Source organism: Salmo salar, chromosome ssa16 (genome assembly GCF_905237065.1).
Source record: "Salmo salar chromosome ssa16, Ssal_v3.1, whole genome shotgun sequence".
NCBI lineage: Eukaryota > Metazoa > Chordata > Actinopteri > Salmoniformes > Salmonidae > Salmo > Salmo salar.
The window spans coordinates 77,474,854-77,763,211 of NC_059457.1; the positions used below are offsets into that span (position 1 = coordinate 77,474,854).

Here is a 288,358-nt window from a genome sequence, read left to right on the forward strand (position 1 = left end):
TGACTTTGCTTCCCCTTCCAGTATGTATTGGAATCTGCAGTCTTTACTGTGCTTTATGTTGCAATACTGTCAAGTAGTAACAGTAGTAGAGAGGTCCAATGTCTGCAGTACAAACCTATTCTCATTTTGGAACGTCCGGATGATGGATTCTACAGTGAAGCTGTTCAGATTGGGCTGCACTCTCTGCCTCTCTTAAGGTCAAACCATGGTTGACCACATGGTCCACCACAGTCGCCCGAATTTCATCAGAGATTACTCTCCTTGTTCTTGGTCTTCCTCTACCTCTACCTCTACCTCCACCTCCACCTCTACCCCCACCTCTACTCCCACCTTTACTCCCACCTCCACCTCTACCTCTTTCTCTACCTTTATCTCTACCTCTATCTCTACCCTCACCTCTACTCCCACCTCTACTCCCACCTCCACCTCTACCTCTACCTCTCTACCTCTACCTCTACCTCCACCTCTACCTCCACTTCTACCTCTACTTCCACCTCCTCTACTCCCACCTCCACCTCTACCTCTTTCTCTACCTCTATCTCTACCCTCACCTCTACTCCCACCTCTACTCCCACCTCCACCTCTACCTCTACCTCTCTACCTCTACCTCTACCTCCACCTCTACCTCCACTTCTACCTCTACTTCCACCTCCTCTACTCCCACCTCCACCTCTACCTCTTTCTCTACCTCTATCTCTACCCCAACCTCTACTCCCACCTCCACCTCTACCTCTACTACCTCTACCTCCACCTCTACCTCTATCTCCACCTCTACCTCTACCTCCACCTCTACCTCTACCTCTACCTCCACCTCTACCTCTACCTCTACCTCTATCTCTACTTCCACCTCCACCTCTACCTCTACCTCTACCTCTACCTCCACCTCTACCTCCACCTCCACCTCTACCTCTACCTCCACCTCTACCTCTACTTCCACCTCCTCCTCTACTCCCACCTCTACTACCACCTCTACCTCTACTTCCACCTCCACCTCTACCTCTACCTCCACCTCTACCTCTACTCCCACCTCCACCTCCACCTCCACCTCTACCTCTATCCCCACCTCCACCTCTCTCTGCCAAGTTTGCTTCCATTGCTCTCCAAACACAAGAATACTCACCTGTGGCCTTTTTATCCATACCGAAGGTCTGATTGCAAAGTGAACATGTATGTAGTTAGTGTTTGCACATGTGAAGAGTGAAAGTGATCAATCGGCAATCTGAGTGTAAAGCAAAATATGTGTCAGTAGTATTACAGATTTGGTGTATGGTTCTGTTAAATGAGTTAGAGGGTTGGGTCATTGTGCCTCATGGCCAGTTTCAGTGTGTAAACAATTGGGAAAAATGTAACATAAATAGATAAAAAAGAGAAAAAGATCAAAGAAAAAGTCAAAGCCCTGTGCGACAGAATTCTACAATATGTCTGACAAATATATATGGCATTTATCTGAAGCTCTTATTCAAAGCGACTTACACTGCAGCAAGTGCATATTTTTTTATAATGTTTTTAATTTTTATATACATTTCATCACTTTTCCTAAAGCCCTCAATTACTTTATAGTAGCTTAAAAATATGCTCTAACACACCATAACAAAGGTTATGATGCAGTAATAATGATGGTCTGCTCATTGACAAAAACAATAGAAATGCATCATGCTGATGGTCATTCTAATACTGTATGATCCTTGAGGAAAAAGTGACCAGATGTTATGAAGCACTATGTTGCTGTACATTATAAATGATTATGATTATACCTATAATGCATTAGGACTACTGGTATACGGAATTATGATCCTATATGAGTCTTTATGTGTGTCTATAACTATGCTTATACTGCATTATGACTGTGTCATTATGAGTACATGTAGAGTCTAAAGACAAGGTGTACATTCTTCTTTTCCATCCTCCCTAGATGCACTATACTACAACTGTCAGTACTAGAACAGAGCTTGTACTGTAATTCCCAGTACTGTGATTAAAACCTTTTACTGCAGTGGGCTGAATCAGGGTCACACAGAGTGATTCTTGGTAGGCTTAAACACATCTACTTTGAAACAAAAGTATCCACCTCACACACATGGTTATGGGCTTAAAAAATAAGACACCTGTACCAAGTCAGATATGAGTTTACATCCCGATATTACACTTTATATACAATAGAGTAGACTGAAAAATAACACAAACGTATGACATAGAAACACCGGATTTTCGCAGTTCCACCCATGAGGCCAAAGAGGGCGCGTTTGGTCATTGACTGCAGGAAAGGGCTACGGACTAAGTTTCCTTCAAGCAATTCAGGTTCAAGGGTATGACAATAGTTACAACCTTCACATGTGATGTGTGAACCTATAGCCATCTAGTTATATATGGGCAGCTCTGTTCTGTTCCAGCTTGTGATTGGTTTCTACTGCTGTCATAGGCTTCATTTACCTAACAAGTGCAGTATGCAGCTTGTCAACGATGACCCTAAGCGGTATGGAGAGCTCCAAAATTTTCATCAACCTTGAAGCACTTTAATGAGTGCAGATGCAGCTGTCGGGATGAGTCACATCAGACACAACAAACCCAGAGTGATTAGTTATTTCTATTCAGGCATCTTCATCAACTCTGGGATTGAAGTTTGCTTCCGTCCAGAACACTCCAATTTGACTCACTGATGTCAAAAGAATGGGATGTCTCAGAGGCAAAAGAATGACTTCTCTCGGCAGATCTGTGACATCTATTGAAAAAGCAGTCACCGTAAAGGCCAGGTGTGTCGGAAGTTCTCTTTCAGTTTGCGATGCATCAGTGGCAATGAACTAGATTGAAGCCTCTGATTTTCACGAGCGTCGTTCGAGATGGACCGCCCCACTTCAGCCCACATCTTGTAAGTGTGTCATGCCGCCCCTAAGCATTTGGCAGTGTGGCACCTCCACTTTAGCCCAGAGTGCTCCGTTTTTATTTTTTCTGGTCATGCCCACTTAGATACCCATCCATTCTCAAAGCCCGTTTAACTGCACCTCTCCCCTCTCGTCTCCCTGGGATGCAAGAGATGAGAGGAGGGGAAGAGCCGGAGGGGCATCCTGAAGCGAGACACAAGAGGAAGGAGAAAGACGCACGGTAAAGAGACTCTTCTTCTCCTCTCTAAAAAGGCCTCCTGCAGAGCAGAGTGGAGCATGATGGGGATGTGGGTCAGCGTGTTCCTCCTCTGTCTTCTCCTTGGCTGAGCTGTCGTGTCTGACTCTAGTCCTCCCACGAAATAACTCCCCGACCCCGTCTAACGCACACAGCAACACGGGTTAAGTCACCTACCTGCTCTCCATAGCTACCTCACGACAACCAACAGTCCTCCATCTCTGTATTTTTATAGCCAACACTCGAGAAAAGAAAGAATGCCTTCCCTTTCAGAACAAGCTCCAGTATTCTATAGATTTATTCCGTGCCTCCGAGGCAATGTTTAATTTTGATCTTATCATAAAAGTGGTCTGTTTAAAGAAACAAGATGCCCCCCTCCTTCCTCTCTCCCTCCTCTCTCCCCCCATACAGCCACAAGGGACAGCCTCCAGTGGAGAGTACACAGGAGCGAGAAGAGAACAGGAGAAAAACATTAAGGCAGCTACAGAGGAACAGCAGGGTTCAACAGCCCTCACAGTGGTGAATGCGAGCCACCTTTTTAACTATGCATCCTGCTTGGCATTTTATTGTTTTCTCCTGTCAGTCACAGGAGGAGGAGAAGAGGTGTGTTTCTCTGCTATTTCTGGTTAAGTCGGCCTGTTGCCTTGGCGACACTTTACCGCCTAATGTGATATCATTAGGTAAGTGTCAGTAGCTTAACAATTTGAACATGAGAATTATAGCACTCAATTGTTAATATCAATTCAAATTGCTTTGAGTTTGCTTGTTTGCTTGTTTACTTGTTGAGGTAACATTAAAATAAAAGCGCTTCTATTACAACATAGTTAGCAATCTGACAGATTTCTAAGCGTTGTCATAACGTCGGAGCTCTATAGGTCTATAATGTGAACAGTGACCTTGAAAGGATGGACTATTAGCAGCTAATAATCATTGATTTTACGCGCACACGTAAACACACACGAGCGCGCGCACGCACACACACACACACACACACACACACACACACACACACACACACACACACACACACACACACACACACACACACACACACACACACACACACACATTGTTTACTGATGCTTCTACACACACACTCACACATGATACTTCAAGGTGTTGTTTTACGGTAAGATTTCAGATCTGGATCAGTTACCCTGGGAATAGCCTCTGTATTTCTAAAACACCCATACCATGTACGTTCCTGTATTTTTACAGAACAGGCTCTTCTCTTATTCACATACCTTACCTTAGACATAAAGATAATATGTAGATTCATTTAGACTTGTTTGTTGACACGGTATTTGACTGATTCGGTGTTAAAACAAAATATGAGAATAAGAACAGTTCCAAAATCTCAGGAATACGTCTTGAGAGGATGTAGAACAAATTTGGAGGTTCTGAGCAGAGGATGTGAGGGTAGCTAACACTTAGAGCTGGTCATCCTTTCCAAGGACAATCACTTGAAATTGATAAAGAGCCTGACTTGGCAAGATACAGTCCAGATTAAACACAACACGGCCCCCTGAAAAATACATAACTTTCTGCAGTGGTGGGAAGATAAGAGAGGCCTGGCTAAACTCCCTGCGCCTACACAGGAAGTGATCTAATCCTGATCATTGGTTTGATACATAGGACGACACAATGTGCTTCCCCGTCCCATCTTCACTGTCACTATTCCATTGTACCCTCTTTTTTCATCTCTGTAGTTCCATCTATTCTGGCCTGCTACAGTGTGCCAACATCCCTGGTCCAGTCTCTTTCCAATCTGACATGCAATCCCACTATGAAGTGTTGCTCAGTACCAACATGAGGGTGGCCCATATGGGGACAAATGTCTATCCCAACCCAGAGTAGTCTTGGAATCTTTATATCAATGACCCACTGTAAGGATGTGTGATGTGGTCACTGTTGATCCTCTGAGGCTTTCATAGTTCATGTCATGTTGGCAATGTGGTCAGTCATCACCAAATATATTACACCCAACTTACTCGCTCATCAGTGGAGGAATACAACAACAGTGTGTGCATTCCAAACAGCACCTTATTCCCTAGTGCACTACTTTTTAATAGATCCCTATGGGACTTGGTCAAAAGTAGACCACTATATAGGGAATAGGGTGCCATTTGAGATGCACATAGCATCCCTATCCTCTGTTTGGAGGCCAGTCAGTGCTAAGCAGGTGCTGCCAATTACATATTGAGTGATGAAGAGAGTGTGTTTTACAATGGTGATGGGTTGGAGCATCAGCCTACAGTAGACAGAGGAGCCAGATGAGCCAGGGCCTGCAGAGTTTCTGCTGACATTCCCCTGCCTCTGCTACACAGAGATTCATTATTTGCCAAAAGCTGTTTGCATTAATTTCAAATTAGAATTCATGATATGCAGTGATGGATTTTTAATCTTTTTGTAATCTGTGCTGAATGTAGAGAATGGAATTGTCCCTCCAGCCCGAAATGTGGTGTGTTTTGATTGAATTAGAAACATGAAGAAGTGCCTAACCTGTTGCTTTGAGTCGCAAGGTTGAAGCCCAGTGTTGTTTGTCAGTAATGTGGGACTTTATTCACAGGTTGATGTTTATTGTCATGAATCTTGCCCTTGAGGCAGAACTGAATTATTTCCGCTAGATGGGCCAGCTGCAAAGTCATGATTGAGTATATCGTAAAAATGTAGGAAAACAAAAATTTGCTTTTTGGTCTTAATTTGCAAAACATTAGCCATCAAAGGGTATTGTAGCACCCCTTTGTGAATACATTTAGTTCTCTCAAATATGAGCAATTCACGAGTTCTTGTGTTCTTCATCTCCAGCTTTCACTTCTAATCAAACCAGGCTGGGCTCTCTGTTGAACTACTGTGAAATAATTTAAATCATTTGATATTTAAGTGGTGAGAAGTGCTCTGAGGTTTAAATCTCCACACTGCCAGATTGGCAAGGCTCCAGACCTGAGCACTCTTATCAAATGTGAAGTGCCAGAAAAAAAGGCTCTCCTAAATGTGGAGGCAGCAGGTAGTCAGGCAGCGTCGGCTGGTTGGGAGGAAGAGACGTAGTATTATTTTGGATATCTGACACTTTTATTGTTTCTATGGATGCCCAGCTGGGTCAGTAATAACTGGATATGAGGCCAAGTCAATTGTTCGATTTGAAAAATAAGAAAGGCTCTGTTTTCGTTGCTGTTGTTGTTGTCATGGTGCCACCATTTTGTTTCCTCTGGCTAGCTTCTGAATGGCACCTGCTGTTAATACTGAGAGAACTACTTATTCCACAATGACTGCACATGAGACTCTCTTTAGAGAACTCAAGCATGAATGAACACTTAAAACCTGCAATGAATGTTTACCTCCCACTCTTTCAGCTTTTTGTTTTTAATTGAATGCCCGAGGTCAAGAATTTGTTCAAAGACTGAATGTCACGAACCTACTAAATAAACCTCTAGCAAATCAGAAGCTATGTGGAGTGATGGTACTTGGCATTTAAACTCTATGTTAAATGTCGGTGCCAGTACAAATTAAAAATATTTGGATTCAATTAATAAAGTGCAAGGTTGGCATTTATTGTCATGAATCTTGCCCTGGAGGCAGCTCTGCAGAGTGGTGACTAGCTGGCACAGCCACAAAGTCATAAAATCTAACTCTAACCTTAACCACACTGCTAACTAATTTTGATTTTATATCCATGTTATACCAAAGTGTTGCTGTGACACTATAGCAATAGGCATTATGCATTCTCACAAACACATGATGCCATTCTCACCAACACATAGCACATGATGCCATACTCACCAACACATGATGCCATCCTCATCAACACATGATGCCATCCTCATCAACACATAGCACATGATGCCATCCTCACCAACACATGATGCCATCCTCATCAACACATAGCACATGATACCATCCTCACCAACACATGATGCCATCCTCACCAACATATAGCACATGATGCCATCCTCACCAACACATGATGCCATCCTCACCAACACATGATGCCATCCTCACCAACACATAGCACATGATGCCATCCTCACCAACACATGATGCCATCCTCACCAACACATGATGCCATCCTCACCAACACATGATGCCATCCTCACCAACACATAGCACATGATGCCATCCTCACCAACACATGATGCCACCGTTACAACACATAGCACATGATGCCATCCTCACCAACACATGATGCCATCCTCACCAACACATGATGCCATCCTCACCAACACATAGCACATGATGCCATCCTCACCAACACATGATGCCACCGTTACAACACATAGCACATGATGCCATCCTCACCAACACATGATGCCATCCTCACCAAAACATGATGCCATCCTCACCAACACATGATGCCATCCTCACCAACACATGATGCCATCCTCATCAACACATGATGGCATCCTCACCAACATATAGCACGTGATGCCATCCTCACCAACATATAGCACATGATGCCATCCTCACCAACACATGATGCCATCCTCACCAACACATAGCACATGATGCCATCCTCACCAACACATGATGCCATCCTCACCAACACATGATGCCACCGTTACAACACATAGCACATGATGCCATCCTCACCAACAAATAGCACATGATGCCATCCTCACCAACAAATAGCACATGATGCCATCTTCACCAACATTTAGCACATGATGCCATCCTCACCAACACATGATGCCACCGTTACAACACATAGCACATGATGCCATCCTCACCAAAACATGATGCCATCCTCACCAACACATGATGCCATCCTCACCAACACATGATGCCATCCTCACCAACACATGATGGCATCCTCAACCAACATATAGCACGTGATGCCATCCTCACCAACATATAGCACATGATGCCATCCTCACCAACACATGATGCCATCCTCACCAACACATGATGCCATCCTCACCAACACATGATGCCACCGTTACAACACATAGCACATGATGCCATCCTCACCAACAAATAGCACATGATGCCATCCTCACCAACAAATAGCACATGATGCCATCTTCACCAACATTTAGCATATGATGCCATCCTCACCAACACATGATGCCATCCTCACCAACACATGATGCCATCCTCACCAACACATAACACATGATGCCATCCTCACCAACACATGATGCCATCCTCACCAACATATAGCACATGATGCCATCCTCACCAACACATGATGCCATCCTCACCAACACATGATGCCATCCTCACCAACATATAGCACATAATGCCATCCTCACCAACATATAGCACGTGATGCCATCCTCACCAACATATAGCACATGATGCCATCCTCACCAACATATAGCACATGATGCCATCCTCACCAACACATGATGCCATCCTCACCAACACATGATGCCATCCTCATCAACACATGATGCCATCCTCATCAACACATAGCACATGATGCCATCCTCACCAACACATGATGCTATCCTCACCAACATATAGCACATGATGCCATCCTCACCAACACATAGCACATGATGCCATCCTCACCAACATATAGCACATGATGCCATCCTCACCAACATATAGCACATGATGCCATCCTCACCAACATATAGCACATGATGCCATCTTCACAAACACATAGCAAATGATGCCATCCTCACCAACACATGATGCCATCCTCATCAACACGTGATGCCATCCTCACCAACACATAGCACATGATGCCATCCTCACCAACTCATGATGCCATCCTCACCAACACATGATGCCATCCTCATCAACACATGATGCCATCCTCATCAACACATAGCACATGATGCCATCCTCACCAACATATAGCACATGATGCCATCTTCACAAACACATAGCACATGATGCCATCCTCACCAACACATGATGCCATCCTCATCAACACATGATGCCATCCTCATCAACACATAGCACATGATGCCATCCTCACCAACACATGATACCATCCTCACCAACACATGATGCCATCCTCACCAACACATAGCACATGATGCCATCCTCACCAACATATAGCACATGATGCCATCCTCACCAACACATGATGCCATCCTCACCAACACATGATGCCATCCTCACCAACATATAGCACATGATGCCATCTTCACAAACACATAGCACATGATGCCATCCTCACCAATACATGATGCCATCCTCATCAACACATGATGCCATCCTCATCAACACATAGCACATGATGCCATCCTCACCAACACATGATACCATCCTCACCAACACATGATGCCATCCTCACCAACACATAGCACATGATGCCATCCTCACCAACATATAGCACATGATGCCATCCTCACCAACACATGATGCCATCCTCACCAACACATGATGCCATCCTCACCAACACATAGCACATGATGCCATCCTCACCAACAAATAGCACATGATGCCATCCTCACCAACAAATAGCACATGATGCCATCCTCACCAACATATAGCACATGATGCCATCCTCACCAACACATGATGCCATCCTCACCAACACATGATGCCATCCTCATCAACACATGATGCCATCCTCATCAACACATAGCACATGATGCCATCCTCACCAACACATGATGCTATCCTCACCAACATATAGCACATGATGCCATCCTCACCAACACATAGCACATGATGCCATCCTCACCAACATATAGCACATGATGCCATCCTCACCAACATATAGCACATGATGCCATCTTCACAAACACATAGCACATGATGCCATCCTCACCAACACATGATGCCATCCTCATCAACACGTGATGCCATCCTCACCAACACATAGCACATGATGCCATCCTCACCAACTCATGATGCCATCCTCACCAACACATGATGCCATCCTCATCAACACATGATGCCATCCTCATCAACACATAGCACATGATGCCATCCTCACCAACACATGATGCTATCCTCACCAACATATAGCACATGATGCCATCCTCACCAACACATAGCACATGATGCCATCCTCACCAACATATAGCACATGATGCCATCCTCACCAACATATAGCACATGATGCCATCCTCACCAACATATAGCACATGATGCCATCTTCACAAACACATAGCACATGATGCCATCCTCACCAACACATGATGCCATCCTCATCAACACGTGATGCCATCCTCACCAACACATAGCACATGATGCCATCCTCACCAACTCATGATGCCATCCTCACCAACACATGATGCCATCCTCATCAACACATGATGCCATCCTCATCAACACATAGCACATGATGCCATCCTCACCAACATATAGCACATGATGCCATCTTCACAAACACATAGCACATGATGCCATCCTCACCAACACATGATGCCATCCTCATCAACACATGATGCCATCCTCATCAACACATAGCACATGATGCCATCCTCACCAACACATGATACCATCCTCACCAACACATGATGCCATCCTCACCAACACATAGCACATGATGCCATCCTCACCAACATATAGCACATGATGCCATCCTCACCAACACATGATGCCATCCTCACCAACACATGATGCCATCCTCACCAACATATAGCACATGATGCCATCTTCACAAACACATAGCACATGATGCCATCCTCACCAATACATGATGCCATCCTCATCAACACATGATGCCATCCTCATCAACACATAGCACATGATGCCATCCTCACCAACACATGATACCATCCTCACCAACACATGATGCCATCCTCACCAACACATAGCACATGATGCCATCCTCACCAACATATAGCACATGATGCCATCCTCACCAACACATGATGCCATCCTCACCAACACATAGCACATGATGCCATCCTCACCAACAAATAGCACATGATGCCATCCTCACCAACAAATAGCACATGATGCCATCCTCACCAACAAATAGCACATGATGCCATCTTCACCAACATATAGCACATAATGCCATCCTCACCAACACATGATGCAATCCTCACCAACACATGATGCCCTCCTCACCAACACATGATGCCATCCTCACCAACACATGATGCCACCCTCACCAACATATAACACATGATGCCATCCTCACATAGACATAATGCGCTGATTCAGCTAATGTGGTCAAAGCTAGCCTTCCTCTTTCCTCATCTCCTCAGAGAAACCTCCAGCTGAGCCTGTTGTTCACCATCAAAGTTTAGATCTGACGACACATCATTCACTGAGCATAGAGCATATTAAATGCAAAGTGTTCATTCATTACAATGATAAACACAATCTGAACGCTAGTATCTCCCATGTGTGTTGTTGTATTAATATGCTATCTCAAAACTGAAATGGGGTCAAGTTGTGTATATAATGTAGAATGGACAATGTTTCAGTGGTGAGCATAGATGAACTCTCTCCTCTTGGTATTGAAGGCTCAGGTGGAGGGTGTTTAGTGTGAGTAATGTGGGGTTTTATATAAATTACACACACACACACACACACACACACACACACACACACACACACACACACACACACACACACACACACACACACACACACACACACACACACACACACACACACACACACACGTTTGGAGGCAGCACGTTTCACAGAGTCATGTGGTCAAAAGTCTGCCCACCTTTCATCTCTGCATGAAATTACGTTGTGTTTCGATTCAAAATGGCTGTGAATGATAAAATGGCTGTGAATGATAAAATGGCTGTGAATGATAAAATGGCTGTGAATGATAAAATGGCTGTACATATCTCTATCTCCTGAACAGAACAGCCCCCCTGGCCCAGGAACATGCTTCATCTGGGTTTAAACAGAACAGGAGGGGGACAATCCTCAATTGGATCACACTGTTGGAAAGAGATTGTCAGTAGTGTGTCATGAATACAGGAGATGAGTTCTGTTTTGTTGTTCTGATTGTGTGTATGAGTAGTGACTTGACTGACTGCAATGATGATCCCACTTTACCATAAGTATCCTAATTGGCGGTGTTTACTTGGTAGTTACAGGTAGGTACAGTGTCATTGTAGTGTAATTGCTGTTTCCTGGAGTCTATCCAATACTCCTTACGACCTTTCCTTGACAGCTCTGGAAAAACAACAACATCAACATAAATCAACTGATGAAGCTGATTTTGTTATGAATATGAAAACAAACTCTGTTTGGGCCCCAACAGTGAAGAAGCCCTTACAGATGAACCAGGCAGGTTAACGGAGTGTATAACACACCACACGTAGCAACACAGCAAATTGATGTGATGTTGGAAAGAGGTTATCAGAGAGCCATAAAGCAGCTGGACTCCTGATAGCAGAACACCCATTGAGATGAACTATAACAACACTGGGATGCCTGCCTCCTGTTGTCTGTGATTGGATAGTGATACACCTTTCAATATGTAATACCTCGTTCTTTAGTGAAAAACCAACCAACTAAAGAATTCGCTTCATTTGTTACAGTTCTAAGTCATGTGAAGGTTTTGAAAGGTACATTCTTGGAATTTAAAAAACAAAGAACGTACTGCCCTAATAGTCTACTGGGGAATATTTAGATCCACTTTTCTTTCCTAATGTGTGGTGAATCCTGACCATTAGGAGCTGTGGTGAATCCTGACCATTAGGAACTGTGGTGAATCCTGACCATTAGGAACTGTGGTGAATCCTGACCATTAGGAGCTGTGGTGAATCCTGACCATTATGAATTGTGGTGAATCCTGACCATTAGGAACTGTGGTGAACCCTGACCATTAGGAACTGTGGTGAATCCTGACCATTAGGAGCTGTGGTGAATCCTGACCATTAGGAGCTGTGGTGAATCCTGACCATTAGGAGCTGTGGTGAATCCTGACCATTAGGAACTGTGGTGAATCCTGACCATTAGGAGCTGTGGTGAATCCTGACCATTAGGAGCTGTGGTGAATCCTGACCATTAAGACCTGTGGTGAATCCTGACCATTAGGAGCTGTGGTGAATCCTGACCATTAGAAGCTGTGGTGAATCCTGCCCATTAAGAGCTGTGGTGAATCCTGACCATTAGGAGCTGTGGTGAATCCTGACCATTAGAAGCTGTGGTGAATCCTGCCCATTAAGAGCTGTGGTGAATCCTGACCATTAGGAGCTGTGGTGAATCCTGACCATTAGAAGCTGTGGTGAATCCTGCCCATTAAGAGCTGTGGTGAATCCTGATCATTAAGAGCTGTGGTGAATCCTGACCATTAGGAGCTGTGGTGAATCCTGTCCATTAGGAACTGTGGTGAATCCTGTCCATTAGGAGCTGTGGTGAATCCTGTCCATTAGGAACTGTGGTGAATCCTGACCATTAGGAGCTGTGGTGAATCCTGACCATTAGGAGCTGTGGTGAATCCTGTCCATTAGGAGCTGTGGTGAATCCTGATCATTAGGAGCTGTGGTGAATCCTGTCCATTAGGAGCTTCACGGAGAGGGATTAAGACTATATGAGTGCATTTTCTCACTAGAATGTCAAGAGGGTATGTTAATGCCTATATAAACTCAACTACACCTCTATTGAGTTGATCCTACTCTGGGTCTGCTTCCCAAATGAAACCCTATTCCCTATTTAGTGCACTACCTTTGACCAGGGTCCATAGGGTTCTGGTAGTGCACTATATAGGCAATAGTGTGCCATTTACGACACATCCTGGGTTTCAGTTGGTGCGAGGGATTTGACAAATGCACATGTTGGTATGAAGAACTACTATTTGATTATCAAGAAGATTTCTTTGGAGTGCAGCATGTCTGTGACAGAGTGATAGCAACATACATGGGCTTAGTGGAACATGAGTCCCTCCAACAAGCATCAGGAGAACAAGATATACAGAACCTGCACCTGTGTACATAATCACAATACAAAGACAACTCTCTCTATACATATGGTACTAAGAATAACAAAGAAATGCCTTTATGTTTCTCTCCACTCTGCCTATGAACCTTTAAGATGAGAGGATCCTCCATCATGCAAGTCTAATCACATCCCTCAAGTAAAAGAGACAACTCTCCCATGGACATGCAGCATAACAGATCCCCCCTAGCAGTGTGTATTTATTTACTAGCCAGAAGCAGGGCTCTGTGTACTATAGTCTAAGTATGAGGTTCCATGGTGAAATGTTCTCCAGATATTAACCAGAAGTACTAAAATGTGTGGGAGATCACTGGTAGGCTTCTCTGCGTCTTTCGCATGGAGCAAAGTTTCAATCCCTATTTATTTATCTCCTTCAGTTTTTATGTCCATGGGCGAAAGCCAGCACACCTCCTTCCTCCCCTCACCTCCTCCCCCTTCCTCACCCCCTCCTCCCCCAGGTACAAGACAGCTCACTCCCATTAGCATTACAACATGGCCTCTCTTCACCACCGAGCACCGCTACCATCTGACTCCTCACAGATGGCATATTGACATCCGTATATGAATTCAGATGTTCCACAGTACAAATCTGCATATTTAGGTGTCATATTATACGCTATATGAACACTGAATACTTGTAATTCAAGGTAATGCATAAGTTAATGGAAGAGAGAGAGAAAGTGCAAAAAAGAAAACTGGACTGGGATACCTTTGATGCTCACTTTTCAAGGGTACTGCTCTGTATCTCTCACAACTACTCTATTGGAATGTACATGTGCATTACTTTCTATTGAAGTGCAAAGGCTGGGTTTTCCAGACTTATTTTAAACTGAGGCACTAGTATGTGACTTAATTGCGGCTTGGAATTAAAACTTGGATCAGTATGCATTTCAGCGGATAATAACTGCATTTGATTGGAGAACAGTTATGAGAGTAATAAGAGAATACTGATTCGGATGAGAACTGCATGGTTAATTGATTTGAAATGTCAGAATAATCACGGCCTTGAATACATCATATTAACTACCTATCTACAGATCCATAGGACATTGGGAGTTAGTGAGGTAGCGAATGGAGAGCTTAGCCAGTGACTAAAACAGGTCCCAGAGAAGGATGCCGTCAGAAATGAACAAGGAATGATTGTCTCTCTCGACGTGGTCTACAGGAAGGAATACTGACACCTCCAGAACGAGTGGCAACCATGATAAATATTAGCAAAAACGACTGTATAAAATAAACAAAACTAATAGAGAGCTATATTGTAAGCTCAAACAAATGGGAAAATTCTATTATTTTATACTAATACAATTGCTATGAGAAAAATATTTGGAAAAACAATCTAAAAAAAGATATGTGTCAGAATTTTTGGCACCCATTTAAGATTATTATAAATAAAACCAAACAATATAAATTCTGCATTAATTAAAATTCAGCTTTTTTTCAGTTAATCTCAGTTTTAAAAAATGAATTGTTGTCTTCCATGGCTTCCTGTTTCACTGGGGTCTTTTTTTGCTCATCTTTATCAAGGGTGCCAATTATTTTGTAGTTATTCTCTTCTAGCACAAAGAGGTACTTTACCTGAACCATCGGACGTCGAATGAGCAGAAACAAATAAATGTCTCTCTCCTTCATCACAGATGGGTATTGCACATAATGCATGTCAAGGTCTGTCTGGGGAGGCAGAATAAAACTGATTCATGTTACCGGGAAGAGAGGAAGCAACGACAAGCTGATTCATGCTAACAGGATGAAGGCCTCCTAAAAACTGGAAGACAACAGCATTTTGTCTCTTTACAAAATGCACGGCAGAGTTTTCTGCCAGGCCCGAGGATAAAGCTTAAATACTGAGTGGCACTAACAGATTAATCACTGGGAATTGGCCGAGTACAAGATGCACTTAAGATTCAGTTTGGGGGGAACACTTTTGGCTGAGCGGAATGGGAAAGAAATCACAATTGAATTGATCTCTCCAAATATTCACCCACTGAGTATTATGTGGGCGAAGATGGAGAGATATTTGAGAGAGATATTTCAAGGTCTTAACCCAGATAGAGGTTTTAAGCTGCTGCTTTGCTGACAGTGAAGACTGTAAAATCATTCTTGCACCACAAATCATTTTTATGAGACTTCCTTCCTCGTGTGTGGGCGGAGATATGACAGAGCAAAGGATCTTCAAATTGCTGTCATGTGTCAGTTGTTAAAATGATTGTCCTTGAGTGTCCCTCATCTCCTGTCCTGAGATAATCCTTCAAACAGTGACTCACATCTCTTATAACGTGCTATAAGCCTTTATAATGGCTTATAATAAACGTAATACTATATTACGTTTCTCTGTGCAGAAAATGTTCAACTGACTCAAAATAGCTGCTATTTAGATAAGATCATTATGAGATGATAATACGACACCATAAGAGGGTAGGTCATATATGCTTATGTCAAGTGTTACAATGCATTATAACGGCTACATAATGCTTAGTAATACCTTTCAACATTAAGTAAAGTGTTGCCCTGTCATACAATGTCTAGGGCAAGGGCGTTTTGCTGAATGCTAAAAAAAAAAGACTGGATAGTTAGCCATGCCACTAGTTGTTGAAAGCTATGCTTTGACCACAATGTAACTGACATAACTCGATAAAGTGGTGTTATGTACCCTGTTGGAACACTTGAGCGCAGAGACCAGCCAGGCGACTCAAGGTCGAGGCTAGATGATGTTACAGCAAAGCTGGTGACCACCTACAGCAGAGCACAGCTTTCCTCTCAATGACAGAGGCTGGGGTGAGAATGTGTGTTCGCCTTGAGTGAGAAAGGGGCATCTAAGCCAAGAGGTGGAGGGCAGATGAAGAAAGAGAGAGAGGGAACCAATTCAACCTGAGAGAGTGAAAGCGAGAGAGAGCCAGCCGCACCAGAAGCTTGAACACAGTGATTTATAGTCCAGTGCCTTGGTACGTCAGAGAGAAGATATATTGTACAATATCAGAGTAATGTGGATAACCTTAGCTAGTGTAACCACATTTGATTTAGTAAAGATAAACACAAGATGGATATCTTCCACTGCAAGGGCTGAGGCTTGATGTTAACGATGACTGCAATATGTTGTCGGGATATCTGTGAAATCGCATGATAAATCATACTGGAGAAGTCCAATGTCCTGACTGCATTAAAGGGAAAATCCATTAAAAACTATAAACTACAGTATATAGTTCTTCATTAGTCCACTGTTGATACTAGAGGTCGACCAATTATGATTTTTTAAACGTCAATACCGATACCGATTATTGGGGGGGCAAAAACCCCGATGCCGATTAATCGGCCGATTGTTTTTATTTATTTGTAATAATGACAATTACAACAATACTGAATGAACACTTATTTTAACTTAATATAATACATCAATAAAATCAATTTAGCCTCAAATAAATAATGAAACATGTTCAATTTGATTTAAATAATGCAAAAACAAAATGTTGGAGAAGAAAGTAAAAGTGCAATATGTGCCATGTAAAAAAGCTAACGTTTAAGTTCCTTGCTCAGAACATGAGAACATATGAAAGCTGGTGGTTCCTTTTAACATGAGTCTTCAATATTCCCAGGTAAGAAGTTTTAGGTTGTAGTTAATATAGGAATTATAGGACTATTTCTCTCTATACCATTTGTATTTCATTACTCTCTCCTAGACTATTACTAGCCTGTTCAACCTCTCTTTCGTATCATCTGAGATTCCCAAAGATTGGAAAGCTGCCGCGGTCATCCCCCTCTTCAAAGGGGGAGACACTCTAGACCCAAACTGCTACAGACCTATATCTATCCTACCCTGCATCTCTAAGGTCTTCGAAAGCCAAGTTAACAAACAGATTATCGACCATTTTGAATCACACCGTAACTTCTCCGCTATGGAATCTGGTTTCAGAGCCGGTCATGGGTGCACCTCAGCCACGCTCAAGGTCCTTAACGATATCATAACCGCCATCGATAAGAGAAATTACTGTGCAGCTGTATTCATCGACCTGGCCAAGGCTTTCGACTCTGTCAATCACCACATTCTTACTCGCAGACTCAACAGCCTTGGTTTCTCAAATGATTGCCTCGTCTGGTTCACCAACTGCTTCTCTGATAGAATTCAGTGTGTCAAATCGGAGGGCCTGTTGTCCGGACCTCTAGCAGTCTCTATGGGGGTGCCACAGGGTTCAATTCTTGGGCCGACTCTCTTCTCTGTATACATCAATGATGTCGCACTTGCTGCTGGTGATTCTCTGATCCACCTCTACACAGACGACACCATTCTGTATACTTCTGGCCCTTCTTTGGACACTGTGTTAACGAACCTCCAGACGAGCTTCAATGCTATACAACTCTCCTTCCGTGGCCTCCAACTGCTCTTAAACGCAAATAAAACTAAATGCATGCTATTCAACCGATCATTGCCCGCATCTGCCCGCCCATCCAGCATCAATACTCTGGACGGCTCTGACTTAGAATACGTGGATAACTACAAATACCTGGTTGTCTGGCTAGACTGTAAACTCTCCTTCCAGACTCATATTAAGCATCTCCAATCCAAAACTAAATCTAGAATCGGCTTCCTATTCCGCAACAAAGCATCCTTCACTCATGCTGCCAAACATACACTCTTAAAACTGACCATTCTACCGATCCTCGACTTCGGCGATGTCATCTACAAAATAGCCTCTAACACTCTACTCAACAAACTGGATGCAGTCTATCACAGTGCCATCCGTTTTGTCACCAAAGCCCCATATACTACCCACCATTGCGACCTATACGCTCTCGTTGGCTGGCCCTCACTTCATACTCGTCGCCAAACCCACTGGCTACAGGTTATCTACAAGTCTCTGCTAGGTAAAGCCCCGCCTTATCTCAGTTCGCTGGTCACCATAGCAGCACCCACTCGTAGCACGTGCTCCAGCAGGTATATCTCACTGGTCACCACCAAAGCCAATTCCTCCTTTGGTCGCCTTTCCTTCCAGTTCTCTGCTGCCAATGACTGGAACGAACTGCAAAAATCTCTGAAGCTGGAGATTCCCATCTCCCTCACTAGCTTTAAGCACCAGCTGTCAGAGCAGCTCACAGATCACTGCACCTGTTCATAGCCCATCTGTATACAGCCCATCTATCTACCTCATCCCCATACTGTATTTATTTATTTATTCTGCTCCTTTTGCACCCCAGTATCTCTACTTGCACATCCATCTTTTGCACATCTACAATTCCAGTGTTTAATTTCCATATTGTAATTACTTTGCCACCATGGCCTATTTATTGCCTTAATTCCCTTATTTTACCTAATTTGCACTCACTGTATATAGACCTTTTGTTTTCTTTTTTCTACTGTATTATTGACTGTATGTTTTGTTCATTCCATGTGTAACTCTGTGTTGTATGTGTCTAACTGCTATGCTTTATCTTGGCCAGGTCGCAGTTGAAAATGAGAACTTGTTCTCAACTAGCCTACCTGGTTAAATAAAGGTGAAATACCTTTGACTATTGGATGTGCTTATAGGCACTTTAGTATTGCCAGTGTAACAGTATAGCTTCCGTCCCTCTCCTCGCTCCTACCTGGGCTCGAACCAGGAACACATCGACAACAGCCACCCTCGAAGCATCGTTACCCATTGCTCCACAAAAGCCGCGGCCCTTGCAGAGCAAGGGGAACAACTACTCCAAGTCTCAGAGCGAGTGACGTCACCGATTGAAACGCTATTAGCGCGCACCCCGCTAACTAGCTAGCCATTTCACATCGGTTACACCAGCCTCATCTCAGGAGTTAGGCTTGAAGTCATAAACAGCTCAATGCTTGAAGCACAGCGAAGAGCTGCTGGCAAACGCACGAAAGTGCTCTTTGAATGAATGCTTACGAGCCTGCTGCTGCCTACCATCGCTCAGTCAGACTGCTCAATCAAATATCAAATCATAGACTTAGTTATAACATAATAACACACAGAAATACAAGCCTTTGGTCATTAATATGGTCAAATCCAGAAACTATAATTTCGAAAACAAAACGTTTATTCTTTCAGTGAAATACGGAACCGTTCCGTATTTTATCTAACGGGTGGCATCACTAAGTCTAAATATTCCTGTTACATTCTACAATCTTCAATGTTATGTCATAATTATGTAAAATTCTGGCAAATTAATTACGGTCTTTGTTAGGAATAAATGGACTTCACACAGTTCGCAACGAGCCAGGCAGCCCAAACTGCTGCATATACCCTGACTGCTTGCATGGAATGCAAGAAAAGTGACACAATTTCCCTAGTTATAAGAAATTCATGTTAGCAGGCAATATTAACTAAATATGCAGGTTTAAAAATATATACTTGTGTATTGATTTTAAGAAAGGCATTGATGTTTATGGTTAACGACAGGGCTTTTTTCGAAAATGTGCTTGTTAAATCATCACCCGTTTGGCGAAGTAGGCTGTGATTCGATGAGAAATTAACAGGCACCGCATCGATTAAAACTTGAAATCGGCCCTAATTAATCGGCCATTCCGATTAATCGGTCGACCTCTAGTTGATACAGTCCCAAAATGTTTTGCATTTCAGCAGTTTTCAAGATATTGGACTATCAAGAAGCAAAGTGTCACCGGCCACAAGGTGCCAGAGCACTTTCTCTCTCCATGGTTTCACTGAGCGATAGAAGATATGTAAACTGGGCCGATATCTTAGTCATGACCATTACATGACATCAGTATGATATAGTAGAGAACAATATGGATGTCCTAAGATATTTGGCTAACATTTACCTAAAGGGCTCCAAAACAGCCTAAGTGAAGAAGTATCTAGTCGTTGTTGGAGGACTCAGCCAACGGGAATGATTCCTTTGACTGGGTTGTGCTTCCAAAAGACACACATCTGTATTCTCTCCCTCATTTAATATAACAGCCAATGGGAATAAAAAGGTCAAAGTCATACTGAGCATCTGCCTGTCATGTTCTCTTTCATGAACACTTTGGGTTCAAATAACAATTAGCTGATGTGGTTTCAAGCGCCTCTAACAATTAAAGTCAAACCATATTACTTTTCATGCACAAAAAGCTGGCTATGGTCCAGTTACTCATTTAAAAAGCATTTGGAAAGCTATTACATTTCTAGGACAATTGGCATGGTACTTTAGTTACATAGGAAGGTAGCATACACATAGTTGTGGCTAAATCACTTTAATTCAGTGTCCATTTTCATGTTCTGGAAATGTGGTTGGCGAGGGAACTGAGTTAGTCGGTTATAACATATTGTAATACAGACCACATGTTCCTTTCCTACAGTACATGCGTTCTAGTTGTTGAGCCGTGATATAAGGAGGAACAGACAGACTTGTAACCTACATTGATTTTATGGCAGCTCTCCCAGAGTCTCAACAGAAGGTGGGTGGAACTAAGTCTTTAAATATTACATGCGTTTCTTGGACACAGCCCACATACCGTACTTCAGATATCACCTCCCTCCTCTGAACCTCAATACCCTGGAACTCAGCGCTTTCTATTAAGGGAAAGGAGATTGAAATAAGGCATTTCAGGTTGCCAAATAATACAACTGTAAGCGGTAGCGTTTGCCAAACGATGACAGCAATACAAATGTGATTTAACAAGAGATGAAAAGATAGGGTTTGAGCTGGTGGATCCCCACTATTCAGGATAGTGAAATGTTCCCCCATCAAGTTAAAGAAAGGAGCTAGCTTTGGGCCAATGGAGCACTTTCCCTCACCATGGTCATGAATTACATTGTTAGGCAAGGTTTGCACACCCCGAGGACAGCCCTCAACGGGACACACTGTGGGTTATTGAAGCTGCGAGGTCCCCACAAGTCCTCTAAAGCACTCTTTTACGGGACTTCTGCACACATACAGGAAAGAGAGGGCTTGCTGAGAGCAGTGGAAATCTACTGCCAAAATGTACTGTCTTAAATCTATATAGTGTACAGTCTCGTTTAATCATATTTAGCTTTTTAAATCTTTATATACTGCTATACACACCTTTTCTATTCACATACTGTCCATCTGTCTATACACACCATTCAAATACATACATATTACTAATATTCTGGACTCAGGTCCGGAAGCGAATTTCCTGCAATTCTATCAATTTTGCTATGGGGGTTTCTACTGTGCATTAATATACTGTATTCTCCACATAGCTCATTCTAATAGTTCTACTACTGTACAATGCATTTAAGTTACACTGTTTATACACAGCACATATTTATTTATATACTGGATTCTTGACATAGTTCACTCTAATATATCTACTGCTGTACATATCATTCTTACTATATCTGGTGTAAATTCATCCGGTGTATATACGTATAGATTTAATTTGGATTACTGTTACAGTCCTATTAGGGTTGTTAATTGGATTCATTCCGACATTTCTTTATTTTTTATTTTTGGATTATATGTGTACTTTTTTTGTATTGCTAGGTATCACTGCACAGTTGGAGCTAGAAACACAAGCATTCCGGTGCACCTGCGATAACATCTGCAAATCTGTGTAAGCAACCAATAAACTATGATTTGGATTTGATTTGATATTGACATTCCATCATATGCAGTACGGCTTATCCCGACTTTCTACTAGATCAGTTGTGAAGACATGCAGTGGATCTGTTGTGTGTTAATGGGTGGAATAGGGACACCTTTAATCTAGATCGTCATTAAACGAGATGGTTTTACTTTGTTAAGCATGTAATTATTACAAAGCAAAGCCTACTGATTTCTGAATCATTATCTACTCAAGTGTTGTGCAGTTCAGTGTTATGAAAAATCATTAAGAGCTTTCTTTCTTCAGTCGATGAAAAATCCTGTAGAACAATCTCTCCTGCTTCAGAGGTTAGTTATAGGCTGTTGAGGCGAGGAAATCGTGTTTTTCTAAATCTTTCATCATTGGTTTGAAAGATATGTCAAGGATGAATGAAACACTTTGAACCCGCCTTCAAAGGTGCTAATGCTATAATACTTCCTCCTACTCCTCACAACTCAGTCAAGTCACCTTGGCACACATAAATACCAGGCTGTTTTAGCAGTTTTTATATGATCCCATTACACTAGATAAAACGTTTCTACAGTCTAATCTACAACTCAGTTGGCCGGATTTTGTCAACCAGGTTACCCACACACAGAAATGGCACTATTAAACATTTGGAAAGGCAAGTTGGCTTTTTGACAGAAACGAGTTAAGCCCAATGCCTTGCTACAGGTAAAGTGATCATTGTATTAGAAACAATGTGACCCAGTTTTAAAGACCACCACACCAAAATCCCAACATTTTGATCATTCATATTCCTCTCTCCCTCACCCATATTTAGATTATTCTTTGTTTCATTTACTTTCATAAAAACCTGAACCAAAAGGCTGTCAGATATAATAATCAACTAGGTCAGGCTGAAAAATGACAAAATAACTGATTAATATTTCTGCTGAACATGGAACACCCCTGTTGATGGTGGAACGTGGTTGTGGGTTGGGAATACGACATCAAAGACTACAGAGCGGATGGCAGAGAGACTACAGATCCCAGGAGACAGATCACAGAGGGGGGAAAGGAAGGTGGAAAAGATGAAGGAGGAACAGGGATGCAAAGCCTTACACAACACAATGCATCTGGATGGAGATGAATTATACATGTCTCACATGCCAGAGATATGTCTTGAAGTATCTTCACTGACATTTTCAACCTCTCCCTGTCCGAGTCTGTAATACCAACATGTTTTAAGAAGACCACCATAGTCCCTGTGCCCAAGAACACTAAGGTAACCTGCCTAAATGACTACCGACTCGTAGCACTCACATCTGTAGCCATGAAGTGCTTTGAAAGGCTGGTCATGGGTCACATCAACACCATGATCCCAGAAACCCTAGACCCACTCCAATTTGCATACCGCCCTAAGAGATCCACAGATGATTCGGTCTCAAATTGCACTCCACACTTCACTTTCCCACCTGGACAAAAGGAACACCTATCTGAGAATGCTATTCATTGACTACAGCTCAGCATTCAAAACCATAGTGCCCTCAAAGCTCTTCAATAAGCTAAGGACCCTGGGACTAAACACCTCCCTCTGCAACTGAATCCTGGACTTCCTGACGGGCCGCCCCCAGGTGGTAACGGTAGGTAACAACACATCTGCCACGCTAATCCTCAACACAGGGGCCCCTCAGGGGTGCGTGCTCAGTCCTCTCCTATACTCCCTGTTCACTCATGACTGCACGGCCAGGCACGACTCCAACACTATCATTAAGATGGCCGATGAAACAACAGTGGTAGTAGGCCTGATCACCGACAACGACGAGACAGCCTATAGGGAGGAGGTCAGGGACCTGGTCGTGTGGTGCCAGGACAACAACCTCTCCCTCAACGTGATCAAGATAAAGGAGATGATTGTGGACTACAGGAAAAGGAGGACCGAGCACGCCCCCATTCTCATCGACGGGGCTGTAGTGGAGCAGGTTGAGAGCTTCAAGTTCCTTGGTGTCCACATCACCAACAAACTAACATGGTCCAAGCACACCAAGACAGTCGTGAAGAGGGCACAACAAAACCTATTTTCTCTCAGGAGACTGAAAAGATTTGGCATGGGTCCTCAGATCCTCAGAAGGTTCTACAGCTGCACCATCGAGAGCATCCTGACTGGTTTCATCACTGCCTGGTATGGCAACTGCTCAGCCTCTGACCGCAAGGCACTACTGAGGGTAGTGCGAACGGCCCAGTACATCACTGGGGCCAAGCTTCCTGCCATTCAGGACCTCTATACCAGGCAGTGTCAGAGGAAGGCCTTAAAAATGGTAAAAGACTCCAGCCACCCTAGTCATAGACTGTTCTCTCTGCTACCACACGGCAAGCGGTACCGGAGCGCCAAGTCTAGGTCCAAGAGGCTTCTATACAGCTTATACCCCCAAGCCATAAGACTCCTGAACATCTAATGAAATAGCTATCCAGAATATTTGCATTGCCCCCCACCCCACCCCCTCTTTTATGCCACTGCTACTCTCTGTTATTATCTATGAATATTCACTTTAATAACTCTACCTACAGTCGTGGCCAAAGGTTTTGAGAATGACCCAAATATTAATTTTCACAGTCTGCTGCCTCAGTTTGTATGATGGCAATTTGCATATACTCCAGAATGTTATGAAGAGTGATCAGATGAATTGCAATTCATTTCAAAGTCCCTCTTTGCCATGCAAATTAACTGAATCCCCCAAAAACATTTCCACTGCATTTCAGCCCTGCCACAAAAGGACCAGCTGACATCATGTCAGTGAATCTCTCGTTAACACAGGTGTGAGTGTTGACGAGGACAAGGCTTGAGATCACTCTGTCATGCTGATTGAGATTCGAATAACAGATTGGAAGCTTCAAAAGGATGATGGTGGATCATTGTTCTTCCTCTGTCAACCATGGTTACCTGCAAGGAAACACGTGCCGTCATCATTGCTTTGCACAAAAAGGGCTTCACAGGCAAGGATATTGCTGCCAGTAAGATTGCACCTAAATCAACCATTTATCGGATCATCAAGAACTCCAAGGAGAGCGGTTCAATTGTTGTGAAGAAGGCTTCCGGGTGCCCAAGAAAGTCCAGCAAGCGCCAGAAACGTCTCCTAAAGTTGATTCAGCTGCGGGATCGGGGCACCACCAGTACAAAGCTTGCTCAGGAATGGCAGCAGGCAGGTGTGAGTGCATCTGCACGCACAGTGAGGAGAAAACTTTTGGAGGATGGCCTGGTGTCAAGAAGGGAAGCAAAGAAGCCACTTTTCTCCAGGATAAACATGAGGGACAGACTGATATTCTGCAAAAGGTACCGGGATTGGACTGCTGAGGACTGGGGTAAAGTCATTTTCTCTGATGAATCCCCTTTCCGATTGTTTGGGGCATCCGGAAAAAAAGCTTGTCCAGAGAAGACAAGGTGAGCGCTGCCATCAGTCCTGTGTCATGCCAACAGTAAAGCATCCTGAGACCATTCATGTGTGGGGTTGCTTCTCAGCCAAGGGAGTGGGCTCACTCGCAACACTGCCATGAATAAAGAATGGTACCAAAACATCCTCCGAGAGCAACTTCTCCCAACCATCCAGGAATAGTTTGGTGACGAACAATGCCTTTTCCAGCATGATGGAGCACCTTGCCATAAGGCAAAAGTGATAACTAAGTGGCTCGGGGAACAAAACATCGATATTTTGGGTCCATGGCCAGGAAACTCCCCAGACCTTAATCCCATTGAGAACTTGTGGTCAATCCTCAAGAGGCGGGTGGACAAACAAAATCCCACAAATTCCGACAAACTCCAAGCATTGATTATGCAAGAATGGGCTGCCATCAGTCAGGATGTGGCCCAGAAGTTAATTGACAGCATGCCAGGGCGGATTGCAGAGGTCTTGAAAAAGAAGGGTCAACACTGCCAATATTGACTCTTTGCATCAACTTCATGAAATTGTCAATAAAAGCCTTTGACACTTATGAAACGCTTGTAATTATACTTCAGTATTCCATAGTAACATCTGACAAAAATATCTAAAGACACTGAAGCAGCAAACTTTGTGGAAATTAATGTATGTGTCATTCTCCAAACTTATGGCCACGACTGTACATGTACATATTACCTCAATTACCTCCACTAACCCGTGCCCCCGCACATTGACTCTGTACCGATACCCTCTGTATATAGTCTCGCTATTGTTATTTTACTGCTGCTCTTTAATTACTTGTTTATTCTATTTCTTATTCTTATTCATATTTTTTTAACTGCATTGTTGGTTAGGGGCTTGTAAGTAAACATTTTACTGTAAGGTCATCACCTGTTGTATTCGGCGCATTTGACTAATACAATTTGATTTGATATGCTAGGTCAAGAGCCTCTCTAATGGTCTGAGAGTCAACTTGTTAGGTACAGCTTGCTGTTGGCCTTGACATTGTTCATGACATTTGTACAGTCAGTTCATATACAGTCATTTGGAAAGGCATGTTTCATGGTTTTATGATTTATTGTAATCCAGGGCGTCTCCAAGCACATCAACAACATATCAAATAAAACAAGTTACCAGAATGTTTAAAAAGGAACCTTATCATGAAAATGTTATATTTGTTTTAACTGTGACGTACTAGCATATCTTTAAAAAAGTACAGTATACTTTAAATAAAGTACAGTAACTCTCCTGACATCTCAGCCTCTCCGTCACACTAAAGTAAGACCATTTGGTCACATTCTCTCTCCCTCCTCCCTCAATGGCTGGTGTTCTAATTCATTGACAGCTGCTCCCCTGTACCCCACACAGGACCCTCAGTCCCAGGGGTGGGTGGCCAGTGGCCTTGGCCAAGGAGGAGTGCCCGTCAGTGGGAGGAATGTACCCATCCTGTGGACCATGTCCACCAGGCAATCAGCCCACACCATCAGCAGGCAGCCTGGTGGTGAATGGAGCCTGTGCCAGGCACGAAGCGGGGGCTTTTGCCCTCTCTCTCTAAAGGCGTTTGTTCAGGGGCACAGTGGAACGAGACATCTACCGATTGTACCCCAATGAAAAGTCCCATCTTTCCTCATTATTTAAGAAATACATTGAGAATGATCCAATTCACAACCTCTATAAAGAAACAGGCAATACTAAGATGCACAATGTTTAACTTTTGGCCCACACTCAATAGAGAAAAACTGTAAATAATAGACAGAGGAAAGTACTAGGGTGGGGAATGGGAGAGAACATTTGGTGGGAGTAACTGGGGAGTAACTGATTTGTAATGAATAATTCATTAAATCACAGTGGCTGAAGATTGAACATTTTTACTTGTCAATTAATCAGCATGTGTTGTTTAATATTCCCTTGCCACAGGGACCTAACTCACTTTAGAATATCTAAATTACTTTAAAATATACTAACTTCCCATAATTATGTTAAATATGGATAAAAAGTGCTGCCATATAGAGAAAGTGCATAAATGTGTCGCCTCGTTTAACTGTTAATTTTTCAAACATCAAACTAACAGTAATATTCTAAAAATGAACATAAACTACTAGCTTAAACTATACCTGTTTAATGTTGAAATACAGTATTACTGCCTTCAGATTGGCCGATCATTTTCTTTAAACTAAAGTTATTTTAACCTGCAAAGAGAAAGACTGGACAGAACAAGGCACACAGGGACCTGTCCAACCAGCTTCATATAGTTGAATATATAATATTGAATATACAATATGGTCCTTTCTGGGTAAATTGACCGGCAGTTTCCTGTAGAACAGAACTTTCAACAATAGAGAATTCCAGTTATATCACCTGGCCTCTTCTCAGACAGAGACCGGCAAACAAACCAGATCAGAAAACGACAAAACAAAATCGTTATTCTCAATTCACAAACTGAGAATTAGCAATGATCCTTCAATTACGATGCCACACCTATAGACAGAGAAAGAGAGCGAGAGAGATAGAGACAGAGAGAGAAAGAGAGCGTGAAAGAAAGAGAGAGAGAGAGAGAGACAGAGAGACAGAGAGAGAGAGAGAGAGAGAGAGAGAGAGAGAGAGAGAGAGAGAGAGAGAGAGAGACAGAGAGAGAGACAGAGAGACAGAGAGAGAGAGAGAGAGAGAGAGAGAGAGAGAGAGAGAGAGCAAGAGCAGAACCTGCTGGAGGGGTTTTCCCTCCTCTTGCAGCATGTAGGAGTAACTGGTGGTGAGTAAGTGATGTAATGAATAATTAAATCACAGTGGCTGAAGATTGAATATTTTTACTTGTCAATTAATCCGCATGTGTTTTTTAATATTCCGTTCCCACAGGGACCTAACTCACTTTAGAAATTCTAAATTACTTTAAAATATACCAACTTCCCATAATTATGTTTAATATGGAATAAAAGTGCCACCATATAGAGAAAGTGCATAAATGTGTCGCCTCGTTCAACTGTTCATTTTTCAAACATCAAACTAACAGTAATATTCTAAAAATGAACATAAACTACTACCTTAAACTATACCTGTTTAATGTTGATACAGAGCTCTAGGACTAGAGCTCTGTATCAATGGTAAAAGCCAGGAGTTGAAGCAGTGAGTCCTGTGCTCTATAGGACTAGAGCTCTGTATCAATGGTAAAAGCCAGGAGTTGAAGCAGTGAGTCTGTCTCTGAGCCTCTTGGCATCAGTCCTAATGCTCCGACACCGTCTGCGACGATAAGGGATCCAGGATCCAGTTGCAGAGGGTGGTGTCCAGACCCAGGGTTCTGAGCCTGGTGTTGAGCCTGGAGGGTACTATGGTGTTAAATGCTGAACTGTAGTCAATGAACAGCATTCTCACATAGGTGTTCCTCTTGTCCAGATGTGTTACGACATGTGAATAGTGATGGAAATGGCATGAGGAGGTACAGGTGTGAGGTGCAGGTGTAAGGGGTTGTCATTTTGGGACAGAACAAGGGGACACACAGGGACCTGTCCAGCCAGTGTCTGACCTGTTTAGTGTCCACTCATCTCAGCACCTGACACACATTAACATGGAGACTCACCTTTCAAAGAGTCGAGATTCTAACACTGTGCGTGGATTAACTGGCCATAACAATGAGTTCATTTGAAATAAACACAAATTAAGCTACTAAGCTTTATATAGTTGAATATATCATTTTTGCTAACAGGTTGATACGCTTTGCTCAATATCGTCCTTTCTTGGGTAAATTGACAGGCCTTTTCCTGTTGAACAGAATTTTCAACAATAGAGAAATTCCAGCAAGGTCATCGACAAACAAACCAGATCAGAAAACTACAAAACAAATCTTTATTCTCCATTCACAAACTGAGAATCAGCAATGACCATTCAATTACAATGGCACAGCTGTAGACAGAAACAAGCTGTAGAGTAGGAGAAACATCTTGTGTATTCTGACCCAGCCCTTGGTCATTAATCAGATATTTGTCAGCGAGAGCAACTCGAGGTTAGCCCTGTTTCTCTGCCCTCTTATGTCTCAACTAGAACACAGCAGGGGAGTGTGAGAGTGTGTGAGAGAGAGTGAGAGTGAGAGAGTGGGAGAGTGTGAGAGAGAGTGTGAGTGTGAGAGTGTGAGTGTGAGAGTGTGAGTGTGCGAGTGTAAGAGAGAGAGAGAGAGAGAGAGAGAGAGAGAGAGAGAGAGAGAGAGAGAGAGAGAGAGAGAAAGAAAGAAAGAAAGAAAGAAAGAAAGAAAGAAAGAAAGAAAGAAAGAAAGAAAGAAAGAAAGAAAGAAAGAAAGAAAGAAAGAAAGAAAGAAAGAAAGAAAGAAAGAAAGAAAGAAAGAAAGAAAGAAAGAAAGAAAGAAAGAAAGAAAGAAAGAAAATAACCTGCTGGAGGGATTGCCCTTCCCATGTAGCATTCCATCCTTCCATTTTGCTGCAGAAAAAAATATGTTTTAATGAGACATAACGCTGTTTGTAATGCGACCTACATAGTTAAACAGTCTGAGGTAAATATACCTCTGTCTTCTCTTCTTCTCATGCCTTTTCCCTTTGATCCTGCCAGTGATTAAAATATGACTGGAGTGTTGTAGTGTAGTAGTAGCATGTGATGATGGAATGTCAGTTAATGAGGAGTGGATCACCTTCACTGCCTACCCTGATGAACAAGGGCTGTTTGTATAGAATGTGGAGATTGATGGACCTGCCTTGTATTTCCTTAGTCTATTTTGGTAATAATAGCGATCATTATTTGAATGTAAGCACCCTCCATTGCTGGCACCATGTCTTTTAAGTTAGCTTGTTGCACATTTGACGGACTTACTTTACACTCCAAAAAGGTTCCCCTGTCTCCGAAGCGCATGCCTCAGAGTGTTATGTTTCAGTGCTTTGACACAGCCAGTTCGCAGCACATGATTCTGAATCAACTTCATTCTCAGTTTAGCTTCCAGACATGTAGCTGGACTGAATCATGGTTGAAAGTAACTGTTACATGATTCTGAATCAACTTCATTTTCAGTTTAGCTTCCAGACATGTAGCTGGACTGAATCATGGTTGAAAGTAACTGTTACATGATTCTGAATCAACTTCATTTTCAGTTTAGCTTCCAGACATGTAGCTGGACTGAATCATGGTTGAAAGTAACTGTTCTTTTTATCACCCTGGACCACTGAATGTACCAGACCTCCCACATCTTTCTCTGTGAATGAGCCACACTAATGCAATGGGTTGTGGGCTGCGGGGGTTTCCATGTATTAGATAGGACCACAGATAATCAGTGCGGCGCACCTCAAGGTTAAGTACTTGTACCATTCATCTTTCCATTTACCTATATCCCATTGATATGCAATGATTATATTTATCCAATTATATACCGTAGATCAAGGCATAATGTACAATTTGATGGTGATATTATATATACATGATATAACAACAGAGATTCTCCAGACTTTGATATAAAAAACAGATAAAATGCAATGAAGAGCTTCCATCTGGCATAACAATGAGTTTTGAAATGGAGGACAGTCGGGGGGTAAGGGGGAGGTCATGCCTGCCTAGCAGTGAGGTAGCCCATGGTGACTAGGTGATGAGCAAATGTACTAGACCACTAGATCTGTGGGGCTGGATTACAATAGCCCAAGCTCATTGCCAGACCTGGGAAAAGAAGAACATTTTGAAATGAAGGAGAAATAAACCACTAAGGCCCGTCGTTAATTGACCAGATTTTTTTCAGCTTTCCAATTCCAATACACTGGTTATTCCACACCCCCACTCTGCTGAGAACTCTGACTGCTGCATTGTTTTAGAAGAGGATTCATCCAGGATGGAGGGGGGTTTTATTCAGCCAGTTGATCTGAATGGGAGAGTTTGCTAGTGCATTTAATTACTCTATCACACAGCTATGATGAAATGTTTAGCTGCATGTTCGTAAATATATGACGTGCATCTTTCAAAAATACATTGGATTTCATCATTTTATCATTATTTCTAAAGGATGAAGGAATATACAATACTGGCATACCCAGGAAATAATAACAACAGCATGGTTAGTTACGTCATGCAGGGTTCCTGTTTGTTAGTTACGTCATACAGGGTTCCTGTTTGTTAGTTACATCATATAGTGTTCCTGTTTGTTAGTTACATCATACAGGGTTCCTGTTTGTTAGTTACATCATACAGGGTTCCTGTTTGTTAGTTACATCATACAGTGTTCCTGTTTGTTAGTTACATCATACAGGGTTCCTGTTTGTTAGTTACATCATACAGGGTTCCTGTTTGTTAGTTACATCATACAGGGTTCCTGTTTGTTAGTTACATCATACAGTGTTCCTGTTTGTTAGTTACATCATACAGGGTTCCTGTTTGTTAGTTACGTCATACAGGATTCCTGTTTGTTAGTTACATCATACAGGGTTACTGTTTGTTAATTACATCATACAGGGTTCCTGTTTGTTAGTTACATCATACAGTGTTCCTGTTTGTTAGTTACATCATACAGGGTTACTGTTTGTTAGTTACATCATATAGTGTTCCTGTTTGTTAGTTACATCATACGGGTTCCTGTTTGTTAGTTACATCATACAGTGTTCCTGTTTGTTAGTTACATCATACAGGGTTCCTGTTTGTTAGTTACATCATACAGTGTTCCTGTTTGTTAGTTACATCATACAGGGTTCCTGTTTGTTAGTTACATCATACAGTGTTCCTGTTTGTGATGGAATTCGTATTTACCATTGAATGAACACAAATGAGGGACTGTGACAGCTTTCCTCAACAAGACTAAAACTGTCTGTCTGTATTAATCTGTTCCATTATCTGTTCTTTTAAGTAGCAGCTTTGTGAGGAATCGTTGCATGAAAAGTGACTATCCCTGGGGAACTTTAAGTGTTCATCTCCAAAAGCCTTGACTGACGGCTGGAAAATAAAAGCACAACCCTATATTAATCTGTGAAAGGTGTCTGTTTCCTCTTGGATGTGTACTCTAAATGCCTGGTTGTGATGTTGTGGGAGTGGATATATGACATTGTGTTTGGGGAGGGAGAGAGGAGGAGTAGTGGACCAGCAGTAGAGAACAGTAAAACCTGAAGCTATAGATTCATGAAAACAACAACAGGTCTAAGTGCACTGGAAGGGCTGGAGGAGTGGTGCAGCGTATTATCTCTAGGGTTATATGGAGCACATGGGTCAATATACATCAATTATAGGTATGGTTTTGGAAAAGGTTTTGTAGTCTTGTAATGGACTTCAAATTAGCAGTGCAACTAATTAGGGGAATATCACACAAAGCATATGTGAAGGTTGACGCTATAGATCACGCTCTGTACTGTCATGACATTGCCCTCTTTGGGTACAGCGAGCACAGTTGACCCCCCTCCCTCTGCACCAAGCCTTTTCTATGCACCATTCCCCGACCTCTATACTTCTGACACCAGGCTCTGTAAGAGCGGTCGTAAATTCCTATGAGGAGATTCTCTCCTCATGGCCACAGTATAGAGACAGAGTGGGTTTCATAGAGAACAAAGAATTTCTTCTACCTCACAGAACTTGACAACCGAACAATATTCAGGTTCTGGAGAAGGTATAAAAGATCGGTGAACAATCCAGCTATGAACTGGTCCGTTTGGTACAATTTTGTGAAACTCATGAGAGACAATATGGCCACATTACCATAATCATGTTTATACAATAGCCTCAGCTATGAGACTTACATCTAATGGTTGTATAAAATGAATGAATAAGGATGGAACTGTTTGTGAAATTGTGTAATGTGATTTTGGACTGTTTAATGAAGGAAACTCCAATTCCCTTTGGAGTCTAACTAAATCAGAGGACCGCCCATGAGCACAGTTATGGTCTTGCGTCATGGGACAGGCCCTTTTCTGCTCTTCTAAATAAAACCCCCACCTAGGTTTTCTATCACGAGACCGAGCTTACCTCAATTGCGAGATGGCTAAAGGTTGGAGACCAGCTTACCTCGATAACAAGAGGGCCAAGGTTTGACCATACCATCCTCTTGCTGAACTTTTAACCATACCACGTGGTTAAACTCTTAGACTATCGATACCGACAGAATAAGAACAAGTCTTTGATATTAATTACTAGTCTGCAGCTAGGAATTCGGTATCATTGAACGCGAAGACCGACAACTGTCAAAACATCTGTCCTATAACGACATTAATGAATGTCACTCTGAACTACCCATTCTAACCACGACAGAGAGAGAGAGGGCGGACAGACTCTCCAACAGAAACAATCTTTTCAACAGAGATCCCGACGACACACTGAGCGTAAATATATATATTGATTGCAATTGTTCCCGAATGAGTGAGCGTTCATGTGCAAAGCATGAGCATTTCAATTGTTAATATTTATCAACTCTGTAGTGCCTTCTCAGTTGACCCCCCCACTCCTCTTTTGTCTAACAAGCCGCCATGCCGGTTTAGCCCACTAGGGCACATTCTCCTATCATTTCCTTGTAACGATATCTACTTTTTGTTATGCATTTCTGTGAATTACCTAGTTAGTAAATAGATGATGTTAAGACAATTGATGACTCATAGTGAAGACTGGGTTCGTGCAGATAAACAACAATTTCCGATGTTTGGAATGAGACTAACGTGAGGTAAAGAATACGTCATTAATCAGAAGACTAAGTGATCAGATATTAAAATATCTGAAAGTTAAATTAGGAAAATTATAACTTTGTAATCTGAATATTTTCCTTGGTGCCCCGACTTCCTAGTTAATTACAGTTACACGATTAATCAGTTTAATCGCGTAATAATAATTAGAGTTATTTGATAAATATGTCTTCAGTTTTAATGATGCCAAAGACACGACAGTACCATATCAGACTACTTCTAATCATGGCTCTAGCAGTCTTTTTCCCCCATAGCAGGGAGGGATATCTGACCTCTGACCTCTCTTCTTCACTGCGTCCGTCAGCCCAGGGCAAAACCAGAGCTTTGGCAGTGCTGCCCATGTCAGACGCCAACACTGATCACAGCAACAGCAACAAGGCAACTGGCAGCCCCGGGGCATGCATATTAAAACCCTGCTGCCCGCAGCCTTCAGATGGGCATTCAATATTTCAATATGAGCAAAAAGCTTTTTTATATCCTTCCTGTCCACTTCATTGGTGCTTCATGAGACTCTCCATGAGCTCATTTAAGTTTCCAGTTGAAAACGCACCATGGTTCGAGAACTTATTAGTGCATACTATAGCCTATATTTACAGGATTCTTGAGATGTGTTTAGCTCCTAGTTTGATAAAGTAACCCTGTCAGCAATTAAGGCTGTGCGATCCCAAGATGTCAACGATGTGTCACATCACCTCCTCTCATCACACCTCTGTTCCTTTTTTCTCTCTCTTTTTCTTGTTATGTCCTCCCACACCATCATCAACCAACCCATGATTTGCCATATCTTCCACTTTTCCCTCCTCTCTCTCTCCCTCCCTCCCTCCCTGCCTGCCTGCCTGCCTGCCTGCCTGCCTGCCTGCCTGCCTGCCTGCCTGCCTGCCTGCCTGCCTGCCCGCCCGCCCGCCCGCCCGCCCGCCTCCCTCCCTCCCTCCCTCCCTCCTTCCGTTCCTTCCAATCCTTGATATAGCTACAAAGATTCCCCTGGTCTGTCTCTATAATCATAGAGACGGATAGAGCCACCCCTTTGATCTCCTCCACCATGGCAGACCAGCACTGTGTTCTATAACTCAGTCTGACAGGCAACTGACCTGCAGGAATGCTCACTGTGTTAGGACTGTAAGGTACGCTACTCAAAGCCACTCATACCTCATTCTATCATCAGGTCGTCATTGCAAATAAGAATATGTTCTTAATTGACTTAATTGACTTCCTGCCCCCATTCTCTACCTGTCCAGGAGAAAGATGGCTGAAAGGTACTGACAACTCCATCTGTAAAAGCGGGGCAAGATTCATAGCAAGTTGTCAAAGAATATTGTCAAGGCTGTCGGTAACTGGTGAAAGGAGTCAGGCGCAGGAGAGCTGAGATGCGTGGACAAGGTATTTAATTCAAGAAAACACCCGTATAAACACAATACAATGGTGCTGGAAAAATACCGGTACCACGAAATAAACGGGCGTAATAACAGCAAATTTTAGAGTGCCTTTTATTGTCTCCAGCACAAGATGCACCTTTGTAATGTTCATGCTGTTTAATCAGCTTCTTGATATGCCACACCTGTCAGGTGGATGGATTATCTTGGCAAAGGAGAAATGCTTACTAAAAGGGATGTAAACAAATTTGTGCACACAATTTGAGAGAAAAAAGCTTTTTGAGTGTATGGATTTTTTTTCCAGCTCATGAAACATGCTACCAACAATTTACATGTTGCGTTTATATTTTTGTTCAGTGTACATTAAAGCCTAGAGTCATTCTGAGATGGCTGCACTATACATTACCAATACAGAATGATATCAAGACTCAATCTTAGACTTTACAAGAGCATAATAAGGCATCACTGCTGTATTTCTAGTGCCAGTGTGTGTAGAGTGTGGCTACATTAACTTGAGCAGGAAAACTCTTGGGTTAGTAAGGCATCGACCGAAAGCTTGACTGCTTAACAATTCCAGTCATTCTGTCAGATACTATGTACCAGAGGTGGGACCAAGTCATTGTTTTACAAGTAACAAGTAAGTCTCAAGTCTTAGCACTCAAGTCCCAAGTCCTAAACTTTGAGTTTCGAGTCCTAAACAAGTCATAATGTGCTCTTCACCAAATGTAATACCATTTCATATTTTTAACAAGAGTAATAGTTAGTATATTATATTTACGCAAATCATGAATGCTTTTAAAAATATTTATATATTTATTACTTTCCAAATAAACGATATATTTCCATGGAAATACATGGGTAGCCATGAGAAAGACCCCCCCCCCCAATAGTGATCGACTATCGAGGATCGGGCAATCGGAATCGGGCGATCGCAATCGGGCGATGTAGGCTTGTACACAATCGCCCAACGTTAACACACACACACACTCTCTCTGTGTGGTTACAGTAGGCTAACGTATGTCAGTGGTTTTAGGAACAAAAGTAACATCAAGCAGGATTTAGGCTACCAACTGCCTAGCCAGTTGTAGCTCAATCTTGGGTGCAATGATCACGTTCCTACACTGACTGACTGTGTGGAGGCTCATTGATTTAACGTTACATTAGCTTACATGCTACAATAGTACAAAGTTATTACAGTTTTTCCCAATTGCTAAAACACAATTTTGGAACTAGGCTGGTTTTATCAAAATACTTAACACAATTCACAAAACCACACACCCAAACTGCAAAATACCTCATATATCCTGCAAAATAATGCACTGCAACCAAAACTACATATAGCATTATCAAAATCAAACGTTTGCACGAAATGGCACACACTTCATTCATATTACCAGATTTTTGTCTAACCAACTACACACTGTTGGGCATAATGAAAGCACTCTCATCTTTAGTATGCTTTGCCATAATACTAAAATAGTTCAAATTGTAGAAAATTCTTCAGATGCACAGGGTCTGGGTCTGGCCACAACGCCTCGTCCATATCTGGCCACAACGCCTCGTCCATATCACAGGCAATATCTTCCCTTGCCAGATATCGAGGGAAGAAGCGCCTTGAGTGCCTTATCCATCCCTGAATCGCACCCACATCAATCTCATCACATGCCTCTTCCACAGCCTGCACAAGAGGCATGTGCACAAAGGGCTGCCGGTCGTATACCTTCCACCACCATGCTGAAAATAACTCTTCTATGGGGTTCATAAATGGTGAGTATGGTGGGAGGTATTGCACGAGAAATGGTGGGTGGTCAGCAAACCAGTTTTGGACTGGGGCTGCACGATGAAAGCTCACGTTGTCCCATACTACAACGTACCAGGTTCTTTGATGGTCTGCATCATTCATACGCTCTGGTGGTATGAGAATGTTGTGGAGTCTGTCCAGAAATGTGAGAATATGGGCTGTGTTGTATGGTCCAAGGTTGCCATGACGGTGGAGGACACCATGGGTATTGGAGATGGCAGCGCACATTGTGATGTTCCCACCACGTTGGCCAGGAACATCTATAATGGCTCTGTGGCCAATGATGTTTCTCCCCCTTCTTCTGGTCTTTGCTAGGTTGAACCCAGCCTCATCTATAAAGATGAACTCATGTGGGATTGCATGAGCATCCATTTCCAGTACTCCCTGAAAACAAAGAGCAAAAGCAGTCAATATGGTGTTATCCAGTACACTGGGAAACAATGTTGCGTGTAGTGTACTGCAGTCAATATTGTACTTACATCCACATATGCTCGTCTGACCTCTTTGTTTCTTTGAGAGTTTCTCTCAAACGGCACCTTATAAAGTTGTTTCATTCTGATTTGGTTTCGCTCGAGAATGCGAGCCAATGTGGACAGACTGACTCGTTGAATGTTGTTGAATATGGTGTTGTCTTGGATGATGTGGCTTTGAATTTCTCGTAATCTGATTTCATTATTTTCCAAAACCAAGTTTACAATGGCAGCTTCCTGTACCCTGGTGAGCACTTGGCCCCTTCCTCCACCATGGTTGCGTCTCTCAGTCCTTTAGAAAAACAAAAAAACAAAAATATAGGGTTTGGACAACGCAGCCTCAAGATATTTCCCCTACAGTAGAGTAAATTCTACAGGAAATTTGTGCAGTTAGTGGTTGCATCAGCTATTCATGAAGTAAACAGGTGTCACCCAATTGATACACTATGACATGGGGTGTACTACATAGTGTGAAATAAATTTTGGTTACATACCTGTACTCCTGTCTAAATGTCCGGATGACACAGGCGACAGTAAAACGACTCAAGTTGGGCTGCACTCTCTGTCGAGCCTCTCGCATTGTCAGCCCATGGTTGATGACATGATCAACTAAGGTTGCTCTGATTTCATTTGAAGTTGTTGTCTTCTTTGGCCATGAACTCCTCTACCAGCTCTACCCCTACCTCTCACTCTTCCTCCCCCTCTCATTCTCACCCTCCCTCTTCCTCTTCCTCTCTCTGCAACGGCTTCCATTGTTGTTGTAAAACAAAAGGTCCTCACCTGTGGTCTTTTCATAGTGCTTACTTCCTGATTGAAGTGGTAACAATTAACCATTGAGGTGTTTGGCCAGGTGGCACTTGTATTGGCCAATTAGCTCATGTAGTGTCATTTTGAATGGCAGTGTTTTGAAATGGCAAACATATGACTTTATGTCAGATTGTTGTGTCTTATGCAGAGAACCGTGTGCAGTGCATTTAAAAAGTGCCATTTTGAATTGCAAAATGTGTGTAACGCAGAAAAGACTTGAGAAGAGGTTTTGCTCTCTGTGTGTCAGTTTAAATAATTGTGCTGTGCATGTCATTTTAGTGTGTTAGCAATTGGAAAAAACTGTAATTATATAGCTGCCGGCTATATTAGCCACGACTTACCGTTCTTTGTGCAGCTTCAAATGTCAAACAAAGTTGGAAATTGTTGCGCCTCCGTCTGTCATTTTCTTCCCGCATGTTTTGCAAGCTGCAATCCGTTTTTTGTTGACACAGCGTTGTCTTTATATCCAAAAATAATTATTTTGGGTATCATCTTTCCAAGGGCTCCATCTGAATTCACCCACCGACGTTCCTCTGCACTGCCACGTGCAACTTTTTCTCAGCTGGCACAATTTGATTGGCTGCTGTCTGATTCAAACTGTAATCCGTTAAATGAAGAGTTGATGCGCTGCACACTTTTTTAATAGCATCATTTTTTATATTTGGGCTTGAGGAGGGTATCAAGTCAGGTCGAGTCAAAAGGCTCAAGTCCAAGTCAAGTCACGAGTCATTGGTGTTAAAGCAGGGGCGAAAATCTGATTTCAACTTTGGAGGGGACAATTACATTACATTTTCTCAAGAGCAATTCCTGGGGGGGGACACCAAAAGCAAAAGTAGTACTGTAACACATAGCCTACGTTTAATATGGTAAATGTATATTGAGGAACCAAAGAAATAAGGTGTTTGCCGTACTCCTAACTACCTCTTTAACAAATCTTAGTTCAGTCACCAGTTTAAGTTGAGAGTGGGGGTATCCATGGCATTTTCCAATTATGTTCCTATTTTACAAGTAAAAAAAATTGAGAACCTTTCATAATGTTGCCAAACAAAGACTCAACAAACTTACCTGAGACTCCCTGTCTCTGCCAGTCTGTCCCTGCATATCTGTCCCCAACTCTGCTGTCTGTGTGCCATCTGTTGCCTGCTCTGCCTAATGACATCATTGTGAAACATTTCCATTAGAATTTCATTTCTTTCTTATGAACATTTTATCAACTAGTCTTTGAGATATTAGGCTTCTAGGGTTCTTACTTTGCGTTTTGGTGTACTGAAAAATAATCCGATGTCCGTCTTTTTTCTGCCATTTTTCTGCCATTTTTCTACCTGGTTGGCTACACACACACACAGTATGTAGGTTATTTACAGTAGGAGATGGGCTTCTATCATCTTATCTTCTATCATTCTATATGGGCTTCGATCTAAAAGGTAGCTAGCAAATGTGAAACGGATTGCAGTGACAAGAGTTGACAGCTGAATGAGTTCACCATTTACACAACATATGCTGCAACCTTTTGTAATTTTAATCGTTTGTTTCATATTGGCTGGCTTCTAACAATAGCTGAATTTGCAAAGCTAGCGAGCACCAATTCAGTGGTGTTTGCTATAATCTTTGCTACCCGGGTTAAATAAAGGTGAAATAAAATATATAAATAAAAGTTACCTTGCGACAATTTAGCTTTTGCAACGAGCCCATTAAATATATTTAAAACAATGGTAGAAGAGAGTGTAGTTCTGTTCAGTTTATCGCTAACCTTATCACAGGGACTTTGAAGCACTAACTTACATGCATGCTGATCTTGGAATAAATTGACGATAGCAAAGATTCCATCTTTGACGACGCCACATAAATGGAATAGGTACTAGCTAGCTTAATAGTTAATATTTGCGCGCTAGCTCTGCATATTCAGCTAGTGTGTGTGCGCGATTGACTGGATTAACCTCACGTCAGTTACGTGCATTGAGTGCCTTTCAGACAGTAGATACGACCTCTACGTTACCTCGCAAGCTAAGGAACTGGCAGTGGATCAAACCATTGTGAGGCAAAGGGTGGGGGGGTTGCAATCTTTTGAAACTTAAAAACGAGCTATTAAGTGTCTATTATCAGCACAATTGCTTTCATTGCGTATTATTAATATTATTTAAATTACATAGTTATGTTTCAGTGATATATTGGGGTGGGCAAATCATATTTTTCCCAGGATGGGGGGGTCGTGTGTCCCCCTGTCCCCCCCGGGATTTCCGCCCCTGTGTTAAAGTCAAAGTTGAGTTGCAAGTCATCATATTTGTGACTCGAGTCTGACTTGAGTCCAAGTCATGTGACTCGAGTCCACACCTCTGCTATGTACTGTATGATTGTATCAGAAAATTAAACATGTGTAATATATAAATATTTAAAATATAAAATATATATAAATGTCTTGCCCCAACAGCTGTATATTGCAAAAGAAACATCTCGCTGATGGATGGTTCTTTGATGTTTTATTTGTGTTTCCTGCTACAGCAGACCTACTGGGGTTTACAGTACATCAAATCAAAATCAAATGAAATTACATTTGTCACATGCGCCGAATACAACAGGTGTAGACCTTACAGTGAAATGCTTACTGCTATGTATGGATCTACTGTGGTTTACAGTATTTATGGACCTACGGTGGTTTACAGTATGTATGGACCTACTGTGGTTTACAGTATGCATGGACCTACTGTGGTTTACAGTATGTGTGGACCTACTGTTGTTTACAGTATGTATGGACCTACTGTGGTTTACAGTATGAATGGACCTACTGTGGTTTACAGTACGAATGGACGTACTGTGGTTTACAGTATGTATGGACCTACTGTGGTTTACAGTATGTATGGGCCTACTGTGGTTTACAGTATGTATGGGCCTACTGTGGTTTACAGTACGCATGGGCCTACTGTGGTTTACAGTACGCATAGACCTACTGTGGTTTACAGTATGTATGGACCTCCTGTTGTTTACAGTATGTATGGGCCTACTGTGGTTTACAGTATTATGGACCTACTGTGGTTTACAGTATGTATGGGTCTACTGTGGTTTACAGTACGTATGGACCTACTGTGGTTTACAGTATGTATGGATCTACTGTGGTTTACAGTATGTATGGACCTACTGTGGTTTACAGTATGTATGGTTCTACTGTGGTTTACAGTATGTATGGACCTACTGTGGTCCATACATACAGTATGCATGAAAGGTAGTTCCACTGGTAGTTCTTTTGGGTATCTTCTTTCATCATAGTCAAACCTGGGAATGTTACTGTTCAATGCAAATGTATTTTGTCACAGATTATTGATCACCTGTTTACCTGATCACAAGTAGCTAACAATACTACAGTATATTGAGTAAATATATTTCAAAGTGTATAAAGCAGACAAGTAATTACACCTTAATGAGTACAATGCGCTACATGGTTTCATCATAAACTGTGTCACAGCTGATAAAACTAATGGAAGTTGCTAAGCAATTTATCCTGCTATCACAGAGGTGTTTAATATTGTGTTATTAATTACAGTCAATGAATTATTGCATAAATTATTAATGACAATTTAATCCCCACAATCATAATATTAACACATATTAATTAACACATTGATTTATTTTTTATTAATTTCAATTCTAGAAAATCCTTAATTCATGGAAGAATCCATAGATAATTCCTTATGGCAACGTGTGACCCGTGGAAGGGAACGGTCTGAATGTGAGTGAGGGGGCTCTTCAAATACTTTTCAAGTGACACCTTGTTAATGAGGGCTTTGGAAAATAGTTAACCGATTTAACAATGCTCCATGAAGGTTCTAACAATGATTTTAGTACTATTAGGCTTTTTTGGAAATGGTACTTTGTATTTTACTTTTTCAATCATCAAGCAGCAGCTTGAACTTAACATGAAAAGTAAAAATTGTTTCATTCAAATTATTGTTGTTGCATAATTATGCTATTTATGCCATGCATAGAGGTAGCATAGAATTTGCCAATGAAAACATCTCAATCGCTCCAATCAATCCAGATGAAACGGACCAGTCTGAGGTGGATTATGACGCTGGCTTCCCCCCTCCATTTTAGATCCCTTCGGGTGATGTGCAGCACTGTACAATATTGCTGCTAAGCTGCTTACTGTTAGAGACCTGTGGGGCAGGCCTGAAAAGCACAAGAAGATTTGACACTATCTACAGCGGCATCAAACATGTATTAAAGACATAATCACAGGGTTCTTTGATGATTGGATTGGCCTCAAATGAAAGCACTCTTTAAAGCCTTGTTGTTTTTTTATCAAACAAAAGCTGAAAGTGTTAGTGCTGACCAGTTTTATTTATTACTAGGGTCTTTCATTTAAAGTTCTGCCTCTGCTACTTTTGAGGAAAATGTGTATACTTTCTACATGCTGTGTCTCTACACACTTGCCTAATTTCTAATAATTTACAGATGTATTTGGCTTCACAATACATTGTACCAACAACACAATCCCTATATCATTTGGCTAAATGAGCTTTCACGCCGTGAGTTCAATTACTTAAAAACTTTGTAAGAGTCATCAGGTTAAAATAAACTGCATCCTTATCCTTGAAATTGTACTTCCTTGTTGTTATATGTTGCCAACAGTTTGACATCAGAGTGAATAGGGATGGGTGGATTTCATTAAAGCCAATTCTCCTCTCCTTTTCCCTAGTGGCTTTTCCACTCCTTGCTTTAAACCTTGTGATGTTGTCATAATGGGTTCAAGGTCAAATCAAAAAGAAAGGACAGAGAGTGCACTTGCATAAATTTGCTTCTTCAGAGCATAGCCAGAAACAAATAGACTTATACAGACCCTTGACCAAATTCTCTCCATCTTTCAAATGAATACACATGCTATCACTCTTATCCTTTCTGTCCCAAAATGGCCCTTACAATAAAATACCCAAAGATTACTTTTTGGGTCAGGACCTTCCAAATAAAGGAAGCATCTTGTTATAGAAAAGCCTTAGGGATGGATATCAATGCAATTTGACCTGCCCTCTTTTCTTCGAAAGCAATATTAACACACACATTGAAGGAAAACTTTAGAAATATCAAGCATTACAAACAGAATTTAAAAAATGATGCCCAAAGCCATGTTTCCAACTTAAGTTTGAGAAATTACTTAAATGTAAAATTCGATCCCTTGTCTTAAGGTACTTGGCAACGTTTAGAGCGTACTAGGCTTCGGACCAGAGTTGATGATACTAAACTCTCGATCATCCAAAATCTATCATCCATTGGAATGCACTTCCAGGATGAGGGGCGATAAGTTAGCAATCAGTGTTGGGGAAGCTGCTCTGAAGATATAGTTTACCAAGCTACCAATTACTTCACACTGGAAGAAGTTAGGCAACACTAAAGCTACGCTTAAGAAAATTCTAGTTTACTGAACTAAAGTTGCTTTGAAACAGTAGTTCATTACATCAAAACTACTTTGTGAATTTGTTTTATATCTAAATCTGAAATGTCAAAGAATAAAATTAGCAAAAACAGATCAACCTGTAGAATGTGTCATTTATCATATTAAACACAAACAAATATGATTCAAGCGAGAATTAGGCAGGTCTAATAAAGAAAAATAAATAATTATTGCCTACTTAACCCCCCCCCCAAACAAAAATTGTAAATTAGTAGTGTCAGAAGGTGAGTGTGCATGAAGTCAGGCACAGGAGAGCAGAATGAGTGAGCAACGTACTTTACTCAAAATAAAGGCACAAGGCAACAATACACTTGACCAATAATAAACGGTAATTAATTACGCACGGGTGAAAACAGCACCCGTCGAAAACCAGCCATAACGTACCGAATGAACATAGAAACAATCACGCACAAAAACGTGGGGGAAACAGAGGGTTAAATACATGAACATGTAATTGGGGATTGAAACCAGGTGTGTAGAAAACAAAGACAAAACAAATGGAAATGAAAGGTGGATCGGTGATGGCTAGAAGACCGGTGACGTCGACCGCCGAATGCCACCCGAACAAGGAGAGGGATCGACTTCGGCGGAAGTCGTGACAAGTAGTGTGTAGTTCCAGTAGTTAGCTACACTGCTACATGGTAACACGGTAGTGTGTAGTTCCAGTAGTTAGCTACACCGCCACATGGTAAAACAGTAGTGTGTAGATCCAGTAGTTAGCTACACCGCTACCTGGTGAAACAGTAGTGTGTAGTTCCAGTAGTTATATCCTGAGGCTGCATTTATTGTAGGTGGGGATTTTAACAAAGCAAATTTGAGAACAAGGCTACCTAAAATCTATCAGCATATTGACTGTAGCACTTTCGCTGGGTAAGCACTGGATCACTGCCACTCTAACTTCCGTGATGCATACAAGGCCCTCCCCCGCCCTCCTTTCGGGAAAATCTGACCACGACTCCATTTTGCTCCTCCCTTCCATAGGCAGAAACTCAAACAGGATCAAATCAAATCAAATTATATTGGTCAGATATTATTGCGAGTGTAGCGAAATGTCTCAGTGATCCACTAGTGATCCATTTATTAAAGTGGCCAATGATTTAAAGTCTGTATGTAGGCAGCAGCCTCTCTGTGTTAGTGATGGCTGTTTAACAGTCTGATGGCCTTGAGATAGAAGCTGTTTTTCAGCCTCTCGGTCCCAGCTTTGATGCACCTGTACTGACCTCACCTTCTGGATGGTAGCGGGGTGAACAGGCAGTGGCTCGGGTGGTTGTTGTCCTTGATGATCTTTTTGGCCTTCCAGTGACATTGGGTGCTGTAGGAGTCCTGGAGGGCAGGTAGTTAGCCCCTGGGTAGTACCCATGCTAAGGACTATTCAACTCTGGTGAGTGAGTTAATAAGGAAGTGCATAGGAGATGTTGTACCTACTGTGACTATTAAAACCTACCCTAACCAGAAACCGTGGATAGATGGCGGCATTCGCGCAAAACTGAAAGCGCGAAACACAGCATTTAACCATGGAAAGGTGACAAGGGAATATGGCCGAATACAAACAGTGTAATTATTCCCTCCACAAGGCAATCAAACAAGAGAAATGTCAGTATAGAGACAAAAGGGAATCACAATTCAACGTCTCAGACACGAGACGTACAGTTGAAGTCGGAAGTTTACATACACATAGGTTGGAGTCATTAAAACTCGTTTTTCAACCACTTCACAAATGTATTGTTAATAACAAACTATTGTTTTGGCAAGTCGGTTAGGACATCTACTTTGCGCATGACACAAGTAATTTTTCCAACAATTGTTTACAGACAGATTATTTCGCTTATAATTCACTGTATTACAATAACAGTGGGTCAGAAGTTTACATACACTAAGTTGACTGTGCCTTTAAACAGCTTGGAAAAATCCAGAAAATGATGTCATGACTTTAGAAGCTTCTGATAGGCTAATTGACATCATTTGAGTCAACTGGAGGTGTACCTGTGGATGTATTTCAAGGCCTACCTTCAAACTCAGTGCCTCTTTGCTTGACATCATGGGAAAATCAAAAGAAATCAGCCAAGACCTCAAAAAGAAATTTGTAGACCTCCACAAGTCTGGTTCATCCTTGGGAGCAATTTCCAAACACCTGAAGGTACCACGTTCATCTGTACAAACAATAGTACGTAAGTATAAACACCATGGGACCATGCAGCCGTCATACCGCTCAGGAAGGAGACGCGTTCTGTCTCCTAGACATGAACGTACTTTGGTGCGAAAAGTACAAATCAATCCCAGAACAACAGCAAACGACCTTGTGAAGATGCTGGAGGTACAAACAGGTACAAAAGTATCTATATCCACAGTAAAACGAGTCCTATATCAACATAACCTGAAAGGCCATTTAGCGAGGAAGAAGCCACTGCTCCAAAACTGCCATAAAAAAGCCAGACTACAGTTTGCAACTGCACATGGCGACAAAGACCATACTTTTTGTAGAAATGTCCTCTGGTCTGATGAAACAAAAATAGAAATGTTTGGCCATGATGACCATTGTTATGTTTGTAGGAAAAAGGGGGATGCTTGCAAGCCGAAGAACACCATCCCAACTGTGAAACACGTGGGTGGCAGCATCATGTTGTGGGGGTGCTTTGCTGCAGGAGGGACTGGTGCACTTCACAAAATAGATGGTATCATGAGGCAGGAAAATTATGTGGATATATTGAAGCAACAGCTCAAGACATCAGTCAGGAAGTTAAAGCTTGGTCGCGAATGAGTCTTCCAAATGGGCAATGACCCCAAGCATACTTCCAAGTTGTGGCAAAATGGCTTAAGGACAACAAAGTCAAAGTATTGGAGTGGCCATCACAAAGCCCTGACCTCAATCCCATAGAACATTTGTGGGCAGAACTGAAAAAGCATGTGCGAGCAAGGAGGCCTACACACCTGACTCCGTTACACCAGCTCTGTCAGGAGGAATGGGCCAAAATTCACCCAACTTAATGTGGGAAGCTTGTGAAAGTCTACCCGAAACGTTTGACCCAAGTGAAACAATTTAAAGGCAATGCTACCAAATACTAATTGAGTGTATGTAAACTTCTGACCCACCGGGAATGTGATGAAAGAAATAAAAGCTGAAATAAATCATTCTCTCTACTATTATTCTGACATTACACATTCTTAAAATAAAGTGGTGATCCTAACTGACCTAAGACAGGACATTTTTACTAGGATTAAATGTTAGTTGTTGTGAAAAACTGAGTTCAAATGTATTTGGCTAAGGTGTAAACTTCCAACTTCAACTGTGTGGCAGGATCTATAGACAATTACGTGCTACAAAAGGAAAACCAGCCATGTCACGGACACCGACGTCTGGCTTCCAGACAAACTAAACACCTTCTTTGCCCGCTTTGAGTATAATACAGTGCCACCGACACGGCCCACTACCAAGGACTGTGGGCTCTCCTTCTCCGTGGCCGACGTGAGTAAGACATGTTAACCCTCGCAAGGCTGCCGGCCCAGACGGCATCCCTAGCTGCAACCTCAGAACATGCGCAGACCAGATGGCTGGTGTGTTTACTATATTCAATCTCTCCTTATCCCAGTCTGCTGTCCACACATGCTTCAAGATGGCCACCATTGTTCCTGTACCCAAGAAGGCAAAGGTAACTGAACTAAATGCGTATCGCCCCATAGCACTCACTTCTGTCATCATGAAGTGTTTAAAGAGACTAGTCAAGGATCATATCACCTCCACCTTACCTGTCACCCTAGACCCACTTTAATTTGCTTACCGCCCCAATAGGTCCACAGACGATGCAATCGCCATCATACTGCACACTGCCCTCACCCATCTGGACAAGAGGAATACCTATGTAAGAATTCTGTTAATTGACTATAGGTCAGCATTCAACACCATAGTACCCTCCAAGCTCATCATTAAGTTTGAGGCCCTGGGTCTCAACCCCGCCCTGTGCAATTGGGTCCTGGACTTCCTGACATGCCGCCTCCAGGTGGTGAAGGTAGGAAACAACATCTCCACTTTGCTGATCCTCAACACTGGGGCTCCACAGGGGTGAATGCTCAGCCCCCTCCTGTACTCCCTGTTCACTCATGACTGCGTGGCCATGCACTCCTCCAACTCAATCATCAAGTTTGCAGACAACAGAACAGTGGTAGGCTTGATTACCAACAACAACAAGACAGTCTACAGGGAGGAGGTGAGGGCACTCGGAGTGTGGTGTCAGGAAAACAACCCTCACTCAACATCAACAAAACTAAAGAGATGATCGTGGACTTCAGGAAACAGCAGAGGGAGCACCCCCCTATCCACATCGACGAGACAGCAGTGGAGAAGGTGGAAAGTTTTAAGTTCCTCGGCGTACACATCACGGACAAACTGAAATGGTCCACCCACACAGACAGTGTGGTGAAGAAGAAAAACAGAGCCTCTTCAACCTCAGGAGGCTGAAGAAATTTGGCTTGTCACATAAAACCCTCACAAACCTTTACAGATGCACAATTGAGAGCATCCTGTTGGGCTGTATCACCGCCTCGTACAGCAACAGCACCGCCCACAACCGCAATTCTCTCCAGAGGGTGGTGTGGTCTGTACAACGCATCACCGGGAGCTAACTACCTGCCCTCCAGGACATCTACAGCACCCAATGACACTGGAAGGCCAAAAAGATCATCAAGGACAACAACCACCCAAGCCACTGCCTGTTCACTCCACTACCATCCATAAGGTGAGGTCAGTACAGGTGCATCAAAGCTGGGACCGAGAGACTGAAAAACAGCTTCTATCTCAAGGCCATCAGACTGTTAAACAGCCATCACTAACACAGAGAGGCTGCTGCTTACATATAGACTTGAAATCATTGGCCACTTTAATAAATGGAACACGAGTCACTTTAATAATGCCACTATAAGAATGTTTACATATCTTGCATTACTCATCTCATATGAACAGTGGCAAGAAAAAGTATGCGAACCCTTAAACTAATAAAACACAAACAATTATACATTTTGGTGTCTTTATTGAACACACTGTGTAAACATTCACAGTGCAAGGTTGGAAAAGTATGTGAACACTTGGATTTAACTGGTTGACGCTTCTTTGGCAGCAATAACCTCAACCAAACGTTTTCTGTAGTTGAGGATCAGACCTGCACAACGGTCAGGAGGAATTTTGGACCATTCCTCATTACAAAACTGTTTCAGTACAGTAATATTCTTGGGATGTCTGGTGTGAACTGCTCTCTTGAGGTCATGCTCCACATCTCAATCGGATTGAGGTCAGGACTCTGACTGGGCCACTCCAGAAGGTGTATTTTCTTCTGTTGAAGCCATTCTGTTGTTGATTTGTTTTGGGTCGTTGTCCTGTTGCATCACCCAACTTCTGTTGAGCTTCAATTGGTGGACAGATAGCCTAACATTCTCCTGCAAAATGTCTTGATAAACTTGGGAATTCATTTTTCCGTCGATAATAGCAAGCTGTCCAGGCCCTGAGACAGCAAAGCAGCCCCAAACCTTACCATGATGCTCCCTCCACCATACTTTACAGTTGGGATGAGGTTTTGATGTTGGTGTGCTGTGCCTTTTTCTCCACACATAGTGTTGTGTGTTCCTTCCAAACAACTCAACTGTAGTTTCATCTGTCCACAGAATATTTTGCCAGTAGCGCTGTCTAACATCTGGGTGCACTTTCGCAAACTTCAGACGTGCAGCAATGTTTTTTTCCGACAGCAGTGGCTTCTTCCGTGGTGTCCTCCCATGAACACCATTCTTGTTTAGTGTTTTACGTGTCATAGACTCATCAACAGAGATGTTAGCATTATGTAAGTCTTTAACTGACACTTTAGAATTCTTCTTAACCTAATTGAGCATTCTGCGCTGTGCTCTTGCAGTCATCTTTGCAGGACAGCCACTCCTAGGGGGAGTAGCAACAGTGCTGAACTTTCTCCATTTAAAGACAATTTGTCTTACCGTGGACCAATGAACATCAAGGCTTTTAGAGATACTTTTGTAACCCTTTCCAACTTTATGCAAGTCCACAAACCTTAATCTTAGGTCTTCTGAGATCTCTTTTGTTCGAGGCATGGTTCACATCAGGCAATGCTTCTTGTGAAAAGCAAACTCAAATTGTGTGTGTTTTTTATAGGGCAAGGCAGCTCTAACCAACATCTCCAATCTCATCTGATTGATTGGACTCCAGGTTAGCCAACTCCTGACTCCAATTAGCTTTTGGAGAAGTCATTAGCCTAGCGGTTCATATACTTTTTCCAACATACACTGTGAATGTTTAAATGATTTATTCAATATAGACAAGAAAAATACAATAATTTGTGTGTTATTAGTTTAAGCACACTATGTCTGTCTATTGTTGTGACTTAGATGAAGATCAGATCAAATTTGATGACCAATTTATGTGTCACGGTTGTCGTAGTGATGAGACCAAAACGCAGCAGGTATGTGTATGCTCATCTTGACGTTTAATAAATTCTAAATGAACACCAAAATAACAAAAAGAACGAACAATCAACAAAACAGTCTGGCAAGGCACAAGGCTAAACACAGAACAATCTCCCACAAATGACAAACACAAACACACCCTAATATATGGGACTCTCAATCAAAGGCAAATAGACAACACCTGCCTTCAACTGAGAGTCCCAACCCCAATTAACCAAACATAGAAACAGACTCACTAGACTAAACATAGAATACATGAATATCAGACAGTGCCCAACAAACCCCGGAATACTTAAATAAAATGCCCCTTCAACAAACACACCACCCCGAACCACATAAAACGAATACCCTCTGTCACGTCCTGACCAAACTACAATAACAATTAACCCTTATCCTGGCCAGGACGTGACATTATGCAGAAATCCAGGTAATTCCAAAGGGTTCAGATACTTTTTCTTGCCACTGTATATACTGTATTTTATACCATCTTTTGCATATTGCCTATGCCGCTCTGTCATTGATCATCCATATATTTATATGTATATATTCTTATTCTATTTCTTTACTTAGATTTGTGTGTATTAGGTAGTTGTTGTGGAATTGTTAGATTACATGTTAGATATTACTGCACTGTCGGAACTACAAGCAGAAGCATTTCGCTACACTCACAATAACATCTGCTAACCATATGTACGTGACCAATAAAATTTGATTTTGATTTGATTTAGCTACACCGCTACATGGTTAAACAGTAGTGTGTAGTTCCAGTAGTTAGCTACACCGCTACATGGTAAATTAGTAGTGTGTATTTCCAGTAGTTAGCTACACCGCTACATGGTAAAACAGTAGTGTGTAGATCCAGTAGTTAGCTACACCGCTACCTGGTGAAACAGTAGTGTGTGGTTCCAGTAGTTAGCTACACCGCTACCTGGTGAAACAGTAGTGTGTGGTTCCAGTAGTTTGCTAAACCGCTACATGGTAAAACAGTAGTGTGTAGTTCCAGTAGTTAGCTACACCGCTACCTGGTGAAACAGTAGTGTGTGGTTCCAGTAGTTAGCTACACCGCTACATGGTAAAACAGTAATGTGACGTTCCAGTAGTTAGCAACACCACTACACATGGCTAAAAAGTTCTTAACTATTGAAAACACTACAAAGATTTTAATTTAGTTTAACTACCACCAAGCTACTGTAAAATGTAGTTTAATTACTAGTCGGACTACATATAGTTCACAACTCTCCAACACTGTTAACGCTATGGCTAAATTAGCACTTAATGACTACCAACTGTCCATGCTTTTGGTAAAGTTTGTAGCATGTTAGCCTTCGAAGCCAAATTCGCTGCAGTATGTATCTACATCGAGTCTGTGCAGTTCTCTATATGCTATGATTATATGGCTGGAAAATCCTTGAAAAGTGGTTGGTCATGCTGGGAGCAGAGTCACAGCCAGGTGTTACCTCTTCACACATGTTTAGTGACAAGCCTCCTGGTGTCACCTGCTGTTCCCACACTCACCCCGGCCCCCCCCCCCGCCCATTTTCTCCCTCTCCTCCCTATCTCTCTCACTCTCTCTGAATTATGTGTTGGACAAGAAGCTGTTAGTAAGAGGAGATCTCATAGTGTGTCAGACTCTTAAAGTGGCAATCTGCAGTTGCGACATCCATTTTTTGGACTTATTAATTAATGATATATATACCCATTGATCCTTGAAGATTAACTTATAAACGCCTCATGAGCTTAGTGCAACTGTCACACCCCTAAAATATAAGCTTGTTTTACTCCAATGTTTGTAAACATTCTAAATGTAAACAAACACTGTATAGCCTCAAAACAGGGTTAAAACTATAATGCTGATATCATGGATGGGGAGTCTTTGCATCCATAGTTCTGTTTATGAATTTAAGAGTGGTTACATTTCTCTAGCCCCATCCCTCTTTATTTTTTTACCAAAACAGAGGCGAGGTGGACACTTTGTTATTGTTTCAACTATGGATCGGCCTTTTAAGTCTCAAATAAAATGTTCTACTGATGGTTTCCAATTACAGTGTAACTCCCGGAGTTTAGGGCCACTTCAATTGTTTCCTTTGATTGTTCTTGACCTGAAAGGTCAAGTCTAATGCTTCAGCTATTCTTTGACAGATCCTGGAATCCTCAGGGTGGAAAATACGCTGTGGCACACATTAAAGAGAGATGTAGTTGGCAGCTGGGATAGCAACACATTAAAGAGAGATGTAGCTAGCAGCTGGGATAGCAACACAGTTCAAGGAGATTTTCAGAATCTCTGCCGCATCAGAGGCTTTCTTTCCGCATGTAATGTCTGTCTTAAACAAAGAGTGAATAATCCACAAGCCCTCTCAGATGTAATGCGTTTATAAAATGTTTATATTATTAAATAGCTGATGGTACGAGTTGATGGAAGATAGATCATGAGTTAATTCAATATACTTTGATCCACCACAGCATTGCAGGTACAGATAAGCATTTCAATTGGAATTTTGAAATATTCAGCCATATTCATCCTTTTCAAATATCCACTTTAGAACAAGATGGTTCATTTTAAGCTTGATTTCATGTATCATACCTCTATTCACAGATTGCTTTCGTCACAAACAAAAAGCTTCCAAATAGAACAATTGACGTATGATCCATAAAGGTGCATTCGAAAAAGATTCACCCCAGATAAAAACAAAAGACAAAGAGGAGGGCAGGAAACAACATCTATTCTTACCAGTGAGGGGCTCAGGGTAATAGCTTGTTGTCAGTTCCTAATGCCATCCTTCCTCCCGCTTCCAGCTGTGGAGTTTGTCCCCATATCCTGTTCCACATCAATGGAGGGTTGTGTAATTAGACAAAAGTTATCCAAACTATTATTACTGCGGCCTCTTCTGTGGGTGGGGGGTAATTACGAGGCCTTAGCGGTACACTGGAGAGCAACAATCAAAGACATGCAAATGAGCCGGAGCGAATGCATTAGCTAGTTTCCTACATCACAACTGGTTGGTTGGATCGCATCAGCTGACGTCGACTCAATGGGTAAGAGTGTTGCCATGACACCCGAAATGTTGTTTTATTTTTTGTATCTGTCTTGTGGCGACTCTAAATCTGATTAAATCATTTTCTAATGAGACAAAGCATAAATAACAATAATGCTCACGAGAAAACGCGTGTCAAATTGGCTTGTCATCTCAGATCAGATTCACATAGCTATATTTGACACTAGCAACATTCTCATAATCCAATAACTTCCTTCCATATTGCGCTCCTCCAACATACTGTACACCCAGTGTGTTAATATTCGTTGTATTGGTTCAGTCGGATCAGTCCACAGACTTTACTCTCTATCACTCTAGAGCAGCGCTGTTAGAATGCTCCCCTGGTGCTAAATCAACATCAGTCTGGGGTCATCAAACTGTAAAGGATGGCCATTGATTTATTCACTAAGCCTGTGAAATACGGGGCCTTTAATTAAAGTTCCCAACCGGTCCAGAGCAGATACATGGAGGGACAGAGTGGGATGAGGGATGGGATAGAGGGAGAAGAGAGAGAGCAAGGAAAGAGAGAGGAAGGAGTGAGAGAGATACTACTTTTATTATTAATGCCTTATTGCTGTTGGTCCCACCATTTTTTTTATATGTATACCTTGACAATATAAGTAATTTAACTTGCCATGTTAATAAAGTCTACTGAATTGAATTGAAATTGAGCGAGAGAGAGAGAGAGAGAGAGAGAGAGAGAGAGATGACTAGCTAGTCAGGGAAAACAGGGAATAGAGGCAGGGTTGGCTAATATTGCGTTAGCAGGATTATAAATGGTTCAACATCCATTATTGAATATTAGAGAGGAATCTTTTCATTAGTCTGCACAGGAATTACGATTAATACTGTACTGTCTAAACAAATGGTTGAGGGATTGTCCTTCAGATGAGGATGTGGAGAATAAGACAATTACCCACCACTTAATGCAGGCCAATATAGAGTTGACAGTATTTATACTGGTTGCTTCAATAATCAGTTGTGTAAAGCACTTAAGTAAAAATACTTTAAAGTACTACTTCAGTACATTTTTTTTGTGGTATCTGTACTTTACTTTACAATATATATTTTTACTTTTACTTTACTACATTCCTAAAGAAAATAAATGTACTTTTTACTTCATATATTTTCCCTGATACCTAGAAGTACATTTCAAATGCATAGAAGAACAGGAAAATGATCCAATTCACACACTTATCAAGGGAACATCACTGGTCATCCCTACTGCCTCTGATCTGGCGGACTCACTGAACACAAATGCTTCATTTGTAAGTGATGTCTGAGTGTTGGAGTGTGCCCCTGGCTATCCATGCATTTAAAAAACAAGAAAATGGTGCCGTCTGGTTTGCTTAATATAAGAAACGTGAAATGATTTATACGTTTACTTTTGATACTTAAGTATATTTAAAACGAAATACTTTTAGACTTTTACTCAAGTAGTATTTCACTGGGTGATTACAATTGGGTTCTATTTCCACCACTTTCAAAAATTACACACTATCACACCAATGTGAAATGGATACCTATCTCAGTAGAAATACTACCTATTTTGTTTGAAATAGATCAGCATGGTATGCATAGACGGGGCTCAAAGAAAACTAGTTGTGAAAGACTGACAATACAATTAGCTGAATATAATAAAACAAAAGATGATGTGAGGCAACAAGTTTGGGAGTGCGTACAGAGAGAGATCACAGATGCTGAGGTAATTGGTGAGCATTGATGGCGGTGGTTAACAGTGGCACGGAGATAATGACTGTAATCTATACAGACTGGTGTGTGCCTGGACACACCCCTCATTGGTAGAGCAAGCCTATGCTAAATCACTGTCATTCAAAAATGAAACAGAAAAAACCTGATGTTATCTCACGATACTCTCAAAATCATACGTAATAGACCTTGAATATGGTCAACTGCTGTCTGACGCAGTGTTCAGGTTTAGTTAGTGAGGTAGCCCTTGATTTAGGTAATGCTGGGCCTCCTACTTAGTGTATCAAGCAAATACTTGGTTTTATTTTAGTCCCTGACCGCAGAACAGCTCACTGTGACAGTGTTGCAGGACAGAACATTCACTTTACCACCAGAAGAACATGAGTGGGTGGCTTTCTTACAATGAGAAAACTCGTAAATGTCCACTGTCAAAATGGGTATAATGTTACTGTTGCATTTGACTCGTCACATAACCCGCCTTGGGCACACAGGATTGATTTCAGCAAGGAAGGAAGGTAGTGTGTAGGCAGGTCTGGATTCACCTCCACCAAGGGAAGTTAGCTAGAGCATTGAAATAGAAAGCGAAACACATTTATTCATTTCTCAAGGATGTTTTGGCAGAGCTCACTTGCGTCTGTTTCGTGAGGGATATTAATATATTAGGTGCATGTGGTCCATGGTTACAGACTAGACATGTGATAGAGTGTGATTGCTGTGAGAAGGGTCTCACTGCTGTTTATGATCTTCTTTACGGCTTACTGTATGTACTCAGTGGAGGCTGCTGAGGGGAGGGCAGCTCATAATAATGTCTGGAACGGAGCACATGGAATGGCATCAAACACCTGGAAACCGTGTGTTTGATGTATTTGATACCATTCCACTGATACCACTCCAGCCATTGCCATGAGCCTGTGCTCCCCAAATAAGCTGGCACCAACCTCCTGTGATGTACATCTTCCTCATTTAACTGGGATATGTCTTCTGTAGACAGGTACAGGTAACTGCCAAAATAAAGGAAACACCAACATAAAGTGTCTTAATAGGGCGTCGGGCCATCATGAGCCAGAACAGCTTGAATGCACCTTGGCATAGATCCTACAAATCTATTGGAGGGATGCGACACCATTCTTCGATGAGAAATTCCATCATTTGGTGTTTTGTTGATTTACATTTGAGTCATTTAGCAGACACACTTATCCAGAGCGACTAACAATATTTAATGCATACATTAGATACAGGTGTGCAAACGTTGAATGTGGAGGAAAACGCTGTCTCAGGTGCCACTCCAGAATGTTAGATAAGTGTTTAATTGGGTTGAGATCTGGTGACTGAGATGGCCATGGTATACATTACTTTCATGGTCATCAAACCATTCAGTGACCACTCGTGCCCTGTGGATGGGGGCATTGCCATCCAATGGGGGCAAAGCCATGGTAGCCAAAACAATGGGCTGCGTAGTATTTTTCTACATGACCCTAAGCATGATGGGATGTTAATTGCTTAATTAACTCAGGAACCACACCTGTGTGGAACACAGTAGGTTGGTGGCAACTTAATTGGGGAGGACTGGCTCGTGGTAATGGCTGGATCGGAACGGGTGGAATGGTAGCAAAAACATCAAACACGCGGTTTCCATGTGTTTTATGCCATTCCATTCACTCTGTTCCACCCATTATTATGAGCCGTCCTCCCCTCAGCAGCCTCCACTGGTGTGGAAGCACCTGCTTTCAATATACTTTGCATCCCTCATTTATTCAAGTGTTTCCTTTGTTTTGGTAGCTACCTGTACATTTAGTGTCATCCACCTACACTACACTCACAAAGGAGCATTGTGGATAATGTTGACTCCCCTGACCTTGTGGAAACCTTCTGGCCTGCTTCAGGAATCTAACCAGCTCTGACTCATAATCATTAAACTATACCAGCAGAAGCTTCCAGCGCGTTAAAGAACAAGATCTGTGCGCAAGTACCTCATGTTGGTCAAATGTCAACACAGAACTACTTGAATAGCCTACACACCCCCTCACATCGTTTTTCCAGTGCCTTCAGAAAGTATCCATACCCCTTGACTTATTCCACATTTTGTTGTGTTACAGCCTGAATTCAAAATGGATTTCTCACCCATCTACAAACAATACCCCATCATTTCAAAGAGAAAACATGTTTTAATAAATGTTTGCAAATTTATTGAGAATGAAATATAGAAATATAGTATTCAAACCCCTGAGTGAATGTATGTTAAAATCAACTTTGACAGACTACAGCTGTGAGTTTTTCTGGGTAAGTCTCTAAGAGCTTTGCACACCTGGATTGTACAATATTTGCCCATTATTCTTTAAAAATTCTTCAAGCTTTGTCAAATTGGTCGTTGCTCATTGCTAGACAAGACTTTTCATGTCACGCTCGTCGTAAAGATGGGACCAAGGTGCAGCGGGAATGTGAATACTCATCTTCTTTATTAAGATGAAAAACCAAAACAAACACTTAAACAAAACAACGACGAGAAAACAGTCCTGTGAGACATACAGCTACACATGGAACAACTACCCACAAAAACCCATGAAAAAAACACCCCTACTAAATAGGACCTTCAATTAGAGGCAACGAGAAACAGCTGCCTCCAATTGAAGGTCAAACCAATAAACTAAGCATAGAAATAGATCAACTAGACACAGACATAGAAATAGACTAACATAGAATATTGCCCAACAGACCCCGAAACACATTAAACAAACACCCCCTGCCACGTCCTGACCAAACTACAATAACAAATAACCTCTTTACTGGTCAGGATGTGACATTTCAAGTCTTGCCATAGATTTTCAATCAGATTTAAGTCAAAACTATAACTCGGCCACTCAGGAACATTTAATGTCTTTTTGGTAAGAAACTCCAGTGTAGATTTAGCCTTGTGTTTTAGGTTATTGTCTTGCTGAAAGGTGAATTCATCTCCCAGGGTCTGATGGAAGGCAGACTGAACCAGGTTTTTATCTGAGATTTTGCTTATGCTTAGCTCCATTCCGTTTCTTTTGATCTTGAAAAACTCCCCAGTCCTTAATGATTGCAAGCATACCCATAACATGATGCAGCCACCACTGTGCTGTTGTATTGTATTTGCCCCAAACATACCACTAAAAGTGAATTGCTTTGCCACATTTTTTGCAGTATTACTTTAATGCATTGTTGCAAACAGAATGTATGTTTTGGAATATTTTTTATTCTTTACAGACTTTCTTCTTTTCACTCTGTCAATTAGGTTAGTATTGTGGAGTAACTACAATAATGTTTTCTCCTATCACAACCATTACATTCTGTAACTGTTTAAAAGTCACCATTGGTCTCATTGCGAAATCCCTGAGCGGTTTCCTAACTCTCTGACAACTGAGTCAGGAAGGACGCCTGTATCTTTGTAATGACTGGGTGTATTGATACACCATCCAAAGTTCACCATGCTCAAAGGGATGCTTTTTTTCTTGGTGGTTGTTTTATGTTTTATTTAACCTTTGTTTAACTAGGCAAGTCAGTTAAGTCAGTTAAGAACAAATTCTTATTTACAATGACCAAAAGGCCTCCTGTGGTGACAGGGGCCTGGGATTACAAATAAAAAATAAATACTATCTAAATATATGACAAAACACACATCACAACAAGAGAGACAACACAACACTACAGCAAGAGAGACCTAAGAAGACAACATAGCAAGGCAGCAACACATGACATCACAGCATGGTAGCAACACAACATAACAACATGGTAGCAACACAACATGGTAGCAGAACAAAACATGGTTCAAACATTATTGGGCGCAGACAACAGCACAAAGGGCAAGAAGGTAGAGACAACAATACATCACACAAAGCAGCCAAAACTGTCAGTAAGAGTGTCCATGAATGACTGAGGGACTGAAGGATCTTACAGATGTGTGGGGTACAGCGATGAGGTAGTCATATACAGTTAAACACTATTAATGTACACAGAGTCCATGCAACTTTTACTCCTGAACTTATTTAGGCTTGCCATAGCAAAGGGGCTGAATACTTATTGACTCAAGACATTTCAGCTTTTCATTTTTTATTAATTTGTTAATATTTCTAAAAAGATAATTCCCCTTTTACATTATGGGGTGTTGTGTGTAGGCCAGTAACAAAAAAAAACTAAATGTAATACATTTTCAATTCAGGTTGTAACACAACAAAATGTGGAAAAAGTCAAGGGGTGTGAATACTTTCTGCAGGCACTGTATCTACACATCAGTCAGTGAACCACCAGGCACTGGGAGAGATAGAACTGACCTAGTGTAGATTATAACAGTTCAATGATTTATAGACACTCATCAGTCAATGTCTTCCTGAAGGACATCACTACAAATGCTCCAGAGCATGATTGTGTATGAACAGAACACAAAGATGAGGACATTGCAGGTTCTCTTATTTATCAGAGCAGTAATCCAAGGTGAAGAGAAACAACTACAACAGATCTTTCATCAACTGAGAACACATTCTCATTTACAGCAACGACCTGGGGAATAGTTACATGGGACAGGGAGGATGAATGAGCCAGTTGGAAGCTGGGGATGATTAGGTGGCCATGATGATACGAGGTCCAGATTGGGAATTTAGCCAGGATTTAGCTACTCTGAGTTCTGTATTTTCAAAAAAACATATATACAAAAAAGTTAGCTGTCAGATTGGTGTGTTATACAAGACAGATATCTTCCAAATACTGTAATATTGATAGCCTTCGGGCGTTTTATTATTAACTAGAGTATCTATGTTTGAAGTGACATTAAGGTATTCTCAGTGTTCAACGCTCAGATGACATGTCAATCAACATACATAATAATGTCTGTTCATGCATTTAACAGTCACATTAGCTCATGTATTTGAAACAGTTTCCAACAATCAGCTGTTACAAAGAGCATTGACAGCATCGTGCCTGGCTTCGGGTAATGAGGGGAAGAAAGAGAGTGCGTAAAATCACTAATCATTATTTTTTACAAATGTAACCTTTGGAGGAAATTGGGACATGTGAAGCCTAAAAAGGGAATTACACATCAAGACAAATGGTCTCTATCTTAAAGGGACTATTCGCCCATGTTACAAATGTGTGACTGAGTTGCTCTAGTTCCTCACTGGCACAGCTAGCAGAGCTCAGAAAAGCACCTTATAGTTGAAAACTCTTCTTTGAGTCACAAGTGCATTGAAATGACTTAGGAACTGTGCATACTTTGGAGAGGAGTGGGGACACTTGCAGAGACCAGTTAGTCCTCTCATTCAAACCTTTGTCATGTTTGTGTCTTATGTTGCACCTACAACACATTTTCCAGGAATACTCTTATCATGTTACTGAAATGTATTCAGAATATTTTCAGAAGCAGCAAAAAGTACAGAAAATGTAAAATGCACATAAAATCAACAGTGTAATGTTTGGATTCAGTCTTGCAGGTGAACTGTTGTGTCCTCACCTTTGGTCTAATAATGCTTCCGTAATCTAACTGTTCCCATAAAATTGCTACCGTGGTTTTGCATATGCTTTTCATATTTCTTCTGTTAGAAACATTTAAATTTAGCCCTATCCATATGGACCAATTCCCACGAATGTGAGAGGTTAAACATTCAAATTAACTCATGTATTTGAAACAGTTTCCTACAATCAGCTGCTGCAAAGAGCATTGACCGCATGGTGTGTGGATTTGGGTAATGAGGGGAAGAAAGAGAGAGTGTAAAATTGCTGCTTTATTTCTTATTCTTTTAACCTTTGGGAAAATGTAGACATTCGAAGCCTTAAAGGGGAATCACACAATACTCATTTTCTCTATCTTAAAGGGACTGTTCACCCAGATTACAAATGTGTGACTGAGTTGATGTAGGCACACAACTGTACTCGGCACGCTATTGTATTTGTGACATGCTACCACTCCCATTGGTTTGCGCGCAACAATGTTAATATTAACTAGAGTAAGCAAACTATCCTGCATGGAGTGTATAAACATTAGGAACACCTTCATAATATTGGGTTGCACCCCCTTTTGCCCTCAGAACAGCCTCAAATCGTTGAGACATGGACTCTACAAGGTGTCAAGCGTTTCACAGGGATGCTGGCCCATGTTGACTCCAATGCTTCCAATATTTGTGTCAAGTTGGCTGGATGTCCTTTGGGTGGTAGACCATTCTTGATACACACAGGAAACTGTTGAATGTGACAAACCCACCAGCGTTGCAGTTCTTGACACAAACCGATGCGCCTGGCACATAGTACCATACCCCATTCAAATGCACGTTTGTCTTGCCCATTCACTCTCTGAATGGCAAACATAAACAATCCATGTCTCAATTGTCTCAAGGCTTAAAAATCATTCTTTAACTGTCTCTTTCCCATCATTTACACTGATTGAAGTGGATTTAACAAGTGACATCAATAAGGGATCATCACTTTCACATGGTTAGTTCATGTCATGGAAAGAGCAGGTGTCCCTAATGTTTTGTACACTCAGTGTATATTGTTAGTCACTGACTGACTTACCATAGAGCGACACATTTCTCTGGATACATTTGTAATGTTTCATTCAATCAAAAGCCATACTGCCTATACCCTTCCTCCAACTAAAACCCACACCTGCTCAACTCCCAAGGAAATCACATCCTGTTCAGACAGAGGGCGAACCAGCCAAAGCAAGTGGACAGGGTGTTGTATGGGTCTGACAAAATGGTCTAGTAGTCCAGAAACACCTTTCCCCCTTCCCTCCAGATGGCCAGAGGAGTCTGCCAGGGCAGGGCTGGCCTGCCTGCTCAACCATGACCTCCAGATCTGGATCAATTAGCCCAACATTGATGTTGTTAGTTTGCTACACATACAGAGATGCCATCTCTCATGAAAATCAGCTGAGAGGAATTCTCCATACAAGTCTGTAAACATGGTTAAAGATGGAATCCGCATTAGGGGAAACAGCGCCACTGTACGCCCCCAGAGCCTTTGTTATTGTTTTGTTGATGAGAACGGAGGAGAGGTGCGTCCGACAGCGTGGTAATAACAATGTGCACTACATATTCTGTTGTTCTATCGCGTGTGCGATGATCTCAGAGGGAAAGTTAAAACAGTGTTCGTTGTTTGCAGTAACTTCTTAGTGGTTGTAATATCCAAACGGACTTGGCAGTTTCACCAATTAAGGATCCTAGCTTTCAATTAGGGGGGAAAGCACTAACTCTATTTTTGACACAATATTATCATTCTGGAACCACAGAGGGTCCCTTTAAAGATGGCATCCGCAGTATGGGAAACAGCGCCACTGGCCGCCCCACTACATTGTTATTGTTGTTAGCTGCAGAGCTGAGGAGCGTCAGGCAGCATGGTAACAAAATCAACGCAGTACATATTGTGCTCTTCTATCACACGTGCGATGATGTCAGAGGGGGAAAAAAAACTGTGTTCATTGTTTGCAGTTACTTCTTTGTTGTTGTAATATCCCAAATGGACATGGCAGTTTCACCAATTAAGGATTACAGCTTTAAGAGCTTGTATGTGTCATTTTAACATGAAAATAAAGTACATAAAATACGAGGAATGGGATATTCCTAAAATGACACCATTCCCAAGATCTTGCTTTTCCTTCATTGTGAGTATGTCAGCTCCACACCCCAGATCTATTAACAGATGGGAAAGTGTGCCTTGCTTCCTCCTCTCCTCTTATATGGAGGCAGGAGACCCATGTAGGCTACACTGCTCCGGGGACCATATGTTACTCCTTCCTTCAAGGAAGAGATGGAGGCATGGAGACTTGCCAGATCACATTGGCTAGACCCCAGGGTCTTTCTCTATTGTGTCAGGGAGAGCTTTGATGGACTTCCTCCAACAATATGGACCATTTCAATTGACCCTCCAATAAACCACCTCTTCTGGTACTCCCCAGAGACCAAGAGACCCAAGCATCCATTGAGACAGTGAGTAACTGAAGCAGTCAGGGTCTGTGTGTCACACCCTGATCTGTTCGTCTTGTTTGCCAACTCAACCAGCATCTATCTCCTAGCTCCTATTTTTACCAGTCTGTTTTTCCTAGTTCTCCTGGTTTTGACCCTTGCCTGTCCTGACACCGAACCCGCCTGCCTGACCATTCTTCCTGCCCTGACCTCGAGCCTGCCTAACGCCTTGTATTGTTTGGACTCGGACCTGTTTACTGAACCCCTGCCTGTCCTGCCCTCGAGACTGTCTATAACGCCCTGTACTGTTTGGACTCTGACCTGGTTTATGAACTCTCGCCTGTACCAGACCCGTCTTTTGCCTACCCCTTGTGTTATAATAAATATCAGAGCTCAACCATCTGCCTCCTGTGTCTGCATATGGGTCTCGCCTTGTGCCCTTATACTGTGACTTCAAAACAGAGGTTATATTGTGCTGGGCATGACACAAACACTATCAGTTTTCTACCCAGAATACCTATGGTGATGTCTGGTTAACACCGTCATCTCCCGCAAGGAGACACATCAACTATCAGCATCATTAGTGTCTACTGGGTCTATATGAATGACCTACTGTATGTTGGGCTATACACTCTCAAGAATCAATATGAATAATCCAAATGGAGTTTACATAACAGAGTATGGATAGCAGGCGTACCCTATCTCCAATCTATTTCCAGCAGTAAATAATTCACCCACCGAGGCTACAACCAACATTTACCACTTTGAAATAACATGGAAGGATAATGAAATAGAAAATATAAATGTAGTTACACTGCATGGATGGGAGGGAGATATCAATATCTCAGACCCTCCTGGTTGGTTTCTGCCGGAGCACTCTCCTGTTCTCTATGGCTGGGAGTGAGGAGGTAGGCTCTCTATCTCTGCAATCATAATCAACATCGATTCGACTACACTACACGCACGCCAGCATAGATTCATCTGAAGGGAGACTACCTATGTTTTCATCTTTTCTTATTTGGAATCTACCTGCAAAATGCAGACTGGATACATGTGATCACAGATTCATATTATTCAGGAATATTTACAGTGTAGTAATCTACAACTTTCTTCAGGCTTGCAGTGACTTGTATCTATTCATTTGTGGTTGGTGGAAAAAGATTAATGATTAGAAAACACATTGAAATGTTGTAGGGTTACATCCTGCAGCTCAGGTGAAGAATAGAAAACTCCACAAAATACCATAAGACTAATGTAGGTTTCTAGGTTTACTGGAAGTCATAACTGAGATATACAACATGCCGCCAATGACCGTCCTCAGCTTGTAGTTGTCTCTAACTTACTTGTTTTACACATCCAGTGTTAATAGTCACCTATTTTAGATTTAGTTTTAGGCTTAGTATTTATGACTAAAACACTTTCTAATCTTAGTCACATTTTAGTAATTTCATCCGTCGTAGTTTTAGATATGATCAGTCGACTAAAACTCTGGACAATTTTTGTCTAGTTTTAGTCAGTCATTTTAGTCCTATTTTAGTCATTGTAACTTTCTTTTGTTTTGTTAAATAGTTCATACAAACCTCTAACTTAACTTCCATCATAGCTTCCACTACCTTAGTCACAGCCATTTCAGTCACATAATAGTCAGTGAAATCCTACTCTCCCCTTGTATACTTTAGCTGGCAAAATTGATATTGTGGCAGATTGTAACCAATGCCAGTCATAATTAACAATATACTATAACGCTCTGATTTTCTCCCCATCATAACCATCAAGGCGGTAAATAAGTGGTTTTCTGAGAAAAGGGGAGAATTGAAGCTTCACAGAAATGGCAGAAGTATTACTTGCACTCCTAATATTCAACAAATACCATTTGTTTTTCCCATAGGAAATCTCAACCCGCATTTACGGACTGCAAAAGACCGCATCAATGAATAACAGCACACATGGGAAAATAGAGCATCTGATGAGATCAAAGCAAAAATAGCCTCCATGAAAGTAAGAGGGAGAGTAATCATTATTGTTTCTAGTTCAGGTTAGTTACTCGTGAAGTGTCCTTGCTTTGCATCAGTTCAAAAGATTGACGAGTGACTGAAGAGACCGCCTGGGAGCTGTGTGGGAGAGCCGGGCAGATCAGCTCAATCAGACCGCGCAACTGAAAGATCTTAATTAATGAGAGGGTTGCATGACATTCTGCATGCTTGCTTATGATTGGACAAAACAGATGAAAAGGAGTCTGTCAAATGTCAAATGTCCATTAGAAATGATCGTCTAGTCACATTTTCGACAACTAAAATGAAAAGTAATTTGTAATAGTTATCGTTTTTTTCCAGTGTCTCCTCTCATTATCATAATAGTTTTGGTCAAGAAAAATTGGTAATTGACAAGTATTTTTCGTCATAGTTATTGTCGACGAAATTATATCAAACTGTATCAAACTTATCGACTAAAGTTTACAAATACTTTAATGTACACAACAAACCCCCAGCAAGCTTAGTAATTAAAGCAGTGCAGTTGACAAAGCCCCTATGGTGGAGGTGAGGTAATTCTCACTGAGGTGGGATAGCCGATAAACACCGTAAAAACCCAAACATTAAGCCTTTATTTATCTACAGCTCTCACCATGAGAGAAGGTACAGACCCATATGCTATGGCCCAGTGAGTTCTAGGTATGGAACCATAGGGCTGAGCCTTATTCTCTCTAGCAGATGTAGAGAGTGTAATTACTGTTCGCAAAGGGGGTTCTAGCAGCACGCTATGGGCCTCAGGTCCTGTCCTACACAGCCTTTCTCTAGGAAGATCCCTCTGGGAAAGAGCCCTGATGGGGTGGGTTGAGTCCCTGTGCCCCCTGTCACCCCTTGCCTCATGCTGTCACATATGTAGATGACCTTTGACCCCCAAAACTGTCCCTAGATGGAAACAGGGCATATGTGCCACTACCATCGTGTTCAGTAGCAGGGCCATGTTTTGTAACCGTATGCTGGATAACGTGGAAAGGCAGCAGAGGCAGTCAAGAGAGGCGAATTACAAGGTAATTGGGGTGCAATTTTAGGAGAACATGGCAGATTTGTGAGTTTAATGAGCATAGAATGTTCAGCATTTTGGTCTGTCATCTGATTTGAAATGGTTAGACATTATGTCCAAATTATTACAAGGCAATTGATTTAATGAGAAGCTGCAGAGCCAAAAGTCTGGTTTCTGGCTACCAATGCATGAAGTGGTTGAAGCTGGTTTTTAACATATATATATATTTTTTTTTACTTCAATATAGCCTACGTAACCATGAGTTATAGTCTATATGGAACTACACACTTACAACTTGGAGGCAGTTGAAGTAAAGACACATTTTAACTGTATCCTTTCAGTTTCTCTACTTGTATAACTTCCATTTTCATTGGCACTTTTATGGCCCGGTTCCCAGGTGAAAACCCCTGTAAGGTATGGCTGTTTCCTCCCCTAGTTATTAATCAAACAATAATCCTTCTAAAAGAACCCATAGGGCGGAATGCTCTATTCCCCTGACTACGACACTCCACTGACCAATTTCCCATCAGGCACAGTGACTCACCCCCAGGTTGGTAGAAGCTGCAGCGAGACTTTATTACCTCAGCACAGGCAGACAGGGAGTCATAAAGCTGACAGGTGTGATAACTCGTCCCCACCTTGTCAGGGTGGAGCGAGGGATGGGACAAAGGTGTGATGGGGAAGGGCAGGAAGTGATCATCTTTGGAGGTGCTGAATGGTGCTGAATGGTCCAGCGACACGCCGCTGCCATGCGCCAGCCAGGGACTGACAGAGTGAGAGAGAGCCGTGGACAGTGATGGGTGACTGAAGGGGAAGCGTGACAGATCAGATCCGGCTGCTATGGGTACGTTCCAAATGGCACCCTATTCATTCTCTATATAGTGCACTACCATGGGCCCTGGTCGAAAGTAGTGCACTAAATTGGGAAAAGGGAGCCATTTGGGATGTAACCTATGTCTCCTGTTGTTCCTCCTCTGTAGAGTACAGCCGTCCTCTGGGTTGGCACTGGGGAAGCACACTCACAGGCCCTGTGCCAGGTTCTACCCCTTCTACCCTCTGCCAAACCCCCATCTCACCCTACAGTCTCAATGAAACTGTACAGCCACTGTGGGTTTGGCTACAGTTTTAAAAGGTAAAAGTAGCCTAACATTTTGTCATCAATCTACTTCAACAATAACAAATGGATAGGTCATGTAGAAGCTTTGTGACTGTCTTCTTATAACTAACTAATGACGACCTTGAAAAGATAATCAACTAAAACCTTAAAGATGCACTATGAAGAAATTGCTCCGCCATTTCCTGGTTGCTAAAATTCTAATAGTTTGCCTAATTTCAGTTTATGTGACAAAACATGCAATGTATAGTGTAGAGAATCATTGTACCATCTAAACCGCTGTGAAATATATTTTCAAGAAACAAAAATATTGTATTTTCAGCTGTTTGAAGCTGGTGTACAAAACGGAAAGTAAAAGAAGCAAAAACTAAACTTAAGAACGGGAAGCATAGAACTAGTGCACATAGAAAAGATCTACAGCTTCTTAGACTTGCTTTCAATAAGAATGACTGATCTATAACACACATTTCTATGTGAATTTGGTCGGGTTACATATTGCAGCTTCGATAACAGGCTTGGGGGCCGAGATGGGTGGAAAAAAAGGGTGGATGACTTTGATAATCTCTTACATCTAGTCTACATACTTAACAAGCTATGCCACAAAGCAAAATGTCAAGTATATATTTTGATCTCTATCAGTTTATATTTATAAAACATGGATTGTGCAAGGATTTACGGCAAGAGAGCGTTTTTGATTTAAAGGTCATTCTACTGCCAAATGTCAAAATGGCCAATCGTTCCTGGGAGGCCATCATATCGTATTCATGGATCTCTGTATAACTTTGTGGCTGGGAGGCAGTACTGTCAACCAGAGCACAGACAATAACGTATTGCTGATGTAGATCACAGCCAGCCAGCACACAGTCACTGCCCTCTACATGAATATTTTATCTCATACATATATGCCACAGTGCCCTCAGAAACACATGATCTTCTTTCCTATTGCCCTAGCAGTAACATATGAATTATGCTTCTGTCAGGAGATTTGGCTCAAGACCATATTTTTACCCACCAAGCACATACACTTACACGTAATAGCATACTATCTTAATATCCAAATGCATGCAGGCTATATAGCCTTTATGAACAGTGTAACTCTCAAGGGGCACAGATAACTGCCTGCTTGTATCAGCACGAATGCCCCTAGCTCCGAGGTAGAGACAGATGACACACCTCCAGACCCACCGTCAGTTCATTTACCTCCAGAATAAAGATTCAGTACTCTATTTTGTTTCTATGGTGTTTGCCAGAGGTCCTCTGTTTTGCTCAGGGTTAAATGAATTAAATGGGCGTATCGCCAAACCACTGTAGCTCCAAACCATAAGATATTTGCAGCTCCTTCCAAGGCCTGGCGAAAGAGAGATATCGGGTTGTGTGAGTGTGTTTATCGCTTTGGCTGTCGGTGGCTCTGTGGGAAAAGTTTATCGTGCCAAAAGAAGAGCAGTCTGCAAGGGCTTTCTTTGGATACTAAGAGGGTCAGTATGCAAGGGCTTTCTTTGGATACTAAAAGGATCAGTCTGCAAGGGCTTTCTTTGGATACTAGAGGGTCAGTCTGCAAGGGCTTTCTTTGGATACTAGAGGGTCAGTCTGCAAGGGCTTTCTTTGGATACTAAAAGGATCAGTCTGCAAGGGCTTTCTTTGGATACTAGAGGGTCAGTCTGCAAGGGCTTTCTTTGTATACTAGAGGGTCAGTCTGCAAGGGCTTTCTTTGGATACTATAAGGGTCAGTCTGCTTGGGATTTCTTTGGATACTATTCTGTATGAAAGGAGAAATAATATTAAGCAAGAAGCTATGTTTTTCTAATGAAACATGAAATAGTCTCTCATTAGAATCGTTCCAGTATAGTAGATGATAGTACTATCACCTAGTTATCGTTCCTCAGACATTTACCTAAAGACATCATGGAGTTGAGATCAACATCCATGTAAACAAGAAAGCAATGTAAACATCAATGTAAACAAGTCAGTTGACTAAATTGCGTTCCAAATACACTGAGTCTACAAAACATTCTGAACAGGATGTAACTTCCTTCTGAGTTAAGCAGGTGTGGGTCTTAGTTGAGGAAGGGTATAGGCAGTATGGCTTTTGATTGAATGAAACATGACAAATGTATCCAGAGAAATGTGTCAAACAGCAAATAACAATATACATTAGGGACACCTGCTCTTTCTATGACATAGACTGACCAGGTGAATCTAGGTGAAAGTGATGATCCCATATTGATATCACTTGTTAACTCCACTTCAATCAGTATAGATGAACGGGGGTGTCACGGCTGTCGTAGTGATGAGACCAAGGCGCAGCGGGTTGCGTGCTCAACATATTATTTATTAAAGACGTGAACACGAAAAAACAAGAAAATACAGAAACACGACAGGAACAGTTTTACAGGCTAAACAGGTGAAAACAAGCACTTTAAATATGACTCCCAATCAGGAACAACAATGAACAGCTGTTCCTGATCGAGAGCCACTCAGACCACAAAGAAATACACAAACTAGAAACCTAGAATACAAAAACCCAGAACATACACCAAAACCCCGGAACACATAAATACAACACCCCTCTACATACACATAACCCCCCGAACCACATAAAACAAATACCCTCTGCCACGTCCTGACCAAACTACAATAACAAATACTCCCTCTACTGGTCAGGACGTGACAGGGGGAGACAGGTTAAAGAAGGATTTTTAAGCCTTGAGACGATTGAGACATGGATTGTGTATGTGTAAGGGGTGCGTAACTGGTGGCAGGGAAGTCAAACGCAGGAGAGCAGAACTTTGTGAATAGCCGGAGCAGTTTAATATATAAAACTAACGGCATATAAAACAACAACACATGGGTACAAAACCCGTAGCGCACCAGTAACACATAGCACACAAACTTGGGGGAAACAGAGGGAAAATATACAACATGTAATTAGGGAATTGAAAACAGGTGAGTGTGAAAACAAGACAAAACAAATGAAACATGAAAAATGGATCGGCAATGGCTAGAAGACCGGCGACGTCGATCGCCGAACACCGCCCGAACAAGGAGAGGAACCGACTTTGGCCGAAGTCGTGACAGTACCCCCCCCTTGACGCGCGGCCCCAGCAGCTCGCCGACACCGGCCTCGGGGACGACCCGGAGGGCGAGGTGCAGGGCGATCCGGACGGAGACGGTGGAAATCCCGCAGCATAGAAGGGTCCAACACGTCCTCCTCCGGAACCCAGCATCTCTCCTCCGGACCGTACCCCTCCCAGTCCATGGATCGAATGGAGTACGCCGGGGCCCCCTCGATGTCCAGAGGGGGCGGAGGAACCTCCCGCACCTCAGATTCCTGGAGCGGGCCAGCCACCACCGGCCTGAGAAGAGACACATGGAACGAGGGGTTAATAATGCGGTAATCGGGGGGAAGCTGTAACCTATAACATACCTCGTTCACTCTCCTCAGGACTTTAAATGGCCCCACAAACCGCGAACCCAGCTTCCGACAGGGCAGGTGGAGGGGCAGGTTTCGGGTCGAGAGCCTCACTGCGGTGACGGTCTGCGCCAGAAAGCGCAGCACGGTGTGCTGAAGATGGACATGGGCGGCGTCCCATGTTTCCTCTGCGTGCCGGAACCAGTCATCCACCGCAGGAGCTTCGGTCTGACTCTGATGCCAAGGAGCCAGAACCAGCTGATACCCCAATACACACTGGAAGGGAGAGAGGTTAGTGGAGGAGTGGCGGAGCGAGTTCTGGGCCATCTCTGCCCAGGGCACGAACACTGCCCACTCCCCTGGCCGGTCCTGTCAATAAGACCTCAGAAACCTACCCACATCCTGGTTAACTCTCTCCACCTGCCCGTTACTCTCGGGGTGAAAACCTGAGGTAAGGCTGACCGAGAGCCCCAGACGTTCCATGAACGGACTTAGAAAAACGATACACAACGACCTGGATCGTGGTGTTACCCTGTGAAGGTGGAAGATCGGTTATGAAATCCACCAACAGGTGCGACCACGGCCGTTGTGGAACCGGTAAGGGTTGTAACTTACCTCTGGGCAGGTGCCTAGGAGCCTTACACTGGGCGCACACCGAGCAGGAGGAAACATAAACCCTCACATCCTTAGCCAAAGTGGGCCACCAGTACTTCCCACTAAGACAGCGCACCGTCCGACCGATCCCAGGATGACCAGAGGAGGGTGACGTGTGGGCCCAATAGATCAGCCGGTCGTGGACAGCAGACGGAACGTACAGACGCCCAGCTGGACACTGAGGGGGAGCGGGCTCTGCACGTGACGCCAGCTCAATGTCCACGTCCAGCTCCCACACTACCGGCGCCACCAAGCAAAAGGCGGGGAGTATGGGAGTGGATCCATGGGCCGCTCCTCTGTGTCATACTGCCGGGACAGTGCGTCTGCCTTAACGTTCTGGGAACCTGGTCTGTACAAAAGGGTGAAAACAAGACAAAACAAATGGAACATGAAAAATGGATCGGCGATGGCTAGAAGACCGGCGACATCGACCGCCGAACACCGCCCGAACAAGGAGAGGAACCGACTTCGGCCGAAGTCGTGACAGTATGTGTGTGATTCAGAGGGGGAATGGGCAAGACAAAACATTTAAGTGCCTTTGAACGGGGTATGGTAGTATATGCCAGGAGCACTGGTTAATGTGAAAAACTCCAGCGCTGCTGGATTTTTTCACGCTCAACAGTTTCCTGTGTATCAAGAATCGTCCACCACCCAAAGGACATCCAGCCAACTTGACACAACTGTGGGAAGCATTGGAGTCAACATGGGCCAGCATCCCTGTGGAACACTTTCGACACCTTGTAGAGTCCATGCCCCAACTCAATGTTCGTAATGTTTTGTACACTCAGTGTGTGGTTTTTCTATATTCAGTAACCTAACTACAAACTATTTATTTCTTTGAAGAAATTCCATCAGAGCGCCTCACTCATAAAGAAGATGCAGCAAACGTCCCTGTAAGTCATCAGACAGCAGCCAGTACAGTCAGTACCAGTGTGCAGTGTGTCCATGAGCTGCATGACTGCCTTCGTCATGGGTGGCATACGGAGGCCCTGCGTCCACCAGGTGGCCCACACATCTGGCTCATTACCTCTCAGCTACCGCCATGACTCTCCCCCACTCTGACAGCCTGTTGGAATAATCTCATCAGGACCAGGGAGGCAGGGAGGGAGTCACACACTGTCATCGTAACATGCTGCTGTCTGAAATGTGCTGGAGCAGGACAGCGAAGGCAGCCATGTGCAGACAGTGCAGTGGGAATGAGTTTACATTCTTGTGACGTAAGAACGAGATGGACCTTATTCGTACTTTTTCAGATAAGTGATACAATTAGGAAATGTACTAAACAGGAAGTTCCCTGTAGCCATAATATGACTGATTTAATATGGCTTCCGACAGTCGTGGACTCAGAGCTCTAAAAGACAGGAGAGGAGGACGTTAGACGTTAATTGCTGTTGTCTGGCTGACTGTCACTGTCAATGACTTACTTTGCCTGTCAGGTACTGTCTGATGATGATCTTCTAGAACATGGATGGGCAACTTTGATGGGGTTGGGAGCCACAAAACATCTGAACTCGCGCACACACACACACATTGAGAGCAAAACATTTTAGTGGCCCTCCTCTTGACAGCGGAGAGAACGTTTTAGAGTTAATGTTGTGCAATTCTACACATTTAGCTATGTGTAGAATTGTAGAGAAAATGTTGCAAAACGGGTGTAGAGAAAATGTTGCAAGTTTTCTACAATTCTACACATTTTGCCATGGGGCGGAGAGAAGATTTAGGAATTTTACAGATCATTTCCTGCAGTTTTACACATTTTGCCATAAGGTGGAGAGAAATGTTTGCAGTTTTTAATATGATACCTGAGTGAGACTGACTAACAAAATCAATGGTGGCCCCCCGGACAGTAATTCGACCATGATAACAACTTTAGATAGCTGGCCTCTAAACTACTAAAATGTTAGCTGACATGGGCTAATTGACTGAATATCAGAGACTGACATAACAAGAGAGAAACTGCTGATGCACAGCCACATTTCGAAATTGCACCTTGTGTTTTCTACTATTCTAACTCGCAACAGTAAGTATATAATAATTATTCATTTGTTTTTGGGGGGGAGAGGCCATCAAAAATGAAGGGGGGGGCATGGGCTGCCAGTTGCCCATCTCTGCTCTAGAAGGACTGTCACCAGGACTCCAGTCTATCTATAATGTGATGATCCTCTAGGACTGTCACCAGGACTCCAGTCTATATATAACGTGATGATCCTCTAGAAGGACTGTCACCAGGACTCCAGTCTATATATAATGTGATGATCCTCTAGAAGGACTGTCACCAGGACTCCAGTCTATATATAACGTGATGATCCTCTAGAAGGACTGTCACCAGGACTCCAGTCTATATATAATGTGATGATCCTCTAGAAGGACTGTCACCAGGACTCCAGTCTATATATAATGTGATGATCCTCTAGAAGGACTGTCACCAGGACTCCAGTCTATATATAATGTGATGATCCTCTAGAAGGACTGTCACCAGGACTCCAGTCTATATATAATGTGATGATCCTCTAGAAGGACTGTCACCAGGACTCCAGTCTATATATAATGTGATGATCCTCTAGAAGGACTGTCACCAGGACTCCAGTCTATATATAATGTGATGATCCTCTAGAAGGACTGTCACTAGGACTCCAGTCTATATATAATGTGATGATCCTCTAGAAGGACTGTCACCAGGACTCCAGTCTATATATAATGTGATGATCCTCTAGAAGGACTGTCACCAGGACTCCAGTCTATATATAATGTGATGATCCTCTAGAAGGACTGTCACCAGGACTCCAGTCTATATATAATGTGATGATCCTCTAGGACTGTCACCAGGACTCCAGTCTATATATAATGTGATGATCCTCTAGAAGGACTGTCACCAGGACTCCAGTCTATATATAATGTGATGATCCTCTAGAAGGACTGTCACCAGGACTCCAGTCTATATATAATGTGATGATCCTCTAGAAGGACTGTCACCAGGACTCCAGTCCATATATAATGTGATGATCCTCTAGAAGGACTGTCACCAGGACTCCAGTCTATATATAATGTGATGATCCTCTAGAAGGACTGTCACCAGGACTCCAGTCTATATATAATGTGATGATCCTCTAGAAGGACTGTCACCAGGACTCCAGTCTATATATAATGTGATGATCCTCTAGGACTGTCACCAGGACTCCAGTCTATATATAATGTGATGATCCTCTAGAAGGACTGTCACCAGGACTCCAGTCTATATATAATGTGATGATCCTCTAGAAGGACTGTCACCAGGACTCCAGTCTATATATAATGTGATGATCCTCTAGAAGGACTGTCACCAGGACTCCAGTCTATATATAACGTGATGATCCTCTAGAAGGACTGTCACCAGGACTCCAGTCTATATATAACGTGATGATCCTCTAGAAGGACTGTCACCAGGACTCCAGTCTATCTATAATGTGATGATCCTCTAGAAGGACTGTCACCAGGACTCCAGTCTATATATAACGTGATGATCCTCTAGAAGGACTGTCACCAGGACTCCAGTCTATATATAATGTGATGATCCTCTAGAAGGACTGTCACCAGGACTCCAGTCTATATATAACGTGATGATCCTCTAGAAGGACTGTCACCAGGACTCCAGTCTATATATAATGTGATGATCCTCTAGAAGGACTGTCACCAGGACTCCAGTCTATATATAATGTGATGATCCTCTAGAAGGACTGTCACCAGGACTCCAGTCTATATATACTGCTCAAAAAAATAAAGGGAACACTAAAATAACACATCCTAGATCTGAATGAATGAAATAATCTTATTAAATACTTTTTTCTTTACATAGTTGAATGTGCTGAAAACAAAATCACACAAAAATAATCAATGGAAATCCAATTTATCAACCCATGGAGGTCTGGATTTGGAGTCACACTCAAAATTAAAGTGGAAAAGCACACTACAGGCTGATCCAACTTTGATGTAATGTCCTTAAAACAAGTCAAAATAAGGCTCAGTAGTTTGTGTGGCCTCCAAGTGCCTGTATGACCTCCCTACAATGCCTGGGCATGCTCCTGATGAGGTGGCGGATGGTCTCCTGAGGGATCTTCTCCCAGACCTGGACTAAAGCATCCGCCAACTCCTGGACAGTCTGTGGTGCAACGTGGCGTTGGTGGATGGAGCGAGACATGATGTCCCAGATGTGCTCAATTGGATTCAGGTCTGGGGAACTGGCGGGCCAGTCCATAGCATCAGTGCCTTCCTCTTGCAGGAACTGCTGACACACTCCAGCCACATGAGGTCTAGCATTGTCTTGCATTAGGAGGAACCCAGGGCCAACCGCAGCAGCATATGGTCTCACAAGGGGTCTGAGGATCTCCTCTAGGTACCTAATGGCAGTCAGGCTACCTCTGGCGAGCACATGGAGGGCTGTGCGGCCCCCCAAAGAAATGCCACCCCACACCATGACTGACCCACCGCCAAACCGGTCATGCTGGACGATGTTGCAGGCAGCAGAACGTTCTCCACGGCGTCTCCAGACTCTGTCAGGTCTGTCACATTTGCTCAGTGTGAACCTGCTTCATCTGTGAAGAGCACAGGGCGCCAGTGGCGAATTTGCCAATCTTGGTGTTCTCGGCAAATGCCAAACGTCCTGCACGGTGTTGGGCTGTAAGCACAACCCCCACCTGTGGACGTCGGGCCCTCATACCACCCTCATGGAGTCTGTTTCTGACCGTTTGAGCAGACACATGCACATTTGTGGCCTGCTGGAGGTCATTTTGCAGGGCTCTGGCAGTGCTCCTCCTGCTCCTCCTTGCACAAAGGCGGAGGTAGCGGTCCTGCTGCTGGGTTGTTGCCCTCCTACGGCCTCCTCCACATCTCCTGATGTACTGGCCTGTCTCCAGATAGCGCCTCCATGCTCTGGACACTATGCTGACAGACACAGCAAATCTTCTTGCCACAGATCGCATTGATGTGCCATCCTGGATGAGCTGCACTACCTGAGCCACTTGTGTGGGTTGTAGACTCCTTCTCATGCTACCACTAGAGTGAAAGCACCGCCAGCATTCAAAAGTGACCAAAACATCAGCCAGGAAGCATAAGAACTGAAAAGTGGTCTGTGGTCACCACCTGCCGAACCACTCCTTTATTGGGGGTTTCTTGCTAATTGCCTATAATTTCCACCTGTTGTCTATTCCATTTGCACAACAGCATGTGAAATTTATTGTCAATCAGTGTTGCTTCCTAAGTGGACAGTTTGATTTCACAGAAGTGTGATTGACTTGGAGTTACATTGTGTTGTTTAAGTGTTCCCTTTATTTTTTTGAGCAGTGTATAATGTGATGATCCTCTAGAAGGACTGTCACCAGGACTCCAGTCTATATATAATGTGATGATCCTCTAGAAGGACTGTCACCAGGACTCCAGTCTATATATAATGTGATGATCCTCTAGAAGGACTGTCACTAGGACTTCAGTCCAGTTCTACCCCCAAGCCATAAGACTATTGAACAATTAATCAAATGGCCACAGGATTATTTACATTGACCCCCCATTGGTTTTGTACACTGCTGCTACTCATTGTTTATTATCTATACATAGTCACTTTACCCCTACCTACATGTACACTGCTGCTACTGTCTGTTTATTATCTATACATAGTCACTTTACCCCTACCTACATGTACACTGCTGCTACTGTCTGTTTATTATCTATACATAGTCACTTTACCCCTACTTACATGTACACTGCTGCTACTGTCTGTTTATTATCTATACATAGTCACTTTACCCCTAATTACATGTACACTGCTGCTACTGTCTGTTTATTATCTATACATAGTCACTTTACCCCTACCTACATGTACACTGCTGCTACTGTCTGTTTATTATCTATACATAGTCACTTTACCCCCTAATTACATGTACACTGCTGCTACTGTCTGTTTATTATCTATACATAGTCACTTTACCCCTACCTACATGTACACTGCTGCTACTGTCTGTTTATTATCTATACATAGTCACTTTACCCCTACTTACATGTACACTGCTGCTACTGTCTGTTTATTATCTATACATAGTCACTTTACCCCTACCTACATGTACAAATTACCTCAACTAACCTGTACCCCCGCACACTGACTCAGTACTGGTACCCCTGTACATAGCCTCGTTATTGTTATTTTATTCTGTTACTTTTTATAATGTTTTACTTTAGTTAATTTGGTAAATATTTAACTCTTCTTGAACTGCACTGTTGGTTAAGGGCTTGTAAGTAAGCATTTCACGGTAAGGTCTACACTTGTTGTATTCGGCGCATGTGACAAATAAAGTTTGATTTGATATATAAAGTGATAATCACCTAGGACTGTCACCAGGACTCCAGTCTCTATATACCACGATGTGCTTCTGACCGAGGTCAGCCTTGTAAGCTTATTAGCTCTAAGCACTAACCTCATTAAGGACAGAGTCCTCGGCCTTTACCTTCCAGCACCCTCCTTTGACTCTCCGGTCACCCTAGGGGGACGCGATGGCATCTAAAAGGTGTGCCACTTGGCCCCGAGGGCCCCAAGTGCCGCCAGTCCAAGATTCCAAAATTTCACACCCCTGATATATTTAACACAACTTCTCCATCCTTTGAAATCAATAAAACACTTTAATTAACTGAAAATCTAATATTGACTCCCCATACAAGCCATAATTCAGAAATGATGAGGACCGTATTCCAACATGCATGCTTTTCCTTCTCTGTATGCACAGCCAGCTAAACCTGAAACATCGAACATTCAGCATATCAACACGGTATGTGGCGACTGCACCTCATTCCTGTGTATACCCTCATTTAGGGTCGTAATTCGGTGTTTGATAAATTGCATAATCCTATCAGAACACAGCAGGACAGGCTAGTACAGCGGGGCGAATGTGACGACAACAATGGTGTCAAGCGCCGGTACGATGACAGATCCTCTATTTATCACAGAGATAGAAAGAGAGAGATGAGGTGAAATGGGAATGTTGTTGTTCCGTTCCTGGCTGTCTGGCACTCTCCCCAGGCCCAGCTTCACTCCCCTTGCTTCAGCCTCTGTCTGTCCATGCCCTCCTGGCTCCTGTTTAAACTGGACTGCTTTTGTCCTTAAATGACAGGAGCTGCTGATGAAGCTTCTCCTAAATAAAGAAAGACTAGTGTAATGAATGCTGGGCCTCCTCCTGCCAAAAACTGCATTACAGGCTCTAATGCGCTCCCTTGTCTGAATCAGTCTATCAGCTAACCTGTTCCCAGAGAGTGAATTAAAAATCTAGAGGAATTAAAGATGATATTGGAGGAGAAGGGGTTAGTCGGGATGAGGGAGGGAAGGAAAGCCAATGAGAGATGCATCGAGACTCACCCAGGGCAGGTACACGACCCCGATCACCAACCCAGTGCCCAGGCGGCCATTACCTTTTAAAGCCTTTGAAATGAGAGGCCTCTCCATCCTTTCCAAGGTGAACAGCTCTCCCTCTATGTTGAATGGTTCATTTCTCTGTCAGCAGGAGAATGCAGCAAGATGGTGATAGTCAGAGAGATACCTGCTTCCACAGACTCCAAAACAATCTTGAATGTTCTCAACTTATTTATTTGCCAGGGACCATGTACAAGATGTCATTGCACCAGATTTAGCTTGATAGTTCATTTTCATCTGTAGTCCCTGGGCAGAAAACAATCAACATCAATACATCATTGCAATGCGACAATATACTGAGTGTACAAAACATTAGGGACACCTGCTCTTTCCATGACATAGACTGACCAGGTGAATCCAGGTGAAATCTATGATCCATTATTGATGTCACTTGTTAAATCCACTTCAATCAGTGTAGACGAAGGGGAAGAGACAGGTTAAATAAGGATTTTTAAGCCTTGAGAAAATTGTGATATGGATTGTGTATGTGTGCCATTCACAGAGTGAATGGGCAAGACAAAAACTGCAAGTGCCTTTGAATAGAACGGGGTATGCTAGTGGATGCCAGGCGCACCGGTTTGTGTCAAGAACTGCAACGCTGCGGGGGTTTTCACGCTCAACAGTTTCCCATGTGTATCAAGAATGGTCCACCACCGAAAGGACATCCAGCCAACTTGACACAACTGTGAGAAGCATTGGAGTCAACATGGGCCAGCATCCCTGTGGAACACTTCCAACACCTTGTAGAGTCCATGACCTGACGAATTGAGGCTGTTCTGAGAGCAAAATGGGGGGATTCAACTCAACATTAGGAAGGTGTTCCTAATGTTTGATATAGTCAATGTATATATATAAATCTAAATATATAACAATAGCAATACCTAGGGAAGACAATTTAGTGTGAATGCAATGCTACTTTTATTAAAATAGATGATTCATCTCGTCTGAAAACATGTATTTTGGGTACTCAGACTAGGCTGTAGACATACCATAAATCTTTCACAGACTCCAAAACAATTTTTACACAATGTTCTCAGCTTAGTGACGCCTGATGAAGACAATGGTGACAAAATGTGGACCAGAACTAGTATCTCTTCCTGTTGATATAACTCAGTTTTATTGGGTCCTTCAGAGACCAACTAAAGTACTGTTTTCAAACCAGGTCATCTTGCAATGAGAAAACAGGCCTATAATAGGAAAATGAGCAATGGTGAATTGTTAATTCATTATCCCAATTAATTAGTGATTGAGAGAGGGTGAGATACATGAGGCATATGAAGAAGAGGGGCTGCAGATGCTCCCTAGTGCTCAGGGGGCTGAGAGCAAAACAAACACAAGCAAACTCGCACACACACACAACCCATGTCACAAAACAAACCTCTCCCACTCCATTTCAGAACACTTTTCTTTGTGTAGGGCACCAGGTTACTAGATGTCTTTCACCAAAACATTTGTAAGCCCAGTGATAGAACTCTGGATGCATCAAACAAATAACCATATGCATATTAATTCCCTTCTTCTATCCATATGACGTTTGTACTCCTACCGAGATATTGTCAGTTTCAAGTTTAATCTTTGAATTTCAACTTGAATATGTCAACTTCTCTTCCATCGCTGCACGGCAAACATACAAGCAGGAGCCGGGAGAATACTGAACGTTTAGAAAATAAAAATGGATTCTGGGAAGTGCGTTTTCTCCCCCTCAAGGAACGAAGCAGAAGTCTTTAAAAAGAAATCCCAGAATGATTATCTGGACAGGCCACAAAGAAATGTCTCTGGAGTGAGAATATTGGGCATCCTGTCTTCTGACACACAATACTGCCAAGGGAAGGAGAGGAGTCTGACAGTGGCAATAAGAGCGCATCTCCTCCTTCTGCTATCAATATGTACAGCTGGTAAAAAAAATAAAAAATGTGTTTATGCTTTGACAATACCACTAGGATTGGAAACCGCAGAGCATTTTGTAAAAAAAAAAAAGCAACTGCAAGAAGTGCAAGTTTTTTATTGTATTATTTAGGCACACAGACTCTAATATGGAACTGGGTTTCTATGGATAATGATGTATGTGGCTTTTTTCACCTCCAATAGAAATTGTATTGCTCTTCAATACAAAAATACATCAAACCTGACGCACAGGTCGATGCTAGATATAATGTCCTCCGTAAATGTCTTCCTAACCTTTAGCAATATCAGCAAAACAAATACATTATGTAATATTGATAAATAATGAATGATTATCAAACAGCAGTGGTGGAAAAAGTACCCAATTGTAATACTTGAGTATTACAATTGGATAGCCAGGGGTACTCTCCAACACTCAGACATAAATTATAAACAAAGCGCCAACTAAAAAATATATTTTTAACACGTTTTTGTAAATAAAAAGACAAGTAAAAGAGAATTATAATTACAAAATGTAAAAAAGCATTAGCGTTTTGTGAGTCTGACAGATCAGGTAGTAGGGATGACCAGGGATTTTCTCTTGATAAGTGTGTGAATTGGACCATTTTACTGTCCTGCTAAGCATTCAACATGTAATGAGTACTTTTGGGTGTCAGAGAAAATTTATGGAGTAAAAAGCACATTATTTTCTTTAGGAATGTAGTGAAGTAAAAGTAAAAGTAGTCAAAAATATAAATAATAAAGTACAGATACCCCCAAAAAACGACTTAAGTAGTACTTTAAAGTATTTTTACTTAAGTACTTTGCAGCACTGTCAAACAGAGATACCATTAGAAAATAACAGCTGACAATTGGGGCTGCATGATTATATGGAATTAAGGAGGAATTTTACCTCCGTCGCTAAGCACGTCCATTCACCAGACCTTGTTTGTTTTGGTATTAGTTGAAAATCTTCCTTAACTCAGCACAGGTTGTGTGGAGCATACTGAAGAGACTGCCTCCATCTGTGAAATAACAGTAGTGGACGCACAAAGGCTGGTACGGGAGTGCGTTCACATAGTACAGTAATAATTGGATATTAAACTGATTATGGCTGAAGGCCGAGTATGGCAATAGTCATGTAAACACCTTATTCTGCTTATCTTCATGGGCGTATGGTCAAAATCGAAGTAAGCATACGATGACTAAAATACCTGGTTTTCAGATCAATTTTTCAAAATATTAGGACATGTAAACACCTTTATCGGCGTTCCAGCGGTTTGATCTGCGCATGTCCTAGCATCAGACCAGCCCTCTATAGGGTGAGTGAAGGGAGTTCGGAACAACTGAATGTATGCGTCTTAGAAGTAGTTTTCACATACACGCTATATATGTCCGAACTCAGAATCAAATATGCTTCCCAAAAATAACATGGTCGCTGTGGTAAAACGTTTATTTTGATATGGCGATTTTCTGCATTTATCAGTGCCATCCGTTAGCCTGATTTCAGATGTGTCCATGTAAACAAGATTATTAGGGAAATAGTTTTTCTTGCAAAGCATGTAAACGTTTTAATCGAACTATTATATGAATCTGACTATCCACAATAATTGCATTATTGTGTGCATGTTACCGTACTCAGTAAATCCTCCTCATGTTTAGTTTATCACAGGTATGTCATGTGTCACCTGTTTGGAAGAAATGTAAGTGAAGTTTATTAAGCAGTAAGTACCCTGTACTCAGTAAATCCTCCTCGTGTATATGTAACAAGTATCCCTTATGGTCATCTCTTGTGGACAGACTACGCAAACATAAATGGTACCGTAGATATGTCATGATACAACGGGGTGCGTTCAATAAAGTGCAGCATTAGTTCCGATCCTTAGATTTTCGTCACTGGTTATTTGGAGAAATCCCGATTTCGCAGGCGTTAGCATCTTTTGAATTAAGGAAAGGTTTCCGATTTTCTTTCTCTCTCTTCTCTTAACACGTAAGGACCCAGAATTTAATCGAGCATCTGACCAATTACGCAATACATTAGTTCTAGGTTAATTTAGGCAACATGCACTTCTTCCTCAACTAGATGGGATGGCTGGAGGAGACGCGTGTTATTCTGCTGTAGTTTGGTGCCACAGATGGGAGCGATCTGTCCTAATCAGATGCCTGAGCTGGGCTGACTGTACATCTCTGGTGTTTGTTGTCACAGGCCTGCATGAGCATGCTTGCACACAAAACACAGCCTGCAGTACGGGAGGCAGTGCACGTGCACACTCAATGTGACGTTCTCATAAATCTACCTCTGTGGATGAGAAGAAAAAATAACTGAAATAGCATTTCTAAAAGGTATTGTTCTGAATCCAACCAGCCTTTATAGATTAATGATATAAAATGTGCCATACTCTTGACATCAGACAGCAAGCTATGTCAAGTCTAAGTATACCCGGTCTATAATTATACTGCATGTTATATTCAGAAAGCCAAAAAACAGAAACCAGAGACTCTAAATAAAATTAAAATCATCTCAATATATCTAAGAGTACCCTCTTATCCACAGCAAATCATCAGTGCATTCAGTACAAATTCTTCACAGCACTAAAAATAGTGCACTAGCAGTGCAGAAGTTCTTCATGTTAAATACCTAAGGTCATAACTGAAATTGTTATTTTATCAAAGACATTTCCTAATTTCCCCAGTTGACATGAATTAGCATGCTATCTAATATCCTTGTCATCACATTAAGCTGTCTGAGCTTGATTTGTTGAAAAATGACACACTCATGTCAGATCAGTGTCACAGATGCGTAGCTAGTGTTGCCTTACTCCCCACGGTAGAGCAGAGCCAAGTAACAAAACATACTTGTGTGTTAAGAGTAAACCCATGGAAGAAAGACTGACTGCCAGACATCACTGATTGTTTGGCTTGTATTCATGTTATCCTCCTGATGGCACTGACACAGATAGAGAATCAGCTGCCAGCCCCCTCCCTCTCTTCCTCTCTTCTGAGGAGTAGGCACTGATCTGCCAGAGGACCCTGTACCTCTCTCCGTTTATCTGACAGTTGATCCTCTTCCTCTGGGCACTGCCGCTACTGCCTTCCATCTGTGGAGGCGACCGTCAGGACAGGACAGACATGTCACTGTGGCGTGGCGACTGGGGAGGTCCCGTGCAGAGCTGCTTGTGATTTAGAAACTTGGCCTTGCCAGAAACCCTCCTCCTCACATTAATTTGTCATGCACAAGTTCACCACTCAACGCGCAGACGCACGCACGTACGCATGCACGCACGCACCCCCCCCAAAAGGAGATCTCAAGACATTATAAGCAAAATGGAAAAATACAGGAAGCACAAATGATTGCCCAACAGGGAGAGAATGATAATCCTAATCAATATACTACTCTCCTCCACCCACCCAAATCACTAAGCTATAATCGGCACATTTGCCTGTATCATTCAGCCAGCTCTGGATGGTGATATGATGTAATATCATCAAGGGAAATTCAGATTCTTCCCTGATTCTTTTGTCAGTTCTGATAGGAGGCTACGTAAGGGGGAGAGGAGTTCCATGTAGACGGAGAGTAAACAAAACCTTATGACTGAAACACAGCGACTCTGTCTGTCTGTCTGTCTGTCTCCAGGGCTTTGGTCACAGTCACTTTTCTCATTTCTAACTTGTCAGACTCGGCTTCATCTTTTTTATCGCCATTGAAATCCCCATTCGCACCACGAGGCACTGGATGGAGCAACTTGATAGTGCAAATATGACAATAACACATTTGGACCGAAGAGCAAAGAGAATGTATACAGACACCACCACCAAGGCCCACTGAGACTGTAGACACTGGAGCCTATTACAGCCCATCTTTAATAGACACTATATCAGTGTTCTTTATCTATGCTGTCTGTTACTACGTAAAAGCTTCAAGAAGTGAGAAAGTAATCCACCTATGCCATGTTGTATAGGCTAAATCACAATCCTCCATCTTGGCCCCGGGGGCAGTAATATAGAATGAGGGTTTATTTCTGTGTCACTGCGGTCGGGTGAGACTGAGTAAGTACACCTTTCTTTCTTCCGTGCAGGTGAGTGTGTGATAATAGTTTGTGCAATCCAAGGCTGCTGGAGATAGTGCCTGCAGCACCCTGGTTAATTTGCTGTTGCCAGTGATGTGTTAAATGGCCATCTGTGAAAAGGTGAGAGCCTCAGTAATGACTTCCTGTCTGGATGAGAAGGAACGGTGGAGTTTGGGTCTGACTGGGAGGGGGGGGTACTCACACTTGATGTTCCTGGTAAACTGGTATCATACTCACTGTACAGGGCAAGTTGAAACTGCATGCAATTGTGCCACTGGTGCTACACAACCAGAACTGTCAGTCAAAGTTACTTCCAGTGATATGGCACCATGGGGAATTTGAGAGTGAGTTTTGCTCTATTTCATTAATAAATTAAAACATGTTCTGTGTTTTCTGGTTCACTAACCACATTCGTTAATGATGGTTAGTTAATACAAATATATGCAGTATATCTATTTATGATTTAGAGCTCAGCAAAATTTCAGCAAGTAATTTAACCATTTCCAAAATCCCAGAACTAGATAAAATGCGTAGTGAGGAGTTATTACTGCACATGTTTTACTGGTCTTACCTCACCAAGTATAGTATAGATTGAAAGGGCCACATCAGCCATACTCAGACATTGCAGTTCAACTCCTGCCCTGTATTTGAGGGTATTATGCTGGTCACCTCTGAAATAGAGTTCTCCCACCTTAGAGAACGTTCACCAGTGGATAATTATCCCTAATCATCGCCTCAACAAGCCTACTGTGTAATTTTACAGTAGTCACTTTGGACAGCTACAGCTAGCTAGCATTCTGCTTTCAGCTTGATCAGCAATTCTCTGTGTAGGTTTGGTCACAGCAAGGTCATACCAGATCGACTTCAGTATTCAACGTTTGTCAAAGTCCCCAGGACGTTGGGAGATGCCTTTAATGCATCCACTAGGGGCAACGTGAGCGCCTATTACCATCTGGTACAATGGTTGCCAACTCCAGGCCTCATGTACCCCCAACAGTACGCATTTCTATTGTAGCTCCGGACAAGCACACCTGATTCAACTAGTCAACTAATCAACAAGCCCTCATTTAATATATATTTTTTTTATTAAAACATATTATTTGTATTTCATCAGTGGTCATGCTGCCCCCCCCTATGATCATTCCACTCCACCTCCTCAACACTCTTTACTCTGCCTCCACACCACTGGACATTTATATGCCACAGTTGTTATTATTATTATGTATATAGTGCTATTTCTATTGTTTTATTACCATTTTCATGATTTTATTTAACTTAGTCCTGCATGTTGGAGCTCGAAAATTAAGATTTTCACTGCACCCTGCAACCCTCTACATGTGACTATTATATCATCTGAATCAATGAGTTGTCTGGGGGCTACAACAAAAATGTGTGCAGTTGGAGATACTGGAGGACTGGAGTTGGGAAGCACTGGTCTAGTAGTCTCAGAGGATCACAGGTTCAATCCCAGGGCTGGAGTTGGGAAGCACTGGTCTAGTAGTCTCAGAGGATCACAGGTTCAATCCCAGGGCTGGAGTTGAGAACCACTGGTCTAGTGGTCTCAGAGGATCGCAGGTTCAATCCCAGGGCTGGAGTTGAGAACCACTGGTCTAGTAGTCTCAGAGGATCGCAGGTTCAATCCCAGGGCTGGAGTTGAGAACCACTGGTCTAGTAGTCTCAGAGGATCGCAGGTTCAATCCCAAGGCTGGAGTTGAGAACCACTGGTCTAGTAGTCTCAGAGGATCGCAGGTTCAATCCCAGGGCAGGGCACTCGTTTTCATTTTTTCTGTTTCTACCCTATCCCAAACCTTAATCAGTTGGAATGAATGTCTAAACTTAACCCCGGACAAACGTTGAATACTGAAGTGAGATCTTATTGGTAATTTACCTTTCACTCTAGACCGAATACTTTATGTGACGTGCCTGATATAAATTCTAATGGAAAATGGCACTTGCTGATTTATTGAGAATACAAAGCGTGTTTGACTGATTGGGATTCTACCTTGTTCCGTTTGATGGTGCGATTTCATTGAAACTAAATTGATAATTGAAAAGTTGGACTGTAAGAAGCAAACAAAATGTAACCGTATTAGATACTGCTTATCTGCCTCAATTGTTCAATACGGACCATGAACTCTGAAACAGAATCTAGCATGGGAGTGTTTGAGTCACAGTAATGACATTGTAGTCTCAGGGGGGAAATTCTGGGTTGATGCATGAACTAATTACATGCTTATCACACTATTTTACAAGGGAAATATTTTAAAGCGAATAACTAATAAAAAAAAATCAAAACAGTCCAAAAATCTGTGAAAAGGCTTTAACATTCAAGTGTTGATTTCTAGATCATTCAGCACAAATCTTTCTAAGGAGTGTTGTCACTCAGCTCTTGAGTGTGTGTGTGTGTGTGTGTGTGTGTGTGTGTGTGTGTGTGTGTGTGTGTGTGAGAGAGAGAGAGAGAGAGAGAGAGAGAGAGAGAGAGAGAGAGAGAGAGGAGAGAAGGGGACTGCTGCCTGTACTGTGTTTTGTTCGATGGGCCACTCTCCTGGAGAGAGGCAAAGTGAGGACACACTCGCCAAAAGCGCTGTCCCCAGTCAGCCATGAAAACAGCATCAGTGTTCCTGCTGCTAAGCTGCCAGCGCTGAAATGAGACTGTCTAGTGACACAATGCCCTAGGAAGGCTCAGGTCAGCAGCCCTGCCTAGGCCCCTCACAGAGGGCAGCCTGCCGTGTCACTTCAGCTGGCCGGCCCACTCTCCACACAGGGACGAAAGTGAGAGGACTGAGAATGTCCCCATAACAATCTCTACCTCTCAGAATGGGTGTTATTACTCAACAGGGACCAGTTTCTGTTTCTGAAAAGAACTGCATGGGCAGTTAACGATCAAATGTCTTAATTACTTTTTAATGAAAATTAAAAAAATGTTTTACCCACATAAGACAAAGTAACAAAATATCATGAAGGCAATGGTCTGAGCTCTAAACCCCAAAACATTCCAAAATAGTTTTGATGTTTAACATGCAGTCTAATTCTGTTTGCTCCCCAGGTCAAATAAGCCAGGTGCTCATGAATATAGAAGGAATTAAAGATGCGAGAAGTTATTAATTACAAGTTGGAGATTTTTAACAAGGTTATTCTTTCATTTTGCTTTCCAGTCAGAGACACGGCTGTCAGGTCATCTCCTGTTCTCTCTCCCCAGGTGGCCCTGAGGGCTGGATACTCAGACAGCAACAACAGCCCTCGCAATTCATCCAAATGCAACAGTCAGCAATGGTTCTCATAAAGGAAGGTTGGTACAGGAGTGTACATGGTTCATAAACACAGGTCAATGTTGAATGTGAAAAGGGCAGAACGATAATGAATACCCGAAATGAAAACTGCACTTTAAAAAAATCTACTCATTGTTCATTTTACTTACTGATAGGAGTAAACAAATGTAGCAAGATTACATTTTCCAGTAGATGGCCAGTTAGAATCAAATTCCCAGACAGGAAATTAAATATTTTCTGTATCACCAGTGTGCATTGAAGAGCTCTCTCTCCCCCCATCCCAGCTCCATACATCAACCAGCGCATGGCTGTCTCATTGGGAACGCCAATTAGTTAAACTGAAATGTTCTGTTAGGAGGGTATTGTGATCAAGGCTGCTAACAATGGATAAATAGCAATCTCCACATGATTGCCTGTCAAACTGATTTATAAGAAGGAATTCGGAAAGAAAATCCCCCCCATGTAAATCCCGACGTCATTATTTACTTCTTAAAACCTGAATTCATACTTTTATTTCTTGGTTCAAAAATGCTCATCTAGACGTTACCACAGAGATATGCTATGAGATGGATGTAATGGAATTAAATCAAGAAGGAATACATAGAAGTGAAATAGCAGCAATGCTGCAGAGTACTTGGGTTGTGTCTGAAAACACAAGCCATCAAATCCTTGCTTCCTCCGTCCTTACCTCAATATACCTCTCAAAGCAAATGAGGCGTCGCTCCTGCTCCTCCCCAGAGCTTTGAGGAAACAAGGATTTAGGACAGCTAGGAACATTTTCAGACACTATTATGGACGCTGAGGAAACGAGAGCGTTCTGATAATTGAGCAGTTGCCAAGGACACTGATAACACACTGCAGAGATGGCAACACCCTCCTGTGTCCTGCGAGGTACGCTAATCACAGTGTTTGAGAGTGTGAACACAAGGCTTCATCTGCGGCGGGATAGAGACATCTTCATTCAGATTGCTCTTCCAAAAAGCAATGAATGTTACTGCTAGAACTGGATGTAATGCCACACATCTGGTGATAAAGCTTTTCATGTAATAGTGTAAACGAATTAGCGGGCAAGGCTAGATTTCATTCTCCTCATTCGTTCAGCGTTAACCATTGGGTATTTCTGAATGCCAGTGTACTGTGCTGGGTTTATACAGAGGTTGGTGCTCAGGATAAATTATGTAACATGGGCTCCACATAGTGGTGGCACAGGGAACAGGAAAATCAGACACCGTCACTGAGTAAAAGGGCAACCAACTACTGCAGTGCTCAGCAGAAAACATTGAGGAACATTCTGATGGAAATATATGACGTTAATTAGAACATAATGTTCCAGTGACGTGCAGACTGAGGAATCACGTCAGTTCTATTTATGACGCTGTCCCACTTCTATTGCGAGGAAGTATCGCTAATGTTGATGAGATGTAGCCGTCAGACAAGTCAGTCAAAACAAGAAAAAAAAAAAAATGTAATTCTCCTCACATGCTTGCACTGAACTTCTGTCCTCTGAATGAGACAAAATGCAAGGGGAGAACCAGCAAATTAATTCAGTGACAAAGCAGGTCTCCAAATGTCTCAAAACAGTAAATCAGTGTCATGTGTTTTAGAGACAAAACCAGAAATTCAGAATGTTGAAAAAAAGTAGAATTTTATTAAATTAGATTCTATTTTATCAAAATGTCAAGTTTCCAGGATGAAGAACATAAGTGCAAAACAGTTATTTTAGACAAATATTTACAAAACAGGTAGCATTCAGCCAAGTTGAAATAAGGCAGCTGTTTCATGTATCGTGGCATTTTTCAACACATCTACAAAAACATCCCCCACATATAAAACATCTAGGTGAAAAGGACAGTTCATTTCCCTATGACAGCATTTCACATTTTAAAGGCCATTTCATAATTTCCTTATGATAACATTCAATAGTTCAATGGCAATAAACACATTTTACAAAACAACTTAATACAAAAGCTTAAATTCATATTTAAAAAACAGCTTACCAAAATTCATCAAAGCTTTCTCTTGTATTTACTCTGAGGGAATACTTTAGACAAGGCAAGGCGGAATACTGTAGGCAAGGGGAATACTGTAGGCAAGGCGGAATACTGTAGGCAAGGCAAGGGGAATACTGTAGGCAAGGCAAGGGGGAATACTGTAGGCAAGGCAAGGGGGAATACTGTAGGCAAGGCAAGGGGGGAATACTGTAGGCAAGGCAAGGGGGAATACTGTAGGCAAGGCAAGGGGGAATACTGTAGGCAAGGCAAGGGGGAATACTGTAGGCAAGGCAAGGGGGAATACTGTAGGCAAGGCAAGGGGGAATACTGTAGGCAAGGCAAGGGGGAATACTGTAGGCAAGGCAAGGGGGAATACTGTAGGCAAGGCAAGGGGGAATACTGTAGGCAAGGCAAGGGGGAATAGCGCAACACAAGGCAAGGATACCAAACATAGTTGAATGGCAACCACTGATATACGCTGTTCAATAGTGCAACCCCATAGACTTGGAAGCCGTGCTGATTGTTGTCAGCTGATCTTAGTGTTGGCCATTTCAGCAGGTTGGGCATTTCAGCGGGTGTTCATGGAACAAACCTGTGCTTCGCTGAGGCTTCTCTCCAGCTCCTGAATACAAGGATAGATCAACTGACTGTGCAGCTGTGCCATTTTAAACCTGAAGGAAAGAGTTATAGAAAAGAAGAGTTGAAAGGAGCAGTATTCCCACTGATTTATCTTCACAGGTAGAAAGGGCCTGACTTTCCCCTCCCACAAAATAACTGTAGAAGCTACAGTGGCAAGAGAAAGTATGTGAACCCTTTGGAATTACCTGGGTTTCTGCATAAATTGGGCATCAAATTTGATCTGATCTTCATCTAAGTCACAACAATAGACAGTTTGCTTAACCTCTTGGGGCTAGGTGGGACGCTAGCGTGCCACCCGTGGTGCACTCCATCAACAGCAGGTGCATTTCAAGAGCGGCAAATTTGAATCCAAATAAATGTCAAAATTCAAATTTTTCAAAAATACAACTATGTTACACCATTTGAAAGATAAACATCTCCTTAATCTAACCACGTTTTACGATTTCAAAAAGGTTTTACGGCGAAAGCATAAATTTAGAGTATGTTAGGACAGTACATTTACAAGAGTTGTGTGTAATGTTTTGTCAAGTCAAAGACAGGGTCACCAAAACCATAAAACCAGCTAAAATGATGCACTAACCTTTTACAATCTCCATCAGATGACACTCCTAGGACATTATGTTAGACAATGCATGCATTTTTAGTTCTATCAAGTTCATATTTATATCCAAAAACAGCGTTTACTATGGCATTGATGTTGAGGAAATCGTTTCCCTCCAATAACCGGCAGTCAAGTCAGCGTAACAAATTAAATAATTAAAATTAGAAAACATTGGTAAAATATTATATTGTCATTTAAAGAATTATAGATTTACATCTCTTGAACGCAAATCAACTTGCCAGATTTAAAAATAACCTTACTGGGAAATCACACTTTGCAATAATCTGAGCACTGCGCCCAGAAAAATACGCGTTGCGATACAGACTAGACGTCATGTTGGGGAGATCTAAAATCGAAAATACTATGTAAATAATCCATTACCTTTGATTCTCTTCATCAGATGTCACTTCCAGGTATCACAGGTCCATAACGAATGTAGTTTTGTTCAAAAAAGCTCATCATTTATGTCCAAAAATCTCCGTCTCGTTAGCACATGATGTAAGCCAGCCGGACTTCGTCATGAACGAGGGGAAAAAAATATATTTCCGTTCGTTCAAACATGTCAAACGTTGTATAGCATAAATCATTAGGGCCTTTTTTTAACCAGAACATGAATAATATTCAAGGTGGACGAATGCATACTCTTTTATAACGTATTGGAACGAGGGTACCCAACATGAACTCGCGCGCAAGGTGTCTAATGGGCCATCATCGTTCCATGGCTCTTGTTCGGTCAGATCTCCCCTCCAGAAGACTCAAAACACTTTGTAAAGGCTGGTGACATCTAGTGGAAGCAATAGGAAGTGCCAAAATATTCCTAAACCCCTGTGTTTTTCAATGGGATAGGTTTAAAGTCAATACAACACATCAGGTATCCACTTCCTGTCAGAAAATGTCTCAGGGTTTTGCCTGCCAAATGAGTTCTGTTATACTCACAGACACCATTCAAACAGTTTTGGAAACTTTAGAGTGTTTTCTATCCATATATAATAAGTATATGCATATTCTAGTTACTGGGTAGGATTAGTAAGCAGATTAAATCGGGTACATTTTTTTTATCCAGACGTGCAAATGCTGCCCCCTAGACCCAACAGGTTAAACTAATAGACACATTGTATTTTTCTTGTCTATATTGAATACATAATTTAAACATTCACAGTGTAGGTTGGAAAAGGTATGTGAACACCTAAGCTAACGACTTCTCCAAAAGCTAATTGGAGTCAGGTGGCGGCTAACCTGGAGTCCAATCAATCAGATGAGATTGGAGATAAATTTGATTAAAAAATAAAAAATAAAAAAAAAAAATCACACAATTTGAGTTTGCTATTCACAAGAAGCATTGCCTGATGTGAACCATGCCTCGAACAAAAGAGATCTCAGAAGACCTAAGATTAAGAATTGTTGACTTGCATAAAGCTGGAAAGGGTTACAAAAGTATCTTTAAAAGCCTTGATGTTCAAATTGTCTATAAATGAAGAGCGGCACTGTTGCTACTCCCCCTAGGAGTGGCCGTCCTGCAAAGATGACTGCAAGAGCACAGCGCAGAATGCTCAATGACGTTAAGAAGAATCAGCTAAAGACTTACAGAAATCTCTGGAACATGCTAATATCTCATCAGTTGATGAGTCTACAATACGTAAAACACTAAACAAGAATGGTGTTCATGGGAAGACACCACAGAAGAAGCCACTGCTGTCCAAAAAAAACCATTGCTGCACGTCTGAAATTTGCAAAAGTGCACCTGGATGTTCCACAGCAATACTGGCAAAATATTCTGTGGACAGATGTAACTACAGTTGAGTTGTTTGGAAGGAACACACAACACTATGTGTGGAGAAAAAAAGGCACAGCACACCAACATCAAAACCTCATCCCAACTGTAAAGTATGGTGGAGGGAGCATCATGGTTTGGGGCTGCTTTGCTGCCTCAGGGCCTGGACAGCTTGCTATTGTCGACGGAAAAATGTATTCAAGTTTATCAAGACATTTTGCAAGAGAATGTTAGGCTGTCTGCCAATTGAAGCCCAACAGAAGTTGGGTGATGCAACAGGACAATGACCCAAAACACAGAAGTAAAGCAACAACAGAATGGCTTCAACAGAAGAAAATACACCTTCTGGAGTGGCCCAGTCAGAGTCCTGACCTCAACCCAATTGAGATGCTGTGGCATGACCTCAAGAGAGCGGTTCACACCAGACATCAAGATTATTGCTGAACTGAAACAGTTTTGTAAAGAGGAACGGTCCAAAATTCCTCCTGACCATTGTGCAGGTCTGATCCGCAACTACAGAAAACGTTTGGTTGAGGTTATTGCTGCCAAAGAAGGGTCAACCAGTTAAATCCAAGGGTTCACATACTTTTCCCAACCTGCACTGTGAATGTTTACACGGTGTGTTCAATACATACATGAAAACATAATTGTTTGTGCGTGATTAGTTAAAGCAGAGTGTTTGTCTACTGTTGTGACTGAGATGAAGATCACATTTTATGAACAATTTATGCAGAAATCCAAGTATACTTTTTCTTGCCACTGTCGATGTCTTTTACTCCCAGTGTTGCCATTAGGAAAAAGTTGTGCTGGTCAAACATATTTCAACTTGCCAGACTGATGCCAATGTGCAGTTTCTCTAGAGATAAATCAGATCAAGCCCGGACTGTGCGATGTAGTAGGCGGTTGTAATTTCCAACAGGCCAATGTTCTACATAGTTCAGCGCAGAAAACGTGGTAATTAACTACAATGACCATAATCCATTTGTCCGGTTTGTGTGTTTTTACACAACTTATTTACACATTAGGTAATAAAGCTAGAATCTATAACGTTTCTAGGCGCACTGGTGCTCCTAAATTAGAACTCCAGGCCGCACAGCAGAATATTTAGGGGCATATGCGAGTACAATGGTCGCACTGTGGAGCCCTGAGCCTCGTCTGTCAGACTCACTTTGTGAGCCGGTATCAGGTAATACAGTGTTGAAAGTTTGCTATAGCAAGAGCTCAAGACTAACAGGCAGAGTTGACAGACTAGAGAGATACGATTTAAAAACAACCAGAACCAACCTCCATGCATAGCCAAAGTGATTTATAAAGCACATTTATTTATCTGGTTTTATGCATTTTTACCATCCAAACGCTGCCAATTCTCAGTCAACGGAAACACAGTTTAAACCCAATACAGTGTTAACCTGTTAGGGCTAGGGGGCAGCATTTGCACGTCTGGATAATTTTTTTTTACCCGATTTAATCTGGTTACTAATCCTACCCAGTAACTAGAATATGCATATACTTATTATATATGGATAGAAAACACTCTAAAGTTTCTAAAACTGTTTGAATGGTGTCTGTGAGTATAACAGAACTCATTTGGCAGGCAAAACCCTGAGACATTTTCTGACAGGAAGTGGATACCTGATGTGTTGTATTGACTTTAAACCTATCCCATTGAAAAACACAGGGGCTGAGGAATATTTTGGCACTTCCTATTGCTTCCACTAGATGTCACCAGCCTTTACAAAGTGTTTTGAGTCTTCTGGAGGGAGATCTGACCGAACAAGAGCCATGGAACGATGATGCCCATTAGACACCTTCGCGCGAGTTCATGTTGGGTACCCTCGTTCCAATACGTTATAAAAGAGTATGCATTCGTCCACCTTGAATATTATTCATGTTCTGGTTAAAAAAGGCCCTAATGATTTATGCTATACAACGTTTGACATGTTTGAACGAACGGAAATATATTTTTCCCCTCGTTCATGACGGAAGTCCGGCTGGCTTAGATCATGTGCTAACAAGATGGAGATTTTTGGACATAAATGATGAGCTTTTTTGAACAAAACTACATTCGTTATGGACCTGTGATACCTGGAAGTGACATCTGATGAAGAGAATCAAAGGTAATGGATTATTTACATAGTATTTTCGATTTTAGATCTCCCCAACATGACGTCTAGTCTGTATCGCAACGCGTATTTTTCTGGGCGCAGTGCTCAGATTATTGCAAAGTGTGATTTCCCAGTAAGGTTATTTTTAAATCTGGCAAGCTGATTGCGTTCAAGATATGTAAATCTATAATTTTTTAAATGACAATATAATATTTTACCAATGTTTTCTAATTTTAATTATTTAATTTGTGACGCTGACTTGACTGCCGGTTATTGGAGGGAAACGATTTCCTCAACATCAATGCCATAGTAAAACGCTGTTTTTGGATATAAATATGAACTTGATAGAACTAAAAATGCATGCATTGTCTAACATAATGTCCTAGGAGTGTCATCTGATGGAGATTGTAAAAGGTTAGTGCATCATTTTAGCTGGTTTTAGTGACCCTGTCTTTGACTTGACAAAACATTACACACAACTCTTGTAAATGTACTGTCCTAACATACTCTAAATTTATGCTTTCGCCGTAAAACCTTTTTGAAATCTTAAAACGTGGTTAGATTAAGGAGATGTTTATCTTTCAAAGGGTGTAAAATAGTTGTATGTTTGAAAAATTTGAATTTTGACATTTATTTGGATTCAAATTTGCCGCTCTTGAAATGCACCTGCTGTTGATGGAGTGCACCACGGGTGGCACGCTAGCGTCCCACCTAGCCCATAGAGGTTAACAATTCAATCAGAACACCTACGACCTGTGAAAAGGTTCCAAAGAAAGGAGGACTCTTACCTCCTGTGCAGCTCTATGGCTTTGCTGGGGTCTGGGCAATAGTGCTGTAGAGCTGTGATGCAGTGTGCTGCCAGCATGATGTAACACTGTTCCCTCACCGAGTTGTGGCTGCTGGTGTCCCACTGTGGCAGCTCGCTGGTGTACCTCCACGCCACTAGGGCGTGCTCCAGAGTAGACTCCCACTCCTCGTTCTGCAGCAGCAGCTGACCCCACTCCTGGCAGGAAACCTGGGAGGAAAAAAGACAAGGTTCGTTCAAACACATAGCAGGTGATGCAGCGTCTTACCAATCACCATGACAACCCATAATTTCTAGCTATTAAACCATCTTAGAAGCACTTAAGTCAAACACAATCAGCTTGAATAAAGTTAGTGTGTAAATCTTAAAATACATTATTTACTGCAAGGAGATTCAACTTCAGGTCAATTACCCAAGTTAAATTCACATAAGGGCAACTTAAAGAGCATAAAACAAAAATGTTGATACTCACTTTAAACACCACCAGGTGTGGATATGCCTTTCTGTAACAGTGTGCGTCTCTGTTGGACCCCAGGCGTGAGTAGGGTATAGATCTATAGACATTGGTCTTCTTCAGGTGCAAGTCCTCCTGTATCGGTTTCAGGTCCGTAGTGAGAGCTCTGGGCTCCTGCCTCTGCCCCTGTTCTACTAGGATGAAAGATCTTATGAGCTGCACAAGCTGCTGGTTGGACAGGGGTGTCTGGTTGTCTTCCATTCTCTCACTTTGGGCCTCACTCCGACTACTCCCTGTTCTGTATATGGCTGGGTCCACTGCAAAACATACACCACCGTATTGGTCACAGGCCAACTAATATAAGACTACAAACTGAATGACATGATCCATTTAATTTGCTTACTAACATGAATGCCCACGTTTTGAGTTGCTGGTCAGGTTTCTGCCTCTAGAGGTGGTTGAGAATGGAGTTATGCGTGAACTTAGAACCTCCAGGTAGGACCTTCTCAGTCGAGCTGCAAAGAAAGATTTGGCATAACTTTAAAGTGCATTTGTGACTAACGTTACAGGATCATAGTTAACCCAGTTACAATATTACTCTATTTGTACTAGATAGCAAGGCAGATGCAATGTTTTGGTAACGTTACTTGCATAAAAAAAGAAAATAAATGGTCATGTCTTGCTGAATTAAAAGCTACCAACAGCTCACCCACAATCAACAATCTTTATTACTTAGCTAAAAATGTCCAATATCAGCTCGTTTGCTAGTTATAACTAGGTAAAGTTGTTATCAAAGGCTAACAATAGGTACCATGATGTGTCACTGCAATTGCTAACTCAAAGCTGGCTAACTAGCTAGTTGACCACACCAGTTAATATTGACTTATTTCCATTATTAGCACATTGACACGATTTGTTTGTTCAGACTTAGTGTTTTAATGGATCTTACTGGCTGACTTCATTGTTATGATTTAACATATTTAGAAAATAAGGTAGCGGTTACTTAGCTAGTTAGCCACATTTGTTCCCGGCGCGCGCTTACTTTACCAAGGACAGCTGTTATGATGCTGCAGTTGGAGGGAAATTTAGCGGGCTAACCAGCTAACGTTACCTACTTTATGAAGTTGTTGAAGTCAGACGTACCTGCAATTTTCGGCTGTGGAGCTGGGATTTCCATCAGGGCACGTCTTGAGTGACACATGGTTGCCATATTAGATACTTTGGATCAAAACGACAGACCTCTTGCAAAAAGTTTGCCAGTTATGTTGTTAGCTGTCTAGCTAGCTAGGAAGCTGTCTAGTAGTGTGCAGTCAACAAACTGTAAAGGTTGTACTAATAACGCGCAGCTATCGCCTGCCAAGTACCTCAAATAAATGCCATAAAATGTAATAGTTGCTGACAAAACTTTGCAAAGCTCTTCTCCCGCGAATGTATGACAAAATACTGCCGCAAGAACATAGCGCGCGGGCGTGTCTTCATTACCCATCAACCTGATTGGTCATTGTCGAAACAGGCGCGTGCATTTTTATTGGAGAATGGGATCTTGAATTGCGCTGTGTTGAAATACAAAAAAATTAGCCGCTTCAGTACAGTAGGCCGACACATGTACTGTTGTGAAATATGACTTACATAGCCATTTGTGAAGTGGTTGAAGTCTGACATACCTGACCTTTTTGGCTGGGGGATAGTTAGCTGGGGGATACTTGCAAACATTTGACCAGTTCTGTTGTGGGCGACCATTGATGCACTTTCTTTTAATAACATGCAGCTGCCAAGCAGCAAACAAATGACAACAAATGTATTATGGCAATAGTCATTGCTACAAATAAAAAAAATCTTCTTCTGGGGGGTTTATCGGAGGTTGGCATCCAACGTTATGAAGCATTACCTCCAGCTACTGTACTGGCCTCTTACGAAAAAAGATTGCAGTAAGTAAGAGTGCAGTATAAACTGGGTGGTTCGAGCCCTGAATGCTGATTGGCTGACAGCCGTGGTATATCAGACTGTATAATGACATGTATTTCTACTGCTTTACTTAAGTTGGTATCCAGTTTATAAAAGCAATAAGGCACCTCGGAGGTTTGTGTTATATGGCCAATATACCAGAGGTGTGGACTCGAGTCACATGACTGGGACTCAAGTCAGACTCGAGTCACAAATATGATGACTTGCAACTCGACTTTGACTTTAACACCAATGACTCGTGACATAACTTGGACTTGAGCCTTTTGATACCCTCCCCAAGCCCAAATATAAAAAATGATGCTATTAAAAAAGGTGTGCAGCGCATCAACTCTTCATTTAACGGATTACAGTTTGAATCTGACAGCAGCCAATCAAATTGTGCCAGCTGAGAAAAAAGTTGCACGTGGCAGTGCAGAGGAACGTCGGTGGGTGAATTCAGACGGAGCCCTTGGAAAGATGATACCCCAAATTATAATTTTCGGATATAAATACGATGCTGTAGTCATCAAAAACGGATTGTAACTTGCAAAACATGCGGGAAGAAAATTACAGACAGAGGCAACAATTTCCAACTCTTTTCGACATTTGAAGCTGCACAAAGAACGGTAAGTCGTGGCTAATATAGCCGACAGCTATATATAACTTTGCTAGTGTAGCATGTAGGCTAACGTAACGTTAAATCAATGAGCCTCCACACAGTCAGTCAGTGCAGGAACGTGATCATTGCACCCAAGATTGAGCTACAACTGGCTAGGCAGTTGGTAGCCTAAATCCTGCCTGATGTTACTGCTGTTCCTAAAACCACTGACATACGTTAGCCTACTGTAACCACACAGAGAGAGTGTGTGTGTGTGTGTGTGTGTGTGTGTGTGTGTCTGTGTAAGGTTGGGCGATTGGGTACAAGCCTACATCGCCCGATTGCGCGATCCTCGATAGTCGATCGCTATGGGGGGCGGGTCTTTCTCATGGCTACCCATGTATTTCCATGGAAATATAAAGTTTATTTGGAAAGTAATAAATATATATATTTTTAAAGCATTCATGATTTGCGTAAATGTAATATACTAACTATTACTCTTGGTAAAAATATGAATGGTATTACATTTGGTGAAGAGCACATAATAACTTGTTTAGGACTCGAAACTCAAAGTTTAGGATTTGAGACTTGACTTGAGACTTGTCGGTCTTGGCTTGAGACTTGACTCGGACTTGCCTGACTTGACTTGGGACTTGAGTGCTAAGACTTGGGACTTACTTGTGACTTGTAAAATAATGACTTGGTCCCACCTCTGCAATATACCACGGCTAAGGGCTGTGTCTAGGCAATCCGCGTTGCATCGTGCTAAAGAACAGCCCTTAGCCGTGGTATATTGGCCATACTGCAGTTCAACTGCAGTACACTGCATTTATTCTGCAATTACTGTGTCCAAAATCGACTGCAGTAACTGCACTTTTACTGCAGTTTCAAAACTGCAGTCTTTATTTGTAAGGGGCCTGTGGGCCAGAGAGGGAGGATCTAAATCCTACCTGCCAGCCCCTTTTCTCTTAAAAAATATAACAAAATATTTGAGACTGTATATCTGCCACGCTGATCCTCAACACAGGGGCCCATCATGGGTGTGTGCTCAGTCCCCTCCTGTACTCCCCATTCACCCATGACTGCATGGCCAAGCACGACTCCAACACCATCATTAAGTTTGCCGACGACACAACAGTTGTAGGCCTGATCACCGACAACGATGAGACAGCCTATAGGAAGGTGGTCAGAGACCTGGCAGTGTGATGCCAGGATAACAACCTCTTCCTCAATGTGATCAAGACAAAGGAGATGATTGTGGACTACAGAAAAAGAAGGACCGAGCACCCCCCACCATCCCCATTCTCATCAGCGGTGCTGTAGTGGAGCAGGTTGGGAGCTTCACCAACAAACTAAAAAAAATATATATATTTCACCTTTATTTAACCAGGTAGGCTAGTTGAGAACAAGTTCTCATTTACAACTGCGACCTGGCCAAGATAAAGCAAAGCAGTTCGACACATACAACAACACAGAGTTACACATGGAATAAACAAACATACAGTAGAAAAAGTATATATACAGTGTGTGCAAATGAGGTAAGATAAGGGAGGTAAGGCAATAAAAAGGCCATAGTGGCGAAGTAATTACAATATAGCAATTAAACACTGGAGTGATAGATGTGCAGAAGATGAATGTGCAAGTAGAGATACTGGGGTGCAAAGGAGCAAAATAAATAAATAAATACAGTAAGGGGATGAGGTAGTTGGATGGGCTATGTACAGGTGCAGTGATCTGTGAGCTGCTCTGACAGCTGGTGCTTAAGTGAGGGAGATATGAGTCTCCAGCTTCAGTGATTTTTGCAGTTCGTTCCAGTCATTGGCAGCAGAGAACTGGAAGGAAAGGCGGCCAAAGTAGGAATTGGCTTTGGGGGTAACCAGTGAAATATACCTGCTGGAGTGTGTGCTGCTATGGTGACCAGTGAGCTGAGATAAGGCGGGGCTTTACCTAGCAAAGACTTATAGATGACCTGGAGCCAGTGGGTTTGGCGATGAGTATGAAGCGAGGGCCAGCCAACGAGAGCGTACAGGTCGCAGTGGTGGGTAGTATATGAGGCTTTGGTGGCGGATATCATAAGGTGAATGCACCAATTTGTAAGTCGCTCTGGATAAGAGCGTCTGCTAAATGACGTAAATGTAAAACGGATGGCACTGTGATAGACTGCATCCAATTTGTTGAGTAGAGTGTTGGAGGCTATTTTGTAAATGACATCGCCGAAGTCGAGGTTCGGTAGGATAGTCAGTTTTACGAGGGTATGTTTGGCAGCATGAGTGAAGGATGCTTTGTTGCGAAATAGGAAGCTGATTCTAGATTTAATTTTGGATTGGAGATGCTTAATGTGAGTCTGGAAGGAGAGTTTACAGTCTAACCAGACACCTAGGTATTTGTAGTTGTCCACATATTCTAAGTCAGAACCGTCAAGAGTAGTGATGCTGGACGGGCGGGCAGGTGCGGGCAGCGATCGGTTGAAGAGCATGCATTTAGTGGAGGCCATGGAAGGAGAGTTGAATGGCATTGAAGCTCGTCTGGAGGGTTGTTAACACAGTGTCCAAAGAAGGGCCAGAAATATACAGAATGGTGTCGTCTGCGTAGAGGTGGATCAGAGAATCACCAGCAGCAAGAGCGACATCATTGATGTATACAAAGAAGAGAGTCTGCCCAAGAATTGAACCCTGTGGCACCCCCATAGAGACTGCCAGATGTCTGGACAATCATAGTCCAAACACACTAAGACAGTCGTGAAGAGGGCACAACAACGCCTATTCCCCCTCGGGAGACTGAAAGGATTTGGCATGGGTCCTCAGATCCTCAAAAACTTCTACAGCTGCACCATCGAGAGCATCCTGACTGGTTGCATCACCGCCTGGTATGGTAACTGCTCGGCCTTCGATCGCAAGGCACTACAGAGGGTAGTGCATACGGCCCAGTACATCACTGGGGCCAAGCTTCCTGCCATCCAGGACCTCTATACCAGGCGGTGTCAGAGGAAGGCCCCAAAAATTGCCAAGGACTCCAGCCACCCTAGTCATAGAATGTTCTCTTTGCTACCGCACGGCAAGCGGTACCGGAGTGCAAAGTCTGGGCCTAAAAGGCGAGAAGCCTTCTACCCCCAAGCCATAAGACTCTTGAACAGTTAATCAAATGGCTACCCGGACTATTTGCATTGTCCCCACCCCACCCCCATTTTTACGCTGCTGCTCCTCTCTGTTTATTATCCATGCATAGTCAATTTACCTCTATCTACATGTACATATTACCTCAATTACCTCGACTAACCGGTGCCACCGCACATTGACTCTGTACCGGAACCGCCTGTATATGGCCTCGCTACTATTATTTTATTGTTGCTCCTTAATTATTTGTTATATTTCTTTCTTAAAACTGCATTGTTGGTTAAGGGCTTGTAAGTAAGCATTTCACTGTAAGGTCTACACCTGTTGTATTCGGCGCATGTAACAAATACAATTTGATTTGATTTTGTATCTAATGATGTTCTACTCAGTATGCTCTTTAAACTCAATTCCTGCACCCCCTTCTCCCTCATACTGCATCTCTATTTCCCTCTCATACTCCCCACACTATCAGTGCATGCTCTACTATCTCTGTTTCCTGGCAGTAATCATACCTTCCTGTGGTTGGGGATTAGAGGGAGTACAGCTCTGACCGGAAGTTACTTTTTGTAGCAGGTTAGCAGAGCATTTGAGCTAAACCTAACCCTTTTCCTAACCTTAATCTAAGTCTTCTAACCTGCCACGTTAATTATCCTAACCTGCTGCGTAAAATATCCTAACCTGCTACAAAAAAGTCTGGTCTTAGTGAGAACCCCTTCCTGTTGGACGCTTTCCTATCACATTTAATGTCTTATTCAACCTACAGTGTCCCACCCTTAGCCTTGTAAAGATGTCCTCCTCTCTTCTGTCTCTTCCTGCCGTCCTCCCCAACTTTCCTCTGTACTTGGAATAGATGCCTGCCCTTAGTGTTGCTGTTCCACTGCTCCTGCCATCTCTGCCCCACAACTGTCCTTATTACTCCCTTAAGCCTCTTCCTTGCTAATCGGCATCTCCACATCCACCTCCTCTCTCCTAAGGGCCTGTTTAGCCAGCACATCTACTTCCTCATTCCCTTCCACCACCACATGGGCTGGGACCAAATCACAACCTATCTGGATACCCATCTGTCTCACCCGGGCATGAATTTGGAGGATCTCATATAACAGGTTGGAGGCTACTGCTAAGAAAACTTCACAGATAATCTGCATCTCCCGCAAAGAATGAACCACGCAGGTGTGGTTTTCTGATCACCTGACTGATCCATCAACATGATTGGTCATCATCGAAACAGGTTTGTGCCTTGCAATTGGAGGATGTAATTTTGAATTGAACCATGATGAGAGCCTCTGATATACAGGTAGGCCTGCATTTACACAGTGGTGAAATTATGGGATGGAATACTGTGAGAATTAGCAATAAAAAAAACAACACAATTATTAGCTTGCACAATTCATATTCCCACCAGATTGGGAGTTTTTTTTTACGTCCCATATTTCAGGCAGAGCAAGCTGGGTTTCTTATATATAAAATAAAATGTAAATGTGTATATGTATATGTAGGTATAAAAACAATATTTATTGATAACCAAGTAATAGGCTGATCATTATATTTCAGAGATCATCACTGAGGACGTCGCATTCAACATAAAATACCAATAATACACACGTACATTATTGAAACTGTTAATAGCATTCCTTTTTTTTCCATTCATAGAATTATACAAATTAAGTAGTGGATGTAAATTAGATAGGTCTACCACATTAAAATAGCAATACAGTTCATGTTTCAAGGGGAAAATACACATTCATATTTTAATGGTATTAGCAATAACAGTAGCCTATATATATATATATATATATATATATATCATAATTGATCAATTACTGCAATTACTGCTCACCAGGGGTGCAACTTTGGTTTTAGAGGTGGGGGGAGATAATATATATATATATAACATTTATTTATATATAAAAAAAAAAAAATCCTACCCAACCACTCCGATGGTCCTAAAGTACAACGTTGCCTCGTTTTGTATCGCATTCCAATGATAAAACTGGGGACATGTCCCCAGTAAAAGTTGCGCCCCTGCTGCTTACACAGACAGATCAGTGAATTGTTCTTTGTGAAACACATATGCTAGTTAACCTAGGCCTACTAATCTTCCTATTTTGGTGTTTTCATGATCAATACCGAGGCACACAAAAGCAGAAGTCTTTGTAGCAACAGGAATACATCATAATTGAGATCCTAATGTGATGGTACATCCAAGTGTGTGACGTTATATTCTAGTGGGGCGGTTGACCATATTTAGGTTGTTGGCTGCACTCTGAGTACCCTGCAGCGCCTTCTCTGAGGAGAGAGCTGTCTGGGGCTGTCCTTTATTGCTCTGCCCTAGATTGACCGCACTGTTTGTTCCTTTTGTACTGTAGGCTTTAGGTTTGGGGATCCTGGTTGGGCCTGGGCGTCGGAATGCTTCCAAGGGGATCTGAGAATAGATGGAGAGAAAAAAGGGATCAATATCCTTAAGATATATAACTGTAGGTTGTTTATCAAACTGACCACAAGATGGTGCCAAATAATGTTTTTGGCATAGAGTAGCAAATATCTAGCAGTTTTTGACAAAACACATTACAAAATAATTAATTACATGCTTATTAAGACATGTACAGGCTCATGTATGCGTGCAGTATAACAAGTAGACTAATAAAACGTTACTCTTTAAGTAAAGCTTTGACCATTTTTTACAACACAACCAACCGCTGTAAAGAATGAAACTTAAGAAATCCATGATTCCCTTTCTGATACCGTCTTTGGAGTTTATAGAGCTATTCACACACAAGTAATTGTTTTGCTCCCAAAGAAGGCTTATAAGAGAGAGTGGGGAGGGAAAATGTTTGGAGACAGGTATTGGATCGTGTTTTAGCACCAACTGCCAAAACAGTCACAGGAAATGTCTCCCATGGGGTTTGCATCACTGCATTGTTTACTGCACAATCAGCTTAAACTGTCATCTAATGCTCCTAGCTCTCCGTCTCAGCTCTGCCAGAAGGTGATGTCATCGTAGGAGCTCTTCATGTTTGTCATCGCTCTGTGTTTAGTATAAACCCCTCTCTGCTCAGTCTAAACCCCTCTCTACTCAGTCTATTTCCCCCCTCTCTCTTTGCTCAGTTTAAACCCCTGTTATTGCCCAGTTTAAACCCCTCTCTCTTTCTGCCCAGTTTAAACTCCTCTATCTCTCTGCTTAGTTAAACCCCCGCTCTCTCTCTCTTTGCTCAGTTTAAACCTCTCTCTCTCTCTGCTCAGTTTAAATCCCACTCTCTCTCTGCTCAGTTTAAACCCCGCTCTCTCTCGGCTCAGTTTAAGCCCTACACTCTCTTTGTACTCAGTTTAAATCCCTCTCTCCCCCTCTCTCTCCCTCTTTCTCTCTGCTCAGGTTAGACCCCCCTCTCTCTCTCTGCTCTGTTTAAACCTCTCTCTCTCTCTCTCTCTACTCAGTTTAAACCCCACTCTCTCTCTGCTCAGTTTAAACCCCACTCTCTCTCTACTCAGTTTAAACCCCTCTCTCTCTACTCAGTTTAAACCCCTCTCTGATCTCTCTCTCTGCTCAGTTAAAAACTCCCCTCTCTCTTTCTCCTCTGGCTTTAATGTAACTGCATGTGAGACTAGAGGGATGATGATGAGGGCACTTAGAGCAAAGAAAGACAAGAAGGGGAATATATGATGATGTGTGCGTCCCAAATGGCACCCTATTCCTATGGGCCCTGGTCAAAAGTAGTGTGCTATATAGGGAATAGGGTGTCATTGGGGAGGCAGATCATCATGCACATTAAGGCATTCTCCCAGACCTGTTGCACAATATAGGTTATTATACTGTAGTTTAAACGTTGCAGCTTATTTCATCACTCTTTCTTTCTCTGAGAGAGAGCTCTTGTGAGACACTCCAGTTTCATGCCGAAAGCTATTGAGTGAATCTACCCAGTCCAAGGAGTGAGTGATTAAACGCTGTTAAAGACCAACTGTAAGTGAGTGTGTATAAGTGTTTTATGGTTTCAAAAATTCATTCTAAAATGTGCAATGAACCATGTCCTTAAATCCATGCAGGACATAAATTTGAAATGTGTTTTGAAAATGAGGTTAATGGACCAGAAAATCTGTGTGGGTCATGTCAGGGGGCCATGTTGATTTTACACGGAATGACCTTTAATTATAAGCCTCCTCCCTTTGGAGGCATGCAGCAGGAGTACTAGAGTAAGCACTTCCTCTGCCACGGACAGACCAGCCTGCAGTTCAGTAGGCCGGCCTGCGTTCTGCAATACTGGCAAAGATGCACGGTTGTCTCCATGGCAACAAAACACAGGATTTGTTTGGTGCTTGGATTGTGGTGCGAGACACTATTTCACAGCACACTAATGGGCCTCAGGATCCTCTTCCATTCACAATATGAGGCCTTTGTTTGAAATGGGCCCTGCCCTGTCCGTTTATTTTCCTCTCCTTGATCATTGGGCCTATCGGTCAAGGTGTTTGGATACCATTGTGATGATAACACGCGAATCCCATCAACTCCTAAACTAGCCTGGGATTAGCCTATGCAGGGTCGCCAGAAAGCGCTTACATCCAGTTTTCAGGGATACAATATTTTCAACCTAACTTCTGTTTCCCCTGAATAACGGATGTGGGAACTCCACTCAGGCGTCTTTTTACGCCTGCTACATTAGGCTAGCCTGTGATGTACACTGAAGATTAGTCTTGCCTCTGATTGGCTACTGTACATTCTGTATTGAAAAACAGCACAGTGGATGATGGTGCTGTGTGATTGTATAGCTTACATAGGACCTTAGATTTAGCTGACATGCCAAAGGTCATGCGTCAAGTGAGATATACAAAAGGAAAGGGTGTCTTGGACTATGAAGCCATCATCCATACTACTTGCACTTTGCTCTCATTCGATATGGACTGTGATGTTATTTTGACATCAGAACATATGATCTGCCTGGCTCAAACAATGACCTCACTAGATAAGTACGATCAGATAGATAATGACATGGAGGATATTTAAGGACACAGCTGCTCTGATCCCTTGAATGAATAGCATCTTGTTTAGCCTGTAAATTATTCTTGGGCATTGAGAGATTGGGATCCTGTTTCCAAACGTCAATGCTCCCAGCCTGAATCGATTTAAAGCTTGATATAGACACCTCTTTATAGTGATACTGACTCAGAGGGTATTTGGATTGGGTGAATGCGTGAATAGATCTGACACATGTATGCTTCATTCAGGTGAGCTTTATATTACCAATGTCACTCAGAAGTCTCTTCATGATAAGCCAGTGCTTTGAGTGATGAGTGTGGATTTTCTTCATTCCTATACCGCAATCTATTTGCGTTGTTGTGTAGGTTGCACGATAATTTGCCATTAATAACAACTGTATGTATTTGCAAAAGAATCATACAACACTATGATGAACGTAAAGAATATTGATTCAAATTGATGCAGAGAGTTGCAGCAAAGAAACATCCACTTGGAGAAGACCCTCAATAGTTAAAGCACCTCTTGTTCGTCCAAGCTGACTTACATGTACTTTCCATGCTATCATTAAAGAGGAACTTCAAATTCACTCATGCTAGTCTTTACTCTTGGTAACTGGGTTTTTGTGTTTGGGATAGAAGGAGAAACTATGACATCACCAGCCTATGAATTTAACTCAGCCAAGAAAACACATGTCAGAATTCCCTGGCCTTTTTTTTCGTTTTCTAATAAATTATGGATGTTCACACAAGAGTTCTTCTGAGAGTCCTGCTAGTAAAAAACATAAATTAAGTGGCTCTAAAATGTGCTATTCATTGTATGTGTGTGTCTTGATGGTTGAAGGACAATGGACTGCTATCAGAGGTTGTATTGATTGAATACTATTTCAAATGGTCAAGGTAGCACTTGAGCAGTGAAAATTAGATCACAATGAAAAAATTAAATATAAAAACTAGAAGTTAGAAAACATGCATAAATAAAAAACATTTAAATATATATTTTAACCTTGAAATATATTCCTCATTTTCATCATTCAGCATGCAGGGTTTACCACTTCTGAATGAGTAAATGAAATATGCAAGCATGGATGACAAACTAAAACATAACTTTTGCACACTTTAATATTTAGAAAATAAATCAGCTTAAACAAAATGCAAGTTGTGTAATATGAAGTTTAAACACAATTGAAATGGTCCATCAGTAAATAGTCTTAGTACATGGTATATTTACCAAATAGCATATACAGTAAAGTTACCCCGGTGTTCAGTAAAAGTTTCTTACTACAAGTGCCTTCAAAGGGTTACTGTTTTGTTTTGTCTTTGAATGACAATTCATGCATGCAAACATCTTTCCAAACAGAACCAACCAAACAAACAAATCCCAAACACAAACAGAGAAGTGGTTAGGTCGGCCTCTCTTCATACAGATCAAGTAAAATGGAGGTGGATGGATCAAGATCGGATGACTAGGGACTGAGGAGGTTGGGTTAGGATAGGTGGTGGTAATGAGCGGCGGATAAACTAGGGCTTACTAATGGGGTGAGGTATCTTGGGATGGGGAATCAGTCAATCATAGGCATTACTTACTGTAATTTGTGAAGGCCTTTTGATTGGGGTGGATGTTGGCTTTATAGTGATGCTACTTGTGATTTTGCTGTTGCCTTTGACAGGGGTACCATTGGATAATACAGGAGATCTCTGCTCCTGCCCAGGTGAGTAGCATGGGCTCACAGGCTGGGGTGTAGTGTTTAAGCTCTGAATGAAGGGGCTCCCCTAAGTGAATGTGGATTTTGTTGTCCTCCGTGGTGATGACGTTGGGGCCGGAGCTGTTGGACCTCTGAACCTGCCAGCTGCTCTGCCTCTCTGGTGTCACCCTGAAGACTGCATGACCTCCCATGACCTCTACTGGCTCCGTGGACAGGGACCGGTCAGGAGTGCCTGTTGTGACTGACACGATCTGGATGGGTGACATAGCCCTGTCTGGAGTGACTGACCCAGAGGAGTCTGGGGTCATCGCTCTAGAGTAGGTGGCCATGGTGAAGGGAGATATGGCTCGATCAGGAGTGCAGGGGGAACCATCTGACGAGGGGGACCTTTGACCTTTGTTTCTGGTAGTCGGGGAGATGGATGCGTTCTGAATTATGGTGATTCTTTGTTTGGGTGGACCTCCACTTGTGGGGATGACTGCAGTGCTGGTGTATGACTGGGTGTTTTCTGCGGTGGGGCTGGTGATTTCTAGCATGGTCATGTTATGCCCGTGGTCTGGGGTTACCTTGATGTGCAGTGGTTGCCCGGGGCTGTGTGTCAGAAACACGTCTCCTTGCTGCACATGGTTCCCATTCTGTCTGGGAACCTGCACTTTCCCATTGACTGGGTTGTGGCTTTCTTTGGTTTTGAGAAAGGGGACTCTCCTGATGTTGTTGTTGAGGTTGTTGACATTGTTGAAGAGGGAGGGGTTACATTGGGCGAGGGGCAGCTCATTGTTGTAGTTTGGATCGTCCTCAGAGTCACTCTCTTCGTACAGTTTTCCATTCACCACGGCCCGCTCCAGTGGGGTGATGCTCTTGTAATTGGGTCGAAGGTGATCTGCTGGATCTGTCTGTACCTCCTTGGTGCACACCTGTAAGTCTGAGAAACGTCTGCCGTTCATGCCTGGGCGGAGACTTTTGCTGAAGCGACGGTATCGCTCCAGCTCACGATTGAGGGTCTCCATCTCTCTGGCCAGTTCTTTATTTTTCACCTCTTGCAGAGTCAGTTTTCTTTGCAAGGCGGAGTGGTCGTTTTTCATGCGACAGATGTTTTCCTCTGTGCCCATATATTCATGGATCTTCTCTTTTAGGGCCACCACCTCTCGGGTCAGATGACTGGACTTGGCCTCTTCCTCTTTCAGGCGCTTGTAGAGGATGTGCTCCTGGTTGGACTCTTGCTTCTCTGCCAGTTGGTACTTTAAGAGCTTGTTCTTGGACATTTCCAACTCCTCCATCAAGGCCTTTGCTCGCTCTTGTTCCCTGGAGTATCTCTTCTCCATTGACTCAAACTCATCCTCAGTCTTCAACAAGTCGTCTTCGACAACCTTCATATCTTTAAGTTTTCGCCTCAGGCGCTCAACTTCCTGTGTAAGGTCTTTGACTTGGTAGTCCTCTTGTTGGGAGCGGTTGGCGATGGGCGCCTTGATGTTTTCCTCTTTGGCTTTGTTCCTCAGGAATTCCCTCTCTGCAGCTTCCAGTGACTGCAACCTCTTCTTCATCATGGTAACTTTGGACTGCATGTCGTTGCTCTTTTCCTCCTCGGCTTCGAGCTTGGCCTTGAGTTCATTCCTGTCCTTGGTGGCGCCACACATTTTCTCCTCAAGCTCAGCATTCGACCTTAGGGCTTTCTTGCTCTCCTCGATAAGCTTCTCTGTTACTGTTGTGACTTTGTCCTGCTCAGCTTGCAGTTTGCCAGTGCTGTTATGGACCTTGTCCTCCATCGCTTTCAGTTTCTCAGCCATGGTCTTCCTTTCATCCCCCAGCATGACCGTCAGCGTCTTCAGCTTGGTGAGGTCTTCCTTTAGTGTAAGCTCTGTCTTCTCCAGCTGACCCTCTACGGCCTCCAATTCTTTGACCCTCGCTTTCAGGATGTCCATCTCTCTGGACAGAACCTTTGACACTGTCCTCTCTTTGTCCAGATTGCACTTTAGCACGTTGCACTCCTGTTTGCTCTTGCCGAACGCATCCTCTAGTTTCTCCAGCTCCATGATCCTGTGGTTCAGCTTGTCCACATCAGCCTTCAGGCTACGGCTTTGGCTGGCTTCCTTCTCCAGCTTCTTGTTGAGGTCCCTGCACTGGTCCTCCATTCTGACCAGCTCCTCGTCCTTCCCCTCCATCTCCAGAACCCTTTTCCGTAACTCCTCCACCTCATCCATGAGGCTGGAGTTGCCACATTCCCCGCGGCTTATCTTGTCCCTCAGCTCCTGGAGCTCGTCCTCAGCCCTCCGGAGGGTCTTGTTGGTCTCCTCCAGTTCATCCAGCTGCCGGCTGAGTGTGGACAGTTTCTGCTTGAGCTGCCGGTTCTGGGCATCCTCGCTGGTCAGTTTGGCTGTCATGGTCTCCTGTTCCTGGTGAAAGTGACTGGCTTGGTCACCTAGCTCTGTCTCCAAGCGAAAAACTTTCTCCTCCCCCTCTTGCACCTTTGCATTAGCAGAGCTCAGCTCTTCCTGGGTGTGGGAGGCGCTGGCAGTCAGTTCCTGGCTCTTAGCAGTCTGTTGGGTCAATTGCTCTGTGAGGCGCTGCTGCTCGTCCACGACCATCAACGCAAACGACTTCAGCTTGGTCAGCTCCTCCTTTAGGCTGGTGACCTTCTTGTTGTTCTCCTCCTCTTTCCTTTCCTGATAGGCCTTTTCCTGGTCGATGAGCAACTTCAGTCTGAAAGAAAAACACAAGAAGAAGAGAAAAAAGTTTGAATAAAAAAGAATGTTGAACTTTTCACTGATACACACATTGGACAACTGACACATGGGTGGAGAAGGTGATGGATGACATAGGGAGCAACATAACACAACATCAATAATATAACATAAACAATATACAGTATATCAGCTTGGTAGAAAATTGTCATTCGTTGTTTGCTTGTGAAGTGTCAAATGTGTCTAATTCTTATTCCCAAAGTGCCATCGGGCCTATTATTAGTAAGAATGCAGACACACCATAAACACTCATGGGTATCACATTTGTCTGACCATACTGAATGGATTTCTGAAGGGGTTTGACATTTTATGTAATGGAAACTTTAACAGATCATAAATATAACTGTGCTAACTTTCCCAAGTCGGTAGCCTGACATACACTTGCAGTGTGTTCCTTTTAAGGTCCCCCGATACAGTGAGGGAAAAAAGTATTTGATCCCCTGCTGATTTTGTACATATGCCCACTGACAAAGAAATTATTAGTCTATCATTTTAATGGTAGGTTTATTTGACCAGTGAGAGACAGAATAACAACAACAAAAAATCCTGAAAAACGCATGTCAAAAGTGTTATAAATTGATTTGCATTTTAATGAGGGAAATAAGTATTTGACCCCTCTGCAAAACATGACTTAGTACTTGGCGGCAAAACCCTTGTTGGCAATCACAGAGGTTAGACGTTTCTTGTAGTTGGCCACCAGGTTTGCACACATCAGGAGGGATTTTGTCCCACTCCTCTTTGCAGATCTTCTCCAAGTCATTAAGGTTTCGAGGCTGACGTTTGGCAACTCGAACCTTCAGCTCCCTCCACAGATTTCCTATGGGATTAAGGTCTGGAGACTGGCTAGGCCACTCCAGGACCTTAATGTGCTTCTTCTTGAGCCACTCCTTTGTTGCCTTGGCCGTGTGTTTTGGGTCATTGTCATGCTGGTATACCCATCCACGACCCATTTTCAATGCCCTGGTTGAGGGAAGGAGGTTCTCACCCAAGATTTGACGGTACATGGCCCCGTCCATCGTCCCTTTGATGCGGTGAAGTTGTGCTGTCCCCTTAGCAGAAAAACACTCCCAAATGTTTCCAACTCCATGTTTGACGGTGGGGATGGTGTTCTTGGGGTCATAGGCAGCATTCCTCCTCCTCCAAACACAGCGAGTTGAGTTGATGCCAAAGAGCTCCATTTTGGTCTCATCTGACCACAACACTTTCACCCATTTGTCCTCTGAATCATTCAGATGTTCACTGGCAAACTTCAGACGGGCATGTATATGTGCTTTCTCATGCAGGGGGACCTTGCGGGCGCTGCAGGATTTCAGTCCTTCACGGCGTAGTGTGTTACCAATTGTTTTCTTGGTGACTATGGTCCCAGCTGCCTTGAGATCATTGACAAGATCCTCCCGTGTAGTTCTGGGCTGATTCCTCACCGTTCTCATGATCATTGCAACTCCACGAGGTGAGATCTTGCATGGAGCCCCAGGCCGAGGGAGATTGACAGTTCTTTTGTGTTTCTTCCATGGTGCGAATAATCGCACCAACTGTTGTCACCTTCTCACCAAGCTTGTAGCCCATTCCAGTCTTGTGTAGGTCTACAATCTTGTCCCTGACATCCTTGGAGAGCTCTTTGGTCTTGGCCATGGTGGAGAGTTTGGAATCTGATTGATTGATTGCTTCTGTGGACAGGTGTCTTTTATACAGGTAACAAACTGAGATTAGGAGCACTCCCTTTAAGAATGTGCTCCTAATCTCAGCTCGTTACCTGTATAAAAGACACCTGGGAGCCAGAAATCTTTCTGATTGAGAGGGGGTCAAATACTTATTTCCATCATTAAAATGCAAATCAATTTATAACATTTTTGACATGTGTTTTTCTGGATATTTTTGTTGTTGTTATTCTGTCTCTCACTATTCAGATAAACCTACCATTAAAATTATAGACTGATCATTTCTTTGTCAGTGGGCAAATGTACAAAATCAGCAGGGGATCAAATACTTTTTTCCCTCACTGTAGCAGTTAACTCTCATGTGGGTTGGAAACTCTACACGCCGTAGTAAAAGTCCAAAATAGTACTTCTTATAGTCAGTCCTATACAAATTGACTATCTAGATTACCCTTATTAGGATTTGCATTACTGATTACTGATGTCCTGTATTGCTTATCTACTGTTACTTGAAAGAAGAAAAATAATAGAGAATGGACTAAATGCAGTGTTTGTACTGTGTGAGGATGTTCCGTCCAAATGCACTCTGATCTTTGGCTGTGGTGGCTAGACTTTTCTAGAATGCTGAATGTTTACCCTGACCCCTATCTGACAAGAATACTCCCATCAGTCCCCATCAAACTGTAGACTAAACCCGTATTCAGCCACACTGCTGTTTTTGAAATGTCCCAGTGAATACAGTCCTCTTTCATACCTGTTAGAGGCAGCTACCCTGCTTAAAGAAACAACTAAGCTTACATTGCAGTTATTTTAACGTCTAGAGTGATATTGAGTTCATAGTGTGTACTTGTGAGCATGTGTGTAGGTGTATGCCCAGTGTAAATGTACAGTCTACTGTATATACAGCATATGTAACAGAATCACGGGGGAAGCTGGGGTCACGGTAGCTGGCAGGGCATGCATCGCACCGGGCCAGTGTGCCTCCGCTCCAGGCAGCGTCGGAGGGGATGTTATGACTGCTGAATGTGCAGCTGCCAGCGTGCTAGCACAGATGTCGCATTGGCATGGAACAATCCCCTAATTAAGGGGTTCCTCTACTACCCCCTGCCTCCCTCTCTCTCTGGTTATATATTTAAAGGAATCCCCCCCGCTTCCAGAGGCAATTACAGCCTGGCTGGATAAACAGAGGGCCTCTCTCAGGGATCACTAATTACACCTAGTCTCCTGTAGAGGAACATGATGTCAGTATGATAGCTGGTAGAACTGGGGCTAAGGCAGGTCCATGGTAGGGCTGAGGCTGTCCTATGTCCTATGATGTTAATCCCATGATGTTCCACATGTTCCACTGTGCCAGAGATCTGATGATCAAAGCTGATCAGCTTGAAGTTGATGTACAGTAGGATAGCATCAGATGGGGAGGAGTTTGTAAAGGCCTCTGGTGTCCCACTGAGAAAGTTCACAATGGGAATGTGTGGTATAGTCAGTTCTACAATATCTGAAGACATGTCTTTCTGGCAGAAACGATCATTTTGAAAAATCATCTAAATCATGATATTCTATTAACATTGCTGAGACGTCAGGGCAGAGCAGAGGAGTGGCAGCCATATAAAGGCCTGCAAATGTAGCTAGAATGTAGCTAGAGCTAGACTACTTTATTTGTATCCTTGTTTACTCTAGCAGTTATCTCCGCTACCCAGTTATGCTCCGTTTTCCCAGTGATGTAATCAAACCAGAATAGAATGTGAGCCGAGGTCCTGGACTTTAGACTCTGCTAGTTAGTACAAGTCATCCTGGTTTCCCCATTTTTAAACACAGAGGGTTACATTGTGAAGATACATTATGGAAACAGAAGATACATTCAGGGAAACTTCCACGTATTATTAATCAGGTGCTTGAGATCTGCCAAGGCATAATAGGCTATATGATGTCTCCGGAGAGGAATTACATGTATTCCCTAGGATCTTAATCGCTTGACATGAGAATACTGTGTCCCTCCTAAGGGACAATCATTGGATTCTGTTTCCCATGGACTCAGAATTCTGCTGGACTAGTGGGACTTGACAATCGAATAACACAACTTGGGAGAGCAGAAGTTGAACTGTCAGTGAGTCAACTGTGACTATATGGTTGAAAGGGGAATAAGAGGGGCATGAAGGTTACCACTTGAAATTCTCAACGGTTGCCAATGAATGATGTACTAGTTTACCCAGTCCATCCTGATACGGCTTTGCCATCAAACTTGGTTATACAAGATGTCAGCTGCAGAGAACAGCGACTTTGTTTATTAATCATTGAAAAACTACCAAATCCTATTCTAGATGAATTAATTCTATTGCGCGATTTAACTTTGGGATTTCACCGGAATGTTGATTACAAGGTACGGTAAAGGCCACACTTGATTGAACAATTTATTTTATCACTGCCAATTTTCCAAATAGAGTCAGTCTGTCTAAAATGGTACATTCCCATAAGGAGTTTCTATGTCATGGAAAATAGAGTGGTGCCTTCTGCATGGTAAGCAGTTAAGAAATGGGTGTGGGTGCAGATGGCTATTAACCCAAAGCCAACCATTCACCTACTGACCTCTTCTGAGCAACATCAGCATGCAGAGGGGAAAACACACACACACAGCCGGCAGCAGGATGTCACCATGCCCACCATTATGGCGAAGGCCACAGAGGGCTTTTCCTCACATTTAAACAAGCAGCTGTGGCCAGTGGCCTCAGAGCTGGAAACTACGGCTCAGACTCTGTAAACAGTGCTGCTGCTGAGATGATACAGGACATGCCAGTATTCTGTGTGTATGTTTTAGAAGTCAATGTCCAAGACAATGCCCTTGTTATAGGTCAATTTCCTGCCCTTTCCCTTAAAACACCCAATTTTATTTGGCATTTATATTAATAGGGAGTCTCATTGAGACCAAGCTTCTAGGCCTCTTTCACACGGGAGCATACACATCATTTACAGAAGACATGATAAAACAATGATCTGTTCATGTTTGATCCTGAACCCTGTTTTTAGTGTAAATAGATAGAAGCAGTCAGTTTGTTAGGAGGATTATTCCTGGAGTGCTTTATGAAAGAGACAGGAAGCTGACCAGCATACGTCCAGCAGAGGGCAATCAGTAAGCAGTATGGGCTCCTAAAATTATAGGCAATATTTGTATGACTTTAGTTGAATGACTGTGCTAGTTAAATATTTAATTTTTAATAATTACATTTTAGGGGTTTAGCTGGCTATGCTGTATGTTACACAACCAATAGCTCCTCAAAAAATATATATATATATTTTTCAGGTTGTTGAATTCATTGTAATATCTGAGTTTTATATTCAAACTTAACTTGTTGGTTCATAAATGTATCACTCAGAAGTGATACATTTTTCACAGGAGAGCAGGTTCAAATAACAATTACCATCTCTTTTATTTCACCAGGCACATTTCCCCCGGATTCTCACAGACATTAGAGTGTCGTGTGAGTGTTGAGTGGCCCGTTCAACTACGCTTAGGAAATGAACCACTGAATTACCCATAGCTTTAACTCACACACTGAATCAGCTTCTATCAATGTCCTCCCTCAATGGTACATTTGAAATTCACAATTAGGGAATAAACATTGTGCACAAATTGTTACAATATTTAGTTACTGTACTCAGCATCCGTTTAATTGTAATCACAGTTTCCAAAATATCAGACTGAAATTTGTCAAAATTGTTTCAGCATTTTTTCATGAACTTGTTGAATGAAACCTTTATTTGTAATAGATTGCCTATAATTGTATCCCAAAAGACACAACTTTCCCAGAGTCAGAAATCAATTCTTTACACTAACCCAACTGAATGTCAACATCAAAGCTGTATTTATCCCCCTTGCACTCAGTCACAGTGCTCCATAACGAACCAACAGAGCAGCTAAGTTGAGTTAAAGTTGCCTTGCCTCCTACCTGTTCCATAGGTCTATCCGTTGGCAGCCTCAGTGATTGAAGCTCATTATGTTGCCGTACTCTCTCTGTCTCTCAGCTCTCACACAGCGGTCTGTGATGTGGACATTCCAGCAGGGAGACCAAACAATAAGATATGTCTCACTGCATGCTCCCTGCCTATGGAGCATTACATCATCAACATGCCCTTATATGGAACTTTGTGTTGTACAGCCTCCCTGCCTCTCAAAGGGGTGTGTACTCCAGTGTGTGTGTGTGTGTGTGTGTGTGTGTGTGTGTGTGTGTGTGTGTGTGTGTGTGTCTGTTGTACAGCCTCCCTGCCTCTCAAAGCGGTGTGTGTGTGCGTGTGTGAGAGAGAGATTCTTTGCATGTGAGCTTAAGCGTATGTGGGTGTGTGTGTGTGTGTGTGTGTGTTTGTCCACCTAGGTGTGGTGTGGGCCTTAAAACAAGAACAGAGAGGAAAAGTATTGAGTGACGTCTGTAACGTGTGAAATATCTGCTCTCTCCGGTCTGTCTGTACTCCAGAGGCAGAGGGTGAGGAGAGACAAGCGATTTAGGTTACAACATTTCCTTCTGGTTTTCCTCAGTAAGAGTCATTTATTCAACTGAAGAAAAAACGACAAAATGAACTTGACCGACAACCGTGTTTAGTAAGGAAATCTGTGTGTGTTTGGAAATTATTCTTGTAATACACTATTAGAGCCGAACCGAATTAGAAACACGCCAAACATTTCTATGCAACACTTCACACAATCAACAACACAAACATACAGCAACAGTATAGGACACTACTAATCCATAATGTTGGATTGTCTGTAAGACTGTTATTAGGGACTGCTAATCGAGTGCTGTCTGGACTTTTATTGCCGCGATTTCAACATGACCGTTCATCTAGAAACGATCCTCACATTTGCAGTACATCTCACAATTCACATTTACAGCCCTCTGTATTATCACAGACGGCTCATTGCTCAGTCTATTCTACAGTGAGCCTATCTTTCCCTTGATACCAAGACTCCTCTCTCCACTTCACACAGGCAAAATGATAGATTCACACTAAATAGCTGGCAGCGAACTACACTCAAACTAAGCTAGTACCCAACTGCATTAAGTTCAGCGGGCCAAAATACTGGATATAGCCTGCTAATAGAGATCATTGAGTAAATTGTCCTCCCATATTGGTTCAATGTCCCTATTGTCGAGTTCACAGCGTCAGCACGGACGTAACATGACATCAATCATCCTCGTTAGGGGGAATCAAGGAAACACTGGGACATTTCCTGTCCCAAAATCCTCTAAATCAGATGTCACAGCTTCACAATGGGCGCCAAAGCTCGGTTGCCAAGCTGTAGAAAATTAGGGAATACTGCCAAGACAATGTAGAATAGAGATGTCCATGGAAGTCCAGAGAGCAAGGAGCCCAACAACCCCCTTCCTCCTTGTTAGTGGTTTCAAAATGGCAGCAACCACAATGAAACAAATACGTCATTTGACACGGTGCAATCAAGTTTCTTGAGAACATTTTGTGGTGATAACCCAGATTATACAACGGACCAAAGGACCAAATACTGATTACATTTGACTCTGACATGATCTTTCTAGAATTTTTGGAACAATTTGTTTGTTCTTGACGTAAACACATTCCTTCATTTAGAAAGCCCAATTAGGGTTTGTCTATTTCTGAATTTGTACATTTCCAACACATCCTAGACAGAGTGCTCCTGATCCCAGATGTTCTTCATTGAACATGAAAGTTGGCCACACAAACATGTTCTCTATGTGATGCATCTGCCAAATTATAAATAGTGGAAAAACGAATCCCTGTTTTATGTAATGTCTTGGTACGCGAGTCTTCCTCTGATACCCCGAAATGGAATGTAGAGTATTATGAATCAGCTAGATTGAGTGAAAATGTGTGGTTTCAGAGAACATTTCCCATGAACACACAATCTTAGAGCTACATGTGTATCCACGGCTCCCAAAGTGTGTTGTGCTGAATAATGCGTATCTCTATGACGTTTTCGTATATACATGATTTGTAAAGCATTTATGTAGGCCTTTTAAAGGTCTTACGTCTTTATCAGGCCTTTGCAAGACATGATTGGTTCAAGTGACCTTCTCTTGAGACTTGCCAAGTGAATAAAAACAATGTTTCAAGCCATAAGTTCTTTACCATATAGGAAGAACCACCATGACCCACCATTTGGGAATCAAACCGTGCCCCGAGATGACAAATGGACTCTCTCCCTCCTGTGAGTGCTGTAGGAGTATGCAGACTGTTAGTGCTGTAGGAGTATGCAGACTGTTAGTGCTGTGGGAGTATGCAGACTGTTAGTGCTGTGGGAGTATGCAGACTGTTAGTGCTGTGGGAGTATGCAGACTGTTAGTGCTGTGGGAGTATGCAGACTGTTAGTGCTGTGGGAGTATGCAGATTGTTAGTGCTGTGGGAGTATGCAGACTGTTAGTGCTGTGGGAGTATGCAGACTGTTAGTGCTGTGGGAGTATGCAGACTGTTAGTGCTGTGGGAGTATGCAGACTGTTAGTGCTGTGGGAGTATGCAGACTGAGACACATGTTTGCGTAATACTCAATCCATGCCTGGGGCCTGAGTACCTGACACATATGACATCACTAGTCCCTTAATCAAATCCATATGGCTACTATGTTCTCTCTCTCTCTCTCTCTCTCTCTCTCTCTCTCTCTCTGTCTCTCTCTCTGTCTCTCTCTGTCTCTCTCTCTGTCTCTCTGTCTTCTCCGTGTTTGTGTAAAGGCTGAACTGACTATGTAGTAGGCCAGAGTGAGTCTGGGATCCTTTGACCTCGTAACACAATAACCTGTCTGTGGAATCTGGCCATCCTGAGGGCTGCTTTAGTTCTACTGTCTCAGAAGCAGGCTACCTGATAGAAGTGTATCAGTGTTAGATAATATATAGTATTGAGTACCACAGTATGAGTCATAAAAACAGAAATGGTTCCAATCGTTTTTTCACCATTCATTTTTTCCATCTGGGATTTTAGAACTACTTCAAATAAGGTCTGTGTTTCATGTAGGCTTACCCTGGCGTGACGTTTTGATAACCTGGTCTGTGTTTCATGTAGACTTACCCTGGCGTGACGTTTTGATAACCTGGTCTGTGTTTCATGTAGACTTACCCTGGCGTGACGTTTTGATAACCTGGTCTGTGTTTCATGTAGACTTACCCTGGCGTGACGTTTTGATAACCTGGTCTGTGTTTCATGTAGGCTTACCCTGGCGTGACGTTTTGATAACCTGGTCTGTGTTTCATGTAGACATACCCTGGAGTGACGTTTTGATAACCTGGTCTGTGTTTCATGTAGACTTACCCTGGCGTGACGTTTTGATAACCTGGTCTGTGTTTCATGTAGGCTTACCCTGGCGTGACGTTTTGATAACCTGGTCTGTGTTTCATGTAGGCTTACCCTGGCGTGACGTTTTGATAACCTGGTCTGTGTTTCATGTAGACTTACCCTGGCGTGACGTTTTGATAACCGAGCAAATCTACCTTGGACAAGGTAACTTTGATCAATAATTAGCGTTGTGAATTGTTTTAAGTAAATTGAGGCTAATATATTGATAAAACACCTTGTCTGAGAGAGAATTACTCGGCTATCAAAACGTCATGCTAAGGTAAGCCTACACTGAACACACAATTCATTTACATTTTTTGCCAAATTCACGATGTAAAAAATAAATGGCGGAAAAAACATTGGAAACATTTCTGTGTTTTTATGGCAGACTATACTATACATGGTATACTATATCTATATGAAGGCAGTGGCATAATGGACAAAACAAGTGTGATATCACCAGGAGAGGATTATAGGTACAGTACCAGTCAAAAGTTTGGACACACCTAATCATTCAAGGTTTTTTCTTTAGGCAAGTCAGTTAAAAAAAAAATATTATTTTACAATGAGGAAGACATCAAAACTATTAAATAACATATATGGAATCATGTAGTAACCAAAAAAGTGTTAAACAAATCTAAATATATTTTAGATTCTTCAAAGTAGCCACCCTTTGCCTTGATGACAGCTTTGCACGCTCTAGCATTCTCTCAACCAGCTTCACCTGAAATGTTTTCCAACAGTCTTGAAGTACTTCCCACATATACTGAGCCCTTGTTGGCTGCTTTTCCTTCACTCTGCGGTCCAACTCATCCCAAACGATCTCAATTGTGTTGAGGTCGGGTGATTGTTTAGGCCAGGTCATCTGATGCAGCACTCCATCACTGTCCTTCTTGGTCAAATAGCCCTTACACAGCCTGGAGGTGTGTTGGGTCATAGTAGGACTATCATTTGTTTTTCAACAGGACTAAGCGCAAACCAGATGGGATGGCGTATCGCTGCAGAATGCTGTGGTAGCCATGCTGGTTAAGTGTGCCTTGAATTCTAAATAAATCCCAGGGTCACCAGCGAAGCACCCGCACACCATCACACCTCCTCCTCCATGCTTCATGTTGTGGGAACCACACATGTGGAGATCATCCGTTCACCTACTCTGCGTCTCACAAAGACACGGTGGTTGGATCCAAAATCTCAAATTTGGACTCATCAGACCAAAGCACAGATTTCCACCGGTCTAATGTCCATTGCTCATGTTTCTTGGCCCAGGCAAGTCTCTTCTTCTTATTAGTGTCCTTTAGTAGTGGTTTATATGCAGCAATTCGACCACGAATGCCTGATTCACACAGTCTCCTCTGAACAACTGATGTTGAGATGTGTCTGTTACTTGAACTCTGTGAAGCATTTATTGGGCTGCAATTTCTGAGGCTGGTAACTCTAATGAACTTATCCTCTGAAGCAGAGGTAACTCTGTGTCTTCCTTTCCTGTGTCGGTCCTCATGAGAGTCAGTTTCATCATAGCGCTTGATGGTTTTTGCGACTGCACTTGAAGAAACTTTCAAAGTTCTTGAAATTTTCCGGAGTGACTGATCTTCATGTCTTAAAGTTCATGTCTTCTGTATCCCACCCCTAACTTGTCACAACACAACTGATTGGCTCAAACGCTCAAACGCTATAAAATTCCACAAATTAACTTTTAACAAGGCACACCTGTTAATTGAAATGCATTCCAGGTGACTACCTCATGAAGCTGGTTGAGAGAATGCCAAGAGTGTGCAAAGCTGTCATCAAGGCAAATCGAGGCTACTTTGAAGAATCTCAAATATAAAATATATTTTGATTTGTTTAACACTTTTTGGGTTACTACATTATTTCATAGTTTTGATGTCTTCACTATTATTCTACAATGTAGAAAATAGTAAAAAATTAAGAAAAACCCTTGAATGATTAGGTGTGTCCAAACTTTTGACTTATACTGTATACATAAAATTGACAATGTAACAGTTGAATTTTAAGAGCGACACCAAACAGGCCATAATTTAGGACAAAATAACTGCCATCACCTCATAAAGGACACACTCCTGTTCTAGCCTTTGGTGAGAGGACGTGTGTGTGTGTGTGTGTGTGTGTGTGTGTGTGCGTGTGAATGCTCGCATTAGTGTATGTGTGTGTGTGTCGACAGGGCTGTGGTGTGTGTCTGTTGCCATTTCTGGGTGCAGGCAGCTGAAAATAATTACCTCTCAAGTGTTTGAACTGATGCTGCAGCTCTGGAGTGCTTTGGAGGAGGATGTTTCCAATGGCTGTTTCACAGGAGGCACAGTGGATTTCAAAGCCTGGGTCCTGGGGCCATTACAGACATAGGACATGGGGCCATTAAAAGGTCTTGGGGCAGTTACGGACAGAGGTCCTGGGTCCATTACAGACAGAGGTCCTGGGGCCATTACAGACAGAGGTCCTGGGGCCTGGGGCCATTACAGACAGAGGTCCTGGGGCCATTACAGACAGAGGTCCTGGGGCCATTACAGACAGATTAGTGAGGAGCTGGCAGGAATAAGCCTTCCCTGCATCCCAAATGTCACCCTATTCCCTATAAAGCACAGTGCCCTGGTCAAAAGTAGTGCACTATATAAGGAATATATACACACTACAGATGGGCAGGCCCCAAGTGTTGTCAGTCAGTTGAAGAGCACTTCAGCCACTAAGCAGCTATGGCTTCCTATGGGAGTACACTGCAGGGGAAAACACATTATTAGGCTACTTAACATGCTATTTTCCTATAGCTCTGGCTAGCCACAGTCTCTACTCCCTATCTTCAGCCAGTGATTAGTGCAGTGTCTGCTTTGCTCTGGCTTCTTAAACTGTATAGGAAGCACAGGAGAGATAAACAGACATTACTAACAGATCTGGGTCTGCCTGGGCGATCCTTAGATCCAGATCAGCTGTCAGTTGTGTCTAACGAGGGGCGACAGGTAGCCTAGTGGTTAGAGCGTTGGGCCAGTAAGGTTGCTCGATCGAATCCCCGAGCTGACAAGGTAAAAATATTTTGTTCTGCCCCTGAACAAGGCAGTTAACCCCCTGTTCCTAGGCCGTCATTGTAAATAAAAATGTCTTCTTAACTGACTTGCCTAGTTAAATAAAGGATAAACATTTAAATATCTGTTATTAATCCTTGGCCATATCCTCCTGGATTATCAGGAGTCTCAGGTTATCACAGATCTAGGATCAGATTACACAACCCTAAATCCCAACCTTAACAATAAAGAGCATGAAATACAGTTCCTTCAGAAAGTATTCATACCCATTGACTAATTCCACATTTTGTTGTATTACTCTGAATTCAAAATGGATAAAAAAAATGTATATATATCGCCCATCTATACACCCCATTGACAAAGTTAAAACATGTTTTTTGACATTTATGCACATTTAATTCAAATGAAATACAGAAATATCTAATTTACATATAGTGCCAGTCAAAAGTTTGGACACACCTACTCATTCCAGGGTTTTTCTTTATTTTTACTATTTTCTACATTGCAGAATAATAGTGAAGACATCAAAACTATGAAATAACACACATGGAACCATGTAGTAATCAAAACACTGTTAAACAAATGAAAATATATTTTATATTTGAGATTCTTCAAAGTAGCCACCCTTTGCCTTGATGACAGATTTGCACACTCTTGGCATTCTCTCAACCAGCTTCATGAGGTAGTCACCTGGAATGCATTTCAATTAACAGGTGTGCCTCGTTAAAAGTTAATTTGTGGAATTTCTTTCCGTCTTAATGCGTTTGAGCCAATCAGTTGTGTTGTGATAAGGTAGGGGTGGCATACAGAAGATAGTCCTATTTGGTAAAAGACCAAGTCCATATTATGGTAAGAACAGCTCAAATAAGCAAAGAGAAACGACAGTTCATCATTACTTTAAGACATGAATGTCAGTCAATGCTGAACATTTCAAGAACTTTGAAAGTTTCTTCCAATGCAATCGCAACAACTATAAAGCGCTATGATGAAACTGTCTCTCATGACCGCCACAGGAAAGGAAGACCCAGAGTTTCCTCTGCTAAAGAGGATAAGTTCATGAGAGTTACCAGCCTCAGAAATTGCAGCCCAAATAAATGCTTCACAGAGTTCCAGTAACAGACACATCTCAACATCAACTGTTCAGAGGATACTGCGTGAATCAGGCCTTCATCGTCGAATTGCTGCAAAGAAACCACTACTAAAGGACACTACTAAGAGGAAGAGACTTGCTTGGGCCAAGAAACACGAGCAATGGACATTAGACCGGTGGAAATCTGTGCTTTGGTCTGATGAGTCCAAATTTGAGATTTTTGGATCCAACCACCGTGTCTTTGTGAGACGCAGAGTAGGTGAACGGATGATCTCCGCATGTGTGGTTCCCACAGTGAAGCATGGAGGAAGAGGTGTGATGGTGTGCGGGTGCTTTGCTGGTGACACTGTGATTTATTTAGAATTTAAGGCACACTTAACCAGCATGGCTACCACAGCATTCTGCAGCGATACGCCATCCCATCTGGTTTATGCTTAGTGGGACTATCATTTGTTTTTCAACAGGACAATAACCCAACACACCTCCAGTCTGTGTAAGGGCTATTTGACCAAGAAGGACAGTGATGGAGTGCTGCATCAGATGACCTGGCCTCCACAATCACCTGACCTCAACCCAATTGAGATGGTTTGGGATGAGTTGGACCGCAGAGTGAAGGAAAAGCAGCCAACAAGTGCTCAGCATATGTGGGAACTCCAAGACTGTTGGAAAAGCATTCCATGTGAAGCTGGTTGAGAGAATACCAGGAGTGTGCCAAGCTGTCATCAAGGCAAAGGGTGGAAAAATCTAAAATATTATTTTATTTGTTTAACACTTTTTTGGTTACAACATAATTCCATGTGTTATTTCATAGTTTTGATGTCTTCACTATTATAGTAAAAATATAGTAAAAAAATAGTACAAATAAACTTTTGAATAGTACTGTAAGTACTCAATACATGTTAGAATCATCTTTGGCAGCAATTACAGCCATGTGTCTTTCTGGGTAAGTCTCTAAGAGTTTTTCACACCTGGATTGCACAATATTTGCACATTATTATTTTTTTAATTCTTCAAGCTCTGTCAAGTTGGTTGTTGATCATTGCTAGACAGCCAATTGTAAGTATCGCCATAGATTTTCAAATTGATTTAAGTCAAAACTAGGCCACTCAGGAACATTCAATGTCGTCTTAGCAAGCAACTCCAATGTATATTTGGCTGTTTCTTTTAGGTTATTGTCCTGCTTAAAGGTGAATTTGTCTGTCAGTGTCTAATGGAAAGCAGACTAAACCAGGTTTTCCTCTAGGATTTTGCCTTTGCTTAGCTCTATTCTGTTTCTTTTTATCCTAAAAAATCACCTTAGTCCTTGCCGATGACAAGCATACCCATAACATGATGCAGCCAACACCATGCTTGAAAATATGAAGAGTGGTACTCAGTGATGTGTTGTGCTGGATTTGCCCCAAACACAAGGCTTTGTATTAGGAAAATGTTCAAAATGTTTGCAGTTTTACTTTAGTGCCTTGTTGCCTTTTTATTTTGTACAGGCTTCCTTCTTTTCACTCTGTCATTTAGGTTAGTATTGTGGAGTAACTACAATGTTGTTGATCCATCCTCAGTTTTCTCCTATCACAGCCATTAAACTGTAACTGTTTTAAAGTCAACATTGGCCTCATGGTAGAATCCCTGAGCGGTTTCCTAACTCTCCGTGAACTGAGTTAGGAAGGTCACCTGTATCTTTGTAGTGACTGAGTGCATTGATACACCATCCAAAGTGTAATTAATAACTTCACCATGCTCAAAGGGATATTCAATGTCTGTTGTTTTTTTTACCCATCTACCAATAGGTGCCTTTATTCACGAGGCATTTGAAAACCTCCCTGGTCTTTGTGGTTGAATCTGTGTTTGAAATTCACTGCACGACTGAGGGACCTTACAGATAATTGTATGTGTGGAGTACAGAGATGAAGTAGTCATTCAAAAATCATGTTAAACACTGTTAAAGCACACAGTGAGTCCATGCAACTTATGTGACTTGTTAAGGACATTTTTACCCCTGAACTTATTTAGGCTTGCCATAACAAAGGGGTTGAATACTTATTGACTCAAGACATTTCAGCTTTTCATGTTTCATTTATTTATTTAAAAAAAAGTGTATTGTGTGTATGCAAATGACCAACAAACCTAAATGTAATCCATTTTAAATACAGGCTGTAACACAACAAAATGTGGAAAGAGTCAAGGAGTGTGTGTACTTTCCGAAGGCACTGTATATCTGACTCTGGACCAGCACCTGCTGCCATGCACATGGTATAAAGGCTCTGATCATAAACGTATATGTTGTGTATCAACCTGCATTATTTAATAGTAGTCATGTATCACTCCAAGACTTGTATTCCAGTCATCTTTCATACGCTCCAGATGGAAATGTATATATGACTGATATATGGAGATGACCTGCTCATGAACCTCAATGTCTTTCCCTGTCTGTCCTATCTCCATGAACATGAACCCAGGACTGATATGCTAGGCCTAGCTACTGTAGGCAGACCGATAATTCAGTAAACCTCAAATATGCTGTTGCTAAGCGTTAAATCACTGGTTGCCTTTGTTATTTACGGTTTGGGAAAAGGTGCTAAGGAGGGGAAGCTGCTATTTAACTTGTACAGCCACTCCCTTCCACCCCTACTGCTGTTCTAAGTGTCTAGTGTTCCTTCCAGCAAGGTCCCAGATTGAAACAATACAGGGCTAGGATTAGTGCAATTAACATACCTGCACTTCAAAGTCGAAAAACACCGGAGCTGCGTTAGATTACAGCTAACATAAGCAAAACTTGTTAAACGCAAGCCACTGGGGGCTGCAGCTGTAGCCTGGCACTAAAGTTGTTCTTAATAAAGATATATCTGTCATTTCCCTCTGCATGCATCATCTATAAACAGTGTTCAGTGATTATGTACAGCGGAAATGGTTTCCTAATCCATGGTTTCATTATTTTGCGATGCAACGGTGGAAGAATCCACAGACTATGTCCCCTATTAGGAAGTAATGCCCCCCGTGACACAACTTCATCGCGTAGCTATTTCAAAACAACCCTGGACCGTGGGGACACTTTTCTGTCTCTTCTCTGGAAACAATTCTAGAATTAGATTTAAACGTTACTTGTTCTACAGAAGAAGTAAGCAGAACAAGACTTTTACTTTAACCAGACACCCAAGAGAGAGCCAGGTCTCAAGAAGACGACCCTATTCTACTGTACATCTGTTATGACCATGACAAGGTGGGGTCAGATTGTGGGCTGTTTCCATGAATAGGCCTCTGATGGCACATTAAGGCACATCAATGACAAGGGATCGCTACAGCATCACTTCACATGCTTTATTACAGGAGTTGTCCACTCCCTAATCCTCCCTAGACCCTGCCTTATCATTCAGCTGGCTAGTCAGGGTTTCCGTTACAGCAAGCCAACCAACTGCTAGCTGGAGCTCTGGGTTGAACACACTGGCCTAGACAACAGATAAAGATGTGAGTCTGTGTGTTGACCAGGAATGTAAATGATGGTGGTTGGGGCTTTAGGCGTGACACTCACTAGAATTTACTTAGCAGAGACTCTAGATGGCAGATGACAGATTTCTTCTGTGGTGTGTGTGTGTATGTGTGTGTGTTTAGGTTGAGATTGTGGCTCATTGTGTCTGACTGAGAATGACATCATCCCCCGTCCTGGAGCTTCCATAAGGGATGAGAGGAAAGAGAGATGAGAGGATGGGAGGAGAAGGGATGGGAGGAGGAGGGCTGTGGTTTGGGATCGTGGTTAGTTGGAGAGAGTTCACTGTATTGTCTAGCTGCTTCCTGGCCAGGCAGCTCAGCTCTCATTGAGTGTCTGAAACACCCCCATCACCACGGCCATTATCTCTCCCTCATTGAATTCATCAAGCTTTCCTCAGCATGAGGCCTGTAGGCCTGATAAACAAGACATGGTGGACGTCACTACTACAGGCCCATGTCAGGGACTGGCTGACATAGACTTAGTGTTGATTTATTAATGAGAGCTTCCCTTGCACTCACGACTCACACGGCCCATGTTGATGCCGTCATCGTCTGGTCCGAGAGTGTTCTCACCTCAGCGACAAGACACAACAGATGGTTTGGATCTGTCTGAGCCCTTGGGGTCTCTACAGTGGGAAATCTTGGAGAGATGAGAGAGAGAATTGTAGAGTGGCCAAACTAGCCTAGCCCAGCCTAGGTCATCTGGCCCCTCCCAAGTGTGAAGGAAGACGTATAGAGGACGACTTTTAGGTTTGATATAAAGGTCTGCCATTGAGCCTAGAGCAGAGTCACCGTAGTCAAGTTAATGCACGTTGTCTACAAACAGTTATACCCACAATTTATAATTGGATGTTCAAGTTTGGACACTTCTACGGTGCGGCGGTGCCAAACGGAAGCGAGCCAAAACTTTACCGGCAGTCACAGACCCAAAAACCTACATCAGATTTGGTCTTTGTTATTTTGGGTAATCATAAAACTGCCAGTAATACATGGGAGCTTGAAACGTGAGATCATTGTGTTCTTTGTTTTAACAATGAGTGTGCTTTAAAATATGAGGTCATACTATACTTATATTAAATTAGAGATCCAGGCACAGTGTTTATGCACAGGGTTTTATTCTCATGTGCTTGCTTGTCCACATCGTTCCTACCTTCTCTCTAGCTACATACTGAACGTTTATGAGTATTGGCTAAACCATTCCCTGCTGTCATCCTGAGGATATATAGAAAAGGGAGGAGCAGGTGGAGGAGGAATGATGTATATTGTCCTCAATCTAACCCTAGACTTGTTAATCGGATGTTAATGTCTTGGTATGTGTGGTGCTAACTTGTTGCCGTGGTTAAAACTACATCTGGATCCCAAGTTGCAGAAGTACTGTAGTATCTATGGTACATGGTAACAACAAGCGTTACAATAGTATTCTACGTTTCAGTTTACAGGCCTACATTTTGTGTCGATTGGAACCATTTTCTTATGACTTGAGGGAGGCTGAAATATTGAATACAAGAAACACAAAAATACAAAAAAGTAACCAAAGACTGTAAACCCTTTGATATAACACCAGTTCAACCAGCAGCATCCCTGATAGACTTACAGTATCAGAACCTGACTTGTGTTCAGCCTCCTCACTCTGACCTTGATCCTTCCCAGTTCACTCTCTCTCTAAGCCAACTCTATGGCCTCTTCAACTCTCTAGACTCCTGCATGAACTTCTTTTGACCCCCCCCCACTCCAACTCTCAGTTCTCCGTAAGGCACCTCTTTTATTACCAGAGGATTACCTTGGGGGTGACCCCCACACATTTATCTCCAGATATTGGCTCCCTTTGCTCTTGCTGCTTGATACAGTCTGACAATATGTTTTTATGTGGAGGGAGAGAAAAGTAAAGTAAGGGGGGGAGTTAATGGTACTGTAGATATCTGATCCTGTTCACTTCCCCCTGGCCTCATGTGCTGTTGCTGTATCCTTTAATGTTACACAAATTGCCCTCTCAGGTTTCTCTAAACCTGTGGTAAACTGTACCCCTCCGAAACGCTCATAACATCAAGAGAATAATATGAGATCTGCATCAAACACCAACATAATACGATAATCACACACAGTGTGTTGCTTATTCGGTCACGTAGAAAGATAGAATGGCTGAGGGTAGAGCAGGTACTTGATTATTCACTTGAAATGGTTGCTCAAAAGCAGTTGTGCCAAGAACGGATTTGCTAACCACCATTTTGTAATTAGATGATGTTTCTGGGGGGGATGTTGTTTTTCTATAGTGCTGCAGTTGATGGAAGTAGTCTTTCCAGTTGTGTGGCCTTTAAAACTACTATAATTAGCCACTCCAGCCATTGGGCCTGCTGTATACTTGTTACAATTGACTGAGAACTGGTCAAGTCTCTGGATTGCTGTCGTAAAAAGCCTGGATTTCATTTTATGTTGAGCCATGGGTATTCACACGAATTGAATTACATTTCTATAATGTTCTCCAAGAAGCTTGGTGGGCTTGTAAAATGTTGAAGTGTTTTAATTTAGTGCTTTTTCACCTTGTCCACGTGGCTTTTGTGAACAACTTACATTAGTCTGGTTGTCTTGTATTTTGTGTCGTTGTGTTGCCATCGCAAGTGTTGCATTTGTCCGTTTTTGCTATATAGCCGAGTTTTGCCATTTTGAACATATACGGATTTCACAATCGTCTTCATTCCTATGACCTTTAGAATAAATGGAAAAGGTCTTCATCAGTCTTCACAGACACCTGCATTGGGCCAGGCCAGGAGAAGAGGAGGGAGACATTTCAGACACTACATTGTTTCTTATTTCCCTGGTTGAAACATCTCATCAAAGCCCCCACGATGCATTGGGACAGGGTGGTCCCTGTGACAGCTCTTCATTGTTTCCTGCCAAACACCTAGTCTAGTTTTACGGTTTGGTTTCTATATCATGACTTGACATCCGACCACCTTCAGTCTTGACAAGTTCTCCCAAGGCTTCAGGATATGGCCTTGAATTAATCTCTCCCATTTTAACCACAAACTATTCATCTGTCCCATTGTAACCACAAACTCAACCCCTTGTCTCAGTTTCAGCCAGTCTATTCTTCTTGGACTTGCTACATTTGAAAGTCGACACTTGTAAATTCCCTGTGTTAGTGAGGGTGAGTGGGGACATGTTAGATAACAGTTATTAGCAGACTGACCTAGCTTGCCTCTAACAAAGGGCTGCATTCACACAAAACAAGTAAACAAACTTGATGGCGGCCGTGTCGAGTCTGCGTCAGCAGCCAAATTCCCGTCAAGGAAAAGTAAATTGAACCTCCATCCCCATAAATGTTAGTAATGAACAGTTATCACCTCAAAATTAGCCGTTTCCTAACTCTTTGCGCGAGTTACGAGGTCGACTTTAGATTTTACACAAAGTTAATAAAACTGTGTGTACACACAGATGCTGGAAGTGTGTACACCACATGACCTTCCATGTTGATGGGATAGCCCCATGAATAATAGCAGATACAAATCCAACTCTGACTCATTGAGGACGTAACACAACATGGCCTTGGAACATTACTCCTAGTATATGGTGAATGCTCACGTTTACATCTGTGGAAAATCTGAAGTAAAACAAATCAAATAACATTTTATTTGTCACATGCGCCGAATACAACATAAAATGCTTACTTACAAGCCCTTAACCAACAATGCAGTTTTAAGAAAATAGAGTTAAGAAAATATTTACTAAATAAACTAAAGTAAAAATGTTTAATAAAAGTAACACAATAACAATAATGATATACAGGGGATACCGGTACCGAGTCAATGTGCGGGGGTACAGGTTAGTCCAGGTAATTTGTACATGTAGGTAGGGGTATGGCTTAGAATTAGTTGGTGTTTGTAACAATACAGAGTTGTATTTTTACATTTTTTTGTATTTAACTAGGCAAGTCTGTTAAGAACAAATTCTTATTTACAATGATGGCCTACACCGGCCAAACCCAGACGATGCTAGGCCAATTGTGCGCCGCCCTATCGGACTCCCAATCACGGTCGGTTGTGTTACAGCCTGGAATCGAACCAGGGTGTATGTAGTGATGCCTCAAGCAGTGCCTTAGACTGCTGCGCCAATCAAAATTAAGCAACACACAGCACTTGACATAAACCATTAGACTTTACATCAGGGGCAAGTCATGTCAGAGAGAAGCCCCTTATCTATGGTTGTTCTGAGCGATCCAGCCCCCTGGCTTGTACAAAACATGTTCATGTCTCTTTTGGCATGTGCTGTTACTGACTGCTCAATGTCATACGACATGACAGAATACAGAATGACACAAGATTGCAAATACACTGCTCAAAAAAATAAAGGGAACACTAAAATAACACATCCTAGATCTGAATGAATTAAATAATCTTATTAAATACTTTTTTCTTTACATAGTTGAATGTGCTGACAACAAGATCACACAAAAATAATCAATGGAAATCCAATTTATCAACCCATAGAGGCCTGGATTTGGAGTCACACTCAAAATGAAAGTGGAAAACCACACTACAGGCTGATCCAACTTTGATGTAATGTCCTTAAAACAAGTCAAAATGAGGCTCAGTAGTGTGTGTGGCCTCCACGTGCCTGTATGACCTCCCTACAACGCCTGGGCAAGCTCCTGACGAGGTGGCAGATGGTCTCCTGAGGGATCTCCTCCCGGACCTGGACTAAAGCATCCGCCAACTCCTGGACAGTCTGTGGTGCAACGTGGTGTTGGTGGATGGAGCGAGACATGATGTCCCAGATGTGCTCAATTGGATTCAGGTCTGGGGAACGGGCGGGCCAGTCCATAGCATCAATGCCTTCCTCTTGCAGGAACTGCTGACACACTCCAGCCACATGAGGTCTAGCATTGTCATGCATTAGGAGGAACCCAGGGCCAACCGCACCAGCATATGGTCTCACAAGGGGTCTGAGGATCTCATCTCGGTACCTAATGGCAGTCAGGCTACCTCTGGCGAGCACATGGAGGGCTGTGCGGCCCCCCAAAGAAATGCCACCCCACACCATGACTGACCCACCGCCAAACTGGTCATTCTGGAGGATGTTGCAGGCAGCAGAACGTTCTCCACGGCGTCTCCAGACTCTGTCACGTCTGTCACATGCTCAGTGTTAACCTGCTTTCATCTGTGAAGAGCACAGGGCGCCAGTGGCGAATTTGACAATCTTGGTGTTCTCTGGCAAATGCCAAACGTCCTGCACGGTGTTGGGCTGTAAGCACAACCCCCACCTGTGGACGTCGGGCCCTCATACCACCCTCATGGAGTCTGTTTCTGACCGTTTGAGCAGACACATGCATATTTGTGGCCTGCTGGAGGTCATTTTGCAGGGCTCTGGCAGTGCTCCTCCTGCTCCTCCTTGCACAAAGGCGGAGGTAGCGGTCCTGCTGCTGGGTTGTTGCCCTCCTACGGCCTCCTCCACGTCCCCTGATGTACTGGCCTGTCTCCTGGTAGCGCCTCCATGCTCTGGACACTACGCTGACAGACACAGCAAACCTTTCTGCCACAGCTCGCATTGATGTGCCATCCTGGATGAGCTGCACTACCTGAGCCACTTGTGTGGGTTGTAGACTCCGTCTCATGCTACCACAAGAGTGAGAGCACCGCCAGCATTCAGAAGTGACCAAAACATCAGCCAGGAAGCATAGGAACTGAGAAGTGGTCTGTGGTTACCACCTGCAGAACCACTCCTTTATTGGGGGTGTCTTGCTAATTGCCTATAATTTCCACCTGTTGTCTATTCCATTTGCACAACAGCATGTGACATTTATTGTCAATCAGTGTTGCTTCCTAAGTGGACAGTTTGATTTCACAGAACTGTGATTGACTTGGAGTTACATTGTGTTGTTTAAGTGTTCCCTTTATTTTTTTGAGCAGTATATAATTCCTCCAAAAAGATTTGCAGGAAATGCCACTGTGATTACGGGTAGATGCCATCAAAACACAAATGTTTGTTTGCCACATCCCAGTTTGAATGAAACATTTTCACAATTCAGCCAGACAGAGAGAGAGCCGTCCGGCCCGGAGAATGGAGAATGCATTCACCTCGACAAGAGATTTCAACTGGCAGCTCTGGGCTCCTTTTCCCCCATAATTCACTCACTATCTTGACACCATGTTGGCGGGAGAGCGTGAGCAGCTCCAGCACATTGTACAGACAGACACAGCTGCTGCTGCCAGCCTCAGAGACGTCATGTTCAAGTCTACGTCCAAAATGGCACCCTTTTCCCGTTATAGTGCAGTATACTTTGGACCAGGGTCCATAGGGCTCTGGTCATAATTAGTGCACTATATAGGGAATGGGGTGCCATTCGGGACGCACACAACCTTCAAGCTGTCAGTCGCTTCCTTTCAGCATGACAATATGAAAAGAACTTCCTTTACCCATGTTGTGCCAGCCATAATTTAAGAGGTACTGTGTAGGCTATCCACTCAAACAACTGCTACAGGGAGAGAGAAATCAGATTGCTGGTAAAAGTATCCTCAACATGTAATTCCTGGCACTTTTGCTCCTCTGTTGTAATTGAAGACTCGTCTTTACTCACTCATCAGATTCTACGGAGGCAGAACATGGGGAAGACATTTCAGGCTTACTGGTGTGTTAACTGCTAGATTTCCTTCCCAAAGTTCCATTTACTTTTTGGAATACCTCTGGGGGAGTGGAATGAAACCCTAATAGCTGGACACACTTACGCAAGGGAGGAATCCAAACTTGGCAAATCTTAACTGGGCTTAAATTCCCCAAAAGTTGGAGAGTTTTAACAGTACATGAAAATGCGGGAGGGAAGGAGTGGAAGGCATAGTTCATTATGCAAAGCACTGATGTGCTTAATCATCCAAAGTCATACACTCTCTCTCTTTCTCTGTCTCACAGGGTGAACATAGGAGCTGAGAGTAGAGTATGTACTCTGTGTTCTGCCAGGCTAATCACTGCATTCTGTCAGAGATATGTAATCACACGACGCCATACAATGATGGCTACCGGACCTAATTGGCCCACACATTTCCAGAGGTAACGGAGAAACGTCTGACAGGTCTGCACACTAAGAAAAGCACTTACATGTCGTAAAACGGGCCTTTAATCATTATGTCCAAGGTTTTAGTTATAGTTCACCTCCTAGACACATTACTGGTTGAGGTTCAACTAGGTACTGCACTGTGGTAAAAATACGGTCATCATTATAGATCTTGTGTATTGAGTACAGTGCACTAAAAGTGTCTATTAGCTGTGCAGTGGGTTTTTAACAGGCTTTCTCATCACAATACGTAACCTGGTGGGATATGCTTCAGTTCTATTAGAGGCAGATCTTAGTGGAGCACACTGATCAAAGCGTTGGTCTCATCATTGTCACGTCCATGGCTAGACAATCCTCTCACTATCTGGCAGTAGAGGAGGAAGAGGAACTGTTGGCAGACTAGTCTGTCAGGTCACAATCAGGAATCAGCTCACATTTTCCAATCGGTCCAAGGCCACGCCTGTGTGACACAATTACTGTGTGTACAGGTGTGGGATATTAATTTGACCAGTTTCTCACAGCAGGAACGTAAATCCTGCAGCAACAGGACATGTGAATTATTATGTGGATTATAATTAAATGGACATTTTTGTAGGGGTTGATGCATTTTTCGTAAGGGAAAATCAAGTCTGAAATTTCAAAGTGGAAATTACAAACTTTAGAATCCTTTTTAAACCTCCCCTGGTTTAGGTGTTAGGTTTGATTTATTCACACCATAAAAAAGAAGTGAAAGACAAAACAGTAAAGATAAAAAAACGGGTAAAAACGGTGTGCAGGTGAGGTATGAAGCCCAAAAGGGCTTATATGAAAACCACACCATAACTATAAGTACAACAAATAAAAGTTTGCAACAGGGTGATCAAATGAACTGTAAAGACAGAAAAGAAAAGAGAAGTGGATTTCCCCTTAGGTTCCATATTTAGTTTAGTTTGTAGCTTCAGCCACCTCAAGAGGATACGTTTCTACCTGAATACACACTGTATCATGTGAACTGTGCCATAAAACATATATACAGGCTTTCAAGTTCAGACAAGAAAGTATTCAGAGAGGAAGTCATAAAACAAACCACATTAACTACAATAATCGTCTAACAAGTCTGGTTAGTAGGTATGGTATTTTCTTACGAAAAAAGCAGTATTCTTGTGAATGAGAGTTTTCAAAGGATGAATCGTAGGACACTGACACAACTCTCACACTGGCAGAAATTCTGAAAGCACGGAGTTATGCTGGCTGAATCGCTTAAGCCAAAATTTCCTCAGTCCGTATTTCCCAGAAGTGGAAGGTCAAAGATGTACTGACACAACCGGAGCCGAGTTCCAGCCCGCTTTGTTTGAACAAAGCACATCGAGGGGAGTCTGTGCCATCTGTATGTTTAGAAGGAGTTGGTGAATATGTCATAGCTGTGTGATGATTCTGGACCTCACCACAGTTCCTGTGGTTGGACCTTAGAGCACACCACTACACACATTTCAAACAATGTCTCCCCTTCACACATGGAAAACAAAGTCATTGAGAGTTTGCTTACTGCAAGTGTGTGTGTGTCTCTGCTCTTCTCCTTTCCAAGTCCATGACCTCTGTTTGCAACTCTTTCCACATCAAAAAGCAGCGATAAACGATCATATACATTTTTTACATTCCAATTAAAGATGGTTTCGTGTTTCTTTTATCTTATTCCTTGTGGGGATAAACATTATGCTGGCAAGTCGCAAAATTCTGTCATGTTTTCTCTATACCTTCAGCCCTACACTGAAATTCCAAACAGGAATGTACAGTATGCGTAAGTGTAGCAAAGCATTCTGGGAGCCGTGGCAATACAGGTGTGCTATTCCTTAATTAAAGTCATGACCAACTGTTAAGAGTCTTGGCTGGATGCTCTGGAATCTAATTGGTCAGCAACAGATGATTCATCACTCTGCTGCCTTTACTAGTTAATGAGAGAGTAATAGCCTCTAAAATAGATAGTCAAGATGTGACAGGGGATCCTGCTTGTGCCTGCACCAGTAACAGCTGGATGATAACTTCTTAAAACATAGTCCTGGACATTTGTAGTCGATCCTACCCTGAAGGGGTAGTCATACTGAGAGAGGTATGCTGTTCCTGCTCATACATTATAATGAATTCATGGAAGCAGATCAAAACGGTCCAATGTTCTATCTTCGAGAACTGAGAAGGAACTGCGTCCCAAATGGCACCCTATTCCCTATGTAGTGCACTACTTTTGACCAGAGCCCAATATGGGGTCCTGGAAAAAGTAGTACCCTACATGGGGAACAGGGTGCCATTTGGGACGCAGGGTGATAATAAGCATCACAAGGAATGGTGGAATGGCAGTGGAAGGTTCCAGATGCACCTGAATGATGTAATCATGACAGGGTCAGTGGACCGGCACACTGAGCCCCTGTGTGTGAGATGAGACTGTAGAGATGTAGAGAGAGAACACCCATCCATCTTACTATGCTGTCAAACCAATGACCAGAGCGCTACTTTTCCATGAGAAACATCATTTTTGTCTAAAGATATAGTCACCCACTAACAAGAAAAGAAAAACATCCAGATTTGCTTATTAACATATTAGTAAACCAAATGAACCTTTCACCTTTCAAACCCAAAAGAGACAGAGTGAGCTGAAGTGCCTCGGTGCTGTACGTTACACACGTGTTGAAGTCATGTTTCAGACAACATCTGCTGATGGTTAGAGTGCTCAGTGCTACTCTGCTCTCACACCCCACTACTGCCACACACAAACACACTGTACACTGTAGTGAGGTCCTCGTGCCTGGACATGGCTCAATAGCCAATTAATCAGAGGGGGCTACTTGACCTCTATCAACCCCGCCCCCCCCCCTCCCCAAACCCTCTCTCCCCCTTAACTCCCAGATTAACATGCTACATGAGCTTTCCAGGACCAGGAAGGGTCACCCAACAGTTGGAGGCTCAGTGCCAAAATAAAGAGGGAGAAAGAGACAATGACAAATGAGAAAGAGAGGAGGAAATGGAGGGAGGGAGAGAGAGAGAGAAGAGAGAGAGAAGAGAGAAGGGGAGCTCTGGTGTCTCATCTGTTCTTAAATCCCTACACATAGCCCTTGTAGTATGTAATCACACTCACTGTTTGCCAGCAGGGTCCAGAAAGGAAATGACTACATCCAGCGAAAATGCATCATACAACAATGGATTAACGGGCATGAAATCAAAAACTGGTGCTGCGCAGTGCTCTTCAAATGGGTGAGCTATGGCCAAGCTTTAGTGCTTAGATCAAAGGGGCTATTGTCGCTCTCTTCAGACCAGTGATAATTGGTTTGTCCATCTACATTCTGTGTGTTCTGAGGTTTTGCTGTTTTGTGTTTCTTCCCCCTGTGATTATTTTGGGGAATGGCTGTCTTCAGAACAGAAGCTGCCACACGACGTATCAGGTCCTGAAATGGGACGACTGCTACAGTTAAAGTATTTATTGAAATTGCTTTGGGGAAGCATTTTTGCTGTAGACATCCAAGAGAGTCGAAGAGAATGTGTTTCCATTTTGAGCAAAAAGGTTTATGATGGTTCAAAGGAGCCTTTTTACCCCCTGGTTCATGTCCATGTTTGGTCCAAATGGTAAACACAAGACAAGACAGCAACACATGTGACAGTCTGTGTACGTGCTGGTGGGCTGTTGAATGTCAATACTCAGAGTTACTTTGAGAAAGTGACTCTACTGTTTCTTTGTCCAGGCCCAACTTTATTTAGTGATTTTGTTTGGCTTGAATAAACACTGTTTGTAGCCTAAATGATACAGTCTTAATAGGACAGAACCCTTCAGTAATCTTAAGGGTTGCTGACTCTCTAGACATTTGATAGTTTGTAACAGTATAGGATAATATCATAATTACCCAGAATTCAGCCATGTAAAAAGAATCAGTCTTTTGAGGATAGTTTAGACCAGGTATTCCCAAACTGGGTTTCCGCGCAATGCCGCCGGGGGTACGCCAAATAAAAATGTGATTCCATTTTTTATTTTTATTATAATTGAAAATTCTTCACATTTTCAAACAGTCCATTTATATTTTCCAACGGGGCTTTACATTTGATTGAGGTTTTCGTTTCACTGCCAAAAATTAAATGAAACCATCTAGTGATCAGCGAAATAACAACACAATGTCAAATACAGGTAACCTAGTCAAACAATTAACCTCCAATCACATTAACTGTTACTCTCTCATGGGAATTCCATTAACGGTCCGTATGTAGCCAAACGTAGCTGCTGATCATTCCGTTTGCTCGAAAATGGATAAATGGTTAAAAAAGTAAAGCCCGTGTCCATAGAGACACATACCAGCTCTACTAGTAGTACTGCTGCTACCAGCAGTACTTCACCTGCACCTGTCGACGACACAAGTTGTTCTGCTTCCACGAGCACATCCAAAGCTAGCATCAGTAATTCTATATTTGTTGTTAGCCCAGCTAGCATGGACACTGACAGTTGTGAATCTGATGCAGCCAAAGAGCTACTGCCCCCTTACCTGGGAAAGCACCGAACAACAGACAGGGACGTTGGACCATCAAAGAGGCGCAAATATGACGAGAACTACATTGATTTGGGTTTCACTGATATTGGGAGTAGTGCCTTTCCTCAGCCATGGTGTGTTATATGTGCAAAAGTACTATCTCACAACTCGATGAAACCTTTACTCTTGCACCGACATTTAGAAACAAAACATGCCAATTTGAAAAATAAGCCGCAGGAGTTTTTGGAGCGAGAATTAAGACAACTTTCGAGTAGTAAGACATGTATAAAAGCAACAAATACCATTACTAAGAAGGGGCTAGAAGCATCTTATATGGTGAGCTACCAAGTGGCTAGGACAGGCAAGCCCCATACTATTGTGGAGGACTTAATTCTTCCTGCTGCCGCAGAAATGGCTGGGACAATGCTGGGGGAAAGGCCAAAAAAACTATACAGACAATGCCTTCATCAAGCAACACTGTTTCACGTCGCATCAGTGACATGGCAGGAGATGTTTTGAAACAATTACTGCTTCGCATACATGTATTTTCTGCACTATGCAATGATATGGGCAGCGAGCATGTAATGCTTTTACAACATACAGAAGTGCGCTGGTTATCAAGGGGCAAAGTATTGACACGTTTCTAAAAAAATTGAGAGAAAAGCTTAAAGTTTTCTTTACTGACCATAATTTTGACTTGTCTGACCGCTTGCATGATGACGAGTTTCTCACACGACTGGCCTATCTGGGTGATGTTTTTTCTCGCCTGAATGATCTCAATCTAGGATTACAGGGTCTCTCCGCAACTATATTCAATGTGCGAGACAAAATTGAGGCTATGATTAAGAAGTTGGAGCTCTTCTCTGTCTGAATTAACAAGGACAACACACAGGTCTTTCCATCATTGTATGATTTGTTGTGTGCAAATGAACTTAAGCTTACGGACAATGTCAAATGTGATATATAGCGAAGCACCTGAGTGAGCTGGGTGCGCAATTACGCAGGTACTTTCCTGAAACGGACGACACAAACAACTGGATTCGTTATCTCTTTCATGCCCTGCCTCCAGTCCACTTACCGATATCTGAACAAGAGAGCCTCATCGAAATTCCACCAAGCGGTTCTGTGAAAGCTGAATTTAATCAGAAGCCACTGCCAGATTTCTGGATTGGGCTGCGCTGAGAGTATCCTGCCTTGGCAAATTGTGCTGTTAAAACACTGATGCCCTTTGCTTACCTATGTGAGAGTGGATTCTCGGCCCTCACTAACATGAAAACTAAATACAGGCACACACTGGAAAATGATTCCCACGAGCCGGGTTGTGACAAACTCGCTCTCATTCTTATGTTTAATAAATGTATTGTATAGCTTGTGTTTGGCAGGCTTACAATGATGGCAGAAAACAACATTTGAGAGTGTGCTGACCCTGGTGCTAGAGGGGGTACGCAGCTGGAGGTTGAATGTTTGAAGGGGTACGGGACTATAAAAAGTTTGGGAACCACTGGTCTAGACAAACAACCAGGGATTAGATGAGGTAAGGCAACACCTCAGAGACACCCACCTTTACTCTACCGTTGTTCCCCAAGCACTTCACGTGTTGCTCTAGTTCTGCTCTAGCCGGTCTCTGAGCGAAGACAGATGACGAAGACAGACGTAGAAGAAAACTTCCAGGTCTACTTTTTTTTTACAGTTTATGCACTCAAGCCCAAATCTGGATGTCCTCTAGTCTACAAAGCTATGGCCAAACTTTAGTCATTACCATGGCGACCTGACATCTTGTTGAACATGCAGTATGATTAATGCTCTTTTCCTCCTAGACCATTGTGTTCTTTCTCTCCCGTATAAATCTTTCACCTTGTTCTCACAGAGTAATTAACGTGAACCCTGGACGGAGGGATATTTATCATGGCACTTCATCACTTCCTGACACGCTCCTCCGAACCGTGACTGAGCCCAGTCCTGCAGGCCCAGGCCGTGGCCGCGGTCCGCCAAGCCAAACACACCGACCGACCCAGAGAGGTTCTGATAATGCGTTCATCATAATTAGGGCATCTCGCTCTGGACTGGGCTGATGGCCAAATCTCTCTCTCTCTCTGAAGTGATTTGGTGGACGTGTGAATGAATCTGGCTGAGGCAGCAGGGGCGGCTAAGAGGGAGAGATGGATGGAGGGAGAGATGGAGGGAGGAGGTCATACTATACCTGTATGGTACAGTTTAGTCCGTTTTACACAGATTTACAATGATAGATGTCTCTACAGGAAGGCATAGCCTCAGTCAGAAGGTGAACTCCCTGTTAGGGCTTGAAAGTTCTCTGTCAGGGTGGATACACTTAAGCCAGATCTCTCTGACTTCACTTCACACTGACTGACATTGCCATATAAAGACATTACTATTGACACAGAGAATCTGCCAGAGTACGTGTTTGCAGAGAGAGAGAGAGAGTGAGATGTTGCTTATAACAACGGCAAAGGCAGTTTAATTTTGGGCCAAGTCATCGAGTTTGACTTCAACACACCCGATCTGAACACTATGGTCGAGTTTCTAAGTACCAGAATGATTCTGGGTCATGTTTGAGTTACGACACAATTCATGTCTGTAATAGGGAGACTCTGTACTCTGTCAGATGGTCTGTTAATGCGTATAGATGTCACGTCCTGACCAGTAAGGGGTCATTTGTCATTGTAGTATGGTTAGGGCGTGGCAGGGGGTGTTGTTTCTGTGTGTTTTGGGGTTTGTTTGTTTGTTTCCAGGGGATATGTTCTAGTTTTCTTTTTCTATGTTCATTTTCTATGTGTGGCTGAGTATGGTTTCCAATCAGAGGCAGGTGTCTTTCGTTGTCTCTGATTGGAAGCCATATTTAGGCAGCCTGTTTTTTCCTTTGGGTTTGTGGGTGGTTGCTTTCTGTATAGTCTGTGAACCTTACAGAACTGTTGATTGTCGGTTTGTTATTTTTGTTTAAGTGTTCACTCTCTTTAATAAATATACGAAGATGAGCACTATACCCGCTGAGCCTTGGTCTGTCCCTTACGACGCTTATGACAATAGAGTGTAATGTAGTGTTTGTTTTGGACATCTCCTTGGCATGTCCATTCATTTGCTGTAATATTATACATAGAGTATATTACAGTTCAATTATCACAGTTGCAGAAACCTGGATGAAACCTAAACGTGTGTAAAACTGGGAACCTTCAAGAAAGTTTTTCTCTGTATGTAACTACAGTCTGCTATTCATAATGTCGTTCTAAATTCCAGGTAAATACCAGCTAACCGTAAAGAACACGTATTACTCTAATATCTAGCCTACACAAACATCAGTATGAATCTGTCTATAGCAGCTATTCAGGATTGGGTTATTGTGCTTTGGAAGCCAATGAGTAACGTTTCTTCTGGCATTATGCATCACTCTGTCGTCTTACGATAACATGTCTCAACACAACCTGGGTTATAATACAGCCACGTCATTTATAAGGGGATTACCAATCAAAGGCAACCTGATACTGATGTATTGAATTATTTATCAAGCATTTGGTTTTAAGTCCCTCTTTTCTATGTGAAAACAGTAAATACAAATCATCCATAAAGGTTTTGGCATGTAGGTGTTCATTTCAAGATCATTCATTCAACACCTTGAGGAGCCTTTCGGAGGAGCGTGCTCAACTCTTGTGTGTGTGTGTGTGTGTGTGTGTGTGTGTGTGTGTGTGTGTGTGTGTGTGTGCATCCGTGTGTGTGTGTGGTGTGTGTGTGTATATGTGCATACATGCGTGTGTGCCTGCCTTTGCGCATGTATGTTAAGTTGAGAAACAGAGCAACAAACAGACCTCTCTCGTTCCTGCTCCAGCAGGTTGGTGAACTCGTCACTCTTCCTCATGAAGTCTCCATGGTTCCTCTTCTCGTCATCCAGCTTGTACAGGGCGTGCTTGTGGGACTGCTCAGTCAGCAGCAGCTGCTCCAGCATGCGACGGTGGGTCTCCCTCTGCTTCTCCACCAGCTTGTCCAGCTAGGAGAGACCAGAGCGTTTACTGACCACTTCCTGTCACCTCTATGTGAGGTGATATCGGATGTATAAATGTATTTTAAAACGTGATTGTCCAGTCATGAGACAAAAACCCAAAGTTGATCTTCGAACCTACAAAGTAGCTACTTAATATACATTTTAGCAGACTCTTATCCAGAGTGACTTACAGGAGCAATTAGGGTTAAGTGCCTTGCTCAAGGGCACATCAACAGATTTTTCACCTAGTCGGCTCGGGATTCGAACCAGCAACCTTTCTGTTACTGGCCCAACGCTCTTAACCGCCAGGCTACCTGCCGCCCATATACTGTAGCTGGAGTCTCAACCCTTCCAAGTCGTCTTATCAGGGTGCTACACTTCACTGACCCCAGACTTTACTGAGCTGCTGTATTGTAAAGTCCATGGAGAATAAGAACACCTCCTCCCAACTGCCCACTGCACTGAGGATAGGAAACTCTGTCACCACCGATAAGCCCACTATAATTGAGAATTTCAATAAGCATTTTTCTACGGCTGGCCATGCTTTCCACCTAACTACCCCTACTGCATTCAACAGCACTGCACCCCCCACAGCTACTCGCCCAAGCCTCCCCCATTTCTCCTTCTCCCAAATCCATTCAGCTGATGTTCTGAAAGAGCTGCAAAATCTAGACCTCTACAAATCAGCTGGGCTTGACAATCTGGACCCTTTCTTTCTAAAATTATCTGCCGAAATTATTGCAACCCCTATTACTAGCCTGTTCAACCTCTCTTTCGTGTCGTCTGAGATTCCCATAGATTGGAAAGCAGCTGCTGTCATCCCCCTCTTCAAAGGAGGTGACACTCTTGACCCAAATTGCTACAGACCTATATCCATCCTACCCTGCCTTTCTAAGGTCTTCGAAAGCCAAGTCAACAAACAGATTACCGACCATTTCGAATCTCACCGCACCCTCTCCGCTATGCAATCTGGTTTCAGAGCTGGTCATGGGTGCACCTCAGCCACGCTCAAGGTCCTAAACGACATCGTAACCGCCATCGATAAGAAACAATACTGTGCTGCCGTATCCATTGACCTGGCCAAAGCTTTTGACTCTGTTAATCACCACATCCTCATCGGCAGACTCAGTAGCCTTGGTTTCTCAAACGATTGCGTCGCCTGGTTCACCAACTACTTCTCTGACAGAGTTCAGTGTGTCAAATCGGAGGGCCTACTGTCTGGACCTCTGGCAGTCTCTATGGGGGTACCACAGGGTTCAATTCTTGGGCCAACTCTTTTCTCTGTATACATAAATGATGTCGCTCTTGCTGCTGGTGAATCTCTGATCCACCTCTACGCAGACGACACCATTCTGTACACTTCTGGCCCTTCTTTGGACACTGTGTTAACAACCCTCCAGACGAGCTTCAATGCCATTCAACTCTCCTTCCGTGGTCTCCAACTGCTCCTAAACACAAGTAAAACTAAATGCATGCTCTTCAACCGATCGCTGCCTGCACCTGCCCGCCTGTCCAGCATCACTTCTCTGGACGGTTCTAACTTAGAATTTGTGGACAACTACAAATACCTAGGTGTCTGGTGTACACTCTCCTTCCAGACTCACATCAATCATCTCCAATCCAAAGTGAAATCTCGAATTGGCTTCCTATTTCGCAACAAAGCATCCTTCACTCATGCTGCCAAACATACCCTCGTAAAACTGACCATCCTACCAATCCTCGACTTCGGCGATGTCATTTACAAAATAGCTTCCAATACCCTACTCAACAAGCTGGATGCAGTCTATCACAGTGCCATCCGTTTTGTCACCAAAGCCCCATATACTACCCACCACTGCGACCTGTACGCTCTCGTTGGCTGGCCTTCGCTTCATAATCGTCGCCAAACACATTGGCTCCAGGTCATCTACAAGACCCTGCTAGGTAAAGTCCCCCCTTATCTCCGCTCACTGGTCACCATAGCAGCACCCACCTGTAGCACGCGCTCCAGCAGGTATATCTCTCTGGTCACCCCTAAAGCCAACTCCTCCTTTGGTCGTCTCTCCTTCCAGTTTTCTGCTGCCAATGACTGGAACGAACTACAAAAATCTCTGAAACTGGAAACACTTATCTCCCTCACTAGCTTTAAGCACCAGCTGTCAGAGCAGCTCACAGATCACTGCACCTGTACATAGCCCATCTATAATTTAGCCCAAACTACTACCTCTTCCCCTACTGTATTTATTTATTTTATTTATTTTGCTCCTTTGCACCATATTATTTATATTTTATCTCTGAACTTTCTTCAAACTACAAATCTACCATTCCAGTGTTTTTCTTGCTATACTTTATTTACTTTGCCACCATGGCATTTTTTTTGCCTTTACCTCCCTTATCTCACATCATTTGCTCACATTGTATATAGTCTTTTTTTTTTCTACTGCATCATTGATTGTATGTTGTTTTACTCCATGTGTAACTCTGTGTTTTTGTATGTTGTCGAACTGCTTTGCTTTATCTTGGCCAGGTCGCAATTGTAAATGAGAACTTGTTCTCAACTTGTCTACCTGGTTAAATAAAGGTGAAATAAATAAATAAATAAATAAATTGATTGTTGAGACTGTGCTACCTCAGCCATGGGCCTCTCGTAGATGTCTTCCTGGAAGGTCTCAGCCTTGCTCTGGACGGTGTCTCTCTGCAAGGCCTGAAGGACCTTCTGTGGGGTGACGAACCCATACTGGGCCTCCAAGAGGGCCAAGTCAATCTTCTCAGCCTTCAACACCGTGATCACCTCATCTCTGGCCTGTGGTAGGGGAGAGAAGGAGGGAGAGAGAAGAGGAAACAGTTCTATGAGCATGATAGCTAGACTACCCATAGTTTAGTATTACCAAGAAGAAAGACTACCCATGGTTTAGTATTACCAAGAAGAAAGACTACCCATGGTTTAGTATTACCAAGAAGCCTGTCCTATAGCTAGACTACCCATGGTTTAGTATTACCAAGAAGCCTGTCCTATAGCTAGACTACCCATGGATCAGTATTACCAAGACGCCTGTCCTATAGCTAGACTACCCATGGATCAGTATCACCAAGAAGCCTGTCATATAGCTAGACTACCCATGGTTTAGTTTTACCAAGAAGCCTGTCCTATAGCTAGACTACCCATGGATCAGTATCACCAAGAAGCCTGTCATATAGCTAGACTACCCATGGTTTAGTATTACCAAGAAGCCTGTCCTATGGCTAGACTACCCATGGTTGGGCTCCCAAGTGGCGCAGCGGTCTAAGGCACTGCATCTCAGTGTTAGAGGCACCACTACAGACACCCTGAAATCCAGGCTGTATCACAACCGGCCGTGATTGGGAGTCCCATAGGGCTGCGCACATTTGGCCCAGCGTCATCCAGGTTTGGCCGGTGTAGCCGTCATTGTAAATAAGAATTTGTTCTTAACTTCATCGGGGTAGGGGGCAGTATTTTGATGTCCGGATGAAAAGCGTGCCCGTAGTAAACTGCCTGCTACTCAGGCCCAGAAGGTAGGATATGCATATTATTAGTAGATTTGGATAGAAAACACTCTGAAGTTTCTAGAAATGTTTGAATGATGTCTGTGAGTATAACAGAACTCATATGGCAGGCAAAAACCTGAGAAAAAATCCAACCAGGAACTGTGGAAATCTGAGGTTTGTAGTTTTTCAAGTGATTCCCTATCCAGTATACAGTGTCTGTGGGGTCATATTGCATTTCCTACGGCTTCCACTAGATGTCAACAGTCTTTAGAACGTTGTTTCATGCTTCTACTGTGAATGGAGAGAGAATAAGAGCCATTGGAATCAGATGACTGAGAAAATGACATGAGCTCAGTGGCGCGAGCTCAGTGGCGCGCACTCACGTGAGAGTTAGCTGTGCTCCTTTTCATTTCTGAAGACAAAGGAATCGTCCGGTTGGAATATTATGGAAGATTTATGATAAAAACATCCTAAAGATCGATTCTATACATCGTTTGACATGTTTCTACGAACTGTAATATAACGTTTTTGACTTTTCGTCTGAACTCACTGCGCGTGCACAGTGGACTTGGATTACTCGACTGAACGCGCAAACAAAATGGAGGTATTTGGACATAAAGATGAACTTTATCGGATAAAACAAACATTTATTCTGGAACTGGGATTCCTGGGAGTGCATTCCGATGAAGATCATCAAAGGTAAGTGAATATTTATAATGTCAATTTTGTCATTTCTGTTGACTCCAAAATGGTGGGTATCTGTATGGCTTGTTTTGATATCTGAGCGCTGTACTCAGATTATTGCAAAGTTTTCTTTCGCCGTAAAGCTTTTTTGAAATCTGACACAGCGGTTGCATTAAGGAGAAGTGTATCTATAATTCTTTGAATAACAGTTGAGTATTTTATCAACGTTTATGATGAGTATTTCTGTAAATTGATGTGCTCATTCACCGTAAGTTTTGGGAGGCAAAACATTTCTGAACATTACACGCCAATGTAAAATGGGGTTTTTGGATATAAATATGAACTTTATCGAGCAAAACATACATGTAGTGTGTAACATGAAGTCCTATGAGTGCCATCTGTTGAAGATCATCAAAGGTTAGTGATTAATTTTAGCTGTATTTCTGGTTTTTGTGATGCCTCTCCTTGCTTGGAAAATGGCTGTGTGGTTTTTCTTGTCTAGGTGCTGTCCTAACATAATCTAATGTTATGCTTTCGCCGTAAAGCCTTTTTGAAATCGGACAATGTGGTTGGATTAACGATAAGTGTATCTTTAAAATGGGATATAATAGTTGTATGTTTGAGAAATTTGAATTATGAGATTTTAGTTGTTTTGAATTTGGCGCCCTGCTATTTCACTGGCTGTTGAATAGTGTGTCCCGCAGGTGGGACGCTAGCGTCCCACATAACCCAGAGAGGTTTTAACTGACTTTCCTAGTTAAATAAAGGTTAAATAAATGAATACAACTGTTTATTATGACCAAGAAGCTAGACTACCCATGGTTTAGTATTACCAAGAAGCCAAGTGATCTGCCTCTCCTCACCAGATAACCCCGAAACAGCCAAACCCTTGCCCAGTCTCCGAGTCTCTCCTCACCAAACAACCCAGGACCAGCCAAACCCTGGCCAGTCCCACAGTCTCTCCTCACCTGCAATTCTCCCTCCAGCATGGAGAGCAGGAACAGAAGGTCGTCTCGGGAGAGGTCCCTGGCCTTCCCGCCTGCTGCCTTCTCCCTCCGACTGTTACTGCTGGCACTGCCACTCCCACTGCTACCGCTGCCCTCCTTTTCCTTCCTCTGGACAGTGCCTGTGTTTGTGCCTGTGTCATCGGGGGGCTCCCTGAGCCTAGCCCGTCCTGCACCCCTGCCCTGGGGCTCCTCACGTTCTGTGGCCCGCCGCTGTGATCGTGCCTGTTGCTGAGCCAGCTTGGCCTTTGCTGTGTCCTCTAGGCTGTTGCTACGGGAACGCATGGTTTTTTTACCTGGAGGGGGAACAGGAAGGAACATAGTGGGAGGAGATTGATAGGTGGGTTGGGGTGGGGTTGGGTGTAGCCGTGGGGTAAAGGGTTTGTGGGTTGAGGCGGGTGAGAGCTGTGTGAAGGGAGTGATCTGTTTTATTCAGCCCCGAAGCTCAGTCGTCCAGGCTCTGTATCATTGTATAAGACTGTGGTTTGGTTAAATTACTGACTCATGACAATGATGAAGCCATGAATGGCCCGACAGTCTTAAGCTCCATTCACTGTGTCATTTATCGTTTTCTGCGTTATATAGTACCGGGAAAGGTAAACGTTCACCTTAATGAAGAAATGATTGTGAATACAAATCCTGAATAGACATAGGCCAATCTCTTTTCTGTGTGTTTGATCTGAGGATGAAAAGAAAATTGCCTTGAATCATTCATTACATCACCAGTTGTATTAGTGGCCTGGCCTGGCTGACAGTTTATGAGTAAGAGGGATAGCTGTTTGACTGCATATGTACACATGCAAGGCATGGAATGATTTGGGGATGATGTCATCGCCGCAAGCAGCAGTCTGCTTGAACAGATCTAAACTCAGAGATCTGGGCTCCAGGCGAGAGCAGACATATCCGTTAGTGAGTGTTTGCTTACACCATCACAATGCACTAGTCCCAGGAGGATAGCGTGTAATTCCGTAAACCTTCATCAGGGTTCTGTTGATGAGTAAACTGTGCCACAGTAGACACTAAAGCAATCAGGCCCTGTTTGGCCCTAATGGATTGCAGCTATTACTCACAGTTAGTCTTGCAACATTTGAGCTGTTCAAACAGACAAAGGGCACAGCTGGGATCCAGGTCGACAAGGAGCTGGTTACGCAACACCTCTAAAGAGTTCAACCCGGGTCACTGTCTTTGGCTGTCCCCATAGGAGAACCCTTTGAAGAACCCTTTTTGGTTCCAGGTAGAACCCTTTTGGGTTTCATGAAGAACCATTTCCACAGAGAGTTCTACATGGAACCAAAAAGGGTTCTACCTGGAACCAAAAAGGGTTCTCCTATGGGGACAGCCGAAGAACCCTTTTTTCTAAGTGTGTACTGCCAAAGTGCCAAACCTGACGATTGCAGAGTGCTCAGTGAGTGTATAATAATATCTAACAATCTCTTTGATTGACTGTCCTGAGAGCTCAGATATGCCCCAGTGTTCTCTGCTGTGCTGTGTGTGTTTGTGTGAGACTGAAATAGAGCTGGCTGGAGTGGAGCATCTGGCATGTCTCCATATCAACTCTGGCTGTTGTACGCTCACTTCCCTGACAAAGCTGTGTGTTTTGAGAGTAAACATTGCCGAGGGCCAACGCTACTGGTCAGTGTTGGGTTTGACAGTCACACCGGCTGTCCTGTTCCATGACTGTAATGGTTGAACGTAGGAGTGCTGGGAAACCTATACTGCGAGAGAACTATACTTCTCACTGGGAACATCTAGGGTTCCAATCCTAGGCTGGATCACTCCCTTTGGCACATCTATACTGGCTTTGTACACTACTTTTAGAGAAACATTGGTAACACTTTATTTTTTGAGCCTAGTTTCCTTTGGAAGCTCTCACCCATTTCACTCCCTCCAGATCATGTCATAGTCCAACAATAAAGTAAACAAAAACTAACAAGAATGTGCAAAGAGAGACTTTTGCTGGAAAGTACCAGTTATTCAAGCAAGCCAAATTAAAGCAAGGTTTGAGATGATGATGTTTTTGGAATTATCTCTGAACTTCTCAGAAGAGCACAAAACAAAAACACCAGTTATGTAACTGCTGATGTAGTCTATGTATGAACTATGAGCATGGTTTTTAATGTTGATGTGTAGTCTATGTATGAACTACAGTGCCTTGCGAAAGTATTCGGCCCCCTTGAACTTTTCGACCTTTTGCCACATTTCAGGCTTCAAACATAAAGATATAAACCTGTATTTTTGTGTGAAGAATCAACAACAAGTGGGACACAATCATGAAGTGGAACGAAATTTATTGGATATTTCAAACTTTTTTAACAAATAAAAAACTGAAAAATTGGCCGTGCAAAATTATTCAGCCCCCTTAAGTTAATACTTTGTAGCGCCACCTTTTGCTGCGATTACAGCTGTAAGTCGCTTGGGGTATGTCTCTGTCAGTTTTGCACATCGAGAGACTGAAATTTTTGCCCATTCCTCCTTGCAAAACAGCTCGAGCTCAGTGAGGTTGTATGGAGAGCGTTTGTGAACAGCAGTTTTCAGTTCTTTCCACAGATTCTCGATTGGATTCAGGTCTGGACTTTGACTTGGCCATTCTAACACCTGGATATGTTTATTTGTGAACCATTCCATTGTAGATTTTGCTTTATGTTTTGGATCATTGTCTTGTTGGAAGACAAATCTCCGTCCCAGTCTCAGGTCTTTTGCAGACTCCATCAGGTTTTCTTCCAGAATGGTCCTGTATTTGGCGCCATCCATCTTCCCATCAATTTTAACCATCTTCCCTGCCCCTGCTGAAGAAAAGCAGGCCCAAACCATGATGCTGCCACCACCATGTTTGACAGTGGGAATGATGTGTTCAGGGTGATGAGCTGTGTTGCTTTTACGCCAAACATAACGTTTTGCATTGTTGCCAAAAAGTTCGATTTTGGTTTCATCTGACCAGAGCACCTTCTTCCACATGTTTGGTGTGTCTCCCAGGTGGCTAGTGGCAAACGTTAAACGACACTTTTTATGGATATCTTTAAGAAATGGCTTTCTTCTTGCCACTCTTCCGTAAAGGCCAGATTTGTGCAGTATACGACTGATTGTTGTCCTATGGACAGAGTCTCCCACCTCAGCTGTAGATCTCTGCAGTTCATCCAGAGTGATCATGGGCCTCTTGGCTGCATCTCTGATCAGTCTTCTCCTTGTATGAGCTGAAAGTTTAGAGGGACAGCCGGGTCTTCGTAGATTTGCAGTGGTCTGATACTCCTTCCATTTCAATATTATCGCTTGCACAGTGCTCCTTGGGATGTTTAAAGCTTGGGAAATCTTTTTGTATCCAAATCCGACTTTAAACTTCTCCACAACAGTATCTCGGACCTGCCTGGTGTGTTCCTTGTTCTTCATGATGCTCTCTGCACTTTAAACGGACCTCTGAGACTATCACAGAGCAGGTGCATTTATACGGAGACTTGATTACACACAGGTGGATTCTATTTATCATCATTACTCATTTAGGTCAACATTGGATCATTCAGAGATCCTCACTGAACTTCTGGAGAGAGTTTGCTGCACTGAAAGTAAAGGGGCTGAATAATTTTGCACGGCCAATTTTTCAGTTTTTTACTTGTTAAAAAAGTCTGAAATATCCAATACATTTCGTTCCACTTCATAATTGTGTCCCACTTGTTGTTGATTCTTCACAAAAAAATACAGTTTTATACCTTTATGTTTGAAGCCTGAAATGTGGCAAAAGGTCAAAGTTCAAGGGGGCCGAATACTTTCGCAAGGCACTGTATGAGCATGGTTTTTACTGTTGATGTGTAGTCTATGTATGAACTATGAACATGGTTTTTAATGTTGATGTGTACGCTATGAAAGAACTATGAGCATGGATTTTAATGTTGCTGATGTAGTCTATATATGAACTATGAGCATGGTTTTTAATGTTGATGTGTAGTCTATGTATGAACTATGAGCATGGTTTTTACTGTTGCTGACGTAGTCTATGTATGAACTATGAGCATGATTTTTAATGTTGCTGATGTAGTCTATGTATGAACTATGAGCATGGCTTTTAATGTTGATGTGTAGTCTATGTATGAACTATGAACATGGTTTTTAATGTTGATGTGTAGTCTATGTATGAACTATGAGCATGGTTTTTAATGTTGCTGTGTACGCTAGGTACGAAACCACAAACATAGTTTGTCGATGAGCACACTTTGTTTTGCTGTCTGTCAGCTTGGCCAAGTTGTGAAGAGGAATCTGCCAGAACACAATTAGTTAGTCACCATATGAGTTAAGAGACCTTGCATGGCCTCCTCTACTGCTAATGATGATGAGGTGCACGACAGTGGTATTATTTTACCAGAACATTCCCTCCTGCATAGTGTTCTGAACAGCAAACAACATCTTCACGTCAAGTATAATCCTGGGGAGAGTTCATAACGATACAATCTGTAACCTGGAAATGACCACTGAACAGATTCCCAATCCCCAGAATGTACCTTTAAAGTCAACTCACCTACAATTGTATAAGGAAGGTGATTGTTATGAAATACTGATACACTACAGTAAACCCAATGGGCAAAACTGGTTGAATCAATGTTGCTTCCATGTCATTTCAACCAAAAATGTCTATGCAATGATGTTGAATCAACATGGAAAACTGATTGGATTTGCAAAAAGTAATCAACGTCAGGGTATTTCAATTTTTTTTTACCCACCTTTCAATCTAAATCCAATGATATGGTGAAATGTTTTGCTTAACTCACATTAGTTGACAACTCAACCCAATGTAAATCAAATCTAGATGTTGAACTGACGTCTGTGGCCAGTGGGAACACTGAAGAAAGCACAATGCCATGACAGTCTTCTCCCCATACATGTAGTAAACTGACCAGACTAGTTTGACATTCATACTCTGTGACACTATGAATGAAAGAGTTTGTAACGTGTGTGAATCTGCCCAGAGAGATTACATTTAATCATGATTTGTTTTCCTACTAATCTGGCCAGCTGAACATCACACAGTGTGAGTCCCAAACGGCCCCGTACTAAAAACATAGTGCACTACCTTTGACCAGAGCCCAATAGGCCCCAGTCAAAAGTAGTATAATGCATAGGGAATAGGTTACAATTTGGGAAGCAAACAGTCATTGTGTCAAACCGGCTCAGGCCCTTTCACATCTCATTGTCTCAGTCTTCTACAGGTCCACAATAGGAGCAGGATCACAGCCAAAAGGTGATGTAATGATAAACAGCACTTCATACTGTTTGTAGAGGATTAGCTATTGCTTTTGGCAGAGAGGACATTACCATATGCACGCAACATGGACTCATGCTTGTGCATGTCTATAGGCCTATACTTTGCATTTTAAGTAATATCAGTACACACACACACACACACACACACACACACACACACACACACACACACACGGTACTAACTAGTACAGGTAGGTAGATACTACCTCTATAGCCAGTACACAAAGCTTGCCTGAAAGACCTGTAACATATCTGTAACATACCTGTAACATAACACAGTCATCATTCCTCAACACAAACTTTGTCTAAAATAGAGTAGAAAATCGTTTGACAAGTATCATGACATCCTGATGTGATTATTACCAGAGTAATGACCTAGGAAAGAGTGCTGTGAGTTTGGGGGGATGTGAGGTTGGGTTTATAAGGCTGCACTGTGCCCTCGGCTTGATGAGGTCACAGACCTGGCAGAACTAGACTCAGCCTCTATCTTACTGAATGGAAACAAAGTTTGTCAAAGGCGCCTGACCTTTACATTGATGCCTTGCCTGCCTCTCACGCTCTCTCTGACGTGCTTAATCATCCAAAGTAATAGTTCTCTCTCTCTCAGGACAGAAGCTGCTGCTTGTAATTCAGACTGTAGTCTGCTCTTACATACAGTTGAAGTCGGAAGTTTACATACACTTAGGTTGGAGTCTCGTTTTTCAACCACTCCACAAATTTCTACAATGACCCCAAGCATACTTCCAAAGTTGTGGCAAAATGGCTTAAGGACAACAAAGTCAAGGTATTGGAGTGGCCATCACAAAGCCCTGACCTCAATCCTATAGAATATTTGTGGGTAGAACTGAAAAAGCGTGTGCGAGCAAGGAGGCCTACAAACCTGACTCAGTTACACCAGCTCTGTCAGGAGGAATGGGCCAAAATTCACCCAACTTATTGTGGGAAGCTTGTGGAAGGCTACCCGAAACATTTGACCCAAGTTAAACACATTAAAGGCAATGCTACCAAATACTAATTGAGTGTATGTAAACTTCTGACCCACTGGGAATGTGATGAAAGAAATAAAAGCTGAAATAAATAATTCTTTCTACTATTATTCTGACATTTCACATTCTTAAAATAAAGTGTTGATCCTAACTGACCTAAGACAAGGAATTTATACTAGGATTAAATGTCAGGAATTGTGAAAAACTGAGTTTAAATATATTTGTCTAAGGTGTATGTAAACTTCCGACTTCAACTGTACATATCACTTGGTAACGATTAAATCTTGACGATTATGCGCGACACACACAGCAGTCCTGGCAGACAAAACCCATCCTCCCATGAAACCTCTCTGCTCTCCAGACCCTGACCGTGGGACCTGTCCCACATGGACCCACACCATCTGAAACACTTGTTTGAGTAACGCAGACTGATATTGTATTTCAAGCCAACTCTTCACATTCTATATACTGCATTGTATTTACCATTAACTTATTTATTACCAGAAGTCAGTGCATGGTCTTTAAAAGGAGTATTTTCTGTTCCGGTATACAGATAGGGTTATGGTGATGACTTCACTTTACGTGCGTGGGGAGGAGGATTGGAGGGATGGCGGAATGAAGGAGTGGGGAGGCTGTTAAACAGAGAGGTCGAAAGGAGAGAATGCAGGTGTGCTTTTAACACACTCCTCTTTTTCCCTTGCACAAACATACAAACACACACACACATAGTATGCACACACACATATGCAATGCACATACCTAGGTGCACACAAAGACAAATAGAACATTTCCTCTTAGATCACTGAGATTTCCTCTTGATCTGTATTTACCTATTTCATAATAATTATTAGTTCTTTTGGATCAGACATGATGTATTTTATAACAATTTACACAAAACTCTCATTACCGCAACAGTTTTCAAAGTCCAAAAAATATATAAATAAAGGGTTGTTTGAGAATAAGAACCTCATCCTGAAGGCATATAAACGAAAAACATTTACTTAACTAAGGACTACTCCTCTAGATGATGCATCGTGGGGGAATAAAACTTTATTGAAAAATTGATGGGAGATTTTTTCAGGAATTTGAAAAAGTGTTACGGTAATGAGACATGTTCACAAAACACTGTGTTTGTACGTAATAAATATTATAGTTTTATGTACACTTCAGCTAGTATACAGTACCTTTATGATTTATGAACAAACTACAGCAACATATTTTGTGTTTTATTGAAATAAATTACATTGTAGCTATAGGCTAGACTCTAATCCCTCTGTTTAGATATCTAGCTATAGGCTAACCTCTAATCCCTCTGTTTAGATATCTAGCTATAGGTTACCCTCTAATCCATCTGTTTAGATATCTGGCTATAGGTTACCCTCTAATCCTTCTGTTTAGATATCTGGTGCAATAGGCTAGTCTCTAATCCCTCTGTTTAGATATCTAGCTATAGGTTACCCTCTAATCCATCTGTTTAGATATCTGGCTATAGGTTACCCTCTAATCCCTCTGTTTAGATATCTGGCTATAGGTTACCCTCTAATCCCTCTGTTTAGATATCTAGCTATAGGTTACCCTCTAATCCCTCTGTTTAGATATCTGGCTATAGGTTACCCTCTAATCCTTCTGTTTAGATATCTAGCTATAGGCTAACCTCTAATCCCTCTGATTAGATATCTAGCTATAGGTTACCCTCTAATCCCTCTGTTTAGATATCTGGCTATAGGTTACCCTCTAATCCATCTGTTTAGATATCTGGCTATAGGTTACCCTCTAATCCCTCTGTTTAGATATCTGGCTATAGGTTACCCTCTAATCCCTCTGTTTAGATATCTGGCTATAGGTTACCCTCTAATCCCTCTGTTTAGATATCTAGCTATAGGTTACCCTCTAATCCCTCTGTTTAGATATCTGGCTATAGGTTACCCTCTAATCCCTCTGTTTAGATATCTGGCTATAGGTTACCCTCTAATCCATCTGTTTAGATATCTGGAGCTATAGGTTACCCTCTAATCCCTCTGTTTAGATATCTCATAGGTTGATATTTAGCTATAGGCTACCCTCTAATCCCTCTGTTTAGATATTTGGCTATAGGCTACCCTCTAATCCCTCTGTTTAGATATTTAGCTATAGATTACCCTCTAATCCCTCTGTTTAGATATCTGGAGCTATAGGTTACCCTCTAATCCCTCTGTTTAGATATCTGGCTATAGGTTACCCTCTAATCCATCTGTTTAGATATCTGGAGCTGTAGGTTACCTTCTAATCCCTCCGTTTAGATATCTGGTGCAATAGGCTAGTCTCTAATCCCTCTGTTTAGATATTTAGCTATAGGCTACCCTCTAATCCCTCTGTTTAGATATCTGGAGCTATAGATTACCCTCTAATCCTTATTTTTAGATATCCGGAGCTATAGATTACCCTCTAATCCCTCTGTTTAGATATCTGGAGCTATAGGTTACCCTCTAATCCATCTGTTTCGATATCCATGGCTAGTCTCTAATCCCTCTGTTTAGATATCTGGTCATATAGGCTAGTCTCTAATCCCTCTGTTTAGATAACACACCACAGTCAACTCATCCTGAAATCTCTAAAACACAGTTGTCTAACTCATTCCACAGAGGACCGAGTGTCTGCGTGTTTTCGCTCCTCCCTTGTATATGATTGATGAATTAAGGTCACTATTTAATAAGTAACTCCCTTCACCTGGTTGTCTAGGTCTTAATTGAAAGGGAAAACCAAAAACCAGCAGACACTAGGCCCTCCATGGAATGAGTTTAACACCCCTGATCTAGGGATGTCAGCTGATGGACACTATGACATATCCAACACACAGAGTTACATCACTTTTATCACGCCATTTCAGCACTTGCATTTGTACGCTTTAATTGCACATTCCAATGTTTCATTTCCATAGTGTAGGCTATAGCATTTCTCTCAGGGGACATGATCAAGAACTAGAGAGGTCACAGAATAGGACAGACAGTATGGTATGCGACAACACAATGTACTGTAAATCAAGGAAAGAGAGAGCACTAGAAAGTCACTGCGACGTAAAACCAGATCAGATTACTCTTCTCTTCTCCCTTTCTTTCAGACTCATTGTGTAAGAAGCATGAATGCAGGCAGGGGTGGATAAATGATCATTCACGTCAGTTGTTCAACTATGTAATCGTAGATGACTTATTGTGCAATGATTTACGAGAGCTATCTCTCATTTGGTACTGGATGTTTTCCCTCCAGCCTAAATGCCAGAGGTAACAGATTCCCGTCCTCAGTTTGTAAAGACTGTTAGTATTCTCTGCTTCACATTGTATTGTTGTTTATCACAATGAGACAATGGGAGATTCATCCCTGCCTATCCTCTCTGACTTGACCTATGCACTGACACAGACAAACACAGACACAGATACCGGTGTGTGTATGTTGTGTTCTCGTAGTGTGACACAGTACAGTTAGCAGCTGGTGCGGAACCTAGTAATACAGTACAGTTAGCAGCTGATGTGTAACCTAGTGATACAGTACAGTTAGCAGCTGATGCGTAACCTAGTGATACAGTACAGTTAGCAGCTGATGTGTAACCTAGTGATACAGTACAGTTAGCAGCTGATGTGTAACTTAGTGATACAGTACAGTTAGCAGCTGATGTGTAACCTAGTGATACAGTACAGTGAGCAGCTGATGCGTAACCTAGTGATACAGTACAGTTAGCAGCTGATGTGTAAGTTAGTGATACAGTTAGCAGCTGATGCGTAACTTAGTGATACAGTACAGTTAGCAGCTGATGTGTAACCTAGTGATACAGTACAGTTAGCAGCTGATGCGTAACTTAGTGATACAGTACAGTTAGCAGCTGATGTGTAACCTAGTGATACAGTACAGTTAGCACCTGATGTGTAAGTTAGTGATACAGTTAGCAGCTGATGCGTAACTTAGTGATACAGTACAGTTAGCAGCTGATGTGTAACCTAGTGATACAGTACAGTTAGCAGCTGATGCGTAACTTAGTGATACAGTACAGTTAGCAGCCGATGCGTAACTTAGTGATACAGTACAGTTAGCAGCCGATGTGTAACCTAGTGATACAGTACAGTTAGCAGCTGATGTGTAACTTAGTGATACAGTACAGTTAGCAGCCGATGCGTAACTTAGTGATAAAGTACAGTTAGCAGCCGATGTGTAACCTAGTGATACAGTACAGTTAGCAGCTGATGTGTAACTTAGTGATAGAGTACAGTTAGCAGCCGATGTGTAACCTAGTGATACAGTACAGTTAGCAGCTGATGTGTAACCTAGTGATACAGTACAGTTAGCAGCCGATGCTAACCTAGTGATACAGTACAGTTAGCAGCTGATGTGTAACCTAGTGATACAGTACAGTTAGCAGCTGATGCGTAACTTAGTGATACAGTACAGTTAGCAGCTGATGTGTAAGTTAGTGATACAGTTAGCAGCTGATGTGTAACTTAGTGATACAGTACAGTTAGCAGCCGATGCGTAACCTAGTGATACAGTACAGTTAGCAGCTGATGCGTAACTTAGTGATACAGTACAGTTAGCAGCTGATGTGTAACTTAGTGATACAGTACAGTTAGCAGCCGATGCGTAACCTAGTGATACAGTACAGTTAGCAGCTGATGTGGTACTTAGTGATACAGTACCGTTAGCAGCCGATGTGTAACCTAGCGATACAGTACAGTTAGCAGCTGATGTGTAACCTAGTGATACAGTACAGTTAGCAGCTGATGCGTAACCTAGTGATACAGTACAGTTAGCAGCTGATGCGTAACCTAGTGATACAGTACAGTTAGCAGCTGATGCGTAACCTAGTGATACAGTACAGTTAGCAGCCGATGCGTAACCTAGTGATACAGTACAGTTAGCAGCTGATGCGTAACCTAGTGATACAGTACAGTTAGCAGCCGATGTGTAACTTAGTGATACAGTACAGTTAGCAGCTGATGTGTAATTTAGTGATACAGTACAGTTAGCAGCTGATGTGTAACTCAGTGATACAGTACAGTTAGCAGCTGATGCGTAACTTAGTGATACAGTACAGTTAGCAGCTGATGTGTAACCTAGTGATACAGTACAGTTAGCAGCCGATGCGTAATTTAGTGATACAGTACAGTTAGCAGCTGATGCGTAATTTAGTGATACAGTACAGTTAGCAGCTGATGCGTAACCTAGTGATACAGTACAGTTAGCAGCTGATGCGTAACCTAGTGATACAGTACAGTTAGCAGCTGATGTGTAACCTAGTGATACAGTACAGTTAGCAGCTGATGCTTAACTTAGTGATACAGTACAGTTAGCAGCTGATGTGTAACTTAGTGATACAGTACAGTTAGCAGCTGATGTGTAACTTAGTGATACAGTACAGTTAGCAGCCGACACGTAACCTAGTGATACAGTACAGTTAGCAGCTGATGCGTAACCTAGTGATACAGTACAGTTAGCAGCTGATGCGTAACCTAGTGATACAGTACAGTTAGCAGCTGATGTGTAAGTTAGTGATACAGTTAGCAGCTGATGCGTAACCTAGTGATACAGTACAGTTAGCAGCCGATGTGTAACCTAGTGATACAGTACAGTTAGCAGCCGATGCGTAACCTAGTGATACAGTACAGTTAGCAGCTGATGCGTAACTTAGTGATACAGTACAGTTAGCAGCTGATGTGTAACTTAGTGATACAGTACAGTTAGCAGCTGATGTGTAACCTAGTGATACAGTACAGTTAGCAGCTGATGTGTAACTTAGTGATATAGTACAGTTAGCAGCCGATGCGTAACTTAGTGATACAGTACAGTTAGCAGCCGACACGTAACCTAGTGATACAGTAAAGTTAGCAGCCGAGGCGTAGCCTTGATGCCACCTTACTGTCCTTCTGTATTTGACCATCATCAATCATCCATGATGCTTTATACTCTACTCCATGATTCACCTTTTCACTCTCCTAAAGTATTTCACACCAGCACCTTGGCCTGGGACTCTCATACCACAGTCATGCTCGGAGTACGACCTCCAAACTGTTTATAGCTGTGCCTATGGAGTTTCTTAATCATCTGGATATTCTCATCCTGAATTCCAACATGCCTACTATCTACACTTGTTATTATGTTAAAGTTAGTGTTAATATCAGTAAGTGTTTATGCATGTGTGGTTATTAGCGTGTTAGTAGCGAATAAGGGCTACTTTTCTCTCCAAATACTGTGAACTGAAAGTGGGAAAGGCCTACAGGCTTTTCCATCCAGCGCCAGCCCCTAGAAAATGAATTGTTTACAAACAGCAGGGTGATCTCCTTGGTTACGGGCAGCGATCACAGTTCAGACTCTGAGGTGGATGGGGCGCCGGGCAATAAAACCGTTCCCTGAGTTTCCTGCTACAACAGAGAACTCATTTGAGAATTCCACAACTCTGAGATAAATCAATTGCTGGGGACACATGGCTGTAATTCCTCCAAACTGACCAGAGAGATGTTCAGGAGCGGGTCATGTGAACAGGATGTTTTAGTACGGCCATAAAGTATGCCATTCTAAAACGCCTCTATATATGATGTTGTTGTAGACCTATATTTCCGTTGCTGTCGTGTGGGTCTATAGCAGGGAGTGTAAATACTAAGCCACAGTGGTAGCCACAGTGCTCCAAGTGATGCAATCGAATCAACTTTAGTTATCTAGAGATAACCAAGTGTTGACTTTTAAATGTTTTAATTTGCAGGAGTGCCTCTTGAGATTGTCATGAGTGGACTTTAACTTTAAGTATATTGCGTCACTACATTCTAATTTCTGTCACCACACCTACAGAATAGCTCATTGAATTAAAACATAACCTTCAAGCCAGCATGGCTACAACTCATACCAAGAATGATCCCAACTTCATGAGCCCCAGAGTACAGAGTAGACACACAGTGACATATGACATGACACGTGCATGAGTGCAACACAGTCCCAAGGGTCCCCAGAAAGAGAGAGGACGAGGGGTGAAACCTGATGATGAATTACAAGACACATGAAAATACAACACAACCCTGTGCTGGATGCAAACATCCAAACCTCCTCCTCCTCGTCGAACTCCCACGCAGCGGCCAAAATAAATAGAGGAATCTGTTCAGAGTCTCAGGCCTCGCTCAAGTAGCATGACACAAGCTGTTGACAGAGGGACAAAGGGCTTTGTCCCCCTGGGAGGAGAGGAAAGACAGATCCTGTCTCTACACAGAGGTCCTGCCAGGTTTGGCTTGAGGGGTCTGTCTGGAAAGACGTCCATGCATGTGTGCGTGCGTGTGTCAGTCTGTCTGCTTATGTTGAGGTGTAGTGGTTGCCATGGGGATTATATCACATGATCTCATGGTCTGGGCCAGATGCCAAACTCCAATCCCACTTTTTATGACCGACCAGGAATGCAAAAGCACCTAGGGTTGGTCTGTCTGTCTGTCTGTCTGTCTGTCTGTCTGTCTGTCTGTCTGTCTGTCTGTCTGTCTGTCTGTCTGTCTGTCTGTCTGTCTGTCTGTCTGTCTGTCTGTCTGTCTGTCTGTCTGTCTGTCTGTCTGTCTGTCTGTCTGTCTGTCTGTCTGTCTGTCTGTCTGTCTGTCTGTCTGTCTGTCTGTCTGTCTGTCTGTCTGTCTGTCTGTCTGTCTGTCTGTGTACTGCTCTACTCTAATTTTCAGTCTATAAAGTATAAACTTATTGCCTTGTACTGTACTTTTGAGCTTTGGTATTCATGAATCTGTCTATCTCTGTGAGTGTGCTCTTCCATACAGTATATTTGATACTGACTCTCTTGTTTCATTAGTTGGCAATGGGGACAAACCGCAATATCATCTTTAGCAACACACTGTACCTTTTAATTTATGCAGGTGATTATGATGAGAGGTGTCAGTTAGTGACACCCACCACCCCCTGGTTTCACACCCTGACACCAGAGCCCAGGGAGGAAGCTGCCAAACCCTCAGGAGTACTGACACAGACAGATGTTCCTGGATTTTCCATGGATGTGTTTTTGTAGAGAGATGGGGAGACAGACACAGTATGTTTTCAGGTCATGGACATTAATGTTGGGTCTCTTCTTAAGGAATACGGTACAAAGAGCCTGGTCCCAGATCTGTATAGATCCTCTCTGTTATGTTCGTTCATGGTGATGCCAAACATGACAACAGTAGTCAGAGCAGAGGACTTGGCTGAAGCACACTGTATATATCTGGGACCAGGCTATATTACAATATTTGGCTGAAGCACATGCAGTATTATCTGGGACCAGCAGGCTATGAAAGCGTGGTGCATTCTCATGGAAATATCCACTTCCACCCGCCCGGAGCACTGGCATATCAACACAGCGGTTGGCGGTCGCAGACAAGACTCACCGGGTTGGGTGTGAATACCTGGGATGTTCTATCACCACATGGGCCCCCCGTCCCGGGGCAGAAGACACATCATGATGAACTTTACTGGTGCAGCCAGCCTGGTACCCTCCATTCCTACCTCCATAGATAGTATGGTCAAGACCCCATACTTACACTGCACTTGTTGCTGTCCTGTACATGAAACCTCACCTGGGACATGTTCTATGCTATCAAATCTAATTTTATTGGTCACATACACATTTTTTGAAAATGTTATTACAGGTGTAGCGAAATGCTTGTGTTCCTAGCTCCAGCAGTGCAGTAATATCTAACAATTAATAACAATACACACAGGTCTAAAAGAATAGTGCATTCGGAAAGTATTCAGACTCCTCGACTATCACCACATTTTGTTACGTTACAGCCTTATTTTAAAGATTAAAAAAAATTAAAAATCCTAATCAATCTACAAACAATACCCCATAATGATGAAGCAAAAACTGTTTTTTAGATTGTTTTGCAAATTTATTCAAAATTAAAAAACTATTACATAATTATTCAGACCTTTTACTCAGGTCTTTGTTGAAGCTCCTTTGGCTGCGATTACAGCCTCGAGTCTTCTTGGGTAAGACGCTACAAGCTTGGCACACCTGTATTTGGGGAGTTTCTCCCATTCTTCTCAGCAGATCTTCTCAAGCTCTGTTAGGTTGGATGGGGAGCGTCGCTGCACAGCAATTTTCATGTCTCTCCGGAGATGTTCGATTGGGTTCAAGTCCGGGTTCTGGCCACTCAAGGACATTCAGAGACTTGTCCCAAAGCCACTCCTGCGTTGTCTTGGCTGTGTGCTTACGGTCGATGTCTTGTTGGAAGGTTAACCTTGGCATTCAGGCCAAAGAGTTCAAGCCTATGTGTTTGTAGCTTCAACCCTGCAGCACACACACACACACCAATTGATTAATGGACTGCTGAATATATCTTTTTTTCTCTTGCTTTGTTTGCTTTTTCCATATGTCTATCTCTAATATGCTACCCAGGAAAGAGATGAAAATAGCCCATATGAATATATGCAGCCTTAGAAATAAGTTTAATGAAATCAATAATTTGCTAACATCAGATAACATTCATATATTAGCCATTTCTGATACTCACTTAGATAATTCATTTGATGATACAGCAGTAGCAATACAAGGATATAACATCTATAGAAGAGACAGAAATGCTTATGGGGGAGGTGTTGCTGTATATATTCAGAGTCATATCCCTGTATTGCTTGGAGAAGATCTTGTGTAGAGTGTTATTTTGTTAGCACAAAAAAAAGAAGAAAAAAAATGTATGAAATGTATGCATTCACTACTGTAAGTCGCTCTGGATAAGAGCGTCTGCTAAATGACTAAAATGTAAATGTGAAATGTTATTGAAGTGTTGTGGTTGCAGGTTCACTTGGCACATCTAAAGCCTTTTCTTTTGGGGTGTTGCTATAGGCCACCAAGTGCTAACAGTCAGTATCTAAATAATATGTGTGAAATGCTTGATAGTGTATGGGATGTAAACAGAGAGGTCTGCTTTCTTGGGGACCTGAATATTGACTAGTTTTCATCAAGCTGTCTGCTCAAGAGGAAGCTTCTCACTGTAACCAGTGCCTGTAATCTGGTTCTTGTTATTAATCAACCTACCAGAATATTTACAAACACTACAGTACCAAGATTATCCACATGTATCAATCACATGTTTATTAATATGTTGATTACTGTACCCATTGGATACAGTAATCACAATATAGTGGCTATATCCAGGAAAGCCAAAGTTCCAACAGCTGGGCCTAAAATAATGTATAAGAGATTATACAAAATATTTTGCTGTGACTCTTGTGGATGATGTTAAAAATATTTGTTGGTCTGATGTGATTAATAAGGAGCATCCAGACACTGCATTTGATGAATTTATGAAATTGCTTCTTCCAATTATTGTTAAACATGCACCTGTTAAGAAACTGACTGCTAGAACTGTTAAGGCTCCATGGATTGATGAGGAATTGAAAAACTGCATGGTTGAAAGAGATGGGGCAAAATGAGTGGCTAATAAGTCTGGCTGTACATCTGACTGGCTGACTTAGTGCAAATTGAGAAACTATGTGACTAAACTCAAAAAGAAGAAGCCAAGATCAATGATATAAAGAATGATGGGAAAAAAACTTGAGTACTTTAAATGACATTATGGGCAGAAAGACAAATTCAACTCCATCTTTTATTGAATCATGGCTTATTCATCACAAAACCATTTGATGTTGCCAATTATTTTAATGATTACTTCATTGGCAAAGTGGGCAAACTTATGCAGGAAATGCCAACAACGAACAGTGAGCCATTGTACTCATGCATAAAAAAAACAAATAATGAAAGAAAAGCATTGCAGGTTGAATTTTGTAAAGTTGGTGTGGGAGAGGTGGAAAAATTATTGTTATCGATCAATAATGACAAACCACCTGGCATTAAACTTAGATGGAAAGCTACTGAGGATGGTAGCTGACTCCATAGCCACTCCTATCTGTCATATCTTTAATCTGAGCCTAGTGTAAAGTCTTTGTCCTCGGGTCTGGAGGGAAGCCAAAGTAATTCCGCTATCCGAGAGTGGTAAAGCGGCCTTTACTGGTTCTAACAGCAGACCTATAAGCTTGCTGCTAGCTCTTAGCAAACTGTTGGAAAAAATTGTGTTTGACCAAATACAATGCTATTTCTCTGTAAACAAATTAACAACAGACTTTCAGCATGCTTATAGAGAAGGGCACTCAACATGTACTGCACTGACACAAATGATGATTGGTTGAAAGAAATTGATAATTAGAAGATTGTGGGAGCTGTACTGTTAGATTTCAGTGCAGCCTTTGATATTATTGACCATAACCAGTTGTTGAAAAAACGTATGTGTCATGGCTTTTCAACCTCTGCCATATTGTGGATTCTGAGCTATCTATCTAACAGAACTCAGTGTTTTCTTTAATGGAAGCTTCTCTAATGTCAAACATGTAAAGTGTGGTGTACTGCAGGGCAGCTCCCTAGGCCCTCTACTCTTTTCTATTTTTACCAATGACCTGCCACTGGCATTAAACAAAGCATGTGTATCCATGTATGTTGATGACTCAACCATATACACATCAGCAACCACAGCTAATTAAGTCACTGAAACCATTAACAAAGAGTTGCAGTCTGTTTTGGAATGGGTGGCCAGTAATAAACCGGTCCTGAACATCTCTAAAACTAAAAGCATTGTATTTGGCACTAATCATTCCCTCAGCTGAACCTGTTAATGAATGGTGTGGCTGTTGAACAAGTTGAGGAGACTAAATTACTTGGCGTTACCTTAGATTGTAAACTGTCATGGTCAAAACATATGGATTCAATGGTTGAAAAGATGGGGAGAGGTAATAACTAAAAGCATTGTATATGGTACTAATCATTCCCTCAGCTGAACCTGTTAATGAATGGTGTGGCTGTTGAACAAGTTGAGGAGACTAAATTACTTGGAGTTACCTTAGATTGTAAACTGTCATGGTCAAAACATATGGATTCAATGGTTGTAAAGATGGGGAGAGGTCTGCGTTTTTGACAACACACTCCAAAAAGTAAGTTCTGCAGGCTCTAGTTTTGTCTTATCTTGATTATTGTCCAGTTGTGTGGTCGAGTGCTGCAAGGAAAGACCGAATTAAGCTTTAGCTGGCCCAGAACAAAGCATCACGTCTTGCTCTTCATTGTAATCAGAGGGCTCATATAAATACTGTGCATGCTAGTCACTCTTGGCTAAGAGTTCAGTAGAGACACTGCATCACTTCTTCTTTTAATAAGAAACATTAATGTGTTGAAAATCCCAAATTGTTTGCATAGTCAACTTACACACAGCTCTGAGACACACACTTACCCCTCCAGACATGGCACCAGGGTTATTTTCACAGTCCCCAAATCCAGAACAAATTAAAGAAAGTATACAGTATTATATAGAGCCATTTTTGCATGGAACTCCGTTCCATCTCATATTGCTCAAATAAACAGCAAACCTGGTTTACAAAAACAGATAAAGCAACACCTCACGACACCATCCTCTCCACTATTTGTCCTAGATAGTTTGTGTGTAGTTCTGTCCTTGAGCTGTTGTCTATTAATGTTCTGTATTATGTCATGTTTCATGTTTTGTGTGGACCCCAGGAAGAGTAGCTGCTGCTTTTGAAACAGCTAATGGTGATCCTAATAAAATACAAAAATACCAATCTTGGTTTCATCAGACCAGAGCATCTTGTTTCTGAGAGTCTTTATGTACTTTTTGGCAAACTCCTAGTGGGCTGTTATGTGCCTTTTACTGAGGAGTGGCTTCTGTCTGGCCACTCTACCAATCAGGCCTGATTGGTAGAGTGCTGCAGAGATGGTTGTCCTTCTGGAAGGTTCTCCCATCTCCACAGAGGAACTCTAGAGCTCTGTCCATCGTGTTCTTGGTCACCATGACCAAGGCCCTTCTCCCCCGATTTCTCAGTTTTGCTAGCCGGCCAGCTCTAGGAAGAGTCTTGGTGGTTCCAAACTTCTTCCATTTAAGGCCACTGTGTTCTTGGGGACCTTCAATGCTGCAGAAATGTTTTGGTAGCCTTCCCCAGATCTGTGCCTCAACACAATCCTGTCTCGGAGCTCTACGGACAATTCCTTCGATCTCATGGCTTGGTTTTTGCTCTGATAAGCATTGTCAACTGTGGGACCTTTATATAGACAGGTGTGTGCCTTTCCAAATCATGTCCAATTCATTGACTTTACCACAGGTGGACTCCAATCAAGTTGTAGAAACATCTCAAGGATGCTCAATGGAAACAGGATACACCTGAGCTCAGTTTCGAGTCTCATAGCAAAGGGTCTGAATACTTATGTAAATAAGGTAGTTATGTTTTTTGTTATAAATTTGCAAAAAAAATCTAAAAACCTGTTTTCGCTTTGTGATTATGGGGTATTGTGTGTTGATTGATAAGGGAAAAATAAATAATTTAATACATTTTAGAATACAGCTGTAAAGTAACAACATGTTGAAAAAAGTTAAGTGGTCTGAATACTTTGAGAATGCACTGTAAAATAATGGAATTAGAAATCTAACAAAAAACTTTCTGGGCTAATAATGTAAGAGATAACACAACATTTGTTTTACAATATTGCAAAGTTTCTTAGGAGCTAGAAGCAGAGCTGCCATATCTGTTGGCGCCATCTCATATAGCTATAGAGATGTCACTAGGCTATGTTGAGCCAGCAATGGAAATGATCGCCTATCATAAATCTCTATGGTAAATGTTACTCTCAAATGTCTGACATACTGTAGGACAGCCTACAGCATAAACTTGAGTTGTAGCGTCCTCTAAACTGTTTTCCTATGCAGGAAGAAGAGTACTCACTCCATAGGGTCTCCTGTGGAACAGTGGGTAGAGGATGGCGTTTGAAACTTTAGGGCTGTGGGTTCGACTCCCACGGGGGACCAGTACAAAAATGCCAAATTACAGTAAGTCGCTCTGGATAAGAGCGTCTGCTAAATAACTGAAACGTTTAAAAAAGGAATTGGCCTGAAGCTGTACATTCTGGTGATGCTTTTTACAGGATAACCTGCAGATGGCAGCAATTTGTAACTTTTGGGACTTTGTCCTTTATCCTGCACACAAGCGCCACAGCAGCACTGAGTAAGAACATCATTCTTAAAGGCACTATGCAGGCATCATGACCCTTCTCCCAATGAGCCTATCCTCTCTGGCAGTTCTGGGCAGAAGTCACCTGTAAACACTGATTTAGGGTTAGTGACTTTTCCCCAATTCTTACTTTCACCATAAGGGAAAGAAATGTAAAGCTGACCTTAGATCAGTGTCTCTGACAAAGGACTGACAAGAACGCAGAAATGGGTAATAGGGTCCATTAGGCTGGTCATCAGGTTGTCAGTGTGTCTGTTACAGCCTAGATCCCTCTTAATGGTGATTCCTCCTTTCACCACGTCCTGTAACTGTCAATGTCTAGGCCTGACTCACCCTGACCTGTCTGAGAGATCAAATCAAATCAAATTTTATTAGTCACATTCGTCAAATACAACAGTATTTCACCTTGCAGTGAAATGCTTACTTATGAGCCCCTAACCGACAGTGCAGTTTAAAAAAAATAATAATAATACTAAAATCCGAAATAAAAAGATACCTAACACTACGACCTTACGACCCCAAGTGACCTCACAACAAGTCAGTTGATTCCTTCTCATCGTCACGCCAACTGAAGTACACACAACTATCCGTTTGCGGAGGTTGAAAATCCCTCTTTGTAGGGTTTTCTAATCTCTCAGTGTTTCTGGTTGACTCTTTCTGACCGTTCATCTATTGGAGAGGAGTGACACCACCTTGTAACCCTTCACGGTCTTGTCTGTTGTCTCCCCTTGAAAGAGTCCCATATCCGCTTCTCTGGTCTATTTCTCCCATAAACGCAGGTTATGCCTCTCTCCGCCCACGTTCAATCTTACAATGATAGCCTATCTATAGATATCCTCAGTATTTTGATGCTTCCGGAATCGTACGATATGGGACAATGAATGTAATGGCACTGTGTGCCAACCACTGAACTAAGAACACCTGGCCCTTTCTAAGAATCTAAGAATACTAGAATAAGTTAAGCATACTATGATCCAATTAGTCCACTTGATGTCAAAAACTTCAAGTTCCATTTTTCAGACTTTAGCTTGGAGCTTTATGCCCCCTACTGGGGAAAGGGGAAGGAAACATGTAAAACAAGAAATGGCGCTGCAGTATGGAAGAGGAGAGAAGAAATGGTGGAAATTCAGCTAGACCTCCATACTATACACCCTGCATACCATACACCCTGCATCCCACTGCTGGCTTGCCTCTGAAGCTAAGCAGGGTTGGTCCTAGTCGGTCCCTGGATGGGAGATCTTATGCTGCTGGAAGTGGTTTTGGAGGGCCAGTAGGAGGCACACTTTCCTCTGGTCTAAAAAAATATCCTCAGAAGTGCCCCAGAGCAGTGATTGGGGACATTTCCCTGTGTAGGGTGCCGTCTTTCGGATGGGACGTTAAATGGGTGTCCTGACTCTGTGGTCTCTAAAGATCCCATGGCACTTATCGTAAGAGTAGGGGTGGTAACCCTGGTGTCCTGGATAAATTCCCAATCTGACCCTCATACCATCATGACTATCTAATCATCCCCAGCTTCCAATTGGCTCATTCATCCTGCCTCCTTTCTCTTGTAACTATTCCCCAGGTCATTGCTGTAAATGAGAATGTGTTCTCAGTCAACATACCCGGTAAAATAAAGGTTAAAAAAATAATACAGAACACATTGATGCTAGGAATGTAGACCAGTTATGTTATCAGGCAATCCTCACAGTTGAAAGGCTCATATGTGAAGAGGCCAACTAGGCTATATTGCAAAGGTCCCTTCCTTCTCAGTAAACACCAGGCCTATACAAAATACCCACATGGGATTATAAAATATCACTGGATTCATTCTGCTGAGTAGGAGTCATGAAAGCCAAAAAAAAGAGAAATGGCTCGACAGATATGTGAACCATATCTATGCTTTGTCCTTAACATGTACCACTGTTGAGCAAGACGTGGCTATGGCTATTAGCTTTGCTGCTAATTTGGCCCTGCTAGCTGTTGGAGTCGGGCTAGCCTAGCCTTCACGCATATATGCTCTTTGGCTGTTGGAGTGGGTCAAGCCTAGCCTGTGATGGCTGCTGCAGTGGGGCTAGCCTAACCTAACCTAGCCTAGCCTGTGCTAACTGCTGCAGTGCTAGCTGTTGGAGTGGGGCTAGCTGTTGCAGTGCTCGTGTTGCCGTTATTAAGCCTCTGTGCTTGCTGCTTTGCGTGATGTATTGTTGTCTCTACCTTCTTGCCCTTTGAGCTGTTGGCTGTGCACAATAATGTTTGTACCATATTTTGTTCTGCTACCATGTTGTGTTGCTACCATGTTGTGTTTCTACCGTGTTGTTGTCATGTTGTGTTGCTACCATGCTGTGTTGTCATGTGTTGCTGCCTTGCTATGTTGTTGTCTTAGGTCTCTCTATGTAGTGTTGTCTCTCTTGTCGTGATGTGTTTTTTTGTCATATATATATATATATATTTATATATTATTTATATATTTATTTATATATATTTATTTATTTATTTATTTGTTTGTTTGTTTGTTTTTAATCCCAGCCCCCGTCCCCGCAGGAGGCCTTTTGGTAGGCCGTCATTGTAAATAAGAATTTGTTCTTAACTGACTTAGCTAGCTAAATAAAGGTGTGTTTATGTGCCCAGACTTGAGGCGGGATGATCTCTCTGTAATCCACGCCTGCCCAACGCCCCGCTACCTGCTATAATTAGGGTCACTCGATCCGCCCCACTACGGGGGGAGGGGGTGGGGGGTTAAATATATACCTGATACATTTAAATATATTGGGAAGATGTATTTATCAAATATATAAATAAATAAAATATATTTACATTATTTGTGAAATGTATGTGTAAAATACACACTCACAACTTCTTCTACCCCGATGATAATGTCGAGTCTCATTGACCTCTGCTACCTTAGCATTAGGTTTCCAAAGTGGCGTTTTGTACTGATTGAAGTGGATTGTGTGACATCAATAACCGATCATAGTTTTCACTTGGATTCACCTGGTCATGGAAAAAGCAGGTGTTCTTAATGTTTTGTATAATCAGTGTATAAACCTCTATGTAGAAGTATATGAAAATGGCAAATTTTGTAATATGCCCATATATTTTTGTACATATATATAAATCTGTACATATCAGGTTTAAACATATATTTCGATACCTGTAATTTACATATACAGTTGAAGTTGGAAGTTTACATACACCTTAGCCAAATACATTTAAACTCTGTTTTTCACAATTCCTGACATTTAATCCTGGTAAAAATTCCCTGTCTTAGTTCAGTTAGGATCACCACTTTATTTTAAGAATGTGAAATGTCAGAATAATAGTAGAGAGAATAATTTAGTTTCTTTCATCACATTCCCAGTGAGTCAGAAGTTTACATACACTCAATTAGTACTTGGTAGCATTACCTTTAAATTGTTTCACTTGGGTCAAACATTTCGGGTAGCCTTCCACAAGCTTCCCACAATAAGTTGGGTGAATTTTGGCCCATTCCTCCTGACGGAGCTGGTGTAACTGAGTCAGGTTTGTAGGCCTCCTTGCTCGCACACGCTTTTTCAGTTCTGCCCACAAATTTTCTATAGAATTGAGGTCAGGGCTTTGTGATGGCCACTCCAATACCTTGACTTTGTTGTCCTTAAGCTATTTTGTCACAACTTTTGGAATTATGCTTGGGGTCATTGTCCATTTGGAAGACCCATTTGCGACCAAGCTTTAACTTCCTGACTGATGTCTTGAGATGTTGCGTCAATATATCCACATAATTGCCCTTCCTCACGATGCCATCTATTTTGTGGAGTGCACCAGTCCCTCCTGCAGCTAAGCACCCCAACAACATGATGCTGCTATCCCCGTGCTTCACGGTTGTGATGATGTTCTTCAGCTTGCAAGCCTCCCCCTTTTTCCTCCAAACATAACAATGGTCATTATAGCCAAATAGTTATATTTTTGTTTCATCAGACCAGAGGACATTTCTCCAAAAAGTGCGATCTTTGTCCTCATGTGCAGTTGCAAACCGTAGTCTGGCTTTTTTATGGCGGTTTTGGAGCAGTGGCTTCAGGTTATGTCGATATAGGACTCATTTTACTGTGGATATAGATACTTTTGTACCGGTTTCCTCCAGCATCTTCACAAGGTCCTTTGCTGTTGTGCTGGGATTGATTTGCACTTTTCGCACCAACGTACGTTCATCTCTAGGAGACAGAACACGTCTCCTTCCTGAGCGGTATGACGGCTGCGTGGTTCCATGGTGTTTATACTTGCGTACTATTGTTTGTACAGATGAACGTGGTACCTTCAGGCGTTTGGAAATTGCTGCCAATGATGAACCAGACTTGAGGAGGTCTACACATTTTTTTTATGAAGTCTTGGCTGATTTCTTTTGATTTTCCCATGATGTCAAGCAAAGAGGCATTGAGTTTGAAGGTAGGCCTTGAAATACATTGAAATACATCCACAGGTACACCTCAAATTGACTCAAATGATGTCAATTATCCTATCAGAAGCTTCTGAAGCCATGACATCATTTTCTGGAATTTTCTAAGCTGTTTAAAGGCACAGTCAACTTAGTGTATGTAAACTTCTGACCCACTGGAATTGTGATACAGTGAAATAATCTGTCTGTAAACAATTGTTGGAAAAATGTCTTGTGTCATGCACAAAGTAGATGTACAAACCGACTTGCCAAAACTTTAGTTTGTTAAAAAGAAATGTGTGGAGTGGTTGAAAAACGAGTTTTAATGACTCCAACCTAAGTGTATGTAAACTTCCGACTTCAACTGTACGTAAATACATGTACATACATGTACATATACCAGCCTGACACTGTGATTGTAATATTTTCTGTTTAATCCATGTGGTGTTTTTAATCAAACTAAATGGTTAGCCACACAGTGAAAACATCCATAGTTGATTTCTAACCAGTTTAGCTCACTGTTGCTCACGGCAACAGACCCTCAAGGGTAGTTGTCTGCCTGTCGGCCCGTCAGACTGAAATCTCATGTATCTAAGAATTTGGACAGCTACAATATCAGTTCAATAAGCTTTGAACTCTTTACTAAGAATAACACATATTGTTATTTGCTAGCGCAGCAGGCTGAGGTAACCAATTAGGCCATTGAGCAGATGTCGAGGTCACAATGGATGTCATTCTTCCCCCTTGATGGTGATTAGTTAAGCATTAAGCATCTCCTCATTGATTGACTCGCTGGGAAAGAGGGAATTGATCGGCTATTTAAAACCACTCACTTGTATTGATCGTAATGTATTGACTAACACTGGCTGGTGTCTCCCGTTTGGAGATTTGAACCTTTATGCTAACAAATCTATTAACTTTGCACTTGAAAACGCTCTTAATCTAACGACCGCCTCAGACTACTCGTAGAACAGCTAAGTGCGTCGTTAGTTGCTTTTTTGCCCTCCCAAGTCACTTTACACACAGATGATCTCCGCTAAACATAGAATCCCATGTTTTATCTGTCTCTCTGTGACTGCTGATAACTTCACAACGAAGTTGACTACAAATACTAAGTTGCCTACAGTAGGCTACAGGCCTATGTAAATCATATTGCAATACATTTAATGTTCAATCAATTGAGTTCTATTTTGATACTTGTATGCTACTGTCTATAATTTGTCTCAATATATTTAATGATGTGTAACAACATGTGCGCAATGATGTGCCAAATCTTGATTTAGTGCATTATAATAAGCTGCCTAATATTTGCAGCCATAGGTGATAATATCTTTCTAGGAGCTGATCCATCGTCAGTACTGTGGAATAATTATAATGTTAAGGTAAGATTTGAATAGAGAAAGCTGATCCGAGAGCAGCGTTGCCTTTCGATCCTATCAGTATCGACCCATGCCTCAATGACACACTTAGCGAACGTTCTCTATACGTCGTGTTTTGGGAAACCTATTTTACATCTTCGGCCGTTGTAGGAAAGATGCATCGTTAAAACACTCGTAAGACTAAATGCCAACACTTTTGGGAAACCTGGCCCAGGTTGATTATTCCTGGCAATGATTAGCTAGCGAAGCATGGCTGTAGATCTAAGTGATCTGTTGTGGTATCGATATAGCTGTGGACCCCAGGAAGAGTAGATGCTGCTTCTGCAAAGGCTAATGAGGATCCAAATAAACAAAACAGCTACCAACAGCGAGCCCCTAACTACCAAAACCACCTAGCAGGTAATTTGGGTCACATTCAGATAGACATGTCATAAAAAGAGCTGACAAGATTCCTTACTCTACATGTAATAGAGCCATGTCTGTTCTACTAAATATATTTTTATCTGAATGTTCCACACCACTGTGCCCTACTTCCTTTACTGGTATCCTGAGGGAAAGACGATGTGGAGAAAAGCTGCAGTCTAAGTGAGATTGGACCATAGCTTAAACTAGGCCTGTTATAAGGTCTAACTGGACTATATGGCAGACAGACGGTGTTCTGTACCCTCCTCACACCTCATGGGTAGCTCAGTTCTGGGCCCCATGCCAGCCTGACACTGCACCATGCTGTGTCCTGGAGGCCAGAGCTCATATCCAGTGCTGTGTGTGTGTAACATGCCTCAGTCAATCAGTAGCCTTAAATAAGAAGGGAACGGTTGAGGGGAACATGTTCTAGGGGGAGAAAATAGCCTGATAATTGCTCCTGACATTTGATGAATTCCAGAGTGGCACAAGATGTGGCTGTGACAAGATACGCTGTCTGTCATTTTTAGTATGACCGTCCCTAGCGACGTGATGTCATAGACGGGACAACAACAAGGGTCACTGCAACCAGTGGGGCCGTTTTTAACCAATTGGAACTCAATGACCTTTTATTCTTTCACTAGCTCGCATTCACTAGCCCAGTCAAAACTGTTCGCTGCTCTGGCACCCCAATGGTGGAACAAGCTCCCTCACGACGCCAGGACAGCGGAGTCAATCACCACCTTCCGGAGACACCTGAAACCCCACCTCTTTAAGGAATACCTAGGATAGGATAAAGTAATCCTTCTAACCCCCCCCAAAAAAGATATAGATGTACTATTGTAAAGTGGTTGTTCCACTGGATATCATAAGGTGAATGCACCAATTTGTAAGTCGCTCTGGATAAGAGCGTCTGCTAAATGACGTAAATGTAAAATTTAGCAAGGAACCCAGTACTTGTGCCGTCTTATCCTATCCTTCGACCTCATGGCTTGGTTTTTGCTCTGACATGCACTGTCAACTGTGGGACCTTATATAGACAGGTGTGTGCCTTTCCAAACCATGTCAAATCAATTGAATTTACCCCAGGTGGACTCCAATCAAGTTGTAGAAACATCTCAAGGACGATCAATTGAAACAGGTTGCACCTGAGCTCAGTTTTGGATCGCATAGCAAAGGGTCTGAATATTTATGTAAATAACGTATTTCTGTGTTTTTATTTTTTATAAATTAGCAAAAATGTCTAAAAATCTATTTTTGCTTTGTCATTATGGGGTATTGTGTGTAGATTGATGAACGGGAAAAAAACGATTTCATCAATTTTAGAATAAGGCTGTAATGTAACAAAATGTGAAAAAAGTGAAGGGGTCTTAATAGTTTCCGAATGCACTGTATATGTTCAATCCAGAAATGGTTCATCCAATCGGCCTAAAACCTAATCCCTTCTTTATTCACTAGCTCACCAGCAATATGTCTCACACCAGGCTTAGTCTGGACCTCAGGCTGAGCAGGTCCAGCCTCCTCTGGCAAGTTTAGAAGCTGGGGATTCACCCTGTAACACCCCAGCTATAGGATTCCACAGAAACGACACTTTCAGACATTAAAATGAGGCCTTTTCGTCTGCTGCTGAGTGTCTAATGCAGCAAGGACGCTCATCCATCACTCCAGGCCTAATGTACTGTGTATAGACGCAGCAAGTGGCCAATGCTCCCCGCCTGCTCTGTGGCTTTAGGAGTCTGACCAGGATACAATCAGACCAACCATTTAATGTGTATATTTGTTTACTTACGCCATATCACTACCACTACATACACCTGTCTCATCCTGAAAGCTGTACAATCTTAGAAAAAAGGTAAAACCCTATGCTGTTCCATGTAGAACCCTTTCCACAGAAGGTTCTACATGGAACCACATAGGGTTTTACGTGGAACCAAAAATAGTTCTTCAAAGGGTTCCCCTATGGGGACAACCGAAGTACCCTTTTAGGTTCTAGATAGCACACTTTTTTCTAAGAGTGAACCTATTTCTACCTATCTGTGAGAGGAGTCTATCAGCTGTTTTTACAACGCAGCACCCAAAGACCATTGTGTGATTTGACTTGATTGTAGGGAAAAAGGTATGTTGCACTGTGTAAATACTGCAGTGCAGGCTTGTTTTGACAGAGCTCATGGTCACTCTGGTAGCTAGGCCAGAAGGTCTCAAGAGGGACTAGTAAATAACTCACTTCTCTGCCTCCCTACGTATTCTCTAACTGGGGAGAGAGAAGTCCCTACAGCTCTGAATTCTCCTTCAACCCACAGATACAACAACTGCAGTGCAGCGTGAAGCTATGCTGTGATTCTAAATGACAAATAGAGGATTAAAAATAAACATGCTGATATGTAACTTCAATGTGCAGCAAGGCACAACGTTGTGGCTGGCAGGCAGAAGGAGGAGGAGATGTGGGGGTGAACAACATTAGAATTTATCTTCAGATATATATATATATATATGAGAGAGAGAGAGAGAGAGAGAGAGAGAGAGAGAGAGAGAGAGAGAGAGAGAGAGAGAGAGAGAGAGAGAGAGAGAGAGAGAGAGAGAGAGAGAGAGAGAGAGAGAGAGAGAGAGAGAGAGAGAGAGAGAGAGAGAGAGAGAGAGAGAGAGAGAGAGAGAGAGAGAGAGAGAGAGAGAGAGAGAGAGAGAGAGAGAGAGAGAGAGAGAGAGAGAGAGAGAGAGAGAGAGAGAGAGAGAGAGAGAGAGAGAGAGAGAGAGAGAGAGAGAGAGAGAGAGAGAGAGAGAGAGACTACACCAGTGGCATTCTGTAAGGAAACAGGATACCTGGTCTAAAAAGGAAGCAACCTCGCTGCTCTTTGGGGAGCTACATGTGCTTGGCTCAGGTCCCACTGGCACTGGTCAACCCCCGCTACAGCCCCCATCTCAACCCCCTCTCTAGCCACTGTCTCTCTGACCATCCCCCATCTCAACCCCCTCTCTAGCCACTGTCTCTCTGACCATCCCCCATCTCAAGCCCCTCTCTAGCCACTGTCTCTCCGACCATCCCCCATCTCAACCCCTCTCTAGCCACTGTCTCTCTGACCATCCCCCATCTCAAGCCCCTCTCTAGCTACTGTCTCTCTGACCATCCCCCATCTCAACCCCCCTCTCTAGCCACTGTCTCTCTGAAAATCCCCCATCTCAACCCCTCTCTAGCCACTGTCTCTCTGACCATCCCCCATCTCAACCCCCTCTCTAGCCACTGTCTCTCTGACCATCCCCCATCTCAACCCCCTCTCTAGCCACTGTCTCTCTGACCATCCCCCATCTCAACCCCCTCTCTAGCCACTGTCTCTCTGAACAGCCCCCATCTCAACCCCCTCTCTAGCCACTGTCTCTCTGACCATCCCCCATCTCAACCCCCTCTCTAGCCACTGTCTCTCTGACCATCCCCCATCTCAAGCCCCTCTCTAGCCACTGTCTCTCTGACCATCCCCCATCTCAACCCCCTCTCTAGCCACTGTCTCTCTGACCATCCCCCATCTCAACCCCTCTCTAGCCACTGTCTCTCTGACCATCCCCCATCTCAACCTCCTCTCTAGCCACTGTCTCTCTGACCATCCCCCATCTCAACCCCCTCTCTAGCCACTGTCTCTCTGAAAATCCCCCATCTCAACCCCTCTCTAGCCACTGTCTCTCTGACCATCCCCCATCTCAACCCCCTCTCTAGCCACTGTCTCTCTGACCATCCCCCATCTCAACCCCCTCTCTAGCCACTGTCTCTCTGACCAGCCCCCATCTCAACCCCCTCTCTAGCCACTGTCTCTCTGACCAGCCCCCATCTCAACCCCTCTCTAGCCACTGTCTCTCTGACCATCCCCCATCTCAACCTCCTCTCTAGCCACTGTCTCTCTGACCATCCCCCATCTCAACCTCCTCTCTAGCCACTGTCTCTCTGACCATCCCCCATCTCAACCCCCTCTCTAGCCACTGTCTCTCTGACCATCCCCCATCTCAACCCCCTCTCTAGCCACTGTCTCTCTGACCATCCCCCATCTCAAGCCCCTCTCCAGCCACTGTCTCTCTGACCATCCCCCATCTCAAGCCCCTCTCTAGCCACTGTCTCTCTGACCATCCCCCATCTCAACCCATCTCTAGCCACTGTCTCTCTGACCATCCCCCATCTCAAGCCCCTCTCTAGCTACTGTCTCTCTGACCATCCCCCATCTCAACCCCCTCTCTAGCCACTGTCTCTCTGAAAATCCCCCATCTCAACCCCTCTCTAGCCACTGTCTCTCTGACCATCCCCCATCTCAAGCCCCACTAGCCACTGTCTCTCTGACCATCCCCCATCTCAACCCCCTCTCTAGCCACTGTCTCTCTGACCCTCCCCCATCTCAACCCCCTCTCTAGCCCCTGTCTCTCTGACCATCCCCCATCTCAATCCCGGCCCCTCTAGCCTCTGTCTCTCTGACTAGCCCCCATCTAAAACCTGGCCCCTCTCTGGCCCATGTCTCTCTTACCAGCCCCCATCTCAAACCCGGCCCCTCTCTAGCCCCTGTCTCTCTGACCAGCCCCCATTTCAAACCTGGCCCCTATCTAGCCCCTGTCTCTCTGACCAGCCCCGATCTCAACCCGGCCCCTCTCTAGCCCCTGTCTTTCTGACCAGCCCCCATCTAAAACCCGGCCCCTCTCTAGCCCCTGTCTCTCTGACCAGCCCCGATCTCAACCCGGCCCCTCTCTAGCCCCTGTCTCTCTGACCAGCCCCCATCTCAAACCCGGCCCCTCTCTAGCCCCTGTCTCTCTGACCAGACCCATCTCAAACCCGGCCCCTCTCTAGCCCCTGTCTCTCTGACCAGCCCCCATTTCAAACCCGGCCCCTCTCTAGCCCCTGTCTCTCTGACCAGTCCCCATTTCAAACCCGGCCCCTCTCTAGCCCCTGTCTCTCTGACCAGCCCCGATCTCAACCCGGCCCCCCTCTAGCCCCTGTCTCTCTGACCAGCCCCCTCCATGGCCTCCCTCAGACCACATGATGGACAAACCACAAGACCTGGTCCAGCACTAACACACTGGGTTCAATGAGTCCAGGGCTTGGTGCTATTGGATTTGTTGAATTACAGTACCAGTCAAAAGTTTTGACACATCTACTCATTCAAGGAATTTGCTTTATTTTTACTATTTTCTACAATGTAGAATAATAGTGAAGACATCAAAATTATGAAATAACACATGGAATCATGTAGAAAATAGTAAAAATAAAGAAAAACCCTTGAATGAGTAGGTGTATCCAAACGTTTGACTGATACTGTAGGTGTGGTTGTGGTTGTGCTGAGCTGGAACAAAAGCCTCCATGCACAGTATCAATGTCCACAGCAGTAGGAGGGGCAGCTTGTGGGGGATGTCGGTTTTAATGCAGTCAACACCTGTGTCAACTTTCTGAAGAAACTCCCTGTGTGGTTTCAGTTCATCTGCAATTGGGGCCAAAGAAGTGTTACTGCAGAATCCAACTACTGTCATGAGGAGACAGATGAAGTGTTAATGAAGCCTGGCTAACACTCCGGCCAGCCCCCCTTAAACCCTTAGTGAAGGGATTTGGCTGAGGGGAAGACGGGAGGAGTCTACAGCCATGCTTGGTATTAGGGGCCACGGCCTCACATACACATGTTAATGAGACAGAATGATGGTGGCAGTAACTTGTGACGATCTCACTGCCTGCAGACATGGCTTCATATCTGGCCTTACAGCAGCATCAGCTGTACCTGTTCATGTATTCATTTGATACCTGCACGGACGCACAAACACACACAACTCTGAAGGGAAACACTTAACTAACCCATTTCCCCTCTAGCGCTAGACAGCAGGAGGTGTGACTAATGCTTGTCAGTCTGATGTACTGATTACTGCCCCACTTCCCCCAAACTGTCAATCACACTGAAGGAACCAGACGGCAGAGCATGCCGGTGGCAAACCAAGGTAACAATCTCTACGGTAACCATGGGCTCAACACTGCATCAGTATCCCATCCAATCCATCACTCTGCACAAATGGCCCAATGGAATTTATAAGCCCAAATCCCTGGGCTCTGCTGATTCAGCTGTTCCTTGATCCCCCTCTCCTCACCCCCCTGTCTCCCTTGTTCACCCCACACATACTGTACACTCCTACTGGGACTTCACATGTAACCTGGGCATACACCAGTGGAGGCTGGTCAGGGGAGGGCAGCTCATAGTAATGACGCTTTGATACTGTTCCATTACTATGAGCCCGACCTTTGATTTAAAGTTTTACCAGCCACTGTCATCCACACACCCTCAGACCCTCCCTAGGCCCTAGCTGTCTCACCACATCCACACACTCTCAGACCCTCCCTAGGCCCTAGCTGTCTCACCACATCCACACACCCTCAGATCCTCCCTAGGCCTTAGCTGTCTCACCACATCCACACACCCTCAGACCCTCCCCAGGCCCTAGCTGTCTCACCACATCCACACACCCTCAGACCCTCCCTAGGCCCTAGCTGTCTCACCACATCCACACACCCTCAGACCCTCCCCAGGCCCTAGCTGTCTCACCACATCCACACACCCTCAGACCCTCCCTAGGCCCTAGCTGTCTCACCACATCCACACATCCTCAGACCCTCCCTAGGCCCTAGCTGTCTCACCACATCCACACACCCTCAGACCCTCCCTAGGCCCTAGCTGTCTCACCACATCCACACACCCTCAGACCCTCCCCAGGCCCTAGCTGTCTCACCACATCCACACACCCCCAGATCCTCCCTAGGCCCTAGCTGTCTCACCACATCCACACACCCTCAGACCCTCCCCAGGCCCTAGCTGTCTCACCACATCCACACACCCTCAGACCCTCCCTAGGCCCTAGCTGTCTCACCACATCCACACATCCTCAGACCCTCCCTAGGCCCTAGCTGTCTCACCACATCCACACACCCTCAGACCCTCCCTAGGCCCTAGCTGTCTCACCACATCCACACACCCTCAGACCCTCCCTAGGCCCTAGCTGTCTCACCACATCCACACACCCTCAGACCCTCCCTAGGCCCTAGCTGTCTCACCACATCCACACCCCCTCAGACCCTCCCTAGGCCCTAGCTGTCTCACCACATCCACACACCCCCAGACCCTCCCTAGGCCCTAGCTGTCTCACCACATTCACACACCCCCAGACCCTCCCTAGGCCCTAGCTGTCTCACCACATCCACACACCCTCAGATCCTCCCTAGGCCCTAGCTGTCTCACCACATCCACACACCCTCAGATCCTCCCTAGGCCCTAGCTGTCTCACCACATCCACACACCCCCAGACCCTCCCTAGGCCCTAGCTGTCTCACCACATCCACGCACCCTCAGACCCTCCCTAGGCCCTAGCTGTCTCACCACATCCCAGGCTTACAGTCAGATTACAACGCCATAGGAGGCAGGCACCACAGACAGGCCACACCATGCCAGAAATACTTTAAGAAATGAGGAGATGGGAAACTCATTGGCCAATGAATAGAGGAAAGTACTATGCTGCCCCACCCAGCAGACTGTCAACCATCACGTTCATGTTGTCATGCGGTTGCTAAGCTAATCGTCAAGCAATCCCTTCTAAAAGTCATGCTTTGTGAACAACAGGTGTGGACTAACAGTGAAATGTTTACGGGCCCTTCCCAACAGCGCAGAGAGAAAGAAAATAGAGAAATAATAGAAAAGTAAAACACGTAATAATAAAATGGTATGAAGGTATGAGTCGAGAAACCTGCCTATTGTCCTCAAAAGTACAAAATGTCACAATTTCAAAGCTATATGATATTACAGAGAACAAGTTAATTATCTCACATCTCAGATAAGATTTATAATGTTGTGTTTCTTGTTCACGTAATTCATGCTAATGTTGGATTTTGGAGCTGGCGCACAATTGACTCCCATTGACTCCTTGAAGGAGGGCACTCCTTGTGGGATTGTACCCAGAATGCACCGCACGGCCCATTGACAACATACGGGCAAGATACACATATAATATGAATCCAATGACGTTTCCCATCTCCTCATTTCTTAAAGTATTTCAGGTTAGGCCTGGTTGTATGTGTTAGCCTGTTGCTTGGACTCACAAACCACTCTGTTGGGTCTCAAGCCTTTTAAAAGTTCATATGGAGCATTGCTGGGTGTCCTTCTGTCAGGACAAATATTTGCTTGCAGCATAGATTAGTGTTGGGTTTAGGTTTAGTGTTAGGCTTATCAGGGGCATGTCTAGAGAAGAGCATGGAGCTTCGGCAGGTTCTAGATGAGGGAAGACAGACACCAACCATTCCTGTTTTATGCATGGATTGATGACCTCTAATGTTCAGCCTTAACGCTGGAGGGATTGACATAAAGTTCTGAACTATAGAAAGTATGTCCACAAGGAGAAAGGTAGGCGTTGACACCTAATGCCTTGGTGACTGTTAATGTTCACACTTAAAGCAAGACGGATCAACCTAAAATGTCTGTACTGTCACCGAAGATGACGTGGTCCTTTCCATGTTACACAAACATCCAATGTGCTTTACCACTGTAAGGTTGCCATGCCAAACCCTGGAGCCTCCCGGGAATTGATAACATAAATGTAAACAATGTTGAAGGAGTTCTAATGGTCTTTAGGTTAGGAACCCTGAACGACCGACTCCTCTTGGGTCACATATTGACCATTCTGTACCCACTAAATGAGCTACTCTAAACGTGGGAATGATCTGCTCTAGCTTGAGAAATGACGACCAAACACAGAGGGGCTTGTTTTGGGCGCCATGTTTGCGCCAGTCTGATCCACAGCCAGAAGAATCTGATCGCTGCTAAAATGTATTGTTGACGGCCAGGCATCCGCCTCCCTCTCCTTGCTCTGGGACGGCACTTTCAAAACGAACCTGCTGGGTGAAGGCCTGATAACCCGATCTGGCTCGGCCCCTCCATATCCCCCACATCCCCCTGGTGATCTGAGACGCACAGGGCCCCGAGCCTGGACCCGCTGCCCTTTGGAAATACCCTGCTGCTATCACTGTACCACTTCAATGTAGAACATCCATAGGCCATCTTTGTTGATCTTTGTCTTTAATGTGTGGTAAGGAAATTGACTAGAAGGTAATCAGAACTTAACGTCACTACTGCCCAGTGGACTAGGTGGTAACTACTTCCTGCACTTCTCAGTTGACAATCGATAGATATGTTCATATTAGCTGCAGTCAATCACATGGGATTATGTTTAACTGGAAACTGATCTACACTCTTAGAAAAAAGGGTTCCAAAAGGGTTTTCCGGGTGTCCCCATAGGATAACCATTTTTGGTTCCAGGTAGAACCCTTTTGGGTTCCATGTATAACCATCTGTGGAAAGGGTTACACCTGGAACCAAAAGGGTTCTTCAAAGGGATATGCTATGGGGACAGCCAAAGAACCCTTTCGGTTCTAGACAGCACCTTTTTTTCAGTACAATATTCTATCCAGATATACAAACATAACATCAATACTCATGCAGATATGCACCCAAAACATCAATAATGATGCAAAGATGTCAAATCAACAGGAGTCAATAGGATTGATAGTGGATCTGTAAACCAACTCCCTCAGCAGACCTCACTGAGAATACAACAGTGAGCAGAGTGGTCTATGTGGTCACTACATGTTCCCTTCATGCAGTCTACCTGCCCTGTCTGATGAGCCACAACACCGTCACAGCAACACCCACTCAACACAAGCCTGTCTCCATACACTGCAGAATGCACATGATAAACTGAATGAAATACTGTAGACAAAGAGGGTTGTCATGGGTACAGAGAGAGAAGTCCCTGTAGTTTGACCTCCCTCTCTGGGTTTAGCTGCAGCGTGTAGCTGACAACCAGTCTTACCTCAGAGAGCGGTGAGTCAAATCTGTAGTCCAGACTGCTGCTTGCTGCTAGTGCTGCAGTGTCACTGTGTTGCTCTGTAGCCTCCTGCCAGCAGAGAGGAAATGTTATCCAGTGTGTAGTGTTTCCACGTCTTCCTTCCCTGATCGAGCCCTTTTTCTCCTCTCCTGTGTCCTCAGCTTGCCTCTGTCTGTACAATCCAGTTAGAGCGATGGGGGAGGAGGAGGGGGGTGAATCACTCTCCCGCCGATGCTGACGGAGAGAGGAGCGTGCCTGGGAGGGAGAGAGACAGAAAGAGGGGGAATGAGACGCTGCTGTGATAGAGGACTGGATAGAAGGACAGTGTGGTGCAGTGGAGAGAAATGACTGGGGAGGGAAGGAAGGAGAGAGAGAGGGAGGGAGGGGGTAAAGGGACAGATAGGACCTGGCATGCAGATATCAGCCTCGCTGCTAAATTTAACCTACCCCTAATGACACACACACACACACACACACACACACACACACACACACACACACACACACACACGCACACACGCACACACACTTGGCCAGATGGTCCTGTCAGGGAACTGATCCCTAAGGAGTCTGGGACTGTCCTCGTGGAGATAGAGAGAAAGGAAGGAGAGAGAGAGAGAGGAAGGAGAGAGAAGAGAGATGGGGGGGTTCACTTGTTTCAAGTGCCCAGGGGTAGGTTAGTCAGTTTGGGATTGGTTGATTGTTGTTTTATGAAGAGAGTGAAAACCTTGACAAGGGAACATGAAGTATAGACAGTTCCCAAGTTGAAAGCGACTGGCCAGTAAGACCCTAATAGCATCTACCATACACATCCTAGAGTTCTATATGTCATTCTATGGAATCTACCTTCATCAGGACAGCTTTGGAAAGCTGATCCCTACATGTAGTCAGGAACATAGTTTTACTGAAGACACTGGTACCCACGTCACCCACAGCTTAAACAATAGGTGACACAAGGTGACAGAGTAAAATGCATTGTAGTTTTTATTTGACTCAGGTGGTCTATTCTGGATGACAATAGAGTCCGGGTGACCATGTCACCTGCTCTGGTACCTTAGGACAAGGCATTTGATTTGCATGTGGGGACTCAAAATGTTGGTCTGATAGGAGCATAGCAGTATTCAAAACAATGTCAAGATTCTATGATAATTTGCCAGTCAACTCTGAAAATAATTGAAAACTGTATTTTTCAAAGAATCACTGAATTTCACAGCATGTTTTTACCCCTTTAAAACCCAGTATTCTATTCCAGAAGTATACTGTTCTATGCTTGGACCTTCACTGAGGCATGCTCTCCTGTGGGACTGTTTTCTGTCCGACCACGGCAACCACGGGACTACATCTCAGACTCCTTTCAATGTGTCCTTGGCTCCGTGCGGGTCTGTGTTTTCAATCAGTGAGCAGTGCTGCGGTGGGTGTGTGGGTGGGAAGGCTTTTCCTCTGGCCTTCTCCTGAGTAGCAGTGGTGTCAATGTTTCAGTGTCTGTAAGTGTGTCTGGACTGACACAAACTACGTGTGTGGTGAGGTAAAGGGACATTCGAGGCTTCCATTGTGTCAGTCCCCAGCTGTCATCGGAACCTCTCCTTGACACATACACATACATCTTGTAAGAAACAGACTAAAAGGTGGGCCTCACAGTGCCTGCTAGGAGAGGTAGAAAATATCCCCTTATAGATTTAGATCTCAATGGGCTCCCATCAACTCTGACCTTATTTACAATGTGCTGGGGGTTGTCATGGAGATGTGGCGGGGCCTGTACTGTCAGAGCCACCTGTTGTCCTACTCAGGAGAACAATAACGCAGGACAGCATGACAATACACAGTCCCCACTGTAAAATAAACTGTTGGAATACAGGAAAATAGATTATATAGCCAGGCTAACTTTTTCCAGAGAGTTGAGAGGAGTCTCTTTATAGTGTGTGCAGTTCAAAAACACATTGAGTTGCCAACTACACACATCATTCATCAACTCACTATGAACTCTGAGGGACGTTCCTGTCTAGCCTGACTCCCAACTCTGTTTGTGCTGTCTTGTGCAACTTTGGCGTGACGTTGACATAGCGGTTGGCAAGACAGCACAAACAGATGAGCGACTCAGGCTAGTTCCTGTGCCCTCAGATATAACTAGTTCATCGTTGGCCTTGCGGCCAGTCACTGTGGCATGATGGATGTGATCTGCCTCTTGGGGAGGCTGTGCTGAATGCCTGCGCTGATGTATTTCATTGACAGCTATGTCAGCCATTTTGAGAGTGATGTACAATCATTATATCCCAGCTAGGTTTATTTACGATACGTATCCTAGCAATTTAACATCCTCTCTAATTGACAACGTGAAGTAAGAAAGTTCATATAGCCATCAGTTACTTTCAGTCATCAGTAAGAAATAGTCAACTGGAGAAAAATGACTATAAAATATCTCGACTTCTATAAAAGGGAGCTGGATAGAATATTGACATTGAAGCATCTCAGACCTGGGACGATAAACGGAAAATGATCGACCCCGACCAAACTGACCACTTATCGTGGACATTTTGCTGATATCGTTCATTATGATAAATAACCCATAGGGCCGTACTAGAGAAATGTGTAGTTTGAAATGAAATAAGTTTGCTAATATGAGTGATTGTTGAGGCTTAACTTAACCCTGCCCACAAATCACAAGCATCACAAAATGAACCTCACTTACAGCTCCCAGCGTGGTCCAGCTGAATGTGCAGGGCTAGACGTTTCCACCTGCCCATCATCTTTCATCGTCACCCAGCCCGCTGGGAGCCTTGCAAGAGGGGGAAGGCTATTCCCATCACACCTTGCAGGAGGGGGAAGGCTATTACCGTCACATCAATGATCTGAGCCGTGATCCATCCCACTGAGTATATGTATATATAACACCTCCACCTGGAGAAGGAGGGAGGGAGAGAGAAAGAGAGAGGGAGAGAGAGGGAGGGAGGAGGGAGCGAGGGGGAGAGAAATAGGGAGAGAGAGGGAGAGAGAGGGAGGGAGCGGGGGGGAGAGAGAGAGGGAGAGAGTGTGGGAGAGCGGGAGAGGATTCCAGAAATAGACCCCTATACCAAAGACTGGTAACCAGAGAGGGGCATGCTCCTCAAGCGTACCATGGGTCAGTCCGGATAGAGAATACTTATGATGAAAGCTGAAGGATGTATGGGTCATTCAACCCCACACAGGTCTAGACCACTGACCTATAGACTAGGGTACTCTGGGTAATGAGGCACAACATCTAGCTCCTCTCCCCTATAGGCTAGATCTTTAAGGACTCTATGACCTCATCCTCTCTCCATCTCTCCCATTTTGTTGTCCATCATTTAATGGCTGCTGAGCTGCACAATGCTATGCCTTTGACCTCCGCCAAAGTTAAGTGCTTTTCATTGTACCTACCAGACTAGTGCTCCATCCCAAAAGGACTCAAACAGTACACACACACACGCACACATGCATACACGCACACACACATACACATGCACACACAATAACAAATGGGCCATTATCGCTAATAAAAGGCTCTCGGGTGCAGAGATGCTTCCCAGAAAGACCCTTCACAGCTGCTCTCTCCAGCCAGCGTTAGCTTAATGCGATACAGTTGAAGGAAACAGGTGGTGCAGTGGTAAAATAACCCTATGGAGACTACCTTTTTACCCTACAGTCTATTCCCAATGTGATGACTGTTTAATGCACTTTTTAGGACATCACTTTGACTGCCTGGGTCTCAGAAGCATTGCTGATAGTGGAATCAGCCCCTGTGTGCTATTGACAGAATGAGCTACAGATGCTTGGTGAGGAAAAAAGGAAAAATACATTGACAGTTTATTTGTTAAGCTATTGCTCATCCTGCAAACGTGCAGTACCATATGGAATTTCCAACTTCCCAACTAGTGCTAAAATGTATATTTTGTTTCTTTGCCTGTATTAAACAACATTTCTGTTTCACAGAATTTTTGAAAAACAAACTTCTCGGTGTCTAGAGGAAAAACTAAAGGGCTTGTTCCCAGAGGGAGAACTAAGGGGCTTATTCCCAGGGGGAGAACTAAGGAGCTTGTTCCCAGGGGTAGAACTAAGGAGCTGGTTCCCAGGGGTAGAACTAAGGGCCTTATTCCCAGGGGTAGAACTAAGGGGCTTATTCCCAGGGGGAGAACTAAGGGGCTTGTTCCCAGGGAAGAACTAAGGGGCTTGTTCCCAGGGGAATAACCAAGGGGCTTGCTCCCAGGGGAAGAGTAGATTGGTGTAAAGCCATGTGACTCTCCTTCTCCTCCCTTGGCCCTAACCTCCTGGGAAGCAAGTGTTGTAAAGCTCAGATTTACACCCCCCGTTCTCTTCCTCAGTGTGATGGACCCGGTCAGACAGTTTAAAAACAGAAGTATTTATGACTCAGCATTCACTCTCATCTTCCATTCCTGGAGCTCTCTTGAGCATGTGCCTCAGCCTCAGCCTGGCTGGACGGACGGCATGAAGAGCAGGTTTAAACTTAGCTGTCAGTTCTGCTTGGCTATACAGAGCCTTCGGAAAGTATTCAGACCCCTTGACTTTGTCCACATTTTGTTACGTTACAGCCTTATTCTAAAATTGATTAAATTAAACAAAAATGGTCATCAATCTACACCCAATACCCCATAATGACAAAGTGAAAAGAGGATTTTAGAAATTTTAGCAAATACAGAAATACCTTATTTACAAAGGTATTAAGACCCTTTGCTATGAGACTCGAAATTGTCTCAGGTGCATCCTGTTTCTGACCGTGCATGTCAGAGCATGGTTTGTCATTATGGGATATTGTGTGAAGATGGATGAGGGGAAAAAAAACAATTTAATCAATTTTAGAATAACGCTGTAACGTAACAAAATGTGGAAAAAGTCAAGCTGTCTGAATACTTTCCGAATGCACTGTATGTTCCCTTACAGCTTGTGTTTCGGTGGAAGCACACGGTGTGTTTGTTCTCAGTTCAAAAACATGTATTTTTTAGCTCATAAACATAGTATGAAATTCACTTTTTATTTAGAATTATATAAAAAGGTCTCCTCATAGTGTTTGATATTGCTGCTTCAGGTCATAAGCAGATTGTGGCTGTCTGCTACTGATGTCTGCTAATGACCTTCTTGATCCAAATCAGTCAGGTTTCAAGGCTGGTCATTCAACTGAGACTGCTCTTCTCTGTGTCACGGAGGCTCTCCGCACTGCTAAAGCTAACTCTCTCTCCTCTGCTCTCATCCTTCTAGACCTATCTGCTGCCTTTGATACTGTGACTCATCAGATCCTCCTCTCCACCCTCTCCGAGTTGGGTATCTCCGGCGCGGCTCACTCTTGGATTGCGTCCTACCTGACAGGTCGCTCCTACCAGGTGGCGTGGCGAGAATCCGTCTCCGCACCACGTGCTCTCACCACTGGTGTCCCCCAGGGCTCAGTTCTAGGCCTTCTCCTATTCTCGCTATACACCAAGTCACTTGGCTCTGTCATATCCTCACATGGTCTCTCCTATCATTGCTACGCAGACGACACACAATTAATCTTCTCCTTTCCCCCTTCTGATAACCAGTTGGTGAATCGCATCTCTGCATGTCTGGCAGACATATCAGTGTGGATGACGGATCACCACCTCAAGCTGTACCTCGGCAAGACGGAGCTGCTCTTCCTCCCGGGGAAGGACTGCCCTTTCCATGATCTCGCCATCACGGTGGACAACTCCATTGTATCCTCCTCCCAGAGTGCTAAGAGCCTCGGCGTGACCCTGGACAACACCCTGTCGTTCTCAGCTAACATCAAGGCGGTGACCCGATCCTGTAGGTTCATGCTATACAACATTCGCAGAGTACGACCCTGCCTTACACAGGAAGCGGCGCAGGTCCTAATCCAGGCACTTGTCATCTCCCGTCTGGATTACTGCAACTCCCTGTTGGCGGGGCTCCCTGCCTGTGCCATTAAACCCTTACAACCTTCCCAAGTTCTCTCACGTCACCCCGCTCCTCTGCACACTCCACTGGCTTCCAGTTGAAGCTCGCATCTGCTACAAGACCATGGTGCTTGCCTACGGAGCTGTGAGGGGAACGGCACCTCCGTACCTTCAGGCTCTGATCAGGCCCTACACCCAAACAAGGGCACTGCGTTCATCCACCTCTGGCCTCCTGGCCCCCCTACCTCTGCGGAAGCACAGTTCCCGCTCAGTCCAGTCAAAACCCCCCCCCCCAAAAAAAGATATAGATGTACTATTGTAAAGTGGTTGTTCCACTGGATATCATAAGGTGAATGCACCAATTTGTAAGTCGCTCTGGATAAGAGCGTCTGCTAAATGACGTAAATGTAAAATGGTGTCTGAGCACTAAAGCCAGGTACACATCACTGTCCCATTGTTGTGGCACAGGGCTCTGATGTGGACAAGGAGGAGAGAGCAGATCTGGTTTCAAAGGACAACTCCTGTAGAAACTGTTGACACTGCATTATGCTATTTTGATACCCGAGCAGACAAGGTGAAAAATATGTCGATGTTGTTGAGCAGGGCACTTACCTCTAATTTGCTCCAGGGGCGCCATACTACTATAGCTGACCCTGTAAAACAAGACATATCACTGTCTGCACCTATCCTGTGTATGTGACAATAAAACATGATTTATTTGATTTCTTTCACTCCCTGAGCACTAGTTGATGACGTGGACGTGGAATAAGGCAGCCCCCCGCACCTCTATAACGACAGTACTGATGATTCCTCAATGCAGGTGCAACCTCTTGTCTCCCTCTACTGGTCATATACTACTAGTACATGTTCTCATCTGCAGCTGGCCCATTTGATCTTTGCTGTTTTCCCCTCTGGATGTCTCCCTGCTCCAGACCATTTTTAGAGGTGCCAAGAGCCTTGGCATTTACAGTCAGTTTAGGGAGGATTTAGCCTCGCTGGAAGGTAGAATTTCAAGAAATGCAATTTACCATCCATTATGTTTTATGTTTACTGTATTTATATTATACATGATGTATGTTGACTGTGTAAATTCCTCTGTCTGTATATTAGTTTTTTTTATGTACAGTAGGCTAAAAATCCTGCAACATAATTTAATATCTCAGTATTGTCAGATCAGACCTCCCCCTCACCTACCGTTAACCAATAATGTCAATGCAGAGATATACGGAGTCCCCCACATTGTTACAACATTTAAGAGGTGCACAGCGATGCGGTACAGAGCTCAATTTAGCCTCCGCCCCGCTATTGCGTCTCAGACCACATTTTCGGATCAAGCATAAATTGGCTCTTAGCCACGGCCTCGCGAGCATTACAGGTGCGCGCCAAAACATGATTTTCATTTGATTGTCACAGAACGCCCCTTTTCTTTTTATTAATGGTTTAGTCAACAGATGGTGCAATTTGACTATTTTAGGTTTCAACACAACAAGAAAAATGAATCTCTCAAAGAATTCCGTTGCAAAAAGGAGAAACAGAAATGCGACCAAAGGAAAAAAAGTAACTCACAAGTCAGATGTTTCACCAGCGATCAGTAGACTCATTCAAGACACTTCAAATCATATTCCATTGGGACGACAACTTCAGAGGACGCCGCCAACGTCAGAGTTGAAAATAACTTGCCCGTTGAGCTTTGAAACACAAACGGTAGGCCGAATCTCGTTCACCACACTTCTGCCTTCCTCACAAAGAAGGGCACCTATTGGTAAATGGGTTAAAATGTAAAAAGTAGACATTGATATCCCTTTGAGCATGGTGAAGTTATTAATTACACTTTGGATGGGGCGTCAATACACCCAGTCACTACAAAGGTACAGGTGTCCTTCCTAACTCAGTTGCCGGAGAGGAAGGAAACTGCTCAAGGATTTCACCATGAGCTCAAAGGCTACTTTAAAACAGTTTGAGTTGAATGGCTGTGATAGCAGAACTGAGGATGGATCATCAACATTGTAGTTACTCCACAATAGTAACCAAAGTGAAAAGGAAGGTACAGGTGTCCTTCCTAACTCAGTTGCCGGAGAGGAAGGAAACTGCTCAAGGATTTCACCATGAGCTCAAAGGCTACTTTAAAACAGTTTGAGTTGAATGGCTGTGATAGCAGAACTGAGGATGGATCATCAACATTGTAGTTACTCCACAATAGTAACCAAAGTGAAAAGGAAGCCTGCACAGAATACAAATATTCCAAAACATGCATCCTGTTTGCAACAAGTGACTAAAGTAATACTTCAAAAAATGTGGCAAAGCAATTTTAACTTTGTGTCCTGAATACAAAGTGTTAGGTTTGGGTCAAATCCAATAAAAAACATGAGCAGGCGCACACCCAGAAAAAAATGATTTAGTGTAAAGGCGCTGACTAACGGAGAATAAACTGTAAACTATAAAAACAAAGACTCGCACACTCCGTTTGTATAACCTCCCAGTAATTTGTAGGTAAAAAACCACAAACATTTTGGCATCACTGTGCTTTCTTCAGGGTGGGGCAAATCCAAAACAACACATTACTGAGTACCACTCTCCATATTTTCAAGCATAGTGGTGGCTACATCATGTTATGGGTATGCTTGTAATCAATAAGGACAGTGGAATTTTTCTGGATAAAAGAAAATGGAATGCAGCTAAGTACAGGCAAAATCCTATTGGAAAACCTGGTTGTCTGCTTTCCACCAGACACTGGGAGATGCAGTCACCTTTCAGCAGGACTGTAACCTAAAACATAATGCCAAATCTACAATGGAGTTGCTTACCAAGAAGAGTGAATGTTCTTGAGTGGCCGAGTTAGATTTTCAAGCAGATGTAAGTCAAAACTATGGCAAGACCTGAAAATGGTTGTCTAGCAATGGTACCTCAATGGTACCTCAGGACTGTAACCTAAAACACAATGTCAAATCTACACTGGAGTTGCTTACCAAGAAGAGTGAATGTTGCTGAGTTAGTTTTGACTTAAATCTGCTTGAAAATCTATGGCAAGACCTGAAAGTGGTTGTCTAGCAATGATAAACAACCCATTTCACAGAGCTTGAAGAATTTTGAAAAGATTAATGGGCAAATGTAGCACAATCCAGGAGTGGAAAGCTCATCCAGAAAAACTCACAGGTGTAATTGATGCCAAAGGTGATTCTAACGTATTGACCCAGGGTTTTAATACTTATCTAATCAAGATATATATTAGTGTCTTATTTGTTGTGCATTTTTTACAAATGTAAAATTTTTCTTCCACTTTGACAGAGTATTTTGTGTTGATGGTTGACAAAAAAATGAATTAAATACATTTTAATCCAACTTTTTATCACAACAAACTGTAAAATCAAGGGGTGTGAATACTTTATGAAGGCACTGTAGTTTGTAGGCCAACTTGAGACAATTATTGTCGAGGGTAGACGTAGCCAACTAATTAATTTCTATACGTTACAATTTTGTCTTTCCATCCAGATTGAAACCACCCCTGGGCAAGAACTATTGTCTCCCGCGCTAAATATGACCAAGGACCTTTACACAATCAAGCTTGCAGAAACGGAAACATGCCGACGGTCTCGCATCATTTCAAGCACACGTGGGTGTTTCCCATATTGTACACAATCCTATAGCTGTATATTTGTACCAATATGTGATTTGATATGTCTGAGGTGACAAACATAAACACACAGGGGTGTCGTGCACCCCCAAAATCTGAGGGGCCAAAAGTACGTGAGGATGGGAGGGTGGTCTGGAGGGGGGCTAGGCCCCATCTGCAAGTGGGAGAATTTAGCCTGAAATGTATTTTTCCTGCAATTTAGAGCCATAATCATTATGCTTAAATATACATTTTTGTACATAGAATTTTCTGCATATGTAACCATACCTCTTGAGCTGTCTGTATCCTCCTGACTGGTGGTTCTTTCTTTGCTAATATCTGGGTTAAAGATCGAAAGGAATGTGAGTCTTGTTCAGTTCATTTAGTAATTGCTTGCTTTCCTAAAGTCTTCCAACCTTACCAGCAGGCATGCCAAATATTTCTGTAGTTGTCACGTGCCGAATACAACGTGTTTAGACTACCGTGAAATGCTAAGATGGTTAGACAAGCTAGCTACTCTAACTTGATTAGTAGCCTGAAATGGCTTATTGGTAGCTAGTTATGAGGTTGGGAGATTGATAACCTATCTGGCCTAGCTAAAACCAACTTCATAAAATTGCTAGGTGGCTAGTAGTATTTCAGATTAACGACAACTATATATACAGTTGAAGTCGGAAGTTTACATAAACTTATGTTGGAGTCATTAAAACTTGTTTTTCAAACACTCCACACATTTCTTTTTAACAAACTATAGTTTTGGCAAGTCGGTTAGGACATCTACTTTGTGCATGACACAAATAATTTTTCCAACAATTGTTTACAGACAGATTATTTCACTTATAATTCACTGTATCACAATTCCAGTGGGTCAGAAGTTTACATACACTAAGTTGACTGAGCCTTTTTAAAGAGCTTGGAAGATTCCAGAAAATGTCATGGCTTTAGAAGCTTCTGGTAGGCTAATTGACATAATTTGAGTTAAATGGAGGTGTACCTGTGGCTGTATTTCAAGGCCTACCTTCAAACTCAGTGCCTCTTTGCTTGACATCATGGGGAAAATCAAAAGAAATCAGCCAAGACCCCAGAAAAAAAATTGTAGACCTCCACAAGTCTGGTTCATCCTTGGGAGCAATTTCCAAACACCTGAAGGTCCCACGTTCATCAGTACAAACAATAGTACGCAAGTATAAACACCATGGGACCACGCAGCCGTCATACTGCTCAGGAAGGAGGCAAGTTCTGTCTCCTAGAGATGAACGTACTTTGGTGCGAAAAGTGCAAATCAATCCCAGAACAACAGCAAAGGACCTTGTGAAGATGCTGGAGGAAACCGGTACAAAAGTATCTATATCTACAGTGAAACGAGTCCTATATCGACATAACCTGAAAGGCCGCTCGGCAAGGAAGATGTCACTGCTCCAAAACTGCCATAAAAAAAGCCAGACTATGGTTTGCAACTGCATATGGGGACAAATATCGTACTTTTTGTAGAAATGTCCTCTGGTCTGATGAAACAGAAATAGAACTGTTTGGCCATAACCACCATCGCTATGTTTGGAGGAGAAAGGGGGAGGCTTGCAAGCCGAAGAACACCATCCCAACCATGAAGCACGGGGGTGGCAGCATCATGTTGTGGGGGTGCTTTGCTGCAGGAGGGACTGGTGCACTTCACAAAATAGATGGCATCATGAGGAATGAAAATTATGTGGATATATTGAAGAAACATCTCAAGACATCAGTCAGGAAGTTAAAGCTTGGTCGCAGTTTGGGTCTTCCAAATAGACAATGATCCCAAGCATACTTCCAAGGTTGTGCAAAATGGCTAAAGGACAACAAAGTCAAGGTATTGGAGTGGCCATCACAAAGCCCTGACCTCAAGTGTGTGTGAGCAAGGAGGCCTACAAACCAGACTCAAACCTCACCAGCTTTGTCAGGAGAAATGGGCCAAAATTCTCCCAACTTATTGTGTGAAGCTTGTGGAAGGCTACCTGAAACGTTTGACCGAAGTTAAACAATTTTATATATATATATATATATATATATATATATTTATTTATTAATTAATTAATTAATTAACAGGACAGTTCTGATGGGGCACGTGCCCCTGGGTCCTCTGAACACACATTTCATTAAAGTTCCAATTCTTATCTATTATAATGTAGTCCTATGTCATATGATTCTACTGTAGGTCTATTAATCTGAATGTTAAATGCTTTGCTGTATGATGGTGCAGAAGCTTGTAATGAAAAATATATTATTAGCACAATCCACCAAATGTTTATTAGCACAATCCACCAAATGTTATCAATGTACATGTTCAGTCTGTTCTGGGAGCGTGCTGGAAGAGGACCCCTACTCATTGATAAGAGGCATGCAGGGCTATGAGGTTACCCCGGCAGACCTTGTATTCCTGAAGAGAACCATGCAGGAGAGGCAGATCAACATCTTACAGGTGAAAATCCATTTCTGATGGTGAAAACACCCACTTGATTATTTTAATGACTGATGCTCATGGTACCTCAAATTGAAATTACGCAGCCATTTTGTGCTGCTTTGATCACACATTTAAAGCTAGCGTCAATATTCCCTCAATCACCTGGGGACTGTTCTTTATTCGCACTCATAGCAAAACTTTTTTGCAGCAAAATGTTTTGCCATGAAAAATTCAGGTAGGTTTCGTTCTGTTTGTGTTTTCTCCAGTTTGGTTCAGTTTGCAACAACCAATGTTTTGCATTGAAAACGAGTGTTTCTATTGGACAAATTCAGGTAGGTTTGGTTCCATTTGGCTCTTAGTGAATACATCCCGTTAGGGCCTACTTGATACAGTTGAATGATGTTATGTTCAAGGCTGTCATTGTGTTTCCTATGCAGAGAGAGCTGGATCAGTTACTGAGGCAGCGGAGGAACCAGATGCTGACCAGGAATCTGTCCTTGGCCTCCAGAGAGAAGATCCAAACTGACCTTGATGAGGTGAGGCCACGTGTTACTCTACAGTACTGTAGCTACTAGGGATGTGACAAATGTACAATTGTTCTTAACTTTTAAACTGCTGTTATGTTTATACGCTAAGAAAACTCAGATATGGTCCTTCGTATGACCCTGTGTATGTATGAATGAATGAATGAATGAATGTATGTATGTATGTGAGCGTCTATTAGCTAGACAGGACTGAGGTACACTGAACTGCATTGCCCCTTAGTGGTCATACCAATGTTTCTTTTAATTAATTAATTTATATAGATATACATTTTTTATATATAAAACTTTTTTTATATATAAAAAAAATTGTATGACCACTAGGGGGCAATACAGTTCAGTCTACCTCAGTCCTGCCTAGCTAATAGACACCGCTCATCTTACTGCTGTCTCCCACCCACTCAGCAACAATGATAGTTAATGCTGTTTTAGGTTCTCTGCTGTGTCCCTCTCCTCCATGTTTTCAGGACTTTGCTACTGTTGCTTCCCTGTCTCACTCTGACATTTCTACAACTGTTAAATATGATGACGTGCAGAGCGCTTTTATATCCGTGACTAATCATTTGAAAGATGCATATCTCCTCCTAATAACGTTACAGCATTCTTGCGTTAGGTATTTGTTACATTTGTATTTTTCCCTTTATGATGATGGGGATCTGTTAGTGGTAGTTTTGTGATAACTACACTGAAGGTTCTTCAGTTAGGGATTTTCTCCTTTAAACGTTCACACCACTACTAGATACTGTCCTATGCTGAATGTCATGTTGCCAACCTTTAAAGTTATGACCTTGAGTTAACACTGCCTCTTAACTTTACTGTGCTATATCTTATCATTTATCTATGCAAATGTTTATATATTCAAAATGTTCACATACTCATATTCCTAATGTTTGTGGATATGTCAATGCATTCTCTGAAAATTGTTCTGTTGGACATCACGTTTCAGAGCCTGTCCTGTGAGCAGACTGTTCAAATGGGGCAAGTGTTCCTCTCGAGGAAGCTGAGCTCAACGGAGGTAGAGGCCCTGGACTCCAAGTCCCTCCTGGCCCAGATAAAGACTGCTGATGTCCAGCAAGCTGTAGAGGAGGAACAAGCTGAGATCACTGAGCTAGAGGACAGAGTGGCCAGAGCCTTGGAGCTCAGGTAGCTACAGTGAGGGGGGAAAAGTATTTGATCCCCTGCTGATTTTGTACGTTTGCCCACTGACAAAGAAATTATCAGTTTATAATTTTAATGGTAGGTTTATTTGAAGTGAGAGACAGAATAACAACAAAAAATCCAGAAAAACGCATGTCAAAAATGTTATAAAATGATTTGCATTTTAATGAGGGAAATAAGTATTTGACCCCTCTGCAAAACATGACTTAGTACTTGGTGGCAAAACCCTTTTTGGCAATCACAGAGCTCAGACGTTTCTTGTAGTTGGCCACCAGGTTTGCACACATCTCAGGAGGGATTTTGTCCCACTCCTCTTTGCAGATCTTCTCCAAGTCATTAAGGTTTCGAGGCTGACGTTTGGCAACTCGAACCTTCAGCTCCCTCCACAGATTTTCTATGGGATTAAGGTCTGGAGACTGGCTAGGCCACTCCAGGACCTTAATGCGCTTCTTCTTGAGCCATTCCTTTGTTGCCTTGGCCGTGTGTTTTGGGTCATTATGCTGGAATACCCATCCACGACCCATTTTCAATGCCCTGGCTGAGGGAAGGAGGTTCTCACCCAAGATTTGACGGTACATGGCCCCGTCCATCGTCCCTTTGATGCGGTGAAGTTGTCCTGTCCCCTTAGCAGAAAAACACCCCCAAAGCATAATGTTTCCACCTCCATGTTTGACGGTGGGGATGGTGTTCTTGGGGTCATAGGCAACATTCCTCCTCCTCCAAACACGGCGAGTTGAGTTTATGCCAAAGAGCTCCATTTTGGTCTCATCTGACCACAACACTTTCACCCAGTTGTCCTCTGAATCATTCAGATGTTCATTGGCAAACTTCAGACGGGCATGTATATGTGCTTTCTCGAGCAGGGGGACCTTGCGGGCGCTGCAGGATTTCAGTCCTTCACGACATAGTGTGTTACCAATTGTTTTCTTGGTGACTATGGTCCCAGCTGCCTTGAGATCATTGACAAGATCCTCCCGTGGTGTTCTGGGCTGATTCCTCACCGTTCTCATGATCATTGCAACTCCACGAGGTGAGATCTTGCATGGAACCCCAGGCCGAGGGATATTGACAGTTCTTTTGTGTTTCTTCCATTTGCGAATAATCGCACCAACTGTTGTCACCTTCTCACCAAGCTGCTTGGCGATGGTCTTGTAGCCCATTCCAGCCTTGTGTTGGTCTACAATCTTGTCCCTGACATCCTTGGAGAGCTCTTTGGCCTTGGCCATGGTGGAGAGTTTGGAATCTGATTGATTGATTGCTTCTGTGGACATGTGTCTTTTTATACAGGTAACAAGCTGAGATTAGGAGCACTCCCTTTAAGAGTGTGCTCCTAATCTCAGCTCGTTACCTGTATAAAAGACACCTGGGAGCCAGAAATCTTTCTGATTGAGAGGGTGTCAAATACTTATTTCCCTCATTAAAATGCAAATCAATTTATAACATTTTTGACATGTGTTTTTCTGGATTTTTTGTTGTTATTCTGTCTCACTGTTCAAATAAACCTACCATTAAAATTATAGACTGATCATTTCTTTGTCAGTGGGCAAATGTACAAAATCAGCAGGGGATCAAATACTTTTTTTCCCTCACTGTAGCTATCTCACTTCATGTTACTGCAGTGGCCAGGATCATATTTATTAGGCACCAAATGGAAGAACATTTACTGGAAAAGGGGCAGGAAAACAGGCTGGGACTTACAATAAGAAGCATTCGTTTTTGTTCTGATGCAAAACGTTTTGCTACAGTGTGCCTTAATGAATATGACCCATGGAAGACATGGCCAGTGTGCAGTTTGTTGATGTTTACAGAAACAGGAGTTCTGGCTTTATATTAATATTATTGTTTCTAATTTCAGAGCGAGAGGGGAGCAAAGACAACAGGAGATTGAGAATCGGAACAGAGCCATCCTCACGAAAAAGGTGTTATTTGTTCAACACTTGTCACCATGTAGTTTTTAGTTATATGATGAATCACCAGCAGTACTGTACAGTCATGGGCCAGTTCTTTCTGGACATGTATAACTGATGAGCACTGCTTCATCTCTAAGGCAAACATCAAGCATCTGATGAAGGAACTATCAGAGCTCAAATCCCAATTGGCTGGGGCAGAGGTAAGTCTGTATGTAATGTAATAAGCTCTGTGTCTGACCTTGTGGTGTCTGGGGTGTTGGGAATTTTCAGTCGCTTTGAAAAATATTTGTACTTCCTCAAAAGAGATTCCATGAGCCAGTTCTTTGTAACTTCACAGGTGTCTTTGCTAGCCACTCAAGGCGAGATGGACACTTTGAAAGACACAGAAAAAGAGGATGACACAGGTCCCAAGGAGGCATTGCAAGTCGCCCCAAGCCAAGCAAAAGCTCCCAAGGCACCCAAGAAAAAAAGGAATGGTGGAGAAACAATTACCCAACAGGCCGAATTAAAGCTGAAAATACACCTACCATAGTTGGAGAGTCCCATATGCCCAGTGGTCTCAGATGATCTACGAGAATAGCTACCAAGAAGAGCTGCGTTGAGAATAAGCCTGTTTTGAGGAAAACTCGCCCTGTCAAAGCAAGCATTTCACTTTGAGAATTTTCCTTCTCCACTTTTCCTGAAACTTTTGAGTTTTAAGGAGTTGTTTTCCACTGCTTGTTTGGTACTGTGGTTAGGTTTCCATCCAGTTGGCAACGATTTTAATGCAGATATTCAAAAGTCTGCACAGAAACAATATATGCGTTTTTCCCACCAGACGTGCTTTCATCAAACTAACTTTTTAGCGGATAAAATGTTGTGCGTGACAGTGCACATAACACAAGTTTTCATGTACAGAATAAAATGAAACGGATGTTTTAATGTGTCTCCATAGCATTTTCTATTCTATGGATGGTTTTGTCACACACTGCAATAAATACCATACTTGCCCAACCTGGTTTTTGGCTGATTCGCTATAGACTACAGTGTGCTGATTAAAGTGGACAGGGTAGGTTATACACTGAGTGTACAAAACATTAAGAAGCTCTCCCCATGACAGACTGACCAGGTGAAATGTATGATCCCTTATTGATGTCACTTGTTAAATCCACTTCAATCAGTGTAGATGAAGGGGAGGAGACAGGTTAAAGGATTTTTAAGCCTTGAGACATGAATTGTGTATATGGGCCATTCAGAGGGGAATGGACAAGACAAATGAACAGGGTATGGTAGTAGGTGCCAAGCGCACCAGTTTGTGTCAAGAACTGCAACGCTGCTGGGTTTTTCATGCTCAACAGTTTCCCATGTGTATCAAGAATGGTCCACCAGCCAACTTGACACAACTGTGGGAAGCATTGGAGTCAACATGGGCCAGCATCCCTGTGGAATGCTTTCAATACCTTGTAGAGTCCATGCCCCGACGAATTGAGGCTGTTCTGAGGACAAAAGGGGGTGCAACTCAATATTAGAAAATTGTTGTTAATGTTTGGTATACTCAGTGTACGATGAGATATGGATAAAGGCAGCCAATCACTGTTCATGTCACCCGTATCATTCAAATGATGGCCTAACCTCAATATATTTGCATGAAAATGAAAAGAAGCTGATCACTGTGGCGTTTAACCACCAGTTATTGAAACAACAACAAAGCAGCCACCCCGGCTGCGTTTCGTTGAGAAACTGAGGGAAGTGGCTGGAGAAATATCACCACTCAAATTCATAGACTGAGCCATGGATGCAAGCAGTGACCATCCATGATATCAACATTATAGTTTGAACCATGTTTTGAAGCTGTAGTGATGTTTTTTTACCAATACTTTGAGTAAAACAAGCTCATATTTGGGGTTCTGATGGGGTATGACAGAACTAGGGTCATTAGTAAGTTATATTCTTCAATGTGTAATGGGTATTCAGTATATCATTAATTTAGAAGTCCAAAAATGGAAGTAGCAACTAAGGATTCCAGCAATAAAAAAATCAAGATGTTGAGTGAAATTGTATTCTCCTTTTCATCTATTCTAAATTTGTTTGGCTCTGTGTACAGATTGATCCCCTTGTACCTTTGATCAGATATATTGCTGAATAGACAAATACTGTTATTACTGGATTAGAATCTTCTAGAAATGGATTTCTCTTAGACCAGTGTTTTCAAATATAGAATAATAGAGCCCTCTTGTGGACACTTTGGAATCTGACATAATGCAGGATCTGTTAGTGTAATTGGTATGTATAGTTGTGAACTCTAGAATGTCTACAGAGCAGGCCAGGGATATTTCTGCTGATGCATGTCTTTCTGTGTGCCAAGTTGGCGACAGTCTAGTCAAGCCCTGGACGAGTTTTAATATGAAGGAAACTGATGTCCTGCTGCATATGATCGCAACACTGAGTCATAACCTTGGCCTATTGGCGAGACCAGTGTTCAGATTATCCTCAGTGACCCTGTAGCTAACAGGCATCTTATACACATTTTCTCATTTTGACGTCACTCCTCTTAAGAAGCTTGAGAACACACAGATGCTCTCACTCACTCTCACTCATCTGGTGTACAGCAGCTCGGCCCAGTGGAGAGGGAACAGTAGGAAATGGGTGGTGAACAGCAGAATTACCCAGAACTCCCAGTTATTCTTGGCTACCAGACAAGGGAGCTGAGACGAGGAACGAGATGGCTGCCATATTGTTAACATATCACAATCAAGCCTTCTGTGTCTTTTAGAAGAGAGTGGAGGAACCCGTCCCAAATTTCTGTCCACTTTATTTCAGTTGGAGCAGAGAGCATTGGCACATTTCCTTTAGACATGTAGATTTAGAAATTGTTGAAATGCTGTTGACGTTTCCCAGACTTGCCCTGACAGTTTCATGCCACACTGCAGTATTCCAGTCAGTCATCTGAAAGAACAATTTTCTTATTCTTTATCCCACGTGAAAGTTCACTGTCTTTCTCACTCCTCTGCTCTCCTGTCTTGATCTCGAGGTCTGGGATGTAATGCTCTGTGCTGTGCCACATTGACATGCATTTTCAGTAAACTGCACAGTGAGTCATTTACTCAGTGAGATTAAATAGAATTCAAATTATATTTTTGTGTAAGCATGCATTTTTCCCATGCAGAATTTTTCTGTAGTGCAGATTTGATTGAATGCAGCCCTATGTTCCCTCAATACATACAGTATCTGTTGAAGTGGGTCAGGCGCCTCCACGGACTGATGTGGTGTATTTCTAGTACTGTAGATCACCTAGTCCTTTCTGTTTGGCTCTGCAGTGTGAAAGGAGACCGATTACCGGTATGTGGCCTTGTATTCAAAGTAGTGCTGGCTGTACAGTTTGCTCTGGGTGGATTGACTTGTACTTCCCTCTTCAGAAGTGCTTCACGTGGTGAACACAGATGCCCTATTCATCATCCAGCAGGCCTGTCCTCTGCAGTCCCTAGTCTAGACAAGAACCAACATGCCACCCTCTGTCATTGTGCTCTGTGCCAGCAGATCAAAGTCGAAAGGGACAGGATGCAGCTTTGACAGGAACCAGGCTTATATCTTTACTGTTTGGTCGTCATCCTGGCGAATGACATAAACGAGTCCCTGCTGCTAGCGTACCTCAAGGAATTTATATTTCTGCTACAGTACCTTTTTTGTTTATTTCAAAATTGAATCCGTCGCAGATGACGACATGGTAATGATGGATGGTTGTTTGCAACCGGTGGTCACATCTGTCAATCAGGACAGATTTTATCTGTTGAAAGATTCATAAGGACTGCTGTGTATAAACATAGTAGGCTGATACAGGCAGTCGGGCAAACTCGTTACTGTCCCAGCCATATCCATTCCTCCCCCTTACACTGTAATGCTAATTAGCATAGTAATTTGACATACTGTTGCACAGTGCCTGCTGATGTGGCATTGTTCGGGGGGGTGTGACGGTGCAACGTGCGATCTGACTCTGCAGGGTTCAATCAGCGTCTCTCTGCCTGTTTAACTTTCCTCCTCTGGCTCCAGACCCCCAGTGTTTCATATGACATCTTTACTAGACAACTGCGCTGCCCAGTCGGCTTGTCCTGGAGTCGTCTGTCTCACGAGCCTTAGTAGAGGCCAGGGTAAGTGATCTATTACCCTCGGTCTGTGAGCCCTGGGCTGAGCTAACTCAACCCTCTGGCCTTTTGGACGGGAGTGGTGGATCTACCTCCATGAACCCACTCCCCTGTTCTCTGTCCATGCCAAGATGAAGGACAATGGGACCAGGCCTCTCTGACCAGATGGTTGCTCTGTAAAGAGTGAAGGTTATAAAATATGATTGTGAAACTGCAGGACAGCAAGCGCATGAGTCCATGGTCTGAATATGCAGGGGTATATGTACTGTAGTCTGTTTGGATCAGAAACTCTATCTCCAGACACTCACTAGCTTGTTTTGGGCTGTTCAGCTAGGTTCCGCCGCGGCACATTTCATTAACCTGAGGTAGTCCGTGCCTGATTCCACATATTCAAACCCTTTGGTACAAGGAGACGCTAATCTGGAGTGAAATGCAGATTCTGTGAAATGGATGCTGCTGTTCAAAACAGTTTAATACTTCCCTGAAATGTTTCATATGGCTTATTTTTTATTTAAGTACTTTGAAATATTTTGACCAATATTTGCTAATGCTGGGCCAGCCATTGTTCAGAAGCTTTCTGGGTATGAGTGATTCACCTCAAATATGTCAAGTCAAAGAACCAGATCGTGTTTATAGACTGTGTCCAAGCAGACAGGGGAGATCCCAGGCCAAGAAGCTGTGGGCAGAGAATTATCCCCAAATTGCTCATGTCTTTCTCTCTGCGGTCGGTGGAAACTTTCTCTGGGTTTAAACACTTTTAAATGACCACTTTACCTGTTGTTTCTGCCACAGGAAAACAGATAACACCTCTGTCTCCAACCGCGCAGTACTTTATTCTGCGTCTCTTTTTGGATGTATTTTCAGTGAAATTATATCGATACTAAAAGAGAAATATAAACGTAAGTCTAGAAACAAACCGCATCCATATTGATATCTGTTTTTCTAGAATCTATTTTGTCTGCCCGTCATCCTCTAGACTTCATGTGGACTCTGTAATATCTGGTTCTACCACAAGGAGGTGGTGTGGGACATGTCTGACATCTGTGTAAACCTTGGGCCTATCATAGAGGTTAGTCAGGACAACCCAGAATGCGACGGAATGGAAGACACACACAGACACGGTCATCTAATTTCCATCGCTTAGCACTCTGCCAAAGTCATCTGTCGTCTCTAGTGGTGTTGTTTAGTTTGGACAGTCCCTTACTGCCAAGTAAAACCCTATAATAGTATATTACACACAGAATGAGCCCGGCTAACAGTATGTGAATTAGTGGCACATGTAACAGTAGTCGTGCCAAGTCTAACTGGGCAGCAGGAGCGGGTGCACTGTGAACACATCCAACCGCTCTGTGGGACCAGAGTGTGAAACCAGCCACTCAAGTCCCCGGCCAACACCGATAAAATCCCAAACCATCAGTGTTTCGCTCTAGACAATTCTCCCTTTTGTTGTTCCACAGCATTAAACAGTAATAATGACTATAGTTTATATACTAGATTGATTTATCAAGGATGGTGGCCAAATTGGACATCTATATATTGCTATATTAAATGTTCACTCGCGTTAGGCTGAGATATTAAGACCTCTTTACTTGTCTTTGTACTGGTGCAAGTAGGCCTATGGACCGACCAAGAAGTAAACATCTGAAGTTTTTCTTTTTTACATGGCATCAATTTGGTATCTTTCAATTATAAGATCATTTGTGTTTTGATTATAGAATGTTGAATGATTTGCAGGAAATGCTCAATATTGTTTCAATTTACAGCTGAATGTGATATATGCATTAATGTAATTCACATTATCATTAAGAATAAAGGACTGTTCAATCAGATTACACAAATCATTCACATGATCAATCAAGTTATAAAAAATATGCCCAGAATATCTACCTCCCCTCCCTGCTCCAAATATCCTCCGAATACACCCTCCTCTCCACAGCTCTTTTGGATAACACAGACATCCGCATGTTGAGAGAGTTTGATAAACGCTTCAACCCACTGATTGAGCGATTGCAGCGGGATTAGGATGAACAGTTAGTCTTCCATCTAGCAGTTGTTTGTATAACTAGTTGGATGAAAGAGCAGCAGTGTGTCATTGGTTTCTGTGGCACCGTTACAGCCAATGGAGATGGACACCGTTCCTGTTCTTAATGTACGTTCTCAACATGCCCTTTCTCCTCTTTTGATCAATGTTTGAGGAGAGAACACTGTGGCTTGTCCTACATCTGTGTGCAGCAGAGAGCAGCCAGCAAAGCTCTGAAGTCATTTGTTTTGCTACTCTGTGTGGAATGGCCTGGGGAAGAGAGGGGTGTTTTGAGGGGGGAGAAGTGGTAGCAAAACAAGCATGGCAGCGGCTCCACTAAGTGTTGGCTGTGATGCTGAAGAGGAGCGTGGAAATAAAACACACCAGACTAAACATTTACACACTGTCTGCATGCCAGCTTGGTTTCCGACATGGGATGGATGGAGGCTGGGGGGTTTAAGGGATGACATTCGCTGCCAATAATACCTCCACCCCCCGTTCTGTATACATTGTACATTCTATTAGAGTGAAAATAAACTCACATAAGGCCATTTTACTTTCATCATTAGAAATGAAAGTAGAGTGAAGGGTATGTCCAGACAAGCATTGGGTTTGAGGTATGAATAGTCCTGAGTCCCCTTTCAACAGTTACCCCCCTCTTTCTCTCTCTCTCTCTCTCACACACACACAAAGCGACCCGCTCTCCCCCTGCGGCCTCCAGCCCACAGCATCAGGTTTGGGCTCTGTCGTTGGTTTGTTTTAGAATACCAAAGCCGTGAGCACCTCAGACAGTGCATACGCCTCTCAACTCCACAAATATGTCAGAAGCATATTAGACAAATATTCCCTCCAAGTGCAGTGCCAGTGTACACACCCCAGAGTTCCTCCCATCTATCAATTCATGCTGAAGTGTTACTCTGGAGGCAGGAGATTTACGGTTATCAAAGTGTCCTTTTGGCTGACCCGTTAGCTAGAGGCTATGGAAAGGAGAGACAAGGGCAAGGCTACACTGACTGCGCTGTCCCAACAGCTTATCACATGCAATAGTGATTACTGCATTTCTGCTGGATGCTATGCTACCTCGCGTTAGCTAGCGTGTAGACCAGCGGTGCCATCTACTGGTCGATCATGGAGTGCTTGCCAGTCGATCGTGAGATGATTATACATCTACTTAAATTCAGCCACAAATCAACGCCTATAATCTTTCTGTTTTAACGTTTAACAGTCCTCCATTCACAGCAATGTCTGAGAAGTCAGGTGATTTACATAAAATATGACCAGTCCCTGCCCACTTATTGACGTATGCCTAGTTAGCGCGGTCAGATGTCGTCCGCCAACTCCAAGTCGAGGTCACGGTGATGCCAGGCAGGTAGCTAGCTAGCTAACTTTGTAGCCAGATTAGTTCTTAAGTTGTGTGGTTGACAGCAGCAATAATGAGTGGAGGGAAGGATACAAAAAAACTGAAAATATAATTTCCACAAGAAAAGGAGGATTATTTTTTCGTCATGTCAAACTCAAAAAGTGTGTGCCTCATCTGCCATAATAGCATCGCTATCCCAAAGAAAGGTAACATAGAACGACATTTTAAAACCACACACAAAACCCAGGAAATAGATTTTCCAGCAAAGACTGAATTACAGAGAAGAAAGGTACAAGAACTAAACAATGAACTGGCAGAGCTGCAGTCACAAGGCCTGTGACCAAAGGGAAACGGCAACCATAGCATTTTATCGTGTGAGTTGTGTTCTTGCTAAGCATAAAAAGTTGTTCAAAGATGGAAAGATGATCAACGAAGCATTTATTGAGGCTGCAGACTCGCTGTTTGAGGATTTTAAGAATAAGACTGAAATTATGGCTGCCATCAATGACATTCAATTGTCCAAAAATATGGTGACAAGAAGATGTGAGGGAATAGCAGAGAACCTTGTGCATCAACTGAAGAAGGATATTGACATCTGCGAGTGTTATTCCCTCCAGTTTGACCAGTCCACAGATATGGTAGATGTGGCACAGTTATACCTTTTCATCAGAATGGTATTTGACAACATGAAAGGACATCCAAGGGGCGAAGATATTTTTCAAGCTTTTAGGGAGTTAGCTAACAAATTCCAACTGCCCTTTTGTAAGCTTGTCTACAACCCTGCCGATGGGGCACCCACTATGGAAGGCCGCATTAGTGGGTTTGTTGCATTGTGCAAACGAGATGATTCTTTCGCCGTCTTTCTTAGTTATCACTGCGTAATTCATCAGGAAGCTTTGTGCAGGAAGATGTTAAACATGAAAGAGGTGATAGATGTTGCGATGAAGATTGTGTGTTCTATTCGAGCAAGAAGCCTACAGCGGAGGCTATTTCACGCTCACTTAGAAGAGACTGAAGTGGGGCCAATATACCCCGTGGGTAGTGGGGCCAATATACCCCGCCACAACGCTGAGTGCCTGGATACAGTCCTTAGCCGTGGTATATTGGCCATATACCACAAACCCCTGAGGTGCCTTATTGCTATTATAAACTGGTTACCAACGTAATTAGAGCAGTAAAAATAAATGTTTTGTCATACCCGTGGTCTACGGTCTGATATACCACGGCTGTCAGCCAATCAGCATTCAGGGCTCGAACCACCCAGTTTATAATATATTATAACACCATCGGCATTGAGGATAGCACTGTCCAGTGTGCTATTTTCCAAAAACAAGTCCAATTGACCATGTACATTCTTTAATATTTAGAGTCATCTGCATATTCAAAAGGCATATTCATGCATATTTATGTATGTTCATGCATATTCATGTTTATTGCACTTGGCCTCGCATCTGAAATAAAGGCCAGGCAGTTGTTGAAGTCCCACTTTTCATCCCGTCGACTCCAGACGATAATGTCGATGATACACTTGGTCTGCATATTTGTGGCTTTGTAAATGGCGTCAGATCATGGAAAGGGGGCTCATCAGAATGGTAATGTGAGTCTCACTTCTGAATAAAAGGTGAGTGGAATAGAATGGAGGGAGGCTGAACTCCATGGTTGTCACTAGTTAACACAGACACAAAGTCAAAATTGGCTAAAAAAGAAATAATAAAAACAAACATTTGCCTTTTGGTCTTAAGTTAAGGTTAGGGTTAGGCATAAGGCTAGTGGTGTGGTTAGGGTTAGGCATAAGGCTAGTGGTGTGGTTAGGGTTAGGCATAAGGCTAGTGGTGTGGTTAGGGTTAGGCATAAGGCTAGTGGTGTGGTTAGGGTTAGGCATAAGGCTAGTGGTGTGGTTAGGGTTAGGCATAAGGCTAGTGGTGTGGTTAGGGTTAGGCATAAGGCTAGTGGTGTGGTTAGGGTTAGGCATAAGGCTAGTGGTGTGGTTAGGGTTAGGCATAAGGCTAGTGGTGTGGTTAGGGTTAGGCATAAGGCTAGTGGTGTGGTTAGGGTTAGGCATAAGGCTAGTGGTGTGGTTAGGGTTAGGCATAAGGCTAGTGGTGTGGTTAGGGTTAGGCATAAGGCTAGTGGTGTGGTTAGGGTTAGGCATAAGGCTAGTGGTGTGGTTAGGGTTAGGCATAAGGCTAGTGGTGTGGTTAGGGTTAGGCATAAGGCTAGTGGTGTGGTTAGGGTTAGGCATAAGGCTAGTGGTGTGGTTAGGGTTAGGCATAAGGCTAGTGGTGTGGTTAGGGTTAGGCATAAGGCTAGTGGTGTGGTTAGGGTTAGGCATAAGGCTAGTGGTGTGGTTAGGGTTAGGCATAAGGCTAGTGGTGTGGTTAGGGTTAGGCATAAGGCTAGTGGTGTGGTTAGGCTTAGGCATAAGGCTAGTGGTGTGGTTAGGGTTAGGCATAAGGCTAGTGGTGTGGTTAGGGTTAGGCATAAGGCTAGTGGTGTGGTTAGGGTTAGGCATAAGGCTAGTGGTGTGGTTAGGGTTAGGTTTTTTTTTTTTATGTAAGAAGAGAAATTGTAGAAAATGGGCTGGTTTAGCCATGATTATGACTTTGTGGCTGTGGTAACTAGACAACGAACTCCATGGCTCCATTTACTTTGGCTAGACCAGTGGAAACAAAGATCTAACAGTCACCAGCTAAGATCTAACATTCACCAACTAACACATGAAGCAACCATTACAGGACAGAGAAGGGAGACAACTCCTTTAAGGGAAAACCCACTCAATGTTTTGCATGTCAGCAGTCAAGTTTTCAAGATATTGGACTTTCAAGAAGCAAAGTGTCACTTGCCACATCCTATGAGGCATTTTGCACCATCATGATGATGTGACAATTTGCTTCTTGAAAGTCCAATATCTTAAAAACTTGACTGCTAACATGCAAAACATTTTGGGACTGTATCAACAGTGGACTAAGGAAAACAATACCAAAATGTATTTTTTGATTGGATTTTTCCTTTAACCGGTCCAACATCAATTACAGGACAACAATCAACTAGAGCCATGTCTGGACAGTATGAGAATCATATTTCTGTTTAATGGTCATCTGATGTCTTAAAGCTGTGGAGTTCTCAACCTTTATTTTATTGATTTTAAATGGTTTGTAAAGGTTTTATAGTTAGCGTATAGACAGTGCAGTCACGTATACGTTTGTTAAATAATATAATACTGGTTTATATTGTCAGTAACGTACTTCCTCTCTGACACCCTCAGTTCAGCAGCTCTGGAACTGGTAGCTGGACAAAGCACATTGTATATCGTCTGGTGGGGAATCTCCCTTAGTCAACACAGTCTGTGTGTAGTCTCACGGCAGGCAGGATTATTAGTGCCCTGCGCTACCTCCACAAGCCGCCCTGTACCGTACGCCAGTAAAAACGGTTCTAGTGTAGGACTCAGTGAGGGCTTAATCCATCAATGCTCAGCAAACAGGGACTGGGGCTCTTCTCTCTGCTGGGGAAACTCTGCCCTCCTGGAGACACACTGGGAAGAACAACAGTTAGAACAATATGCTCCAAAGTCTGTCCTTTCTTTCTTTCCTCTTTCTTTCTCTCTTTTCTCATGTATGTCTTTCTCTTGCTCTCTCTCGTTCTCATCTTGCTCCTTCTTAACTGAGATGTTTGATGTTCAAGTGTTTCATTAGGATTGATGCGTACTGTAGTATGCTGAGTCTGTCTCCTGCTCAAGGAGTTCATCTCTGACCAACAACAATTGGTTTCTATCATGTCGGGCCAAGAACAAATGAGCCACATTGCGTGTGTGATGAGATGAAAAGGATAGCTAGACACAAAGGGTCTCCCGAGTTGCACAGCTGTCTAAGGCACTGGATCTCAGTACTAGAGGTGTCACTACAGACCCTGGTTCGATCCTGGGCTTTATCACAACCGGTCGTGATCGGGAGTCCCATAGGGCGGCTCACAATTGGCCCAGAGTCGTCCAGGTTAGGGGAGGGTTTGGCCGGGGTAGGCCGTCATTGTAAAATATGAATTTGTTCTTAACTGACTTGCCTAGTTGAATAAAGGCTAAATAAAAAATAAAATGTATAAATAAAAAATAATTGTGATGAGTTTAGAGGCTTGAAAAGCAGTAGTACTATTTGGAAGGGCTGACTTTGGTTATTGCCAAGGACCAAAGCGTCATCTTCTCTGAGTGGCGTCTCCATCTCTGCAGCCTGCTGCATCTGGCCAGGCCTCTGTGACCTCTGCTGTGTGGTACAGGATGCCTGTGTCACTTTACTCTGGTTCTCCAAGGAATGCTTGGAATTGTTTGCTCTGTCTGCTTCAGTGCTGCTTCTGGCAGGGCCTAGCCTTGTGCTTCCACATCACCTGGCACGAAATTTATGAATTTTAGTTTTATCTCGTCTGTCTAAAGGGCTTGGGGTTGCGGTCTACAAACCGCAGGCTGTAATAACATGTATTTGTCTTGTGTGGTGTTTGTATGGGTTGGTTGTGCCGAGGAGGGATGGTATGAGGGTCGAAATGCATTAAGTTCTCAAAGACAGGAACTGGGAAAGCAGTTGGCGATGTTGGAAAATGACAGCGTTCCGGCCAAATTGGAAAGTGGAATCCGTAAGCCACTATTGTTGTGCAAAGATTAATACAAATGTTTCACCATGGATAGAAATAATACAAGATCTTATAACTTCATCTGACACATCAACCATGGAATTCTATTAGTTAGCTTCCTCTGCATTAAAGAATGTTTCTGCTCAGCATCACACTCATTCATTTTTATATACTTGAAAACACATCGTGTTAAATGTCAAAATATTTCCTGACCTTTCATTACAGTTGTGGTTTATGTTGTCAAGGGAGACATGAACAGTGTGATTTTAGCGCAAATTACCCATGAACACTGACGGTAAATCCTTTCCCAAACTGCCTATTGAGAGAGCGTGCAAAAGAGTGATTAATCATTTGAATGTGCTCTCTTTGATTGGTTTATAAAGGAGAAAGTAAAATGTATTTCCCCTGGCAGATGGCTGGTAGCAGTCCTATCCCAGTCTGATCCCTATCAATCTCCGTAAAACAGTTAAGTGAAAATTCTCTCTTCACATTGATGCAAGTATGTGAAAATCAAACTTTCTCTTGATAGAGACTATGGAACCGTCTGAAACTACATGCTACCACTATTACTCAACTGCTCCATTACACTGTAATATCATTGTTTACAAGCCCTGCCTAGGGTACAATCTGAAGATCCTAGGGTACAATCTGAAGATCCTAGGGTACAATCTGAAGATCCTAGGGTACAATCTGAAGATCCTAGGGTACAATCTGAAGATTTGTTGTTATGTTGTGATCTATAGCCCCAGAACCAACCATACCTCATGTACTGTACTGTCCATGGGAGCAGCCCCAGAACCAACCATACCTCATGTACTGTACTGTCCATGGGACAGTCCCAGAACCAACCATACCTCATGTACTGTACTGTCCATGAGAGCAGCCCCAGAACCAACCATACCTCATGTACTGTACTGTCCATGAGAGCAGCCCCAGAACCAACCATACCTCATGTACTGTACTGTCCATGAGAGCAGCCCCAGAACCAACCATACCTCATGTACTGTACTGTCCATGGGAGCAGCCCCAGAACCAACCATACCTCATGTACTGTACTGTCCATGGGAGCAGCCCCAGAACCAACCATACCTCATGTACTGTACTGTCCATGGGACAGTCCCAGAACCAACCATACCTCATGTACTGTACTGTCCATGAGAGCAGCCCCAGAACCAACCATACCTCATGTACTGTACTGTCCATGAGAGCAGCCCCAGAACCAACCATACCTCATGTACTGTACTGTCCATGGGACAGTCCCAGAACCAACCATACCACGGAGGCTGCTTTCAGGATTCTTCTCCAACATGCTGTTTATTTAAAATCCCACCCTAGAGTCATTATTTTATAATCAATACTCTAGTGAAAGCTTACTTAATTTCAGTGGATGTGTGAGGGTTTTCACTAGTGAACACAAGACACAAAGTCATAACCCAGCCACTCTAAAATCAGATTTTAAACCTAACACCAACCTTAACCCTAACCTTAACCACACTGCTAACCTTATGCCTAACTCTAACCTTAAATGAAGACCAAAAAGCAATTCTGTAGCCAATTCTGTAGCTGTGGAATCTGACTGTGTGGCTGGGTTATCTAGTGGAGACCGTGTGAGGGCTGTGAACGTCCTGATGAACTATCAAACATGCTTGGTATTTAGTTTTTGCTGTTCCTGCGGTAGATTCCATGGAACGCCTGAATTTCTGTTGAGAATGTGTTACATGAACTAACATCAATCTTAAACTTATTAGATCTGTTAAACAGGATTTTTATGACTCATGAGGTCCCCAGCTCGGCTGGTATTTGTAATAATGACGTCGCTGACTGTGTCTGGATGTCATTGCTGAGTAGCCTACAGATTATAATGATTAGTAATGACATGTTTTAACTCTCAGACTGGGTAGTGGCTGGGTCAGCCAGCCCCCTCAAGCACATGTCAGACATAAGGTGTCCAGTTCAGGACAGTGTGTGTGTGTGCGTGTGTGCGCAGGGGGGTGGAGGGGGGTGGAGGGGGTGCAGTGAAGTGCTGGAGACACTCGTCTGGCCTTGCAAACAGCAACCCCATGAGGAACTCACCCTGGGCCCTCTTCATCCTCGTCCAAAAACCTCCCGCTGGAAGAGTAGACCGTTCACTGCATACTGTACTGTATGGCCCAGTGGGGAGAGAGAGACTCTGGGTTGTAACTACACTGTACTGTATGGCCCAGTGGGGAGAGAGAGACAATGGGTTGTAACTACACTGTACAATACTGTATGGTCCAGTGGGGAGAGAGAGACTCTGGGTTGTAACTACACTGTACTGTATGGTCCAGTGGGGAGAGAGAGACAATGGGTTGTAACTACACTGTACAGTACTGTATGGCCCAGTGGGGAGAGAGAGAGACACTGGGTTGTAACTACACTGTACAATACTGTATGGCCCAGTGGGGAGAGAGAGACTCTGGGTTGTAACTACACTGTACTGTATGGCCCAGTAGGTTAAAGGTCAGACTAGACATGATGGATGAGATGAGGCAACTCCCAGTCAGCATTTTCCTGTAGTAAACTGTAGGATATTTATATTCCAATATTCTGTTTTTGTTGTAGTACTTTGGATATACAGTATGAAGCTATATTCACTCCCTTGTACAGTTTTCACATTGTGTTGTTTATTCATGTAAAGTAGGACTATTTGCAGGGCCTGTAAAGTATGGACTGGTGGTAGCAGGGGCGAAAATCTGATATCCACTTTGGAGGGGACAATTACATGAAATTTTCTCAAGAGCAATTCCTGAGGGGGACACCAAAAGTAGTGCTGTAACACATAGCCTACATTGTAATATGGTAAATGTATATTGAGGAACCAAAGAAATAAGGTGTTTGCCGTACTCCTAACTACCGGTACCCAAAACTACACAACTAATCACAACAGCAATACCATTGCCTTCAACAAATCTTAGTTCAGTCACCAGTTTAAGTTGAGAGTGGGGGTATCTATGGCATTTTCCAATTATGTTCCTATTTTACAAGTCAAAAAATTTGAGAACCTTTCATAATGTTGCCAAACAAAGACTCAACAAACTTACCTGAGACTCCCTGTCTCTGCCAGTCTGTCCCTGCATATCTGTCCCCAACTCTGCTGTCTGTGTGCCATCTGTTGCCTGCTCTGCCTAATGACATCATTGTGAAACATTTCCATTAGAATTTCATTTCTTTCTTATGAACATTTTATCAACTAGTCTTTGAGATATTAGGCTACTAGGGTTCTTACTATGCGTTTTGGTGTATTGAAAAATACTCTGATGTCCGTCTTTTATTTTTCTGCCATTTTTCTACCTGGCTGGCTACACACACAGTGTGTAGGTTATTTACAGTAGGAGATGGGCTTATATCATCTTCAATCATTCTATATGGGCTTCGATCTAAAAGGTAGCTAGCAAATGTGAAACGGATTAAAATGACAAGAGTTGACAGCTGCATGAGTTCACCATTTACACAACATATGCTGCAACCTTTTGTAATTTTAATAGTTTGTTTCATATTGGCTGGCTTCCAACAATAGCTGAATTTGCAAAGCTAGCGAGCACCAATTCTGTTTCAGTGGTGTTTGCTATAATCTTTGCTACCCGGGTTAAATAAAGGTGAAATAAAATAAATAAATAAAAGTTCCCTTGCGACAATTTAGCTTTTGCAACGAGACCATTAAATATATTTAAGACAATGGTAGATGAGAGTGTAGTTCTGTTCAGTATGGACTTCAGTTTATCGCTAACCTTATCACAGGGACTTTGAAGCACTAACTTACATCATCTGCATGCTGATTCCATCTTTGACGATGCCACATAAATGAAATAGGTACTAGCTAGCTTAATAGTTAATATTTGCGCGCTAGCTCTGCATATTCAGCTAGTGTGTGTGTGCGCGATTGACTGGATAAACCTCACGGCAGTTACGTAGCAAGCTAAGGAACTGGCAGTGGATCAAACCATTGTGAGGCAAATGGCGGGGGGGTCGCAATCTTTTGAAACTTAAAAACGCGCTATTAAGTGTCTATAATCAGCACAATTGCTTTCATTGCGTATTATTAATATTATTTAAATTACATAGTTATGTTTCAGTGATATATTGGGGGGGGACAAATCATATTTTTTCCCAGGATGGGGGGGTCGTGTGTCCCCCGTCCCCCCCGGGATTTCCGCCCCTGGGTGGTAGAATTGTAAATATATTATTGATACAATTAGGCCTCTCCATGTATTCACCTATCACCTCGAACAGCATATCCCAACCTGTTGGTCACCGTTAGACATTTGAAGGAGTTTCACAAAGCACACAAGATGATATTGTGGGCATCCCAAAACAAAACTCTCAATCCAAACCCACCCCCGACACGTCTTTCAACCGGTTGCCATGGAAACCCGGACAAATGTGAAGAAGGAAAGAAAGAAAAACAGAGGAGGAGAAGGGGATAATGTCTTTTCACCTTGCTATGCTTTGAGCTCCCTGGTTTAAACCAAATCTCAAACATTTGCTTCAAACTTTAACTAAGTGTGTCCAGACATTGGCCAGACAGACTGTCGAATCCTTAGACGATGACTCAGTGTCTTTCATGTAGGAACGTTACTCAGGTTTTTGGATCTACCTAAATTGATTAATTTGCTCCCTCTGATCAACATGGTTTCCTGTCAAAATATATGGCTGCTGTTCCAAGGGAAGAGTTGGACCAAAACTTTCAGCAGAACAGAAACAGTTTGGATCGCGGTCACGGGCAAATAAATAAACCATTTGAACAGGAGAAGTCTCAGCGTCTCTGTGAACGCCACAGTTTTCACTCATAGATTATCCAGTAATCAGACGGTGAAGGATTCCCTTGACGTTCACAGCCATGAATTGTGCTCTGAAATAAATAGCAGAATCCTCTGAAGACACAGGAAGAAGTGGAGAATCACTCTTGGATTCTCTTGTCGACTTGCCAGCATTTTTAAGATAGTGAACATGCATTGACTCAATAATTAAAGATTATTAAGATTAGATATATTTTTTAAGTTACTATGTCCATGTTCAATGTCTTATTGATGTAAAGTGACTACAACTTCTATACATGATCAATCCATGCTAAAAGAAACGACATGATATACACAGTGCTTCAGAAATGTCAACACACGTGATAATGAAAAGGATAAGGTCAGGGATCAATATGTCTTTGTAGAGTTGTAACCTTATACACTATACATTTCCTTTGCAAATGTACTTGCAATGGCAGGTTCTGACCACAAAATGGCATACTTCTTGCCCAGTTACTGTGCAAAGGAATGTAAGCAATATCGTGGACAATCTATTAATGTAAACATGAAAAAAATAACATTTTGGGACTTTGTTGCTTTCTAAGTTGTTATTCCCTGATACAACATCGAAACATGATGTATCATTTTATTCTACTGTAAGTTTTCCTGAAAAATATGTTTTGTGTGAGCGGCCAGAGAATTTGTCCTGCCAATGTTCCTTGGTTAAAAATGTTTTCACCTTTTCAGGAGTTGTCACGTCCTGACCATAGAGAGCTCGTATTTTTCTATGGTAGAGTAGGTCAGGGCGTGACTGGGGGGTTTTGTCTAGTGTATTTATTTCTATGTTTGGTTCTAGGTTCTTTTTTCTATGTTGGGTTTTTTGTCTAGTTTAAATTTTTCTATGTTGTGTTCTAGGTTCTTTTTTCTAGGTTGGGGTTTTCGTATGATTCCCAATTAGAGGCAGCTGGTCATCGTTGTCTCTAATTGGGGATCATATTTAAGTTGTTGTTTTTCCCACTAGTGTTTGTGGGAGATTATTTTGAGTTAGTGCATGTTGTACCTCTTCGTCACTTTTTAAATTTTTAATAGTTTATTGTACTGCATAGTTTCACATATAAATAAAGATGTGGAACGATACGCACGCTGCGCCTTGGTCTCGTTCATACAACAACCGTGACTGGAGTACTGAAAATATGCCACCCTCACAGGCACTGCAGCTGTTTTAAGAAATTACTTAACCTCAGCTGAGTCGGAAGAAACCGGAAGCATCTGGTTTTCAGTGAAAAAGGAAAGAAGAAGTGGTTCCGGTTCTGCCACCCCGCTTTATTCCTTAGTCACCAAGTCAGCCTATATAGTGATCTACAGTGCATTCGGAAAGTATTCAGACCCCTTGACTTTTTCCACATTTTGTTACGTTACAGCCTTATTCTAAAATTGATTAAATTGTTTTTTTCCCGTCATCAATCTACACACAATACCCAATAATGACAAAGCAAATTTCTTTTTTAGAAATGTTTGCAAATTTAAAATAAAAAACTGAAATATCACATTTACATAAGTATTCAGACCCTTTACTCAGCACTTTCTTGAAGCACCTTTGGCAGAGATTACAGCCTCGAGTCTTCTTGGGTATGATGCTACCAACTTGGCACACCTGTATTTGAGGAGTTTCTCCTATTCTTCTCTGCAGATCCTCTCAAGCTCTGTCAGGTTGGATGGGGAGCGTGCTGCAAAGTTATTTTCAGGTCTCTCCAGAGATGTTCGATCGGGTTTAAGTCCGGGCTCTGGCTGGGCCACTCAAGGACATTCAGAGACTTGTCCCAAAGCCACTCCTGCGTTGTCTTGGCTGTGTGCTTAAGGGTTGTTGTCCTGTCTGGAGCAGGTTTTCATCAAGAAACTCTCTGTACTTTGCACCATTCATCTTTCCCACGATCCTGACGAGTCTCCAGTGGCTGCCACTGAAAAACATCCCCACAGCATGATGCTGCCACCACCATGCGTCACCGTAGGGGTGGTGCCAGGTTTCCTCCAGATGTGACGCTTGGCATACAGGCGTCACATCTGAGTTCAATCTTGGTTTAATCAGACCAGAGAATCTTGTTTCTCATGGTCTAAGAGTCCATTAGGTGCTTTTGACAAACTCCAAGCGGGCTGTCATGCGCCTTTTACTGAGGAGAGGCTTCTACCTGGCCACTCTACCATAAAGGCCTGATTGGTGAAGTGCTGCACAGATGGTTGTCCTTCTGGAAAGTTCTCCCATCTCCACAGAGGAACTTCGGAGCTCTGTCAGAGTGACCATCGGGTTCTTGGCCACCTCCCTGACCAAGCCCCTTCTCCCTTGATTGCTCAGTTTGGCTGGGCGGCCAGATCTAGAAAGAGTCTTGGTGGTTCCAAACTTCTTCCATTTAAGAATGATGGAGGCCACTGTGTTCATGGGGACCTTCAATGCTGCAGAAATGTTTTTGTACCCTTCCCCAGATCTGTGCCTCAACACAATCCTATCTCAGAGCTCTACGGACAATTCCTTGGACATCATGGCTTGGTTTTTGCTTTGACAATGCACTGTCAACTGTAGGATGTCATATAGACAGGTGTGTGCCTTTCCAAGTCATGACCAATCAATTGAATTTACCACAGGTGGACTCCAATCAAGTTGTATAAACATCAAGGATGATCAATGGAAACAGGATGCACCTGACCTCAATTTCGAGTTTCATTGCAAAGGGTCTGAATACTTATAGTTATGTAAATAAGTATTTCTGTTTTTTATTTTTTATAAATTAGCAAAAATGTAAAAAAACAGTTTTGCTTTGTCATTATGGGGTATTGCCCGCTTGACCCTATCCCCTCCTCTCTTCTCCAGACCATTTCCGGAGACCTTCTCCCCTACCTCACCTCGCTCATCAACTCATCCTTGACCGCTGGCTACGTCCCTTCCGTCTTCAAGAGAGCGAGAGTTGCACCCCTTCTCAAAAAACCTACACTCGATCCCTCCGATGTCAACAACTACAGACCAGTATCCCTTCTTTCTTTTCTCTCCAAAACTCTTGGCCGTGCCGTCCTTGGCCAGCTCTCTTGCTATCTCTCTCAGAATGACCTTCTTGATCCAAATCAGTCAGATTTCAAGACTGGTCATTCAACTGAGACCGCTCTTCTCTGTGTCACGGAGGCTCTCCGCACTGCTAAAGCTAACACTCTCTCCTCTGCTCTCATCCTTCTAGACCTATCTGATGCCTTTGATACTGTGAACCATCAGATCCTCCTCTCCACCCTCTCCGAGTTGGGCATCTCTGGCGCGGCTCACTCTTGGATTGCATCCTACCTGACAGGTCGCTCCTACCAGGTGGCGTGGCAAGAATCCGTCTCCGCACCACGTGCTCTCACCGCTGGTGTCCCCCAGGGCTCAGTTCTAGGCCCTCTCCTATTCTCGCTATACACCAAGTCACTTGGCTCTGTCATATCCTCACATGGTCTCTCCTATCATTGTGACGCAGACGACACACAATTAATCTTCTCCTTTCCCCCTTCTGATAACCAGGTGGCGAATCGCATCTCTGCATGTCTGGCAGACATATCAGTGTGGATGACGGATCACCACCTCAAGCTGAACCTCGGCAAGACGGAGCTGCTCTTCCTCCCGGGGAAGGACTGCCCTTTCCATGATCTCGCCATCACGGTGGACAACTCCATTGTGTCCTCCTCCCAGAGTGCTAAGAGCCTCGGCGTGACCCTGGACAACACCCTGTCGTTCTCAGCTAACATCAAGGCGGTGATCCGATCCTGTAGGTTCATGCTCTACAACATTCGCAGAGTACGACCCTGCCTTACACAGGAAGCGGCGCAGGTCCTAATCCAGGCACTTGTCAGCTCCCGTCTGGATTACTGCAACTCGCTGCTGGCGGGGCTCCCTGCCTGTGCCATTAAACCCTTACAACTCATCCAGAAGGCCGCAGCCCGTCTGGTGTTCAACCTTCCCAAGTTCTCGCACGTCACCCCGCTCCTCCGCACACTTCACTGGCTTCCTGTTGAAGCTCGCATCTGCTACAAGACCATGGTGCTAGCCTACGGAGCAGTGAGGGGAACGGCACCTCCGTACCTTCAGGCTCTGATCAGTCCCTACACCCAAAGAAGGTCACTGCGTTCATCCACCTCTGGCCTGCTTGCCTCCCTACCTCTGCGGAAGCACAGTTCCCGCTCAGCCCAGTCAAAACTGTTCGCTGCTCTGGCACCCCAATGGTGGAACAAGCTCCCTCACGACGCCAGGACAGCGGAGTCAATCACCACCTTCCGGAGACACCTGAAACCCCACCTCTTTAAGGAATACCTGGGATAGGATAAAGTAATCCTTCTACCCACCACCCCCCCCCCCCTCCCCCCAAAAAAAGATATAGATGTACTATTGTAAAGTGGTTGTTCCACTGGATATCATAAGGTGAATGCACCAATTTGTAAGTCGCTCTGGATAAGAGCGTCTGCTAAATGACGTAAATGTAAAATGATTTAAATGTGTGTAGATTAATGAGGATTGTTTTTATTTTATCGATTTTAGAATAAGGCTGTAACATAACATTTGGAAAAAGTCAAGGCGTCTGAATACTTTCCGAATGCACTGTAATTCCCCCATATCTTACTTAACACCACTGCTTAAACTTATCTAAGCCTAAATTCCATGTTATCCACTGTTGCACATGGATATTAATCTATCATCATTTAGGAGAAATGTAGGAGTACTGTTTGGGGGTTCTGGTGTCCAAGAAGTTCATTCAAGAACAACAACAGTGCCTGGTGTCTGCTCCATGCAGACGAGGAGTCAACAGAGCCAAGTTCTTTGTGTCCCCAGACTCAATAATAATGGTAAATAATACAATGTGACTAACAGTACAGAATGAGTCAACATCTTAGTATATGTGGCCCCAGTGGGAATTGAACCCACGACCCTGGCTCAGCTCAGCAGGATTTAGCATCACAATCTCTTTATCTCAATCTCTTTGTTCAAAGACTCAATCGTGGACACGCTTACTGACAGTTTTGACTGCTTTGCGTGATGTATTGTTGTCTCTACCTTCTTGCCCTTTGTGCTGTTGTCTGTGCCCATTAATGTTTGTACCATGTTTTGTGCTGCTACCATGTTGTGTTGCTACCATGTTGTTGTTATGTTGTGTTGCTACCATGCTGTGATGTCATGTGTTGCTGCCTTTCCATGTTGTTGTCTTAGGTCTCTCTTTACGTAGTGTTGTCTCTCTTGTTGTGTTTTGTCCTATATTTATATTGTGTTCATTCATTTTTTTTAAAATCCCAGACACCCATCCCCGCAGGAGGCCTTTTGCCTTTTGGTAGGCCATCATTGTAAATAAGAATTTGTTCTTAACTGACTTGCTTAGTTAAATAAAATAAAAATAAATTTTAAAAAAATCACAGGAGAGGACGTTTTGCTCACAGAGGTGGTCTGCTCACATTGCCCCTGCTGTAGGTGTCGTGACCAGTGACTTACCCTCCACAGGAAACGTCAGTTTGGGATAATGACCTGTTTCCTCACATGGAGGCACGCTGGTGTATTTACGTTGCTCTGTTATTTACCCCTGACCTCACCCACCAGAGGGAAGTCAATGGTGATGAATGGGACTGCAGGCGTTTGTGATGTTTAGAAATTCTCTGTGTGTGTGTCATCACGTGGATGAATGGTATACACTGGATGTGTACATTAGCCTACTGACGTTTAGGGTCCTGGGTTACTAGGGTTACTGTATAATGTTTAATGGTATGGGCATTGTTGAAATTGCAAAAGACTAGCTTAGTCTTAGCTAGTCAAACGACATGTTTCTGTAGCTTGCATTTTCTACATCATATTTTAGATGACCCAGGTTATATGTTTTAGTATTAGTCCTGGTCCAGACATACTCTGCTGGGGTCCATGCTCATACGTTCCCATGTTCCTCTGATTCGTACTGCCTCCTTCCCTCCATAGAGAGAGGTTAGTTGTTTATGTGTGAACGGGTCGTCTTTGGGATGACGGGGTGCTGGTTTGACGGCTGGCTTGTCTGGGACAGAGGCTGGAGTTGTCAGAGCTAGAGGGATGAAGGGAAGAGATGGGACTGGTAAAAAAGGTGGAAGAGACAGGGGCCTGTTGAAACGGAGGATGAGGGATAGCACCTCTGTGGAAACCGCTCGCCAAGCTCTCTTTCTACTTCAGCTACTTGGCACATGCTCGGATTGATGCTCCAGCTGAGTGAGAATGTTATGTCTTATTTTTTGGGAGCTATGCGTAGTCCCTGGGCAGCAGAGCGCAGTGCTGCATGTGGCGAGGAACTAATCCTTAACTGCTGTGAGCGTGCATTACATGACCCAGGTCAAAAGCGTGAGCGTGTAGCGCCGTGATGGGGTTGAACGGGGTTACCATGCAATAACAATAACAAGCTGATGCCTTACAGCTACTTTGATGACCAAAGCCAACCTCATGGTAAATGGCTGTTGTTGTTGGGGAAATGCCAACCTCATGGTAAATGGCTGTTGTTGTTGGGGAAATGCCCCCCTCATGGTAAATGGCTGTTGTTGTTGGGGAAATGCCACCCTCATGGTAAATGGCTGTTGTTGTTGGGGAAATGCCACCCTCATGGTAAATGGCTGTTGTTGTTGGGGAAATGCCACCCTCATGGTAAATGGCTGTTGTTGTTGGGGAAATGCCACCCTCATGGTAAATGGCTGTTGTTGTTGGGGAAATGTCATTGGAAATGGTTGTTGTTGTTGGGGAAATGCCACCCTCATGGTAAATGTTTGTTGTTGTTGGGGAAATGCCACCCTCATGGTAAATGGTTGTTGTTGTTGGGGAAATGCCACCCTCATGGTAAATGGCTGTTGTTGTTGGGGAAATGCCACCCTCATGGTAAATGGTTGTTGTTGTTGGGGAAATGCCACCCTCATGGTAAATGGCTGTTGTTGTTGGGGAAATGCCACCCTCATGGTAAATGGTTGTTGTTGTTGGGGAAATGCCACCCTCATGGTAAATGGCTGTTGTTGTTATTGGGGAAATGCCACCCTCATGGTAAATGGTTGTTGTTGTTGGGAAAATTCCACCCTCATGGTAAATGGTTGTTGGGGAATTTCCACCCTCATGGTATATGGTTGTTGTTGTTGGGGAAATTCCACCCTCATGGTAAATGGCTGTTGTTGTTGGGGAAATTCCACCCTCATGGTAAATGGTTGTTGTTGTTGGGGAAATTCCACCCTCATGGTAAATGGCTGTTGTTGTTGGGGAAATTCCACCCTCATGGTAAATGGTTGTTGTTGTTGGGGAAATTCCACCCTCATGGTAAATGGCTGTTGTTGTTGGGGAAATGCCACCCTCATGGTAAATGGCTGTTGTTGTTGGGGAAATGCCACCCTCATGGTAAATGGCTGTTGTTGTTGGGGAAATGCCACCCTCATGGTAAATGGTTGTTGTTGTTGGGGAAATGCCACCCTCATGGTAAATGGTTGTTGTTGTTGGGGAAATGCCACCCTCATGGTAAATGGTTGTTGTTGGGGAAATGCCACCCTCATGGTAAATGGCTGTTGTTGTTGGGGAAATGGTAACTTGTATGCAAGTGAAGACATGATTAGGAGGGAGAACAGCTGCTGACTCAGTTATGAAGTGTTGTTTCTACAATATATTTGGGAATACCTATTCTTTGTACATGGTTGAAAATACATGTTTTGTCTACTGCAGACAACCTTCCTTTCTTTTATTCTGGGCTAAACTGACTGCCTAGTTCTGGTCACCACTGTGGAGTTTCTTACATCAGATGAGGTACTCTTTAAAAATGAGGACATGTGTAACTAATAATATCCCTCATAGCCTCTATCTCTGCTTGTCGTCTGAGGAGAGGAGCGACCAGCAGCTGAACTCTTCTCACACGTGATGTATCTCCCAACGGCTGGGTCGTCTGGGTCGTAAAGGACAGACGGGAACACACAGAGTCTCTCTGCCCCAAAGCCCGGTGTGAGGAGCCCAGCGCAGGGACTAGTGTTTGGTTCTGTTACGTCCAACGTCCCACACCGGAGGTTCATCCCTGCCGCCAGCCTGCCGTACTGGAGAAAAACACAGAGCAGTAGACCGACTCAACACAAACCCACAAATGCCAGAGAGATTGATGGCAGGACAGCAAATTCAACCCGTGCCCAACTGGCAAAGCTGGCATGCATAGTGTTAGCAAACAAGTGGTCAGACTGGTATTTCACACCGCAGTCCAACCCTCGATGGTAGTGTTACCATAGTTACCAGAGAAAGGATCAACCCTTTCTTCACGATGTCAACATTACAACCCCTCTCGTTAAGGAGAGTAGAGATTGAGGGCTTGAATACATTATTTACATATTACAGTGAAGGAACAGGTCCTGTCCGACTAGCTTTATGGCAGAAAGTGATGTTTTGTTCTGCATCATTTGCTTTAATGACATCATACCAATTCAAGTGTAAAGACCCATCCTGTGATGATTGAGAGATCTGTTTGAACTAAATTACCCTTAAATATGTTCCATTTTTCATAATGCTATTACAGACATAATATTAAACAGACGCTCACTGTCATAGGGAGGGACGTTAACCACACATGAACCGTTGGGAGATTTCAGTCTGCTGCCACGTACACACACACACATGTTTATTTATTTTATTTTACCTTTATTTAACCAGGCAAGTCAGTTAAGAACCAATTCTTATTTTCAATGATGGCCTAGGAACAGTGGGTTAACTGCCTACACATGATCCATTGAGAGATTTCAGTCTGCTGCCACACACACACACACACACACACACACACACACACACACACACACACACACACACACACACACACACACACACACACACACACACACACACACACACACACACACACACATGATCCATTGAGAGATTTCAGTCTGCTGCCTCACACACACACACACTTGGGAATATCACTGTCTGGGTGGATTTTTTTTTTCTCCAGAACTCTATATAGTGTTGTTCAAACCGCCCCATTAACAATTAGGATTGAGAACATTTTGACTAAACAGACGACACGTTATGCAGGCTGCAGGTGGTTCGGTGGGGGGACATTTAAGAGGTAATGATATTTTCCATGTTTGTGTGCCAAAACAAAACAGGGAACGAGGAAATGCCTCTGTAGCGAGTGCTTGATATATGAATGCGTGAATAATGAAGCTTAGTCCTGTGGTAGCAGGAAACCCACAGAGAGTTTATACATTTCTCAACTCCACCTCTCGTTGAGTAATTGACTTCTTTTACTAATTATAGTTGTGGGCTTTAGAATGATAGTCCTTTCAGAGGTATGGTACAGGCTCAGTCCCGGTGGCTGAGTTTCCCACATCTAACTTGTGTGTGTCAGTGTCACGTGATGAATGTCTATCGACATCAGCCTGTTAGCCAGCTCAGGTCAGTAAGGTTAATATTCTCCAACATATGTATGTCTGGGATACAGTTTTAATGTATTCATCATGGGACAAACAGTGCATACTAACCCTGCTGGAGAGCTACTGGGCATGCAGGGTTGTGTTACAGCTCTAACATACGTCATTCAGGTTCTGATGGTGTGTTAGGGCAGGGAGGGAACAAAAGCCTGCACTCCCTTTTCCTGAAACCACCTCAGCAGGGTTGGCGCTCCCTCGTGTTTTGCTCTGTATTGGTGACTTCACCTGTCCTTGCACCCGAGCCAAAATAGACAGAGACGTAATAACGAGGCAGAAAAACAGGTCATTGGTCTGCGTCGGAACAGTTTCAACTTTCCAGAGGTCATGACGTATCTGTGCTGGAAGACCAGTTGCATATCTGGGGACCGTCCATTCTGGTTATAGTGACAAATAGTGCCGTTCCAACACCATCTGAAGGCTGATGTTCACATGTTCAATCTGTCTCAATCATGCACCAACTGTTTATCCATTACAGTTCGTCCTTCTCAGAAGTGGTTCTTGAATCCTTAATTAGGTATCAAATGGCAATGAATTCCGACACGCTTTGACGACCTTATCAAAAGCTGTTCTGAAGGCCCATAAAAAACAGAGAGGAATATTTTCCAACCTAGCCTTCATTTGGCAGGGGGGGTGGAGTGGATGCTGTGTTGAGATCTCTGGAAAAGGGGACCGTCTGCATTTTTCAGAGGAGCATGTGACTGCAGCTTTATGAAATGTTCTCACAGGCAAACGTGTCCATTCCTCGGCCAAACTCGACAGCTGTAATTCTACTAAATGGGAGTGAGTTAGGCGGTCAACCCGAACACAACTCGGCGGCGATATAACACCGCAGTAACAGAAACGATATTCAGAGTCGCACCCAGCTGCACTCTTGCGCCTCTCTCGTTCTCGCTTCTTAAACTTCAGCTGACTTCCTCTGACCATGAGAACCACAGAAGACAACCATCGATCATCTCTGTAGTCTGCGGCCGTCGGCCAGAATCTGAGGTCACCTGACCTAGCAGAATTCGAATAATTGACCAATTGAATCTCATTCTTGTCTTCTCCTCTTTTTCGGTTTGACTTCGCTAACGCTGCTGCAGATCAGTGTCATGGTTTACAGCCAATGGGGACTTTTCAGTTAATCAAGTGAATGTTCTGTAACCAAGGTTGCAAAGCTAGTGGTCATTTACCAAAGTTACCAGAATCTTCTGTAATTTTGGTAATCTATGGCAATTTATGTTAACTTTGGACACTTATGTTTGATAGCTTTTAAAAAATGTATTCACATATAGTGTTTATTTTTGAAATCTCTGTCCATATTGTCCATGAGTTTGTAGTGGATAGACCACATGGTTCAAGAGAAAATAGCCTAATTAATAATGGCATTATTTTCAGTTAACTCTTCAGCTCTTCCAACTATTTACTTTTTTCACAGCTGCCACCAGTTTGGCATCAAAAAATGTACAACAAAGACATATTGACATAGTAAAACAAATGTGTGTAAAAATGTTTATAAAATATATTTCATGCTGAAACCCTCATATTAAAAACCAATGGTATTCACTAAGCTGATGGTTTATATTTCAGATAATGTTTTACAGCTTTGTCATTGTATTTTTTTATCTTATTTGATTATTTTATATATTTTACATGTGATAAGGCCACATGGAGGGCCAGAAAAAATGACGGACACCTGTGATAATTGGAATTACCCAAAAGACCCACGAGACGTCTTGTGCTAAATTACATAAAATCTTGAAAGTTACCAGAATTCTATTCGTATTCTGATAAACGTCTAAAGTAATATACTGTACCCTCCCTTTGCAACCCCTCTGTGACTGTGTATCTCGGTCAGGGCTGGGATAGTCTGTGAAAATGTAATGATGTAAATTTAACTTAACATTTTTATCTAGAACTCTCCCAATGAGACACATGGTGTATGCAGTGTTTGTGAGTGACGCAATGAACACATCTCTGCTCTGCATTAGTGTTCTGTGAAAATGGAGTGTTCTTGAACATCCTCTCTGTTGAACCTCTATTACGTCATAGCTGCTCTGTGACTCCTTAGAATAGCAGCAGAAATCTCGATGAACCCTACAACGTACAACCCTACAATATACTTCTTTAATATCTCAGCACTGACTGCCACACTGATGAATACATGTAGCTATTTATAATATGTACAATATTCAAGAATGATAACATGAAATGTACATTTAATTGTTCAAGTTCGGTTTTGAGAAAGATCATGCATTGTATTAGACTAGCTACAGAACATGACTTATTAATGAATGGTCCCATGTTAGGACAAATGGCCAGGTCATCTCTCATCTCTCTGTCTGAGGTTGAGTGTTTAGTGTTGTGGCTGTGAATTTCTGATTGTAATCTGGGTCGACCGGAGTGACTGCTGTGCTCGGCAGCTGCAGGGTTCAACCAGGCTCCTGGCATTGCAATGATCTGCCCCGGACCAGGGCCCAGCTGCCGGTCACGTTTGAGCTGTCGATCCAACACATTCATACTGAAACATTGCCCGTGTCTCTAACAGACAGCCTGTCAGCGCCAGAGAACATGAGCTTTGTGGGTAACAGAAGGCCAACGCAGCAGCAGTCTCTCTCTCTCTCTCTCTCTCTCTCTCTCTCTCTCTCTTTCTCTCTCTCTGTCTCTCTCTCCCTTTCGCTCTCTCTCTGTCTCTCTGTCTCTCTCTCTCTCTCTCTCTGTCTCTCTGTCTCTCTCTCTCTCTCTCTCTGTCTCTCTCCCTGTCTCTCTCCCTGTCTCTCTCCCTGTCTCTCTCTCTCTCTCTCTCTCTCTCTCTCTCTCTCTCTCTCTCTCTCTCTCTCTCTCTCTCTCTCTGTCTTACTGCTGCTCTCACAGGCACGTCCATGAATCTGTAAGAACTAATCACTGAGGATTTAAAGACAGTCAAACTAAATGATAGACCACAGATCAACATACCGTGGTGTATCGGATATTGTCGTTATCATGTACAAATGTTCACATCATGTTTTGATAGTTGGACTCAGTGGCTCCTATAGTATGGGAGTGAGCTCAGTTGACGTATTAGTCATCCCCACTAACTGCCAATGGGCCAGATTAAAGGAAGTTGATCACACAACAGGAAGCAGAGATATAATGGCATATGCATACCACATTTCTGGGACCGCTGTTTGACATAATAACATTTTGGCCTTGAGATGTAAGCACATGCAGGTTAACTACATGGATAGGAAGTCTGGGCAGGTATGATGTCAAAGTTTCCATTCAACTGGTGGCTGTTCAATGTTTTTCCTTGATATGTAATGGAAGATAATATGGTGATAATAGATCAATAGAAACAGGGTGAGTGGTTCTTGCCAGACACCATAATGTGAGACAGGTGGGGCAGTAGAGCTAATGGACAAAAAGTGTCCAGAGAAAGGTTGATATTTTTTGTGTGTGTGTGTGTGTGTGTGTGTGTGTGTGTGTGTGTGTGTGTGTGTGTGTGTGTGTGTGTGTGTGTGTGTGTGTGTGTGTGTGTGTGTGTGTGTGTGTGTGTGTGTGTGTGTGTGTGTGTGTGTGTGTGTGTGTGTGTGTGTGTGTGAGAGAGAGAGAGAAAGAGAAAGAACTTGAGGACAGCCTATTTGTATTAGAAAGGACTTTAATGGGGAGTGGCTAGAGTGGATGCAAGATAGATGCAGCTGACAATAAAATGGCCGGTGGTTATGATAATGTTTTCTAGATCAACAGGAATGGGCGGTGGTTATGATAATGTTTTCTAGGTAAACAGGAATGGGCGGTGGTTATCATAATGTTTTGTAGGTAAACAGGAATGGCCGGTGGTTATGATAATGTTTTCTAGATCAACAGGAATGGGCGGTGGTTATGATAATGTTTTCTAGGTAAACAGGAATGGGCGGTGGTTATGATAATGTTTTCTAGATCAACAGGAATGGGCGGTGGTTTTGAAAATGTTTTCTAGGTAAACAGGAATGGGCGGTGGTTATCATAATGTTTTCTAGGTAAACAGGAATGGCCGGTGGTTATGATAATGTTTTCTAGATCAACAGGAATGGGCGGTGGTTTTGAAAATGTTTTCTAGGTAAAGAGGAATGGGCGGTGGTTATGATGATGTTTTCTAGATAAACAGGAATGGGCGGTGGTTATGATAATGTTTTCTAGATCAACAGGAATGGGCGGTGGTTATGATAATGTTTTCTAGGTAAACAGGAATGGGCGGTGGTTATGATAATGTTTTCTAGATCAACAGGAATGGCGTGGGAAGGACATGGCAAACTGCAACATTACAACACGGTTTCAATACGGCATCAAATCTGAACCAGCTGTTTACTCGCTGTGTTCTGATGATGTGAAGCTCTGCAGAAGAAGCACCACTGTGTTGTACTGTGCTAGAGATTAGCAGCCGGCCCAGTGGACAGATACTGGGAGATATAGCTCTTCTACTTCACCTAAACACCACAGCGCCACTGAACCAAGCTCCTATCCGTAGGAAATCATCACGCCAAAGAATGGTTTTAACAGATGAAATCAAATGAGAATCAAGGAGAAGCTCCTTACAGGAGTAGTGTTAGTTTAAGAGAGAGGTTATTTATTTCCTTTGAGTGACCTGCCATGTCTCTCTGTCCACCTCACTTCTCTCTGTCCACCTCACTTCTCTCTGTCCACCTCACTTCTCTCTGTCCACCTCTCTTATCTCTATCTACCTCTCTTCTCGCTATCCCCCTCTCTTCTCTCTATCCACCTCTCTTCTCTCTATCCATCTCTCCTCTCTATCCATCTCTCCTCTCTATCCACCTCTCTTCTCTCTATCCACCTCTCTTAGACTCTCTTTCTCCACCTCTCTTCTCTCTATCCACCTCTCTTCTCTCTATCCAGCTCTCTTGGACTCTCTTTCTCCATCTCTCTTCTCTCTATCCACCTCTCTTGGACTCTCTTTCTCCACCTCTCTTCTCTCTATCCACCTCTCTTGGACTCTCTTTCTCCACCTCTCTTCTCTCTGTCCAGCTCTCTTATCTCTATCCATCTCTCATCTCTGTCCACTTCTCTTATCTCTATCCCCCTCTCTTCTTTCTATCCACCTCTCTTATCTCTATCCACCTCTCTTCTCTCTATCCACCTCTCTTGGACTCTCTTTCTCCACCTCTCATCTCTCTCCCCCTCTCTGACTCTGTCTCCCTACTACTGAGGAGAATACCTCTCCCCTCTCTTCTCTCTCTCCCCCTCTCTTCTATTCTCTTTCTCTCTCCCTCTTTCACACTCTCTCTAGAGGACTACCTCTCCTCTCCCTCTGCCCACCTTCTCTGAGGGGTACTCCTCTCCAGTAGCTCCACCCACCTGTACATAAAAACCTAGTCTCCTCCCCAGTAGCTCCACCCACCTGCACATAAAAGCCTAGTCTCCTCCCCAGTAGCTCCACCCACCTGCACATAAAAGCCTAGTCTCCTCCCCAGTAGCTCCACCCACCTGAACATAAAAGCCTAGTCTCCTCCCCAGTAGCTCCACCCACCTGAACATAAAAGCCTAGTCTCCTCCCCAGTAGCTCCACCCACCTGAACATAAAAGCCTAGTCTCCTCCCCAGTAGCTCCACCCACCTGAACATAAAAGCCGAGTCTCCTCCCCAGTAGCTCCACCCACCTGAACATAACAGCCTAGTCTCCTCCCAGTAGCTCCACCCACCTGAACATAAAAGCCTAGTCTCCTCCCCAGTAGCTCCACCCACCTGAACATAAAAGCCTAGTCTCCTCCCCAGTAGCTCCACCCACCTGAACATAAAAGCCTAGTCTCCTCCCCAGTAGCTCCACCCACCTGAACATAAAAGCCTAGTCTCCTCCCCAGTAGCTCCACCCACCTGAACATAAAAGCCGAGTCTCCTCCCCAGTAGCTCCACCCACCTGAACATAAAAGCCGAGTCTCCTCCCCAGTAGCTCCACCTACCTGAACATAAAAGCCTAGTCTCCTCCCAGTAGCTCCACCCACCTGAACATAAAAGCCTAGTCTCCTCCCCAGTAGCTCCACCCACCTGAACATAAAAGCCTAGTCTCCTCCCCGGTAGCTCCACCCACCTGAACATAAAAGCCTAGTCTCCTCCCCAGTAGCTCCACCCACCTGAACATAAAAGCCTAGTCTCCTCCCCAGTAGCTCCACCCACCTGAACATAAAAGCCTAGTCCATGCTGTTTACTTCTGTTCAGGGGTCTGTATCACTCTTCTGTAACTCCAGTGATAGTTCCCCTCAACAGACACACACTGAGCAAGGTAAGGACATCCTATAGGTTTCCTGGAGGAAGGTGTGGTCTGTCAGGATTAATGTGGCTGATATTATGATGATGATTTGGAGGGGTTTTGTGAACTGGGTGTTTATCAGGAGTGTATTCTCACTCTCTAGACCTGGTACCACCTGACTATTTGGTGCTTTCAATGTCTGCATTTTTCTCCTTCGGTGAGTTTGTGTGTTCTGGCAAGGGTGTCGAGGGAACGGGGCGAGATTCTTTGCACGTGTCTGGGTTGTTCTGAAGGCTATGTGGTTAAAATGAGGAGAACGTTCAGCTCAAATTGTTCAGTGTGCATTGGGACTTTTGTAACCTTTCTTCACTGAGAGATTCCCTGAAAAGGATCATGCTGGAATAATCCTAAATCTCGTGATGATGAGGCACTTATTTTTCCAAAGAGAAAAGGACATGTGAAACAGACAGTCTGTTCAGTAGAAATCCAGGGCTTGTCAGAGGTGTTAACTCTGAGAGACTGACCCAGTAGCTTTACTTCCAGTCTAGTTAGTTAATACCACATCATGTATTAGGATGGTGATGTCAGAGGTGTTAACTCTGAGAGACTGACCCAGTAGCTTTACTTCCAGTCTAGTTAGTTAATACCACATCATGTATTGGGATGGTGATGTCAGAGGTGTTAACTCTGAGAGACTGACCCAGTAGCTTTACTTCCAGTCTAGTTAGTTAATACCACATCATGTATTGGGATGGTGATGTCAGAGGTGTTAACTCTGAGAGACTGACCCAGTAGCTTTACTTCCAGTCTAGTTAGTTAATATCACATCATGTATTGGGATGGTGATGTCAGCACCAGTCTAGTTAGTTAATACCACATCATGTATTAGGATGGTGATGTCAGAGGTGTTAACTCTGAGAGACTGACCCAGTAGCTTTACTTCCAGTCTAGTTAGTTAATATCACATCATGTATTGGGATGGTGATGTCAGCACCAGTCTAGTTAGTTAATACCACATCATGTATTAGGATGGTGATGTCAGCACCAGTCTAGTTAGTTAATTCCACATCATGTATTAGGATGGTGATGTCATCTCCTGAATATGATCATATGCTAAATCCTTCACTTAGCATTCAAATATTATTCATATTATTCACATTCATATCATTCGAGGCAGAGAGAGAGAGAGGCTGTTGAACACAGATTAACCCATTGAAAACATACCTCCAGGAGTCAGGATATGTGCAGCCTGATGGCCTGTCCTTGTAAAGTCAGTAGGCCTTGTGTCCACTAGACATGACTATGTAGCTCTGGGCTTCTTAATGCGTTCCCTAAAGCCCCATGCAGCATCCTAGCTTTACCTTCACTTCCTGGCCCATAGATCTGAGCCTGGACCCTGAGGGCGACTCTATTCTGTCCCCCCCTCTCTTCCTCTCTCTCTTTCCCCCTTCTTTTGCTCTCTCTCTTTCCTCTCTCTTCCTCCCTCTCTTCCTATACAAGGATTAGATACAGCAGCAGGTTGTTTCTGTTGTCTCTGAGGTTCATTGTGGGAGCATTCCTGGGTGTCTGCTGTGCAGCCTGAGAGAGAGGGCCAGAAAAAGGCCTGGGTAGCGGGTTGTCGCTCTACCCTGCCCAGAGGGTCACTCTCCCCCTGAAGGTGTGGAACCACAGTACCCGGTGTGGTCTGTCTTAGACCGCTCAGCCATTCCAGGGAGGGGTGGATGAAATCGCTTGGAATTCAACTTCTAAGCCGTGACCTATTGTATGTGTTGTGTGAGCTAAGGGTGGTGCCCTTGCCTTGTTCAGGGTGAAGAGGGGATTCGGGTGTAGTCAGTTGGCAGAGATTTCACTCGACAACGAAAAGTGGAGATTGAGTCTCTGACATGGTTATAACTGTGTTCTTTGCTAGTTTAAAATAAATCACACCTGGTGATGTCATTTATTTAATTTATTTCTGAAGTTTATTTGGACAGGGACAGCGTGCAACAAAAACATGTGTTGCACCAGATTTAGCAAACAGCTCATTTACATCCGTAGTCCCTGGGCAGGTGAACATATACTGTAACCACGACAACATTATACACAAAAGGACAACATAGCTACTTCAGACATTTAAAAACAACAGGAAGGACATATAGACACGTTTCAGAACAGAGGCTTGGACATTACACATACAATTCATTGCACATATTGCTGTTGGACTTTATACATTTGAGTTGTAAAACACTTAACACATATAAAATCTAAATATTGCACATCAACCCTCGCCTCCGACTGACAAGTGACTGTGTATTATAAAGGGTCACTGTGATTATTGGGGGAGGAACATTTACATTTTCAACAAACAAATCACAAAATGAAATTAGATGTAAACCTGTATAGCTTAGGCAATTAGTGTCAACCTATTGGACAACAACACATTGTGTGACTGTTCTAGCTCATAAATTAGTAGGCCTCTCTCTTTTTCTCTCTCTCTCAATTCAATTCAATTTGCTTTATTGGCATGACGTAACAATGTACATCTTGCCAAAGCTTACTTTGGATATTTACAATATTAAAATAATAGTAATCAATATTGTCAACAGGACAACAGTAACAACAATAACCACGGGTCAAAATAACTATTGAACAATAACAATATAGAGGACATGTTGGTTGGTCTGTCAGACACTGTCCCTCATCTTATGGCAGGCAGCAATGTAGTGCGCTGCCAATCCACAGCTCTCTGCGTCCTCCCCCAACAGGATGGGAAGTCTATTCTCATCAGAGAGGTCTTTGAAACCTTGAATAAGGGTTTCAAATTTGGGGAAATTACACTCTCTAATTGTTTTATATTTCTGACATTTTGTCAGGAAATGCAGCTCTGTCTCGGGTTCTGCTGTGTCGCTGTGGTTGCACAGCCTTTCCTCTACACGGAGCCAGGTTTTTTTTTCTCTGTCTGTCTGTCTGTCTGTCTGTCTGTCTGTCTGTCTGTCTGTCTGTCTGTCTGTCTGTCTGTCTGTCTGTCTGTCTGTCTGTCTGTCTGTCTGTCTGTCTGTCTGTCTGTCTGTCTGTCTGTCTGTCTGTCTGTCTGTCTGTCTGTCTGTCTGTCTGTCTGTCTGTCTGTCTGTCTGTCTGTCTGTCTGTCTGTCTGTCTGTCTGTCTGCCGTTGTATAAGAAGTGTTTATAAGGTTTAGGGGAATGTGCCCTGGGATCACACAGCTGCAGTGGCTGTGATTTGAGTACACTACCAAATGCGGGACAGTAGCAGTCTATCCCTAGCAGATCAGCCCTACTGCCGGGAGCAGAGAAGCCCTGTTCCGTTCCACTGCAGCTGCTGTATCTGGTTCTTTAGTAGCTCATCAGGATGTAACACCCACTGAATAGATGTATTCACAGTGCATTTAATTACAGTGCCTTCAGAAAGTATTCACACCCCTTTTTCCACATTTTGTTGTGTTACAGCCTGAAGATTGAGATTTTGTTTCACTGACCAACACACAATACCCCATAATGCCAAATTGGAATTATATTATTATTAAAAAAATGTTTACAAATGAAAAGTTGTAGTTCAAACCCTTTGTTATGGCAAGCCTAAATAAGTTCAGGAGTAAAAATGGGCTTAACAAGTCACATAATAAATTGCATGGACTCACTCTGTGTGCAATAATATCTATTAGGTCCCTCAGTCGAGCAGTGAATTTCATACACAGATTCAACCACAAAGACCAGGGAGGTTTTCCAATGCAAATAAAGGCACCTATTGGTAGATGGGTAAAAAAAAAGGCAAACATTGAATATCCCTTTGAGCATGGTGAAGTTTTTAATTACACTTTGGATGGTGCGTCAATACACCCAGTCACTACAAAGATACACCATGAGGCCAATGGTGAAGTTAAACAGTTAGAGTTTAATGGTTGTGATAGGAGAAAACTGAGGATGGATCAACAACATTATAGTTACTCTACAATATCAACCTAAATGACAGAGTGAAAAGAAGGAAGCCTGTACAAAATACAAAATATTTTAAAACATTCATACTGTTTGCAATAAGGCACTAAAGTAAAACTGCAAAAAAATGTGGCAAAGAAATTATGTCCTTAATACAAAGCATTATGTTTGGGGCAAATCCAACACAACACCTCATGGTGTTGGCTGCATCATGTTATGGGTATGCTTGTCATCGGCAAGGACTAGGGAGTTTTTTTAGGATAAAAATAAACGGAATAGAGCTAAGCACAAAACCTGGTTCAGTCTGCTTTTTAACAGACACTGGGAGACAAATTCACCTTTCAGCAGGACAATAACCTAAAACACAAGGCCAAGAGTTGCTTACCAAGATGTCATTGAATGTTCCAGAGTGGCCTAGTTACAGTTTTTACTTAAATATGTAACTAGGCAAGACTTGAAAATGGCTGTCTAGCAATGATCAACAAACAACTTGTTTGAGCTTGAAGAATAATGTGCAAATATTGTATAATCCAGGTGTGCAAAGCTCTTAGAGACTTACCCAGAAAGATTCACAGCTGTTATCACTGCCAAAGGTGAATCTAACATGTATTGACTCAGGGGAGAGAATACTTGTGTAAATTAGATATTTCTGTATTTAATTTGAAATACATTTGCAACAATTTCTAAAAACATGGTTTCACTTATTTCATTATGGGGTATTGTGTGTAAATGGGTGAGACCAAATATCTTTAATTCGTTTTGAATTCAGGCTTGTAACACAACAAAATGTGCAATAAGTCAAAGGGTATAAATAATTTCTGAAGGTACTGTTGATAACTTGACAGTAATGTGGATATCTAAAATAAAATAGCTTAAAAGTTATGTAGATTCTGAATTGAAGTATTCATAGGGAATTTAATAATATTATTGACAAAATAACTTGAAAGTTATGTGGATATGTGGAGTCATATTCTTAATAAAATATCCTTGAAAGTTACGCGGATGATGTCTCAAATGAATGCCATGGAATTCAGAATTCCTACGTCAGTTTTGTATGGCACGTGATATAGAAAATATTTTATTGCTGAACTGTATAATACATGAAGTTGTCTCTGACATCCATCATGTTCCTTATTCTCATCACTATCCTGTCTGGCCCGTGGCTGTACTGTACATCTCTCTTCTGAGAGATCCTAAATGAGCCTGGGTTTGGTTTAATGGTGATGAGAGTGAAGCCATCGGCATGTGGGTAAAAATAACCTAACATGCTGTAATATATATTTTATGGTGGATTGTGGTACTCTAATGGATAGAGAGGGGAAGGAGAAATATGTGTTATGGTAACACCTTATGTAACCACCGGTAATAACATTTTATTATTAACGTGTCGTTACATAGTAATTGCTTTGTAACTGCAGGGTAAAGTGTTACCAGTGTTATTGTGAAGAGAGCATGGATGACAGAAGCCAAAGTCCCTTAGACTGGTCTCTTGGATGGGATATTTCACACACTCCAGTAATTGAAAAAGTACTCAATAGTCATACTTGAGTAAAAGTAAAGATACCTTAATAAAACATAACTCAAGTCAAAGTGAATGTCACCCAGTAAAATATAACTTGAGTAAAAGTCTTAAAGTATCTGTGTAATGCGGTGCGTACTGGCGGCAGAGAAGTCAGGCGCAGGAAAGCCAAAACTGAGTTACAACGGTGTCGTTTAATAAACATAAACCACCGTCAACAGAACAACACAAAAAACACAAGCACTACAAAAAACTATTATGGACAAGGACATGGGGGGGGAACAGAGGGTTAAATACACAACATGTAATTGATGGAATTGGAACCAGGTGTGATGGAAGACAAGACAAAACCAATGGAAAATGAAAAGTGGATCGGCGATGGCTAGAAGGTCGGTGACGTCGACAGCCGAACGCCGCCCGAACAAGGAGAGGGACCAACTTTGGTGGAAGTCGTGGCAATCTGATTTTAATGTACTTAAGTACAGTGGTGGAAAAAGTACTGAATTGTCATACTAAAAAAGTAAATGCTATACATCAAATTCCTTATATTAAGCAAACCAGACTACACAGGTTGTTTTTTATATTTACGGACAGACGGGCACTCTCCAACACTCAGACATAATGAGTCTCCTGATCAGAGGCAGTAGGGATTACAGCGCGTTATATTGATAGGTGTGTGAATTTGACCATATTGCTGTCCTGCCTGAGCATTCGAAATGTAACGAGTACTTTTGTGTGTCAGGGAAAATGTATGGGAGTAAAAAGTACACATTTTCTTATGTAGTGGAGTAAAGGTTGTCATAAATATAAATAGAAAAGTCAAGTACAGATACCCCAAAAAACGACTTAAGTAGTACTTCAACATATATTTACTTAAGTACTTTACACCACTGATACTGTGACATCATTTATCATCAGTTATTTATATCAGTTATGTCCATGGATTTAAATATGTATAGAATAGAATAGAATACCTTCATTGTAAATTAGATTAGGAGTTCAGTTCCTGGAGGGTTTCAAACATTCAATACAGCTCAAGCTTAACAAGAATATTGTGCCTCTTCACAAAAGTGTGGCCTAAAATATGCGACAGCTCACAGTTCCCAGTGTTAACAACAGGAAATAGTCTTTGTTAACAACAGGAAATAGTCTTAGTCTGAGATCACCAAGTATTGTGAAGGTACCAAAGCCTTCCCAACAGAAAGTCGGCCTCTCCTCAGCTTGTTTGTGACCCTCTTGACCCCTCATTGACCCCTCGTTGACCCTGACCTCCATTACAACGTCCTATTCAACCCAGCTCTGTGAACTGTGTACTGCTGAGGTCATCGTGATCACCGTTGGTTTCCCCCCTCTGGAGGCTGAGAGCTACGACCAAATAACTCAGGGTGACTCCTGTAGCCTTGCTCTGTAAAGAGAGCGTCTATGTGTGAAGGAATGCTGGAAAAGGCCAGGCACACACACACATCGATCAGCTCATAACATGGGCAGGACAACGGGAGTATTGGCAGAGGCGCTGACCTTTGCAGGGCAGGTATTTAGGCTGCTGGGAGCTGGGAGTGGAGTTGTGTTTGTGATGGGATAAATCACATCGGACAAGGCCAGATGAACAGCACATACAGGGAGAGGAGAGGGGAGAGGAGGGAGTAGAGAGGAGAGGAGAGCAGAGGGGAGGGGAGAGGAGAGGACAGGGGAGAGGAGAGGTGAGGTGAAGGAGGGAGGAATGGAGAGGAGAGCTGGGGAACAAAGTTAAAGTGAGAGAAAGACAAAGGATCAGGAGTGAGTTGGAGGGAGGATTGATTCCTCTGCTGCTCCCCAGGCTGCTGCTGTCAGAGTGGGACAGAAGACCTCACAGCCACCTCATCCTCATACAGTTGTCTGATGGAGCTAACAGGTCTAGCTCTCTTTCTTTCTTTCGCTCCCTCCCTCTTTCTCTCTCTCTACTTCTCTTTCTTGGGCTGTCTCTCTCTTGCTGTCTCTGTGTCTCACTTTCCTTTCTCTGTCTCTGTGTCTTACCTTCTTCTCTCTTTCTCTCTCTCTCTTCCTCTTTTCCTCCCTCCCTACCTCCCGCTCTGTCTCTCTGTCTCTGCTCCCCAAGGGTCTTCACCACTCGACCTTTCAGCTGAGTGAAGTGTGGAGTAGTGACCCAAGTTCCTTAATACACAGACAGAGCACCCACAGATGAGATGAAGACTAGAGGGTGAGAGAGGCTTAGGTTCCGATGGGTTTTACAGTCCCCAGATGTGTGCTTGGCTCCCGCTCGGCTCTGTCAGCTGATCGGACATTCCTGTGGAACCAGTGGTGTGTCTTTCCCTTTGAAACTCCAGAATTCTGCTGGGAAAAAGTCTAAGTGGGATACTTTTGGACGTCCCAACTCTGACGTCACCCCATTGAACTTGAAATATAAAACAGTTAAGGTAAGAGTTAGTGTTAGGTAAGGGTTATGGTTAAGATTAGGGTAAATGTTAAGGTTAGGATTTAGGGTTAAGGTCGGGACGTCCCAAGGTTCCAGGATATCACTAAGCCATGCTGCTGCTAAGACGGAGCGGCTCTTCTTCTGTTTAGCACACTACTCATTATTGGAGGCTGCTGAGGGGAGAACGGCTCATAATAATGGCCGGAACGGAGCTAATGGAATGGCATCAAACACCTGGAAACCATGGAAACCATGTGTTGATGTATTCGATACCATTCCACTGATTCTGCTCCAGTCATTACCGTGTGTGTGTGTGTGTGTGTGTGTGTGTGTGTGTGTGTGTGTGTGTGTGTGTGTGTGTGTGTGTGTGTGGAGTAAGGTTGGAGTGGTTGCCATGGTTACCCGTGGACATCGGTTGCCAAGGCGGCCAGGCCAAGTGTGTGAGTTAGGTAACGTGAAGAGCGTGACAGCCATCAGCATCCGTTTTATTGGGAAGCCCTTGAGGACAGAGAAAACAGCCTGTTCTCATGGGGTCAATGGGCCAAAGGGGTGACACCAAAGACAATGGGCTTCTTTAGGGCACCAGCCACAGCCTTAAGGAAGGGACCCTGAACTGAGGCTCTGATCTAAAATCATCTTACCCTCATCATGTCCTAACTTTACCTATTAGATGGGAAAATGTTAAACTGACATTGGATCAGTGAGTACTGATGTAGGAACTTATTTTGAGCCAGTTTCCTACAGCAGGAATATAATCCTGCAGCAACAGGAAATGTGAATTATTATGTGGATTATAATTATTGGACATTTTTTGTATGAGTTGATACATTTTTCGTTAGGACAAATCAAGTCTGACATTTTAAAGTGGAAATTACAAACTTTGGAAGCATTTTTAAACCTTGATTACACTACAAGTTTCAGCAGCAAAACTAAAAGTTCTCAGCAAGAAAAGAGTGATCAAATTAAGATCCTACATCTGTAGGGTAAAAATTCATTTTACTCAGGGAAGGAAGGAGAGCACACAGATAGGTCCATGGGAAGGTGTCAGGCATTTCCCTCTGGTATTCTGTGTAGAATTTCCAAGGGCAGCTTTGTAAGAATTACATTACTTTGTCTCCAGTCACCCCTCCTACCTTTGTGTTCAGAGGACATGATCCGCTGTCACAGCTGTTAGAAGGAGCGGACCAAGTTGCAGCGTTTTCGTAGTTCCACATATTTATTTAACCAGTGAAACCGAATGCAACAATTAAACACTTCAAAATATACACAAAACAACAACCGTGACGCAGGAGGATCAAATACACTCACAACGAATAATCACCCACAAACACATGTGAAACAAACATCAACTTAAATAGGACCTCCAATTAGAGACAACGACAACCTGCTGCCTCTAATTGGAGGTCATGCCAAACAACAGCAACATAGAAATGCAAAACTAGAAACTGAACATAGACATACAAAAACAGACAAACACCCCCTGTCACGCCCTGACCTACTCTACCATAGAAAATAACCACTCACTATGGTCAGGACGTGACATCCGCTGTTAACTTAAACTGTGCAGGCTTGATTTCTGGAACCTACGCAAGCAAAACGGCATCAAGTAAAGCCAAACGTGGTAAAAATGAAAATCCTTCCTTTTGTTCCCTCCTTTTCCCTCACTCCATCTCTGTTCCATAGAATATGTTTAGCCCACTAACCTTTTGACTGTGAGTCTGTTCCAGCTGAGCTTGTCTCCATTGCCAGTCTTCGAGTGATATGCGTCATATACAGCGTGTTGAATATATTTCAAGTTTCAAAGTTTATTCGCCAGGTGCACAGCATTCAACCGGTGTAAAACAGTACTGTGAAATTCTTCCTTGAGAGCTCTTTCCCAACAATGCATTGATAATGATAATACTATAGAGAATAATACAAAATTGGATAAAAAACACACAAGTATAATATGGCAGGATAAAGAAAACGGCCCCTGTCTTCATCCATTTTCAGTCTCATGTTTTCAGTTGATTGATGGAGAATTGTGAACATTAGAAATACATCTGATGGTATTCTGGGTAGAGAGAGTACTGATCCTCTGAGCTGCATATTGTCTTACTGAGCCTCATAACAGAGAGTCTGATTTTACCACCTCAACAGTCCAGAGTTCAGATCAGTGGAAAATATGATATTATCCCTTATTTATTTATTTGCTTGCTGTGTCCGTGTTTGAAGTGAGGTTGCAGTTTGCTCAGAATCAGAAACAAGCCGTGTTCGATTTGGATAGACGATGACAGGGCCAGTAATGTTCACGTATAAGTTCACTCGTCAATTTTTCTTGTTCACTGCATGTTTACATAGTGAAGGGGTATTAGGCCAAGGGGTGCCGTTGAAACAGCGATGCCAGACCTGACTACAGACTACTAAATAAGCACATATCTGTGCTCAACAGCATGGTTGGTATTCAACATGCTTTTCCTCATGATCCCCTTTTGATTATTGAGAATTAAAGTTACCATCTGGAAGCAGTCAGGGAAATACAGAGGAGAAATGGAAATGTGATTATTTTCAAACCCTCGAGTTGGGGCTCGGGATCAAGCAGACACTGCTGTGGTGGCAAAGGTGGTGGTAGGAAACAGACGTCCTGTGGTAGAATGGCAACAGCCTTTTTTTATTTATTAAACTAGGCAAGTTAGTTAAGAACAAATTCTTATTTACAATGACGGCCAAACCCGGACGACGCTGGGCCAATTGTGCGCCACCCTACGGGACTCCCAATCACAGCCGGATGTGAACCAGGGACTGTAGTGACACCTCTTGCACTGAGATGCAGTGCCTTAGACAGCTGCGCCACTCAGGAGCCACTTTGTTGCATTGTCATTATTGTTTTGCACCACACTAAAAATCACAGGTTAGTGTCTAGGTCAGGGCTCTCCAACCCCGTTCCTGGAAAGATACCGTACTATAGGTAGAAAACCTACAGTTGGGGTTGCTCACCAGGAACAGGGTTTGAGAGTCCTGGTCTAAGTATTGACAGAGGGGCCGGAGAAATACATTTTGGCAGCCCGTTGAAGGAATATTTAGACGTTTAACTGACTTTTGTTGTTCCAACAGCAAGCCCCAGAGAACAACGTGAGAATTTTATTGTAGCCATGTGAATCTGATAAGTACATAAGGCAGGGAGTGGGGAGGAAACAGGTTGCTTTTGCAGCTGAGAGCTTGGACCCGGCTCAGTTGTTTGATTCTGAATCTGCTGTGTGCCGGACTTCGACTCCCTAGCGGGGGCCCGTCCTACTCTCTCCTCGGCCAAATTGAGGAGCCAAAGAAGACGGCTCCCACAGGCCTCTCGCAATTGGTCCGTCTAGAATCCCATGGATTATCCAAGACTGTCACCCGATTGGTTGATGTGTGAGTGGGCTGCATGGAAACTGGAAAACAGCAGCTGTGAACCCTCGTACCCCGGCTCTCTTTAACTCTGGGTGTCTGGCCCTCACTGTCCACAGGGGGAGTAGTTAAAGCACAGTATTGTTAAATGAACTAGGACAGGTGTGGTAGGGCAGGTGTTGGTAATTAAATAGGATGGGTTTTGGTCTGGTTGCTCTCAGCAGGGAGGCAGATTGACACGTCCTTGGAGACGTGCCATGATGCAGCTGTGCCATGATGCAGCTGTTTTAAAGAGCCTATTGCTCTTCTCTGTTTTCACTGCTGTTGTTGTTGTTATTGTTGTTGTCAGTAACCCCTTATTTCCGGGTCATATACTTTTTATTATTATTATTTACTCATTGCAAAGCGAGTAAATTAAAACATTTCTATTGCAGTGCAGTCCGGTGTTTATCCATTTGTGTTTGGCAGCGCTCAGTCCTCTGTCCATGGTGCTGGATACATACATTGCAAACACAATAGTTCTATTTTTTTCTTCCTGAAAATCTTATCGGATCAGAAATATACCTCTTGGTTTAAAATAAATGCTGGTGTCTTGGTATCCCCACTCAGCTCTTTCATGTTTGTTTATTACTTTAATCAAAGCTGTAAATCATTTTAATCCAGTGGTCTCAGAGTCATTTCCGACATGAAGCCTAAGGGATGTCTTCTGTATCTGGGAATAATTGTCTCGCTGATCACTCTGGATGCCAAGAGTGTGCAAAGCTGTCTTCAAGGCAAAGGGTGGCTACTTTGAAGAATCTCAAATATAAAATATGTTTTGATTTGTTTAACACTTTTTGGTTAATACATGATTCCATATGTGTTATTTTATAGTTTTGATGTCTTCACTATTATTCTACAATGTAGGAAATAGTCAAAATAAAGAAAAACCCTGGAATGAGTAGGTGTGTCTAAACTTTGACTATTACTGTATATATAATAAGATGATAAAAAAATACAATGACAAAGCTGTAAAACATTAGTCTAAATACAAACCATCAGCTTAGTGAATACCATTGGTGTTTAATATGAGGGTTTCAGCATGAAATATAATTTATCTGTATTTTTTTTACACACTTTTATTTATTTTTCTATGTCAATATGTCTTTGTTGTAAATGTGTTGGTGCAAAACTGGTGGCAGTTATCAAAAATACAATAGTTGGAAGAGTTGCAGAGTTCATTGAAAATAATGTAATTGTTGATTCGATTTGTTCATGCTTTTTTCATTATTTTGTTGATTTTCTCTTGAACCAGAAAGTCTATATACTAGAAACTTGTGGACAATATGGACTCAGATATAAAAATAAATTATACAATATATTAGGGCCGAGACGATGCCAGTATTTTTTATTTTGCAAAAATAGAAACACGAAGCAGATCATCCTCTTTGGTCCTTTAAAAACATTTACATTTGACATTTTAGAAGACGCTCTTATCCAGAGCGACTTACAGTAGTGAATGCATACATTTCATACATTTTTTTCTTTTCTACTTCGTACTGGCCCCCCGTGGGAATCGAACCCCCAACCCTGGCGTTGCAAACACCATGCTCTACCAACTGAACCACAGGGAAGACAAAACCTGCTGTATATAAAATATTGGGTTCATCTTTTTATTTGTTTATTTGGTTCCCCCTTAGCTTTTGCAGAAGCAGCAGCTACTCTTCCTGGGGTCTACAAAACACACAAAACATGACAAGTAACAGAACACTGATAGACAAGGACAGTCACACAACTTTTAAACACAACGATATACAAATAACACAACTAAAAAACAATGTGTGTCCCCTCATAGTCCCGCTTTTTTAAAGGTATTGTAATTTTTCTGTTTGAATGAATAATGGAAGATGGAAGGGAGTTCCATGTGATCATGGCTCTGTATAATACCGTGCGTTTCCGTGAATTCGTTTTGGACCTGGGGACTGTGAACAGATGCCTGGTGGCATGTCTTGTGGGGTATGTATATGTGTGTGAGCTGAATGTTATTTGATTACGCAGACAATCTGGAATTTTCATTGCAGTAATATTTCTCATGAAAAGATGCAGTTAATCTCTCGTCAACCCTCAACCAGGAAGGACTGGCATGTTGTTGACTGTAGAGTGATAACACCTCTACTACTGTAAATGGTGAAAACACCCCTACTACTGTAGAGTGATAACATCTCTACTGTCCAGAATTCTACTACTGTAGAGTGATAACACCTCTAATACTGTAAATAGTGAAAACGCCTCTAATACTGTAAATAGTGATAACACCTCTACTACTGCCCAGAGTGATAACACCTCTACTACTGTTCATAGAGATAACCTCTAATACTGTAAATAGTGATAACACCTCTAATACTGTAAATAGTGATAACACCTCTAATACTGTAAATAGTGATAACACCCCTACCACTGTAGAGTGATAACAGCTCTAATACTGTAAATAGTGATAACACCTCTACTCCTGTCCAGAGTGATAACACCTCTAATACAGTAAATAGTGATACCACCTCTACTACTGTAAATAGTGATAACACCTCTACTCCTGTCCAGAGTGATAACACCTCTAATACAGTAAATAGTAATAACACCTCTACTACTGTCCAGAGTGATAACACCTCGACTACTGTAAATAGTGATAACACCTCTACTACTGTCCAGAGTGATAACACCTCTAATACAGTAAATAGTGATAACACCTCTAATACAGTAAATAGTGATAACACCTCGACTACTGTAAATAGTGATAACACCTCTACTACTGTATAGTGATTACACCTCTACTACTGTCCAGAGTGATAACACCTCTACTACTGTCCAGAGTGATAACACCTCTACTACTGTTCATAGTGATAACACATCTACTACTGTTCATAGTGATAACACCCCTACTACTGTTCATAGTGATAACACCCCTACTACTGTCCAGAGTGATAACACCTCTAACACCATAAATAGTGACACCACCTCTAATACCGTAAATAGTGATCACCTCTACAACTATCCAGAATGATAACACCTCTAATACAGTAAATAGTGATAACACCTATACTACTGTAAATAGTGATAACACCTCTAATACCGTATATAGTGATACCACATCTAATACCGTCAATAGTGATAACACCTCTACTACTGTTCATTGCGATAACACCTCTAATACTGTTCATAGTGATAACACCTCTACTACTGTTCATAGTGATAACACCTCTACTACTGTTCATAGTGATAACACCTCTACTACTGTCCAGAGTGATAACACCTCTACTATTGTTCATAGTGATAACACCTCTACTACTGTCCAGAGTGATAACACCTCTACTACTGTCCAGAGTGATAACACCTCTACTACTGTTCATAGTGATAACACCTCTACTACTGTCCAGAGTGATAACACCTCTACTACTGTTCATAGTGATAACACCTCTACTACTGTCCAGAGTGATAACACCTCTACTACTGTTCATAGTGATAACACCTCTACTACTGTCCATAGTGATAACACCTCTACTACTGTATAGTGATTACACATCTACTACTGTTCATAGTGATAACACCTCTACTACTGTTCATAGTGATAACACCTCTACTACTGTCCAGAGTGATAACACCTCTACTATTGTTCATAGTGATAACACCTCTACTACTGTCCAGAGTGATAACACCTCTACTACTGTTCATAGTGATAACACCTCTACTACTGTTCATAGTGATAACACCTCTACTACTGTCCAGAATGATAACACCTCTACTACTGTCCAGAATGATAACACCACTAGTACTGTCCATAGTGATAACACCCCTACTACTGTCCAGAGTGATAACACCTCTACTACTGTTCATAGTGATAACACCTCTACTACTGTGGTCTCGTGTGGCACAGTTGGTAGAGCATGGTGTTTGCAACGCCAGGGTTGTGTGTTCGATACCCACGGGGGACCAGTACGTGAAAAAAATGTATGAAATATATGCATTCACTACAGTAAGTCGCTCTGGATAAGAGTGTCTGCTAAATGACAAAAATGTTAAAAAAAATGTACAAAATACTGTTCATAGTGATAACGCCTCTACTACTGAATAGTGATAACACCCCTACTACGGTAGAGTGATAACATCTCTACTGTCCAGAGATCTACTACTGTAGAGTGATAACACCTCTAATACTGTCAATAGTGATCACCTCTACTACTGTCCAGAGTAACAACTTCTCTACTACTGTCGAGAGTGATAACACCTCTACTACTGTAGATTGATATCATCTCTACTGTCCAGAATTCTACTACTTTAGAGTGATAACACCTCTACTACTGTCCAGAGTGATAACACCTCTACTACTGTCCAGAGTGATAACACCTCTATTACAGTAAATAGTGATAACACCTCTAATACAGTAAATAGTGATAACACCTCTAATACTGTAAATAGTGATAACACCTCTAATACAGTAAATAGTGATAGCACCTCTACAACTATCCAGAGTGATAACACCTATACTACTGTAAATAGTGATAACACCTCTAATACCGTATATAGTGATACCACATCTAATACCGTCAATAGTGATAACACCTCTACTACTGTTCATTGCGATAACACCTCTACTACTGTTCATAGTGATAACACCTCTACTACTGTTCATAGTGATAACACCTCTACTACTGTCCAGAGTGATAACACCTCTACTATTGTTCATAGTGATAACACCTCTACTACTGTCCAGAGTGATAACACCTCTACTACTGTCCAGAGTGATAACACCTCTACTACTGTTCATAGTGATGACACCTCTACTACTGTTCATAGTGATAACACCCCTACTACTGTTCATAGTGATAACACCTCTACTACTGTCCAGAGTGATAACACCTCTACTACTGTTCATAGTGATAACACCTCTACTACTGTCCAGAGTGATAACACCTCTACTACTATTCATAGTGATAACACCTCTACTACTGTCCATAGTGATAACACCTCTACTACTGTATAGTGATTACACATCTACTACTGTTCATAGTGATAACACCTCTACTACTGTTCATAGTGATAACACCTCTACTACTGTCCAGAGTGATAACACCTCTACTATTGTTCATAGTGATAACACCTCTACTACTGTCCAGAGTGATAACACCTCTACTACTGTCCAGAGTGATAACACCTCTACTACTGTTCATAGTGATAACACCTCTACTACTGTTCATAGTGATAACACCCCTACTACTGTTCATAGTGATAACACATCTACTACTGTCCAGAGTGATAACACCTCTACTACTGTTCATAGTGATAACACCTCTAGTACTGTCCAGAGTGATAACACCTCTACTACTGTCCATAGTGATAACACCTCTACTACTGTATAGTGATTACACATCTACTACTGTTCATAGTGATAACACCTCTACTACTATTCATAGTGATAACACCTCTACTACTGTATAGTGATTACACATCTACTACTGTTCATAGTGATAACACCTCTACTACTGTTCATAGTGATAACACCCCTACTACTGTTCATAGTGATAACACCTCTACTACTGTCCAGAATGATAACACCGCTAGTACTGTTCATAGTGATAACACCTCTACTACTGTCCAGAATGATTACACCTCTACTACTGTCCAGAATGATAACACCGCTAGTACTGTCCATAGTGATAACACCCCTACTACTGTCCAGAGTGATAACACCTCTACTACTGTTCATAGTGATAACACCTCTACTACTGTGGTCCCGTGTGGCACAGTTGGTAGAGCATGGTGTTTGCAACGCCAGGGTTGTGGGTTCGATACCCACGGGGGACCAGTACGGGAAAAAAATGTATGAAATATATGCATTCACTACAGTAAGTCGCTCTGGATAAGAGCGTCTGCTAAATGACAAAAATTTTTAAAAAATGTCAAAAATACTGTTCATAGTGATAACACCTCTACTACTGAATAGTGATAACACCCCTACTACGGTAGAGTGATAACATCTCTACTGTCCAGAGATCTACTACTGTAGAGTGATAACACCTCTAATACTGTCAATAGTGATCACCTCTACTACTGTCCAGAGTAACAACACCTCTACTACTGTCGAGAGTGATAACACCTCTACTACCGTAGTGATATCATCTCTACTGTCCAGAATTCTACTACTGTAGAGTGATAACACCTCTACTACTGTCCAGAGTGATAACACCTCTACTACTGTCCAGAGTGATAACACCTCTATTACAGTAAATAGTGATAACACCTCTAATACAGCAAATAGTGATAACACCTCTAATACAGTAAATAGTGATAACACCTCTAATACAGTAAATAGTGATAACACCTCTAATACAGTAAATAGTGATAACACCTCTAATACAGTAAATAGTGATAACACCTCTACTACTGTTCATAGTGATAACACCTCTACTACTGTCCAGAGTGATAACACCTCTACTATTGTTCATAGTGATAACACCTCTACTACTGTCCAGAGTGATAACACCTCTACTATTGTTCATAGTGATAACACCTCTACTACTGTTCATAGTGATAACACCTCTACTACTGTCCAGAGTGATAACACCTCTACTACTGTTCATAGTGATAACACCTCTACTACTGTTCATAGTGATAACACCTCTACTACTGTCCAGAGTGATAACACCTCTACTACTGTTCATAGTGATAACACCTCTACTACTGTCCAGAGTGATAACACCTCTACTACTGTTCATAGTGATAACACCTCTACTACTGTATAGTGATTACACATCTACTACTGTTCATAGTGATAACACCTCTACTACTATTCATAGTGATAACACCTCTACTACTGTCATAGTGATAACACATCTACTACTGTTCATAGTGATAACACCTCTACTACTGTTCATAGTGATAACACCCCTACTACTGTTCATAGTGATAACACCTCTACTACTGTCCAGAATGATAACACCGCTAGTACTGTTCATAGTGATAACACCTCTACTACTGTCCAGAATGATAACACCGCTAGTACTGTCCAGAGTGATAACACCCCTACTCCTGTCCAGAGTGATAACACCTCTACTACTGTTCATAGTGATAACACCTCTACTACTGTGGTCCCGTGTGGCACAGTTGGTAGAGCATGGTGTTTGCAACGCCAGGGTTGTGGATTCGATACCCACGGGGGACCAGTACGGGAAAAAAATGTATGAAATATATGCATTCACTACAGTAAGTCGCTCTGGATAAGAGCGTCTGCTAAATGACAAAAATGTTTAAAAAATGTAAAAAATACTGTTCATAGTGATAACGCCTCTACTACTGAATAGTGATAACACCCCTACAGCGGTAGAGTGATAACATCTCTACTGTCCAGATATCTACTACTGTAGAGTGATAACACCTCTAATACTGTCAATAGTGATCACCTCTACTACTGTCCAGAGTAACAACACCGCTACTACTGTCGAGAGTAACAACACCTCTACTAATGTCCAGAGTAACAACACCTCTACTACCGTCGAGAGTGATAACACCTCTACTACTGTCCAGAGTAACAACACCTCTACTACTGTCCAGAGTGATAATACATCTACTACTGTCGAGAGTGATAACACCTCTACTACTGTATAGTGATAACACCTCTATTACTGTCGAGAGTGATAATACCTCTACTACTGTTCATAGTGATAACACCTCTACTACTGTCCAAAGTGATAACACCTCTACTACTGTATAGTGATAACACCCCTACTACTGTTCATAGTGATAACACCTCTACAACTGTCCAGAGTGATAACACCTCTACTACTGTATAGTGATAACACCCCTACTACTGTTCATAGTGATATCACCTCTACTACTGTCTAGAGTGATAACACCTCTACTACTGTATAGTGATAACACCCCTGCTACTGTTCATAGTGATAACACCTCTACTACTGTCCATAGTGAAAACACCTCCACTACTGTCCAGAGTGATAACACCCCTGCTACTGTTCATAGTGATAACACCTCTACTACTGTCCAGAGTGATAACACCTATACTGCTGACCAGAGTGATAACACCTCTACTACTGTAGAGTGATAACATCTCTACTGTCCAGAGTTCTACTACTTTAGAGTGATAACACTTCTACTACTGTCCAGAGTGATAACACCTCTACTACTGTAAATAGTGATAACACCTCTACTACTGTCCAGAGCGATAACACCTCTACTACTGTCCAGAGTGAAAACACCTCTACTACTGTATAGTGATAACACCCCTACTACTGTCCAGAGTGATTCCACATCTAATACCGTAAATAGTGATCACCTCTACTACTGTCCAGAGTGATAACCTCTCTACGACTGTCCAGAGTGATAACACCTCTACTACTGTCCAGAGTGATTACACCTCTACTACTGTCCAGAGTGATAACACCTCTACTACTGTATAGTAATAACACCCCTACTACTGTCCAGATTGATAACACCTCTACTACTGTTCATAGTGATAACACCTCTACTACTGTTCATAGTGATAACACCTCTACTACTGTCCAGAGTGATAACACCTCTACTATTGTAGAGTGATAACATCTCTACTACTGTCCATAGTGATATCACCTCTACTACTGTCCAGAGTGATAACACCTCTACTACTGTGTAGTGATTACACCTCTACTACTGTTCATAGTGATAACACCTCCACTACTGTCCAGAGTGATAACATCTCTACTACTGTATAGTGATAACACCTCTACTACTGTCCAGAGTGATAACACCCCTACTACTGTCCAGAGTGATAACACCCCTACTACTGTCCATAGTGATAACACCTCTACTTCTGTCCATAGTGATAACACCCCTACTACTGTTCATAGTGATAACACCTCTAGTACGGTCCAGAGTGATAACACCTCTACTACTGTTCATAGTGATAACACCTCTACTACTGTTCATAGTGATAACACCTCTACTACTGTCCAGAGTGATAACACCTCTACTACTGTCCAGAGTGATAACACTTCTACTATTGTAGAGTGATAACATCTCTACTACTGTCCATAGTGATAACACCTCTACTACTGTCCAGAGTGATAACACCTTTACTATTGTTCATAGTGATAACACCTCTACTACTGTCCAGAGTGATAACACCTATACTGCTGACCAGAGTGATAACACCTCTACTACTGTAGAGTGATAACATCTCTACTGTCCAGAGTTCTACTACTTTAGAGTTATAACACTTCTACTACTGTCCAGAGTGATAACACCTCTACTACTGTAAATAGTGATAACACCTCTACTACTGTCCAGAGCGATAACACCTCTACTACTGTCCAGAGTGAAAACACCTCTACTACTGTATAGTGATAACACCCCTACTACTGTCCAGAGTGATACCACATCTAATACCGTAAATAGTGATCACCTCTACTACTGTCCAGAGTGATAACCTCTCTACGACTGTCCAGAGTGATAACACCTCTACTACTGTCCAGAGTGATTACACCTCTACTACTGTCCAGAGTGATAACACCTCTACTACTGTATAGTAATAACACCTCTACTACTGTCCAGAGTGATAACACCTCTACTACTGTTCATAGTGATAACACCTCTACTACTGTTCATAGTGATAACACCTCTACTACTGTCCAGAGTGATAACACCTCTACTACTGTCCAGAGTGATAACACCTCTACTATTGTAGAGTGATAACATCTCTACTACTGTCCATAGTGATATCACCTCTACTACTGTCCAGAGTGATAACACCTCTACTACTGTGTAGTGATTACACCTCTACTACTGTTCATAGTGATAACACCTCCACTACTGTCCAGAGTGATAACATCTCTACTACTGTATAGTGATAACACCTCTACTACTGTCCAGAGTGATAACACCCCTACTACTGTCCAGAGTGATAACACCCCTACTACTGTCCATAGTGATAACACCTCTACTACTGTCCAGAGTGATAACACCTCTACTACTGTTCATAGTGGTAACACCTCTACTACTGTTCAGAGTGATAACACCTCTACTACTGTTCATAGTGATAACACCTCTACTACTGTTCATAGTGATAACACCTCTACTACTGTCCAGAGTGATAACACCTCTACTACTGTGCAGAGTGATAACACCTCTACTACTGTCCATAGTGATAACACCTCTACTACTGTTCATAGTGATAACACCTCTACTACTGTCCATAGTGATAACACCTCTACTACTGTCCATAGTGATAACACCTCTACTACTGTTCATAGTGATAACACCTCTAATACAGTACATAGTGATAACACCTCTACTACTGTTCATAGTGATAACACCTCCACTACTGTCCAGAGTGATAACATCTCTACTACTGTCATAGTGATAACACCTCTACTACTGTTCAGAGTGATAACACCTCTACTGCTGTATAGTGATAACACCCCTACTACTGTTCAGAGTGATAACACCTCTACTACTGTTCAGAGTGATAACACCTCTACTACTGTTCATAGTGATAACACCTCTACTACTGTCCAGAGTGATAACACCTCTACTACTGTCCAGAGTGATAACACCTCTACTACTGTCCAGAGTGATAACACCTCTACTACTGTTCATAGTGATAACACCTCTACTACTGTCCAGAGTCATAACACCTCTACTACTGTTCATAGTGATAACACCTCTACTACTGTTCATAGTGATAACATCTCTAATACAGTAAATAGTAATAACACCTCTACTACTGTTCATAGTAATAACACCTCCACTACTTTCCAGAGTGATAACATCTCTACTACTGTATAGTGATAACACCTCTACTACTGTTCAGAGTGATAACACCTCTACTGCTGTATAGTGATAACACCCCTACTACTGTCCAGAGTGATAACAGCTCTACTACTGTCCAGAGTGATAACACCTCTACTACTGTTCAGAGTGATAACACCTCTACTATTGTAGAGTGATAACAACTCTACTACTGTCCATAGTGATAACACCTCTACTACTGTCCAGAGTGATAACACCTCTACTACTGTATAGTGATTACACCTCTACTACTGTTCATAGTGATAACACCTCTAATACAGTAAATAGTAATAACACCTCTACTACTGTTCATAGTAATAACACCTCCACTTCTGTCCAGAGTGATAACATCTCTACTACTGTATAGTGATAACACCTCTACTACTGTTCAGAGTGATAACACCTCTACTGCTGTATAGTGATAACACCCCTACTACTGTCCAGAGTGATAACAGCTCTACTACTGTCCAGAGTGATAACACCTCTACTACTGTCCAGAGTGATAACACCTCTACTACTGTTCATAGTGATAACACCTCTACTACTGTCCAGAGTGATAACACCTCTACTACTGTATAGTGATAACACCTCTACTACTGTCCATAGTGATAACACCTCTACTACTGTATAGTGATAACACCTCTACTACTGTCCATAGTGATAACACCTCTACTACTGTTCATAGTGATAACACCTCTACTACTGTTCATAGTGATAACACCTCTACTACTGTCCAGAGTGATAACACCCCTACTACTGTCCATAGTGATAACACCTCTACTACTGTCCATAGTGATAACATCCCTACTACTGTTCATAGTGATAACACCTCTAGTACGGTCCAGAGTGATAACACCTCTACTACTGTTCATAGTGATAACACCTCTACTACTGTCCAGAGTGATAACACCTCTACTACTGTCCAGAGTGATAACACCTCTACTATTGTAGAGTGATAACATCTCTACTACTGTCCATAGTGATAACACCTCTACTACTGGCCAGAGTGATAACACCTCTACTACTGTATAGTGATTACACCTCTACTACTGTTCATAGTGATAACACCTCTAATACAGTAAATACTGATAACACCTCTACTACTGTTCATAGTGATAACACCTCCACTACTGTCCAGAGTGATAACATCTCTACTACTGTATAGTGATAACACCTCTACTACTGTTCAGAGTGATAACACCTCTACTGCTGTATAGTGATAACACCCCTACTACTGTCCAGAGTGATAACAGCTCTACTACTGTCCAGAGTGATAACACCTCTACTACTGTCCAGAGTGATAACACCTCTAATACAGTAAATAGTAATAACACCTCTACTACTGTTCATAGTGATAACACCTCCACTACTGTCCAGAGTGATAACATCTCTACTACTGTATAGTGATAACACCTCTACTACTGTTCAGAGTGATAACACCTCTACTGCTGTATAGTGATAACACCCCTACTACTGTCCAGAGTGATAACACCTCTACTACTGTCCAGAGTGATAACACCTCTACTACTGTTCATAGTGATAACACCTCTACTACTGTCCAGAGTGATAACACCTCTACTACTGTATAGTGATAACACCTCTACTACTGTCCATAGTGATAACACCTCTACTACTGTATAGTGATAACACCTCTACTACTGTCCATAGTGATAACACCTCTACTACTGTTCATAGTGATAACACCTCTACTACTGTTCATAGTGATAACACCTCTACTACTGTCCAGAGTGATAACACCCCTACTACTGTCCATAGTGATAACACCTCTACTACTGTCCATAGTGATAACACCCCTACTACTGTTCATAGTGATAACACCTCTAGTACGGTCCAGAGTGATAACACCTCTACTACTGTTCATAGTGATAACACCTCCACTACTGTCCAGAGTGATAACATCTCTACTACTGTATAGTGATAACACCCCTACTACTGTTCATAGTGATAACACCTCTAGTACGGTCCAGAGTGATAACACCTCTACTACTGTTCATAGTGATAACACCTCTACTACTGTTCATAGTGATAACACCTCTACTACTGTCCAGAGTGATAACACCTCTACTACTGTCCAGAGTGATAACACCTCTACTATTGTAGAGTGATAACATCTCTACTACTGTCCATATTGATAACACCTCTACTACTGTCCAGAGTGATAACACCTCTACTACTGTATAGTGATTACACCTCTACTACTGTTCATAGTGATAACACCTCTAATACAGTAAATAGTAATAACACCTCTACTACTGTTCATAGTAATAACACCTCCACTACTGTCCAGAGTGATAACATCTCTACTACTGTATAGTGATAACACCTCTACTACTGTTCAGAGTGATAACACCTCTACTGCTGTATTGTGATAACACCCCTACTACTGTCCAGAGTGATAACAGCTCTACTACTGTCCAGAGTGATAACACCTCTACTACTGTCCAGAGTGATAACACCTCTACTACTGTTCATAGTGATAACACCTCTACTACTGTCCAGAGTGATAACACCTCTACTACTGTATAGTGATAACACCTCTACTACTGTCCATAGTGATAACACCTCTACTACTGTATAGTGATAACACCTCTACTACTGTCCATAGTGATAACACCTCTACTACTGTACATAGTGATAACACCTCTACTACTGTTCATAGTGATAACACCTCTACTACTGTCCAGAGTGATAACACCCCTACTACTGTCCATAGTGATAACACCTCTACTACTGTCCATAGTGATAACACCCCTACTACTGTTCATAGTGATAACACCTCTAGTACGGTCCAGAGTGATAACACCTCTACTACTGTTCATAGTGATAACACCTCTACTACTGTCCAGAGTGATAACACCTCTACTACTGTCCAGAGTGATAACACCTCTACTATTGTAGAGTGATAACATCTCTACTACTGTCCATAGTGATAACACCTCTACTACTGTCCAGAGTGATAACACCTCTACTACTGTATAGTGATTACACCTCTACTACTGTTCATAGTGATAACACCTCTAATACAGTAAATACTGATAACACCTCTACTACTGTTCATAGTGATAACACCTCCACTACTGTCCAGAGTGATAACATCTCTACTACTGTATAGTGATAACACCTCTACTACTGTTCAGAGTGATAACACCTCTACTGTTGTATAGTGATAACACCCCTACTACTGTCCAGAGTGATAACACCTCTACTACTGTCCAGAGTGATAACACCTCTACTACTGTCCAGAGTGATAACACCTCTACTACTGTCCAGAGTGATAACACCTCTACTACTGTTCATAGTGATAACACCTCTACTACTGTCCAGAGTGATAACACCACTACTACTGTATAGTGATAACACCTCTACTACTGTCCATAGTGATAACACCTCTACTACTGTTCATAGTGATAACACCTCTACTACTGTTCATAGTGATAACACCTCTACTACTGTCCAGAGTGATAACACCCCTACTACTGTCCATAGTGATAACACCTCTACTACTGTCCATAGTGATAACACCCCTACTACTGTTCATAGTGATAACACCTCTAGTACGGTCCAGAGTGATAACACCTCTACTACTGTTCATAGTGATAACACCTCCACTACTGTCCAGAGTGATAACATCTCTACTACTGTATAGTGATAACACCCCTACTACTGTTCATAGTGATAACACCTCTAGTACGGTCCAGAGTGATAACACCTCTACTACTGTTCATAGTGATAACACCTCTACTACTGTTCATAGTGATAACACCTCTACTACTGTCCAGAGTGATAACACCTCTACTACTGTCCAGAGTGATAACACCTCTACTATTGTAGAGTGATAACATCTCTACTACTGTCCATATTGATAACACCTCTACTACTGTCCAGAGTGATAACACCTCTACTACTGTATAGTGATTACACCTCTACTACTGTTCATAGTGATAACACCTCTAATACAGTAAATAGTAATAACACCTCTACTACTGTTCATAGTAATAACACCTCCACTACTTTCCGGAGTGTTAACATCTCTACTACTGTATAGTGATAACACCTCTACTACTGTTCAGAGTGATAACACCTCTACTGCTGTATAGTGATAACACCCCTACTACTGTCCAGAGTGATAACAGCTCTACTACTGTCCAGAGTGATAACACCTCTACTACTGTTCAGAGTGATAACACCTCTACTATTGTAGAGTGATAACAACTCTACTACTGTCCATAGTGATAACACCTCTACTACTGTCCAGAGTGATAACACCTCTACTACTGTATAGTGATTACACCTCTACTACTGTTCATAGTGATAACACCTCTAATACAGTAAATAGTAATAACACCTCTACTACTGTTCATAGTAATAACACCTCCACTTCTGTCCAGAGTGATAACATCTCTACTACTGTATAGTGATAACACCTCTACTACTGTTCAGAGTGATAACACCTCTACTGCTGTATAGTGATAACACCCCTACTACTGTCCAGAGTGATAACAGCTCTACTACTGTCCAGAGTGATAACACCTCTACTACTGTCCAGAGTGATAACACCTCTACTACTGTTCATAGTGATAACACCTCTACTACTGTCCAGAGTGATAACACCTCTACTACTGTATAGTGATAACACCTCTACTACTGTCCATAGTGATAACACCTCTACTACTGTATAGTGATAACACCTCTACTACTGTCCATAGTGATAACACCTCTACTACTGTTCATAGTGATAACACCTCTACTACTGTTCATAGTGATAACACCTCTACTACTGTCCAGAGTGATAACACCCCTACTACTGTCCATAGTGATAACACCTCTACTACTGTCCATAGTGATAACACCCCTACTACTGTTCATAGTGATAACACCTCTAGTACGGTCCAGAGTGATAACACCTCTACTACTGTTCATAGTGATAACACCTCTACTACTGTCCAGAGTGATAACACCTCTACTACTGTCCAGAGTGATAACACATCTACTATTGTAGAGTGATAACATCTCTACTACTGTCCATAGTGATAACACCTCTACTACTGTCCAGAGTGATAACACCTCTACTACTGTATAGTGATTACACCTCTACTACTGTTCATAGTGATAACACCTCTAATACAGTAAATACTGATAACACCTCTACTACTGTTCATAGTGATAACACCTCCACTACTGTCCAGAGTGATAACATCTCTACTACTGTATAGTGATAACACCTCTACTACTGTTCAGAGTGATAACACCTCTACTGCTGTATAGTGATAACACCCCTACTACTGTCCAGAGTGATAACAGCTCTACTACTGTCCAGAGTGATAACACCTCTACTACTGTCCAGAGTGATAACACCTCTAATACAGTAAATAGTAATAACACCTCTACTACTGTTCATAGTGATAACACCTCCACTACTGTCCAGAGTGATAACATCTCTACTACTGTATAGTGATAACACCTCTACTACTGTTCAGAGTGATAACGCCTCTACTACTGTCCAGAGTGATAACACCTCTACTATTGTAGAGTGATAACATCTCTACTACTGTCCATATTGATAACACCTCTACTACTGTCCAGAGTGATAACACCTCTACTACTGTATAGTGATTACACCTCTTCTACTGTTCATAGTGATAACACCTCTAATACAGTAAATAGTAATAACACCTCTACTACTGTTCATAGTAATAACACCTCCACTACTTTCCAGAGTGATAACATCTCTACTACTGTATAGTGATAACACCTCTACTACTGTTCAGAGTGATAACACCTCTACTGCTGTATAGTGATAACACCCCTACTACTGTCCAGAGTGATAACAGCTCTACTACTGTCCAGAGTGATAACACCTCTACTACTGTTCAGAGTGATAACACCTCTACTATTGTAGAGTGATAACAACTCTACTACTGTCCATAGTGATAACACCTCTACTACTGTCCAGAGTGATAACACCTCTACTACTGTATAGTGATAACACCTCTACTACTGTTCATAGTGATAACACCTCTAATACAGTAAATAGTAATAACACCTCTACTACTGTCCATAGTGATAACACCTCTACTACTGTCCAGAGTGATAACACCTCTACTACTGTATAGTGATAACACCTCTACTACTGTTCAGAGTGATAACACCTCTACTGCTGTATAGTGATAACACCCCTACTACTGTCCAGAGTGATAACAGCTCTACTACTGTCCAGAGTGATAACACCTCTACTACTGTCCAGAGTGATAACACCTCTACTACTGTTCATAGTGATAACACCTCTACTACTGTCCAGAGTGATAACACCTCTACTACTGTATAGTGATAACACCTCTACTACTGTCCATAGTGATAACACCTCTACTACTGTATAGTGATAACACCTCTACTACTGTCCATAGTGATAACACCTCTACTACTGTTCATAGTGATAACACCTCTACTACTGTTCATAGTGATAACACCTCTACTACTGTCCAGAGTGATAACACCCCTACTACTGTCCATAGTGATAACACCTCTACTACTGTCCATAGTGATAACACCCCTACTACTGTTCATAGTGATAACACCTCTAGTACGGTCCAGAGTGATAACACCTCTACTACTGTTCATAGTGATAACACCTCTACTACTGTCCAGAGTGATAACACCTCTACTACTGTCCAGAGTGATAACACCTCTACTATTGTAGAGTGATAACATCTCTACTACTGTCCATAGTGATAACACCTCTACTACTGTCCAGAGTGATAACACCTCTACTACTGTATAGTGATTACACCTCTACTACTGTTCATAGTGATAACACCTCTAATACAGTAAATAGTGATAACACCTCTACTACTGTTCATAGTGATAACACCTCCACTACTGTCCAGAGTGATAACATCTCTACTACTGTATAGTGATAACACCTCTACTACTGTTCAGAGTGATAACACCTCTACTGTTGTATAGTGATAACACCCCTACTACTGTCCAGAGTGATAACACCTCTACTACTGTCCAGAGTGATAACACCTCTACTACTGTCCAGAGTGATAACACCTCTACTACTGTCCAGAGTGATAACACCTCTACTACTGTTCATAGTGATAACACCTCTACTACTGTCCAGAGTGATAACACCTCTACTACTGTATAGTGATAACACCTCTACTACTGTCCATAGTGATAACACCTCTACTACTGTATAGTGATAACACCCCTACTATTGTTCATAGTGATAACACCTCTACTACTGTCCAGAGTGATAACACCTCTACTACTGTCCAGAGCGATAACACCTCAACTACTGTTCATAGTGATAACACCTCTACTACTGTCCAGAGTGATAACACCTCTACTACTGTTCATAGTGATAACACCTCTACTACTGTTCATAGTGATAACACCTCTACTACTGTCCAGAGTGATAACACCTCTACTACTGTCCATAGTGATAACACCTCTAGTACTGTCCAGAGCGATAACACCTCAACTACTGTTCATAGTGATAACACCTCTACTACTGTCCAGAGTGATAACACCTCTACTACTGTCCATAGTGATAACACCTCTACTACTGTTCATAGTGATAACACCTCTACTACTGTCCAGAGTGATAACACCTCTACTACTGTCCATAGTGATAACACCTCTACTACTGTATAGTGATAACACCTCTACTACTGTTCATAGTGATAACACCTCTGCTACTGTCCAGAGTGATAACACCTCTACTACTGTATAGTGATAACACCTCTACTACTGTCCATAGTGATAACACCTCTACTACTGTATAGTGATAACACCTCTACTACTGTTCATAGTGATAACACCTCTGCTACTGTACAGTACTGTATGACGGCCAAGTTGGGAAGGGCAGTGAGCTGGAGATGGCAGCTCAGTGTTAAAACCCCAGCTGTCTGAGAAAAGTCATGGTGCTCCAGGATCTCTCATTCATCCTCGTTCTGTTTCAGGGCCCTAGACTGCAGTACACCGCAACGCATCGGACCTGTGGCCAGAGTCACAAGCAGTCTCATGCCTCGGGAAACCCCCAACACCACCAGAAACAGAGGGAAAGTACAGTGAGACCTGCGGGCCAAAGGACAGAGCGAGAGGTTCGGTCATCGTCGCGACAGGCACTTGGGTTTGAGGAGAGGAGACACTAAGGGTAAGAGGAGCATGATTTTTCTGTTTGTCAGGTCAAGAGGTTAGCAGGTCATGGAGGAAGGAAATGGATGTGCGTAATTGTTCAATAAAAAAAGAGACAGACAGTCAGAGACAGACAGACAGAGATATTGTATGTCTGAAGGGTGTTATGTAGAGTACAGATTGTTCTCTGTATTTGTACCTTTTCTCCTCACACCTTCAGCATGATGTTGATGGCAACAATATCTATGCAAGTGTCACAGTTTTGCTTCCGTCCCTCTCCTTGCCCCAACATGGGTTTGAATCATGGACCCTCTGCACACATCGACAACAGTCACCCTCGAAGCATCGTTACCTATCGCTCCACAAAAGCTGCGGTCCTTGCAAAGCAAGGGGAACAACTACTTCAAGGTCTCAGAGTGAGTGACATCACTGATTGAAATGCCCCACAGAGCGCCCGGCTAACTAGCCAGTCATTTCACACCGGTTACACAAGTGTAACTAATCTTTCCATAATAGAACAACTTGGGAGGTTATTTCAGCAGGCAGAATAAACATCTTCTCTCCATAAGTCAATGCGTTGATCTCAGAGCGGCTGAAAGAACAGTAAAGACGACCGTGAGGGAAGCGTACATACATTCACACATTACGTTTATTATTGCACCAATCACTTGGCAGCGTTGTACAAATCTCCTGAGACGTGGTCCATGTTTAAAGGAGTAGTGTGGCCCAGCGGAGTGCGGTGGTGGGTCCACACACACACACGCAGAAACACACACACACATACAGTCACGTCCTAGGTTCCTGTCTCTAATCATCTCCCATTTAGCAGCATGTGCACTCTGTGTGGAACAACTCACTCTGAGGGGAAACGTGACTCTCTCTTCCTTACTCAGCGACGGGCCGGCGAAGAGAGGAAGGAGGGAAGGAGGGGATTGAGGGAAGGAGGGAAGGATGGGAAGGATAGGAAAGGAAAATAGAGGAAAAGAGGAATGTACACACATCCAGGGTGCGGAGGGCGTTTGGGTTTGGCCTTCTATGGAAGCGTGTGTGTGTATGTGTGTGTGTGTGTGTGTGTGTGTGTGTGTGTGTGTGTGTGTGTGTGTGTGTGTGTGTGTGTGTGTGTGTGTGTGTGTGTGTGTGTGTGTGTGTGTGTGTGTGTGTGAGAGCTTATTGGCCGCAAATTGTTTTTTAAAAACAAATCCTAACAAATTCTCAATTCTCCAGAATCACAACTTGCCATAACACAAGGTACAAATGCTGTTTTCTCATGATGTCTTCACTGCGTCTGTCAAGTGTTGTACTGATTTCTGCCCACTAGTGGTGAAAGTAGGATGTTAGTTAAAGGGTGAGATATGGGTATCAGGGGTATCTTCTCCGCTACTGTAGATGTGTGGAGAGTGAAATGATTGGACTTAGCGCCCTCTTGTGGTCAAAGAGATTACATCAAATCAAATTTGATTTGTCACATTCATCGTAAACAACAGGTGCACCCAAGCAGTGAAATGCTTACTTACGGGTCCTTTTCAAACAATGCAGAGTTAAAGATAAACAATTTCAATAAAACATTGACATAGTGACACAAGGAATAAATACACACAACCAAACATATTAGACACACACGCACACACGCATGCACACGCACACAGACACACGGGCACACACACAGTTGAACTTTCCATCATCATTGTGTAGAAAGAGCAGAAAGAGAGAGAAGGACATGTCCGACAACTTGTGTTTATGAGGTCGTGCTGCAACCCAGAACCAGAGTGTTTTAGTTTAGTTTATTCTGACAAAGAAGACAAGTGAAAGACACAGTGCAGATAAAAACAAGTTAAGAGGTGTGCAGGTGAGTGACCATAGAGGTTACATATACAACAGCTAACTGGACCCTGAATTTCACGTGATCACAAAAACACACATGTGATCTTATGTTGAATTTGATGTGAAATCATGTTTTTTTTCTGTGAGGGTAATTCACACTGTTTTGTATTTTTTTGCTGTGCAGATCAGTTTTTCTATTTACACAGCACAGTGTAATTACAGTGGATAGGAGGTCGTTCATGGAATAAAGGGAATGGGCGTAGCTCCACTCATGTTGTTGCTCTGAGAATGAACAGAGTGAATATTACAGGCCATTCTTCCTCAGTCTCTGGTCTGGTCTACACTGACATGTGGCACAGCTGCTTGATGCTTCCCCAATGTGCTTATTGTAATTGTATTATTTTAATATTGGTGGTTGGAATAATAGAGGCATTATTCCCATGATTTCTCATGTGTTATTCATCAACCTAATGACTGCAATTCTGGCGAGGAGAATCCATCCAGCGCTGCTGTCCAAAACCAATTCCAAACTCTAACAAAATGGCTGATGTTGCTATTAAAACACTAAACCAAAATTAGCAGAGGGAAATAGAATAATTGAATAAATAGTCACCGCCTACAGCACACGTCCCCCGACAATGCAACAGGTTATAGATGTGGTGAGTTAATGTACACTATAGGCCTACAAATGTTATCCATTAATACAGTCTGGCAGCCTTCGTGGTCTATAGAGGGATAATAACAACCATATTCATGTGTCTACAGATCCACTACTTACACTATACACAAAACATTTGCAGCTGAAATTGGAATGTCTGCTGGCTGAGCCAATGTTAGCTGACACAACGCTGACATTGCATTAACAGTAAGCGGGTGGACTGTGTAACACTGGCGGCGGCCATCTAATTTGTGTGGCTCCAACAGCCTACCCACATGAAAAACGACTGTATTCACTGTAGTGTTTCTGTGGGCTTTATTGTAGCATTCACTGTAGTGTTTCTGTGGACTGAAGTATACTGTAGTATTTACTATAGTGTTTTAGTTGCATTATCTTTGAGATAGAAGCAGGGTTTTTCTCCTTGAGGAGTAAATTTGAGGAGTAAAAGTAAATTAAACAGGAGTTCAATTTGATAAACTCTTTGGTTAGTGTCAGTTGATCTCAAAAAGTATTTGTATATTTAGACAACCTTAAATTTAAAAATGAAATGATACCTCTTCTATCAAAAACCTGAAGCTCTCAGGTGAATTTACACTATGCTTTCAAATCACTTGTTTTAGGCCAATAGTGTCGTAATGGTGCCTGCGGTTAGACACAGCTGTATATGAATTCAACGTGAGAAATACTAAAAGAGCAAATTTTCCATAACATGTAGGTAGAAAGGTTGGACTGGGGTCTGAACTGATAGTTCAGAGTTTCTGCTCTTTTCAAAAGCCATATGGAACACAATATAATTATGGTCTATACGTGGCATGTAGGTTTCTCACTTATGACTGGCACAAATTGGGATATGGGGGTGGGGAATGGGCAGGGTATATGCAAATTAAATACTGTGGTATCTACTATAGTTTTTATAAATGTGTTTTTTCTGACATTTCTATATTATTTACTACAGTATTTGTTTGCGGATAACACTAGTATTTACTATAGTGTACTACAAAATTATATACTAAGTACTACACATGATCAAAGGATACTGCAGTGTGTAGTATAGTATTCTAGAGCATACTACAGTTATCTGCAGAATTCTATAATAAGTAGTGTAGTATTCTATAGTAAACTGTAGTATTTTTTTTATGTGGGTAGCGCCCTTCAGTCTAATGACATGGTAATGTGTTGTTGATTTCCCAGACGTCATGGTAAAAGCGCAAAGGTCTGGATGTATGTTATGGTGCTTTTACAGCTTGGTAGTTGGCAGTGTTAAGGAACAGTGTGGAGTGATTTGGTGTTTATGTGCTTTTCTTATTTCGCACTGGCTCATGGGATTAATCAATTCCATCAACAACTTGTTCCTGGTATGCTCCTACAGTGGTTGGGAATGAGAAATGATGCTTAATTCTACCAGTAAACATTCTAAAGATGTTTGATAAACAGGACTGGTGACATTAGTGAAATTTGGAAAACCCTGAAAGTCAAAGTGTTCCGTAGCTTTGACTAGGTCCAATGTGCCGACCTCCTGTTTCTAAGCAGTCTGTCACAACCAAGACTTGATAAAGTCAGCATTTAAGCTTTTTTAGGACAATTCATTTTGGCTGAGCATTAAACCAAATGTTATCCTGTTCCCCTGCTTCCTGCTTGTTTTCTGAGACATAATACATCTGGCATGTGGGCTATATATGAATTCACTGCTGTTCTCTCCTGTTCACAGCCAGGCCTGACTGATTCTTATGAAAGCATGGAGAATCACAACCTTGACTTGGACAGAGTGAGGTCATTTTATCCAGTGTTGAGCGCATACAAATGGTTACTGCGTAGACAAACTGTGCATTAAATGGTTAGTGAAAGCAGAGATATTTTTGCCAAGTCAAACCATAAATGACTTGATTCAGGTGGTATGGTAGTCTGTGGTCCATGTTGATGTCTACAAGAACCACACGTGCCAATTGTCCATTTAGTCATTGCTCTTCCTTTGGCCTGAGGAGGTCACTTAGATGCCATGTCAGTGTTGTACTGCATGTACTTAGCATATACTGACAACCCACTGTGCACAGACGTCAGTTCAAAAGTCTAATTTTGATTTCCATTTGGTTGAGTTGTCAATTAACGTGAATTCAGCGTGAAATCCACAAACAATGTCACCATGCCATTGGATTTCGGTACAAATTTGGGTGAAAAGAAAAGAAAAAATCCCTTACACTGATGCGCAAATCCAATCAGTTTTCCACGTTGCTTCAACGTCATCACATTATTTATTTGGTTGAAATGATGTGAAACAACGTTGATTCAACCAGTTTTTGCCCAGTGGGAATAGATGTGCTGTGAAGACTTTGTCATGTTTAGACTCTGCTATGTTGCATCTAACTCCTCACCTTTCACAGTTGTTTTGTCTAGGTGTCTGGAATAAGACTAATCATAATGTATGAACAGCACAAGAGGTTGGTGGAGAACGGGCTCGTGGTAATGCCTGGAGCGGAATCAGTGGAATGGTACTGTATCAAATACATCAAACACACGGTTTCCATCTGTTTGATGCCATTCCATTGGCTCCGTTCCAGCCATTATTAGGAGCCGTCCTCCCCTCAGCAGCCTCCACTGATCAACAGTAATCTTACAGCTAGCTCAGTGTCCCTCCAAATGTACTCTATCACCTTGTTTGAACCAAATGTTCTCTTTAAAACCCAAACAAGCATACTGCAGTGTTAAAACTCATCTTTTGGTATTTCATTAGTCTGGTTGATATTATCCCAAAATGTTTTGCGTGTCAACAATCAAGTTATCAAGATATATAACTTTCAAAATACAGAAATACAGTCGTATGATGAATCACCTCTTCCCTCATTACACTGGGGTAGGCCCACTGGATTAGTAAAAATTGTTCTGTGTGAAGCTTCAAAGTAATGCGTTGGATTATTTTCAGTTCGAAGATTTGCACATTCACTTCTCAATGATGCAAAACACATCTCTTCATTAGAGCAGGAACTGACGTCCACAACAACAAGGTGCTCGCCCTCTTTTCCTACCCGCCCAGTAACTCAAAACCCCACCTCTGAATAAGAGTGTTATGGTTTCAGAGCCAAAAATGTCTGCCCTTGAGGAGTGGCCTGGCTGTACATGCTGGCAGTATCAAATTCAAATCCATGTGATTTAGCTTGTCAGAACTATTTATTATCTGTTCCACAAAAAGATGGCTTTTAAAATGTTTCAGAGTACAGTATGATCAGAATATTTGGGAGTCCCTCGCTGTGTGTAGTCATATGGTTATAGTGCGCATCCTGAGGCCTCGCTACAAAATGTTAAATAGCACACTTATCTTAGCTCTCATGATTGCGAGAAACTTCGGCGAGGGGTTATTGTACTGCCATACATATTCTCTAATATATCTGTCAGAATGCCTCTGTTTAACTCATTCTATGGTCTTGAAAATCTCATTCTGCTGACCTGCCCTCTCTCTCTCCTATAGGACATGGCCAAGACCCTCCCCTCTACTCATCTATTGTTGGTGGCACTCCAGCTGTGTCTAGTACTACGCCACCATGCCCGTGGGGCGGCATATTACGGGCACAAGCAGCCGCAGCACCCACAGCAGCACCTTCCCCAGCAGCACCAGCCCATGCAACAGTTACCTCACATGTCCCTAGGGAACGGGTATGGGAACGGGAACGGGAATGGGGACGGGCTGCCCCAGCAACAGTATGGGAAGGAAATGCCACAACATATGCCATACGGCAAAGAGATGCCATATGTGCTGCCACAGTATGGGCAAGAACTTCCACAGATGCTTCCACAGATGCACGAACAACCCCAGATGCCACCCAATAAGGGCAAGGGAAAAGGTGAGATTTTAATAGATTGTCTATATCACAGAAAGGTACACGCTTAGAAAAAAAGAGTTATTTGGTTGTCCCCATAGGAGAACCCTTTTTGGTTCTACATGGATCCAAAAGGGTTCTACTTGCAACTAAAAAGGATTCTTCAAAGGGTTCTCCTGTGGGGACAGCCAGAGAACCGTTTTAGGTTCTAGATAGCACCATTTTTTCTAAGAGTGTAGGCTAAACAATAGCATAATTGAACCATATTTAGATTTTAAATTGGGTCATGGCCATGGCCACCAATGTGGGTTTGAAGGGAAGGCCAACATGGACAGTATGGTACAACCAGAGGAAGACGAGCCATGTTCATGGTGCAGTGCTGACATGAAACCATTACCCACTCTCTGACATGTTAATTCCATTCAAAACACCTCTCTACTGCTTTTCCAAGATTCTTCTCCCTTCGCCAAAGCAAACGTCATCTTTCCTAGCATGCACAGGAAATCATATCCAGCTCATGGGTTGTAAAAGCATCCTTGACAAATCACATGTGAAGCAGGAAAAATACACTGTTGTTTACTCACTGTGTATGTCTGTACTGTGTTCTCCACATAGCTTATCCTAATATAGCTACTACTATACAAACCATTTTTCTTCCAAATGATATACTGTCTATACACACCACGTATTTATATTCTGGATTCTGACACATGCTCATTCTAATATATCTACCCCTGGATTGTTAATTGGACTCATTCTGCTGTTTCTTGAGTTCTTGTTTAGATGTTTTATTATTTGTATTGTATTTGCGAGTCATTCTACTGCACTGTTGGAGCTAGCATCCTAAGCATTTCGCAGCACCTGCTATAACACCTGCAAATCTTTGTAGGTGACCAATACACTTTGATTTGATTTGAAATACGGCATATTGCAGGTACTGTACACACTGAGAAAAAAAGGTGCGATCTAGAACCTAAAAGGGTTCTTTGGCTGTCCCTATAGGAGAACCCTTTGAGGAACCTTTTTGGTTCCAAGTATGAACCTTTTTGGGTTCCATGTAGGACCTTTTCCACAGAGGGTTCTACATGGAACCAAAATGGGTTCTACATGGAACCAAAAAGTGTTCTCCCTGGAACCAAGAAGGGTTTTATTTGGAACCAAAAAGGGTTCTCCTATGGGGACAGCCGAAGAACCCCGTTGGAAACCTTTTTTCTAAGAGTGTAAGACATTTCACATAAATGTGTATTTTGACTGTTTCATCAGCAACCTGTGTCCAAGGGGGACATTAAAGCCAGCTTTTGGCATTCATTTTCATAGATAATAATTTGGACAATCATCAACGGATGAAGGTCCATTGGGCTTACCCCAATGTTCATGCATATTAATTGGTCATGTTCCTATGTGCTCAATGAGATACTCAAGTCACTAACTCAAGTCAGTAATTCATGGTAAATGCTAATTGATGTCATTCACAGGTCAGTCATATCCCAGTAATGGGAAAGGCCTTGGAGGCCCACCACCTGATGATAGGGAACTACAGGGTCCTGGTCCCGAGGGGCCACCAGGAGCCCAAGGGCCTCCAGGACCACAGGGCCCTCCAGGGATGCTAGGTCAAGGGATGCCCGGCCCCCATGGAAAACCAGGCCCTCCTGGTCCCCAAGGGTATCCTGGCATAGGGAAACCTGGAATGCCGGGAATGCCCGGTAAACCTGGTGGAGGTGGCCAGCCAGGTCCGAAGGGCGACCTTGGTCCTGGTGGTGATGTAGGACAAATGGGGATGCCTGGGGGGCCAGGTCTCCCAGGGCCACCAGGCCTGCCAGGCATCGGGAAGCCAGGGGGTCAGGGACTGCCCGGACAGCCTGGGCCTCGAGGGGAGCCTGGACACAAGGGCATACCTGGACTGCCTGGTCTTCCTGGGCCCAAGGGAGACAAAGGGATTGGCTTGCCAGGATTGCCAGGTTTGAAAGGACCTGGTGGACCACCTGGGCCTCCTGGTCAAGGGGGATTGCCAGGGGTTGGAAAACCAGGTCTGAATGGACTACCAGGATTGCCCGGGGGGGCAGGAAAACCAGGCCCACCTGGAGAAGGAGGACTTGCTGGTCCACCAGGTGAAGGAGGCGAACCAGGACCACCTGGGCTACCAGGTATTGGCAAGCCCGGGCAAGATGGTTTGCCAGGACAACCAGGGTTCCCAGGCGGTAAAGGGGAATCAGGCCCACCAGGTTTGCCAGGGGGCCCAGGCCTACCTGGTTACGGAAAGCCAGGATATCCTGGACCAAAAGGAGACAAAGGACATGGAGGTTTTCCTGGAGCTCCAGGCCCAAAAGGTGACAAAGGTCATGGAGGTCTCCCAGGGCAGGAAGGCCTTCCTGGACCCAACGGGCCACCGGGCCTGCCCGGTCCCATTGGGCCACCTGGGGGTCTTGGTTTCCCAGGTCCGAAGGGAGAAGGTGGCAATGGAGGACCAAAGGGGCTGCCAGGTACTAAAGGTGAGCCAGGGCCTCCAGGGCTTCCTGGACAGGGTGGGTATCCTGGAGAGGGTGGTCATCCAGGACCGAGAGGTATACCAGGGCCACTAGGTCCGAAAGGGGATAACGGCCACAAAGGGTTACCTGGCCTCCCTGGAGCTCCTGGAATGCCCGGCTCAAGGGGAGAAGGTGGAATGCCCGGAGAAAAAGGTCACCAGGGACCCAAGGGAATCCCAGGAAATTTTGGTCCAGGTGGGCCACTTGGTCCTCCCGGTCTTCCCGGGCCAAAAGGCGAGCTTGGTCCACCAGGGAAACCTGGCTACCCCGGCGAAGGTAAACCTGGTGTTCCAGGTGCTTTAGGGCCCCAAGGGAAACCTGGCAACGGTGGACCCCCAGGTCAGCCTGGACAACCAGGACAACCTGGTCCCCCTGGCCCACCCGGACCCCCCACCCAACCACCTGGTCTTGGTGAAATCCTCCCTGAGATGGGTCCTGCTCTGGACGGTCTTAAACAAGGCGGTTACAAGAAACCAAAGAATGGAGGGGACAGGAACGGCCTGGAGATGCCAGCATTCACGGCTCAGCTCACCAATCCTTTCCCCCCCGTAGGCTCCCCTGTTGTCTTCGACAAGCTCCTGTACAATGGCCATCAGGACTACAATCCCCAAACCGGTGTCTTCAGCTGTACCATACCGGGAATCTATTACTTTGCTTACCACGTCCACTGCAAAGGAGCAAATGTGTGGGTGGCGCTGGTCAAGAACAATGAGCCTGTGATGTACACATATGATGAGTACAAAAAGGGCAGCCTGGACCAGGCGTCAGGGAGCGCTGTGCTCCCCTTACAGCAAGGAGACACTGTGCATGTACAGCTTCCATCTGACCAGGCAGCAGGACTTTATGCCGGTCAATATGTCCACTCTTCATTCTCCGGATATTTATTGTACCCAATGTAAAGATCATCAACAACAACAACAAAAAGGGCATCCACACCACAACTCACTACATAGATGTTTTATTAGCGTTTTATTCATTTTAAACTGTTGACCTCAATAGTGACACATGATGACAATGGTGAAAACTACTACTTGGCTCTGAAGTATCCAATGAATGTGTGAGTGCTACAGTACATGCTATAGTATGTTTATGCATTTGTATTGCAGTATTACATGGGTGAAAAAGAAACCATAAATCAATCTCTCTGCAATACATTTCATTTACCACAGAAATTAATTTGGCAAAACCTTCAGATAAATTATTTGAGATGTCTTTATGTAGATATTCAGATAATTATGCAAATGACAATTTCTGTTGGTTAATAGGGGGTAAAAATGTTGCAAATTACTGAGAATACTGACTATCCCAATTGTAGCAGTGTCATCCACCTCACATGATTGACAGTGTTTATAGAGAAAACATGGTTGCTGACATGCTATGGCGCTACTGTGGATAGCAGCATATTACATTGGAAGCAATGTGTTATTTTTTTATTAAAGAGAACTATTTTTAGGATGGAATTATTACATTTGCCCAACATGTTCTTCTCCTTATGTGAATATATAGCATTTGTTTGTATTTTATATTTCCATATCAGATTTATGTTATGTGCACTCAGTATATCCGTTCTTTGCATTCCAACAGTCACAGCCATATCATGACACCACTAAATGGCTAGCCGTCTACTGCAGCTTTCATAAGCAAGCATCAACGCATCAGCTTTATCTGTCATGCATACCTAATGTTTCTACACAATTATTCTTCAGAGATAGTTCTTCCATGTGTGGACATTTCAGAAGACATTCTAATGTCTTTATTTCATGCCAGATTATACTTTTGGCATATAAGTAACACTGTTACATCACAGTATGTAATACCATACATTGTTCCCCTTTAACAATATGATTTTTCCTATCCCATAGTTCCTCCACGACAGATTGATTTCTTTTTTATCATCAACTTATTCACGTTGTTCCAGATTATGCAGAAGTGTCTACCATTTTTATTTATTGATATCATATTTGGAAATGAGATTGTTTCATGGTTTGGAACCTAAAATAAAATAAAATTGATATGCAACATAGTGAAGACATTTGGTTGTAAGCTTCCCATTTCATCTGTGGTGCATTAATAAATAAATGAGTTATGGGAGTTTGAAGGGATGAATAGTTAACATTTCAATATGCACATTAAGTTAAAAAGTCAACCACACTTCTCTAAGTTATGTGGCAGTATTCCTCTCTGTCATTTATTTGTTTAACTACTGATTTTGTCTGAAATTGTAAATGTGTATACCTGTTGAGACTGCCTTGAAGGAAAAAATAAATGTTACCTGACAATGGTGCTAAACATATAACCAAATGAAGAACTTAGTATAACATTTTTGGCACTATTGTTGTTTTTCTAAATAAAGATGAAGTGATTAAAAAAATGTGTTCTCTTCTTTGATTGCTACTTGTTGCATTGGGCCTGCACACACGCTGTGTTCACATTGGCAGTTTGAAGTGACTCAAATCCAATTTTTTTTGTATATCCGATTTGAATATGTTCTTTTTCCTGCAGTCTGAACCGCCAAAAAGTACATGGAATCGGATATTTCAAGCCACATTTCAAACCATCTTCGTAGGTGGTATGAAATCAGATACAAATCTGAGTCCTGGCCATGCGACTTGAGTCTAATCTGTCAAGTGGTTTTTAAACTTATTTGGCATATCTTGTTGCTTGCTGGCCACACTGTTGAGAGTTTGACAAGAACATGTGGTAGCCAACTTGCTTGTTAATTGTTTACAAGCAAATTAGTCAATGTGCTACCTAGCGAGCTACAGTGGGGGAAAAAAGTATTTGATCCCCTGCTGATTTTGTACGTTTGACCACTGATAAAGAAAGGATCAGTCTATCATTTTAATAGTAGGTTTATTTGAACAGTGAGAGACAGAATAACAACAAAAATATCCAGAAAAACGCATGTCAAAAATGTTATAAATTGATTTGTATTTTAATGAGGGAAATAAGTATTTGACCCCCTCTCAATCAGAAAGATTTCTGGCTCCCAGGTGTCTTTTATACAGTTAACGAGCTGAGATTAGGAGCGCACTCTTAAAGGGAGTGCTCCTAATCTCAGCTTGTTACCTGTAAAAAAGACACCTGTCCACAGAAGCAATCAATCAATCAGATTCCAAACTCTCCACCATGGCCAAGACCAAAGAGCTCTCCAAGGATGTCAGGGACAAGATTGTAGATCTACACAAGGCTGGAATGGGCTACAAGACCATCGCCAAGCAGCTTGGTGAGAAGGTGACAACAGTTGGTGCGATTATTCGCAAATGGAAGAAACACAAAAGAACTGTCAATATCCCTCTGCCTGGGGCTCCATGCAAGATCTCACCATGTGGGGTTGCAATGATCATGAGAACGGTGAGGAATCAGCCCAGAACTATACGGGAGGATCTTGTCAATTATCTCAAGGCAGCTGGGACCATAGTCACCAAGAAAACAATTGGTAATACACTACGCCGTGAAGGACTGAAATCCTGCAGCACTCGCAAGGACCCCTGCTCAAGAATACATATACATGCCCGTCTGAAGTTTGCCAATGAATATCTGAATGATTCAGAGGACAACTGGTGAAAGTGTTGTGGTCAGATGAGACCAAAATGGAGCTCTTTGGCATCAACTCAACTCGCCGTGTTTGGAGGAGGAGGAATGCTGCCTATGACCCCAAGAACACCATCTCCACCGTCAAACATGGAGGTGGAAACATTATACTTTGGGGGTGTTTTTCTGCTAAGGGGACAGGACAACTTCACCGCATCAAAGGGACAATGGACCGGGCCATGTACAGTCAAATCTTGGGTGAGAACCTCCTTCCCTCAGCCAGGGCATTGAAAATGGGTCGTGGATGGGTATTCCAGCATGACAATGACCCAAAACACACGGCCAAGGCAACAAAGGAGTGGCTCAAGAAGAAGCACATTAAGGTCCTGGAGTGGCCTAGCCAGTCTCCAGACCTTAATCCCATAGAAAATCTGTGGAGGGAGCTGAAGTTTCGAGTTGCCAAACGTCCGCCTCGAAACCTTAATGACTTGGAGAAGATCTGCAAAGAGGAGTGGGACAAAATCCCTCCTGAGATGTGTGCAAACCTGGTGGCCAACTACAAGAAACATCTGACCTCTGTGATTGCCAACAAGTGTTTTGCCACCAAGTATTAAGTCATGTTTTGCAGAGGGTTGAAATACTTATTTCCCTCATTAAAATGCAAAAACATTTTATAACATTTTTGACATGCGTTTTTCTGGATTTTTTGTTGTTGTTATTCTGTCTCTCACTGTTCAAATAAACCTACCATTAAAATTATAGACTTATCATTTCTTTGTAAGTGGGCAAACGTACAAAATCAACAGGTTATCAAATACTTTTCCCCCCCACTGTAGTTGACTGCTGTGGCTATCCAAAAAGGACTTGTTTTTAAAGTTGGGTCGTCTTATCCTTTGAGTTCTTACACTATGATTTTGAACATGTAAAGCAACTAGTAAACGTCCACAGCAGGCATTGTTGTCACCTTAGCCTGTTACATAACTTTGAGTGATAGGAACCATGAGCACCACCACCAATCAGCCTACACCACTGCGCACACATCTGTCATTACAATGACAACTGCCATAGCCATGTCAGCAAATGTCTGCTGTCTGAACACACACATATTCCATTTGGTCACTTGTAACTTGCTGTTTGAACAGCCAGTATTCCAAAATGGATTTCAAAAACAAAACTGATTCGAGCATTAAGCCCTGCAGTGTGAACAAGGCTCCAACACATACCATTGTTGCTCACTGTTTTCAAGAAGATCATCATCATCATCATTTTTGTCAATACCTGTACAACACTGCATACACTCACAAAATGCAATGCATACATTTGTTGCTAAATGTTTACATAAAAAAGTATTTATATTTGACAGACCACTAATTATGCATCTATCTCATATAGCTACAAACAAATTAATATCATAGACTACACTGCGGTGTTATAGGTGTCACATTTATGGGCAGGTTGCAGCAGTGTGTAGGAGGGATAATCCAAGATGTGGGAAGTGTGAAGGAGGACATGGGACAGAACAGAGGGATGTGCCAGAACAGAGGGATAGGCCAATGAGTGATATACTGTATGTTTCAGTAAGGTTGGCTTCTTAGCAATGGTTATCAACTGTACCACAGTGATGGAATGTAAGTCACAGAATATATATGTTGTGGTGGCAGCTGCAGAGAAGTACTTGGGGGTACAAGATTTGACTTCAGAAGAGTTACAGGGTGTGTTGAGTGGTAGTGTCCCGTCCTCTCAGGTCGTTGGCCTGGGGTAGAATCAGATACGGTTAAAGTAGTGAAATAAGGTGGTGGGTTTTAATGAGTGTAAGGTTATTTGGTAGGGTAATTAAAAATATATTTAATTTTTCCGTTTCCCCTCTTCCCACTTTGTATCACAAAGTGTAATGGATTTATAATATTGTTCAATGGATTTATAAACGTTCAATTAACAAACTTATTTCGAACCTCGCGAAGAAGAAGATCCTAGCCTGTCGCAATGAGCGTTTCTGTTTCCAACTGTAGTATAACTTTTCGGATTGTCCCCCACTACCCTCCGTTCAGTCATCTGTCCAATCACAGACTGAATAGTCAACACTTCCGTATTGCACATGTCTACGGAAGAAAGGAGGAATGTCTACCGTGTTTAGTCGCAATAAGTTTGTTAATTGAACGTGTAACATACAGTAAGTATTACATTAACGTATGTCTAGCAAACTAAACTGAAGCTGCAGTTGTCTGTAGTTTGTTCTTGCAAGGTGTCTACGGCAATGAGACTGTTAAGCTAGCAGTACCACTACATTGGCAAGCTGGCTAGCTAGCTTGGTAACCTTAAAATTGTCTTGGTGACTTTTTACATTTTGATTTGTAACGTTACATTGTCATGCATTTCCCCACTTACAGTCCAGGACGAACTGTGATCATGCTTGTTTAGTACAATCAGCTGGTCGTTTTAGAAACTGCATACTAACAGCTGATGATGCTAGCTAGCTTGGTAACTTTAAAATTGTCTGGGTGACTTTTTACATTTTGACTTGTAAAGTTACATTGTCACGCATTTCCCCACTTACAGTCCAGGACGAACTGTGAGCATGCTTGTTTAGTTTACAAGCAGCTGGTCGTTTTATAAACTACATACTAATAGCTGATGATGCTTGCTAGCTAACTCTGTCTTAAAAAACTGTATTGTAATCAGGCCTGTTGATGAATGTTTTAACACAAGCGCTTGCTAACTAGAAATCATCCTCGCCTGGCCTGGCGTTATCTGATAAGCCAGCAGAAGGGGACAGGAATGCAGAGGGTAGCCAAGCTAGTGTTAATCCACATGCCCATCATCCTCATGTGTCCACTGTCAAGTTCACTGGGTAACCTTTAGCAAAACTAGGAGGATCAGCTATGCTTTGTACAAGTAATTTCTGTATTTATGCCTCATCAACTAATCTATTAGCCTAATTCATAGACCTTATTCACCCAAGTTATAGACTGTTACCTGTGCTACCTCACGGCAAGCGGTACCTACTGCCAACATGACCCTGAACAGCTTCTACCGCTTAGCCATAAGACTGTTAAATAGTTAACCAAATAGCTACCTTTTGAGTCATCACATACGCTGCTGACACTGCTTATTATCTATCCTGTTGCCTAATTACTTTACCCCTACCTATATGTAAATATCTACCTCAATTACATTGACTCGGTACTGGTATCCAGTGTATATAGCCAAGTCATCATTACTCAGTACTGGCACCCCGTGTATATAGCCATGTTATCATAGACTCAGTACTGGTACCCCGTGTATATAGCCATGTTGTCATTGACTCAGTACTGGTACCCCGTATATATAGCCATGTTATCATTGACTCGGTACTGGTACCCCGTGTATAGTCATGTTATCATTGACTCAGTACTGGTACTCTGTGTATATAGCTAAGTAATCGTTACTCATTGTGTATTTATTCTTTGTTATTATCTTTCCATTATTTTTCTATTTTTCTCTCTGCATTGTGGGAAGGGCCCGTAAGTAAGCATTTCACTGTTAGTCTACACGTGTTTACAGTGCATGTGACTAATGCAATACAATTCATTGGTATTGCTCATGTCATACAAATTCTATTAGTCCTATTATTTTAAAGGCTAGTTGTCTAATGTAATTAGACTGCCATTAGGTTACAATGTCTTTGAGAGTGATAGCGAATGCTGTATACTTATCTGCAGTTGTGAAATAACTAATGAGCACCTTGGAAAGCTCTAACACAATGAATGACATGTTTTACTTTGAGTTTTTTGGACAGGCGGTAACCATGGCTTCCCGAGCTGGACCTCGAGCTACTGGCACAGATGGAAGTGACTTTCAGCACCGCGAGAGAGTGGCCTCACACTACCAGATGAGGTTCGCTCTCATTTCAATGTTTTTGCATTTTAGTAATTTAGCAGACGCTCTTATCCAGACCGGCTTACAGGAGCGATTAGGGTTAAGTGCCTTCATAAGAACAAGATGACAGGTTTTGTTCACAGTGACCCATTTGAAACATCACATATTCTTGTGCTTCTCCTCTGTGTTTCTCATCAGTGTCGCCCTCAAGTCCGAGATCCGTAAGCTGAACATCGTCCATGTTCTGATCTGGCTCCTCTTAGCTGCCCAGGTGACAGTGAGCCAGCTGAACCTGGTGTCCCACAGTGTGGTGGCTGCTCCCTACCAGTGGGAGTACCCCTACCTGCTCAGTATCATCCCCTCCCTCTTCAGCTTCATGGCCCTGCCCAAAAACAATATCAGCTACCTGGTGATCTCCATGATCAGTGCCGGTCTCTTCTGCATAGCGCCGCTCATCTACGGGGGTATGGAGATGTTCCCGGTGGCTCAGCAGCTGTACCGCCACGGCAAGGCCTACCGCTTCATCTTCGGCTTCTCTGCCGTGTCTGTCATGTACCTGGTGATGGTGATCGCGGTGCAGGTGCATGGCTGGCAGATCTACTACAGCAAGAAGCTGCTGGACGCCTGGTTCACCTCCACACAAGACAAGAAGAAGAAATGAGGACAGAGGAGGACTTCATTATTTAAACAACTGACAAAGAACAACTATTTCTGTCTGCCACTGTCTGACACCACTTCTAGGACTATCTTCCATCTATATTTGGGTTCTACATCCCCCCTCTCGCCATCCCTAATTGATAGTTGTAGGACTAATTGGAATGTTTTATACCACTCAGCAGGCTGTCCTGTCGTCTTCCTGGTAAACCCTCTCACCTCCATTATCTCATCTCCTGGCTCTGGAGCCTGTGGACAGATTAAGACTTGAGTTGTTTATCTGAGACTCCGGGGACGGGTCACCTAGAAGTGGTGACCCGTCCTGCTGCCTTTAGAAACCAATTCTCTTTATATCTCATCCTGATCTATGGAGCGGTCTGCCATAATCTGTCCTCCAAAGGATAGTACGCTAGCTACCTCCAGTCTTAGCCAAATGTTCCAATTATCTCTCTTTCCTCCACAAATTAGCACTTGTTCACTGCCCTTCACTGATTTTAACCGAAAGGTTGCAAGATCGAATCCCCGAGCTGAGAAGGTAAATCTGTCGTTCTGCCCCTGAACAAGGCAGTTAGCCCACTGTTCCTAGGCCGTCACTGAAAATAAGAATTTGTTCTTAACTGACTTGCCTAGTTAAATAAAGGTTAAAAAATAAACTCATCCATACCCACACATACAGTCAGAGCCGGCCCTAGCCTTTTGGGGGCCCTAAGTGGAATTTTGTGTGTGTGTGTGTGTCCCACCTTGCGAGCACAAAGTTTTAGCGCCCCCCCCCTAATGACAATGGAGAGAAAAAAGTATATTTTAGAATTCATTTCCTGATATTCTACACAATTTGCCATGGGGAGGAGAGATTTTGTAACTTAACTCATTTCATGTAATTCTAATAATTTGCAATGGGGTGGAGAGAAATTTGCAGTTTTTCAGCTAATTTCCTGAAATTTCTCACCCTACTATAGGATGGAGAGAAATGTTTGCAGTTTTTATTATGATATCTGAGTGAGAATGACTTACAAAATCAATTGGGCCCCTCCCCAGTTGGTAATTCGACCATGATTACTACAAGTTTAGATCGCTGGCTAGACTATCTTACCAGTCTAGACAAATGTTAGCTGACATGGGCTAATTGAGTGACTGTCAAGTGACTGACATTACAAGAGAGAAACTGCTGATACACAACCAAACATTGAAATTGAACCTTGTGTTTTCTACTATTCTAACTCTCAACAGTAAGTTGAGAACCCGACTGAGTTCGTTTTTTTTTTTTTTCATTTTGGAAATGTATTCGCGGGCCTACACTGGACCAGCAGTTGCCCATCCCTGCTTTGGACAGTACCTCTGCGAATCCAATATTTTTAGATTTGTGGGTGAAGTAGTGAACACTTCAGGAGGCAGGAGTTCTAATTGGGACATACCCATGACTAGGTCAGGGCATGATGTGGCCTTAATGAGAGGAGCCACCCAGAACTGTAAAGGAACTGGGAAAGGGTTCAGAGAAGGCAAGAGCAGTGGTCAGATTGCGTCCATATGGTTGTGTGCTGGTGTCAATGCACATTTTCATGTTGACAGTACTCAACAATTCAATTGTTTCTAAATGAGATGTACATTGTTAAATAACAATAAATGGTTATGCTGTAGCAGCTTTGCGTCTTGGCTATTATTGAATGAATTACATGAATTAATAATGTCAATGTAACTGCACCATTTGTCATCTCTGCAGTTGGATTCATCTTTCCTATTACCATGGTTACTTAAGGAACAACTTCCTTTCATTGGAACAGTTTTCTCTTAGTATATGATGAGTTTTGTGTTACATGTACTTCAGCATTGTACCCCTGTTCTAGAGAAGTCCACCCTCTAGTGGCCTCACATTCTAATCCAGACCTCCAAGACACTTCCATTACTTTGTTTTATTCTAACCCTCTAATCAGGAGATCTAATTACACCTGCTCTAGAGGAAAAACGTTGTTCTGTTTACCAAAACATGTACTGTACCTTACCAGGTGCAACCAATAATATTTTGCATAGAGAAGGGTAATGCTATTGGTTGACTGGTCCTCACAGTATCCATCCATGTGTATCTAATTTATTCATCCAGTCATGTCTGTTCTATTTTCAAAGAATTTTCTTCTTTGTCTTTACTGATCCTGGTAACAACATTGGTTGTGTTGGAGCCAATGTACAGTAACGTTACTTTCCCCTTAATTCCAATACTAAATCATTATCTGGTACCTGCATGTTAATGCAGACTCTGTAATACCAATATATGACCTTATTGATTTTACAGTTTGGTTTATGAATTTTAAAGTTTGGTTTATAGTCAATGATTGATTCATGTTTTGTCTGTTTGCTGCAAGGGATACAGTAGCATTTTTACATTTTAGTCATTTAGCAGACGCTCTTATCCAGAGCGACATACAGTAGTGAATGCATACATTTCATTTCATGCATTTTTATTTTTTTTGTACTGGCCCCCTGTGGGAATCGAACCCACAACCCTGGCGTTGCACACACCATGCTGGCATTGCAAACACCATGCTCTACCAACTGAGCCACAGGGAAGCATCAGTGAAGACATTGTTTCAGAATTTATTTTTATCCAAACTATTTAGATTTATCGCTAAGCTGTTGTTTAGACTGTCAATAGACTACTATCAGGTCTCAGATACAGTTGATAACAGAGTAGCTTTTGCTATCAACTCTACTGTGTATTGGCAGTGTTAAAGATTTCTTTCTCCCATAAAGTACAGTAGAAAAGATTTCTACACTGATGCAGACACAATGAAACTGGAACAGCATGGATCATTGCTATGATTATAGGAACTGACACTATGTATCCTTGTTTATGTGGTTTACAGAGTTAATTAACTTTTTTAAAAGTCTCTATCACAGGGGGATCTCACCACATCATCTGCCATTCCGACCACTATTGACATAACTACCTCAACTAGTTACACTCAAACTGACAGTCCAGCTACAGACAGTCCAGCTACAGACACTCCAACTACTACTGCCCCTTTAACCCCTGACCCTCCAACTACTGATGCCCCTGTAACACCTGTAACACCTGACCTGGCTGTCCAAATACTGGCACGCCAACATCTGACACTCAACATCCTCAACATCTGTGTGTGGAGTAAAGGTGGTCTAGAGTTATTTTTCCTATGGTTGCAAATGTGACATGCTGGTAGAGATACGGTAAAATGGATTAAAATTTGCCAGCATTAAAGTCCCCAGCCACTAGGAGCACCACTTCTGGATGAAAGGAGGATACCTAGTCAGTTGTACAATTGAAATGTGTCTCCCACAGTTAACCCAAACCCTCTGAATCAGAGAGGTGTGGGGGGCTGCCATAATTGATATCCACGTCTTCAGCTCCCGGGGAACAGTGGGTTAACTGCCTTGCTCAGTGGTAGAATGACAGATTTTTACCTTGTCAGCTCGGGGATTCGGTCCAGAAACCTTTCAGTTACTGGTCCAACGCTCTAACAACTAGGCTACCTGAGGATTTCCTTGCTTGCTTATGGCCTTATACAGCTTGTTGAGTGTGGTCTAAGTGCTAGCATCGGTTTGTGGTGGTAAATAGATGGCTACGGATAATATAGATACATTCTCTTCGTACTGTAGAGAGTGTGGTCTACAGCTTATCATGAGGTACTCTACCTCAGGCAAGCAATACCTCGAGACTTCCTTAATATTAGACATTGCGCACCAGCTGTTATTGACAAATAGACACACACCCCCACCCCTTGTCTTACCAGACGTAGCTATTCTGTCCTGCCGATGCATGGAGAAGCCAGCCAGCTCTATATTACCTGTGTCGATGTTTAGCCACGACTCGGTGAAACATAAGATATTACAGTTTTTAACGTCCTGTTGGTAGGATAATCTCGAATGGAGATCATCCAGTTTATTTTCCAGTGATTGCACGTTGGCCAATAGAACGGATGGTAGAAACGGGTCACCCACTCGCCGACAAATTCTCAAGGCACCCCGATATCCGCCCCCTGTATTTCCGTCTTTTCTTCACGCGAATGACAAGGATTTGGGCCTGGTCTTGGGGAAGCAGTATATCCTTCGCGTCAGACTCATTAAAGAAAAAAAATCTTTGTCCAGTTTGAGGTGAGTAATCGCAGTTCTGATATCCAGATGCTCTTTTCGGTCATAAGAGACAGTAGCAGCAACATTATGTACAAAATAAGTTACAGACAATGCAAAAAAACAAACATAGCACGGTTGGTTCGGAGCCCGTAAAAGGCAGCCATCCCCTCCAGCACCATTATCATTATCCAACCTACAAGGCAGTCTGAGGTCCTGAGCACTCTGGAGCAGGTCTTCATCAAGGATCACTCTGTACTTTGCTCTGTTCATCTTTCCCTCGTTCCTGACTAGTCTCCCAGCCCCTGCCGCTGAAAAACATCCCCACAGCATGATGCTGCCACCACCATGCTTCACCATAGGGATGGTGCCAGGCTTCCTCCAGACGTGACGCTTGGCATTCAGGCCAAAGAGTTTAATCTTGCTTTCATTTTGGCAAACCCCAAGCGTGCTGTCATGTGACTTTTACTGAGGAGTGACTTCCATCTGGCCACTCTACCATAAAGGCCTGACTGGTGGAGTGCTGCAGAGATGGTTGTCCTTCTGGAAAGTTCTCCCATCTGGTTCTTGGTCTTGGTCACCTCCCTGACCAAGGCCCTTCTCCACTGATTGCTCAGTTTGGCCGGGTGGCCAGCTCTAGGAAGAGTCTTGGTGGTTCCAAACTTCTTCCATTTAAGAATGATGGAGGCCACTGTTCTTGGGGACCTTCAATCCTACAGAAACAATTATGTACCCTTCCCCAGATCTGTGCCGCGACACAATCTGGTCTTGTAGCTCTACGGACAATTCCTTCGACCTCATGGCTTGGTTTTTTTCTCTGACATACACTGTCAACTGTGGGACCTTATATAGACAAGTGTGTGCCTTTCCAAATCATGTCCAATCAATTGAATTTACCACAGGTGGACTCCAATCAAGTTGTAGAAACATCTCAAGGATGATCAATGGAAACAGGATGCACCTGAGCTCAATTTTGATTCTTACAGCAAAGGGTCTGAATACTTTTTTTGTAAATAAGGTATTTTTGTTTTTGTTTTCAATAAATTTGCAAACATGTCTAAAAACCTATTTTTGCTTTGTCGTTATGGGTTATTGTTTGTACATTGATGAGGAAACAATTGTATTTATTCAATTTTAGAATAAGACTGTAAGGTAACAAAATGTGTAAAAAGTCAGGGGTCTGAATACTTTCCGAATGCTCTGTATATGGCTGCATGCATGGGCTCCTGAGTGGCACTGCATCTGAGTTCTAGAGGTGTCACTACAGACCCTGGTTCGATTCCAGGCTGTCTCGCATCGGGCTGTGATTGGGAGTCACATAGGCCGGCGCACAATAGTCCCAGCGTCGTCCGGGGTAGGCCGTCGTTATAAATAAGAATTTATTCTTAACTGACTTGCCTAGTTAAATAAAATGCAAATCTACAAGGAAATAACATCATCATTCTCTGTCCTTTAGGACTGCCTGCAGTTGTGGTGGCCCTCACTTTAGGAATTAGTTACAGAGTGGATGATCCACTGGGTTACAGGCAAGAGGAATTGTGAGTCAATACTGTACTATACAACTCTATACTATAGTGTACTACTTCTCTGTATTATACAGTACTGCCCATAGGAAAAAAATCTATTGGTCACTCGGATATCCTCCAGATCTTTTGTGACTACCTAGAGCTTCTCAATTTTGAATCATTCTGTGACCATTTGTGTCTGGGTTATTGCTCCTAAAGGCCCCTTAGGAGAAATATTGAGATGAAGTTAGAGACTTGTATGATACATATATAGGACATATATAGTTCAATTGAGATGATCATTTTAGCAGTATTCGAGAAGTATGATCAGCAGAGGTCTCATCATTGTATACCGTTGAGCTCATCCTTGCCTCTGTTATTTTAAAGGAGCAATAATGATAAGTTCCTGAGACAAGTTTGAGACTTTTATTAGACTAATGATTTTTGTCTGAGGTGATCATTTCAGAAATATCTAAGAAGTATGAGCCATAAAGGAGATCTCTACATTGTACAGTGGGGGAAAAAAGTATTTGATCCCCTGCTGATTTTGTACGTTTGCCCACTGACAAAGAAAGGACCAATCTATAATTTTAATGGTAGGTTTATTTGAACAGTGAGAGACAGAATAACAACAAAAATATCCAGAAAAACGCATGTCAAAAATGTTATAAATTGATTTGCATTTTAATGAGGGAAATAAGTATTTGACCCCTCTGCAAAACATGACTTAGTACTTGGTGGCAAAACCCTTGTTGTCAATCACAGAGGTCAGACGTTTCTTGTAGTTGGCCACCAGGTTTGCACACATCTCAGGAGGGATTTTGTCCCACTCCTTTTTGCAGATCTTCTCCAAGTCATACCTGCCCCATCAGGACAGAGCCCACCCCGCCCCATCAGGACAGAACACACCTGCCCCATCAGGACAGAACATACCTGCCCCATCAGGACAGAGCCCACCCCGCCCCATCAGGACAGAACACACCTGCCCCATCAGGACAGAACACACCTGCCCCATCAGGACAGAACACACCTGCCCCATCAGGACAGAACATACCTGCCCCATCAGGACAGAGCCCACCCGCCCCATCAGGACAGAGCACACCTGCCCCATCAGGACAGAACACACCTGCCCCATCAGGACAGAGCATACCTGCCCCATCAGGACAGAGCCCACCCCGAAAAAACCGCCCCATCAGGACAGAACATACCTGCCCCATCAGGACAGAGCCCACCCCGCCCCATCAGGACAGAACACACCTGCCCCATCAGGACAGAACATACCTGCCCCATCAGGACAGAGCCCACCCCGCCCCATCAGGACAGAACATACCTGCCCCATCAGGACAGAACATACCTGCCCCATCAGGACAGAACACACCTGCCCCATCAGGACAGAGCCCACCCCGCCCCATCAGGACAGAACATACCCGCCCCATCAGGACAGAGCACACCTGCCCCATCAGGACAGAACACACCTGCCCCATCAGGACAGAACACACCCGCCCCATCAGGACAGAACATACCCCGCCCCATCAGGACAGAGCCCACCCCGCCCCATCAGGACAGAACACACCTGCCCCATCAGGACAGAACCCACCCGCCCCATCAGGACAGAACAACCTGCCCCATCAGGACAGAGCACACCCGCCCCATCAGGACAGAACATACCTGCCCCATCAGGACAGAACACACCTGCCCCATCAGGACAGAACATACCTGCCCCATCAGGACAGAGCCCACCCCGCCCCATCAGGACAGAACACACCTGCGCCATCAGGACAGAGCCCACCCCGCCCCATCAGGACAGAGCACACCCCGCCCCATCAGGACAGAACACACCTGCCCCATCAGGACAGAACACACCTGCCCCATCAGGACAGAGCCCACAACCTGCCCCATCAGGACAGAGCACACCCGCCCCATCAGGACAGAACATACCTGCGCCATCAGGACAGAGCCCACCCCGCCCCATCAGGACAGAACACACCTGCCCCATCAGGACAGAGCCCACCCCGCCCCATCAGGACAGAACACACCTGCCCCATCAGGACAGAACACACCTGCCCCATCAGGACAGAACACACCTGCCCCATCAGGACAGAACACACCTGCCCCATCAGGACAGAGCCCACCCCGCCCCATCAGGACAGAACACACCTGCCCCATCAGGACAGAACACACCTGCCCCATCAGGACAGAACACACCTGCCCCATCAGGACAGAACATACCTGCCCCATCAGGACAGAACACACCTGCCCCATCAGGACAGAACACACCTGCCCCATCAGGACAGAACATACCTGCCCCATCAGGACAGAACATACCTGCCCCATCAGGACAGA

At 42.8% G+C, this 288,358-nt stretch overlaps 4 protein-coding genes and 1 pseudogene across 12 annotated transcripts; 3 read left to right on the top strand and 2 right to left on the bottom strand.

Moving 5' to 3' along the window:
- Nucleotides 1-90,287: 90,287 nt before the first annotated feature.
- On the bottom strand, nt 90,288-98,157 carry LOC123727881 (uncharacterized). 2 transcript variants are annotated; one of them, XM_045697958.1, is made up of 5 exons: nt 97,828-98,157; nt 97,104-97,199; nt 96,703-97,001; nt 96,214-96,440; nt 90,288-90,980 (listed from the first exon to the last, which is right to left on the bottom strand). In XM_045697958.1, the coding sequence occupies exons 1-5, from the start codon at nt 97,892-97,894 to the stop codon at nt 90,878-90,880; spliced, it is 792 nt and encodes a 263-aa protein (XP_045553914.1). In that variant the 5' UTR covers nt 97,895-98,157; the 3' UTR covers nt 90,288-90,877. The 2 variants fall into 2 exon arrangements, with proteins under 2 accessions (XP_045553914.1, XP_045553913.1); XM_045697957.1 differs by having other exon boundaries at nt 97,092-97,199; nt 97,828-98,153.
- Nucleotides 98,158-99,064: 907 nt separating this feature from the next.
- On the top strand, nt 99,065-201,844 carry LOC106574607 (uncharacterized). 7 transcript variants are annotated; one of them, XM_045697961.1, is made up of 10 exons: nt 99,065-99,254; nt 103,314-103,567; nt 194,687-194,807; nt 197,129-197,259; nt 197,508-197,573; nt 197,679-197,777; nt 198,730-198,926; nt 200,797-200,860; nt 200,989-201,051; nt 201,189-201,844. In XM_045697961.1, the coding sequence occupies exons 3-10, from the start codon at nt 194,732-194,734 to the stop codon at nt 201,381-201,383; spliced, it is 891 nt and encodes a 296-aa protein (XP_045553917.1). In that variant the 5' UTR covers nt 99,065-99,254; nt 103,314-103,567; nt 194,687-194,731; the 3' UTR covers nt 201,384-201,844. The 7 variants fall into 7 exon arrangements, with proteins under 7 accessions (XP_045553917.1, XP_045553919.1, XP_045553921.1 ...); XM_045697963.1 differs by having other exon boundaries at nt 103,325-103,567; XM_045697965.1 differs by lacking the exon at nt 197,508-197,573.
- Nucleotides 103,825-185,643, bottom strand: LOC106574771 (filamin A-interacting protein 1-like; annotated as a pseudogene).
- A 24,933-nt stretch (nt 201,845-226,777) lies between the features above and the next one.
- On the top strand, nt 226,778-274,743 carry LOC106593744 (collagen alpha-1(VIII) chain). Of its 2 annotated transcripts, none has more exons than XM_045697967.1 (4): nt 226,778-226,800; nt 263,385-263,578; nt 269,499-269,871; nt 271,323-274,743. In XM_045697967.1, exons 3-4 carry the CDS (start codon nt 269,502-269,504, stop codon nt 273,269-273,271), a joined length of 2,319 nt encoding a protein of 772 aa, XP_045553923.1. In that variant the 5' UTR covers nt 226,778-226,800; nt 263,385-263,578; nt 269,499-269,501; the 3' UTR covers nt 273,272-274,743. The 2 variants fall into 2 exon arrangements, with proteins under 2 accessions (XP_045553923.1, XP_045553922.1); XM_045697966.1 differs by lacking the exon at nt 226,778-226,800 and adding an exon at nt 233,298-233,395.
- A 3,216-nt stretch (nt 274,744-277,959) lies between these two features.
- Nucleotides 277,960-282,052, top strand: LOC106574769 (protein jagunal homolog 1-B). Its single transcript, XM_014150821.2, has 3 exons — nt 277,960-278,076; nt 279,670-279,779; nt 279,960-282,052. The coding sequence occupies exons 2-3, from the start codon at nt 279,691-279,693 to the stop codon at nt 280,420-280,422; spliced, it is 552 nt and encodes a 183-aa protein (XP_014006296.1). The 5' UTR covers nt 277,960-278,076; nt 279,670-279,690; the 3' UTR covers nt 280,423-282,052.
- Nucleotides 282,053-288,358: the final 6,306 nt, after the last annotated feature.

Bases quoted from the DNA above. Each gene is read 5' to 3' on its own strand.
- LOC106574607 (XM_045697959.1), top strand. From the start codon at position 197,017: ATGCTTTGCTGTATGATGGTGCAGAAGCTTGTAATGAAAAATATATTA. The intron at 197,574-197,678 runs GTAGGTTTGGTT...TTTCCTATGCAG, and splicing joins TTTCTATTGGACAAATTCAG to AGAGAGCTGGATCAGTTACT. The intron at 198,927-200,796 runs GTAGCTACAGTG...TTCTAATTTCAG, and splicing joins GCCAGAGCCTTGGAGCTCAG to AGCGAGAGGGGAGCAAAGAC.
- LOC106574769 (XM_014150821.2), top strand. From the start codon at position 279,691: ATGGCTTCCCGAGCTGGACCTCGAGCTACTGGCACAGATGGAAGTGAC. The intron at 279,780-279,959 runs GTTCGCTCTCAT...GTTTCTCATCAG, and splicing joins GCCTCACACTACCAGATGAG to TGTCGCCCTCAAGTCCGAGA.
- LOC106593744 (XM_045697967.1), top strand. From the start codon at position 269,502: ATGGCCAAGACCCTCCCCTCTACTCATCTATTGTTGGTGGCACTCCAG. The intron at 269,872-271,322 runs GTGAGATTTTAA...TGTCATTCACAG, and splicing joins CAATAAGGGCAAGGGAAAAG to GTCAGTCATATCCCAGTAAT.
- LOC123727881 (XM_045697957.1), bottom strand. From the start codon at position 97,894: ATGGCAACCATGTGTCACTCAAGACGTGCCCTGATGGAAATCCCAGCT. The intron at 97,200-97,827 runs GTACGTCTGACT...CTTTCTTTGCAG, and splicing joins TCCACAGCCGAAAATTGCAG to CTCGACTGAGAAGGTCCTAC. The intron at 90,981-96,213 runs GTAAGAGTCCTC...TCTTTCCTTCAG, and splicing joins GCCATAGAGCTGCACAGGAG to GTTTAAAATGGCACAGCTGC.